The following is a 288,358-nucleotide window of genomic DNA, read 5'->3' as shown; positions in this document are numbered from 1 at the left end:
TTATGCCACCCAAAAATCCCCCTTTTATGTCCACCCCAGCAACGCCCCCTCATATTATGACACACAGCAGCTGCAACTCATATCATGTCTCACCTCAGCAGCGCCACCTCATATTATACCCCTATCCAGCAACTCCACCATATATTATGTCTCCCCCATCAGCTCCACGTTGTATCATATCCCCCCTAAGCAGCTCCCCTTCACATTATGTCCCCTCATGTCCTTGTTCATTTTAATGCTTGCTGTGATAAACCCCAAATCTCGTCAATTAAGGCTTACAGGACTGCACACATGCACCCAGATACACACTCTTCTACAGTTCACCTGGACACACAGAGGCAGATTTACTTACCCGGTCCATTTGCGATCCAGCGGCGGGTTCTCCGATGCTGATTCTTGTCTTCCGGCGATTCACTAAGGTAGTGCGCCCGATGTCCACCAGGTGTCGCTGCTGTGCTGAAGTCCCTCGGAGTTCACTGGAGTTCACCAAGCTAAGCTGGGTGCAGGTAAGTGCGTGTCAAGCGATTTCCTTCGCGTGCATGCCGGCGCCGATGTGCCACAATCCGATCGCGTGCGCGAAAAACGCGGGGCAATTCAGGAAAAAATTGTAATATTTGGGAAACGCGTCGTAAAAATGAGATTCGGGCCCTTAGTAAATGACCCCCATTGTGCTTATAGCTACTGCTAGCACACACTCACAGGATAACACAAGGTAATTTATTTCTCCAAATGTATGGGGAAGTACAGAGCCACAAGAAATAACTTATTAAAGGACAATTTAATATGTAAAAGAACAAAGCGTATAGGTTACTATTATATACACTCACCGGCCACTTTATTAGGTACACCTGTCCAACTGCTCGTTAACACTTAATTTCTAATCAGACAATCACATAGCGGCATCTCCTGCAGTTCAAACCGAGCATCAGTATGGGGAAGAAAGGTGATTTGAGTGCCTTTGAACGTGGCATGGTTGTTGGTGACAGAAGGGCTGGTCTGAGTATTTCAGAAACTGCTGATCTACTGGGATTTTCACGCACAACCATCTCTAGGGTTTACAGAGAATGGTCCGAAAAAGAAAAAACATCCAGTGAACGGCAGTTCTGAGGGCGGAAATGCCTTGTTGATGCCAGAGGTCAGAGGAGAATGGTTCGAGCTGATAGAAAGGCAACAGTGACTCAAATCACCACCCGTTACAACTAAGGTAGGCAGAAGAGCATCTCTGAACGCACAGTACGTTGAACTTTGAGGCAGATGGGCTACAGCAGCAGAAGACCACACCGGGTGCCACTCCTTTCAGCTAAGAACAGGAAACTGAGGCTACAATTTGCACAAGCTCATCGAAATTGGACAGTAGAAGATTGGAAAAACGTCTGGTCTGATGAGTCTCGATTTCTGCTGCGACATTCGGATGGTAGGGTCAGAATTTGGCGTCAACAACATGAAAGCATGGATCCATCCTGCCTTGTATCAACGGTTCAGGCTGGTGGTGGTGGTGTCATGGTGTGGGGAATATTTTCTTGGCACTCTTTAGGCCCCTTGGTACCAATTGAGCATCGTTGCAACGCCACAGCCTACCTGAGCATTGTTGCTGACCATGTCCATCCCTTTATGACCACAATGTACCCAACATCAGATGGCTACTTTCAGCAGGATAATGCGCCATGTCATAAAGCTGGAATCATCTCAGACTGGTTTCTTGAACATGACAATGAGTTCACTGTACTCAAATGGCCTCCACAGTCACCAGATCTCAATCCAATAGAGCATCTTTGGGATGTGGTGGAACGGGAGATTCGCATCATGGATGTGCAGCCGACAAATCTGCGGCAACTGTGTGATGCCATTATGTAAATATGGACCAAAATCTCTGAGGAATGCTTCCAGCACCTTGTTGAATCTATGCCACGAAGAATTGAGGCAGTTCTGAAGGCAAAAGGGGGTCCAACCCGTTACTAGCATGGTGTACCTAATAAAGTGGCCGGTGAGTGTATAATAAACAGACATACATAAAAGCAAGACAGGTAAAGTAAAAATACAAAGGAACAAAAAAAGAAAAACAGACCTCTTACTAATTAGTTATATCAGGCAAAGAGATCCCCAGAGGAGGAATTATTCAAGTAAAACTATACCATTCAAACATGTTTGGCAGTCCAGTATTGACTAGACACTCCTGGCCTGTGACTGATGAAAAGCGTTCTCCTTAACATATTTAATGTTGTTGGCGGCCATCATTTCTACTCAGTGTGAATCAATTTTCATTTGTGAACAACACTGAGGCCCACAGAAACCTTGCCATCATTGATGCTCCATGGCCTATGCAAGATACGGACATCTGTGCCTGGTGGTGTGGTCAGGTACCTTGCAGGTCATCGAGCAAGCAGACCACGCTGATGTAATTGATTTTGAATGGTGTGACGTGATACTTGAGTGCCTCTCATTTGCCTTAAATGTATGAGATGTGCCCTAACAATTGTTGTTGCGGTGCACAATTCGCCCCTACAGAGCTACTCACGGAACAAGACCGGTCCACAAAGTATCAATGATAAAGCAGTTTTTTTGAGAGAAAATAATCAATTTTCCTTCTAGCCGGAGCTCCAGGGTTCTTCTAATCCTTCTCCTATAGTGTTAGATATCCATTCGATGAAATCCAGCATTAGCAATGACACCGCGTTTATTCCCCTTTCGTCTCTTAACTGATTCTTGTCCGACGATATTGCTAAGAGGAACATACAGGCAAATGGTGTAAGTGTTTCAACAGGTTAAGAATTTATAAAAAAACATATTCACAAACATAAGTAAAATTCCGCATCAAAATTAATAGCGGGACGCTAGCTCAACCAAGCTGACAAGAATCAGTTAAGAGACCAAAGGGGGATAAATGCGGTGGTGCTGGTCTGAACTGAGGCATAATTTCATCAGAAGGATCTGTCATTGCTAATGCTGGATTTCATTGAATGGATATCTAACACTATAGGAGAAGGATTAGAAGAACTCTGGAGTGTCCTAACAATGTCTTCTGCCACACCCCTGCCAACGTGTAGGCACGGGAGTAGTTGCAAACTGTTGAAGAATATACAACAGCTTCAGCTTATGTTAGAGGACTTGGGTCATACAGACAGCAGGTGGTGCTGTGTTAAGTGTTAATATGTTTACTTATAAACTGCTCTGTTAGATCTCTCTTGTATCCTCCACGTTTGTAAGAACCCAGTACCAGAATGTGCTGTTGACCTTTTAGGCCCATTGCCTGCTACCAGTTGTTCAATAAAGAATCGTGAGTTTATTTGCACAACGTTGCCTCCGTCTGATGCCTGAATACAGCTGTCTACCACCACGGGCTCCCCATCCATTACCCAGGGACTTATCTTACAGACACTCAGGATCTTCCCCAGGGAGAACCAGCACATCAGCCTCTCCATCCATATTTCTTGCACACACCACCTGCTGGAGACCTGCCAGGCTGTAGGACAGCCCTCCGGTCTCCATAACAAGCACCGTGCCCTAGGACGCAATCGCCAGCCACTCCAGTATTCTGGGCCCCGGCTGCCTCCAGGCCCCAAGAAAAGGCTAGGGATTCTGAACTTCTTCTATGACTCATTCAGTCTTTCTGTTGAAACCTGTCGATCACACTCTGTGAGGTCGCTTTCACGCATGGCGCTTTGATCACATTTTGAAACGCATTTTGAAATGCAATGGAAAAGCCTGATCCCCGATCACACATTGATATAACATTGCATTTCCTGCACGTTTACTCAACACATAGAAATCCCGTTACCTCAATGGCGCATTTTTGTTGGGTTTCCCGACTTTTCGGGGATTGCGTCAGGGATTGTGTCGCACACGATCATTTTTTGGCGCATCGGCGCCAGACAAACCGCGGGATTTAAAATTGGGTCGCAAGCCAAGCACTTACATACACCAGGAAGAAGAAGGTGAACTCCGGCGGACCTGATCGGGGAAGCAACACATGCAGGATATCGGGTACATGCTCGTAGTGAAGTCTGAATCACAGACTTCATCCTCATCAGACATTCCAGATCGGGGATCGCGCAGGGAGCGGGTAAGTAAATGTGCCTCAATGTGTAATCGTGGGGGGAGCGTTTTAATCGACACTCTAAGCTCATCACTTCTAGCAATCCTGCTCAAAGACTAGCTATGGCGAGGTCCTGTTGATCAATTGTTAGGCTTTGTCTTGATGTTTCATGATGTCAAAATGTGACCAGCAGAATGAGGAGGACTGTTTAAATTCCTATTCTAATTGAAGCAGGAAATTTATTGGGCTATACATGGATCAAACACCTGAATCTTGTCATTGAGCTCCTTGCTTGAGAACAGCAAGTTGAAAAAAGGAATGAAACATTGAAGAGCCAGACATTTAGGGTGCGGTCACACGTGATGTTTGCGATGCGTTTTTAAAGGCATGGTAACATGTAAAGCGCATGTGTTCCTGCAATTCATTAAAAAATGCATTGCAAATGCTATGAGTGAACGCACCCTCAAAGGTTTAGAGAAAGTCACATCAAGTTCACCTGTGACAGTTACAGCACATTTTAGATTCACCCTGAAATCAATTTATCATGTTGGCTTTGTCACTTTGATAAATCTGGCAGGAGTGTTCTTTTTCTAAAAAAAAAGTTGTAGTTATGTTAAAAAGTTCTTATACGCCAAGGGGGCTGAAGTGGATTTGCGACTTTTTATGCGGCTTTGGTAAAACTCGCAATTCATAAATCCTGCCTTGCACTAGCCAACAGAACAAGCTCTTATGTTTGTATGGCATAAAACGCTCCTTTCATGCTTTTGGTGGCAAAAAGTTGTAAAAACCATGAAGTGACTTTTTTGTGCCCTGGAGCTAAAAACGTCCCATAAACTCTCTTTCTAAAGACTCTTTATGTTACATCCTTCTCTGCATATAGCACCATAAAACATGTAGAAGTACAAAACAGAAAACTATTTCTTTTTCACCTTTTTACTGCCCCAAGTTGCCCAATAACCCTTAGTGGTGTGCCTCCACTGGATGCAGATCATGCAATTACTATAGGACCCATGGGTCCAAGGGGCCTCTGGGCCCCATAGCTATCAGCTGTTCCAATTACAGTGGGGCCAAAAGCCACTTACAATAAATTGTATATGCTTTTTTAAGTTGCAGACACCAAAGAGTAGTAGAGTACACAGGCACAGAGACCTCTGCCTTACACAGCACAATCTGTTACTTAAAGATGGTGCCATCTGTGTCTTGCTCACAGGAGCCGTCAGTCATACATTGTTTTATTGTACACTGCATTCAAGGTCCTGTGTACAGTAGGGGGGGGGGCTGCCCTGGGAGCACTATTTGGGAGGGATAACTCTGGAAGAGAACGGTTAAGAAGGATCTGCCTGGGAGAACACTGTCTGGGAGATCTCCAAAGTGGGACCACTTTCTGTAGGATCTTCCTTGGGAGCACTTTCAGGGGAGCCTTGTCTCTCAGGAGCACTTACAGTGACCCGGTTAGGGGTGGCCCCAACGATATGGTGGGTCAGTCAGGCACCATTGAGGTGTCACCAGGTGTTTCTGCTCTATGGCTGGGATGGTAAGGTGTGGTGCCTTCCAATGGGAAAAAAGTCCAGAGAGTCAGGGTCTGCAGTGAACAGTCAGCTTCTTTACTGAAGAAATTCAGGTACAAAGCAATACAATGAAAGCACAGGGCTGACTGCGCCGATCTCCTCCCTTACAGAAAAAGTGTTCTGCGCTGAGGAAAGGCCTGGGCTATCACTCTTTGTTAAAAGACTGGTACCCAGGCCAAAGGTAATGAGCCCAGGGTCTATGGCATAGTATCCCCATCTCGGCCTTCTCTTCTGTTTTTTTCAGGTAGACTGGAAGCCTTTTCCTCGCCTTCTAAGTTCCATTACTGCAAGACACTAGGAAATGGTTAGTAAACAACTTTCCATACAGCACATGTCCTTCTAAAAGTCAGAAAATCTTCTTTCCTAGTAAACAAGTCTGTTTTTCTCCTGCAAAACAATTTCTTCTATAGCTGTAGAACATTACTAGCTTCTTTTTACTTATTGTGCATTAACCCTCTCTGCAGCTCTATACAAATACAGTGCTGTTACACAAAATGTATAAAACAAAACTCTATCAATTAATGCAAGTTAACTTGTGGTATAAAATAAAGTAAGAAGTGTTGACTTCGTATAGGGGAAATATTTAATTGTCCACAAATGTCCAAATTACAGTGCCCTGTAAAGAGGGGAGTGGCATTGTATGTAGATGGGGGGAACACTTTTTCTTTGGGGGGGGGGGGGGGCACTGCAGTAGAGTGGAGGCAGAATCGAGTGGGAGGAGACGCTGCTGTATAAAGAAGGGTGTAAAGGCACTGTAAGGGGCACTGTAAGGGTTGCTGTATAGCAGAAGAGGGTGGCTTTAAATAATGTCATTAAGGAGGTGCTGTGTAGAGTTACATATATCAAGGTGATATTTCACCATAAGTGACATTGGTTTTGATGAAGCAGTTCAATATCAACTAGGCAGAGAGTAATTAATTAAATAATAAATTGGCCAAAAATAACGTAGACACAAACTAGTATAGCTGTATCCACGGAGATATGATGAGACCTTCGTGTATCTTTATTTTATACCCTTCTTAAGGTAGGAGGGTTTATCGATTTACGTACGTAACTCAAGACAGTATAATGGATAATACACAAAAATGTGCAAAATCGTGCAAAAAATAGAACATGGACATGTGTTTCCCATTAAGACAATTATACAGATGTCATCATATTGTTTATCGGATCTTGGATTATACTCCTCTGCATCCTTCCAAATCCAAGCCAAAGGCCTACTATTGTCCAAGAACCATAAACCACATTCCTGTATCTTATGCTGTTAGTGTGTACAAAGTTCATTCAGGCATATAGTGAAGAAGCTGATACGTTAATTATTGCTTTAACTATTTCTTTAATAAAACTGAGTAAATTAAACTACTTTAACATTTTTTTAGTGTCGCATTGTAGAGATGTGGAGAAATTGCAGACATCTGGAGATGAGGAGGTAGGATCAGCTTCTTGCTACCTCCACACATGTCCCCTCCTCTTCAGCAGACGTGTTGAGGGAATATCTCTGGTTGGTGGAGCAACAGCAGGGGTATGTGTGCTCTGCTGCTGCTCTACTTATCAAACCTCCTGCTTAGTAAAACTACATGATGCGGCATCACGTCATCAAGGGGCCGCATATCCCTTCTCATCAGGCAGCATCAGCGGCAGCAGCGACAGGACGAGGGGGTTATTCATGGGATGAAAATTCATGGGGGTAATGTGTGAAATAAGGGGCTCTTAGGGATTTTAGGCAAAATGGCAGCACCCTGCGCTGTTGGCATGCTAGTGATAGCACGTGCGGTATAGCCATTTAAATACTGTCGGCTCGGCCCATGACATTTCCCCACCGACCCCAACTTCCTCACATATAGAGAGAAGCAATAACCGGGTACAGCCACTACATACAGGAGCTCTGGCCCTTAAAGGAAACCTACCATTAAAAATCTATTAAGGTAGATCTGATGGTAGGTTACTATTAACCTACCTTGCCCTAATCTGTCATAGCTAGAGATGAGCGATGTGTTTTTCACACATATTGTTCTTCACACACTATTGTGAAGAACACCGTTCTGCACACGTGTCTTCGGGTAAGTTAGCACATGTATGCGAACATCTGCAATGTGTTCTTCACTGTGTTCTTTCAATGTGTTCTTTCAGTGAAAACATCTGCAAACATCTGCAATGTGTTCTTCACTGTGTTCTTTCAATGTGTTCTTTCAGTGAAAACATCTGCAAATATCTGCAATGTGTTCTTCAGTGTTCTTCTTTCAATGTGTCCTTTCAGTGAAAAATGCTTGAGTCTCCCATTGACTTCAATGGGGTTCATTATTCGATACTTGCACTCGAGCATCAGGAAAAGTTTGTCTCGAATAACGAGCACTCAAGCATTTTAGTGCTCGCTCATCTCTAGTCTTAACCTAAAGCTAAAATTCTCTCTTAACTAAAATAAACTTTATCTACCTATTATGGAAGTTTTCCAGAGAGGTTACCGGTGTATGTATCAACACAGATGCCAGTGATACTGCACATGCACAGAGCTCTGATGGAGTCGGGAACAGTGAACTTCTCTTTCTTGGACGACACATGGAAAAGACACAACAGGTGGATATAGACATATGAAGAGCTACGGGAAAAGATGGAAACCTCTCGGCCATCACCAGAATTTATTCTCAATGAAACACTGACTGACATGGACACGTGACTGATAACCTATGCAAGTATCTTGTATCCTGTATTCTGCAACCAGGATGACGGCAATAAAGGAGACTTTTTAAAAGTATCATCGAGTCCTTCTGGTATCCCCTGAGTGACGTATTTTGGGAATAATCACTTTGACACCAAGTATAGTTATTTGTATCAAATTACATTTAACAATGCATAGAACAATAGAGACAATATTTAAGAATATTTAACAGTCTGTGCCAGATTTTTGTCTAAGTTTGCACTAAAAAGAACATCTTTGGAGCTGGCACATGTATTTATGAAAGGTTTGCATCACTTTCATGTTGCAGCTTCACTTTAGAAAACGGTTCACCTATTAGGGTACATTAGTGCATAATCTGAGTTTGTTCCACATTTATCACTGCTACTCGACAGAATTGTGACACACACTCTATATTGAAAGAGCCCCAAAAAGAAAAGGTGGAACGGTAGCAGCACCGATTGCTCCAGATAATTGAACACTGTGCTTCACTATTAAGTTATTTGACGCAACCTGCACATGAATGAGGAAAATTTATAGGTTTAGGTAAAGATAGATTAGGGTTTAGCAGGTGAATAGGAAGCTACCACCAGATTTAGCTTAATACCATAGGTAGATGTCTGATGTTTCCTTTAATTTCTTACAATAATCAACACATGTCTTTTGTCATTTAGCATCTAGTGACATCATCACAGGCCTGTCACAGCTCATCTTCTCCACCTCTCAGCTCTGCTGAAAAGTGTTGCATGCAGGGCCGCGTTCTGCCATGCATATGAATATATCTCGCCTCAGGCGGCAGAATGCCAATCATATGGTGGGCGATTTGGGCATCCTTTAGCGCCCTAATCGGCCACCAGGTAAATCCATTGCACCTGCCACTTTAAGACAGTTGCGATCTACATCCGTTTGATGATGTCACGCTGCCTGTGCGGAGCCGCGGGTGACAAGAGGAGAAGAGGAAGGGAGCAAACAGACTGCATGTAAGTATAAGTTTTATTATTTTTATTGGCAAAACTGGGGAAGGGGGGCCTCGGGGATGTCAATATATAATCATATGGGCGCCGAAAACTCTTTATACTGGGAGTTAGACTTGATGGGGGAATTCTATATGGTTGTACATAATATAAATAAATAGGCAGGTGGCTATATGTTAGGCTGTAAATAAATTGTGAGGGGGGCTTCTGAATATAATAAAACTGGGTTGGGGAAATTTATATATGGGGGAGTTAATAATTAAACTAGAGGGACTACATAGCAGGTTGTGTATAGTAAAACTGAGGGGGGCTCCAAATATGGGGGGAACATATTAATTAAACTGGGGGTGCTATATGGGAGGCTGTGTATAATTATACTAGAGAAGGTGGGCTATATATTAGGGTCAGATACTTATTCAACTGGGGTGGTGGACTATATGGGCTACTGTTTATAATTAAACTAGTGATTTCTTTGTATGGGTCTGGATTTTAATGAAACTGGGGCAGCTGTTAATAGGGTAATGAATTTAACTAAGCTGGGAGGGCTGTATACGTGGGGCCAGATTTTATTTAAGAAGGAGAGGGTCTGTATATAATTTAAATATATTAGAGGGGGTGCTGTACATGCTATAATACAAGTAGAATATTTATATATAATGAAGAAATGTTTTATACGTGGGGCAGCATGTGGTCAGTTGTGTTGTGAGGGGTATATATTATTTAGGTGCACAGTGTTGTTATCCAGGTGAGGTTATACTGTGACTGTGGTATTTTTAGGGACACCAAGCAGACATGTGCTACACAGAGCTGAAGACGTTTGGCCCCAAATTTAGCTGTGATTTGTCATGGATGGGAAAACTCAAAATAAAGTCCTCTTCCTTATGGAAAAGCTTGTCATCTATAAGGTACTAGTCTCAGAATCTGCAGACAATAATAGATTGACAGTGAGTCTGCCTGTGGGGATGTTAACAATTGTTAGTAAAGTTTTCAGCATTTACTGAACCTGGTGTGGATAATGGAATGGGAGTAGGCTACTGGAGGTGGGGGCAGCATTTTAGTTTTCGCCTCGGGCAGCAAATATCCTAGAATTGGCCATGTGCACATGTATTCAGGACAACAGTGTTCATACATTGTTGGGTCATCCTTTTTTTTTTTTATTTTTTTATTGGAAAAGGTGTATACAAAACAAAGAACAATAGGGACAATAAAAATCTCTTTCATAATGTGAAACAACCTGAAGTTATCAGCAGTTAATAGAACATTCCAGTATGAGTTTAACCATCGGCTTCTAAAACATCAACTCATTGTGTTTTCTTTACCGTAAATGTCTAACGTCTTCTTTTAGCAAGGAAGGTGTTTATCCATAGTAACACTTTTATACACAAAAACATACGGACACCTCTTTCCAAATATAATCCTGCATGGAAATTTCTACAATTGATGTTAAGAAGACTTTCCAGTATGGGTTCTTCAGCTGGTATTCCAGTGCAGTATCTGATTATGTTCTCTTTACTATACTTATCTAACATCTTTCTTAACATATACATGTGATTAACCATGCTATCCCTGTTAAACCCAAGATCCAAACTTTTACTCTGGTATCCCCCGACACCCCAACCTCCCCCCCCCCAAAACCACCCCTTGCCTCCCCCCAACCCCCCAATTTGGGGACAAATATATACGTGGTACATTGTGGAGAGCTTTTTCCACAATATGAGACAGCATGTAATTATCTGTAGTTAATGGACTTTCCGGTATATATTTAAGAACCGGTCTCCAGAAGATAATAACTCTGTATATTAACTTTACCGTATATGTCTGGTGTCTTCCGTATCAATACATGCAATTGTTCAGGAAATCCTCCTATACAAAAATAACCTAAAGACGACCTCTTACAATGTAATTCTAATTCACAGTAACAACAATTAGTACAATAAATATTTCCGGTGTAGATTTCACAACTGGTCTTGCAATACAGTAACTCATTGGGGCACATTTACTTACCCGGTCCAGTCGCGATCCAGCGGCGCGTTCTCTGCTCTGCATTCGGGTCCGGCCGGGATTTATGAATGTAGTTCTTCCGCCGTCCACCAGGTGGCGCTGCTGCGCTGAAAGTCATCTCATCGCGCCGGAATTCACCACCTCGGACCAAGTGAAGGTAAGCGCTCCCCAAGCGACACTTTTTCGGTTTTTAAATGCGGCGGTTTTTCCGAATACGTCGGGTTTTCGTTTGGCCACGCCCCCCGATTTCCGTCGCGCGCATGCCGGCGCCGATGCGCCACAATCCGATCGCGTGCGCCACAATCCCGGGGCAATTCAGGTACAATCGGCGCAAATCGGAAATATTCGCGTAACACGTCGGGAAAACGCGAATCGGGCCTTTAGTAAATGACCCCCATTGTGTCATTATATTCTCTTTACCATGCATTTCAATTATCTTTCTTAGAGGTGTATGGAGTTTTCCATACCCTCTCTTTTAGTCACAAGGTCCACTACTTTTAATTGTATGATCCCCATGCACTACCCATTCCCCCACAGACCTGAAGGCAGAAAAAAAAGAAGAATAAATAAAAAGGAAATAAGAGAGAAAAAAAAAAACAAAAACAAAAAAAAGAAACAAAAAAAAGGATCTCTCTCTCCCCTTATTCCCAAGCCTTACCTCAGCCATCTCGTGCACCTAATATCCTATCGTCCTCTCTGGAAAACTTGTTATTTATCCATGGTTGCCAGTCAACTCGTATTTTTTCTACACCCAAATCCCCTCTCAAAACTTTTGCGAAACCATCCACTAAGATAGTATTATTAACAACTCTCTGCCACATTCTAATTGTCGGGGTGTCTTTTGCCATCCATTTTCGGACAAGACAAAATCTTGCTGCAAATAATAATTTTTTCGCCACATATGGTTTAATTGTCTTGTAACAGCCTTCATCTAAAATACCCAAGACACAAGTCTGTATTGTATCGTGGATAGTGATATTAAAGATCTCTTTTATCTCCGCCAATACCCCCCGCCAAAAGGCCCTGATCTTAGGACAAAACCACAACAAGTGGATGTCATCTGCCTTTTCCATGCCGCACCTGGTGCAGCAAAAGATCTTGGCCCCAAATCTTGATGGTGTTTTTGGTGTATAATAAATTCGGTTTAAAATAAACAACTGGGTCTGGCGATGGGCGGGAATAGTAAAGACCCTCCTCACATCTAGGAACACCTTTTCCCAAACCTTGCCCTCTAAGATCCCCACCTCACTGACCCACTTATTCATTATTCTCTTTGAATTATTATCTTTCTCATTTGCGGGCCAACATCTTAGCAACTTGTGGCTTTTAAATTTGGTGCCTAACAGGGCACTGAGACATTCCATGAGTGGGTGTAGTTCCTCCGGGGCACTCACTGACTTATCCAATGTTTTCCACCAATGTTTCATTTGTAAATATGTGTAGTAACCCGAGGAACCAATCCCGTACTCCTGCTGTAGTTGCTGAAAGGATTTAAATGCCCCATTATTAAGGAATTGTTTAATATATTTTACATTATGTTTTAACCATGGTTTTGCATTTGTATCTGGCACCTTCCACCTCCTATTACCCCACATAGGGGATATTGATAGGAGACCTGTATTATTAGATTGGAGCTTAAGCTCTTTCCATATTTCCAACATCAGATGTAGGGTGGGGGAGATGGTCTCTATTTTGGGTACTCTCCAGATTTCTGTCTCCAGAATTTCCAAAACGTTATATCCATAGATCTTTAATTGGAGACTGCATACAAATGAGAAGGGGGTTTTGTCCCAGACCGAGATATACTTTGTCTGAGAGATAAGGAAATACTTTCTCAGATCTGGTAATCCAAATCCCCCCTCTCATACAGCTGTTGCAGGATCTCCTTCTTAAGTCTGGGTTGTTTTCCCCGCCAAACCAATTCTGCAAGGAGGCTTTCAATAATTTTAAATACCCTCTGGGGGATAATTATTGGGGAAGCCGCAAGTGCATATAGCAACTTGGGAAGAATTAACATCTTGATAACTGCAACCCTACCCATCATATTAAGTGGCAGACTTTTCCATGTTTTTACCTTCTTCCTTATTTCCGCCACCTTTGGTAGAATATTATTCTCCACAAAGTCTAAGATATTGGCTGAGATGTTAATACCGAGGTATTTTACTACTCCACCCTTAGGAATGGTAATAAGTTCCTGTGGGGCAGGATCATCAAATTCATCGAGGGGCAACCATGCAGACTTGTGCCAATTTATACACAGGCCGGAAAGCTTCTCATACTCCTCAAAAATCTGAAACACTCTAGACATAGACCCGTATTGACCGAGAAATAACAGAACATCATCGGCGTACAGTGAGATCTTCTCGTGGGCTTCCCCCTGTCTGAAACCCACTATATCCCAATCCCGTCTAATCCTACAGGCCAGGGGTTCCATTGCAATAGCAAACAAGAGTGGTGATAGTGGACACCCCTGGTGGGTACCCCTATTCAATTTAAAGGATCTGGATACAACACCATTAATCATTACTCTGGCCGACGGGTCGACGTATAGGAGTCTCACCCAGGAGATGAATCTCTTCCCGAACCCCATCTGGGTCATCGTGTGCCACAAAAACCTCCACTCCAAGGTGTCGAAGGCCCTAGAGGCGTCCAGGAGAAGCAGGGAGCGCTGCCCAGGACTGGATGGCATAAGCTGCATGTTGAGGAAGAGTCTACGGAGATTATCAAGAGTTGATCCACCTGGCATAAAGCCATTTTGATCTGGGTGTACTGCCTCTCTAATCACCTTCTTTAATCTCTCCGCCAGTACCTTGGCAAGGAGTTTGTTGTCAACATTAATCAAAGAAATGGGACGATAAGCATCTACCTTTCGGGTATCCTTATCTGGTTTGGGTATTAAAATGATTAATGCTTCCCTCATGGAGGGTGTTAACATGCCTTTATTAAGTGAAAAATTCCATGTTTCCACTAGGTGCCCCAATAGCTCCTCCCCATACATCTTATAGAATTCAAAAGGGATGCCATCCAGTCCTGGGGTGCTACCCCCCGCCCCCCGTGAGAGCGCCTGTCTGACCTCTTCAACCCCTATATCTTTATCTAACATGTTCTTACTTATCTCAGTTATTTGAGGAATAGATCCTACTTCCAAAAATTCTGTTATTTCCTCCAGAGGGGGGGAGTTGCGAGAGGTGTATAGTTCCTCATAATATCTAGTGACCACTTCCGTAATCTCCTCCGGTTTAGTCGTGTAACCACCGTCGTGTGTTTCGATACATAGAATATGTGCTTTCTCCCTATTATCCCTAATTAAGTTGGCCAACATTTTCCCAGAGACATTTGCCTGCAGGCCACTTTTTCTAGCCTGAGCCGGGATTTTCCTATCTGCCTGATTTTTTAGCACCTCAGTATAGCACTGCAAGGTTTCCTCCCACGCCTGTCTATTAGCTTCTAACGGCTGTCTAAGGAAAGCCTCTTCTAATTCCTTAACCTTAATTTCCAATTCCTGTAACTCCTTATTTAATTGTGATTTATAATAACATAATTGTGCTTTATATTCCCCCCTAATAAAGGCTTTTGCCGTGTCCCAAACTGTGTCTTTCCCTGCGGAGTCCACATTACGTGAGAAGAAAAGTTTCAAGTTATTAATAAAGCGGTCCTGACGACCCAATACCCCTAACCACGTGGGCGAAATCCTTATCTCGTAGGATTTTTTTGTGTGTCCCTAGTTTAATAAAAACTATCAGTGGTGCATGATCCGAGACCCCTCTAAGTCCAAATGTGATTTTTTTCAATTAAATTTAAGGCCTTACTATTAGTTATCGCCATGTCCAACCGAGAAAAGACCTGGTGTGATGCTGAATAGCATGAATATTCCCTTTTTCCTGGGTTTAAGATACGCCAAGTGTCAAACCAATTAAACCCACTAATCAATTGAAGAAGTGACAAATTTTTATGTGTGGACACCCTCCCCATCTTTATTTGTTGCGTGTCAATGTGGTAATCCATAACCGTGTTAAAGTCCCCTAACAGGAGTATAAATGGGTTCTCAATAGTGGCGCAGAAGGTATAGAACTTAATAATTACCTCCGGGGAATAGGGTGGCGGTAGATATATATTTGCTATCGCCCACCTCTTCCCTTCGAGCATCCCTGCAAGGAATATAAATCTACCCTCGGAGTCTATTTGGGCCCTATCCTCAATGAAGCCGCAATTACAATGTATCAATATTGATACCCCCCTAGAAAATGAGGATCCATATGAATGGAATAGCTTGCCTATCCAGGGTTTTTTCACCACATCGGTCTTTTCCCTCACTAAGTGAGTTTCCTGAAGGGCAGGACGATGTTTATATATAAGATCAAATACAGACGGAGATCCCAGACCTCTTACATTCCAAGAAAATACTTTCATGTGACTCCTTCCCTTAGCCTTTTATTATATTTACATACACATCCCGACAGCTGCATCGGCATAGGGGTAAGAGAGAGAGAGAGTATCCGTAGAAATAAAAAAAAAAAAAAAAAAAAGAAGAGAAAAGAGAAAATAAAGAAAGAAGGGAAAGCCCCATCTCCCCCCACCACCACCATATGGCTGGTTCCTTGGCTCAAGGGCCAGAAACCCCTTCTGTCTCAGTTCCAGCCTCTTATCTAAGCATCCACCACCCCCCACCCCCCCAAGACCACCCCACACGGAGCCCAAATAATATGCCTAAGGAATAAGCCTCATTTCACATGGCTATTTAACCAATCCATAGCGTCAGCGGGATTTTCAAAGAATAATGTCTTATCTTTCCAGATAACCCTCAGTCTGGCTGGAAATAACATAGAATATTGAATTTCTTTCTGTCTAAGTCTATTCTTAACTTCAAATAACTGTTCCTTCTTTTCTGGGTTTCAATTCCATAGTCCGGGAATATCCTAACTATATGGCCCTCATATTCCACCTTACCAAGCTGTCTCGTCTTCCTCAGAATCTGGTCTCTGTCCTTTGATAATACCAGTTTAATAATTATGGGACTGGGGGGTCCACCAGGGATTGGAGATTTACTGGGAATCCTATGGGCCCTTTCAATGAATGAGGGGAAGGACGCGATGCCTTCTCCAAGGGACCTGTTGAGCCAGTCTTGCATGAATTTGATGGGGTCACCCCCCTCTGCCCCCTCTGGGAAGCCTAGACATCATAGGTTGGACCTACGTGATCTATTTTCTAGGTCGACGGTTTTCCTTTTCTGTTCCTCGTACCCTAATTTAAGGGTTTTTACTTCCGCCCGCAGTTTGCTTATGTCATCCTCTAATTCAGAGGTTCTAATTTCTACCTCTCCCAACCGCTCCCCATGTTTATGGACAGTAGATCTGATTGATGCCAATTCTTCTTTGAATTGACCAACCTCGGTGGTGAGGGCTGTTATAGAATTATTGCACTGCAAAATGGCTTCATAGATCTCAGTGAGGGTGGGATCCCCTTGTCCCCCAGCCCTTTCCTCTTGAAATTGAGGCGCCCCTATAGGATTTGAAGACTGCTGGGGTTCAAACTCTATCGGGGACTCGGAGTCAGAATTTCTTGCTGCTTCCCCATGTACCTTGGGTATGTTCTCTAAAGCAGCCACTTCTAGTTGCGGTGGTTCCCCCTCACTGGTATTTAATTGCAACCCATTCTTATCATTGCCAGCAGTGCTCAAATTTTTCCCAGTAACTTTGGGAGATACTACATACTTATCTAGTTTTTTTTGAGTATTTTCCCTGATTTTCTCAGCTGTTCTTTTGGGTGTTTTACATGGGGAGGAACTTGGGGTGACATTCGTCCCCTTTTTTTTTGTTGCCGGTCTGGTCATTTTCATACAGACAGGGGCTGAATACGGGGACACAGGTTTAAGATAGCCACCTCCAAATTTCAACAAGTGGTTTCAAATGTAACAAAGCGAGCACACAAATATAGGGTTACAATCAATAACAGGTATGTCATAAATTAGCCCAACCAAAGGTAATAATGACCGCAACAGACTCCAGAGATGCCAAGTACAATTGTTAAAGCTAGACAGTTAGTAAGGGAACAGTTCAAGAACAATGTAGTTAGTGGCACAGCTGCTCCGAGGTCAGCCTTACACTTTTAGTCCCGGAACACCCACATCAATAAACTGACATTGTTATTGTCATACACTGGGAAACATAGAGTCGAGGATGCCGTCTCAACTAAATTTGCAGTATCATTGCCGCAGAGAGTTATTATAATGCCCAGTGGTTAAGATGGGGTTAGAGAGCATCAAGTCCCAGATGGTAATTTATAACCTGCAATTGGGATCTTCATGCAAGGAAAGAGTTAGTAGATGCAGTTAGTCCTCTTTGTCAAAGCAGGGGTAGCCGTACAGTTAGTAGAGTTATGCACAGGCAGCGGGGGAGGGGTAGGTTAACAAAAAAAAAAGAAGCAGGCAGATCATGCGGCAATTTCACAGCTGAAGCTTTACAACGCTGAAGTGGAAAACATACGACCTGTTATAAGAAGCGAGGCTCCAAAGGAGTAAAGCAGAGTCCAAAACCTGTCCCTGTAGAGATCCAGATGAACCGAAACGGCGGGATTCAGGTGACCCTCGAACATCCGATCAGACGCCGGTGATCACCATCTCCTAGCAGCCAAGGACACCACAGGATCCCCTCTCGCGGGCGGACCTCTCGCGTTCTCCATACCGGGCTCCAGCGTTATGATAGACCGCAACACGTAGCCAAAAATGAAAGAGGGGCTACCATATCCTGGAGCACCCCGACCGTCCAGCTTAATGTGGGTTCAGCACTCCCCGGTTTGCGGCCACCGCTATGAACAAAGGCTGTAGCTGTAAAAGCCTCAGATCAGCGTGGGCATCGCGTATAGCGTGGTCTCGGAGGCGCGCGGGGCGGCGGGCCGACGTGACATCACGTCCGCTCACATGCTCCTCCTCGTAGACGATCGGGTACCTGTTGGATCATCCTTAGCTGCAGTATGTTAAGGGATGTCTTTTACAGCTTTACTCATGTCCCCGCTCATGACAAAAGGGACCACCAGACTATTGTTTTCAGCCTGTGATAAACATTACATACAGATGTATGTACAGATGTTTGAGATGACTTCTAAAAATAGTTGGACACACTATATGTTATTTGGGGTATCAGACTGAATGCATATGCATGATATACTTTTCAGATTGGTAATTAGTAAAAACTTGAAAAAATGCACATTTTGTTTTCACTCAAAATTTCTTAATTTCTAGCTTAAAAAGTACAGGTGTGGCGCAGAGGTTATTGCATGTGGCCATGCTGTTTTATTCAAGATACAGATCCACTGCTGGCTATTATAAGGGCAAAACTTAAAATACATCTTTTTTAACCTAGAGAAATTGGGCTAAAATTATAACAACTATGAGAATGCCGCAAAGCAATAAAAAAAAATCAGACGGCTATAATTACATCAAAACCCCTTAATACAATACTGTTGGAATCTTGGCATATGATCAGCAGTAACTATGACATCATAGAAGTCACAGCATCACAACAGCTGCAGGGTATTTATAGGTCAGAACAGAAGTCGGCATGTCACTTGAAGAAGACATCTTGAAGAGGACAGGTCCACGTGAGTAGCTCTTTGTAGCCCACTAATTTGTTTGTATATATTGTCCAGAGAAAATTAAATTGTAAGCTCTGATGAGCAAATCATTTATTATACTATTAGATTGTAAGCTCTAGATTGGGGCAGGATATTGTGATATAACATTACTTTTTATTTACAGTTACAAAGGTAAAAGTATTCATCGTGATAGTTGGGGTTTGTACAGCCCCTATTAGATTGTAAGCTCTAGATTGGGGCAGATAAATACTGTTGTATTAGACTGTGAGCTCTTATGAGCGAGACTTTCATTGTGTTATTAGATTGTAGCAGGCTTATTTTTTACTATTATACTGTGAGCTCTTAGAAGCTGACATTTAGAGGTCAGAACAGAAGCCGGCATGTCACTTGAAGAAGACATCTTGAAGAGGACAGGTCCACGTGAGTAGCTCTTTGTAGCCCACAAATTTGTTTGTATATATTGTCCAGAGAAAATTAAATTGTAAGCTCTGATGAGCAAATCATTTATTATACTATTAGATTGTAAGCTCTAGATTGGGGCAGGATATTGTGACATAACATTACTTTTTATTTACAGTTACATATATTAAAGTATTCATCGTGATAGTTGGGGTTTGTACAGCCCCTATTAGATTGTAAGCACTAGATTGGGGCAGTTAAATACTTTTTGTATTAGACTGTGAGCTCTTATGAGCGAGACTTTCATTGTGTTATTAGATTGTAGCAGGCTTATTTTTTACTATTATACTGTGAGCTCTTAGGAGCTGACAATTAGAGGTCAGAACAGTATTAGTATTTAGAGGTCAGAACAGAAGCCGGCATGTCACTTGAAGAAGACATCTTGAAGAGGACAGGTCCACGTGAGTAGCTCTTTGTAGCCCACAAATTTGTTTGTATATATTGTCCAGAGAAAATTAAATTGTAAGCTCTGATGAGCAAATCATTTATTATACTATTAGATTGTAAGCTCTAGATTGGGGCAGGATATTGTGATATAACATTACTTTTTATTTACAGTTACATATATTAAAGTATTCATCGTGATAGTTGGGGTTTGTACAGCCCCTATTAGATTGTAAGCTCTAGATTGGGGCAGTTAAATACTTTTTGTATTAGACTGTGAGCTCTTATGAGCGAGACTTTCATTGTGTTATTAGATTGTAGCAGGCTTATTTTTTACTATTATACTGTGAGCTCTTAGGAGCTGACAATTAGAGGTCAGAACAGTATTAGTATTTAGAGGTCAGAACAGAAGCCGACATGTCACTTGAAGAAGAAATCTTGAAGAGGACAGGTCCACGTGAGTAGCTCTTTGTAGCCCACTAATTTGTTTGTATATATTGTCCAGAGAAAATTAAATTGTAAGCTCTGATGAGCAAATCATTTATTATACTATTAGATTGTAAGCTCTAGATTGGGGCAGGATATTGTGATATAACATTACTTTTTATTTACAGTTACATATATAAAAGTATTCATCATGATAGTTGAGGTTTGTACAGCCCCTATTAGATTGTAAGCACTAGATTGGGGCAGATAAATACTGTTGTATTAGACTGTGAGCTCTTATGAGCGAGACTTTCATTGTGTTATTAGATTGTAACAGGCTTATTTTTTACTATTATACTGTGAGCTCTTAGAAGCTGACATTTAGAGGTCAGAACAGAAGCCGGCATGTCACTTGAAGAAGAAATCTTGAAGAGGACAGGTCCACGTGAGTAGCTCTTTGTAGCCCACTAATTTGTTTGTATATATTGTCCAGAGAAAATTAAATTGTAAGCTCTGATGAGCAAATCATTTATTATACTATTAGATTGTAAGCTCTAGATTGGGGCAGGATATTGTGACATAACATTACTTTTTATTTACAGTTACATATATTAAAGTATTCATCGTGATAGTTGGGGTTTGTACAGCCCCTATTAGATTGTAAGCTCTAGATTGGGGAAGTTAAATACTTTTTGTATTAGACTGTGAGCTCTTATGAGCGAGACTTTCATTGTGTTATTAGATTGTAGCAGGCTTATTTTTTACTATTATACTGTGAGCTCTTAGGAGCTGACAATTAGAGGTCAGAACAGAAGCCGGCATGTCACTTGAAGAAGACATCTTGAAGAGGACAGGTCCACGTGAGTAGCTCTTTGTAGCCCACTAATTTGTTTGTATATATTGTCCAGAGAAAATTAAATTGTAAGCTCTGATGAGCAAATCATTTATTATACTATTAGATTGTAAGCTCTAGATTGGGGCAGGATATTGTGATATAACATTACTTTTTATTTACAGTTACATATATAAAAGTATTCATCGTGATAGTTGAGGTTTGTACAGCCCCTATTAGATTGTAAGCACTAGATTGGGGCAGATAAATACTGTTGTATTAGACTGTGAGCTCTTATGAGCGAGACTTTCATTGTGTTATTAGATTGTAACAGGCTTATTTTTTACTATTATACTGTGAGCTCTTAGAAGCTGACATTTAGAGGTCAGAACAGAAGCCGGCATGTCAATTGAAGAAGACATCTTGAAGAGGACAGGTCCACGTGAGTAGCTCTTTGTAGCCCACAAATTTGTTTGTATATATTGTCCAGAGAAAATTAAATTGTAAGCTCTGATGAGCAAATCATTTATTATACTATTAGATTGTAAGCTCTAGATTGGGGCAGGATATTGTGATATAACATTACTTTTTATTTACAGTTACATATATAAAAGTATTCATCGTGATAGTTGAGGTTTGTACAGCCCCTATTAGATTGTAAGCACTAGATTGGGGCAGATAAATACTGTTGTATTAGACTGTGAGCTCTTATGAGCGAGACTTTCATTGTGTTATTAGATTGTAACAGGCTTATTTTTTACTATTATACTGTGAGCTCTTAGAAGCTGACATTTAGAGGTCAGAACAGAAGTCGGCATGTCACTTGAAGAAGACATCTTGAAGAGGACAGGTCCACGTGAGTAGCTCTTTGTAGCCCACTAATTTGTTTGTATATATTGTCCAGAGAAAATTAAATTGTAAGCTCTGATGAGCAAATCATTTATTATACTATTAGGCTACATTCACACGACCGTATGATTTCTCCAGTCCTGTATCTACAGGCTGTATGCCCGTATAAATACGGGCCGTTTTTCATCCGTATGTGCACGTATGTCACCCGTATCCGTACCGTGTCCATATAAAATATGGTGGGCTGGCAAATTATGAAAATGATGACAAAAGCTTGCCCAACCCAAAATTTGGTCACCTGACCTGCCCAGACTCCATTTTGTGTTTTCTGAGAGCGAGGTTAGACTCCATTGCTGCTTCTGGCTATGGTTTCTGGCGTTTTTAGATCTTGCGATGTCGTACAATCGTACTGATGATCTTCTCCTGGACTGGGCCCTTGTGACGCTTCTCCAAACGTGTTCTGCAATGCCGGCGGAGGAGCCGAGGAGGACTCGGCGGTTTTGGGTTCATCCCATTGTCGCTCAGCGGCCAAGGAGGGGTCACTTCAGGAACTTGTACGCTGAACTGTGGCAGCATCCGGACAAGTTTCACAACTACGTTCGGATGACTGTGACTTCCTTTGATCGTCTTTTGGCGGACCTGCGATCGGGGCTTTGGTTTCAGGATACCAATATGAGGCGGTCTGTCACACCAGAGGAACGGCTCATCGTGACACTGCGGTAAGTTTTTGCAAGTATATACATTTCATTATTTCAAGTTGGGCTGTCTGTTTAAATATTTAATTTTTTTTTTTTTTTTAGGTTTCTTGCCACTGGGAACTCGTTTGCTTTGCTGCATTATGAGTTCCTGCTGGGCGTTTCCACCATTTCGATGAAGCCGGCTCACTCAGGGTCCCAATTCTTCAATTATAAGCAATATTTTTCTGTGGTCTTGTTGGCTTTGGCTGACAGTGACTACAAGTTTATAATTGTGGACATTGGGGCCTATGGAAGTTCTGCGGATGCAGCGGTCTTCAGGGCTTCCAGAATGGGTGACCGGCTTCGCTCCAACCAGCTCGCCCTTCCAGAGCCAAGATGTCTACCTGGATCTACTGGACCTCCTGCACCATTTGTGATCGTCTCTGATGAAGGCTTTGGACTTTCCCGTCATGTGTTGCGACCATTCCCTCGGCGTGGTTTGGATGAACGAAGGCGTATTTTCAATTATCGGCTCACCCGAGCGAGGCGGTATGTGGAGTGTGCTTTTGGGATTCTAAGCAGCAAGTGGCGGGTTCTACACAGCTCAATTCAGATGGACCCGGACAATGTTAAGAAGGTAGTGCAAGCCTGCGTTATTCTTCACAATTTTGTTCGGATCCACGATGGTGCTTCAGATGGTGAACTGGAGGGACAACATCCAACAGTGTCTATCCCCCTGGAAAACACTCTCCAAGGACGACCCGGAGCGGCTGGACTGTTTGTTCGCGAGCAGTTTGCCTCCTACTTCGTTTCTTCAGAGGGTGCAGTTCCCTGGCAGATGGATGCTATAAGTAGACGTTAAGGCTCTGTACTATTAGATTAGTTTTTTATTATTTTTAAAATTTATTGTTTTGGTAGTTTAGTGTAGGGACTCGCAAGAGATGGGGCCCCTTGACGCGGGTTGTGAGCTTAATACTTCTTTGAACCCTTTTTAATTTGTTGATTCTGCTCAACAAAATAAAAAGAAGACAAAGGAGTTAACCAAGACCTCATCGATTGATGTTGTAAAATAAAATCACTTTTTTTACATTAACGCTTGTATCTTGTGTACTTTGTTGGTTATGGGGGTATAAAATGTGGGATTATATTTTAATGTATGTATGTATTTGTCATGTAATGTAATGCAATGCAATGAACACAGTAAGCAAATTTTTTTTGTAACAAAAACTTTTTTAATGTAACAATAGAACCAAAAAAAATAAATGTTACAGATCATAAAATTCCCTCACGAAGGACTGGCTAGGTCCCTCATGAAATCTGCCAGGTGGAGGAGGAGGAGGAGTAGGGCTGGGAGGTATTTGGCCTCCAGCCTTCTTCCGGTTTTGATCTAAAAGCACACCAAGCCAATTTTTTTGGCTGGTGGTGCCATATCCTGTAATCCACTGCTTGCACAAAGGCCTGAAAATTTGTCCGAAGACACGTCAACTAGGTGGCATCATTATAAACATAATTGGTACTTATGATACATACGGTATACCTGCCGTCTGACAGTCTTACCCTAGTGTATGGCATCTAGGTGTCAGTATTTAAACACCCCCGGTCCCCTAAACACCTGCGGTTTGCAGAGGCCACACAATTACAGAGCTCAGGTTTTAGGCGTAAGCCTGCGGTCAGGATTTTGACAAAGACAAAAAGGCGGTCCGACACAGTATTGGCTACATACCTGCAAAGCCTAAAGAAAATGTTTAATGCAAACTTACGTATAGAATTAATACTATAGTGGTGCAAACATTATCAATAAATGCATTGGCTTGACAGCCCAATGGGTGCACAGCTTAAAATGTTACATAACGTTACTTAAAGCAGCATGGCTACCCTCAGTAGCAAATATAGCAATGTCCATTTCCTAGAAAGAAAGGCATTAAGTGCAATCATAATAGTAACTTTTTCCTTACAGTAACCGACTAAAAGTTTCTCAGAGAGCTCTTGTAGGTAGAGTCCATTCTCTGGGCACAGTCCTTGATGTAGGAAAAAGTAGGGCAATAATTCAAAGGGTCTCCTCTTTAGATGAGGGACACAGTCCTTTGATGAGTAGCTCTGCATCAGAAGAGATGGGTGCTTTCATAGCACAACTGGGTAAAAGTTCTGGAAAGTTTCTGACTTTAATAAAAAAAATAGAGAGTCCAAGGAGAGTCTCTGGCTCTGTAAGGGTAAATGGGCCCAGCCCAACTGGTAGTAGAAAAAAAACAAAAATATATACAATGATTGTAGTTAATGGGTTTCAGCCCATGATGGTACTACTCACTGCCATCCTGATAGCAATCAGGATCTTTATCCTGTTCTAGATCCCATGGTGAGGCTGCAGCTGCCTGGGGACACCCGGTGCCGGTTCCTGATGCTCAAGGACAGGGGCTCTGGCCTCCGGGGTGTCGGCCTCTCCAGCCAGTTGTTCGGAAAGACCCGAGACCATAGCCGACTCTAAGAACAAGTAAACGGGAGCCTGTGCCAGCACTGCAGCTCCCTCCTCTTCCTCCAAATCTTCCGGGCCCGGGTCAGCACCCCACTGGTAGACAGCTGCCGGATGAGAACCTTTCATCTGAGCTCCAGGAGGGGGCTCATCCGCTGGACCATTTCCTGCCCGGAGGACCCCTGGGATCTAGTCACACTGGTGGTTGGTGAGACGGTCGGTGTGCTCCCCTGGACCAAGCCCAGTCCATGGATGGCAATCCATGACAATCACCGTGGACAGAGCACTCATGTGGGTCACCGCTTGGGGAGTTGCAGCCCGGTAAGGGATGGGAGACTCCGGCTAGAAGTCTCCTGGAGGATGGCTGTGGTAGAAGTGCTCTTCGGGGTCCGGAATCCGGGTTACCCCTGCAGCGCAGGGCCCCCGTGGCCCCTTTTGCAGGCTGAACTCAATCAACTCTCCGGGCTTGAGATTGTGTCGTTCAGGTAGATCGGGTCGCTTGACAGAGCGGTGGGGAATTAACACCTCGCACTCGGTATAGTCCTCGGTGGCGAACCCATATCCCTTCCTGATATCGAAGGCCCATAACTGTCCTGTTGTCCAGTCCCGCAGCACCCAGACACCTTGGTTAGACCAACCAGCCATGAAGCATTGGGCCTCCCGTTCTAGCTGACACTGATCCACAATGGCATCCTGGAGGTTCCGGCAGAGGGTCTCACCGTGACCACGTGGCTGCGGAGGCGCTGGGTGTGGCTGCCGGGCCGCAGGCTTGGCCCTTGCAGGTGCGGGAGCAGGAGCTTCCATCGGTGGGTCAGCAGCCGGGACTTGCTGCAGGCTCTGGAACGGCCACCTCCGCAATGGTTTCGGGCAGCCCCCACGGGAGTACTCCAGCCTGGACTCTCAGCACCAGCACGGTTGCCGGGAGAGGCAGCAGGAACCGTCCATTTAATGAGCCTCGCTCTGATGCAAACTTCCTGGTCACTGCACGTACATGCTGGAGCTCTTCTCTCATATCGAGGTAGAATAAGAAGTCCTCCCACCAGGGTGTGGAACTTGGGTACTTCCTGCAAGGAGCTGTGGCTGCCTCAATTTTTTCCTGCACTGCAGAGTCCTCATGCAGGATTCACACCATTTGCGCAGGGGGCAGAGCTTAGCCAACATCCTGGATTTCCCGCCAGTGAGGAATTTGGCAGGCTGGAGCTTCTTGATGCCACACAGACTACCACAGATTAAAGCTTTAGGCACTGCAGCGCCAGATGAAACAGGGCTGACACAGTTCCAGGTGCGGGGGCAGGAGCTTCTGGTGGGTCAGCAGCTGGGACTTGCTTCCAGAAATTCAAGCAGTCGTGATCTCACCATGATGCAAACTTCCTGGTCACTGCACGTACATTCTGGAACTCTTCTCCTATATCAAGGTAGGATAAGAAGTCCTCCCACCAGGGGGTGGAACTTGGGTACTTCCTGCCAGGAGCTGTGGCTGCCTCAATTTTTTCCTGCACCTCATGCAGGATTCACGCCATTTGCGCAGTGGACAGAGCTTAGCCAACAGCCTGGATTTTCCGCCAGTGAGGAATTTGGCGGGCTGGAGCTCCTTGATGCCACACAGACTACCACAGATTAAAGCTTTAGGCATTGCAGCGCTGGATGTAGCATGGCTGACACAGTTCCAGGTGCGGGGGCAGGAGCTTCTGGTGGGTCAGCAGCTGGGACTTACTTCCAGAAATTCAAGCAGTCGTGATCTCACCATGATGCAAACTTCCTGGTCACTGCACGTACATGCTGGAACTCTTCTCCTATATTAAGGTAGGATAAGAAGTCCTCCCACCAGGGGGTGGAACTTGGGTACTTCCTGCCAGGAGCTGTGGCTGCCTCAATTTTTTCCTGCACCTCATGCAGGATTCACACCATTTGCGCAGGGGGCAGAGCTTAGCCAACAGCCTGGATTTCCCGCCAGTGAGGAATTTGGCAGGCTGGAGCTTCTTGATGCCACACAGACTACCACAGATTAAAGCTTTAGGCACTGCAGCGCTGGATGAAACAGGGCTGACACAGTTCCAGGTGCGGGGGCAGGATCTTCTGGTGGGTCAGCAGCTGGGACTTGCTTCCAGAAATTCAAGCAGTCGTGATCTCACCATGATGCAAACTTCCTGGTCACTGCACGTACATGCTGGAACTCTTCTCCTATATCGAGGTAGGATAAGAAGTCCTCCCACCAGGGGGTGGAACTTGGGTACTTCCTGCCAGGAGCTGTGGCTGCCTCAATTTTTTCCTGCACCTCATGCAGGATTCACGCCATTTGCGCAGGGGGCAGAGCTTAGCCAACAGCCTGGATTTTCCGCCAGTGAGGAATTTGGCGGGCTGGAGCTCCTTGATGCCACACAGACTACCACAGATTAAAGCTTTAGGCACTGCAGCGCTGGATGTAGCAGGGCTGACACAGTTCCAGGTGCGGGGGCAGGAGCTTCTATCGGTGGGTCAGCAGCCGTGACTTGCTGCAGGCTCTGGAGGGGGAGAAACAGCCACCATGGGAGTACTCCAGCCTGGACTCTTGGCATCAGCATGGTTCTGGAAAGTTTCTGACTTTAATAAAAAAAAATAGAGAGTCCAAGGAGAGTCTCTGGCTCTGTAAGGGTAAATGGGCCCAGCCCAAATGGGATTAGAAAATAAACAAAAATATATACAATGATTGTAGTTAATGGGTTTCAGCCCATGATGGTACTACTCACTGCCATCCTGATAGCAATCAGGATCTTTATCCTGTTCTAGATCCCATGGTGAGGCTGCAGCTGCCTGGGGACACCCGGTGCCGGTTCCTGATGCTCAAGGACAGGGGCTCTGGCCTCCGGGGTGTCGGCCTCTCCAGCCAGTTGTTCGGAAAGACCCAAGACCATAGCCGACTCTAAGAACAAGTAAATGGGAGCCTGTGCCAACACCGCAGCTCCCTCCTCTTCCTCCAAATCTTCCGGGCCCGGGTCAGCACCCCACTGGTAGACAGCTGGCGGATGAGAATCTTTCATCTGAGCTCCAGGAGGGGGCCAGATGAAACAGGGCTGACACAGTTCCAGGTGCGGGGGCAGTAGCTTCCACTGGTGGGTCAGAAGCCGGGACTTGCTACAGGCTCTGGAGCAGGAGAAACAGCCACCTCCACAATGGTTTCGGGCAGCCCCCATGGGAGTACTCCAGCCTGGACTCTCGGCACCAGCATGGTTGCCGGGAGAGGCAGCAAGAACCGTCCAGGTAATGAGCCTTGCTCTGCCACTGATCGGAGGTAAGCGTTCAGGACAGAGGCCCGAGTGAGTCCTCGCTAGAAGCGGTGCGACGCGGATGGCCACCGGATGTGTTGGGCTGCCAGATAAGATAACCGTTTCAAAGGCTTCCAGAAATTCAGGCAGTTGTGGCCTCACCATGATGCAAACTTCCTGGTCACTGCACGTCCTCCCACCAGGCGGGGGAGCTTGGGTACTTTCTGCCAGGAGCCGTGGCTGCCTCAATTTTCTCCTGCACCGCAGAGTCCCCATGCAGGATTCACGCCATTTACACAGGGGGCAGAGCTTATCCAGCAGCCTGGATTTCCCACCAGTGAGGATTTTGGCGGGCTGGAGCTCCTTGCTGCGCCACACAGACTACCACAGATTAAAGCTTTAGGCGCTGCAGCGCCGGATGTAGCAGGGCTGACACAGTTCCAGGTGCAGGGGCAGAACCTTTCACCAGTGGGTCAGCAGCTGGGACTTGCTGCAGGCTCTGTAGCGGGAGAAACAGCCACCTCCATAATGGTTTTGGGCAGCCCCTATGGGAGTACTCCAGCCTGGACTCTTGGCTCCAGCATGGTTGCCGGGAGAGGCAGCAAGAACCATCAAGGTAATGAGTCTTGATCTGCCACTGATCAGAGGTACGCGTTCAGGACGGAGGCCCGAGTGAGTTCTATCTGGAAGAGGTGGGATGCGGATGGCCACCGGATGTGTTGGGCAGCCAGATAAGATAAGTGTTTCAAAGGCTTCCAGAAATTCAGGCAGTTGTGGCCTCACCATGATGCTAACTTCCTGGTCACTGCACGTCCTCCCACCAGGGGGTGGAGCTTGGGTACTTCCTGCCAGGAGCTGTGGCGGCCTCAATTTTCTCCTGCACCGCAGAGTCCCCATGCAGGATTCACGCCATTTACACAGGGGGCAGAGCTTATCCAGCAGCCTGGATTTCCCACCAGTGAGGATTTTGGCGGGCTGGAGCTCCTTGCTGCGCCACACAGACTACCACAGATTAAAGCTTTAGGCGCTGCAGCACCGGATGTAGCAGGGCTGACACAGTTCTTTTGCAGGGATTAACCTCCTGGGTGTTGTAGCAGCGCGTAGCACTGTAGCACGTAGCGGTGAAATAACACAGTTTATGTTGTAGAGCACAATCACTTGGGCCTTAACCTGGATGGCATCAGGGTTAGGCAGCACAGTCTTTTAGTAAAAGGACATTCTATAGTGCCAGTATAAGGGGCCTGGAGGCAGCCGCGCCCAGAATACAGAAGTGGCTGGCAATTGCGGTCTAGGGCACGTTGATTTCACGGTGCTTAGTATGAGGAACGGAGGGCTGTCCTACAGCCTGGCAGGTCTCCAGCAGGTGGTGTGTGCAAGAAAAAAGGAGGGAGAGGCTGAAGTAGTGGTTCTCCCTGAGGCAACCCTTGAGTGTCTGTAAGATAACTCCCTGGGTAATGGAGGGGGAAGCCCGTGGTAGTAGACAGCTGTATCCAGTGATCAGACGGAGGCAATGTTGTGCAAATCAACTCACGATTCTTTATTGAACAGTAGACAGCAGGCAACGGGCCAGAAAGGTCAAACAGCAGATTCGGATTACTGGAGTGGTCATGGAGAGTGGTCCACAGGAATAATGCACCAGCCTGGTAATAGATGCAGGCTGGGATAACTGAGATCCAAACTGTGTCCAAACTGTGGAAGCTGCTGCTCTAGGTTAGAGTCTCCTGACTCCGTTCCTGCGATTGGTTTCTGTGGCAGCACTGAAGATGTGCTCCACACTCTATCTCTCTCTTCCCTCTATTGCTTGTTGCTTATTGCTGCCAAAAATGAAAAAAATTCAAAAAACTAATAGCATTTTGTCTTTTGTCCATTTTTCTTATATTTCAAAACTGAGTGTTATTATTATTTATTGTTGTGGTGTTCATTTTCATTAATATTTTCTGCAGTTTAAAATATGGATCTACAGGTAAATTTTCACACAATTCTCCATGTGAGTGATCCCAAGCACAGGTACACGGAGATGGATAACACTATGGCTAATATTAATGTGGCAGCCATATTGGCGTTCATCCACTTTCGCAGGAAAAAGATATTGGGACAGATTCTGTCGAGATCCCACAGTGTGTTGTCCGATGAGGATTCGGTTCTGCCGCGATTCACTAATGTTGTGCCTCCAATTTCCTGCATGTGTTGCTTCCGCGTTGAGATCCGCCAGAGTTCACCTTCTTCTTCCTGGTGCATGTGAGTGCTTGATCTTGCGACACCATTCCGTTTTTAAATTCTGCGGTTTGTCCAAATCCGTCGGTCTGCCCGGCGGCACGCCCCCTGATTTCTGTCGCATGCAAGCCAGCGCCGATGCGCCACAATCCGATCGCGTGCACCAAAAACCCCGGGAAATGGAAATATTGGGGACACCTGACGGAATTGTGGTCCGCGGACCCCTAGTAAATGAGCCCCATTATGTGCACAGTAAAAGACAGCGCAAAACTAGATTAACACATCGTAAAAGATAGAGAATCTGCTTGATTGTTGAAATTTGCTCTGGATAAGGGATGGTCTTGTAAATGGAGGGGGGGGGGGGCTTAACTTGTGACAGGGTGAGTCTATGGCTTCATATCTCTGACCTGTTTAATAAAATATAGACTTTCTCTTTCTGTGTGTGATCAATCCCATAATGTAATGCAGCTGGTGATCATAATGCCATCTCTGCCTTCTGAGGAGACAGTGTGATTATATATCCTCAAACAAAAGAAACAGCGAGTATACACTCAGGAGGCCGCCATATCATTTCTGTGGATATTATTGGGTGAACTCTATGGTGAACATAGGGTGTATAGAGACCTCCTATACATGTGACACTATGGTGAACAAAGGGTGAATGGAGACCTCCTATATACGTAACACTAGGGTGAATGGAGGGGAAATGAAGAACTTTTATACATGTGACCGTATGGTGAATAGAAGGGGAATGAAGACCTCCTATACATGCGACACTATGAGTCAAAGAGGGTGAATCGAGAGCTCCTATACATAAGATATATATTTTATTAAGGGTGAAATCTATGGCAAATCCACAAATGCAATGTATATTATGATGATGTGCAGCAGCTAAGATGTGTATTATGAGGTTCTACAGCAGCTGAGAAGCATATTATGAGGTTCTGCAGCAGCTAAGGCAGGGGTCAGGAACCTTTTTGGCTGAGAGAGCCATGAACTCCACATATTTTAAAAAGGTATTCCGTAAGAGCCGTACAATATGCACATGCCCCCAAGTAGATAGGTAGTCCCAGTGTCACGGTTGCCCTTGCAATCTACTTCTCAGATCGCAGGCACACCCATGCCCCTGTATGTGGTGGTGCCCCTTTCCGAGCTCACTCACCTCTCTACGTTCCTGCTCCTGTCCCAGCTGGCCAGCACTGATTGGCACAACCCACTTCCCGGGTTCCTATAAAGACCGGTGGCTCCCAGCTTTCCCCCCCCCCCCCACACACACACACAGATCTTAGTGCTTTCATGCCTATGAGGAAGCTTTCCAAAGTGTTTCCTTCCCAAGTGTTGACCTCCCCTTGTGACCCCGGACCTGTTTCTGATTCTGCTCCTTCGCTGCCAGCCCTGACCTCTTACTCCGTCCCCAACCTCGCATCATTGCCGCCTGACTTGACCGTCTACCTGTTCCTGACCAAGAGACTGCCTAGTGATCCTGTACCTTGACCTTGGCTGTCAACATGGACAAGTCGTGCCTGTGGAACGACCTGCTGGTACCACGCTGCAGCAAGACCATCCTGCTTTGCGGCTGGCTCTGGTGAAGACCGGGTGCCACTTAGATTACTGTCCCAGGTGTCTGCTTACATCATCGTCCGCTATGGTCCAGGGGGTTCACTACTCCACTCACTACTGGGTCGTACAAAGGATGCAGGCAGAGGTAACATCGCTGCCTGTGTCCTGTGATGAGTCTAAGAGACACACAGCAGCCATCACTATTTATTAAAGATCTGCCTGAGAGCCAGATGCAGCCAACAAAAGAGCCATATCTGGCTCCCGAGCCATAGGTTCCCTACCCCTGAGCTAAGGTGTTTATTGTGGTGATCTGCAGCAGCTGGGTGTGTATTATTAGGTTCTGCAGCAACTGAGGTGAGTATTATGGGGTTCTGCCGCAGCTGAGGTGTGTATTACAAGGTTTTCAGCAACTGAGGTGTGTATTATAAGGTTCTGCCGCAGCTGAGGTGTGTATTACAAGGTTTTCAGCAACTGAGGTGTGTATTATGAGGTTCTGCAGCAGCTGTGGTATGTATTGTGATGTTTTGCAGAAACTGAGGTGAGTATTACAAGGTTCTACAGCAGCTGAGGTATGTATTACAAGTTTTGCAGCAGCAGATGTGTATTTTGAGGCTCTGCGGAAGCTCTAACTTGATTGGGGGGGGGGGCGCAAATTTTGAGGTTAGCCCTGTTGGCTACATGACCTACAAACTGCCCTGATCAGATGAAGTAATACTGTAATCGCCTATAGCAGTGTTCCCCAATCTTTTTGTATCTGGTGCCCGTCTGCGCCTACATTTTTTTTACCAGGACTAGGTAACCCTCTTACCATGGTCATTGGAGAAAAAATTGTGCCTCACTAACTCTCCATACCTAACCCCAACCCATGTCATGCCCCATTTTCTGCAGCCCCTGGTCTAAAATGCCCCCTTTCCTTCAGCCCAATCTGTAGTGCCCCTTTTTCTGTAGCTCTCTTTTAATGTCTTGATAAGAAGACGGCTACAGAAAAGGGGACATTATAATCACTCCTTTTTCTATGGCAACCCCCACATACCTATAATGTCCCCTTTTCTTTGGGCTTTTCACACAAATGTCCAGAGCAGAGCCCCCAACAGTGCTCCCCACCCCATAAAATGTCCCCATTGTTTTATAGGGGGGCCCCATGATTTCCCCTTTAATTGCATAATCCTTCTCCAGCTGCCTGGAGCCAGCTTTATATTGTCATCAGGGAAAGGTGCACCAGCAAATGTGGGAACACCCCTTGCGCACCTATGCAGTCATTTGCATATATTAAATTTACATTTTTTTCTGCACAGAAATAAGTTATGTAACATTTTAAGAGTTCTTAGTCTTATTATGATTTGTTAACATTAGAAAGTCGGAAGATATCCTTTAGCCTAAACCACAGAGCTAATGAAAATGCAAATGAACCCTACTAAACTTTTACACTATTGATATCACCTTGCTTAATTCACCCTAAGAAAATGTTGTTCTACAGTATTTAAAGCTGTGTGCATAATTCAACAGGTGTAACAATATCCATGCTGCGATATCCAGATCCTCCTTATAGCATTACACTGCAGCATTTCCAAGGTTAACAGTAACATGGTAAGGCCGGGTTCACACAGAGCAGAAAAAAGTTTTGGATGCGATAACATGAGTTTACAAAGTCAGGGGGTTACATATACATGAGAATACCCAATACATACAGTATAAAGTACCCATAATTAATTATAATATGTATATAAAACATATTCTATGAAGCTACTGTGGTATTCAGAGAATGGGTGGGCATGGGTGGATGGAAGCTGAGTGCAGTGTGGTTGGGCACTTAGCGGCAACATCTTCCAGTGGGTCTTTTGCATCGCTATGGAGGGATTTTGGCCTGGCATCTTTACAGAATTGTTGTAATTCACCCACTTTGAAGGGTTTCCGAGCATAAATTGCTTTTTAAAGGTCATGCCCATCTCAATCGGAAGAGGCGTGAAGGGGAAAGCGTGAAGGGGGGGGGGGAGCCGGCTGGGGGTTGGGCCTTCATGGGGCGTTAATGTCCCCACTTCTGTGTACTCGCTGCGCCCATCAAACTTTCCTATGTTAAAATTTTCTGTGTGTATCATACACATACAATAATAGCATATGACAAATAAGCCCCCTAAGTGTTCAAACTGCAGCCCAAAACACACTAATTTATTGCAAAGTGCCAACATGATAATTTATACAATTACTTATTGGGGCAGATTTACTTACCCGGCCCATTCGCGATCCAGCGGCACATTCTCTGCACAGGATTCGGGTCCGGACGGGATTTATGAAGGTAGTTTCTCCGCCGTCCACCAGGTGGCGCTGCTACGCTGAAAATCATCTGAACGCGCCGGAATACACCGAGCTGGACCAGGTGAAGGTAAGCGCTTCCCAAGCGACACATTTTCGGTTTTTAAATGCGGCGTTTTTTCCGAATACGTCGGGTTTTCGTTCAGCCACGCCCCCCGATTTCCGTTGCGCCCATTCCGGCGCTGATGCGCCACAATCCGATCTCATGCGCCAAAATCCAGGGGCAATTCAGGTACAATCGGCGCAAATCGGAAATATTCAGGTAACACGTCCGCGAAAACGGACGGGAATTCAAATTCAAATCATTTTAGCTTTCCCCCAGTCCTTTCAGTTGAAATCTATGTTGGGGTGATGCCTAATGTGTCCACTGAGAGGGCTCTGAGTGCCACCTTTGGCACCGGTGCCATAGGTTTGGCACCACTGTCCTTAATGGTTCGTTAGAGTACCTGAGATACAAAAACTCCGATATTCAGCGGTCTGTTATGAAGCCAAGACTATACTGGTTACACACATGAGGGATAGACAGTAAAAACTTTGGAAAAGGATAATAATCTGATAAGTGTGGTCTTCCCAAGGAAACCCCCTCCAACCACAAGAGCAGCGATCCCTCTGTATCTCATAAATGGAGTAGCAGGTTAGACATGTCCAGTTGCTCCATTCACTCTCCTTTCTCTGATGCTTAGCAATTTCGGGTATTCCCAAAGTACTGAAAGGAGAGGCAGTACACAACTACCTACTGCTCCATGAATAAGTGATAACTGGGCCCCCAGAGGTTGGACTCACCAAACAGATTGTAATCCTCTAACCTATGGGTAGGGGATAACAATAAAAGTTGAGAATCCCCTTTAAAGTACTGTGATTGGCAATTTTGCTGTAATAATAGCCATAATGCCTGAGGCTAAGATTCAACAATTTACATTTACAAGATAGTGGATAGAAATTTGTAGTGATTCAAACACATTTGTTGTGGGCTTAGGGGTAGAGCAATATGGGGGGGGGGGGGGGGTACTATGTCACATGTTGGCTGCGTGTGTTTTTAGAGGGCTCACCATACACGGTGAGCGTTTGCTGCATATTGCAGCAAACACACACCAATAACAATGTTATATCAAAAGTTTTTTTAAAAAAATAGTAATCTCACCCCCATGTGAATACACTGTTGTCCACTATGGAGTGCAGGGATTGGTGGATGATACGTGTCGGATTAGGTTTGCAATCAGGAAGAAAAAGTAATCTCCAGCACTTAAACTGTTAGAAAAATATAAAAACTTCATTTTATTTAGACATGATAAAAACTAGAGATGTACAGCCATAGAAAAATATGTACGCATTTCAAGCCATGTTTCTGGCTCTTAGTCATGTATCATCCATCTGTAACACCCGCGATCGTTGCTAGCACCAATTGTGGGTATTAACCCTTCGATCGCTGCCGGCAAAGCTGGCGGTGGCATTAAAAATCTGGAGGTGCTTGGGCACTATCATATTGGCTTAGATCATTGCTCCCTGTGATGTAATCGGGGAGCGGCAATCTTTTACCATGACAGCCTCAGGTCATACAAAGACCTGAGGCTGTCTCGTTTTAGCACATCTATTACAATGTGCGATGTGCACATTGTAAAAGATGATTTGGAAAATCCCCATATACTGGGTACCATATATGGTAGGATCAATCAGACAACCCAAAAAAAAAAAAGTTTAAAACATTTTATTTGAAGATGAGGAGTAAAAAATTAAAACACAAAAACTAAAAAGGGCGAGGTTGTTAATTAAGTTAAAGAAAATCTACCATAAAAATTCAGCATGATAAACCAGGACCACTTACTCATAGATCCAGACACTGTGACTGTGGTAATCTACTTACACTCACCGGCCACTTTATTAGGTACACCATGCTAGTAACGGGTTGGACCCCCTTTTGCCTTCAGAACTGCCTCAATTCTTCGTGGCATAGATTCAACAAGGTGCTGGAAGCATTCCTCAGGGATTTTGGTCCATATTGACATGATGGCATCACACAGTTGCCGCAGATTTGTCGGCTGCACATCCATGATGCGAATCTCCCGTTCCACCACATCCCAAAGATGCTCTATTGGATTGAGATCTGGTGACTGTGGAGGCCATTTGAGTACAGTGAACTCATTGTCATGTTCAAGAAACCAGTCTGAGATGATTCCAGCTTTATGACATGGCACATTATCCTGCTGAAAGTAGCCATCAGATGTTGGGTACATTGTGGTCATAAAGGGATGGACATGGTCAGCAACAATACTCAGGTAGGCTGTGGCGTTGCAACGATGCTCAATTGGTACCAAGGGGCCCAAAGAGTGCCAAGAAAATATTCCCCACACCATGACACCACCACCACCAGCCTGAACCGTTGATACAAGGCAGGATGGATCCATGCTTTCATGTTGTTGACGGCAAATTCTGACCCTACCATCCGAATGTCGCAACAGAAATCGAGACTCATCAGACCAGGCAACGTTTTTCCAATCTTCTACTGTCCAATTTCGATGAGCTTGTGCAAATTGTGGCCTCAGTTTCCTGTTCTTAGCTGAAAGGAGTGGCACCCGGTGTGGTCTTCTGCTGCTGTAGCCCATCTGCCTCAAAGTTCGACGTACTGTGCATTCAGAGATGCTCTTCTGCCTACCTTGGTTGTAACGGGTGGTGATTTGAGTCACTGTAGCCTTTCTATCAGCTCGAACCAGTCTGCCCATTCTCCTCTGACCTCTGGCATCAACAAGGCATTTCCGCCCACAGAACTGCCGCTCACTGGATGTTTTTTCTTTTTCGGACCATTCTCTGTAAACCCTAGAGATGGTTGTGCGTTAAAATCCCAGTAGATCAGCAGTTTCTGAAATACTCAGACCAGCCCTTCTGGCACCAACAACCATGCCACGTTCAAAGGCACTCAAATCACCTTTCTTCCCCATACTGATGCTCGGTTTGAACTGCAGGAGATTGTCTTGACCATGTCTACATGCCTAAATGCACTGAGTTGCCGCCATGTGATTGGCTGATTAGAAATTAAGTGTTGACGAGCAGTTGGACAGGTGTACCTAATAAAGTGGCCGGTGAGTGTATGTTCAGAATGAAAATGACAGGGTATATAATATATATGTATATTATCTTATGTTATCTATGGCCTAGTTCCTTCTAGTAAGTGTCCCTGGTTTATCATGCTTGATTTTGATGGTAGATTTCCTTTAACACCTTCCCGACATATGATGCTTCTGGTACCGGCTCCGTATGTTACAGCTGGCACCCGTCTCGCGGGTGCATTAACCCCTTACACCTGCAGCGTGCAAGGGTCCCGTGCGCCAAATCGGATCCCCCCACCCGCGCGCGGGCTAACCGGGGGGGGGGGGGGTCCGATCTTCCGCTACCAGCCACGGGGCTGTGGGTCTTCTTCCGGGAACCGGATCCCACCTTCTGGCAGGACCCGGCTGTGACACACTAAGCATGCGCAGAGGAGCACTTGTTCAAGCCAACCTGTAAAAGTAAAAATTTTTTTTTAAAAACACTTAATATAAACATAAAAATAATTAATTAAATAAAGTTAAAGTCCCCTAAATGCAAGCATTCCCTATACATATCTAATAAAGTAAAAAAAACACAAAATCACCAGAAAAAAACACATATTTGGTAACGCCGCGTCCGTAACAATCTGTACAAAAACTCAGTAAAATTGTTGGACCCGCTTGGTGAGTGCCGTAAAAACAAAACCCGAAAAACTCGCCAAAAATCCCTTCACAAAAATGTTTTAAAAAGTGATCAAAAAAAGTTATATGCGCCAAAATGGTATCAATGAAAAGGACAACTTAACACGCAAAAAATAAGCCCTAAACCAGCTCTGTCAACCAAAAATTATTATCGTTATATCTCTGTAAAGATGGCAATACGAAAATATATTATATTTTCTCCGTATTAGTTTTTCTTCAGTAAAATTGTAAAAATATATTAAAAAAACTGAAAAATGAGGTATCACCATAACCGTAGTGATGCATAGAATAAAGATATTGGGGCACATTTACTTACCCGGTCCTGTCGCAATCCCCGATCCGGACGGTCCGACGAAGATGGAGTCCGGCGAGATTCACCAACATCGTGGGTGCGAGATCCTGCATGTGTCACTTCCCCGCTGAGGTCCGCCGGAGTTCACCTTCTTCTTCCCGGTGTATGTGAGTGCATGTCTTGCGACATAATTTGTGATGTTAAATCCCGCGTGTTGTCCGAATCCATCGGATCGTCCGACGGCCCGCCCCCCTATTTGTGTCGTGTGAAAGCCGGCACCAAAATCTGATCGTGTGCGCCAAAAATTCCTGTTAAATGCGCCGCAACATGGAAATCGCCGGGAAACCCGGCGAAAATGCGGTCCATGGTCCCTTAGTAAATGAGCCCCAATATGTTATTTTTATGGTACGGTGAATGGCCCCAAAAAAATACAAGAAGAAAGGAAACCAAAATTTACGATTTTTTTTCCTACATATATTTAAGAGTTAATAAAATCTTGTCAATGAGCTAATGATTCACTTAAATAAAGTATTTGTAAAGTGCATCTCATGTTGCAAAAAATAAGCCCTTATATGTCCAAATTTCCCAAAAAATAAAGATTGTATAGCCAATAAAAAGGAACAATGCATAATCTGCTCTGAATGGCGCAGCTTCTCTTCGATGCCCTGGCGTGTGCACATACAGCAGGTTACCACCACATATGGGGGATTGTTATACTCGGGAGAGATTGGGTATCAAACTTTGTGGAGCATTTTGGTATTTTATCCACTGAGAATTTGTACATTTTTTGAAAAACACATTCATTTAGCCAAAAAACATGTAAATTTCAAAATTGCTTCTGATTTTGCTTCATCCCTTGTAAAATAATTAAAGGGTTAACAAACTTCATGAAAGTTGTTTTACATACATTAAGGGGTGTAGTTTTTATAACGGGTCGTACCTAAAGTTCAAAGCCCCATAACATCTTACAAAAATGAGAGAATGCATAAAAACCATGGATACATAACGCAGACATTCGGTTAATGTTTTTAAGGTTTTAAGGGTTTTTTTTGCTGTTATGACTACGTATGGAAAAAGTAGGAAATTTTCAGTTTCAAAAATCGAGACTTTTTCCAAATGTTCACCAAATATCTGTTATTTTCATAAATAAAAGCAACACATACCAGCAAACTTTTTCAACTAACATGAAGTTCAAAGCGTCACGAGAAAACAATTTCAAAATCACTTTGATATGTCAAAGCATTCCGAAGTTATAACCACTTATAGTCACACAGGGCAGATTTGAAAAAATGGCCCGTGTCAGGAAGGTGAAAAGTGGCTTTGGTGTTAAAGAGAACCCGTCATGCAAAATAACCCCCCTAAACTAAATATATTTTCATAAACTGCCATTAGAGAGCATTGCCTCTATCCCTTCATTGTCCCTCTACATGCCTGTAAACCTAAGCAATGAGGTCCTAAAGCTGTATGCAAATGACCTGTGAAATGTCCAATGAAGCATTAGCATATTCAAGCTGTCCACTCTATTCATGAGTGGGAGGCACAGCCACACCCCCAGTGCATGAATGACAGCCTGTGTAATGGAGTGAGGCTGTATAATGATGTGCTTCCTGGTGCTGGTGGCCACGCCCCCTGCAGCCTGTGTGTGCATGTGTGTGTGTATAGGAGAGATACAGCAGCTCCAGGCAGCCATGTTACAGCAGAACATGTCAGATGCATGTGTAGCTGATGTCTGTGTCTCTCACCTGTATATTAGGAGGATGCAGCATGTCAGCAGATGAAGCACACACACTAGCCATGCTTTACTATACATTACACACAGACATGAGCAGGGGGAGGAGAGGGGAGGGGTAACAGGGGTGACATCACTGCCTCTGACCATGTGACCAGCCTCATTTACATGATAAAAAATATGTGATTTTACAATGAATAATGTATGAAATAACTAGATAAAGGCTGGGATGGATCCTTGTGAGCTGCTCCAACAGGTAGTAGTGACAGGACTAGTGACACAGACCTGATGACAGGTGTCCTTTAAGGGGTTAAAGAGGACCTGCCACCTATAAAAAGACAATAGGATTTGCTTACTAAAGTAACACTGTTACACTGCTAGCCAGGGGCGTCCAGTGCCCCGAATATACTGCACACCAACTACACAGAGGCACCGCTGGCTGAGAAAGCAGAGTACTTGCCCTGGCACGTGCACTAGTCACTCAGTGCTTCTGCCCTACACTGTGTGAATTGGGACGCTTAGCGTGCTGGCCCCGCCCCACCGTTTAGCTCCGCCCCTCTTTTCCCTCAATGTCCTGCTCTTGGTCAGGTTTGCAGTGAGGGTGAGCTGCCTCCGTCCTAGAACAAGGAGCAGGTTAGTGCGTGCAGTCTGCAGGCAGACCCCCTGCTCACAGCTACATGAAATAAGTCACTCCAGGTCAGTGAAAGGCAGGCACAGGTGTAACCTACAGCTCAGCACTCCACTCCCTCACATCAGTGACCCAAGATGTCACACATACATGTATGCATTGGGGGGCATTAATCAGCACTTCTATGGCAGTTTCTGTCATAAAAGCACTAAAATAACAAGTTCTTGCACACTGCAAGAAATCGTGATTATTTTTGCAGTAACACCACCTTGATGCCATGTGGCGAGGCTGCCGGTAGAGTGGGCAGGTAAGGGGCATTCCTGCCTGTGCCTGCAGAAGTACACTGGGGTCAGACCTGGAGATGTTCTGCCTGGTGGCGCATATACATTATAGGATTTTACATTGGTGATGTGACTTCATAGCTACATATCACAGGAGACTCAGTGACCTGACTACATGGCATCTCCTGCTCCACTACATATCACAGGAGACTCAGTGACCTGACTACATGGCATCTCCTGCTCCACTACATATCACAGGAGACTCGGTGACCTGCCTACATGGCATCTCCTGCTCCACTACATATTACAGGAGACTCAGTGACCTGAATACATGGCATCTCCTGCTTCACTACATATTACAGGAGACTCGGTGACCTGTCTACATGGCATCTCCTGCTCCACTACATATCACAGGAGACTCAGTGACCTGAATACATGGCATCTCCTGCTTCATTACATATCACAGGAGACTCGGTGACCTGTCTACATGGCATCTCCTGCTCCACTACATATCACAGGAGACTCAGTGACCTGACTACATGGCATCTCCTGCTTCATTACATATCACAGGAGACTCAGTGACCTGACTACATGGCATCTCCTGCTCCACTACATATCACAGGAGACTCAGTGACCTGACTACATGGCATCTCCTGCTCCACTACATATCACAGGAGACTCAGTGACCTGACTACATGGCATCTCCTGCTCCACTACATATCACAGGAGACTCAGTGACCTGACTACATGGCATCTCCTGCTCCACTACATATCGCAGGAGACTCGGTGACCTGACTACATGGCATCTCCTGCTCCACTACATATCACAGGAGACTCCGTGACCTGACTACATGGCATCTCCTGCTTTATTACATATCGCAGGAGACTCAGTGACCTGACTACATGGCATCTCCTGCTCCACTACATATCCCAGGAGACTCAGTGACCTGACTACATGGCATCTCCTGCTTTATTACATATCACAGGAGACTCAGTGACCTGACTACATGGCATCTCCTGCTTCACTACATATCACAGGAGACTCAGTGACCTGACCACATGGCATCTCCTGCTCCACTACATATCACAGGGGACTCAGTGACCTGACTACATGGCATCTCCTGCTTCACTACATATTACAGGAGACTCGGTGACCTGACTACATGGCATCTCCTGCTCCACTACATATTACAGGAGACTCCGTGACCTGACTACATGTCATCTCCTGCTCCACTACATATTACAGGAGACTCGGTGACCTGACTACATGGCATCTCCTGCTTCGTTACATATCGCAGGAGACTCAGTGACCTGACTACATGGCATCTCCTGCTTCACTACATATTACAGGAGACTCCGTTACCTGACTACATGGCTTCTCCTGCTTCACTACATATTACAGGAGACTCAGTGACCTGACTACATGGCATCTCCTGCTTCACTACATATTACAGGAGACTCGGTGACCTGACTACATGGCATCTCCTGCTTCACTACATATTACAGGAGACTCCGTTACCTGACTACATGGCATCTCCTGCTTCACTACATATTACAGGAGACTCAGTGACCTGACTACATGGCATCTCCTGCTTCACTACATATTACAGGAGACTCAGTGACCTGACTACATGGCATCTCCTGCTTCACTACATATTACAGGAGACTCAGTGACCTGACTACATGGCATCTCCTGCTTCATTACATATTGCAGGAGACTCAGTGACCTGACTACATGGCATCTCCTGCTCCACTACATATCACAGGAGACTCAGTGACCTGACTACATGGCATCTCCTGCTCCACTACATATCACAGGAGACTCGGTGACCTGACTACATGGCATCTCCTGCTCCACTACATATCACAGGAGACTCGGTGACCTGACTACATGGCATCTCCTGCTCCACTACATATCACAGGAGACTCAGAGACCTGACTACATGGCATCTCCTGCTCCACTACATATCACAGGAGACTCGGTGACCTGACTACATGGCATCTCCTGCTTCATTACATATCACAGGAGACTCAGTGACCTGACTACATGGCATCTCCTGCTCCACTACATATCACAGGAGACTCGGTGACCTGACTACATGGCATCTCCTGCTTCACTACATATTACAGGAGACTCAGTGACCTGACTACATGGCATCTCCTGCTCCACTACATATTACATGAGACTCCGTGACCTGACTACATGGCATCTCCTGATCCACTACATATCACAGGAGACTCAGTGACCTGACTACATGGCATCTCCTGCTTCATTACATATCACAGGAGACTCAGTGACCTGACTACATGGCATCTCCTGCTCCAACAAAATATTACAGGAGACTCAGTGACCTGACTACATGGCATCTCCTGCTCCACTACATATCACAGGAGACTCAGTGACCTGACTACATGGCATCTCCTGCTCCAACAAAATATTACAGGAGACTCAGTGACCTGACTACATGGCATCTCCTGCTCCACTACATATCACAGGAGACTCAGTGACCTGACTACATGGCATCTCCTGCTCCACTACATATCACAGGAGACTCAGTGACCTGACTACATGGCATCTCCTGCTTCATTACATATCACAGGAGACTCAGTGACCTGACTACATGGCATCTCCTGCTCCACTACATATCACAGGAGATTCAGTGACCTGACTACATGGCATCTCCTGCTCCACTACATATCACAGGAGACTCAGTGACCTGACTACATGGCATCTCCTGCTCCACTACATATCACAGGAGACTCAGTGACCTGACTACATGGCATCTCCTGCTCCACTACATATCACAGGAGACTCAGTGACCTGACTACATGGCATCTCCTGCTCCACTACATATCACAGGAGACTCGGTGACCTGACTACATGGCATCTCCTGCTCCACTACATATCGCAGGAGACTCGGTGACCTGACTACATGGCATCTCCTGCTCCACTACATATCACAGGAGACTCCGTGACCTGACTACATGGCATCTCCTGCTTTATTACATATCACAGGAGACTCAGTGACCTGACTACATGGCATCTCCTGCTTCACTACATATCACAGGAGACTCAGTGACCTGACCACATGGCATCTCCTGCACCACTACATATCACAGGGGACTCAGTGACCTGACTACATGGCATCTCCTGCTTCACTACATATTACAGGAGACTCGGTGACCTGACTACATGGCATCTCCTGCTTCATTACATATCGCAGGAGACTCAGTGACCTGACTACATGGCATCTCCTGCTCCACTACATATCACAGGGGACTCAGTGACCTGACTACATGGCATCTCCTGCTTCACTACATATTACAGGAGACTCGGTGACCTGACTACATGGCATCTCCTGCTTCATTACATATCGCAGGAGACTCAGTGACCTGACTACATGGCATCTCCTGCTTCACTACATATTACAGGAGACTCAGTGACCTGAATACATGGCATCTCCTGCTTCATTACATATCACAGGAAACTCAGTGACCTGACTACATGGCATCTCCTGCTCCACTACATATCACAGGAGACTCAGTGACCTGACTACATGGCATCTCCTGCTCCACTACATATCACAGGAGACTCAGTGACCTGACTACATGGCATCTCCTGCTTCACTACATATCACAGGAGACTCAGTGACCTGACTACATGGCATCTCCTGCTCCACTACATATCACAGGAGACTCGGTGACCTGACTATATGGCATCTCCTGCTTCATTACATATCGCAGGAGACTCAGTGACCTGACAACATGGCATCTCCTGCTTCAAGTAGTTCCCCATAACCGCCATGAACAGAAGATGCCATATAATGACGTCAACACACCTCGACCCGCACAGCAAGACGAAGAGAGGGGGTATTGGGGTTTTTTAATCATACATAGGGGATGAGTGGGAATTAGTAGAGGCCATATTAGGGGCCGTAGGCATTAAGGGTGGGTGGCATTAATACATGTCAGGCCACATTTAGAGAAGTTACTATAAACAAACCAGAATGTGAAGTATATATGTGTACTATATTTGGGGGCCATTACAAAGTCTTGGGGTCAAAATCAGGACAGAATACTGTGTAGGGCCACAACAGGCATTATATAGGGAAGGAATGATAAAGAGCTTACAGTGTGGGGAATAAAATGGGGGGGGGGGGTGTTACAACATGTTATGCTAGGGAACATTATTTGTGTGTTACTACTATTTTCAAGAGACTCTCTCTGTAGCAGCATTGCAGTATTTGGAGGGGCGGTGTTGGGGATAGCAGCAGGGTAACACTACCAGGGGACCAGGATGTATAGAACAATGTGAAAGTGAAGAGCATACTGCAGCACATTTATTAAGAACAGTGCAGTCTGTACTCTGTGCAGTGTCCTGTGTAGTCTGCAGAGGGCGCCAGATTAAGGATTTCTGGCGGCCCCTGCACTGCCCCAACAGAGGGCACTTCTGTCGGACTTCTGCATGTTAAATGTGGCGCCCCGTTCGGTGCAGAAATTTGTGTTGCGACACAAAATGGTCACACATGGTAGTCTTTACCTAATAGAGAAAATAAGAAACAAGAACAACTACAATCCGAAGACACGTTGGTCCACATTTATCAAAAACAATGCAGTGTGTACTATGTGCAGTTTTCCTCAAGATAGTGTAGAGGGCGCACGTTCGTTTTTTTGGTGCATCTTTAACATAGGGCGTGCAATTCAATTCTGTCGTACAGAATCTGATCTAAAAATGTGGTGCACGGTCTGACTGCGGCAGGGGCTTTAATTAATGTGGGCCATCATAAAGCGGTCACTAAATGTTCTCCTGGGTATTCTGTAGTCGTACATAAGAACCGTTTTTTATGCAACCACGTATGATGGTGACAGATGCAGGACCGGTCACTACTGAGAATCCGGTACATAAGAATTTGGGTCCGTGCCCCAGATCTTTTACTACCCTAATAACGCCCCTGCTGCTAGCATTATCCGAAACCTGTGTACAATAGGAACGCGGAAGCGCAGTCAAAGTGGTCCGGCATATTCATGAGGGGGCGGGACTAGGAGGTGGTGACTGGAGCATGAAGCTCGGCAGTCACAGCTGGACTATGAAGGGGGAGGGGCGCTTCGGGGGAGAAGCAACGCCTCTGACCGCTCCCTCATGAAAACGCCTGACCGCTTGCAGCGCAGTCTGGCGTTTCTAGTGTACAGCGCAGCAGTGTTTGTTAGCGTTATTGGAGGTTTCCGATAACGCTAGCAGTGTAACACTGCGGCGTCTGTTCTAGCACTAAGAGCTGCTTACTTCAATAAGCAGCTCCTAGTGAAGTTTTTGAGGGTAACAGGTCCTCTTTAAGTTGTGTTTTGGGACATACACAGAGAAATGGCTGTGGATTAGCGCACACATCTCCCTGATGACTGGACCGCAGTGCGGGTTCACACGTTGCGTTTTGACCTGCGTTTTCATTGCGTTTGAAACGCATATACAACAGCTGTGGAGGGGTGATTTGCCTAATTACATCACTGTTAACATTTCCGCATGCGTTAACTTTTGCGTTTACAAACGTAAACGGTAATGTAATTAGGCAAATCACCTCTCATCAGCTGTTGTATATGCGTTTCAAACGCAATGAAAACGCGACCAAAACGCAACGTGTGAACGCGTCTTCAGTAGAGATGAGCGAGTATACTCGTCCGAGTATACTGCTCGGTCGAGTATTAGCATACTCGGACCGGCTCGTTACTCGGACGAGTATCTCGCCGGCTCGAGATCGAGCAGTAAATTAATAAAATAAATTGAATAAAAGTATTTTTATTGTAAAAAAAAAATATTACACATGTTTGCAGATGTTTCACTTGTTAGAACACATTGAAATAACACTATTCTTCACTTTGCAGGTGTTCGCGCGTGTCTCCCGCTAAGTTAGGAGATGTGCACGAACATCTGGAATGTGAAGAATAGTGTTATTTCAATGTGTTCTGCACTTAAATGGTCCTGTATTCACTGTTTTTAATGTTTTAATTCTATTCTTCACATTGCAGGTGTGCGCGCGTGTCTCCCGATAGGTTCGGAGATACGCCCGCACATCTGCAAAGTGAAGAATACTGTTATATCAATGTGTTCTGCACTTAAATGGTCCTGTATTCACTGTTTTTAATGTTTTAATTCTATTCTTCACTTTGCAGCTGTGCGCGCGTATCTCCGAACCTATCGGGAGACACGCGCGCACACCTGCAATGTGAAGAATAGAATTAAAACATTAAAAACAGTGAATACAGGACCATTTAAGTGCAGAACACATTGAAATAACACTATTCTTCACATTCCAGATGTTCGTGCACATCTCCTAACTTAGCGGGAGACATGCGCGAACACCTGCAAAGTGAAGAATAGTGTTATTTCAATGTGTTCTTACAAGTAAAACATCTGCAAACATCTGGAATTTTTTTTTTTGCACTGTTCTTTTACTGTTCAGTTTTATTAAAAAAATGCTCGGGTCTCCCATTGACTTCAATGGGGCTCGTTATTCGAGACGAGCACTCGAGCATCTGGAAAAGTTCGTCTCGAATAACGAGCACCCGAGCATTTTAGTGCTCGCTCATCTCTAGTCTTCAGGTTTCGTCTGCTGTGTAAGAAATCTGCAATGCAATTAGCTGTAACCCTACAACTTGTCAATTACTTTTAATTAATTTAACCTTTGCAATTCAGAAAATCCCCTGAGCTACAGCAAAGAAACAGCCCGCATTTAGGAAGTGTCTTAGTGCCATATGGCCTGAGCTGCAGGAAATCACTCTATGGGACACCCAAGATTTCTGAAATACTGAGATGAGGTTATTTCCCTATAATCATATGTAGATATTAGATACTTCCTGATCTGGACGTGTGAGGGTGCAGCAGCCCTGGTGAAAAGGTAACAGTGTGCAGCAAGCAGAGGTGTGACTTCATTCCCTGACAGGAGGCTGATGAGGAAAGTGATTGCAGGGGAGGACGGAGCCTCTGACATCAGCCCTTCTCCTCCTCCTCCCTCTCCCTCCCCTTCCAGGCTCAGCATCTAGGAACAACCAGACACCTTCACCATCCTCATCCAGAGATGTCTCAGCACAAGGAGCCCGCAGCCTCAGCTATCCAGATCAGCAGGTAGGCACTAGGGGTACGGGCAATGCCCCCTGCCAGTCCATACAGTGTGTGCCAGCCATTGCCTGCAGTGTCTGCAGTACACGTGGGTGCAGCCGGCATTGGGAGTGATGCAATGGAGGGAGGGGAGGGAGCTGTGACTCTGCACTTAGCACCGCAGGCCGGAGCTGTGGAGTAATGTGACAAGCGGGAAGTAGGTCACAGCTCATGCCTGTAGTGTGTGCTCCCTCCACCAGGTGGTGCTGTGCTGATGTCAGTGTGTGCTCCCTCCACCAGGTGGCGCTGTGCTGATGTCAGTGTTCTCCCTCCACCAGGTGGCGCTGTGCTGATGTCAGTGTGTGCTCCCTCCACCAGGTGGTGCCGTGCTGATGTCAGTGTTCTCCCTCCACCAGGTGGTGCCGTGCTGATGTCAGTGTGTGCTCCCTCCACCAGGTGGTGCTGTGCTGATGTCAGTGTGTGCTCCCTCCACCAGGTGGCGCTGTGCTGATGCCAGTGTGTGCTCCCTCCACCAGGTGGCGCTGTGCTGATGTCAGTGTGTGCTCCCTCCACCAGGTGGCGCTGTGCTGATGTCAGTGTGTGCTCCCTCCACCAGGTGGTGCTGTGCTGATGTCAGTGTGTGCTCCCTCCACCAGGTGGTGCTGTGCTGATGATGGTGTCAGTGTGAGCTCCCTCCACCAGGTGGTGTTGTGCTGATGTCAGTGTGTGCTCCCTCCACCAGGTGGTGCTGTGCTGATGTCAGTGTGTGCTCCCTCCACCAGGTGGTGCCGTGCTGATGTCAGTGTTTGCTCCCTCCACCAGGTGGTGCTGTGCTGATGTCAGTGTGTGCTCCCTCCACCAGGTGGTGCTGTGCTGATGATGGTGTCAGTGTGAGCTCCCTCCACCAGGTGGTGCTGTGCTGATGTCAGTGTGTGCTCCCTCCACCAGGTGGTGCTGTGCTGATGATGGTGTCAGTGTGTGCTCCCTCCACCAGGTGGTGCTGTGCTGATATCAGTGTGTGCTCCCTCCACCAGGTGGTGCCATGCTGATGTCAGTGTTCTCCCTCCACCAGGTGGTGCCGTGCTGATGTCAGTGTGTGCTCCCTCCACCAGGTGGTGCTGTGCTGATGTCAGTGTGTGCTCCCTCCACCAGGTGGTGCTGTGCTGATGCCAGTGTGTGCTCCCTCCACCAGGTGGCGCTGTGCTGATGTCAGTGTGTGCTCCCTCCACCAGGTGGTGCCGTGCTGATGTCAGTGTGTGCTCCCTCCACCAGGTGGTGCTGTGCTGATGTCAGTGTGTGCTCCCTCCACCAGGTGGTGCTCTGCTGATGATGGTGTCAGTGTGAGCTCCCTCCACCAGGTGGTGCTGTGCTGATGTCAGTGTGTGCTCCCTCCACCAGGTGGTGCTGTGCTGATGTCAGTGTGTGCTCCCTCCACCAGGTGGTGCCGTGCTGATGTCAGTGTGTGCTCCCTCCACCAGGTGGTGCTGTGCTGATGTGAGTGTGTGCTCCCTCCACCAGGTGGTGCCGTGCTGATGTCAGTGTTCTCCCTCCACCAGGTGGTGCCGTGCTGATGTCAGTGTGTGCTCCCTCCACCAGGTGGTGCTGTGCTGATGTCAGTGTGTGCTCCCTCCACCAGGTGGTGCTGTGCTGATGCCAGTGTGTGCTCCCTCCACCAGGTGGCGCTGTGCTGATGTCAGTGTGTGCTCCCTCCACCAGGTGGCGCTGTGCTGATGTCAGTGTGTGCTCCCTCCACCAGGTGGTGCCGTGCTGATGTCAGTGTGTGCTCCCTCCACCAGGTGGTGCTGTGCTGATGTCAGTGTGTGCTCCCTCCACCAGGTGGTGCTGTGCTGATGATGGTGTCAGTGTGAGCTCCCTCCACCAGGTGGTGCTGTGCTGATGTCAGTGTGTGCTCCCTCCACCAGGTGGTGCTGTGCTGATGTCAGTGTGTGCTCCCTCCACCAGGTGGTGCCGTGCTGATGTCAGTGTGTGCTCCCTCCACCAGGTGGTGCTGTGCTGATGTCAGTGTGTGCTCCCTCCACCAGGTGGTGCTGTGCTGATGATGGTGTCAGTGTGAGCTCCCTCCACCAGGTGGTGCTGTGCTGATGTCAGTGTGTGCTCCCTCCACCAGGTGGTGCTGTGCTGATGATGGTGTCAGTGTGTGCTCCCTCCACCAGGTGGTGCTGTGCTGATGTCAGTGTGTGCTCCCTCCACCAGGTGGTGCCGTGCTGATGTCAGTGTTCTCCCTCCACCAGGTGGTGCCGTGCTGATGTCAGTGTGTGCTCCCTCCACCAGGTGGTGCTGTGCTGATGTCAGTGTGTGCTCCCTCCACCAGATGGTGCTGTGCTGATGTCAGTGTGTGCTCCCTCCACCAGGTGGCGCTGTGCTGATGTCAGTGTGTGCTCCCTCAACCAGGTGGCGCTGTGCTGATGTCAGTGTGTGCTCCCTCCACCAGGTGGTGCCGTGCTGATGTCAGTGTGTGCTCCCTCCACCAGGTGGTGCTGTGCTGATGATGGTGTCAGTGTGAGCTCCCTCCACCAGGTGGTGCTGTGCTGATGTCAGTGTGTGCTCCCTCCACCAGGTGGTGCTGTGCTGATGTCAGTGCGTGCTCCACCAGGTGGTGCCGTGCTGATGTCAGTGTGTGCTCCCTCCACCAGGTGGTGCTGTGCTGATGTCAGTGTGTGCTCCCTCCACCAGGTGGTGCTGTGCTGATGATGGTGTCAGTGTGAGCTCCCTCCACCAGGTGGTGCTGTGCTGATGTCAGTGTGTGCTCCCTCCACCAGGTGGTGCTGTGCTGATGATGGTGTCAGTGTGTGCTCCCTCCACCAGGTGGTGCTGTGCTGATGTCAGTGTGTGCTCCCTCCACCAGGTGGTGCTGTGCTGATGTCAGTGTTCTCCCTCCACCAGGTGGTGCCGTGCTGATGTCAGTGTGTGCTCCCTCCACCAGGTGGTGCTGTGCTGATGTCAGTGTGTGCTCCCTCCACCAGGTGGTGCTGTGCTGATGCCAGTGTGTGCTCCCTCCACCAGGTGGCGCTGTGCTGATGTCAGTGTGTGCTCCCTCCACCAGGTGGCGCTGTGCTGATGTCAGTGTGTGCTCCCTCCACCAGGTGGTGCCGTGCTGATGTCAGTGTGTGCTCCCTCCACCAGGTGGTGCTGTGCTGATGTCAGTGTGTGCTCCCTCCACCAGGTGGTGCTGTGCTGATGATGGTGTCAGTGTGAGCTCCCTCCACCAGGTGGTGCTGTGCTGATGTCAGTGTGTGCTCCCTCCACCAGGTGGTGCTGTGCTGATGTCAGTGTGTGCTCCCTCCACCAGGTGGTGCCGTGCTGATGTCAGTGTGTGCTCCCTCCACCAGGTGGTGCTGTGCTGATGATGGTGTCAGTGTGAGCTCCCTCCACCAGGTGGTGCTGTGCTGATGTCAGTGTGTGCTCCCTCCACCAGGTGGTGCTGTGCTGATGATGGTGTCAGTGTGTGCTCCCTCCACCAGGTGGTGCCGTGCTGATGTCAGTGTTCTCCCTCCACCAGGTGGTGCTGTGCTGATGTCAGTGTGTGCTCCCTCCACCAGGTGGTGCTGTGCTGATGTCAGTGTGTGCTCCCTCCACCAGGTGGCGCTGTGCTGATGTCAGTGTGTGCTCCCTCCACCAGGTGGTGCCGTGCTGATGTCAGTGTGTGCTCCCTCCACCAGGTGGTGCTGTGCTGCTGTCAGTGTGTGCTCCCTCCACCAGGTGGTGCTGTGCTGATGATGGTGTCAGTGTGAGCTCCCTCCACCAGGTGGTGCTGTGCTGATGTCAGTGTGTGCTCCCTCCACCAGGTGGTGCTGTGCTGATGTCAGTGTGTGCTCCCTCCACCAGGTGGTGCTGTGCTGATGTCAGTGTGTGCTCCCTCCACCAGGTGGTGCTGTGCTGATGATGGTGTCAGTGTGAGCTCCCTCCACCAGGTGGTGCTGTGCTGATGTCAGTGTGTGCTCCCTCCACCAGGTGGTGCTGTGCTGATGATGGTGTCAGTGTGTGCTCCCTCCACCAGGTGGTGCTGTGCTGATGTCAGTGTGTGCTCCCTCCACCAGGTGGTGCCGTGCTGATGTCAGTGTTCTCCCTCCACCAGGTGGTGCCGTGCTGATGTCAGTGTGTGCTCCCTCCACCAGGTGGTGCTGTGCTGATGTCAGTGTGTGCTCCCTCCACCAGGTGGCGCTGTGCTGATGTCAGTGTGTGCTCCCTCCACCAGGTGGCGCTGTGCTGATGTCAGTGTGTGCTCCCTCCACCAGGTGGCGCTGTGCTGATGTCAGTGTGTGCTCCCTCCACCAGGTGGTGCCGTGCTGATGTCAGTGTGTGCTCCCTCCACCAGGTGGTGCTGTGCTGATGTCAGTGTGTGCTCCCTCCACCAGGTGGTGCTGTGCTGATGATGGTGTCAGTGTGAGCTCCCTCCACCAGGTGGTGCTGTGCTGATGTCAGTGTGTGCTCCCTCCACCAGGTGGTGCCGTGCTGATGTCAGTGTGTGCTCCCTCCACCAGGTGGTGCTGTGCTGATGTCAGTGTGTGCTCCCTCCACCAGGTGGTGCTGTGCTGATGATGGTGTCAGTGTGAGCTCCCTCCACCAGGTGGTGCTGTGCTGATGTCAGTGTGTGCTCCCTCCACCAGGTGGTGCTGTGCTGATGATGGTGTCAGTGTGTGCTCCCTCCACCAGGTGGTGCTGTGCTGATGTCAGTGTGTGCTCCCTCCACCAGGTGGTGCCGTGCTGATGCCAGTGTGTGCTCCCTCCACCAGGTGGTGCTGTGCTGATGATGGTGTCAGTGTGAGCTCCCTCCACCAGTGGTGCTGTGCTGATGTCAGTGTGTGCTCCCTCCACCAGGTGGTGCTGTGCTGATGTCAGTGTGTGCTCCCTCCACCAGGTGGTGCCGTGCTGATGTCAGTGTGTGCTCCCTCCACCAGGTGGTGCTGTGCTGATGTCAGTGTGTGCTCCCTCCAACAGGTGGTGCTGTGCTGATGATGGTGTCAGTGTGAGCTCCCTCCACCAGGTGGTGCTGTGCTGATGTCAGTGTGTGCTCCCTCCAACAGGTGGTGCTGTGCTGATGATGGTGTCAGTGTGTGCTCCCTCCACCAGGTGGTGCTGTGCTGATGTCAGTGTTCTCCCTCCACCAGGTGGTGCCGTGCTGATGTCATTGTGTGCTCCCTCCACCAGGTGGTGCTGTGCTGATGTCAGTGTGTGCTCCCTCCACAAGGTGGTGCTGTGCTGATGATGGTGTCAGTGTGAGCTCCCTCCACCAGGTGGTGCTGTGCTGATGTCAGTGTGTGCTCCCTCCACCAGGTGGTGCTGTGCTGATGTCAGTGTGTGCTCCCTCCACCAGGTGGTGCCGTGCTGATGTCAGTGTGTGCTCCCTCCACCAGGTGGTGCTGTGCTGATGATGGTGTCAGTGTGAGCTCCCTCCACCAGGTGGTGCTGTGCTGATGTCAGTGTGTGCTCCCTCCACCAGGTGGTGCCGTGCTGATGTCAGTGTGTGCTCCCTCCACCAGGTGGTGCTGTGCTGATGATGGTGTCAGTGTGAGCTCCCTCCACCAGGTGGTGCTGTGCTGATGTCAGTGTGTGCTCCCTCCACCAGGTGGTGCTGTGCTGATGTCAGTGTTCTTCCTCCACCAGGTGGTGCCGTGCTGATGTCAGTGTGAGCTCCCTCCACCAGGTGGTGCTGTGCTGATGTCAGTGTGTGCTCCCTCCACCAGGTGGTGCTGTGCTGATGATGGTGTCAGTGTGTGCTCCCTCCACCAGGTGGTGCCGTGCTGATGTCAGTGTTCTCCCTCCACCAGGTGGTGCCGTGCTGATGTCAGTGTGTGCTCCCTCCACCAGGTGGTGCTGTGCTGATGTCAGTGTGTGCTCCCTCCACCAGGTGGTGCTGTGCTGATGCCAGTGTGTGATCCCTCCACCAGGTGGCGCTGTGCTGATGTCAGTGTGTGCTCCCTCCACCAGGTGGCGCTGTGCTGATGTCAGTGTGTGTGCTCCCTCCACCAGGTGGTGCCGTGCTGATGTCAGTGTGTGCTCCCTCCACCAGGTGGTGCTGTGCTGATGTCAGTGTGTGCTCCCTCCACCAGGTGGTGCTGTGCTGATGATGGTGTCAGTGTGAGCTCCCTCCACCAGGTGGTGCTGTGCTGATGTCAATGTGTGCTCCCTCCACCAGGTGGTGCTGTGCTGATGTCAGTGTGTGCTCCCTCCACCAGGTGGTGCCGTGCTGATGTCAGTGTGTGCTCCCTCCACCAGGTGGTGCTGTGCTGATGTCAGTGTGTGCTCCCTCCACCAGGTGGTGCTGTGCTGATGATGGTGTCAGTGTGAGCTCCCTCCACCAGGTGGTGCTGTGCTGATGTCAGTGTGTGCTCCCTCCACCAGGTGGTGCTGTGCTGATGTCAGTGTGAGCTCCCTCCACCAGGTGGTGCTGTGCTGATGTCAGTGTGAGCTCCCTCCACCAGGTGGTGCTGTGCTGATGTCAGTGTGTGCTCCCTCCACCAGGTGGTGCTGTGCTGATGTCAGTGTGTGCTCCCTCTACCAGGTGGTGCCGTGCTGATGTCAGTGTGAGCTCCCTCCACCAGGTGGTGCTGTGCTGATGATAGTGTCAGTGTGTGCTCCTTGCACCAGGTGGTGCTGTGCTGATGATAGTGTCAGTGTGAGCTCCCTCCACCAGGTGGTGCTGTGCTGATGATGGTGTCAGTGTGAGCTCCCTCCACCAGGTGGTGCTGTGCTGATGATAGTGTCAGTGTGTGCTCCTTGCACCAGGTGGTGCTGTGTTGATGATGGTGTCAGTGTGAGCTCCCTCCACCAGGTGGTGCTGTGCTGATAATGGTGTCAGTGTGTGCTCCCTCCACCAGGTGGTGCTGTGCTGATGATGGTGTCAGTGTGAGCTCCCTCCACCAGGTGGTGCTGTGCTGATGATGGTGTCAGTGTGAGCTCCCTACACCAGGTGGTGCTGTGCTGATGATGGTGTCAGTGTGAGCTCCCTCCACCAGGTGGTGCTGTGTTGATGATGGTGTCAGTGTGTGCTCCCTCCACTAGGTGGTGCTGTGCTGATGGTGTCAGTGTGAGCTCCCTCCACCAGGTGGTGCTGTGCTGATGTCAGTGTGTGCTCCCTCCACCAGGTGGTGCTGTGCTGATGTCAGTGTGTGCTCCCTCCACCAGGTGGTGCTGTGCTGATGTCAGTGTGTGCTCCCTCCACCAGGTGGTGCTGTGCTGATGATGGTGTCAGTGTGTGCTCCCTCCACCAGGTGGTGCTGTGCTGATGTCAGTGTGTGCTCCCTCCACCAGGTGGTGCCGTGCTGATGTCAGTGTTCTCCCTCCACCAGGTGGTGCCGTGCTGATGTCAGTGTGTGCTCCCTCCACCAGGTGGTGCTGTGCTGATGTCAGTGTGTGCTCCCTCCACCAGGTGGTGCCGTGCTGATGTCAGTGTGAGCTCCCTCCACCAGGTGGTGCTGTGCTGATGATAGTGTCAGTGTGTGCTCCTTGCACCAGGTGGTGCTGTGCTGATGATGTTGTCAGTGTGAGCTCCCTCCGCCAGCTGGTGCTGTGCTGATGATGGTGTCAGTGTGAGCTCCCTCCACCAGGTGGTGCTGTGCTGATGATAGTGTCAGTGTGTGCTCCTTGCACCAGGTGGTGCTGTGTTGATGATGGTGTCAGTGTGAGCTCCCTCCACCAGGTGGTGCTGTGCTGATAATGGTGTCAGTGTGTGCTCCCTCCACCAGGTGGTGCTGTGCTGATGATGGTGTCAGTGTGAGCTCCCTCCACCAGGTGGTGCTGTGCTGATGATGGTGTCAGTGTGAGCTCCCTCCACCAGGTGGTGCTGTGCTGATGATGGTGTCAGTGTGAGCTCCCTCCACCAGGTGGTGCTGTGTTGATGATGGTGTCAGTGTGTGCTCCCTCCACTAGGTGGTGCTGTGCTGATGGTGTCGGTGTGAGCTCCCTCCACCAGGTGGTGCTGTGCTGATGATGGTGTCAGTGTGTGCTCCCTCCACCAGGTGGTGCTGTGCTGATGTCAGTGTGTGCTCCCTCCACCAGGTGGTGCTGTGCTGATGTCAGTGTGTGCTCCCTCCACCAGGTGGTGCTGTGCTGATGATGGTGTGAGCTCCCTCCACCAGGTGGTGCTGTGCTGATGATGGTGTCAGTGTGAGCTCCCTCCACCAAGTGGTGCTGTGCTGATGATGGTGTCGGTGTGAGCTCCCTCCACCAGGTGGTGCTGTGCTGATGGTGTCGGTGTGAGCTCCCTCCACCAGGTGGTGCTGTGCTGATGATGGTGTCAGTGTGAGCTCCCTCCACCAGGTGGTGCTGTGCTGATGATGGTGTCAGTGTGAGCTCCCTCCACCAGGTGGTGCTGTGCTGATGATGGTGTCAGTGTGAGCTCCCTCCACCAGGTGGTGCTGTGCTGATGATGGTGTCAGTGTGAGCTCCCTCCACCAGGTGGTGCTGTGCTGATGATGGTGTCAGTGTGAGCTCCCTCCACCAGGTGGTGCCGTGCTGATGATGGTGTCAGTGTGAGCTCCCTCCACCAGGTGGTGCTGTGCTGATGATGGTGTCAGTGTGAGCTCCCTCCACCAGGTGGTGCTGTGCTGATGATGGTGTCAGTGTGAGCTCCCTCCACCAGGTGGTGCTGTGCTGATGATGGTGTCAGTGTGAGCTCCCTCCACCAGGTGGTGCTGTGCTGATGATGGTGTCAGTGTGAGCTCCCTCCACCAGGTGGTGCCGTGCTGATGATGGTGTCAGTGTGAGCTCCCTCCACCAGGTGGTGCTGTGCTTATATCAGTGTGAGCTCCCTCCACCAGGTGGTGCTGTGCTGATGATGGTGTCAGTGTGAGCTCCCTCCACCAGGTGGTGCTGTGCTGATGATGGTGTCAGTGTGAGCTCCCTCCACCAGGTGGTGCTGTGCTTATATCAGTGTGTGCTCCCTCCACCAGGTGGTGCTGTGCTGATGATGGTGTCAGTGTGAGCTCCCTCCACCAGGTGGTGCTGTGCTGATGAGGGTGTCAGTGTGAGCTCCCTCCACCAGGTGGTGCTGTGCTGATGAGGGTGTCAGTGCTGATCGCCCAGGGGTCTACGGAAATTGTGGAGTCCAGCGGTCTTATATTTGTTATCTGTGGCCTTCTTCCTTCTAAAATCAACTTTCATAATATTTATAAACCAGAAGGGCTCAGGGGGCATTACACGAGCCCCTCCATACTGAACTTCACAGGCTGTTACACTGTCTCCCCCTCTTCTACCTCAGCACTTCACTATTCCTTCTGCTTGATGTAATCTCACTGCAGTAAGAGAAGTTTTAGTACACAGTAGGAGGGGTAAGTGCTCCTGCAACCCCCCAAAGCCCTTGTAACTCATTAGCATAATTTTAAAAGCTGTAGTCTTTTAGTAATTGTCTGGATTATAGTGTGTGTAGATGGTAGATTTCCTTTAAGTTGTGTTTCGGGACAGACATGGAGAAATTGCTGTGGGTTAGCCACACAATCTCCCCGATGACTGGCCCGCAGTGCAGGAACTTCCAGTTTTTTCATGCTGTATAAGAAATTTGCAAGACAAATAACTTGACCTGGAGTTTTTACCCTACAGCAATCAATTACTGCCCTCTTAACCTTTGCATATGCAGAACTACTTTTGCACTCTTGAGCTTAAACAAAAAACCGTCTGTAGTGTCTTTGTGCCATATGGCCTTTGCTGCAGGGCATTATGGGTCACCCAAGATATCTGAAATAATGAGATGAGCAACTTTTTCATCAATATCATCAGGTTATCAATATTTTTAGCCTCCTTTTAAGAGTGTAGAAATAGGAGACAGAAACGATAGTGAATTTCTATTAGAGAAATTCAGAATTGAGTTTCTCTGGAAACTGCAAGAATCACTGCTGGTCATTGCGAAGGTTGGTCATACCCTGAAGCAGTGCTTGACAGGTTACAGAATTAATACTGTCACAGCAGGTAAGTTTGCATTGCAGTGTTTAGCTGCAGCACAGCGGCTCAGTGGTAAGCACTACAGCCTTGCAGTGCTTAGGTCCTGGGTTCAAGTCCCATCCAGGTCAACATCTGCAAAGAGTTTGTATGTTCTCCCAATGAACATACACTCCAAAACATACTGGTAGGTTGATTAGATTGTGAGCCCCATTGGGGAGAGGAACCGATTTCACAAGTTCTGTGCAGCGCTGCATAATCTGTGTGCGTTATATAAATAAAAGAATTATTATTAGAATAACAGTTTTCTTTTTCTAAATTCAATCCACAATTCTGTAGAACATAGCAGCAAGTTAACCACCAGCGAATTCCCCCCAGCAATTATTACCCCATTGTATATAAAATGTACAGTGAACGTATACAGTTAGGACGTATTCCTATGTTATGTCTAATGTAGATCCCACCTCTGTGACCATCATGTAGGCAGAGGATGAATATTGGGATGGCTGCTCATGGGCTTCACAGGTTTTCTCCTCATGGGTGTGAGTACTGGAGCTGGACCACCTCTTTAAGGGTACAATCACTCCTACCACTAGCGCTGCCATTACAAGCGCAGAGCTAGCACAATGGGGGCGCGTCTCAACCCAGATGTATTTGCATTTGCAGTGAAACACATGTCCTATATTTTGCATGTTGGCCGACTGTCATGGTGCAGTGAGACACTGCATGCTCACCACATTGTGCCCGGGGGCCATAAACCGTGATAAAGCCACAAATCGTCACGGGCCCCCATATGCTTGTGTGCATAAGGGCTAAGTCATTTATGGTAAATACAGTGGGTTTGACAAGAATGCCTTTTTAAAATATTTTGTCTTTTAGTTCCTCGACTTTTTTTAAGTCCTCTGCTTACTTTCAATGAATAGTAACATTTACAAGACTGTTAACCAGTATTGTACTTCTCCATACAGTTAAAGCTGTATTTTGGGACATACAAAGAGAAATTGCTGTGGGTTAGCTCACACAAACTCACTATAACCCAGCTCCTAAAACTCAGTGATGGTCAGTGTAAAATTCCAATGTGGGAGGGGGCTCTGTAACACTTTATGGTCCATCTAGTGCTGTGACATGCTGTGTGCCAAAAACGTGCTTAGATTATCAGGGTACAGGGTTTATCTACACTTTTATTTATCTTCTGGACATTCTAGTATCCGAAACAGAGATAAAGAGAAATGAGACAGATCAGAGAGAGGATCCATGAGATGCATATAACACACAATGACACATTTCAGCTCTGCTACATCTCAGCTATAACACACACAGAGTGCATGCCCCGTGGATAAAGATCTTATCTTCTGTAGCTTGAAGAGTAGGTCTCTGCATGCTGCCAAGCGAATGAGCTTGTCTTGTATTGGAGGGAGAGGGGCTGGAAGCAGAGAGGAGAAGCAGACAGGAGCGCTATTCATGAAAACAATCTGTCATGCCCATAATTGGAAGATTTTTGGTCGGATCCCAGGGCAACCGAATTTGTATACACCAGGACAGATAGAGACAGGTTGCACTTATATCTGTGAAATGCTGTATTTTTGTCAATTACATTGGATCAGAGAATGTGTTATTTTGTTACCCTGAGTATATTTAAGAATCTTGTCTTGGTGGAAATACCCCTTTAATTACTGGTTACCCATTAATCTGGAAGTTGCACACACAAGGCTCTTATGAGGCCAGTAAAAACACCAGCCTGATGTCAACCCTACAGGTGCCCAATGGAGCTTTGATGAGATAATGATGTCCCATATTACGTGATGAGCTATATTTTTACTCCATGAAATTACCAGCCCGCTCAAGTACGGTAGGAAATTTTTAGAATTCCTTATCTCAGGCAAAAGAGATTTCACATAAAAGATGGGACTGTTGAAAGAATTTTTTATACCCTACCTGATGGGTCTAGTAGTTTAGCAGGGGGAAAATCTGGGGACAGGTTCCCTTTAAAAAAAAAAGGGTGGTACTTCTGGCTCTTATCACCCTCAGTATACAAAAATGTAGTGATTGGTTATAATTTTTATAATATTTTATTTGACCTTATGATAATCCCCAACATTTGATAATCCATATTTTCCATATGAATAAAATAACCATTGTAAATAACTCCATGGAGAAAGTTTTCACTGAGGCGTATATTATACATGAACTGGAAATGCTGGCTCTACTCTTTTACATGATCAGGCAGGAGGGATTGTAGGAAATATTTGGGAGCAGCGAGGCCTCCGTAGCACATGACAGAGAGGGAGGGGTATGAATTGTTCACGTGACGGGGAGAGGGGGCTCAGCTGTAACCAGGCTCAGAAGAGTCGTAAGTAGTGTAAGATAATGCAGGGAATGTCTGGGCTCATGTTAGGTCAGGTACAGCATGTATGCAGAATCCGATACACACATTGCTAGCCATGACTGCCACTGTATGCAGGGCATCCACATAATACACAGACAGCTTACATAATGATTCTCTCTCACAGTGGAAGCCAAACTGTGATATATAACCAGACTTCCATTAGCAATGTATGTACCCTGCTTTATAGTCTTCTGGGCTACTTGCCAGGTTTCTCCAGTTTCTAGGGGCTTGAGCAGGCGGAGATAGTTAAAAAATTAACATTTAGGGGCCCTTGAAGGTCACATAACCTGTGCTGCCCTGATGTTGGCGTTGTACATAGCTGTATGTTTAATATCAACACAAATAACAGATTACATATTTAAGCATTGTTGGTATACCTGTATGAATAATCCATTTCCAGACAAGAACTCAATAGTCACAATTCCAGTGGATCCTTTGTTAACGTAGATCTATCACTAAAATCATAAACCAAGGACACTTTCTTCTGATATTTGTTATCTATGGCCTCCTTCCTTCTAAAATAAACTTTTATTATCAACTTAAATTGTGCTTATGAACCTGAAAGGCTACTGGGGCTACTGCAGATTCACAGGCTGTTACAGTGGGAAAGAAGCACTTCCTAGTGCTGAAACTTCCTGTGCTGTAGTGAGATTACATAAGGGAGGGGGGCAGTGCTGCGTAGGAGCAGGGGGAGGGTGAGACAGTCTAACAGCCTGTGAAGCTGTGGCACAAAGCGTCTCTGATAACACCCCAGGAGCCCTTCAGACTCTTTAGCATATTTTTAAAAGTTGATTTTTTTGAAGGAAGGAGTCCATGGATAACAAATATAAGAAGATCACCACAGTCACAGTGCCTGGATCTATGAGTGTCCCTGGTCTATCATGCTTGATTTTGATGGTAGATTTCCTTTAATAGATGTGACCTGATGATACCATTCATTAAATTTGCAGTTGATGCCACCTTCAATTGACTTCCTTAGAAACATACAGTACACTGCCAATATTTATCACCTATCCTATGGAAAGGTCATCCATATTAAAAATGCATATGGCATAATTGTGGCGGATTAACCTCAATGTCACTGCCAGTGAAGCCATAGCATAAAGGGTGAGATTCATACAAAGCTGCATAAAAGTATAGCTGCAAATTCTTCAGGCACAAACCAGATGTACATATTCACCATTCTGTGCACTCCGCTCATTTATACCTATAATTCTGCAGGGGAAGAAATTCTCTACTGCCAAATAGTGTTGCTCTATAGATATTCACACGACCTTGTGGCCGTACATACGTCCCCCCATAGGCCGGCAATGGGCGCACGGAGCGGTAAGGTACTGCACATGTGCAGCACCATACCTCTCCGTACACGGGGAAAAGATAGGACATGTCCTATCTTTCCCTGTGTTACGGCACCGTGCATCGCTATGGAGAGGGGAGGGGTCTCCACTCCTCCTCTCCATCACGGTGAACGTATGGCCGGGCATACGTTCATGTGAAGGTACAGTGAGTGCCATAGTAAACCAGATCCATCATACAGTAGATTAATTTAAAAACCTGTTTCAATAGAAGAGTTTCAAATCCCCACATTTCAATAGAAGAGTGAACAGACATTTATACAGTCTGTCACTTCCCTAAATTCTATAGGTTTGCAAATAATGCAATGATTCAGGCAGGGTACTTCCATGTACTATGGCTGGAAGATTATAAAAGTGTGTGATAAGCCTTTCATTGCCTTTGAATACTACAGGGAGATGATGCTGTGATCCTCCCAGTAATAGAATACATATCCGCATATTAGTTGTTATCATGGGAGCAGTGCAGTACACTAGATCCTTTGCCATAGTCTCTATGGATCAGTTAATGAGACAAGTTTATTGTAGTGGTTATAAGGGAGCTGTGGTGTCATTTCGAGGAACATTTCTTTCTGTATAAGGTTTAATTGATATACATGCTTGGGGAAAAAGCAAAAAAATCATATGGGGAAACAATTCTGATAATTTGGATGTGTCTTCCTGGACTCTTACAGTATGGGGCATGGGGCTACCCCCCGCTGACAAGTAGAATGCTATGCTCCACTCCATCGGGTACCCACAAAATGAACAAACTCTTCCTATTGCAAGCTTAATTTACAGTTGTCATTTAATAACCATATCCGGCACATTGTCTCAGACACATACCTAATCACCTGTAAAATATACACATCTCAGATGGCATCAGCCTCTGCCACACACAGCACAGCATGGGCACAATGATGGAGGACACATAGTTGAAGTCCTGGACATACCTTCAGCTGCCTGTGATATTGGGAGAGACACAAAATCTAGTGCTATACAATACTATACCAACTTGTTTTCTACCCCTCACAGAAGAAAGTCGTTGCGGGTCTCGAGTCTGCAGCAACGTCCTTTGCCATTACTGCAGTTTTCTTCTGCTCCTGTGCGAATTGCAGGAGAAGGACCTGGAGAAGCAGTTTATTACTTCTTCTTCCTTCTCCACTCCCCAGAGGAGAAAAGCTGGAACTGACGCAGTGAACACCGGGTCTGTAGGGGTTAATCAGAGCTGCTGGGACTGATCAGTCCCAGTACAGCTCTAATCCAACACTTTCCCCTACAGGGGGTTGTTTCCTCCTTTAACTGGAGGCTCTTACAGATGCCCCAGTTACAGGTGAAATTTAGAATTAAAAAATTAATGGGGGACATATAAAGTTAAAACACACATTACATATTAATAAATATTTAAAAATAAACATTAATATTCCACAATAAAATAAAAAAGTCCCTTGCTGTAGGTACTGACCAAGGTTACATAAGGACCTGGTCTGCAGCCCTGAATTCAGTTTACAGAGTTCAGTTGTGTCTCCCCCATGAAATAAAGCATATCTCTACAACACACAAATTGCTGAACTGCTGATGCAGCAGAGCCAAACAGGCTCCAAAGGAGAAAAGCCAGCCTAGCTGACCCATAAGTCCAGGGCTGTGATACTGAGTTGTATGATAGCTCTAGAATAAAGTAGCCTTTATTTGTCATCACTGGAGCAGCACTTAACCCCTTTCAGACAGCAGGGATAGGCAATAAGGTTAAATGAAGCCAGAAGTAAATATCCTATTTGTGATGCCACTTGCTACATTATACCACTGGGGGCAATTGGGTATCAAAATATCACATTGTAAATTTGAGACATTTTAATCTCTGCCTCAGAATCAATTACAAGCGCCATTATCAAAGCTTCATCCAAAACAAATCAAAAGCTTCATATTCAATTCAGTGCCTGGAAAATACATGATTCATACCAAATCGATGAATTGATTCACTCATCTCTAATTGTAGTTTAGGCTATAGGTAGATTTCCCATGCATTTTAGTGTAATCTGACATGATCATAGGTAACTTAGATGCTTTCGACGCTTTGTATTGTAAACTTAGTTTGCCATAGGTTGCTTAGAATTCCCATACATTGTAGGGAAGGTGGAGAGTTCCATTTCCCATACATTCTAGTGTGGATAATTATGCAATCTTATAGTAAGTTAAATATTACTCAGCTCCTTGCTTAATATCCAGCCTGCATTGGTGCAAAGGTAATATTTCTGGACTTCAAAACCAATTTCATCTCATTTAGCTTATAGGATTCTCCTAAATTCCTTGACTACTTGACGGTTCCCCAGGACCCACCTTACTATTGGGAATGAGGCTCCCAGGTATTAGACGCTTCCTGGAAGGACTTCTATTCCACTCCAGGTAAAATAAAATTCCTCCTGCACAGTTACTAATCCCTGAGTGAGAAATGCCTAAGTGTTTGTACATTCATGATGTTTGCTAATAGAATTCTGTGTGTATCATAGTCACCAGGGCTTAGGATGCCCAGTTGTGCACGAACACCAGAGCGTTCAGTATGATGCGGGTCCTAGGACTACTGGGCATTGCCAGGGTGGGAGTTCATTTACTTTTCCTGAATGGTAAAGAGATAAGGTACTGTCTGTAATGTCTATAATGTATGTGTGTGAAAATACGTAGCGTACTGCACTAGTAAGACTACATCTCGCGGCATCGCCTGGCAGCCACAAGCTACGCGATGAGTGGATTCAGGTACAGATTGTGTTTAAAAGGTAATAAAATATTTCAATTCATTGACTGGGAGCAGAGATCTTATACATTTTTAGATGGAATGATTTTGACTACTTGGTTGCTGGAAATGTCATATTATTATGGTGTAAGGGCTATACTGTGATATATACATACACCCGAGTCTGGAATAAAATGTATGATAAAAGTCAAAGAAATATGGTTATTACTAAGTTTTTGACTTTTGGAGCATTGTCTGAAAAAACTTTCATTGATGGAAGTTAGAGAGGGCTGCTCTGGCTCAGATGAGAATCTATGGAGTAAACCGCGCAGCACATGCATCTTAGGCTGGTTTTACAGGAGGGCTGCAGACATTGGAAGAGTTTCTTTCGTTTTTATTCGTGTCTGATGAATGTAGTCTATGTTTTCTATAGCAATGGATGTGTTTAAAAAACTCAAGATGTGCTCTGACCCATTGACTGGAATGGGGTGTCTAGTGCATGCAAATGGATAAAACCAGTTTATGCTGAGATTTTATCTGCAAACAGTCATAATACTTAGATTAATGTGCAGCCTTGTGAAAGGGCCTTCATTCATTTAGATACAGATACCTCTTAAAGGGTTTTTTCCACAGGGCAGCATGGTGGCTTAGTGGTTAGCACTACAGCCTTGCAGAGCTCGGGTCCTGGGTTTAAGTCCCATCCAAGTCAACATCTGCAAAGTTTGTATGTTCTCTCCATGTTTTTTGGGTTGTTTCCTCCTACTCTCCAAAACATACTGGTAGGATGATTAGCTTGTGAGCCCATTGGGAACAGGGACTGATCTGACAAGCTCTGTGCAGCGCTGCTTAATCTGTGCGCAGATAAAGGAATTATTATATACTAATTATTACATATCCACAGAACATGTCCTAAGTAGATGATAAATCCTGGGATCCGAACAGAAACAGAGGTCCGCTGACCCCTTCCCATCCATAGCTGGGATGAATAGAGAATATTCTGTGCATTTGTAACCACTAAATTCAGTTCTAGGGGAGCGACGACAATAGCCGGACTATATGCTCTGAGCTTCCATAGAGTTAAATGGAGAGTGATCATTTATACATAACCACTGGCAATGCCACCAGCATAGTCATTCTGTGTGCATATTATAGTGATTAGGGCATAGTGTTCGGGTATATGTGTTAGGCTACATTCACATTGCCACATGGAGGGCGTATATACGGCGATATACGTGCCCCTTAGACGGCAATGGGCGTACGGCGCCCTACGGGAGCGGTACGGTGCAGCACACATGTGGCACCGTACCGCTTCCTACCCCGTGAAAAGATATGACATGTCCTATGTTTTCACGGTATACAGCGCCGTGTGCCATGTATCCCTATCTTTTCCCCGCGCGCTGCCGTGTGCCCACCGTGCCACGGCGCGGAGGGCAATGGTTGTGTGAATCCAGCCTTAAACTGTAAGAAATGAACAGTGTTTTTCTCTGTCGGTCGATGCCACCAATATTTACCAATATGCAAATAAACTGAATATAGTTACAATGCATGCAGAATTATATGCAAAGGATGTAGCATTATAATATCTGCATGAGTTCTATGTATATGTTAGCATAATGTTAACATCCCAGCTACTATGGCATAGCATTCATTTTCTGGATGCCACAATTTGCCAGTGTAAGTAACAACATGGGGATGAGATAGGATAGGTGTCGGATTATGAACGTCGTTGCGCTGGATCTCTTGTTTATACAGAGTCGGCGTAGTTGAGCATAAAAAAAATATGCAGGGATGGGCAGGAACAACTGGTGCCATCCCACTCTTCCAGAGGGAGCGCTCCCCCACTTCCACATGGCGTGGAGGTGGCGTAGTCACAACAAAATTTAATTATCTCAGTGGTTCTACACAAAAAACTGCCGTAGAAGCACTAATAAATGCGCCCATAGTATTTCATCTAATGTAAGATTGAAAATTAAATGTATTTAAAGCAGTTCAACAAGTCTTGTGAAAAACTGTTTGTGACTGACAATATCATAAGACTGATCAAAATTATTCAGTAACTCTTAAAGCACACTTAACATCCTGTTCCTAAGCCTTACATAGCTGCTAGCATGTGTACAGTTCTTTATTGTGTATGCAGACGTTACTATCTAAAGCAAACCTGTCACCAGGAAAGTGATCTTTAGCTGGTGACAGGTTCAAGTAGCCTATGCTATGTTGATTTTAAAAATGCCTTTGTCATAATTCTGAATCTTTTCAGTAGTTAATAAGAGTTTATTTTACATTACTAGCTCCCTGCCAGCAGTGGGTGGTGAGTCCTGTGGGGGGCAACTGGAGCCTGTGTCTCCTCTACTTCTAATGGTGGTGCTCAATGTGGGATTCTCAATCCAATCTGTATCCAATCGGAAACATGGCACACACTTTCTGTATTCTTATTTCTCTTTTTTTAATTTTTTTTTTATTTTTAACGTTTCGGTGATCCCGACCTTTGTCAAGTTAGATCTGACTGCAAGTTGTGTAGTAGGAGGTTTTGGTGAGGCTGTGTTGCTAGTGTGGATTGTGTCTGTGGACTGTGTCCATGCTAGCAACACAGCCTCACTAAAACCTCCTACTACAACACTTGCAGTAAGATCTAACTTGACAAAGGTCAGGATGACCAAAACGTCGTAATTTTGATCTGTTTATTTTGAAAAAATTCTCACCGATTTGTTGTTTATGGTGAAGGCTATATCATGTGAAAATTTTGTTAAAAATAAAAAAAAGAGAAATAAGAATACAGAAAGTGTGTGCCATGTTTTCCGATTGGAGGCTATTGAAACCTGTCACCAGCTACAAATGACATTCATTAATTTTTTTTTCTTTAGTAAAAGAATTCAAAGAAGGTGAATTTTGTAATGACTATATATATATATGCTGAATTTGACATATTTTAAAACCCAGAATTGAATAGAATTTATTATATATCACCCCCTCCTGGAAGAGTCAAGTGGGCTGTCCGCTTTCAACCAAAATTTAGTATTTTTTGTGCAATGAAAAGTTATTCAGCTTTCCAATTTATTTTCTGTTTCAATTACTGCATTGATTTCTAGATCTGTCGGTCATTCAACAGGAAGCTTTATTTTTTTACTGCCAGTGGATATAAAAAACTGCCAATAGTCATGTGATGTCACACAGGTGCACGGCTCATTATATCACACAGCTCTGATCACTCTTTGTGGTACTCGTAAGACGTGCACCTGTATGACATCACATGACCATGGACCGGTTTTTATCTACAGGAATTAAACAATGCAGTTTCCTGTTGAATGTCAGCAAGCAGAGATCTAGAAAGAGGAATTGATACAGAAAATATATTGGAAAATTATATAACTTTTCATTACACAAACCATATCAATTATTTGCTTAATGTGAACATTAAGCAATTTAGAACATTTGACTTTAAAAGGTACTATATATACTCTGTATAAGCCGAGTTTTTAAGCACAAAAAATGTGCTGAAAAACCTCAAATCGGCTTAATCATAAGTCAATAAAACAATAAACCTACATGCTAACCTTCCGGCGCCCCCGATGCTTGCCGCGGCTCCTCTTCTCCGCGATGCTCCCGTCACCGCGGCTCCTCTTCTTTCTTCTGTCTGCTATAACAGCTGTCAGAGCCACGCTCATGCAATCTGCCAGCCGGCGTACACTATGATGCGGCAGTGTCGCTGCTGATGACGTCATAGTGTGTGCTGGCTGGCAGCGTGCATGATTGCACTCTGCCGGCTGTTACAGCAGATAGAAGAAAGAAGAGGAGCCGCATGACGGGAGCATCACGGAGAAGACAGAAAAGGAGCTGCGCCGAGGATCGGGGCGCCGGGAGGTGAGTATTTAAGTCTATTTTTTTTTATGTAGTGGGCAAACTGAGGGCTGGCTATTAAAGGGGGCTGTCTGGCTGCCTATTAACGAGGGGGCTGGCTGGCTGTATACTGCAGGGGTCTGGCTGTATACTAATTTAGGCTTGCTGGCTATATACTGGGAGGCTGTAACCAATGCATTTCCCACCATCGGCTTATACTCGAATTAATAGGTTTTCCCAGTTTTTGTAAAATTAGGCGCCTCGACTTATTCTTGGGTTGGCTTATACCCATGCGCAGTAGACGGGGGACTCGGACGAGGCCGCGCAGCTTGAAGATTATCTGGTAGGCGGAGTAACGTGGCTACTGGGGCGTGGAGTAGCCGCGATGTCCGGCTACTCCACGCCCCAGTAGCCGCATAAAAAAATTAGCATATAGCTACAATAAAGTTTTCTAAAAGACACCCGGGACGTGAGGATTAGCCCAAAAAAGGGCTATCCTCACGTCCCATCCATCCACCTACCACCCCTTCTACCTTTATAGGTAGAATCGGGGTGGTAGGTGCCCTTTAAGGGGTTTATATTTAAAGGGAACCTGTCACCAGGAGACCCATTTTTAGCTCTCCCCCAGTCCCCACAGAGCATAGTACATACACTGCCAAAGTGTTTTTGTATAAAAAAAAGGTTTTACAGAAAAAAAGATATGTTATATTGTACCTTTCATTAGCATCTGCTGTGTGACTAGGCAGTTGCCAATTGGGAGGGGCTGGAAAGGAGCAGTTCCCCCCACCCTTGTGAAACATGTGACCTTTTCAAATATATGAATAACTCCCCACACTCGGGATTGGCTATAGAGGAGCAGGGGGCCTCGCTAAGCCAAGTGATGGGTGTTTTCATATATTTGAAAAGGTCACATGGAGAAGCTGTTTCCCAAGGGTGGGGGCAACTGCTCCTTTCCAGCCCCTCCCATTTGGCAACTGCCTAGTCACACAGCAGATGCTAATAAAAGGTACAATATAACATATCTTTTTTTCTGTAAAACCAATTTTTAATACAAAAACACTTTGGCAGTGTATGTACTATGCTCTGTGGGGACTGGGGGAGTGCTAAAAATCGGTCTCCAGGTGACAGGTTCCCTTTAAGTAACAAATGTGCTGATTGTATGTTATATACTATACCAGCAGTATACAGTAAAGCAGCAGCCAGTCCGCCTTGTACAGTGCTGCACAGGAACATCTAAGCGCACAGTCATTGTTTCAGGATCTTACTGCTTTTATGGTCTGTCTGAAAAAGTAATGTATGATCATATATTGTTAAGGATTTTATATGGATTAACTGATTCACTATATTTTATTTGATAGAATTTATAGCGACATCTTACTATTTAAATTTTTCACACATTGGCAATGCTATTTTATTGTCAAAATATGATGTAATGTGTGAATATGCTTTTGTTTCTTGTAGATGTTTTATATAAAGCAATTTTTGTTGTATCTTGTGTACCTTAAAGGGATTCTGTCACCAGATTTTCCCCCATTCAACTACTAGCACCCTCAGGTAGGGTATGAAAGAAGTCAGGACTTCCAAGTATTGCCTAACTGCTATTATGAGGCCAAGTGTAACAGATTTATTAAGCTATCCCTATTAATCTATTACTTGTATATCTAAGACTTTTTAATAATGTTTTACAATAAACCACTAAAATGATTAAGATGAAGGACACGGCCTAAAATGGCCTTCCCTGTTCAAATTCTGAAAGACATTACTTTTTTTATTCTTTATCCAAAATGGGCTTTTTTTTTTTTTTTTTTTTTTGCAGTAAGATGTTTTGCAGCATCCCTTACCGGGGCCTAGTCCTTTTCCTGGCTTGGGGACAGCCTGGGCCCTAGGTACCTGAGCGTCTGGCTGAGTGCCACCTTGGGCTGGTCTGCGGTCTTGGTGCTGGGAACCAGGGAATAGAGGTCTTGTCCACATCCTGGCAGGTGGAAGTACAAGAAATGAAGGGAGAGGCTGAATATGTAGGTTTCTCCATGGGGCAACCCCGATGTAGATTTAGGGATCCCTGATGTTTCAAATATATGAATAACTCCCCACACTTGGGATTGGCTGTAGAGGAGCAGGGGGCGTCACTAAGCCAAGTAATGAGTGTTTTTATATATTTGAAAAGGTGACATGGAGGAGCTGTTTCCCAAGGGTGGGGGGGAAACTGCTCCTCTCCAGCCACTCCCAGTGGACGAGTGCCTAGTCACACAGCTAAGGTACAATATAACATATCTTTTTTTTTCTGTAAAACCTATTTTTTATACAAAAACACTTTGGCAGTGTATGTACTATGCTCTGTGGGGACTGGGGGAGTGCTAAAAATGCGTCTCCTGGTGACAGGTTCCCTTTAAAGTTAGTACTGTACGAAGAGGCACATAGGGTAATTAGTTGCCATGACTGCCTCTGGTCTTACAAAGGCTGTATGGCATCTGCAAATTCTGGCACAATGTAATGAATGCTGTGTAAAAACACCATATACTGCAATACACTAGTATTGCAGTATATGTTAGGAATGATCAAACCATTAAAAAAATCGGAAAAAAAATGATAAAAAAAAAAAAAAAATTCTAATCAACCCCCTTTCCCTAGAACTGATATAAAACTAAATAGACGGTAAAAATCATAAACATATTGGGTATTGCCATCCCAAAATGTCAGATCAATCAAAATATGAAAACGGTTATTCCTGGCGGTGAACCCCATAACTAAAAATGGACTGGACTGTTTATGGCAGACAAAAATGTCGACCTCTGGCTTCCATGACAACACCCCGGCACCCTAAGATCACTTTGCGAGGGGCTGGGGGAATGACAGAGAGAACTGTTAAGGGGATAAACAGCTCAACATCCTGCTAATTAGGACGAGATATATTGCCCTACACCCTTAAGCAGTTAAAGGGAAACTGAAGCCAGATTTTACCCCATGAAACTACTAGACCCCTCATGTAGGGTATGAATGTCCTTTCTAGAATTCCATCTTTTATGTGTAATCATTTACCTATGAAAAAAATAGTCATGTGCAATTTTCGAAGCTGCAGAGGGAGTGTCAGTTCTGATGCATTGTATAGCTGCACTAGTTTATGCCAAAAACTGTGCCATAGTTGTTGGTGCATTTGCATAATTTTTGGCACTTGGACTGTAATCTGGAATGCCATTCCTCCATGTTTGAGGACACAAGCTTTTGTTGTTTTGAACGGAAAAATGATTAAACTGTAAAATGCTTGAAGGGGCATTTTCAACTGGCCATATACCGTATTTTTTGCCCTATAGGCCGATGCGCCTTATATATGTAATAATTCCATATATAAGGCGCATCGGACTATAAGGCGCGGGGTCCGGGGGCGTGGCGGAGGTCCGGGGGCGGAGCGGAGACCCGACGAGACCCGACGGGACGCGACGCCGAGACGCGACTGGGAACGCGGGGAAGGTGAGCGGGGAAGGTGAGGGGGAGGTGGAGGAGGGCAGCGGACCATACTTACATAGGTCCCCGCTACCGGAGACAGCAGATCTCCAGCGGGAACTGCAGACCACGCGGCAGAAGTTGTTCGTGCCGCGTGGTCTGTAGTTCCCGCTGGAGATCTGCTGTCTCCGGTCTCCGGTAGCGGGGACCAAGGCTTTTAAGTGCGCCTTATAGTCCGGAAAATACGGTACATTTTTTTTTAACTCTATTAACCAGATAATTATCTTCAAATAATAATAATAATCTTCAAATGTGAAAAAAACAATTGAAAAGAAGGGCTCAGTAAAGCATCAGGGAAAAATCATTGAAGCCAGGGAAAACCAATCTGTATGTGTCCTTAAGCCAAAATGGCTTCAGTGAGAAATCGCTGATGTAAAAAAAAAACAAAAACAATGGGAATCCACCCTAAGGCATAGCAGAGCTGTAGGTATGTGTATGGCCAGTTGGGAATTGCTTTTAAAGGATAATCTACCAATAAAAATCCAGCATGATAATCAAGGGACACTTACTCATAGTTTCAGGCACTTTGACTGTGGTAAACTTTTTATATTTGTCCATGGCCTCCTTCCTTCTAAAATCAACTTTCAAAACTATTCTAATGACTCTGGCCTCTATGCTCTGGTTTCACCGGCTGTTACACTGTCTCACCCTTATCCCTGTTCCATCTGTACTTCCCCCTCTGTCTGTACACTGTTCCTATGAAGCTGCAGCAGTTTGGGGGCTCTAGTAACTCCCCCTAACTCCTACTTCTGACTCATGGCCATGGATAACAAATATAAGAATATTATCACAGTCAGAGTGTCAGGATCTGTGAGTTAGTGCCCCTGGTTTATCAAACTTGATTTTAAAGGTAGATTTCCTTTAATAATTGTGGTGCAAGGCATTTCAGTCATTGTTTTGGACAAAGTCCAGTGTTAATGTAACATACTCTAAGATATTTTCTATATATACAGATACAGTATACATTATATCAATAGAGGAAATAGTATCAATCTATAAGTAGAGGATGCAGTATATAAATAAGGCATTTTCTAGGAGTAATTGTGTTAACATGTATAATTATGGGGAAGGTCTACACGATGCAGAGTAGTATAATAATTAGTAGTGCTGATGCTATTTCTATTCTTACACAAAAAAAATACAGGAAGCAGTTTCCATCTGCTGCTCTGATAATTTAGCTACTAGGTTTCCATGGCAACACTGGATGCGATGTGATTGGCTGCCCTGTAGTTTGCGCGTTGCACCATTCATATGTCTGCACATGTGGTTAGGGCTCTGTGACATCAGGCTGACGTCACATCTCCATGCATATTCACCACGAGCAGGGGACATCATTCATCCCCGGCCCTGGATGTCTCACCACCGCTCTAGCTTCCTGTCTACATGGAAGATGTCCTTACAAGGTAGTGTGCACATCTTCTTGTGCTTCCTTCTCTTATTCACTGTACTTTTATATCTGGCAGGGGGGTCATAGCATGGTGAGACTACAGGTTATTGATCAACAGGTTGTTTAAGGATGCTGGGGGTAGTAGTTATTTTATAGTTGTCTGCCTTGCACAATTCCTTTTTGTTAGATGAGTAAATAAACTGGCTAGCTTTTCCTGGCTTTTCCTGCTTTCTGGGAAAGTTGGGTTGATTCCCAACATTCCCAGAAAGCACAAAAAGCCAGGAAAAGCTAGCCAGTTCCACTGCAGCGCCAGGAAAGGGCACACGAAGCATTACACAATACCCAGTCTGGTCTTTCTAATGACTTTCCACTTCAGCAGTCTTTTCTAGTGAAGAGTACTCCGTATGGCGCATAAGCCTCAGATTGGGGGCTGACTGTGGAGACTTGCACCATTCACAAGAAGGGGTGTCCTGAGCCCGGATCGTAGTGAAGCAGCAATAATGTGCTGCCCTCTACTCTTTCCAGCAGGCTCATGAGTAGAGTGACGCTTTGTATAAATAGGGGTACATGGAACCCCCATTCTCTTGTCAGGTTTTCAAAATCCACATCCGCATAATCTGTGTCAAAAGTATCTGTGTAAACTTGCCCAAAAGTGTAATCAGGCTCTTTTACTGAAAATTGAACTTTACATCCTTGTAGAACTTTATTTGCCAGACATCTGGTGCCCCTGCCTGGCTACAACTTGTACTAACACTACACACAGTTCACAGTGACCTTCTGCTATATTAACATATTGTCTGCCTTTCCTTCTTCCAGGATCATGCGTCCAGATGACGCCAACATTGCAGGCAATGTGCATGGAGGAACCATCCTAAAGATGATTGAGGAAGCTGGTGCCATCATTAGCACTCGCCATTGTAACAGCCAGTCCGGGGTAAGATTTTGTAGTGTGGAGACCTCTACAAACAGTCTGGGAGTCCTTCATGTGTTTTTTTGTACACTGTATGCAGCTTTCATATGTCTTGCACTGAGGAGAGGCTTCCGTCAGGACACTCTGTCATAAAGCCCTTACTGGTGGAGGTCTGCAGTGATAGTTGACTTTGTGGAACTTCCTCCTTACAGCATCTCTGGAGCTCAGCCACAGTTATCTTGGGGTTATTCTTTACCTCTCTCACCAAGGCGCTTCTTCAGCGATTGCTTAGTTTGGCTGGAAGGCCTGGTTGAGGGAGACAAAGGACGAAGTAGTGAATGCGACAGGGGCACTACCGAAACTCCCTATAGACCAGCAGTGTGTATATGCCTTCAGAGATGGTATAGAAAAGTAGTCATGAGTGACCGTGGGAGTGGTGCTCAGCGTGAAAGATGCAGATATCATGGAACACCGTAGAAAGAGACATTTGCGGCACTCACCCGTTGGAAGTTTCTTTATTTCGATTTCAGAGTAAAATCAGTCCGACATGGTTAGGCCAAAGTGGAGCAGAGGTGGGAAAGCGCCGGACGGCACGAAACGGCTTTCGCCTTGTTTGACCCCCTGCTCCCACCTCTGCCCCACTTTGGCTGGTTGAGGGAGAGTTGTGGTTGTTCCAAACTGCTCTTAGGAACCTTGAGTGCTGCAGAAATTCTTTTGTAACTTTGGCCAGATCTGAGTCTTGCCACATTTCTGTCTCTGAGCTTCATGGGCAGTTCCTTAGACCTCATGATTCTGATGTGCTCTGACATGTACTGTGAGCTATGAGGTCTTACATAGTCTTTCCTAATCAAGTCCAGTATGTTTAATTAAACACAGCTGGACTCCAATGAAGGAGTATCAGAAGGAAATATGTAATTAAACAAGCCTTTAAATACCTTACAAGTATCTATAAATACTATACAAAATACTGGTGGAAACTTCAAGGGTTGAAAAAATATGCTGTACATAAAATAGTTACTAGAGGTTTCAGGATACCCATTTTACCAGCTAAATGCATAAAGTCTCCTGATTTATTAAAAACCTGGGGAAAAAAAGTTGACTGATAGTTTGCTTCGTCTCATTAGCTTACTGATGAAGGAAGAAGAATTACAACTAAGTTGAAGGAGGCCACATAGATTGCCACAACCTTCTTGGCTGATGCTGAATTTGAGAAGAAAGAAAAAAATCCTCCAACAATCTATTGAGAAGTTCACTATCTTTATAGAAAAACACAAGCCTCAGAAATTTATGAGAGAATTTAGCAATTTTAAAGAGAATAAAGCTTATGATGAACACAGGAATACCCCAAATATAAACAAATGCTGAGGGATGAGATATGCATTACAGGTGTGAATGAAGGGGGGATCACAGTCTGAGAATGATTGATAATTTGTAATTTATTATCTACTAGCTGTAGCTCCCGACATTGCCCTGGATAGTAAATAACTGCTCTTACCTATTACAAAATAGAACTAAAAATATTTTATCTGTCACTGACTGCCAGTCATCGACTGTCACAGCCTGTCTGTCAGTCAGTCAGTCCTTGTCCCTGTCACTGCCTGTCAGTCAGTCAGTCCCTGTCACTGCCTGTCTGTCAGTCAGTCCCTGTCACTGCCTGTCTGTCAGTCAGTCCCTGTCACTGCCTGTCTGTCAGTCAGTCCCTGTCACTGCCTGTCTGTCAGTCAGTCCCTGTCACTGCCTGTCTGTCAGTCAGTCCCTGTCACTGCCTGTCTGTCAGTCAGTCCCTGTCACTGCCTGTCTGTCAGTCAGTCCCTGTCACTGCCTGTCTGTCAGTCAGTCCCTGTCACTGCCTGTCTGTCAGTCAGTCCCTGTCACTGCCTGTCTGTCAGTCAGTCCCTGTCACTGCCTGTCTGTCAGTCAGTCCCTGTCACTGCCTGTCTGTCAGTCAGTCCCTGTCACTGCCTGTCTGTCAGTCAGTCCCTGTCACTGCCTGTCTGTCAGTCAGTCCCTGTCACTGCCTGTCTGTCAGTCAGTCCCTGTCACTGCCTGTCTGTCAGTCAGTCAGTCCCTGTCACTGCCTGTCTGTCAGTCAGTCAGTCCCTGTCACTGCCTGTCTGTCAGTCAGTCAGTCCCTGTCACTGCCTGTCTGTCAGTCAGTCCCTGTCACTGCCTGTCTGTCAGTCAGTCCCTGTCACTGCCTGTCTGTCAGTCAGTCCCTGTCACTGCCTGTCTGTCAGTCAGTCCCTGTCACTGCCTGTCTGTCAGTCAGTCCCTGTCACTGCCTGTCTGTCAGTCAGTCCCTGTCACTGCCTGTCTGTCAGTCAGTCCCTGTCACTGCCTGTCTGTCAGTCAGTCCCTGTCACTGCCTGTCTGTCAGTCAGTCCCTGTCACTGCCTGTCTGTCAGTCAGTCCCTGTCACTGCCTGTCTGTCAGTCAGTCCCTGTCACTGCCTGTCTGTCAGTCAGTCCCTGTCACTGCCTGTCTGTCAGTCAGTCCCTGTCACTGCCTGTCTGTCAGTCAGTCCCTGTCACTGCCTGTCTGTCAGTCAGTCCCTGTCACTGCCTGTCTGTCAGTCAGTCCCTGTCACTGCTGTATTTCTGTATTGTTATGTATTAAGTTTTCTTTGTATTCTATATTGTTATGTATTAAGTTTTCTTTGTATTCTATATTGTTATGTATTAAGTTTTCTTTGTATTCTATATTGTTATGTATTAAGTTTTCTTTGTATTCTATATTGTTATGTATTAAGTTTTCTTTGTATTCTATATTGTTATGTATTAAGTTTTCTTTGTATTCTATATTTATGTATCTTAGTTCATTGTTGGTGCTGTTGTTACAGAGTTTGGTTTTGGTGCTATATTTATGTACTAAATTCTGTTCTATGCAGTATGTTAACAGAGCAGCATAATAAAGCTCTTTACATCAATAACGATTTATAAATGTAGCATCACAACTGACCTCAGTGCATTAATGCATAAACCAGAACTGAGTAATGATCTATTGCGTGAAGTGGTTTATGTTTCCTCACTGGCCATCGACATCCTGTTCATTTGTCATGTGGTCTGATTGCAGCCAACTGAATACTAATAGATTCTTGTAAAGCTTGCGGGCACCTACCTTATAGATGACTTCTCGTCACCCCATGTTGAGATTAACACACCATTCTGTAGCAGCTGCTGCACAGATTCAGGGGCAGTTTTAATTTTCTCTCTAGTCCTCGTGGTTGTTGAGATGTCAGTCCTGGTAATAATAATAATTAATTCTTTATATAGCCCACACAGATTACGCAGCGCTACACAGAGCTTTCCAAATCGGTACCTGTCCCCAATGGGGCTCACAATCTAATCAACCTAAAAGTATGTTTTGGAGTGTGGGAGGAAGCCAGAGGATGCGGATGAAACCCACGCAAACACGGAAAGAACATACAAACTTCCCTGCAGATGTTGACCTGGAGGGGACTTGAAAAAGGGTCCCCAGCGCTCAAGTGCTAACCTCTGAGCCACAGTTCTGCCCATAATAATCCTCTCCACTGTCTTATGTTATGATACTCTTCTCAGTCACTGCAGCAGACAGTGTCAGAGAAGCTGCAGTGTACGTTCACTGTTAGCCTCTATATGAGAATAGAGAGATCTGTGTTTACACATTTTGGATTGCATTATGGCTAGCAAGATTGTTGGTATGCTCCAGTGCACAGTCTGCTGTATGTATACACTTCTGGAGCAGGATTTCCAGGGTGCATACTGCTGCAACAGATATGCCCATATTTTTCTACTGGAAGCTCGTGTTAGACATTCAGAGGAAGATATTGCACGGCTGCGAGCAATCGACAATCTTGAGAAGAGTATGCTGCTCACTGAGCAAGCAATAAGCGGGATAGAAGTGGAGGGTGGAGAGGAAAGCCATCAGGGTCAGGTGGGAAGCTGGGTTACTGGAAATAGAGGGGGTAGAACAGGGTTCCAAGAAAAGGAAGGCCAATTCCGACTCTGAACATCCAAGCAAAATTGTGCAATGATGTAAGAACATCAGTTTCAGAAATGGCAGCCCTAGCGGATCCTGCTCTCCCTAACAGCCGGGGTAGCAGACCAGCTAGTAGTAGGGTGGATGGGAGTGCAGGTAAGCCAAGGCAGCTAGTGGTTGTAAGGGACTCTATAATCAGGAAGACCGATAGAATAATTTGTCCCCAAGACCGCCTCAACCAAATGATTTGCTGTCTCCCTGGTGCCAGGGTTCGGCATGTGGTGGAAAGGATAGATAAATTACTGGGAGGGGCTGGGGATGACCCAGCTGTCGTGGTCCATGTTGGTACCAATGACAGAATAGATGGTAGGTGGAGGAGCCTGAAGAATAATTTTAAAGAATTAGGTTCAAAGCTTAAGGGAAGGACCTCCAAGGTAGTATTCTCCGTAATTCTACCTGTGCCATGCGCTACACAGAGAAGACAGCGGAGCTCAGGGAGTTCAATGCATGGCTCAGATCCTGGTGTAGGATTTGGGTTCCTAGAGCACTGGGCTGACTTTTCATTGGGGTACAAGCTGTTTTCCGCAGATTACTTGCAACTGATTGGAAGGGGGGCTGCTGTGCTGGGGGAGAAGATCCTAGCAGGGGTGGCGGAGTATTTAAACTAGGATCTGGGTAGATGGAAAAGGAAGACACTAAAGGGGTAGACAGGTCAGAGAGGGGGCAGATTATGTTGGTGGGTGGTGAGGTGGGCGGTTTATGGAGGATAAAGAGATCCACAATTTACGAAACAGTAGTAAGTGGCGGTAAAATTACTTTAAATCAGATAAATAACTGTGGAAAATTAAATTGGATGTTCACAAATGCCAGAAGTATCACGGGCAAAATGGGTGAGCTTGAGGCTCTGGTATTAGAGGAACAGTTAGATGTTGTTGGTGTAGCAGAGACATGGCTCGATCACATGATTGGGGTGTTAATATTCAAGGTTTTACAGTCTTTCGGAAAGACAGGGCGAATAGGAGGGGAAATAGTGAGAAGAGACTTAAAAGTGATTGTGAATTAGTCAGTGGTCTCAGAAGAGTGTGTGGAGGCTGAAACTTTGTGGGTTGAAATTCAAAACCAGGAGAGAGTTAAGAAAATTATATTTGGTGTAATTTATAGACCCCCTAACATCTCTGAGGAAATAGAGGGTCACCTATATAAACAGATGGAGCGGGCTGCACAGGAGGGGACCGTAGTGATAATGGGAGACTTTAACTTTCCAAATATAAATTGGGGTCAGGGCTCGTCTTCATCTCTGAAGGGGAGACATTTTATGAATATTCTTCAGGATAATTTTATGGTGCAGCTTGTAGAAGATCCCACAAGAGGTGACGCATTGTTGGACATTGTGATTTCTGACAATTCGGAGATTGTCCAAAATGCCAGTGTCCGGGAAACCCTTGGGAACAGCGATCATACTATAATTATTTTCCTCTTAAACTGTAAAAAGCTAAAACAGGTGGGAAAATCAAACTTTAACTTTTAAGAAGGCTAATTTCCAGAAATTTAGGGCTGCAATACAGGATATAGACTGGGATCAGATACTGTCAAATGATGATACTAATGTTAAATGGGAGAAATTAAAATCTATCCTGGGTTTTTATACTTCTAAATTTATTCCAATAGGTAACAAGTATAGACGGGCTAGATTACACCCCGCATGGCTTACAGCTACAGTTAAAAGGGAAATTAATGATAAAAGGAGGGCATTCAAAAAATATAAATCTGACGGGTCACCTGAGGCTTTCAATACTTACAAAAACTTACCAAAATCTGCAAAAAGGAAATCAAATCAGCCAAAATACAAAATGAAAGACAGGTGGCTAAAGATAGGAAAACAAATCCTAAGAAATGTTTTAAGTATATTAATGCAGTAAAAAAATGGGTCAGAACAGGTTGGACCCCTTTATTCTGAAAATGGGCATCGGTGACTGGAGACAAAGAGAAGGCGGAGATACTTAATGGCTTTTTTAGCTCCGTTTATACGATAGAAGAAAGAACTTCTGATCTGGGTGGTGCCAGTGCGGGTCATGCATCCTGTAATATACTGGACTGGCTGAATGTAGACATGATCCAATCTAAGCTCAATAAAAATCAATGTGTACAAAGCTCCTGGACCAGATGGGTTACACCCCAGAGTTCTTAAAGAACTCAGTCCTGTTATTGCCGTGCCGTTGTCTAAAATCTTCAGAGATTCTGTAATGTCTGGTGTGGTGCCAAGTGAATGCCACAAGGCAAATGTGGTCCCAATATATGAAAAAGGCTCTAGAAGTTTGCCAGGCAATTACAGGCCTGTAAGCTTAACTTCCATTGTGGGGAAAATATTGGACGGGTTAGTAAAAGACTATATACTGCAGTATGTGACATCAAATAGTATAATAAGTGACAGCCAACATGGGTTTACTAAAAATAGAAGAGGTGAGCAGGTGCCTGGATGGAGGAGCTGCTGTGGATATTGTGTTCTTGGACTTTGCAAAGGCATTTGACACTGTCCATCATAGACGCCTGATGGGTAAAATAAGGTCTAATGGTTTGACAGGAAACATTTGCAATTGGATTGAAAACTGTCTGAAGGATCATATCCAGAGATTTGTGGTCAATGATTCCTACTCGGAATGGTCACCAGTTATGAGTGGTGTACCCCAGGGTTCTGTGCTTGGCCCACTACTATTTAATATATTTATTAATGATATAGAGGTAGGAATTAATAGCACTGTGTCTATTTTTGCACATGACACCAAACTGTGAAGTGTAATACAGTCTATGGAGGATGCTCAGGGCGACTTGGACAAACTTAGAGTGTTTGGTCATCCACTTGGCAAATCAGGTTCGATGTGGATAAATGTAAGGTTATGCACCTGGGGGGTAATAATCCACAGGCAACATATGTCCTTGGGGGAGTAAATCTGGGAGAGTCCCTTGAAAAGGACCTCGGTGTACTAGTAGATCATAAATAAAATAACAGCATGCAATGTCAATCGGCTGCCTCTAAAGCCAGCAAGATATTATCATGTATCAAAAGTGGTATGGACTCTCAGGATAAGGATGTAATATTACTGCTGTACAAGGCATTGGTTCGGCCTCACCTACAATATGCCGTCCAGTTCTGGGTACCGGTCCATAAAAAGGATGCCCTGGAGCTGGAGAGGGTTCAACGTAGAGCCACAAAAATGATAAGGGGAATGGAGGGTCTCAGTTATGAGGAAATGTGTCTTTTTTCAGCCGTATAAACTATGATTATGTTAACACTGTGTTAACATTGCATTTACAGTGTGTCTGCATAAACTGCATAATTCATTTGGAAATTTCCTTTCTATGAATTCCTTAGCGTTTTCTAGATCTCTGCTTGCTGTCCTTCTATAGAAAGTGTCTATGATTACTTCCAGTGGATAGAAATCTGTCCATGGTCATGTGACGTCACACAGGTGCACATGCCTTTAGTATCACACGGCTCTGATTACTGTCTGTGATAATAACGACTTGTGCACCTGTGTGTCCATCACATGACCATGAACAGATTTCTATCCACTGGAAGTAATCACTTTCTATGGCAGGACAGCAAGCAGAGATCTAGAAAACCATGAGGAATTGATACAGAAAGTATATTGGAAAATTGTTTAACTTTTCCTTACGCAAACCATATCAATTATTTGCTTAAAGTGAACAACCCCTTTAATGTAATGTAAACACAACATGTGAATACAGCCTCTAAATGATCAAAGAGATCCCACTATGTATGTACACTTGCTACATTGTGCAATGTACAATTGCTTCTCTGCTATTGCCTGAGCATGAGGATAACATGCCCCCTCTTCTCTGACAGTAGAGAGGATTTTAATGGTCAGATACTGTGACTGATATCTCAGCAACCATAGGGGCTAGAAAGAAAATTTAAAGTCTCCCCGAATCTGTGCAGAGTTTAATCAGCTCGAAGACAGAAGATACAAGTGGAGAAATGTGGAAATGAGCATATGATCGTGTATCAGAACCCTATGGCTTGCAACAAAACAGCAGTCTTTGTACTTATGTAGACTATACACAAAGCTGATTGTGGTGTAGACTCTTTTCACAAACTTACTTCTGTACTGGACTATGGGGTGATAAAGCTCGCCTACACCAGATACAGTAAAGCAAACCCATCTGCAAGAACTAGGTCATGGTAGGTTTTTTGATCGGAAACAAGATTTTATTTTCCTTTTATTTTCTGCTACTTAGAAAGCAGAGATCTTGAAAAGTTTAAAATTGAAACAAAAATAAATACAAATTATATATTTAGTAAAAAAAAACTATATTGGATTCATCTTGTTATGCTTTAGAATCAAATGAAGTATTTGCAAACATATTAAACATTTTAAGATATTTTAAATGTAGAGCTGTTGATATACATACCAAATGATCGGAGATCAGCTATTTGTTTTAAAATTTCTGTAGATAAATGTTTATATATGAAACTAGTATGTGAAATTTAAGTGAGATTGTACTGAGCTGAAGACAATGAAGACCATAGCTCTTGTTTGCCTTTACAAGTACTGTCCACTAGATGGCGCTCAAGCCCAAGCTTAGCATCTCTGGAGAAAGTTACCGCAGTACCTGCCGATCACACACTGGAGATGGCAATGGATTCCACAGGGTTATACAGTGACAGACCCTGCTCATTGGTTTCTATGTGTGAGGACATTTAATAATCAACTCCTCACAACATCATCAGGCACCCCTCAGCCAACGCAGAACATCACCAGGCACCCCTCAGCCAACGCAGAACATCACCAGGCACACCTCAGGCGCTGCAGAACATCACCAGGCACACCTCGGGCGCTGCAGAACATCACCAGGCACACCTCGGGCGCTGCAGAACATCACCAGGCACACCTCGGGCGCTGCGGAACATCACCAGGCACACCTCGGGCGCTGCAGAACATCACCAGGCACACCTCGGGCGCTGCGGAACATCACCAGGCACACCTCGGGCGCTGCGGAACATCACCAGGCACACCTCGGGCGCTGCGGAACATCACCAGGCACACCTCGGGCGCTGCGGAACATCACCAGGCACACCTCGGGCGCTGCGGAACATCACCAGGCACACCTCGGGCGCTGCGGAACATCACCAGGCACACCTCGGGCGCTGCGGAACATCACCAGGCACACCTCGGGCGCTGCGGAACATCACCAGGCACACCTCGGGCGCTGCGGAACATCACCAGGCACACCTCGGGCGCTGCGGAACATCACCAGGCACACCTCGGGCGCTGCGGAACATCACCAGGCACACCTCGGGCGCTGCGGAACATCACCAGGCACACCTCGGGCGCTGCGGAACATCACCAGGCACACCTCGGGCGCTGCGGAACATCACCAGGCACACCTCGGGCGCTGCGGAACATCACCAGGCACACCTCGGGCGCTGCGGAACATCACCAGGCACACCTCGGGCGCTGCGGAACATCACCAGGCACACCTCGGGCGCTGCGGAACATCACCAGGCACACCTCGGGCGCTGCGGAACATCACCAGGCACACCTCGGGCGCTGCGGAACATCACCAGGCACACCTCGGGCGCTGCGGAACATCACCAGGCACACCTCGGGCGCTGCGGAACATCACCAGGCACACCTCGGGCGCTGCGGAACATCACCAGGCACACCTCGGGCGCTGCGGAACATCACCAGGCACACCTGATGCCAATAGGCCCGAAATAGAGAAAAATTTATTCCCAACCCCAAATATGGCAGTCAGAATACAAATGTACCTGTCAGCAAACTGCATCAAGTCATGGAGGTGTTTGAGTCTGTGTCATCAGCATATTTAACTTCTCTCTGTTCTTTTTTTGTCAGCATTATTATCTCCTCTCTGCTAGCTGACAACATAGAGGCACGAACATTCCCATGTCTCGATGCAGATTGCTGGCAGGGAGCCAGGTATAGTTTTAAAAGTGATGGAACAAGTAATGTGAATTTTAAATCGGATTGGTAAATGGTATTAAATAGGCTATGGGAACCTGTCATTAGGTGAAACTGTGTGTGCTGAAACAGGTATGAAGAATATACAATCTTTTTGACACTTTCACCATCTACTCTAGGAAAAATGCATTGCAGCTTTGGCCCGTGTGGAGCGCACAGACTTCCTGTCACCCATGTGTATTGGAGAGGTGGGTCACGTCAGTGCAGAGATCTCCTATACTTCCAAGCACTCTGTGGAGGTTCAAGTGAATGTTATGGCTGAAAACATATTAACAGGTAAGAAGTTCAAGCTGTTTGGATATATAGATGAGATATATATCCAATATAGAGGTAAAAGTAATACCATGTACATCAATCTCAATTTTTGTTTACAGGAACAGTATTATAGTAGTTACATTCTTATACTTTGGGACATGTATTATAGGAGTTATATTCTTGTACATAGGGGGTAATATTATAGTAATTATATTCTTGTACATAGGGGGCAGTATTATAGTAGTTATATTCCTGTACATAGGGGGCATTATTATAGTAGGTATATTCTTGTACATAGGGGACAGTATTATATAGTTATAATCTTGTACATAGGGGGCAGTATTATACTAATTATATTCTTGTACATAGGGGACAGTATTATAGTAGTTATATTCTGGTACATAGGGGGCAGTATTATAGTAGTTATAATCTTGTACATAGGGGGTAATATTATAGTAATTATATTCTTGTACATAGGGGACAGTATTATAGTAGTTGTATTCCTGTACATAGGGGGCATTATTATAGTAGGTATATTCTTGTACATAGGGAACAGTATTATAGTAGTTATAATCTTGTACATAGGGGGTAATATTATAGTAATTATATTCTTGTACATAGGGGACAGTATTATAGTAGTTATATTCTTGTGCATAGGGGGCAGTATTATACTAATTATATTCTTGTACATAGGGGGCAGTATTATAGTAGTTATATTCTGGTACATAGGGGGCAGTATTATAGTAGTTATAATCTTGTACATAGGGGGTAATATTATAGTAATTATATTCTTGTACATAGGGGACAGTATTATAGTAGTTATATTCTTGTACATAGGGGGTAATATTATAGTAATTATATTCTTGTACATAGGGGACAGTATTATAGTAGTTATATACTTGTACATAGGGGGTAATATTATAGTAATTATATTCTTGTACATAGGGGGCAGTATTATAGTAGTGATATTCCAGAACGTCAATGGATTCTACAACATAAAAATTCTACAACATTCTACAAGCATATATGTATATATATACATATACGTGTGAGTGTGTGTGTGTGTATATATATATATATATATATATATATATATATATATATATATATATATATATATATATATAATAGATAGATATATAATAGATAGATTCTACAACATAGGAGCAGTATTATAGCTCTATTTTTGTAAATAAGGGGGTAAAATTTTAGAAGTTTTGTAACTTTTGAGTTTATATATTTCTTTTCATTAATACAATATTGAATGAATAAAAACACACAAGATGACAGCATGATTGTGCCGTGTTTCTAAACATTGTCTTGCTTAGAGTCTCAATTTCCCAATTTATTTTATATGAGCCGTATCCAGAAGATTTTGAGAATGCGCCGGTTTAGTTTTATTGTGGATGTGCCCTGGTGCTGTTATATAGTCAATTCTTGCTGCCTACTTTCCCTCGACTCTTGAGCAGCACACAACAGCAGGGTATACGGCAGCAGATATACAATAAGCATATGCTGTGTGACAAGTGACTGTGGGGGATCACAGTGGGAGAACAGCAGAGACAGTGCTATGTTTGCAGATGATGGACCATACCTAACACTCTATAGGAGAGGAGCTCATTCTCTTAGTAATGACATACTGTGTGCTAAAATGTGTCTTTCAAGTTATTATATCTTATATCACTGGAAATGTTTCCAGAAATTGCTCTGCTTTATTATACCACAGTTGGAAGGTAACTTAATATTCAGAAAGCATCTCTTCCCTAAGATTAGGGTTTTTATGTTGCTTTTTGATTTTTTCTGTTTTCTACAGTATGCGGCAGTACTATGAGCATCTTAGAGTGAATCAGCATCATTAGTGTTTTGTAGTGATTATTACCCATTGTTACGTCTAGGGGAGAACGCTGCATTTGGGTTATATTGTCTGCTTGGGGCAGATCCAAAGTATATCATGCATGTCACAACATTGCGTGAAGAGTGTGTTTCCTACTTAAACAGCTGTTAACAAATGCATGTGTTAACACAATGTTAACATGTGCGTTAACAATGCATTAACTGTTGTGTTTTGTAAACACAAGTGTTAACAGCTGTTTAATTAGGCAAATCACTCTTCATCTGTTCCAGTGCATTTTTAAACGCATGCGTTAAACGCGACGTGTGACTGCACCATTCGTGAACCCTCTAGTTCTGTGAGATGCTGTGTTCTGACAATTTGCTTAGATTATCAGGGTCCAGGGTTTATATACACTTTCATTTAGCTTCTGAACATTCACTAGTATCGTACACCTAGGAAAAGAGAAATGAAACAGATCAGAGATGAGAAATGATGAGATTCACGAGATGGATTTAAAACACAATGGGGGTCATTTACGCGCTTTCCCGACGTGTTACCCGAATATTTCCGATTTGCGCCGATTTTCCCTGTATTGCCCCGGGATTTTGCCGCACACGATCGGATTTTGCCGCATCGGTGCCGACATGCACGCGACGGAAATCGGGGGGCATGCCCGAACGAAAACCCGACGGATTCGGAAAAACCGCCGCATTTAAAAAAAAAAAAAAATGTGTCGCAAAAACGCATGAACACCACCTGGTGGACGGCGGAGGAACTACCTTAGTGATCTGCCCCAATGACACTCTCCAGCTCTGCTATATCTCACCTATTACACATGCTATATCTCAGAGTTATCTCTGCTATATCACAGCTTTAACATACACAGAGTCAGCTCTACTATACCGCTTTCCTCCGCTATAAAGATCATATCTTGCCTGTAGCTAGTAGAGTAAATCTCTGCACAAATCTTTTTCTGTCAGGAAGTGCATGTGTTTGAGCTTGTCTTGTAACGGAGGTAGGAGGCGCAGGAGGCAAAGAGCACTGCATTGAGAAGAGTCTGACCTGTTCGACCAAAGTCTGGAGATTTACGATAGGATCCTGGCCCAACCAAAATTGTATGGACCAGGACTAATGAAGACAGGTTGGAATTATATCTGTGTATATGAGTATATTTAAGAATCTTGTCTTTGTGGTAATACTCCTTTAACTATGTAGTAATCTGTCATCCTCTCTAAACGTCTGTAAACTTAGTAGAAAAGCAGGCAGCACTCCAAAATGAATCCAATCAAGGTGACATTTATTCAAGCGGGACAGCATTTTGTGTCTAGGGGTTCGTCCATTCCTTGGAGCTTCATTCACATCTACAATTCCTCTTTATTTCATTTTTACAGCCTTTTTTTTTTACACTTTTTGCTTGCTTTCTGCATCTTTTGGGTTGTTATATCACCAGCTGTCATTGTACAGGTATATATAGGATTGGATTATCTACTCCTGATTAAGTCTGTGTGGGATGTATGCACATTTTATCCCTCCTGTGGGCAGGAAAAGCCACTTTCATGAAAATAATATAAATATATTTATATAATATTTGTCTTGTATACCTTATTGCATCACTCCCTTAATGCAAAACTGCACCAAAATTGTACCTTTTCTAGGGTTTCACCAAAATACATACACTGAACCAGGACATCATCCTATGGACATGGACAATCAATATTCCTATGCCTATAAAACCATAAGAGATTAGCTTAAAGATTATATTGGAAAATGTCATAAAGCAATGAATTAGCTTTTATTTTCTGAATACCCCTTTGGGTTTATGCAGACGGGTGTATCCTCTGCAAAAAAAAGGTGGATGTGTGATGTCCTTGTTCAGCCTATATTTTATCCACATCCGTTTTTTTTTCACATCCGTATGTCATCTGTTTTTTCACATCTGCAAGAAAAACGGATGGTTTTCTAATGTATTCTCCGCCCAGCTCAGCTGGTTGCATAGCAACATTTGGGATAGAAACAGACTGCATGCAGATGTCATCCATGTGCTGCCGTTTTTTTTTTTTTTTTGAAGATCCAAAAAAAACAGACCCATAGGAATCAATGAGTCAATATGCCGCCACCACCCCCGCCAAAAAAAAAAACGGATAGCATATGGACCTCAAAAACGCCCATCTGAATGCTGTTTGTGCAGGTTTATAGACCCCCTTTCCCCCTTTCTGTCATTTTCCAGCACATCCCTTCTCACCCCTGCACTCAAACTGCGCAGCTCATGCGGCATTAGTGGCCTGCTGAATGCGTCTTTCTTGTGCTGTTATATTTTTATCTTGCTTGACACATTTCCTTTCATTTTCCTTCGAGCTCTTGCCCCACTTTTTCTCTCTCTCTCTCTCTTTTTCTACAGATTACTTTCTCTGTTCTCACACTTGTCTGTAATTTTCCTTCGCTTCACAAAACTTTTATGATCTGTGCACAATGTTACTGGTAAACTGCAAGGCATAAAATGTAGGCTATTTCTAGGAGCAATTTAAATAGACACGTTTTAATAATCCTGCAAGTATGACGACAGACTGAAGAGATTCAAACCTAGAATTGCCATATACTGTGAGCATCATACTAGGGTCACTACTGAATAGTAAATAGTTAATTTGAGCAACCAGTATCAGGACGCTGCTGCTAAAGATTGTAAAATAATGTGAACTGTCAAGAGGAGCAGAAAGGTTCATGATAAGGACATTATTTTGTGTTACCATACCTTATTATGTGCTAGTAGCAGCAGGACTGTGAAAATGTGTTTATATTCCATAAATGTAGCTGGATTCGTAGCACCCTGATACATTGCTGTATATGAAATATCTTTTATCTGTACAGCAGCACAACCACCTCACCTTTGCTGTAGCTTCTTCTGTTTGAATACGTCAGCAGTTACTCAGAGGCTATTTAGCAGTTCATTGAAGAGATCTCACACACAAGGACTCTAAATTTAGTTACAATCCTGGAATGTCAATGTATTTTTCACAGTACTGCTGCTACTTACAATATACACAAAGGCATGATTACACAGATCTTGGGCTGGGCCCCACAGCAGTCTTCTGCCTTTAAAATATTTGTAACATATAAAAACATATTTGTACACTCACACATGTTTATACTTACATTTTCACACACATACACTCATATATATGCACATGAAATAATTATATGCACACACACACACACACACACACACACACACACACACACATAGTTTTACACTAATATACACTGATTTACTTGGAGTTATATTGGGGGTCATTTACTAAGGGCCCGATTTGTGTTTTCCCGACGTCTTACCCGAATATTTCCGTTTTGCGCCGATTTTCCCTGTATTGCCCCAGGATTTTGGCGCACACGATCAGATTGTGGCGCATCGGCGCTGGCATGCACGCGACGGAAATCGGGGAAGCGTGGCCGAACATTATCCCGACGGATTCGGAAAAACCGCCGCATTTAAAAAAAAAATTGGTCGCACGGGCCATACTCACATGCACCACGATGAAGATGATGAACTCCGGGGCACCTCGGCGGACTTCAGCGCAGCAGCGCCACCTGGTGGACATCGGGCGCAGGACCTTCATGAATCGCCGGAAGACCCGAACACTCGTCAGAGAAGCCGCCGCTGGAACGCGAATTGACCGGGTAAGTAAATGTGCCCCATTGTGTTGTTTAACTGTTCCCTTTATTTTTTTAGCAAACTTCTGTGAAATCAATCTCTCCACTTAGGAAGCAACACTAATTGACAATTAATTTCACATGCTGTTGAGCAAATGGAATAGATGACCGGTAGAAATTATTGGCAAATAGCAAGACATTCTCAATAAAGGAGTGGTTCATATTTGCTTTATATACCTATAAGTGGACTGTGTCACCAATATCTAAAAGTATAAAAATCAAACCGCAGTCAATTCCAAAAATAACAATTTTATTAGTACATTTAAAATTTACCCTGGTCATTAGGAAATTAATAACACCCATTAAAAATCACAAGCAGTGGTGGACAAAAATGGTACAAATCCAAGTCCTATAGATCTTACGATTCATAATACATCACAATAAAATAAAATAAATCTGTTTAAAAAGACAACATACAAAGAAAAGGTCCACCAATGGTCAGAATAGCTAAATATACTTAACAAATAAATCACCGTAAGCCTGTATAGAGGTATAGAAGGTCAAGGCATTTTCTTACAAACAAGTATCCAGAGGACAAGGGACACATGTATATACAGACCAAAGGTTGATCTAATAAAGTGTAATTTTATGCATTCTACATTTTAGTTTTTGTTTCCCCTTTTTTGTTGTGCTATTTCATTTTGGAAAGAATCCATTTGATTTGGAATATATTGCGTCTGTGCTCCCTATTACTTGTATTGGTGGTTAATTCATAATACATGTATAGAATATGCATGACAAGCTGAGGACCAAGTGTTGCGGTGGTGTGGTCATTCTTGGTCCTCATCTTGTCATGCAGCCTGGTTGGTATTTCTGGTATCCTATATGTTTGTACTTGCAGTATTTACTAAAGGGGTTATACACAATTTTTGCACACATACAGTTTATATACATTATATACACACACATAAAATATGTGCGTTACATACTTACGCATGCACACCATTTATACACATGCATACAGTATACACACCATATATACACACATACAATATGCATACATACCATATACATAAATATATATGGTATAAACACACTGCATATACTCACATATAAAACATGCAAACACATATATGTATACATTCATTATTTGCCAGTCTTCTTATCTGGGGTAGGGGTGTCCGAAGATACAGAAGAGCCATAGCCTGTATATAAATGGTGCTTCTCCATTCAAGTTGTGTAGCTGGGCCCCTCAACACTGCAAGCCCTATAGCAGCTGCTAGAGGGGTAGTTACACTCCTAATCTCAGGGTTTCTAGCTAACACTTTCTGCAGCTTTAGTTAAAACATATGTTTTCCTGTTTGTTTTTAAAGAAGCCTAAGAAACGTGGTACTTCTCTACTGTAAGAATGGCGATACTGTGAAACTCTCAGCCACACAATGTTGAAACACAGGGGAAATGCAGGAGGAAAGTAAAAACATTTAAGTTGTGGAAACTCTATTTTTGGTGTAGGACTAGGATGCAGAGGTGTGTTCTCCCATAGCTGAAGCCTCAGGCTTTCTTGATCTACACATGGACTTGATGAACCTACGTATTTCTTTACCTGATACACAAGACAAAAAGACTGATAATAGAGGAGCAATTATCAAATACCCCCGATGCTGATATATATAAAAAAAGTCCTCCCATGGCAACTCCTTTTTATTTTGTAAAAAACTTTATTGGTAGATCGATAAATATTGAAAAAGACAATGTTTTACAAAGTTACTTTGTAATTTTATTTAGCTGGTACCTCATATCTACATATGGTAATCCTCCAGAGCTGCATTCACAATTCAGCTAGTTGCTGTGGAAACGTTCAACACTCTTTACACTAATAACTAATAATATTTATTTATCAGATTACCATACAGTGAAATATTTAAAATAAATACTGGTGAAGCATTAATATAGATTGTTAGGGGGGTTGGTAAAAGATAAGATTTTTACAATATACATTTGAAATGTAGCTCAAAGATAGGTATACATTAAAGGGATGTTACACAATAAGAAAAACATGGCTTTTTTTTTTTCCAAGCTACCATGTGTTTGGAACCTTGTATGATAACAAACATGAGTGGAATGGCCCTTTAAGAGCCTTCAGGTATCCCGCTCCCCATGTCTCCATCTAACACAGTATGTAGTATAAAACCTTGTATTGGAATTCTTAACATGATTCTCTTGCCAGACGTTGGTTACTATAGCAACATTTTTTTTTTAACTTTTCACATAATCTTTGTTGAATTCGTGATGATTCCTCCCACCTTTACTTAAATTTTATTTGGCAACATCCTCTTGATCCAAAACACTTGTTTGACCCCTTTCAAGGGAGAATTTTCCACTGGTTGAGTTACATGAAAGTTTACTTTAATTTTTGGCTCCTCACATGTTCCACGAGTAGGGACTCCAGCTCAACGTGTGAAGGTTCTCGCAGATGAGATGCGTTTTATTTAAAGATTCGCTCAAATTAGCTCCTTTGTATATTTTGTTTTCACGCGGCTCCTCGTGGCGTGGGCGGTAAACACTAGGAATTGAAAGCCATATGGTGAGGTCTGTCATTCTCTACCTAGAGGAGATGTAGAACAATCTGAGTTATTTATGGATCTATCTTTATTTATGGAATATTCTCAACTCCCAGTGAAATATGCAGCTCCCTATAGATGGATCTTATATGTAATGTCCAAATACACAGTGTGAGCAGCATGACATCCAAGTTGTATCTACAACCCTTGTCCGTAAATTTGGCATGACATGACCTTCCCACACATTATGATGTTAGATCCAGCAGAAGCAAAGCAAATCTTCATTTCACCTTCTTTAGTTTGACATATTAGTTGTTAAATGCCAACAACCTCTCCAACAACATAATACAAAAAGTACATATGAAGATGGACAAAGCCAACACGTTCCAAATGTTACCAAACACTCTTACTCACGGTAATTGCCACAGGTCTAAGGGTGTCCATAAAAACATGGCGCCATAGTAATTAAAAGCTTACACTGGGAATGTGGCCGCAGCCTGGGCTCCTACAGACCATATAATGTATTTTACCAAAGTGAACATCGGTCTCCCATAATGCTCTTAGCAGGTTTAGTTTCCGTCACTGGTATGTAGCAGAAGAAAGTGAGAACAGTACTGGATTTAGTTTCTGCCATCGTAATACATGGCCTTGGAACAATTCTTTGGGTTGAATGTGCACTGGTTGCGGGCACAATCCCAGCGAGTCTTTTCTTGTACTGTGGCCCCGAATCTTTTTGTGGGTCCCTCTACGCAGCATTTCCAATTAGTAAAAATATTGAACCGCATTGGATTTGCCTATTTTTGAAGCCACCATCAGACAATGAAAAAAATAAGACAAAACTACCACAAAATGTTAGGGCCGTCGCCCAACTGATACATACGGAGCACACTGTAACACCACAAAAGCTGAAAGACAGGAGAGAACACAAGGACCCCATACCTCTGGATTAACAGTCCTGAGGTATAGTGGGAACAAAAGGAAGCATACAAGAGGGACACAACACAGAAATAAGGGGATGGGAAAGTTATGTGTCATGGTCATAGAACCAAAGATAGAAGATATCACCTGTGCAAGTAGTTTGTCCCGCTATTTAAGCAGTGGCTGTGCCTCACTTGTGTCGCAAGCCACAGTTTTCTGGCGCAGCTGCGCTATTCTTCATGCGACACAAATTTCAGCACCAAAAGGGGTGCTCGGTCAGACCGTGCGCCAGATTTATTGTGCAAAGTTGGACAGAAATATGTCGCACACCCCATGTTAAGGGTGCACCAAAAAAAAGTGTCAGGGCAGTGCAGAGGGCGCCAGATTCATGCAGAACGGGCGCCAGAAATCCTGAATCTGGCACCCCCTGCACACTACACAGGAAAACTGAACATAGGACAGTCGCACTGTTCTTGGTAAATGTGCCCCACTATGTTAATATGGTAGTACACCAGCTTTCCCTTTACCAAGTGCTACATCTGTGTGTATTTATGAGTCCATATAACATATACTGTACACAAACATACTATGACATGTTATTTTACCCCAAGCATTCCCTTTGCTGCTATTGTCCGGTTATTTTTATGACTGCACTTGCCCTGTACTATTCTGAGGTCTCGCTGTTGTTGTCCTTGACACCAAGGGAGGGATGTTGTTATTTTCATGAACTCAGCATAGTTGGAGATAGTGATAGACACGTCTTGATTACCATTGCCTGGATGAATAATTTATAGTGCGGATCACAGTGCTTGGAACCTCCAGGATGAGACAGGGTTGTCAGAAAGCTGATTCATCTGTTTTTATTTCTGTGAATGGCTAGGGAAAAAAATTGTCATTTAATTATATAACATAACATATAATATATTCACAAAACTGCAGAAGTAGATATCTTGCACATTACACAAAAAGTGGGTAGGTAGGTTGATAGATAGACTTATAGATAATAGCACATAGATTTACACACAGATAGATATGACATAGAGAAGATAGATTGATATTACTTTTTGGACAAGATGTGATAGATAGATAGATGGATAGATAGTTGTCAGAAAGATACACAGATAAATGACATGTAAAGATCTATATGACATGGATAGATATAAAATTATGAATCACTTCTAAATAATAGTGTTAAAAGTTCAGTGACTATTGGTAAAACTGTACACGTTGTACACATTGAGAAGTATCTATTATTAGCTTTGGGTGTGCAGATGGCAGGAAAAAAGCAAGAGCCACCACATAACTGGTGTGACCGCTCACTACAATTGACTCCATTCCCCTGCTAGAGGCCTGGCGAAGCAATGCACTTTGGCCTCATTCACACCACCATCTGGGGGTATGTATAGTCGGCACTGACGGCCCTGTAGTGGCACAATGCCGCACTATGTGGCACCGTTCTGTGCTTTACATGGGGAAAAGATGGAGTATGCTCTATCATTCCCTGTATGCGCGGCCATGCAGCGCTGTTTTCTATGGAGAGGGGAGAGGTGAGCAGTGCTCACCCCTCCTCTCCAGCACGCCGCCGTAGTCGGGCAGGCAAACGTGTGTGTGAATGTACCCTTAATCTGTAACCAGACCTGCATTTCCTTATAAATTAGGTGACCAGCAAGATATATTTTGCCATAATCTTCATGGGCATTCAACCACAAGGTAAAACCAAACAGTATATGCAATCGTTGGGGGAGATTTATCATTGGTATTGCTGGGCTTACTTGACGTATAAAAGTCGCAAAAAAAGTCACATAGAGGTTTTTTGCGACTTTTGAGTTCTATGTACAGTATACTGGTGTAAACTTAGAACTACTGCTAGTGCAACACCTTTCAAAGCCAGATTCATGACTTGCAAAAAAGTCCCATAGTCACTCCAGCCCCCTACTGGTGTTTGTGCTGCGACTTTTTATGTATTTTGCACCTCTCTGAAAGAAAAAAAGGCAAGAGTAGAGCATAAGAACATTTATTAAAGGGCTAAAGCCACTTTAATGAGTCTGACCTGCACCGAAGCTCCAAAGACAGACATAGAACTGTCCAAGGAGCCGCCTAATGATAAATAACCCTCATTGTGTTGTGCCCATATATACAGGATATGAATAGTAGGCCTGTGCAGTGTTCATATATACAGGATAGGCATTCCTCCTAACATTTGAAGCAGTAAAAGATGGACAAAATCTAGCATGTCACTGTGGCTAGCACCTCACGATGTGCCCTCCAGCTCTCCCTCATATTGTGGGCCCTCACAGCTCCCCTCATATTGTGGCCTCTCACCTCCTCCCTTTCTTAAATGTGAAAACATATCCAGAAAATTACATTGTCTGATTTTTAAAGAATTAATTTGCAAATTATGGTGGAACGGAATATCTTTTATTTGAGGGTGAACTGGTCCGTAGCTGAACTCATCTGATCAGTGTTCATAATTCGGAATTTGTAGCTATCCGCCTTATGCCATTACATGAAACAGAAGTAGTTTCACATCAGTCAGTGAAAAATTAAGGAAAGCTTAACTCTTTAGTCACAAGTGCTCCAGCTCTTCTCTCGTTAGCTATGATTTAAGAAGCCCCTCTCTTCTTCATGGCTGTCTGTAGGCAAGTCTGGGAAATCAGGTCATGCATATCCATGGAAAGAAAAACCTCTGCATTGTTTCATCAGTTTGTTAATAAAAAGGTATATGTCTGTTCCCGCTAAAGACCTATAAAGGACAATACATTGGGTGTGTAACAAATTTTGAACTTGACAAAGTTTTAATGTTTAACTTTAGGTTTACACCACTGTATTACTACCTGCATCATGCCTAGCTTAAAGGGGTTTTCCCACAAACTGAAGTTGGGATAGGGCCTAACTTGCTGATCAGTGGGGGTCTCAGTGCTGAGACCCCCGCAGAGCGCGAAAACGAGGGTAATGACCATTCTGCTCTATCAATTTCTATGGAGCTGATGGAGATCAGTGAGCGCAGTGCTCGGCAATTTCCATCAGCTCCATAGAAATTAATGGAGCAGAGAGGTCATGCGTGGCCGTCTGCTCCATTAGTCTGAGGAGCAGCGAGACCACAACGTTTTCGCGATCTGTGGCGGTCTCCCACTGATCAGCACGTTAGGCCCTATCCTGTGCATAGAGCCTGACTTCAGTTCGTAGGAAAAGTGTGGCAAGAACATGTATAAATGTGAGGAAAGTGACTTATTTGGGGGATAAAAAGTAGAAGGGACCATTTTGTCATCTCTCAGCAGTGCAGCCCAAACTTCAAGTAATCATATCTCAGCCTCAGGGAGATTCATGAGGTTTTCTATTTTATAACCATATACCGTAGTTCCAAAGTTTTTTATGAAGCAATCCCAAACATAATAACATAAATCCCAAATACTGTTTGACAGGCTGTGTGCTGACAAATTTTTTGAAAAATGGATAGCTGTAATATCTAGGTCCACGGCTTATATTTACATCATTTCTGTGCCGTCTCCTGCCAGATGTATGACTATTTGAAGGCGCGGTTTCCTTGGTAACAAACTTCAGGGTTGAGTGATTTTGAAGTTCGTGTATCAGACTTGCATGGTGTAATCGATACCCAGTTTGTCTCTTTTTAATTACTTCTTCTTTATATTGCAGTTTTGTTTCTGGCTTCTATTACCCATCATTCATAGTAAATACTATTATAGTATAGAGTTAGGGGATATGGGCAATATAAGTAATGCATATATATGCGTTATCCCCGCTCAGAATACCATACAACACAAAATAACCAACGTAAACGAAGGAAAAAGGAAAAACTGTAAGCTATATGAAATAATATAGTCTTTATTAGTACATATACAAAGATAAAAATAGGAACAACAATGAAAGGAGATTAAAAACAAGGGAACAATGCATGTGAACATAAAGTGAATGTATAAGACAAATGGAAGTCACAGGTGGAAAGGTAATAAAGAACATCGGCAACCAAGACAGCAATAGTGAATGGCACAGAATAAGGCCCCTTCTCCACTGGCGTTTTTCACGCGCGAGTTCTGCGCGTGCATTTGACGCTCAGAACTCGCATTGCACTCTGTCCCATTGTATTCAATGGGTCTTTCTCCATTAGCGTGGTTTTTAACGCGCGTGCTTGCGTTCGTTTGCACGCGCGTCAAAATCGCAGCATGCTCTATTTTTGCGGGTCACGCGCGTTTTTCACGCCCCATTCAAGTCTATGGAGATGCATCAAGAACGCATTGCACTCGCAATCATTGCAAGTGCAATGCGAGTGCAATGCGTTTTAAACGTAAGGGTTGCTAGGTGACCAGAATAACAGTATTTCCCCTGCTCGCGATCGAGCATTTAATTAAAAAAACACAATGAAGAACAGTGAAGAATAGAATAAAATCATTGTACACAGTGAACACAGTGACCACAGGATCATTTAAGATAAAAACACAGTGCAGAACACAGTGCAGAATAGATTACAGATGTTCGGCACATCTGCTTACTTGTCGGGAGATACGCGCGGAACGGTGCGAACAAAATAGCATGTGAAGAACAATATATATGTGTGAAGAACACATTGCAGATGTATTTAAACATCTGCAATTTGTTCTTCACACACATATATATTGTTCTTCACATGCTATTTTGTTCGCGCCGTTCCGCGCGTATCTCCCGACAAGTAAGCAGATGTGCCGAACATCTGTAATCTATTCTGCACTGTGTTCTGCACTGTGTTTTTATCTTAAATGATCCTGTGTTCAGTGTGTTCACTGTGTACAATGTTTTTATTCTATTCTTCACTGTTCTTCACATCTGCTAAATTGTCGGGAGATAATATACGTGCGGAACAGTGAAGAATAGATCGCCGATGTTTGCAAATTATCAGAAGACATTATTTTTCAATTAAATAACACATTTTAATCCCAAACCATGGTCCCTTTGAAATATGCTCGAGTCTCCCATTGAATCGCGCGTCAAAAATGCGCCGAAAACGCAAAAAAAACGCAAATTACTCCAAGGAAAAATGCAACAAAAACGCAGCAAAAACGTCAGTTTTTCACGCATTGCACACGCACGTGAAACGCAACGCTAGTGTGCAAGAGGCCTAACTGTGCAACAATGCAGAATATGAGTCTAAGCCATAGTTACCATACCACAACTGAGAACATGCAGGGGGGTCAGGCGGTGCATGTTCTCAGTTGTGGTATGGTAACTATGGCTTAGACTCATATTCTGCATTGTTGCACAGTTATTCTGTGCCATTCACTATTGCTGTCTTGGTTGCCGATGTTCTTTATTACCTTTCCACCTGTGACTTCCATTTGTCTTATACATTCACTTTATGTTCACATGCATTGTTCCCTTGTTTTTAATCTCCTTTCATTGTTGTTCCTATTTTTATCTTTGTATATGTACTAATAAAGACTATATTATTTCATATAGCTTACAGTTTTTCCTTTTTCCTTCGTTTACGTTGGTTATTTTGTGTTGTATACCATCATTCATAGTGTAGCGAGGAGCTAGGTATCTATCAGGTGCTATGGGTACTGCCAGCCCTTTCCCCCAATGTATTTTATCATCATAGTTCAGATCCAAAAACTGTAAAACACAATTATATTGTAATGATTTCAGCCCCTCCTGTCTGATGGGACCATTATGTAGTTCTTATGTTTTCTAGAGTTTTAGGGGGACATTCGCATAGTCGCAGCGGCATACCGCCTCTTTATCTATCGGGACAGGAGGCTGCGGCTTGTTTATTCTACGCCAGGCAGATAGGGGGAGATTTATCACTGCTACTCCAGTTTTCTGTGAAGCAGTGAAGAATTCTTACAGCAGCTATGCCACCTCCACGCCATGTGGACAAACAGAAGGTCGGACCTGGAGCAGTGTTGCCTTTTGGCCACCCCACTCACCGATTCACTGAGGTATCTAAGCCTCTGTGTATCTGGCCAGACACGGGGAGCATGGCAGGGGCATCTCTCCCATACTGTGTAGCATCTTTTTTTGATTCCTTGACCTGGTATGATATAATGTAACCAGTCATGGCATGCCATATTGGACCAATTTAATGGGAGTCATCTAGCATTGCTATTACCCTAGAAGTAAAACAACATTGTGTAGGATACATCATAAGCTTCCCAGGCATATCTTTTCTGGTTCCCAGCAATCTGTTGTGTAAGAGAAACTTCAGTTTATGCAAATTAGCTTCCTGCTGCACACAGGGGGAGTGTCTATCCTATTGGTGCACCAATTCTTTCTAGATTGACCTCTCCCTGGATTTTAGGGTGCAGTCACACGTTGCGTCTAACGCATGCATTCCACCAGATAACTAAAAAGCTGTTAACATTTGCGTCTACAAAAAGCAACCGTTAACATGATGTCTAACCCATGCAAAATGCATTGCAACAGCTGTAGATTTACCTAATTAAACATCTGTTAACACTGTTAACATGTAAATGTTAATACTTGTGTTAACGCAAGTTATAGCAGTTGCGTTTTGGAAGTGCAAATCTCTCTTCAGCTGTTTTAAATGCATGTGTTAGACACAACGTGTGACTGCACCCTTAAGATTGATCTTGCCTAGCCTCTTTTCTGACCACAACCTTGTACATTGAACCGTGTTTTTTTTTTGGTTGCTTCTTGATTCTGGGTAATTTTATTAGAAACCCAAAGAAAAGGATTTACAGGGGTTGTAAGATGATACCTTAAAGGTATTTGCCACAATCAACAGCCAGTATGTCATGAGCTCACCTTGTGGATCACTTGTATTACCTGACTTTCTATTCAGCTACCTGGCTGGTTAAAGGATTATCAGTAGAACTTGTCCTAATGTTCTGGGACCAAACAATGCGCAATCATCTAGTTGCAACATTTTTAGCTTTATTCAAATTAGCTTCCTTGTGCACTTGACGAGTAGAAGTTGTGTTGGTGTTCTCATTCTCACAGTTTTCTTTGTTAACTTATCCGTTTTGTCTGCACTGACCCTCTTCCCCTCTTCTTAGATTGCTGTTTAAACTTGATCTTGCTTTCGCACTTTGACCTCTGCCTCTTTTTTGACCATGTCCCTGCTTGTCCCTTAGTTGCTGCACTGAAGTCTCTTGATCCATCAGTCATCATTAAACCATATGTATTAGTAATTATTCTTTGAACGCAGGTTGAAACCGCACTAAGTAGCCACCAAGACATTGCCGTCAGGAGTAGTCCCATATCAAATCCGTTTAGTGGCCTACCAAGGTCCACACCTGCTGTATTACAGTATTCTTTAAGAGACTGCATTATACACATTTGCAATTGAGTTTCCCTTTATATTGACAAAACTCTGTCTTTATTCACTTATAGAAGCCATTAAAGAAATCTATATACCATTTTAGCATTTTCTTTATATTCATCCTTTACTGAAAGAGGAGAAGGAAGGATAAAAGCCTCATTCAATTCCACTTAGTGTATTTTGTACAGAACGTGGTAAAGATGTATTTTACTTAGAACATTTGTTTTTGTCAGCTTTGTTTATTGCATTTCTGTCTTTCCTTTGTCACAATACATCATACTCTCTTTGCCATTACACGTGTTGACACCTTCTGGCAGAAAACACGATTACTGGAAATCTCTATATTGAACCAGTTCTTTTTCTTCTGTTTGACCAATCGCATGCTATTCTTCCCAGTGTGCGCTGCTACTTATTAGATGTTTCTATCTTCATGTATCGGTCAATTGTTCTTAACTGATTATGCTAGAAACCGAAAGAAAAGAATTTAAAGGAGTTCTAAGAAGATCCCTTCCAGGTATTTGCCAGAAACAAGAAACAATCTGTTGTTAGTTCTCTTTTTGGATCACTTGCATTACATGAATAGATGTTCAACTATCGGGCTGGAGGAAGCATTATCAATCGTGTAGAATCAGAAGTTGTGCTGGGACGAGGATCTTGGACAATCAGTTGGTCTCAACATTGAGCACATTCTGTTAAGTGTTTGGAGATAACCCCTTTAATGTTAATGTTGTACATTGTGGTTTTTATTTTAGCAAAATATTAGAAAGTGGCCCCATCCATGACCCATTTGGCACATACAGCTGTGGTGTGGATGAACCAAATGAGATACAAATTGATACTTTAAAATTCTATTAGACATAATTTAAATGGGTTTTCCCAGCAAACAAGTTTAGCTGATTGGTGGGGGTCTCAGTGATGATACCCCCACAGATCATGAGAATGGGGGGTCTGGCGGGGTCCCAAGTATGTCCGTCGGAACCCTTGTCACTGTGCAAAATGAGACGGCTACTTGCTTGGTGGGAAAACCCCTTTAAGGCGGTAGAGTGCACAAAAAGCATGATAAAATTTAAACCAATGCACACTTAATGCTGATAAAATGGTGGCATTTTGTATTGTGAAACAAACAGTTTATATATTAAAATGTGATCTTCTTTTTTTATATAAATCTGTAAAAATAGAACTGTAAACTCATTTTCAATTTCATATCTTCAGTTTTAATCCCTCATAAAATGCACAATTTAATCAGAAAACTGAGGAGCCTCATGTGACATCTCCCGCTTACCACAGTGGGAACTCTCTTGGGCAGTGGGAGACGGCTTTTCTTCTCCTGAGATTTTGAGCCAATGACAGATGGTGAACGCGGTGCAGTTGTTTCATTTCTGCTGTTTAGTTTGTGGATCTGGCCGCTAATGAGATTAAGAAGGTTGAAAAAAATGTTGTTACCTGTAAATTAAACCCTAGGGACATCAGTTTTTATATAGAAGAAAACAGACCCAGGGAAAGATAATTGATAACTAATTTGGAAGATGAAATGGTCACCATGCTGACTGCAAATATGGGTTTGGACCAATAATACATTTTTCTATGGGTTATAACTAGTGTCCAAAAGTCTTTTCTTTATAATTAAAACTTCTTAAATACAGGCATTAAGAAATACTTGTCATCTTTTTCAATTGTGCCACAAGTATTTCTTGATGCCTGCATTCAAAAAGTTTTAATAATAAATAAAATACCTTAACCCACATTGGAAGTTGCTAGACATCAGTTTTTCATTGAGAGGTTCCTCCTGGGTCTCCGGAGCGTCTGTGCATACCATGGGCTCCCCTCAAATGTATATCGCTGCATGTAGAAGAATGTGAAACGAGGACTTGTGCTAGCAGTTGTTTCAGCCACTAGCATATATCCCCATTTACTCCTATGGGTTAATGAACATGGCTTTGGATTCCATGGGCGCGTGTATGAGCCGACTGCATAAGACATAAAAGATAGAGCAGGTCCTATTCCTGCCAGAGTTAGGGCGCATTCACACGAGTGATGGGGGGCATATAGACAGCAATGGGTGCACGGAGCGTTATGGTGCTGCACACATCCTATCTTTCCCCATGTTACAGCCTGTACTTAATGAATTGCTATGGAGAGGGGAGGGGTCATAGCTCTCCATGGGGTCCTCCTCTCCAAGGCGCAGGCGTATTTCCACATATCGGACCTTTGTTTAACTGATGATAAAGGTAGAATAAGCAACTAAGAGGGGAAAGTGTCTTGCTAAGATTCTGAGCTACAGCTGACATTCATAGAGTTGTACATGGTCTATTCTTGGGGAACGGTCAATGACCTCGCAGAGACACATGGCAATAACTGTGTGCAAATATACTCCTTACAAGTAGTTTGCAGACTACAATAAAATTAAGCCTCCTAATAAACCATGCTTTGTTCACTTAGGCCGAAGGAAAGAGACATGGCTCATGGTTGCTATGACAACCGGCCTGTCAGGATAGTTTTATTAAGGTCCAATGGTAATTCTTATTCCCAAAAGCATGTTGTCAGATCCGCTCTTAGTCAAAGTGCACTAGAAATATTTTCCATATTATTTTCTTGTACTTTTCACATAATGTATAATTGCATTTTAATGCGTCGGATTTGGCAGTGATAGAGCTGTAAAACAGGAGGATCCACACTCCCAGGAAAATCATCCCCCTACTTTATTCCACGCTAATGCTGATCTCTTGCTGTTTTTTTATCTTTTGCTGAAATTTATACTGTGTACAGTGGCTTACAGAGAATATAATGGCGTATGGATAATATAATGGCTGCTAGTGTGAATCCATATGTAAAGAACCGGAACACGTATCGTTATAACGGTAACCAATAAATTAGTTTCCAGGGACAATAGACAGGATATGATTTAGGGCTCTTCCAGGCAAGCGGATTACACGTCCATGTACTATCCATGATTTTTGCGGATAGCATACTCACCAATTGTTTTTTATGTGGCTATTCAACTGTCTTTTTTTTTAACAGGTATGCAGATCGTGAGAAACAAATTTCAGTGTGCTCTATTTTTTCTGTCACCTCTGTACCACTAACTTTTATAGAAATAAATAGGTGAATGTCAGGATCATGGACTTGGGTTCAGGAAGGGATCCTGAAGGGTCACACTGGATGGTTTTCTATTTTAGCTGCCACCACTTGTCCTATATAGATGGACAAGACCCCTTGCATTAGACTATGCTCAAATATAGAACACTCACTACTAGAACTGTTAATCAATTTAGCATCCCTTTTGAGTTTATGAAATTGTTAGAACACTAGACGGCTCTTTTTTAATTGAAGATTTAATATAAAAAAGGACAGTGCTTACAAAGGGGTTATCATACAAAGGGGTAACGTAAAACAAACAGACATATTCATACAAAGCAAGAAAAAAAAGTTTGATAAAATTAAAGGGATAAAAACTGAACTTCCTACATTATGTGACGTTTTAGGTGTGGTGCCTTGGGAAGCAGAAATAAGTGGCCAATACATCTGAGAGGGATTTCCAAAGAATGACCAATATCTACACTGACTCTTTAACCTACTTAGGATTCCAGAAGCCACCCCTTTGCCCCTGCCTGTTATGACAGGTGGATGGTTAGGTGTTTGCTATTGCCCTTTTATGACCAAGTGCTTTACAATGCCTTTAAAAAGATTTATGTTAATATCTTGCCATGTCAGCATCCTACAAAATTGGTCTTCCATCTTGCTTCCTACATACTAAACATGATGTTAACAGTAGTAATTTCTAACAGTAACATTTGTAACAGTGATTTGGGAGTTAATTGCTCCCTGTTGCCATTGATACAGCACCAGCAGAGACCTGGATGGAGGTATTGGGAAAAGCATGTAGCCGAAATATGAAATATGTCACATTTTTTGATGTGTAACAAGATGAGGGTTTCTAGATGCGACCTAGATGCTATATAGGGCATCACCTTTTGCTAACCTGCAGTGTTGGTAAAGAAAAGATATTAAAAGAGATCACACCATATTTTTCCTCAATTGCTGTGGAAACAGGCTTTTTGGCTTTCCAAATTCTCCAGACGTTACATAAACAGATAGCATAAATTGTTTTTGTTTAATACATCTTTTTATTAAGATTTTTAAAAAATTACATATGTATCCAAAAAAATGACACAATCCAATCTTACAAAACAGTAAACACATTATAATAGCCTCCCTCGACCCCCATCCCCCCACAATGTAATTTCCTTTCATATAACTGTAAAAAGTGGAGTCCAATGTAACTGAGGTATGATGTTCAATCCAATGGTCCTAACACTCAGAAGCAAGAATTATTCCACGATAACAAAAAGACCAATTCTTCTCAGACAGAGTACCCACATATGTTACCCATTTCATCATGGACGGAAAAATTACTTCCTCTAAACTCTTTTTTTCTATAATAGTCAAAAATTCAGGAAAATTTTAATTATACTATCTTCACTGTGTGAAGATAATTTCTCATAAATGTAGTGATATGGTCCCTTAGAAACGAGATAGCTTCCTCGGATACGGCCACCTCTGCTGGAGGGATTGCACAAAGAAACAAATTGTTTTTGTATACGAAATGTAAGGGAGTTACTTCATGTCCCACAGCCGTCCTTTGGTAATGATCGCTGAATCCAGGAGGTCAGGCAGAGCTCATTAGCGCATGTCTGGCCACCGCAGCCAGAGTGTGAGGTGGTCGTATCCGAGGAAGCCTTCTCGTTTCTAAGGGTCAACATGGCTACATTTATGAGAAATTATCTTCACACAGGAACATTTTTTTTAATAACATCCAATTAAAGAAAAGTTTACATATGGCAAATGAATTTAATTAAATGTAAATGCCCTGATGAGAATACCCCTTTAAGTTCCAAACATGCTTTCTTTTTACCCCAAACTAAGTCCCTAAGCATTCTTCAGTTGTCTTGAAAATCTTTCCCACTATCCAAACTGGACATACCCTCTATGGATACAACAACTGAGGGAGGATTTTATTATCACTATTCTGTCTGCTCTTGAAAATTCACCCAGCATGAAATTTTCTGCCTGAATTTTCCCTACCACAGGAAGCAGATTTAATTCAATATATCTACCCAACTCCAACATGACCTGAGTTCCTAAATACTGAAAAGAAATAGTTCGCCTAAATTATATATCAGCAGTACACATGAGTGGAAAACAGAACAAAAGTGCAGACTTCCTCAGCTGCCATCAGTTAAATCAAGTGTCCTGATGCCTCAACAGGAAGGTTTTCACAATGAAAACTCTCCTATGGGGAGGTTAAAGAAATCAGCCTTTTGCCACACGTGGAAACAGACAGGTCAGGAAATTCTGTTCCCTGAATCGGAAAGATCAGCCTTGGGCTCTGGATGCCCTATCAGTGGCATAGAAATTCAGTCTAGCCTATGCATTCCCTCCTCTGATATTGATTCAGAGAATTCTAAAGATAAGGCAAGATCAGGCCAGAATAGTCCTCATAGCCCCATTCTGGTTCAGACGGGCATGGTCTACACTGAGAGAATTGTCAATCTCAGACACTTGGATCCTACCGGAGATTCTCGGGGATCGTCTCAAGGGCCGATAATCCAGACTCTTTCATCTGACTGCCTGGAATTTGAAAGGCTGATCTTACTTAAAAAGGGCCTTTCCCATAATGTAATTTCTATCTTGCATAAAGGTTCGAAGATGGTAACATCACAAATATACTACCGAATCAGGAGAGCTTTTAACAGATTTTGTCAGTTTCAGGACATAGAGCTAGAACTTCCTAATATAGCTAAAATAGCGGCCTCCTGGATGATACTCTTTAGAAGAAACTTGGTACCTCCTTAGGACTTACGTTGGTCCTAAATTCTCTGATTAAGGATAATTTGAACCTTTCGGAGAAATTCCAGACAAATGTCTAACAATTAGCAATATTTTATAGTTGCCATCACATATGCTAGGAGGATACACAAGATTTCTGCCTTATCTTGTAGAGCACCCTATTGTGAGATAAAATTCCATAGGTCCAAAGAGATTAGGTTACCATCCTTTTGTGCTAATCCAGTCTCAGATGGTGAGAAGAGTTTTATAAACTAGATGTCAGGAGACCTGTAATAGGATATCTGGATAGGACAGCAGGTTGGAGGAAATCAGCCTATTTGTACAGTATGGAGTAAAGAATCGAGGTAGGAAAGCCTCTCCAGCTTCTATTTCCAGGTGGATCAAGATGGCCATTGCATCGGCTTATGCAGCTGCTGACTAACCAGTGCCAGAAGGGTTTAAAGGGAACCTGTCACCAGGAGACCCATTTTAGCACTCCCCCAGTCCCCACAGAGCATAGTACATACGCTGCCAAAGTGTTTTTGTATAAAAAATTGGTTTTACAGAAAAAAAAGATATGTTATATTGTACCTTTCATTAGCATCTGCTGTGTGACTAGGCAGTTGCCTAATGGGAGGGTCTGGAAAGGAGCAGTTCCCCCCCCACCCTTGGGAAACATGTGACCTTTTCAAATATATGAATAACTCCCCACACTCGGGATTGGCTGTAGAGGAGCAGGGGGCGTCGCTAAGCCAAGTGATGGGTGTTTTCATATATTTGAAAAGGTCACATGGAGAAGCTGTTCCCCAAGGATGGGGGGGAACTGCTCCTTTCCAGACCCTCCCTTTTGGCAACTGCTTAGTCACACAGCAGATGCTAATGAAAGGTACAAAATAACATATCTTTTTTTCTGTAAAACCAATTTTTTATACAAAAACATTTTGGCAGTGTATGTACTATGCTCTGTGGGGACTGGGGGAGTGCTAAAATGGGTCTCCTGGTGACAGGTTCCATTTAAAGCCCATTTCACCATGGCAATTTCCTTCACTTGGGCTGAATGTAGAGATGAGTATGTGAGTCAGATATGCCAAGCAGCAACCTGGTCTTCACCACACACCTTTTTAAGTACTATAGATTAGAAGTGGTAGGGGCACAGGAATTGACTTTTCTCTGTTATTTTCTCCGGTGATGGTGCTGTTGTGGTGAAATGTGAAAATTGGTAATTTACTTTCCAGTAATTGTATTTTCTAGAACCATGACAGCACCATGGAATTACCTGTCCTGGTGTTTTCCTTGGTGATATTCACTTTTTCCTTTGCTCTCACCGTCACGGGTGAAAATAAAAAATACATATTGTAAATAGTTGTGTATATGTGTGCTAATAAAACGTTAAAGTCTCACACAGTCTTTGAAATCCACTGAGGCATGGAAGGAGGTGTAGAGCTTTAAGGTTTTCCTGACCCTGGGGCGGCCCCTCTCTCCAGTGCCGTGATGATTTCTGAAAAAAAAAAAATTGTAATTACCGGTAATTGTATTTCCTTTCAACTAAATAATAATATAAATACAAAAGTCTTTTGTGTTTTAGTATGAATTGTTAATGAAAACAAATTCTAACTCATTAAAATTAGAGTTGGAGAGTCCAAGCCCAAATCTTTATTAGCTGAAATGCACAAACTAAATGCAACCAAACTTTTCTCAATAAATGGTACGACTTTGCCGAAGATACTTCGTAGATGGTAGCAGGTTGGAGAGTTCCATAAATTTCCTCGGAGCACCATAAAGAGTGCTAGGAAGATTGTGTCCCATTAACATTTTCAGTTAGAGAGTGCAGTACCTACAGAATATGAAATGTTTGTGGACATGAAAAGTGTGTGTGTGTCAGAAGAGGAGAAGGATTTGTAATGCTGCTGAGGATTGTCTAGACTACTTATTACTGCGGAAAACCCTCAGCTCTCAGCAGTATTAGATCGGCACAGGTTCTTTATCCTTTTTAATTCTAGCCCATACTTGTATGTAATAAAATTTACAATTTCTCCATTGAATTTTGTACATGAAGAATCAATATTTATTACACTCTACTCTGTTCCTCACTTGAATGATTCCCCCTATGAAATTATGACAGGACAATAACTTACTACTCCTATTACTTCCCTATCAGGGGACTGTGGGTGGCCTCAGCTGCAGATGAATAAAACAAGCGGATTTATTGCAGGAGAAGCCGTCATATGAGTCAGTAAGATATTCTTGTAAATTGGAGACTTAAATGCAGATGTCTGTCAAAGAGAGGTCAGGATAAATGTCTTACCGAAGAATCTGATCACTATGGTAACATCCGATGGTGGAGATACTAGGAAAAAACACCTTTTTTCCTGGTATGAAAATAATACTCTTTGGCATAAAAAAAAAGCCTAGATCACATGATCAAAGTGTTTCCATTCTGCAGCTACAGTATCTATTTATATCATAGCTCTATCTTAAATACACACTATCTTTCTATGTATCAATCTAACTATCTCATATTCATCTATCTATCCATTTATTATACATCATTTCTATCTACATATGTATCTGTCTTCTCGCCTATAGAAGTGTGGGAGGCCCAGGTCACATTTTCATTACTTGTGTACCAGGCCTTAGGTCATCATCCTGCTGCTTTGTGCTCTCATTATTTCTATTAATAATTGCGCTTCTAGATAGAAGTTTTACGGCTTAATTTAATACATGGTAATCCTGACAGCAGCTCTTTATCAAGTCTGAAAATATCAAGCAAGCATAGCCTCTGGCAGCGCCCGCTTCCCCACCCCCCACACATTTTGTACATCCTTGTCCTATGCGCATTTCATATTGCCGCGCTATAGTATAGTTTAGCATAAATTGTTATATATTATATTAATAGCTTTTTTTCTTCATGACTGCTGACATCTTACAAATCTGTATACGGCGAAGAAGCGAATAATGTTATGCAAATTGTTTGTGTCATGAGATAAATTCATGGCACCTCCTTTATTGATTCTGTGCATAGTTCCCAAAATATGTTTGTAGATATTTTCGTATCCCCTTTGAATGACTTTTAAAAAGCTTGAACAGAAAATAGTGTTTCACATCTTTCCTCAGACTTGAGCGAAAATCAGTCATGTGTATAATCTAGTGCAACAAAATCCACTGAAGGCTGCCTGCACACAAACATGTACAAAGCGTGGTCTATTGTCCGCAGCCTGTGTCATTGGCTAATGAGGCCCACTCTCACGTTCATGACAGAAGAAGAGGACTGCCAGGGACACAATCATGGGAAGGATTAGTACCTGCTCCAAAATTTGAAGACCGGGCTATTGGCTCACACATCGGGCTATGGAAACCACATCTGTGAGTGTGTTCCCATTAAAATACAAGGGACCCTGTGCCAACCATTAAAAACAACAGCTAGCCAATGGCCAAAATGCATTTCATTGTGTGAATCTATCCTAAATCTGACTAAAAGCCAAATCGATTTCAAATGACTCCAACTGTTAAGCATCAATGCCTCGGCTTTCCCTCATTTTTATAAAGAAATTACTTTATTACTGCAAATTACTACTCACAGCGAAGGCCTTTTCCGTATTGGGCAGACATTGAGGCACATTTACTTACCCATCCCGTTGCCGCCGCCGATTCAGAATGTCCAACGAGGATTCAGAGCTGCCGCGATTCACTAAGATCGTGCGTCCAATATCCTTCATGTGTCGCTCACCCCGCTGAGGGTGCAGATCTTGCGACACAATTTGGTTTTTAAATTGTCCGAATCAGTTGTGTTGTCCGACGTCTATGCCCCCCGATTTGTGACGCATGCAAGCAGGCGCCAATGTGCCACAATCCAATCGCGTGCGCCAAAAACCCGGTGCAATTCAGGGCAAATCGGAAAAAAACCACGAAACCCGACCGAAATGCGTCTGACGGACCCTTAGTAAATGTGCCCCATTGTCTACTGTGGTCATCTGGTGCAAGTTGACACATCTTTGTGGAAATCTGGCCACAAAAGGTCAGGTTTATATTTCAGTATGGAGCTTTGGTGATATACAAGCAAGGCTTAAAATGAAATTGGAGCATGAAATATTGCTGTATGTGGAAAATAGGGCTAAACTTTTTGCCAGATTATCCTAGGAGAGAGTGGTATCTAGTTGACCACTTTGTAATAGCACTGGTCATGATACAAGTGATTTCTACCAGATTTCAGTTGCATTTGGTTTGTTACATCCTCACAATCGCTGGACAGTGTCCATTTCACCCCCGAACTAACACAAACCATGGAAAGCAAGAAAGGATGCTTATGATATGATTTAATTCCTATGTTAGCAGATGAGTTAATTAGCTCTTTTTATTATACTGTCAAGGGACATTCCTGTTTAATCTAAATTTCCAATTGAATTTTAATTAAAACTTTAGCGAGCAGTGCAGATTTAATAAATGTGCCATCTAAGACCTAGGGTACAGTGCCCAGGTACTTGAATTGCTATAGCCGTATAATGACACTCTGGAGGCTTAGGATAGGAGTTGGTGTTCTGGAGCAGAGCTTGCCTTGTTCTGTATGTATACTGCATGCTTATGTTGTAGATTGGAAAATCATTGCAAATCTGCATATTTGATAATCCAGCATAAGGTTACCATGTAATCTGTGACCAGCAGATACTTTTTTTCTCCAAAGAATTTTTATTCTACTTTAGAGGACATCTACCACCATGGTGAAAGACTGTATGGAAATGAGCCACACATGGGCTACAATCTTCATTAACACCTATGGAGCCTGGAGCCCCCAGGCTCATTTTCATACATTCCTTCCTCCTGGTGGTAGATACCCTTTAAAGAGTTTGTTCCAGATACAATCATTATTGCCTATCCAAAGAATAGGGATAGCAACCTGATTGGTGGGGGGTCCAAACACTAAGCAATGAAGCTGTAGGTCAAAATGGGAGAGCTGAGAATAGTCCAAGAGTAGCACTCGGCTAACTTCAGCACACTCGTAAAGGATGAATGACCGAGCACTGTATGGGGCTATTTCTAGAGCTTACATATACAGAGTATGAAGAGGTAGAACGCATGCTTGACCTGCTGACTCCTCAGTTCATGGGAAAAGGACCCCTATTCTTCTGACTAGTGGGGGCTTAAAGAGAACTTTTCACCACCTTACACATGTAAAGAGGATTATGTAATTCTGTAGGGGATGCTATCCAGATTCACGGGATTTTTTTCTCTAGACCACACGCTTGCGGTGATATCAGTCCCAGTATCTGTCCATTTGTAATCTGTGTTTGGTCAGAGAGGAGGAGCTGGGGCTGGAGGCACGTGTTATGGTAATCTTCTCTCATACTGTCAGTAGTGAGCAGTGTTTTTTTATGATGATCATCTAAAAGGGACCTCATTTTCACTAAAGACAGGTTGCAGAAGCCCATCACACTTGCAGTGCAAAAATGCCTCTGTGCCTTTTTTAAGCATTTGCATTACAATATAATTGTCTGTTATTACTTACCTTTGCATCCTGACAAAATCCTGGGGTGGGATTTGGTTTGGATGCATTTAAAAAAACAACATTTGACTTGTCTGTGTTACTCAGTCCTGAGAACCTAGCCCCCACCTTTGTGCTCCTGTACAGCTCCTCCCACCCCCACTGATGTAATCTCACCAGGCTGTGAGCTCTGTGAAGGAGCACACAGGTGGGGGCTAGGATCTGAGGAGTGAGTAACATCCAACTGCAGTGGAGATTCCAGATGCAAGGATAGCTTTCCTCCCAAGATGTTGTATATTGACGCTTAATATCAAAACAAATTTGTGTAAAAGAAAACTTCACTGGGGTGAAAGATCGTTACAATTGACTTCAGGCCTACATCTTTTCATAAATTAGCCACACACTACAGGACAGTACAGCCACAGTACAGGATGTTTAATGTAATGTATATGTACACAGTGATTCCACCAGCAGAATAGTGAGTGCAGCTCTGGAGTACATTTTCAAACAAAGGGTAGGCAAATGCTATATCAATCAGTGGTGGATAGAGTATATGGGGCACATTTATTTACCACTCCCAGGCGCGTTCCCCAATCCGAAATGTACGACTGGAATGCATCGTGCCACGATTCACTTAGATTTCCAGCATGTGTCGATTCCCCGATCAGGTCCGCCGGAGTTCACCTTCTTCTTCCTGGTGTATGAAAGTGCATGTCTTGCGACACAATTTTAAAGTTAAATTCCTTGCTCAGTCCGAATCTGTTGGATCGTTCGACGGCCCGCCCCCCGATTTCTGACGCATGAAAGCCGGTGTCATTCCGCCAAAATCCGATCCCTGCTGCACAATCCCTTTCTGAACAGCTATCACAGTGGGGCAAATATAGGGAAATATAAAAAAAACCTAAGAAAGTGCGTTCTGCGGACCCTTAGTAAATAAGCCCCTATATGTGCATGTCAGGGCTTAAAGTATTGTATGGGCATGGAGCTCATTGATCACTTGTAATCTTATTACTATTTTATTAAACAGTTGGTGGTATAATCGAATATGTACATTAATGGATATTGACAGAAAATATTAATGAGTATTATTGATTTCTTATTTTGTTTATTTGCAGGATCAAAAAGAGTGACCAACAGGGCAGCCCTGTGGTATGTCCCACTTTCCCTGACCAATGTGGACAAAATCACTGAAGTTCCTCCAATACAGGTACATTTTGATGTTCTAGGTTGTAGATCACTGGTGTCCAAACTTCAACCCCCTCGATAAACACAGTTTTTGATCTATGTGTGATGCTTTTAAATTAATTATTTAGAAACCTTCTTCTATTGTATGCAGCTTTGTTCATCCTGAGCTTTATGGTTCTTGAGTGGAATGTCACAACTATATTAAAGACAGACCCTCAGGCAAAACAGACAAAAATAAGCATGAAAATTGTCTATCTAAGGCTACATGCACACTGCCATGTGCCCGCCGCACCGTAGCACGGCGGGCACACGGCAGCGCGGGGAGAGGAGGAGGAGGTGAGCGCAGCTCACCCCCGCCCCTCTCCATAGCGATATATGGGCGCAGCGCCGTAATACGGGAAAAGATAGGACATGTCCTATCTTTTCCTAGGCTACGGAGCGGTACAGTGCCGCACGTGTGCTGCACCGTACCGCTCCCGTAGGGCGCCGTGAGCCCATAGAAGTGTATGGGGGACGTATATCGGCTGTACCTACGTCGGCTGTATGTACGTCCCCTATTCATGTGTGTGAATGCAGCCTTACAGTGTAAGCCTCCTCCATGTTCTGTAACAAGCTGGGAGACAATGCCCTTTATTTTACAATGTGCAATCTTTCTTATTACCCCCTATGAGGGTATTACTGATTAGTGGGGTTAGTAAGGAGACTCTTCATAGATTCTTCTGAACATTGAATGACTGCTGTGGATGTGAAGATAAATGAAGATAATTCAATCTTTGGACCGCGCTGTGGGTACAGGAAATTGCTGAATGGCTTTGGAAGAAATCCTTTGTGCAGCAGCTGCTAAAACGGATCCGTAATTGGCAGATGCATCGCTCCTAACACAGTAAATATTTCAGACGCTAAGGAGTCTCCAGAGATAAAATGGAGGACAATTATGTAACCAATGAAATACTTAGTCTTTTTAACCCCTTCACTTCTAACAGATATTTGATCCCATTAAAAGCATTTTGTACTCCCATTCTGTTTTAGCAGTTGAGTTTTTTACTTGACTTGGTTTTTATTTAGTGGTTTTATGTTTTTCCAGAATTGCTATTTTTTAAGGTAAATATAATTAAAATAATGTTCCTTTAGGGAAGTACTGTATAAGGTTTTCCTTAGGGAAAAGAGCTTGAAGATACTAGAGAAGGTTTATCAAAAGGGTCTTAGGGTTCATTCAGACGGGAATGATCTCACCCAGACTGGATCCCGGGTGAGCACAGGTGAGCGCTCTTCCTTCCATAGGAAGCTGGGAAAATATGCCAAAACATACGACATGTCTTATATTTTATGGTGCGGCCGGCCAACTCGCGTGTGCTCACTACAATGTGACCAGCAAATAATGCCCTCCGAACGTCAGTGTGATTGAGCCCTTAGTCGGTGCAGAAAACTCCACCGCTATATGTTGCATTTTTTTGTCACAATTTAGGCCGCACCCTTATGATGAAAGCCCTTCAGCAGTAACATGCACCATCTTTCCTTTATATTCCACATTCCTTGTTATCCCACTCCTATCTTTGGTAAAAAATAACTGCACAAAAAAGCTCCAAGTGAAAACATTTTCTTTATGGTACATAAATTATGACTGTTGTCCATAGAAAATGGAGACTTTGGTTAGGACACACAATGGGAGTAACCTGGTACAGATGCAATTGTAGTTGTTACTTTGTTTCTGTAAAAAGCCAAGTTTCACATCTTAGATTTCTTTCTTAGCCTTCAGTGTACTGGTGGACTTCTTTTGCCGCCCTTTCACTATTAATGCAAATTCCTGGATTTTGTGTTTTGAGACATTACCCATGACAATAAAAAATATGATTCCAGTAATTCGGGTTAGCTGTCACACATGGTCACACATAGATGGTCACACATTTATGTAGCTGGCAAAAGAAATGCAGTCATGAATAGCAAAAACTGACAGTGTGGCACAAAATCATAAGAGGATCTAGGTCAAGGTCCTTCAACAATTGCTTATACAATGTACACGAGTTGGATGTAAGAAAACGGCAAATATCGTGCCGTACAGAGAGGTCAAGAGTAAGAGCAGACATCACTGGAGATACTAAACTGAATTCAATGTAGATGGCGTTAATAGTAGGGACCTTACCAAATAGCCAAGGTCAAGAGGACCCGTGGGCATCATGTTTTATACATGTTCAAAAACATTAATATTAATAAGTTGATATTTTGTTCCTAACAACATAAGAATATCATCCAAGAAGAAATCATTTTGGTACATTCACCCATTGGAGTTTGTTAGCAGGAGCCAACACTATCATTAAGAAAACCTTTTGGAATTTGTGCTCAGAAAAGCTTTTCAGTGACAATGAAAGGCAGCATGAAACCCGAGCAAGCCGGCACCGAGGTTTAATTCTGTATTTCAGCCGGAAAATGGGCAAATTAATTGCATAATTGAGCTGAGCGGAATGAATTTCTGTGAGAGATGAGAGATTTTAGACTAGAGGGCTCGTTGGAATCTGTGTTTCGAGACTCATGTAGCTCAGTGCATCTACGTACTAGGGGTGGGGAGGTAAAACACATTGGGGCCATTTTGCCCCGGATTTTGGCGCACACGTTTGGATTGTGTTGCATCGGCGCCGGGTTTCATGCACCAGAAATCGGGGGGCGTGGCCGTCTGAAAACCCGACGGATTTGGAAAAACCGTGGTATTTTTTTTTAAATGTGTCGCTTGACACACACTTACATGCACCAGGAAGTGGATGGTGAACTCCGGCGGACCTCGGCGCAGCAGCGACACCTGCTGGATATCGGTCGCACGACCTTAGTGCATCCCGGCAAGCTCAGAATCAACATCGGACAACGCACCGTGGGATCGCGAATGGACCGGGTAAGTAAATGAGCCCTATTGTGACAATGAGGAACAGAGGGATAGACGGCAATCCCTAAATACATTTGGAGGAAAATATTAATGTTCTTACTTGAAGCATAGAAGTACTTTTTGTTAGTTGAAAGGTTTGTAGCTCATTGGTGTCCTTGGCATACCCATACCTAACGGGGAAAATTTACTAAGTTAGACAAAGTAAGACAGTTTTATACTGAGTGTATGATGCTGAATGATAAATCATACATAGTGCATCAAAAGCTAAGGCTATGTTCACATTATGTTTTTCGCCCTCCGTTGTAAGGATACATTGGGAGGATACATTCAAGGCAAGGCATACAAGGCAGTGATTGCCTTTTGTCAATGTTCATGGTATTTCCCCCAGTGATGTCACTTTCCTTATATGGACAGTAACATCACTGGGGAACACCAGGAGCGTACATTCAGTCTCTTTTAAGGGCTAATCCTCACGTCCTCGCAATCTTTTAAAAACTTTTAATTCCCTAATATGCAGATTTTCCAAAGAGGCTACTGGGGTGTAGAGTAGCCGGTCACTGCCCGAAGCCGGAGCTGCGCAGCTGGCAGGCTTTGCGGATGTGGGTGCGCAGCTCCCTCTTTTGCCCTGTGTGTCATCACTTATACTAATTATAAATCTTAAGGATATTTCATGTCTATGGAAAACCCCTTTCAGTGAACATTAACCCCAAAGGATCACTATACAGTAAGCACTTTGTTACCCCTAAAAGTATTAGAAGTATTCTTTGCGTTTAAAGGATAGCATAAGAATTTCATCATTTCAGAATTTCAAAACTTTAATAATTTATTATGCAACAGCTGGAAACATTTCCAGATTCCATGTTTAACCGAAATGAAATCTCTTCTGTGTAAATGAGCTTTTATTGTTAAATATTAGGACAGGAATGAATCTGGATGGGGAATGCAAGGGGCCAACCAAATTCTTGTAGCAGAAATCTGAAATCCATGTCTGCTCTTTAGTCCCAGTCTGATAATTTGTTTTTTTGGCCGGCTAAATTCCATTTTTCCATCACAGCCTTCACTTGATAGCTAAGCAGAAAAATACGCTTTAGTGGAAAATCGGATTAAAATTTTCCACTGCTGTAAACACAGGGGGTTTGTATATAGGAGCAAGTCATCTCACGTGTGACTCAATTATCACCACGTTAACATCCTGTGATGTATCTGTACATCTACATTGTATTTTTCTAACGGCTAAATATAGGTTTCATATCCTCACAATGACATAGTGTCCATAGACTGACTAAAGGTGATCTTAGTAGGGGAAATATTAAGAGAACCTATCACAACTTCAGTAACCCATCATTTGTTTTGCATTGTTAAACTGATTCTGACGAAGCTGGAATTATTTCAAGTCAATATTTTCAGTTGTCAAATGGACAGTGCATAACATCAGCTCCAGCATAGAATTGCCCACTCGAGAGTAGAGTTATCAATTGTAATAATTTCAGGGTAGTTTTAGCACACAATACACAGATCAAGCTCTCTTATGTCAGATGAGTGTTCCTGGCCCCACCCATCTGACAGCTGACAGTAGAGATCTGAAAGTCTTAACATTGAATGCTTGGGAATGGCACTGTTGACTGGCACCTATTAAAGGGTCCAAAGTTGAAAGAAGGAGGGCAAATTCAGACTATCATTGTAGCTTCTCTCCAGGTCCTCTCTGTACAGAAAGAATGGTGGTCCCAGCAGGATGAGCTCCAAAGATAATGCAGTTCTGTCAAAACCTTCTCACTTTTTCCCGCAGTTCAAAACAGCCAATGAAGTGTCGCTTTAGCTTAGAGCAGTATCTCATATGTTGCCTGGGACTGCTGGAAGATTCAGTGTTCGGTGACCTCTGTCCTGGGACCATGGCCTAAGTGCCCGCAGAAAGGGTTCCAAGTGCCACTTCTGGCACCCGTGCCATAGGTTCGCCACAACTGGTCTAGCCTATGCCAACATTAATTTCTGTGCATTATGCTGCTGAGAAGCTACTTGTTTCCCTGTATGTTTAGCAAAAATCTGCTGTTACTGAAGGGGGCATGATTGGCATGTGATGGGTAGAGAGTACAAGGCATGAATGTAAGATGTGTTTCCAATGTCTTTGTGGCATGTGTACAATGCATGAATGTAAGATGTGTTTCCATTGTATGAATACACACCCTACATTCATGCATTGTACACTTGCCACTGAATGTCTGTGTGGCACGTGTGCACCATATGGTCACACGTGTCCAGCATATGAATGGCAAGCAGGCTCGGACTATCTCACAGGGAAGCACGTGAGACCTTTTGGGACTTAGCTGTATCTTCTGGGATCCTTAACTATTGAGTGAACTGGAGCACAATAGTTACTCATCACATTCTCTATATACTTGAATGGAAATGTAGCCACATAAAGTATTTGGTGACTGGAAATCAATTTCTTAAATTGTGTCGATTAATGCTTTGGTGTAGCCCAGTCTTGTCACGTCTGGCATATGTATAAGATGTTTCCAGTCGATGCTGGAAGTGTGCATTATGTGTTAGTGAGTAGTATGTTAAAGGCGGCTACATAAATTATTTTTACAGGGGCTTCTGCAGTCACGGTTCCCCATGCTTCTTTTTTGCCATGGTATGCATTTGAAACATTCATAAGGTTCAGTAATAGAAAAGAACAACTGCTTAATTGTTCACTTCAACATTTGTGGTACTTAAAGGAAACCTACCTAATAAGGTAGATCCGATGGCAGGTTCCTTTACTAGGAACAAGTCCTATGCAAATGACATGAAGAGGTTACTAGGGCGTGGAGTACTCCAGTAGCCTCTTTGTAGCCTCCTACCCTATCTTCAGCGTTCAGCTAGCTGGAGCTGCACACCCTCATCCAAGAAGCCGATGGGTCTGCACATGCACAGCGTGCACGCTCAAGATTGCGTGGCCTCGGCTTCAAAAGCTCGTGCTACTGCGCATGCACAGACTCGGATGAGTGAAGCTAGGCTTCTGAAGATAGGGTAGGAGGGCTACTGGGGCGTGGATAAACTTTTTATCAAGATATTGGCCACTCAAGATTTTGAAATAAAAAGTATAGGACCCGTTCCTCGTAAAGGAACCTGTCATTGCATCTACCTTATTAGGTAGATCCATTATGGTAGGTTTCCTTTAAAGGGAACCTGTCAGGCACATCTAGCCCCCTAAACCGAAAGTCCTACCTCCTTTACTGTAGTGAGTTGCTCTTCATGATGATATTGAATTGAGGCAGTGTCTCCTGTGAATTATAAAATGATCTATGAACCCCCACCCCAGCCCCTCCTCTCTGCTTGGTAATTCTGTGAATAGAGTCAGCCTGGGGTTACTAAGCTTTCCTGAGCCAAGCTGAACACCTGTTTCCACCTCTGTCATTTTGGAAAACCCCCTGCATGCCTCCTGCACATATCACTCACACCCATTTCTGTGCTGCAGCTTAGCAGTTGGTTTGCAGGGGGTGGGTTCTACAGAGGAGGAAGGGGGCGCTGCAGCCGGACTCAGGGCAGCTCAGGAACACCCAGCTGACTCAGTTTAAAGGATTACACTGCAGAGAGGGGATTCATTTTATAATCCACAGGAGCCGCTCACTACACAAAATAAGGCAGGACCTTTGTTTTGGGGGGCTATATATACCTGACTAGTTCCCTTTAAGTAGCAATGGTATTTGACCAATTTGTGTTGTTTTTCTCAGTTATTTTCCTGGAATGCTGGTTTCTCTATGCAGACAGATGTAGCGCACAGATGTGAACTTTTGTTTTGCTTAGAAGTTTTCCCACCTTGTTCACTGTGTAAAAATGTGTTTTCTTTAATAGACAAAGTCAATAGTTTGACTATGTGTTATTTCTATTCTCATGGAGAGAAGTGTGATAGTACTAGAGCTGTGAGTCACTACTAGATGAGGTTTTGTTACCTTTACTATTCTGATTGTGACTCCTACCCTTCAGAAGAATAAAGAAGATGTGCTAATTACTTATTAGCACACATGGCTAGTCTGATGGCATAAAGGAGCCATATTGATTTGTATGCCACACACTTGTTGGAGAATGAAGGGGCTATTTTATGCAGTCACATTCAGTAAGAGGCTCCCATTAGTCCTGCATAATAATAACACTTTGTATTTGTAATATGGGACTGTAGGAGAATTTAATAGGAGATGAGAGGTAGATTGATGATAAATATGAAAGATAATGGGGCTCATTTACTAAGGGTCACGCTGCTCACATTCGTCAGACTGTGTACCTTTTTCAGCGATTTATATGACTTGGGCAGGTATTTAACTAGTAAAAAAAAATTAAAATGGGATCATTTTAAGAATTTTTTGTAATTGTCAATGTGTGGTTTTGTTTTAATATCGATGCAATAAAAGAGTAAAACTTTTTAATACATTCTGTGAGTTCCCCTGTTTGTAGGGTGTTTTGATTTAGGTTGGGGGGAAGTTACCCTTACTCCTATGTAGGACGTATCTAATTTGGGCCTTTAGGTATTTAACTAGTGTCTGCACTGGGATTTTGGCATACCCGATCTTATTTTGGCGCAGCTGCGCTGACGTGCTGTCAGTCGATCCAACTCGTTTGGACTGAGCGCGGGATTTAACCCCTTACCTACATGTGACGTAATACTACGTCTCATGCCGGGTGCGAATGCATGGAGAGGACTCACAGGTTGGGCCCTCTCCATAGCCAGTAAGTCTTTGCTGCATATTGCATCAAAGGCTTACCAATAACACCCGCAATCGGTGCCAGCACATTTTTTCACTGTGTTTAACCCTGTAACGGAAAATCGTGCCCAAAGTCGAAAATGGCACTTTTTTTGCAATTTAAAAAAAAAATTTTAATTCTATAAAAAGTGATCATAAGGTTGTACAGTCCTAAAAATAAATGTCATCAAAAGCCGCAACAAATGACACCTTCCAAAGCTCTGTACACCAAAGTCCAAATACCCCTAAAAAATTTTTGTACCGGGGGTTTTAATTTTTGTAGATGTATGAAAACATTAGAAAACAAATACAAATTTGATATCCCCGTAATCGTACCGACCCAAAGAATAAAGTAGACGTGTCATTTGAGGCGTACAGTGAAATCCGTAAAATCCAAGCCCACAAGATTACGGCACAAATGAGGGTTTTCACCAATTTCACTGCGTTTGGAATTTTTTTCCCCGCTTCCCAGTACACAGCATGGAATATTATATACCGCCATTTTGAAGTGTCATTTGTTAAGCATAAAATAAGCCATCACACAGCTCTGTACATGGAAAATAAAAAATTTATAGATTTTTGAAGGTGGGGAGGGAAAAATGAAATGGCAAAAACAAAAAAAGGGCTGCGGCGTTAAGGGGTTAACTTTCAAATTGCATCACAAGCCCTAGCCCTGACCTGCACCACTAAAAAGATGGTGAACTCTGTTGGACCTGAGCGGGTACACGACACATGATAGCGGGGCACAGTGCATTATCGTCTAACAATGCACTTTCGGTGAACTATAGCAGACGGCTAAGTAAATGTGCCCCAATGTAGATTTATAGGTTCATAAATTTAAAGTAGATTATATGTAGATAGATATGAGAAATAGATACAATAGAAGAGAGATAGAAGATTGCTTGACATAAGGATAGATAATAGATTGAAGATATATAGATAAAAAGAGAAAAAGCTAGATAGATAAATGGTTGGGTAGACAGATATACAGGTAGGCAGATAGACAGATGATAGATATATAAACAGGATCTTCACCCGTGCATTCAACCAAGGGGTCTTAAAAGAGCAATACATCCTCTGCCCACAAAAGTTCACATGCAGGGGGCCTATTTAGGACAGAGGGCCCTGGACAAATTCCCAGTTTGCCGCCTCCCTAACGCCTGACTATAATCTAGCAGGATTACAAGGCTGGTTCTCTCTTAGAGAGGGTAGAGTTAAGCTGAAAACATTACTCAATGATATTACCATATATCCTTCTAGGACAGAGAACACAGAAATATAGTGTAAGACCTATCGGAATGAGGGCAATCAGTCATGTAGTCTGCTTTTATATCTGTGAATTGTGTAGTTGTTTTCCAAGTCAGGTCATTCAACAACTGTGTTTCTTTCCTAAGATGCACATAAGGTATCATATCTTTTTACAAATGGTAGTAACATGAATTATTTTTGTAGTATGAGAAGCCCGAGCAAGAGATGGAAGGAAGAAAGAGGTACGAAAACCAGAAATTAGAACGTCTTGAAACAAAAGAGAGGAATGGAGAATACATTGTGCCTGTGGTTAACCCAAGTAAGAGGATTCTTTTATTTTTTTTCTTTGAAATCTATATAGCTGAAGAGTCTCCTCTAGGGCTGTCTAAACAGACCAGATGCCTTCTAGCCAAATAAATCTCAGTACCTTGAAAGCTATTATCAAAAACATTTGCTACTGAGTAAAAACACCTTTACCACAAGGTAAAACAAAAGAAGCCACAAATGAGATATGCTGATAATTGTGGAAGTAAAAAGTAAGAAATTCTACTTGGTGACATCCATGTGTATATCCTAGTCAAGCTCTTCTCATTTGAACCTATGGGAGAAGAACTCCTTCTCTTCCCAATAATAGTCTGTAAATTACAAGTCAAACACTAGGCCTGCTGGACAAATCTTGCCCTCCAACTCAGTTTATGTGGAACTTCTAAAAAATAGAAATGCAGTGCCCTAATGGACAGGGCCAGATCATTAGTGGAGCTCCTACTCCAGGCCCTACTATAGCCCTTGCAGACAAGTCTAATATGACATGCGTTTGTGTCACTTAGGCTTCATCCTTGCTGCCATAGGGCGCCATAGCAGCATTGCAACAGCTCTGTAAAGGAAACCATGAGTCTGAAGTGGCCCTCGACACAAGAGAGTTCCATTGTCTCCGTTGTGAAGCTTAAGAAGCACCTTGGCGGCTATTAGTAACGCTAATGAATGATGACTTATAAGAACCAAGCTTCTCTTGCAGAATTAAGTCTGTCTTATCTTCTGGTACTCAGTTTCATTGGATTTGTTCTGTAGATTTCTTTTTTTAGCCTTCCCCGTTTCTGGCTGAAGGCTGCAAGTCAAAAGATAAGTGTCCGTACGGCTACAAGGGACTTGTCAAGTTGTTATGTCTGCAGCCTTGACTGCTGTATAAAAGTGACGAGAAACAAATTGATCTAAGCAGTTTCCCTGCTTCGGAGACAAACATGACCTTTATTTTGTAGCTCGAGACCTTCTTGGTTCTGTTTGGTCAAAATCTATAGACACACTTCTGCCATTCAAATTAAGCAGCACACGTTTCTCTCTTTATCAGACAAATGCGAGGATGTAAGGCAAGAGGCAATCTGAAAGGGACGTGAAAATCATTTAAACTCTGAGGAATGGCTCGAAGATGATAACACTTTTGAATGGAAGATTTCGCTTCTCCTAAAAAGCAACTTTTCCCTCCCTGTTAATTTCACTTTGCTTTAAATTTCCAGCCCTGAGCAAGGATTCGGGCAGTCGTACGGATGTTGCTTAGCAACATTTCACAAGGGGTAAGCGAGTTGCTTTGGTCTTCACCCTGACAGATTGTCTTAGAGAGACATCGCTGTATTTCGTCATTTATTAATGGTTCCCAGTATTTATAAATTTAGTTCTAAATGGACTCTTATTACCCAGACATAAAACCCACCCTCCAAGGCCTTTTTCAGATAACCATCCAGAAAAAAGGGCAGACATATGGCGAGTTGTCTTTAGTTATATAGAACTCAAGGTTTCAAAGAGGTATTCCCATCATAGATATGATGATTGATATGTGCAAGTTCTTCTTCTTCCATTGGGGTTATTTATCATTAGGCGGATCCTTGGGATAATTCTTTGTCTGTTTTTTGGAGCTCCGCTGCCCATCAGTGGAGCCCTTTCATCATTGTTCTTATTCTCTACTTGCTATTCTCAAAATGCATAAAAAGGCCAGTACATACGTAGGGGACTAGAGTGACTATGCAAATTTTATAAAAAGTCGCAAGGGATGAATCTGTTTTGCACAGCGTTGCACAAGTAGAAGTTCTCAGTTTACACCAGAAAATTGAAGTGGCAGAAATTGTCCTGTCTGACTTTCGGTCAGTGACAAGTCACATAAAAACCTCAATGCAAATTGTTGAGGCTCCCATTGTAACTTTAACAGTGACTTACTCAACAAAGTGGGTCATCTGAATTTGTAAACTTGGGGTTCCATACACACTAATAATCCCAATAAACCTTCTAGGTTTAAATTAGGACATTAACAAATACACTACCGCTCAAAAGTTTGGGGTCACTTAAAATTTTTCTTATTTTTGATAGAAAAGCACATTTTCTTTCTTTGAAACTAACATCAAATGTATCATAAATACACTCTATACATTGTTAATGTGGTAAATGACTATTCTGGATGCAATATTCTGGATTCTGGTTTTTAATGCAATATCTACATAGGTGTATATAGGTCCATTTCCAACAACCACTACTTAATGGTACATTGTCTAAGTTTGAGGTATGTGAATCACACAGAAGAACATATGTGAGACCCAGAACAACTGAAGAGATGCTGCGCCATCTGTAATGGGGGAGATAATGGAGCAAAGTTACTTACCCGGTCTTGTCGCGGTCCCAGATCCGGACGGTCTGATAAAGATGAAGTCCGGCACGATTCACATAGCTCATGCGCCCGATTTCCTGCATCTGTCGCTTCCCCGCTGAAGTCTGCCGCAGTTCACCTTCTTCTTCCCAGTGCTTGTAAGTGCATGTCTTGCGACACAATTTGAATTTTAAATTCCCATGCGTAGTCCAAATCCGTTGGGTTGTCCGACGGCCACGCCCCCCATTTGCATCGCATGAAAGTCGGCGCGATTGCGCCAAAATCCGATCGTGTGCTCAAAATAAAAACCCTGTTAAATGTGGCGCAAATCGGAAATTGTAGGGAAACCCGACGAAAATGCGGTCAAAGGTCAAGGTCAAATGCACTTTGAATAAGGAAGGCTATCACTCCATTTTACAATGCCATGTCATACCCTGTGGACAGCGCTTGATTAGAGACAATTTATCCTGCAACAGGACAATCACCCAAAGCACACCTCCAAGTTATGCATGAACTATTTAGGGAACAGACTGGCAGCTGGTATTCTGTCATTAATGGAGTAGCAGCCCAGTCACCAGATCTCAACCCCCATTGAGCAGTTGTGGGAGCAGCTTGACCGTACAATACGCAAAAGGGGGCCCATCAAGCCAATCCAACTGATGGGAGGGTTTTCTAGAAGCATGGAGTGAAATTTCTCCAGCTTGCTCAGCAAATTAACAGCTAGAGGTCAAAGGTCTGCAGTGCTGTAATTGTTGCAAATGGAGCAAATTATTATTTAATTAAAAAAAAAAAATATTTCAAACCCTGGAAATATCTGGATTATATTTTCTTTTCATTTTGAAAAATAAAAGTATGAGTTTTCATGGAAAAAACAAAATTGGGTGACATCCAAACTTTTAAGCAGTAGTTTAAATTTTAGTTGTTCCCAGTGAACAAATGTGCCAAAAAGATACGTTGAGCGGATTTATGAATCTGTATTAGTTTATCTGTTTAGCCTGTATCCCTGAATTCCTGTAATGCGAGGAGTCCTCATGGGTGGCTCTGCTTGGCCACAGTTGTCATTGCGCATAAAAGTTTATTATTAAACAAATTTAGTACTGAGATTTTCAGACCATCATTTGGAATTTCAGTTTTTATTTTCCTAATCTCTTACATAGTGAATATGTAAATATTCAGCAGGTTTTCAGACTTATTACATGAAAGCCCCCGAAGTGACTTTGTTGCAGGCTTTAATTAGATTGTACATCATACAGGTCCTGACTAAGGGTGAGTGGATTGCACTTTCGTCTGATTTTTTTTCTGGATTTGCGCCGTATTTAACTGGGGATTGTGTCGCACGCGATCAAATTGTGGCTTTCATGCAACAGAAATTGGGGTGGCGGGACGTTGGACCATCCGACTGATTCGGACTAAGCGCAGGATTTAAGATAAAAATTGTGTCGCAACCAATGCACTTACATGCACCGGGAGGAAGAAGGGGAACTCCAATGGACCAGGGCGGGGAAGTGACACATGCAGGATATGGAGCGCACAATCTTTGTGAATCGTGCCGGAGTGCATGATTGTCGGACACTCCATATTTTGGGAACTTCGTTGGCCGGGTAAGTAAATGTGCCCCATAGTGCCTTTTTTTATGAATTTTCCTCTGTGAGTCTTCTTCTACCTTCCATCCACTGGATGTGAGATGGATGTAGCAATAAGATGAAGTTAATCACCAGCATGTTAAGTTTAAGTGCTTTTTGGAAACAATTTTCAAAAACTCGTCTTGTAAACCAAGACCCTGAATATAACAACCATCATGGAGGGGGCGAGCGTTTCTGGTGTTTATTTTCTATAAAGACTCCAGTAAACAGAAACCACATGCATCCGGTCTGATGTTCCAAATAGAGCTTTTTATTACTTTTTACCTTGAGAGCGAAGTTAGAGATCTCTGTGGTAACCAGATCTCCTATGCAGCTGGCGCCAGTGTTTATTGCTTTTCCTGTCCCTTTGGGTATTGACATAGGTGGATGATACACAAAATATTGGTCATTTATATAACAGGGAGACCTTATAATCTTTACTAGATAGAGATTGAAACTGCTACAGGGTTTTTTGCTTATCCAACCGACTTGTTGGATCAGAGATTTTTCTTATTTCTTTTCAGAAATCCACAAATCCACAGAAAAATGAATATTTATCCCATTGCTGGTGATGTGACCACTAGGTCCCATTGTTCTAATAAGAAATGAAGTCCATGATCACACCTTGAGCAAAGCTCCTGTACCTTCTCTATAGCTGCTGGATGTCTTCACTTTTCACTTTCAAAGAAGCAAATCATTTACACCTTTCTATTTATTTTTTTTTATTTTATTTTTTTTATACACGGGAAGAAATTTTGCTTCTTACAGCATTTAGAGATCTGTTTATGCAACAGTCAGGTGTTGCAAAACTCAAATCCCCTTTCATGCAAAAGGTTAATCTGTGAGAGTGATCAACTCACTGAGGGCATCCAGTGTGGAATCATGCTAATGCAGCTGTAAGTATCTGCCTATGAAGTATAGTTGACCAATAGAATGTGTTTTATCATCTTGATGTCAAAAGCAAGTTGGTTGGATAAGGGAGCTGCCACCTCACAAGGGGAGGTTATAAAACCCCTTGTGGGTGGAAAGTTCCAGATCTTTTTTTAGTGCAGAGCCTCAAGGAAGCAAAGGTGTATGTGGCATGCTGCCCTGACACCTCTCCCTTACATCTCCCTTACCATATCCCACTTTCTGTCATGTGCAGTGAGCTGGCAGAGGAGGGAGGGGGTTGGTGTGAAGGAGAGGAAGAATGCATGAGGAGACACAGGCACACACAGACTGCAGCTGCAGACCCCTCCCTCCCCAATATTGGAAACTGTCACCAGCTAAAAATCACGTTCGCTTTAAACAATTTTGCTGTTTAAAGACTTGAGCTTTTTTTGTGTTGCTTTTGCTAGTACAAAATTTGCTTCTTTTTTTTGCCAAAGTCAATATTAGAATGGTCAAGAAGGAGAAAGTTTTGGCTTCAAAAACTGCACTAGAGGGGTTGTCTGAGACGTGAAAAACAATTATATGTGGTCAAGATGGGGCTGCATAAAAAATAAACATTTACTTACTTCCGTGGTACCTCCCGGCAAGTCTCCTGTCCATGGCCCGTCCCTATTCCAGGCACTGTATCCTGCTGAGATATGGAGCTTCCGCCACCCGTAAACAAACAGGAGCACAGACCGGAGAGATGGCAGCGTGGGACTGCGGAGGTAAGTAAATGTTTATTTTTTATACAGCCCTCTTCGGCTACAAATATATTTAACGTCTTGGAAAACCCTTTTAACAAACCTGAATGTGTGAATACAGCCACAAGAAAACACTGAAACCTTGTAAACTGTGGAACTTATATGTTTCTCTTGTTCATGTTATTGCTTCAGACAGACAGAATAAAGGTAAGTTTTTTATCTTTGTGCATGCATAAAGGGCAAAAAGTTTCCCGACTCTATCTTACAGTCTTCAACAAAATGGAAATTTGCATTGTAAGGAATGGAAGACTTGGATAAAGGTTGAATTCACTTATTTGCTGATCCTGATTTTTCCCCGTGTTATTGTTGGCTACTTCTGCTTGGGATTTGTGTTTTGTGCCATAAGGTGCATCGCCAGCTGAATTGTACTACAGAACCTTTACAGCTTCATCCTGGCGGCTCTTTAACAACCACAGTTCTTCCATCAAAATGTATTAATTCCCAGGAACTAAAAATGAAGACATAAATTCTCTCTATAAAAAACTCTTAGAAATGCAGAGTCCCCAATGTTGACACCTTGTGATGGGCCACAATGCAGTAATTGTCAAATTGTCACTGTACTGGGTGATGGAAGGAGTCAAGGATTCTAGTTGGTGCCTTATGGATCAAACAGACTCATAATGTCCATAGATGTAAAGAATATATGAACGTCATTGCAGCACTAATATGGATCAACAGATGCCAAAATAAAGGAAATTAGTTTATTTATCAACATAACACATTTGCCAAAATGGTTTTACTTTGAATTAATTGAAGACAAAAAATGTTTTAGTACATCTGGAGAGAGCCTTTGACAACAATTCCAACGATACCTGTATCATGCTTCTGGCTACTTCCCAGCCTGAGGTAAAAGCGTTAATAGATATATTAAATCTGTTATATTATCTGTTAAAATCCACTTTTTCCTGAAGTGGGTGGCACTTCATGGTTGTGACCATCAACATTCATATGAATCAGGACAGCATGTTTTTAATTGGACGACCTGAAGCATTTGATGAGTCACATGATTGTGGCGTCACTACAGGTCCTACAGCCACTCCTAACAAGCCTCCACTGTAGCTGTTCTATAGGATTTCCCTTGGTTACCAGAAAGCCTGGCAAATGGAGAGTAGCCTGGGGAGACATGGTAAAGCCTCTGCTAGCTGCTAAACACCTGCAGATGGCTAAATGCAGAATACTGCAAATGTTTTTATAATATACTATTGTACTTTAAGATTTTTATTTTGCAGCAATTATGTTCTTGTTGAACTAGTGATCTTTACAAACCTGGTTATGTGGTCCCAAAGAATAGACCGACTCTCATCTTACCGAACCAGTTATTCTGTGCATGTTCAGTTCTGCACCATTTTAAGACTGCGTCAAGTCACTAGTGAATATGAAATTCTTTTTTCAAATTGAAATTTAAAATTTATTCAAAACCTCAAACTTAGCAGCTGCTATGGCTGCTACCCCTGTAGTTACGCCCCAGCTATGTTAAAATATAACCATCCATGTTATTTGGCCCCATTTAAAGCTCTCTGCTGTCTCTGCTGTACCCTTCTCCTGAGGAAGGCTATTCCACAGGTTCATTTTTAAGAACAGAAATGATGTAGGTTTTCCTCTGTATTCTCTATGCCATATTGATAGCAGATCATGCAAATTCCTGATTTGGTTGCAATGAAATCTCTCCTCTCCCATTATGTCCCTGCGCTGAAATCTTTGTATTATTACAAATTGCTGAATGTAAATATGACAATTATCCTTTACTCAGTGGCTATCAATCCGTTGTACAACAGACAAGCTCTATCTGTGTTCTGGGACTATAGCAGTGATGTCCCTTTACCCGCTTATTTTGTGATTCATCTCCTGCCATTCTCCACGGTGCATGCACTTTAATTGATTCAGGTGAAGCCTATTCATGTAACAGGACGCAGCAGCATCAAACGCTGCACTCTGATGATATTAGTGCATATTAGGTTTATCATGCAAAGAAGACAATTACGATATAGTGTAGGATGAAATCCAGTCCTGTCAGACAATTCCTCCAAGTGAATTACAGCAATTTATTCATTCACTGCATCTATCAGCCCGGGTTGCCAGAACGTAGAGGACGTGTCTTCAAGATCCTTTTCACCCATAAATTACTGGAAACCATTGTATTAGCTCTGCCTCATTCAGTACAATATGCCTGGAAGGACATGAGACCTGGAGCAACCTTTACCTTCTGGAATGGTCTTTTAGGTCCATTGTTCTTCAGGGATGGCTGGGTCCTCTACTTTCAGAAATCTAGCCACTATTTTGAAATGTTGTTATTCAATGAAAACGCTTCAAACCCCCCCGTTGAGCTTACCTGTCGTGAATTGCTGCTGACCAGTATCAGACTTTGTAACGCTCTGTTGACAAGTGAATGTCCCATTGTCAATTTAGTTACTAGCAGGAGAAGTGTAGAGGTATCAAAGGAGGTCCGGTATAGAGGGAACCTGTTCCTTTGCAGCGATCCCTGACGTTTAAGCCTAGCAAGACACAAATACAACTTCGAAACACTATGAGGTACATGTATCAGATTTTTGTCTTGCCTTTTTCTTAAATTTTTTTAAACTTTTCATGGTTCTTGTGCTCATTTGCTACTTTTTTAAGCCTAAAACTGTCTCCTTTCAAAGTTTGCCAATTCTGTGTTCCCTGAACAGATGTGACAGTTGCAACTTTTTTAAAAAGCAGCAAAAAAGTCCAAAATTTTGGCGCAAATCTTCAGATGCCCCTGACCAGACTAAGAAATTAGCTGGGGACTTGTTTGCGACTTTTGGATACTTTATGTGACTTTTGTTTTAAAAACGCGACATGTATCAATAAAGAAAAACCATTAAGATACATCTGACCCACAGGAAAGCCAAGAAAAGTCTCAAAAAATAGACCGCAAAAAGCCAGACCTATGGCACATGTGCCCCATTAACTATTGAAAATCTAGTAAGTAACAAATACTGAATAAGAGAGCAAATTCTCAGTCTTTTCTGTTTGATCACCATAATGGCCCGGAAGTGTGCTTCAATACCTTTTGGTACCTCTATAGTGCAAAATGGACAAACATTATATACAACGAGTAACAAGAAAGGCGCATAGCCAAATATTCTCCTTATGCATAGGTGAGGGGGCGAGGGAATATTCCTGTGCAGTGTCCCAGACCCTCTGTGCTGAACTTAGTTGCCCCTCTGCTCTGAGTAACAGGTCTAGTTGTGTCCTGGTGCATAATTGGGGAGGGGTTCAGATGTGTTTGTTTCAGAGAGTACAGGGTCAGCACAGTAAGGGAGTATACACAGGGGTTAAGCTTGGGATGCACATAGCATGACCATCAACCATGTATATTTAGGCTGCTCAACCTGAGTTTAGTCAGCTTATTAAAACTCCTGAACAATAAATGTATTTCCTCTAACTCAATAGTTATCATCCTCTCCTTCTGTTCTTCCTAAATACCCTTGCCTACAACAGACATTGATAACTTTTTGACCTTCTATCTTGTCTTTCTAGAGCCGTACACTGTTGGATATAGTCAATCCAGTCTTATTCATTTAGTGGGACCATCTGATTGTACTCTGCACGGTTATGTTCATGGAGGTGAGTTTGTAGATATTGCATATTGTTCTCTCATTTGCATATTACAACCAATTTTAACTAATGTTGCGAAAGGTATTATCATATTTGTACATCTAGCCTATAACCTGTGTTAAAAGATAAGTAACTTGGTCTACATAATACATTATCAACATAGTGATTTTGACTTCAAAGCTGCATTTCCTATTCTTCCAGCGGAGGGTGCATACAGTGGGTGTGGAAAGTATTCAGACCCCTTTAAATTTTTCACTCTTTATTTCTTTGCAGCCGATTGGTAAGATAAAAAAAAGTTTCTTTTTTTCAATCATTAATGTACACTCTGTGTCCCATCTCGACAGAAAGAAAAAACAGAAATGTAGATATTTTTGCACATTTATTAAACAAGAAAACTAAAAGATCACATGGTCATAAGTATTCAGGCCTTTTGCTGCGACTCTCAAATTTAGCTTGCATGCTGTCCATTTCCTTCTGATCCTCCTTGAGATGGTTCTTCTTCTTCATTGAAGTCCAGGTATATTTAATTAAACTGATTGGATTGCAGAGATGCACTAGGGCATTGATGGCGAACCTATGGCACGGGTGCCAGAGGCGGCACTCAGAGCCCTTTTTGTGGGCACCCGGGACATCGCCCAGGCACACCAGACAGGACTCAAAGAATCTTCCTGCAGTTCCAAGCAACTTAAAAGATGCGTTTTTCAGTCATATTTTGATACTTCCTTCGCTACTTGGGACTGTAGGAATAGGGAGAATTAATAGACAGGGCTGAATTATCTTTGGAGGACCTACAGCTGTAAATTTTCCATCTTTCTTCTGTGTTGCTGTCCTCAGGAGGCCAATATGATTGAAAGTTGTTGAACAGGGAGCAATAAGTTACTGCTCTAATTTTTAGTTGGCACCTCGTGATAAATAAGGGGAGTGTGGGGTTCAGTTTGGGGACTTGGCCGCTAAAAGGTTCGCCATCACTGCACTAGGGAGATGGGAAAAAGTTGCAAAGTCAACTATCACTGCAGCCCCGCACCAGTCATGGCAGAGTCTGTTGATAGACGCCTCTCCTCAGTGCAAAACATATGAAAACCTGCATACAGTTTCCAAAAAAAGCACATGAGCGACTCCCAGACTGAGAAATTAGAGTTAATGTTTTATTTTTGGGAGTGTCTTATTGTCGGGGAAACAGAGTTGTAAAGCAAAGGTTTCCATATTAATTCTTCTTTTGTGGAATCATATTAATATAACTCCCTCTTCTATAATGGTGTTTTACCTGCATGTAGGTGGCCACATCTTTAATTTCCAGGCATTACCTTGTAATTTCTTTGTGCAGTCATGAATGGAAAATCATAGTCATTATCAGCAGAGCAAATGTTTGGGTAATACGACCCAAATACCCTTTTCTTTGTTACATGAAGGTGAATGGATTGATCTGCCTGGCACACCCAATCTGCTGAAACACTGACCAGCAGAGTGCAATAGATATTCTAATAGTCTTACTCTGGTGCTGAAATTGCTTGTACATCCATATCCTTTAAGTGTGCAAAGTGGCGAGACTTGAAGCTCGCTGTTTAATTTGTTCATCCACCTGGTATTGTTCCTGAGAGATACCACATTTGACTGGGTCATTGATTCTCTTTGCAAAACAATGTGGATAAGGTTGAATGCGGTCAAATATGATTGAATGATGGGAGTTTTTTGGACCCCATGCAAAAGAAGACTCCTCGACCTACCTTATACCATATTTATCACTGGTGTTTTAAAATTGTGGGGAGGGCCCCCACTAGTTCGTGCCCAGTGGCCTCCCTCACCCTTTTAATGTTTTGATCAAAACATTTTTATTAAAGACTGAACCCCTTAGTGACCAAGCTCATTTGCACCTAGAGGACTATTTTTCAAAACCAGCATGTGTCACTTTATCCAGTTATAACTTACCCAGGTGTTTTTGAGTTTGTTTTTCCGTGACATTTTGTTAGTGGGAAATTTTGGTTGATATATTTCGCATTTATTTATGAAAAAAAGGTGAATTTGGTAAACATTTTGAAAAAATTTGCTATTTTCAAACTTCAAAATGTTCTATTTTTCAAACTCATTGGGGCAGATTTACTTACCCAGTCCTATCGTGATCCCGCTTTGCATTGTCCGACGAGGATTCGGGTATGTCGCGATTCACTAGCGAGTTCACCTGCTTCTTCCTGGTGTATGTGAGTGCGTGTCTTGCGACACAATTCCGTCTTTAAATTCTGCGGTTTGTCTGAATCCGTTGGATTGTCTGACGGCCACGCCCCCCGATTTCTGTCGCGTGCAAGCATTTACTAAGGGGCCGCGATTCCGTTGGGTTTCCCGAATATTTCCATTGTGCACCGAATTGCCCCAGGATTTTGGAGCACACGATCGGATTAAGGCGCATTGGCGCGATGCGCCTTAATCCAATCGCATGCTCCAAAATCCCGGGGCAATTCGGTGCACAATGGAAATATTCGGGAAACCCCACGGAATCGCGGTCCCTTAGTAAATGAGCCCCATTGTCTTATTACCCAAATTAGCTACTAACATTTACCATATCACAGCTTTGTTTTGGAGTCATTTTATGTGTCCTTTTGTTTTTATTACGACACAAAAAAAATCACAAATCAAACAGCATTCTCTCAAATTCAAGAAAATTATTATTAATTATATTTTTTGGGGGGGGTCTTTTGTACTTTTTTATTTTTACAATACTGGCTTATGAATCATGTGATCATGAGTTCATACTAATGCACTGCAATCACCATGTATTGCAGTACATTAGAAGTGTCAACCTCTGCACTTGCAAAGGCTTACAGGCAGATACTCGTTCCAGCCAGGGAAGACTGCCCCCCTCCCTCTGCAGGTCTGTAGATCCTGGGGTCACAGCATTGACCGCAGGATCTAACAGGTTAAACAGGCCAGATCGGAACTTATTAAGATCCGGGCTGTTAGAGCAGGGTCCCAGGTGTCATAAGACAGCCAGCTGTCTGCTCGTACGGGGGGGACCCGCGCAGACCTTAGGTTAGGCCGACTGAGAAACTGTTCAGCCTAGCCTAAGGCCCCTTAGTGACCACCAATACGGATTTCTCTGTCGCTCACTTGGGGGTTAAACCAGTCTCCATTTTTTTCTGTTTTAGAACAAAGAGACAGAACAATCAAAAGAGTCCAAAAGAGGGCCTCCCTCACCCTTAATCCGGTTCCCCGCAAGAGGGAGTGTGAGGATGGAGCAGGAGGGAGGGTGCATTGAAGCTGACAGCTATATAACATGTTGGTGCTTTCTGGCAGGGAGCTTTATAAAACCCAAATTCACTCTCGATTGAAAAGTCTTTTGAAATCTGTCATAATGTAGAAATATAAAATTCTGATGACAGGCTCCTTCTAGTGTAGTAGATGGGTCTATGGGCCTTGACTTGGGTCCAACTACAACCTCTATACCAGTGATGGCGAACCTTTAAGAGCCTGAGTGCCCAAACGTCAACCAAAAGCCACTTATTTATTGCAAAGTGCCAGCACAGCAATTTGAGCAGTAATTTATTTCTCCTTGTTCTTTGACAACTTTCAATCATTCAACCTCCTAAAGACACCAACACAGTTGAAAGGAGGAGGGCAAATACATCTATCATTGTAGGAAGATTCTGCAGGAAGATTCTTTGAGTTCTGTCTGGTGAACATCATGCTGGGGTGATGGCCTGGGTGCCCACAGAAAGGGCTCAGAGTGCCGCCTCTGGCACCAGTGCCATAGGTTCGCCACCACTGCTCTATACCTTCTATAGCTACACCCCTGTGCTATAAATCCTCTAATGTAAAATAAAAAGCCAAAGCTATACATTTTCTCCAAAAAGCAAATAAAGTAAAAATTACAATACCAGGTTTTTCTTACCAGTCCAAAATAGTGATAGAAATATCTAGAAATCAGTCCTACAAGTGGTGTGACTTTAACACCATCTCAATGAGAATATGAATAGACTTTTAACACCCATTGCTATAACTGATCTCAGCTGACTGTGATCTATTTACAAAGAAATGAGGCAGGATTGCTGCTCCGGGTGCAAATGTGCAGGTGTGCTAATTAACTGCTCATTAGCATATCATACCGGGGAGGTTGGATACATTTTATGACTTGTTTTGGTTATCTCCATGTAGTCTTATTGCTTGGTAGTGCAACCCTTGTTAAACCTTGTTAAAGGGAACCTGTCAGTAGATATTGATCCAATAAACTACTACCTGAATGTTGTCAAGCGGATTAACACCTTCCATATCATGTTTCTTTTATGGCCCTTAGAGGTGAAATCAGACAGAAAATAATCTTGAGGTGTAAATTGGATGTACAAAGTCATGGAGGTGGAGAGTTTAGCGCCGATGTCAAGCTCTCCCTTAGGCTACATTCACACTGCCGTTGACCACCATGCCGTAGCACGACGGGCAACAGCTGCGCTCACCCCCGCCCCTCTCCATAGGGATGTTTGGCGCACGGCGCCGTATTACGGGAAAAGATAGGACATGTCCTTTATTTTTCCCGGGTACGTGTGCTGCACCTTACCGCTCCCGTACGGCGCCGTGCGCCCATTGCCATCTATGGGGGACATATATCTGCCGTAGACGTCGGCCGTATATACGTCCCCCTTGCGGCAGTGTGAATGCAGTCTTACTCAGAATGTCCCCTCTGCTGTGATGGAGATCATTCACCAGGCTTCAGGAGAGCAGAATATGATGTTCTTGGTCACAGGACTGTCAATTAAAGTGATAGGGGGCGTTCTGAGGTGAGGAGATCGTGACTTCAGTGCTGAACTCCCCTCCTGAACCAATTTATATTTCACTTCAAAGTCTATTTTCTGGTTGATGCCACCACACTGTGCTGTAGAAGAAAGTTGGTCTGGAAGGTGTTAATCTGCATGACAACATACTGGTAGTGGTTTATTAGGTCATTTTCTGGCAGGTTCCCTTCAGGCTGCTTAGGGAGACTGGCACAACTGTAGTAAATATGCCTGTACGTGTTTCCATGGACTTCTATGGAATCAACACTACGTTAAGAAGGAATCTTGACATTTATATGGAATTCAATCAGATAAAAATGATGTACGGGATGCCACTAATTCTTATGGTATGAGACTTTGTTTCTTGGAAGAAATATCTGAAATGCACTCCTGTCAGGAGACCCTGTATGGAGGTACAACTCTGTGGTTTGGATTTCCAGGGATTTGCCTACTTATATTCTGCACATGGTCTTAATGTGATAAGTGTCATCTATCTATGGATACTAAAACATTACATGTATCTTGGGTCCTACAAAAGTTAACAATAGGTAGCAGGCTTGGTGTTTATTCATCAGTTTACAAAGGAGATTCTGCTTACAGTACCAAAAAAAGTCCTTAATCCCATAACGCAAAAAGACATTACTGTACGTCCTGTATGGGGGAGTATGAAGCAGGCTCACGGGCTGAGCCCCATTCATACTCAACTGGTGTTTGCTTCACAATGGAGCATCGATTGTGGGTGTTAACCCTTTGATCACCACCAGCAAAGCTGCAGCTCGTGGCGCCGCCATCTTGGCTTGGATTGTCGCTCACCGTGAAGTCATTGGGGAGGGAGATAATTTGCCATGACAGCCTCGGGTCACACAAAGATCCTATGCTATAATGTTTTAGGCTATCTATTACAATGTGCAATTTTCACATTGTAATAGGTGGTGTGCAAAATCCCCATATACTGTTATACTGTAGTATGGCAGTATATGGTAGGATCAATCAGACAACCAAGGGTTAAATTGCCCTAGGGGGTCTGAAAAAATAGTAAGAATAAAAATAAAAAATAAAAAAGTTTAAAAAAAAATTATATATTTTTTTTTAAAAAAACTAAAATTTCAAGTCATTTATATGACTTTCCTTAGAAGTCATATAAATAAACAGGAAAAATCATCCAAAAATGCCCGATCTATCAAACTATAATAATGGTTTTTCACTGCGTTTAACCCTGTAACAGAAAGTCGCAAATGGCGCTTTTTTGCCATCTTAAAAATATTTTAAAAATCACTAAATAGTGATCAAAAGATCGCACCGTCCTCAAAATGGTAGCCTTTAAAACTTTATTAAAAGTAGCAAAAAATGACACCACCCACAGCTCTGTACACCAAAGTATGAAAAAGTTATTAGCACCAGAAGATGGCAAAATGAAGCTTTTTTTTGGTACAAATTTGTTATCTCCGTGATCGTACTGATCCAAAGAATAAAGTAGACATGTGATTTGGGGCCCACAGTGAAAGCCATAAAATCCAAGTCCACAAGAAAATTGAGCAAATGCGGATTTTCAGAATTTTCACTGCATTCAGAATTTTTTTCTCGCTTCCCAGTACACGGCATGAAATAATAAATATCGTCACTATAAAGTGCAATTTGTTTCGAGAAAACAAGCCCATACACAGCTCTTTACATGGAAATATAAAAAGTTATAGATTGTTGAAGGTGTGGAGTGAAAAATGAAAACGCAAAGGACAGGTGCCCATAAATATATAGACCACAGAGAATATGTAATTCTCAGGATGGCATCACACCGTGACTCAGCCACTTGACTCGATCACTCTCAGTGCAGGACTCACTTTGTAAATGGGCATTGTCCATCTCGCTTTCCCAACACAGTGAAAGGAACAAACCCAACATTTAATAGTTAGCCCATAGTTCAGACTGAAAGGAACACCAACAGTCACCATCTGATATCAAGCTTGTTGTCAGACCATCAAATAGTAGAAGTAGCCAAAGCGGTAGTAATGGTGTAGAAAACCAGTGATCATTACCAAATGATATAGAAAAGCTCTGCTCTATAATTACCCAATCTACGCTAAGTCTGTCCCTTTAAAGATGAGTGTCAGCCATTCCAGAGGTATCCGCTGTTTTGGAGCATTGTCCTAAAGACTCCATTCAAACTGGATTGCCATAAAGAAAATACTTTTTCAGAGGTTATATATTATGTATATTATATGCCCATATCCCACAAAATGGCCGTCTTTGTTGCCCTGCCGCTAGTAGTCTGGAGATAAGACAGTTTCCAAGTCTTCCATTTGCAAATCTTTCGCTTACAAGGAAAGTGTTTTCCCTTGAGATGCGGCATTCAGGGGAAAACAGTGTTAAAAGGTTTCTTCTTCCAAGATTCATCAGTCCTTACTTATTCAGTTAATATTTTAACACTATTATCTTCAGTTCACTCAACTTGGTAGAGACAGTACAGCACCCTTAATATGCAACTGGCATTGGGTCATGCGATTGCCAGGCGCTTTTTTACCATCCATGCTTCACTTCTTTTACCCCATGAGGCAGATTACCCCCTGAAACTGCCATAGAAATGAAGCATCGTTACACAACTCTTGAAATCAATGGACTTTCCATGTGGATATGCCGTTACTCCAGGGTTAGGGACATGGTGACATAAGCCCCACTCAAACATGCACTAAAACAATAAAATAAATAGACACAACACCAAAAGTTTAGTGGAATAAATTGGCCGCGATGTTTATTAAAAGGTAACCATAAAATATTTAATAATTAAAACTCCATAAATAATTAAATAATACAAACAATACATTACATAATATTTAACATACATCAAATCAAAAATCACAAGTATTTAATAAATTAAACCAAGTCTCCCCAGCAACGGCTGGGAGACATAACTCCCACTAATAAACACCGCGACGATAGTAGCATAAAGTTAATAATAGGGCGGGCCGGGCGGGGCGCTTCAAACAGTTTCTTCTTGCAGACTGGCCCAGATCACCGGCGACTGCTTCTTATAAAGGTAAGGCTACAGAACTATTAGCCAATTAGAAATACGCCTACTCAAACTACTCCAGCAACAATAATTTCATTGCTCCAGCCCATAACCAATCCGGGCTGAGCATACCCAGCTAGTATAGTAACAACGATTTCATTGCTCCAGCCCATAACCAATCAAAGCTGAGCTTACCTCAGGCCCTCAGAACCTGAACAAGTTAGCAGTAACCAGGCAAAAACCTGCCAAAAAGCGGGAAATATATACTTCCCGATTAACCATTTAAGTACCACCACATAAACCAATACCATATGAATAAAATGTAATATATGGGGGCTATGTCACCATGCGTCCCCTTCACCAATGTTCCAGGGGGCCCTAAACATTCTCTGTACTGACTCTTCTCAATTGCCATTAACGAGTGCCGTTAACGACTGCCTGTACCGTTACAGGCAGTCCCCAGATTACATGCAGAATAGGTTTTGTAGGTTTGTTCTTAAGTTGAATTTGTATGTAAACCGGAACTGTATAGTTTATAATTGTAACTCCAGACAAAATTTTTCTGGTTTCTGTGACAATTGGATTTTAAAAATGTTGGATTGTCATAAGAATCAGGATTAACAATAAAGCTTCATTGCAGAAACCTATTGATAAGTGTTACAGCAATTGTTTTGTAGTACAGTAAATTACCAACATCCAGTGGGGCCGTTTGTAACTAGGGATCGTCTGTAAGTCAGGTGTTCTTAAGTAGGGGACTGCCTGTACATCCATCCATGGGGCCTTTGTATACGATGGGGCACATTTACTTACCTGTCCAGAGGAGTTCACAGAAAGTGCATTGTCCGTATAATGCACTCTGCCGCGATTCACAAAGATTGTGCGCCCGGTATTCTGTGTGTGTCGCTTCCCTACTCAGGTCCGACGGAGTTCACCATCTTCTTCCTGATGTATGCAAGTGCATTGGATTGTGACACAATTTGAATGTTAAATCCAGCGCTCAGTCCTAAACAGTCAGATCGTCTGATGGCACGCCCCCCCCCCCTGCTTTTATGTAGCATTAAAGTCCGCACAGCTGCGCCAAAATCTGAAAATGTCGGAAAATCCGACCAAAGTGCGGCAGCGGACCCTTAGTAAATGAGCCCCAATATGTCTAAAACATACAAGTCTTTGGTGTCGTAGTTTGCTAAAGGTTTTGTAATCAGGTTCAGAGTAAGACTTAAAGTCAATATTCAGTGTTTTTCCATTTTAAACTGGCCCAATTTTGCAGTTATTAAAATTATCATATAAAACTGTTGCAATCGCTAAAAAGAAAAAGATATATCAGCTTTAATAGAACACAAGGGGGCAGATTTACTTACCCGGTCCATTCGCGATCCAGCGGCACGTTCTCTGCGGTGGATTCGGGTCCGGCCGGGATTCATTAAGGCAGTTCCTCCGACGTCCACCAGGTGGCTGCTGCGCTGAAGTTCCCCGGAATGCACTCAAGTTCACCGGCCTATTCCTAGTGAAGGTAAGTGCAAGCTCCGCAACACTTTTTTTTTTTTTTTTAAATGCGGCGGTTTTTCCGAATCCGTCGGGTTTTTGTTCGGCCACGACCCCCCCCCCCCCCGATTCCGATCGCATGCGCCAAAATCCCGGGGCAATACAGGGAAGATCGGTGCAAATCGGAAATATTTGGGTAACACGTTGGGAAAACGTGAATCGGGCCCTTAGTAAATGACCCCCAATGTTTCTGTCTGCATATACCACTAGAGGGTTCATTTGTTAAGTACTTTGAACTGAAAAATATTTAAGTCTACAGTAAGCTCCCTCTTGTGATGACTGCAAATAGGCGAAATGTTATATTTTAACCCTTACAGGACTCAGCCTTTTTTCATTTTTGCGCTTCTGTTTTTTACTCCCATACTTCCAAAAGTGATAATACAGAGATGTGTGAGGGCTTGTTTATCTGCAGGAAAAAATGTAATATTTCATGCAATGTACTTGAGAGCTGGAAAAAAATTGGTGAAATTGACAAAAAAACACATGTGGCAAATTCTTGTGGGCTCTGTTTTTACAGCTTTCATTTTGCGCTCCAAATGACACCTCCACTTTATTCCCTTGGTTGATACGATCACAGGGATACCAAATTTATATAGGTTTTATTAGGGTTTTAGTAGATTTTAAAAACTGTTACTATTTTGTACAAAAATATTATTTACCATTTAAATAAATTTTTCACACTTTGGTGAACGGATCTATGTAAGGTGTAATTTTTTGCAGTACGTTCTGGCATAGTAGCTTATATCAATTTGGGATCTATATGTCTGTTTAATCACTTTTTATTCAAATATTTATGGATGGAAAAATGTTGAAAAAGTGGCGATTTGGACATTTCGGTGCTATTTTGTGTTACGTTGTTCAAGGCTTGGAGTCATTTATTTTAATATTTTGATACAAGCATTTTTGGATGGGGATATACCTAACGTTTATGATATTTACTGTGTTTATTTTTATGTGTGTTCTAGGGAAAGGGGGTGATTTAAACTTTTACTTTTTTAATTTTTTAAATAGTTTTTTAATATTTTTCTTTTGCTATTACCATATATACTCGAGTATAAACCAGAATATAAACAGAGGCTCCTACTTTTACAAAACCCTGGGGACACTTTGACTCGAGTATAAGCCTAGGGTGGGAAATGCATTGGTCACAGCCTCCATCAAGTATATAGTTTTTCGCCCCCTGCCCCCAGTATATAGCCAGCCAGCATTCCCCCAGTATATAGGCAGCCCCATTATATAGTGAGCCCTCTTCCCCTGCATATAGCCTGCCCCTGCATATAGTCTGTCCCTGCATATAGACTGCCCCTGTAAATAGTCAGTCCCCTGCCCCAGTATATAGCAAGCCAGAAATCCCGCAGTTACCAGCCCCATGCCCTAGTAGCCAGCCAACATTTCCCTATTATATAGCCAGCCCCCTGCCCCATTACATAGCCAGCCCCCTGTGCCATTATATAGCCAGCCCCCTGCCCCATTATATAGCCAGCCAGCCTTTCACCAGTCCCAGTTTGCCCAGTTCATAAAAAAGAAAGTGAAAACTCCCCCCCGCATGTCTTCTTGGCGTTCCGTCCGATCACGGTCCGGTGCACAAGCTGTGTTGTGCACAGCCGGCACACACAATATTATAGCCGGACGGATTGTGGAGAAGACCTGCTGGGGGCGTACTGTATTGCAGTATATAGCAATTTTACTGATGATCTCTAATAGCCAGCCATCAGCCATCGTCACCCTCTGATAACGTCACAAGCGGAGGGGGGGGAGTCGGTAATTGGCCATCCAAGTTGATAGCGCCCATAGACTGCAATGTTTGGTGAAACATATAAGTGGCGGGCAGCAAGCACATCAAATAGGCACGTAATACATAATTTTATAAAGTGCACCCCTTGACAAAGTCCTGTAGGGAACGAAACACGTGTCAGGGAGGTGCTCGGCAGCACTTTCTCCAATGCGCCTTATTAGTCTCTGATGTCAGGTATGCTCTGTCACTCCACATTGTTTGTGAGCCTTATTATTATCTTTGATATATTTGTGACGTGTAGCACTTGCTCTGCATTATGAACTTTATAGAATTATGTATTATATGCCTATTTGATGTGCTCGCTGCCCGGCACTTATATGTGTCTGCTATGAAACCACCCATGTCTGTTTAATGCTCTATTTTTAAGTATACCTAATAAACTTTGTATTTTTTAATACTATTAATATTACTCTTAACTTATAATATTTCTTTTGGTAGTGTCTGCTTTCTGAGTAAATGAGTTCTATACTGTTTGGTGCCCTATCTTATTGCATCATTCGCTTTTACACATTTATTAACCTTTTGGTCCATTTCTTTAGACAGGGACATGTATAAATAGTGTTGGAGAATAGATCAGTGCAGAGGCAGAGTCTTATTCTGCGCCCCCTGTGTGTGGAGTAGTTTAGAACTGTGGATTCATTCTTTAGACCGGTTATTAGTTGGTTTAGTTTGCATCTGAATTTTCTGGCACCCAGATTAGGTCAAGCTGCTTTTTTCAGACAAGTCGGAAAACTTTGGCAAATGGTCTAAAACCCTTGATAAATGTGGCACGTGGCATTTCAGGTGGAATTTATTCCAGAATTCTGGAATAGGCAGATGCATTTCCCACTACAGGCAGTCCCCGGGTTACATACAAGATAGGGTCTGGAGGTTTGTTCTTAAGTTGAATTTGTATGTAAGTCGAAACTGTATATTTTATAATGGAAGTTCTAGACAATTTTTTTTCTTTTGCCCCAGTGACAATTGGAGTTTCAAAATTTTTGGTGTAATTGGACCAAGAATTATCAATAAAGCTTCATTACAGACATCTTACAGCTGATCAGTGCAGTCTGGGACTATAGTAAAGCATCCAGAGAGCTTCACCAGAGGTCACAGTGGGCAGAGGGGTCCGTCTGTAACTATGGGTTGTCTGTAAGTCGGGTGTCCTTAAGTAGGGGACCGCCTGTATGTTTATAAGGAATTATATTTAAAAAAAATAAATAAATAAAGGAGCTCCATGTCTATAAAGTAATGTTAAAAATTAATCAGTACAGAATGTTTAATTACATGAATCATTTATCTAGTGGCTTTGTAGCTCCAATGATTACAGAGGCATTAATGTGCATCTAAAATTCAACAAAGATTTTATAAATCAATAATTACCGTATGTGTATGTATACACGAAATAACCCTATTTCTGGCCATTATATGACTTGTAATTTGCTTTTTTTTTTACCATTTTTCCCTTTGAGTTGGTGTGGTGAGACTAATTGCTATGATGTCTCCTGTACAGTGCACACAATGATCATAAAGGACAGCGGTTCTCAACCTTTGGGTCGGGACCCCAGCAAGCGGTCTGGCGACCAAAACACAGGGGTCGCCTAAAGCCATCTGAGTGACTGATAGTAAATCGGCGTGCTGCTTGGTTTACAATCCTTCATCCTGGTGGAATATATTCTTTAAGAATATATTGATATTAAGGTCCTGGAAGGTAGATTGGCCATAACCCTTCTCCCACCGTTTTATAGATGTCATGGTAAAATACATTTTTGAAGCAGGGGCTTTTACTTTCTAGATCATGATAACAGTGCAGAAATTTTAATAGATGTAAGTAAAGTGGCCAACGCCTTTAATATTGCTGTTGCTATGTCTCTCCTTCTCACTCCTCCTCCTTTCCTCTTTCTTGATTTCTTTAAGATCTGAATATGATCTGATCATTTTCTGAACTGCTGAACAAAAGGGTTTAGCAGAGATTTCAAAATTCGTGTAACTTTTTTGGTGAAAGTGGGGAGGAGGAAAAGAGCCTGATTAGTAAGAAAAAAGCATTTATTCTCTAGTAAAATCCAAAACAAAGTTTCTTGATGTAAGTTATGTAAAGTTTTTTAAAAAATCTATTGACAATTTAAAATTCCTTGGGCCCTTATAACAATTTAATGTCAGTATCTTGAGATTGATCAGTTAAGGCAGCATTTAGCTTCTGATATTTTTAATTGTTAGCTGCTGACCCAATACTCCAGCCATAGGTCCTCAGGGGATAACTAAATACCTGCACAACCCCAGCACATTGAAATCAGTAGACATAGAAAAACATTATACCGTACATCAATCGTTATTTGTCAGAAGTTAGTTTTCCTACCATTTTTTTCTTATATATTTGACAGTGATTGTCTCCCATGAAACTAATTAGTGCATATTATCTAAAAAAGAGTAGAAATGGCTAAACACGTAGCAACCTGCTCCTCCTCTGCAATTCTCTGTCTCTTATTGTGAACACTTGGAATCCTGCTGCTCTAAACAAATCTTCAAGAGCTTGTCCATTCAATGTCTATGTGAAGCAGCTGTAAATTGGAAAAGCAAAGAACTTGCCGAACAAGATACAGTGAAGATAATGTACAATGAGGCGCAATTCAAAAAGCTGACGCTTATCAAAGTAAAAGGGCGATCTGTGAATGTGTGTGATGCAATGCACTGCTGATATGGATCCAGATACAGTGTTAAATAATGGGAACGGACAGATGCATCTACCAAATTGTAAATTAAAAAGTAACAGTAACAAGGATGTAAAAATAGACAATTGTTGTTTAAAGGGACCTGTAAACAATTCTCACGAATAAACCTAATGACAACTTCCCACAGTACTATGTCAACTGTTGCCCACACTGTTTTTAGTTAAAAAATGCAAACGTCCTATCCCCAGAAAATTAACTTTGTAAGATTACCTGTCACCCTGCCAGAAGGAGCAGTGAGTCACAAGAGGTGTGTGTTATTCCGCAGGTCCCCTTTTTGATCCAGTCCCACTGTCGGTGACAAGTCTGTGTGCGCAGACGGTGCAGACTATGATCAGAAAAACAGGGGTGCTGCACTACAACAATAAGGGATGGTGCTTTTGTCAGGTTCTCAATCCAAATATCCAATAGAAAAGAAGATGGCACACATCCTTTTAGATTATTTTACGTTTTCTCTTTCAATTCAGAAGTGTTGTATGCGCCTGCTTGGGTGAGTAGAGAGCTCTCTCCTCCACCCAAGCAGGCACATACAACACATCTGTTTCAGACCGGGCTTGACAAAGGTCGAAATGACCGAAACGTCACACAAATTTTTCTATGATCTGTTTGTTGTCTTCTTGTATAAATATTGCACTTTTGATGGAGTTGTAAATATATGATACTTGAATTAAAAGAGAAAATGTAAAAGAATCTAAAAGGATGTGTGCTATGTTCTTTTCTATTGGTGCAGACTATGAAGTCAGCCACTTGGGGACATCATAGTCTGTGCGCCACTAGTGCGTAAGGACCTAGCGCTAGCGGCGGACAGGAATCAAAAGGAGGAAGTGCAGGTGGGCGTCGGAAAGCTGAGTACAGAGTTAATTTTTTTTATATACACAAGTATAAGCTGAGTAGTGCCTTTTCAACACCAAAAATTCTGCTGAAAAACTAATTTTATTCTCAAGTATATACAGTAAATTGCCCACATGCCTTTACTGCTTGTGGATAAAACCTGAATGTTTATCAAGTGATTCAGCACTCCTGCTACTTGCTTAACTTTACTTAAATATCCCCATACATTACAGCACTTTGCTGATACTAAGTTGCATCCTGTATTATACTTCAGAGTTGCACTCACTATTCTGCTGGTGGTGTTGCTGTGTACACTACATTACATTACGTATCTTGTACTCCGCTCACTATTCTTTGTACATATGTTTCTTGCTTTAGAAATCAATGATCAGTAAAGTTTTCATTTGGATAAAATTAAGTCAAATGTTTTATTCTTATAACTTTTTATTTTATTTTTCCGTTTAGACTTTAGTTCTGTGGTACATAGTTCTTGTTTTGTACAACTTGTCATTTATTCTGTCAGATCACTTGACGGGTTCATAACTTTTTTCACCTATCCAATTTTTCTTGGCCCTTTATGAGAATCACGCTGTGAAAAAGATGTTCAAATTGTCACTTCTGCAGAAGATTATCATTAGATGACTGATTTGCCGGTCTGCTCTCACAACATCCGATTCTGGGTGATTTTTTTACTTTAGCCACACAAAAAAATAAAGTAAATCCACCAGTTCGAAACCCTGTTAAATTGATGCTCATATATATTCATGATCCTGTGGGTAGTTATTACTATTAACAGTTTGTAGATAGCCCACTAGCATTGTGTAGCACACATCGCCCCATGCCTCCTCTTTGCCTCTGAAAGTGGGAAGAGGAGTGAACATTGGCACCAATCAGTAATTTTCTGCTGCCAATGATCGGGGTGATTGCCCAGTGATGTAACTGTACTTATATGGACACTGACATCATTGTTCCTTTTGATGAGTAACCTATATGTTTAGGGTAGGCCAGGGGGAGATACAGTACCCCGTAGAGTTCGAAAGCCTGCACTAAGCATATGCTCACCGCATACTTGAAGGCAACTTTTTACTTAGTATACAATGTTGACTGTGAAGACATTTGTATGATAAGGTGGTACCAACTACATTATAAAAACATAACCTTTAATGATATTTTCGATAAAACAAATATTATGCTAAAAAGCTGCCTCAAAACATTCATGCAGGACAGTCAAAAACCAAACGTACCATATCTCTACATGTGTTACCATATAACAAATATGCAGTTGTTATGTGAAGATTAAGCATGCAGATATGAAATATCATGAATTGCCTTACCATGATTCATACGAACCCCACGGTTCTTGTATTCAGGCACCTCATATTCTATCCATACAAATGTGGGTGGGGCATAAGTTAGGGAAGGAGATGAGGCTATGCTCTCCCTACCTAGTCCCCACTAATTTTACTCCTGACATTGCACGGGCAGTACCACAACTGACCCTATTCCTGTGGTGCCCCTTTTTCACCTCCCTGACCCATTTCATCTTACTAAGATTCCTCAGAAAGAATTAATGTGGGAGTAGCTAAAAAGAAAGAAGAAAAACAGGAGGGGACTATAAGTGATCTAATGTCCATTACCCAATGTCTCACATCCCATAATAAAATTTAGTTCACTAACCTTTCCAAGTGAGATCGGGAAAACCAAACAGATCCTGTGTTCATGCTATTTTGCCCACAGTGATGGGAACGAGAGTTGGTTCTTCCGTCTGGACATAGAAGCCGATAGCACATGTCCAACCATGGTAGTTAGCCCAGCTTAAAGACAAACATAAGTTCTTGGTTGTTTAGACCCTCTCCCTGTGACTCGCTCCCAGCGTTCCCCCTGGTGTTTGTTCCTGCCTCTTCAGTCACATATGAACTGGGACTTCTAGGTTTGCGCCCTTACCGCGCGCATGTGCATATTCATGGGGCCGCTCTATTGACGCGTCGCCTAGGAAACCCACTGTTGCAAAAACTATGCCTCCATCTGCCAATATATGTTAATGTATACACTTAGAGCTTTTCTGCGTATGTATGCTGAGCGTATCCAAAAGAGAGGCCTTTCCACTTTTCCACTAGCTATAAGACCCTGTGGATAAGGCATAAATATCTAGTTGGAAAATCCTTTAATTTTTTTGGATCAGAACGTAAACAAACCTTCCTCTGTCTGAACCACGTCTCGTGTCCTGGTGACAGCTGTTCTCCGGGCAGGTCAGGAGACAGTCTGCGCATTACTGAATACCCGCTCCCTCCGTACCAAGGACAACCAAACACCCCTCCAACCACTGACATGGGAGTGGTGTTCAGGTAGGGGGCATGCATTCTGGGATGAGTGCACTGCCCTCTGACCCACCTGAAGTCCGCTGGGGCACAGGACAAGTCAGGGAGCCCTGAAAGGGGCATGACCCAAGGCTCTGATTGCAAACGTTTCAGTGTAAGAACACTATCGTGACTTTCTTATTCGTGCCAAACCACTTCAATTTTAGCATAAGAGCTAAACAAAATTTTTGGTTTTGATTATTTCTGCAAAAAATAGCTTATTGTGTCTATATTTTTCTATTTAAGTTGATTCAAAAAATCTTTTCTTTCTTTGTTTATATGAATGAAATTCTATGAGTAAAACGGAGCTCTGTGCACTTAACCAATTTATTATTTTTTATATAATGACATAATTTTATTTTCACATGAACACCTACAAACGAAGCCTCAGCGCTCTTTATGGGGAAAATAAAATCAGTTTCCATAGTAACCCTTCATTAGCAAGCAGTTACTCTGCTTTAATTACACAGCTCCAGACAGTCATTTAAAAAAAAGGCACTTTTCAAAATGGAATAGATTTACAGGTTTATATATAGAATGTTCATAATATCTAATATAGTCCTTTCCACCTTCTAGTGGGGAGTTATTCAATATTAGAAGATTCTGTTTTCTTTATGTCTTACTTTAATTGTTTTTATTGTATTTTTTTTCTTCTTTTCTTGTAGGGATAATTCATAATGACTCATTGCCACATTACTGAACAACAAACCTAGATTTTGTTTTGGGAAATTTATATAGAGATATTGTGCTGCAGGAGGCAAATATATAAATAACTGTCTTAAATATGAAATTTCCATTTACTGTGTAGTGGTCAGACCAGGTTATTACAGATTAGCCCCCATTCATTTGAATAATAGCCAAGAGGCAGTGACTTGATTCAGCCACTACATGGAGAATGGAGCTATCTACATGCTGGTCCTTTTACTGTTTAACAGCTGATCTGTGGGGGGCTTGGTATTGGACTCCCATCGATCTGATACTAAGGAAAGACATCTCAGCTCCTGTACAAGCCGCAGTAACACATCTTAACCTCTATAATGAAAGTGGAGCTATTCTTCCAACTGAGGTCTCTTTTGATTTCTGATACCTATTTTGGGGGAAACAAGTGTCAGGTGAAGTGTACAGAATAATTTATGACCACTGGCTTCAAAGCTAAATAATATAAAATTGCCATTTACTAACCCTGATTACTCAATGCTTTCCGATAGCCATGTCTTAATTGGTGCCTTTACTCTGGTCTAAGTACTACTTTGTGCAATAAATTATGTACTTGCCTAGAGGTTATATGTGGACTTGTTCTTCAGTAATTTGCATTCATTATAGTCCTAATGGACAAACACTCTTTTAAAGTGTTTGTTGCATTATTTTTTTTCTTTAAACTGGGTTCATGTTTTGCTTTTGTTGCTGACCGAACCCTTCAAGTCCAATTTTTTTTTGTTTCTGTTTTTCACTTCTCTCCTTTCACAAGCCGTAACTTTTAGATTTTTTTTGTTTCCAAAGCCATATGAGAGTTTGTTATATGCTAGACAAATTTCATTTTCTTGTGGCATCATTTAATATTCTGTGCTATGTACTGGGAAAAAAAACTGCTTTAAATGTGCAGTTGAGATGACACCACTTTATTATTATTTCTAGTTGTCCCATACAGACTAATATAGAAATAATAATGACAGCTATGGGAGCCTTTGACTGCCACAGTCATTACAGGGATTTCTTCATATTTAAAGGAAATCTACTGTCAAAATCAAACCAGGGGCACTTACTCATAGATTCAGGCATGGTGACTGTGGTAATCTTCTTATATTTGTTGTCCTTGACTTCCTGCCATCTGAAAACAACTTTTAATCCCTTGATGATGTATTAATACGTCACACGTCGGCTGCTGGTGTTTGGAGAGGGCGCACGGGCTGAACCCTCCTCAAAGCCGATGAGTGTTTGATGCATGTTGCAGCAAACACCTACTGGTAACAACTGCGACTCGTGGGCGCCGCCATATTGGCTTGGATCGTCACTCTCCATTACTTCATTAGGGAGCGCCAATCTGTTGCTACGAAAGCCCATATGAAGACCCGAGGCGATCTAACCCTTGTATTATGATGTGCGATTTGCACATTGTAATAGATGATGTGTAAAATCCCCATATACTGCCATAGTGTAATATGGCATCAAATGGTAGGATAAATCAGGTAACCTAGGCTTAAAGTACCCTAGGGGGTTTGAAAAATTGTAAAAAAAAAGTTTAGAAAACTAATATTCGAATTACCCCCTCTCCCTAGCATTAATATATAAACAGTAAAAAATCATAAGCATGTTAGGTATCGCCACATCCCAAAATGTCCGATCTATCGAAATTTTACACTGTTTAAACATTACTAAGGAGTCTATCCTATGTTTCCTCCAACTTCTATTCCTTTATGACGATAATATTCATCCTTGTCCTGATGAGAAGTTGGTAACCTCTCTGTGATCCCTACCCCTCTCCCCACTATGTAGAATATATGGTTTCTTCTAATAATTATCGCATTATAGGCTTATCTTCACTACTGGGAACAATAAGGCGAAATTGAAGCAATACTCTGCTTTAGTCATCAGAATAATCATATTTTCCATTGCTGGACAAAATTTGACCTTTCTAAACAAAAAAGAAATCAATGTCACGTAACTGAAAGCACATGACTTGCATCTGCTCTAATGGAATACTTCTAAGCTCCGCTAACTGGAACCAAGCAGCTTGTTTTATTCTGTTCAGCTACGTTTAAGCTTTTGCCAGAAATTTTCTGTCAAAACTGAAAGTTTGCTAAGTATCCAAACACTACGTTAGAGAATTGCGTACTCTACAGCTCAATTTTTATTAAGACTGGCTTGTAGTCTTGAATCGATCTTCTATCTTTTGCATAGGCTTCAGGCTAGAATGATGTAATCTGGACACTTATGATGCCTATTATTTAACATATTAGGGATTTTTGTAATGCTTGTGTGAACATAGCCATACACACTGCACTACATGTATAGTGAGGCACTGATGCAGCTGCCTTGGAAGGAATTGGGATATGTAACCCTTTTAAAGGCACTCCATGCCATGTGAGCCTCTTACTATGGTAGGCCCCCTGAAGATTTCACAGCACATGGTTTTAATATTCTTGCTGTTTTCATCATCTTGTTGCCATACCTTTCCAATTAACAATTTTTATTTGCTTTTCTTTCACTTTTTAAAAGCACACAAGCCAAAAGAATGTACCTTTCTGGTGCGTAGTATTTAGTAACCCTTTCATGTAACAGTTCAGAGAGTATTAAAGGGACAGGTAATCTACAATGGAAAGTGCCACTGAAACCATATCTTGGACTGCTTTTATATTGAAGATGGATACAATGGGGTTGGTAAAGATCCTTCATATGAAAAATTTTCGATGGACCCTCCCTCTACCTATGTTCATAAACCTGAAAGCTCCTTAATAATATATCTGGTCCCAAAATGTAAAGTAAACTTTTAAATATATACACTCACCGGTCACTTTATTAGGTACACCTGTCCAACTGCTCGTTAACACTTAATTTCTAATCAGCCAATCACATGGCAGCAACTCAGTGCATTTAGGCATGTAGACATGGTCAAGACATCCTCTTGCAGTTTAAACCGAGCATCAGTATGGGGAAGAAAGGGGATTTGAGTGCCTTTTGAACGTGGCATGGTTGTTGGTGCCAGAAGGGCTGGTCTGCGCATTTCAGAAACTACTGATCTACTGGGATTTTCACGCACAACCATCTCTAGGGTTTACAGAGAATGCTCCGAAAAAGAAAAAACATCCAGTGAACGGCAGTTCTGTGGGCGGAAATGCCTTGTTGATGCCAGAGGTCAGAGGAGAATGGGCAGACTGGTTCGAGCTGATAGAAAGGCAACAGTGACTCAAATCGCCACCCGTTACAACCAAGGTAGGCAGAAGAGCATCTCTGAACGCACAGTACGTCGAACTTTGAGGCAGATGGGCTACAGCAGCAGAAGACCACACCGGGTGCCACTCTTTCAGCTAAGAACAGGAAACTGAGGCTACAATTTGCACAAGCTCATCAAAATTGGACAGTAGAAGATTGGAAAAACGTTGCCTGGTCTGATGAGTCTTGATTTCTGCTGCGACATTCGGATGGTAGGGTCAGAATTTGGCGTCAACAACATGAAAGCATGGATCCATCCTGCCTTGTATCAACGGTTCAGGCTGGTGGTGGTGGTGTCATGGTGTGGGGAATATTTTCTTGGCACTCTTTGGGCCCCTTGGTACCAATTGAGCATCGTTGCAACACCACAGCCTACCTGAGTATTGTTGCTGACCATGTCTATCCCTTTATGACCACAATGTACCCAACATCTGAAGGCTACTTTCAGCAGGATAATGCGCCATGTCATAAAGCTGGAATCATCTCAGACTGGTTTCTTGAGTTCACTGTACTCAAATGGCCTCCACAGTCACCAGATCTCAATCCAATAGAGCATCTTTGGGATGTGGTGGAACGGGAGATTCGCATCATGGATGTGCATGCCATCATGTCAATATGGACCAAAATCTCTGAGGAATGCTTCCAGCACCTTGTTGAATCTATGCCATGAAGAATTGAGGCAGTTCTGAAGGCAAAAGGGGGTCCAACCCGTTACTAGCATGGTGTACCTAATAAAGTGGCCGGTGAGTGTATACATTGCACCAATTCTTACCATTTTGACATATTTCTCAATTCAATTTTGGCTCATAGGCACATTTTTGTCTCATAGAGTGTACCACTTATAAAAACGCCCTTCTTTGTATCAAGCCACGTCCCCTACCCTACAACTTGTGAGGCATGCATTTTATGGGCATGTTCAGCATATACACGCTCCCGTCATCTACGCTAGATGTATACATAGACATACTATGGCATACGGAAGCATAATTTTTGCTTAGTATTTGTCGTATGAAGCAGGAAATACTAGTTAGAAAAACACATCTCACAGAGACCATAATAGTCTATGGGGACGGATGCAAAAGTATGGTATCCATTCCTAGGCTCTGCTGATTGTTCACTGTGGTATGTAGTTATATGGACAGATACATACAGTGGGATACTTCCGAGCCTTCCGTTGTTAGGATAGATTGGGAATCCACCCGATGTGAACAGATTTAAAACACTTGTAAAATGTGGGACAGTGCAGCTTTGGCACACCATGCTTACAAAATCTCCCCCATTGTATCTTGGTAAACCCCTTTGTTCTGCTGGCTGGAGTTGGTCCAAATTGTACCAGCAGCTATCAATTGAAAATTGATAACTCAGACTCTGGTGTCATATACACTACAAGTCTCAAAAAAGAAAAAAATAAAGTAACTCTGTGCACATTTTACAATGGTAAAGCTGCCCGTCAAACATACAGGTCATTAGTAGCAGATTCCACCTGACAGAAGCTGCCAGTCATCTCTTCTTCCAGTTTGATGGCTGAAACAGTGCGACTGTCATCATCCAATATTGATGTGCTGGCTTCAGGGAACTGAGTTCCTTTAGAGACATCTCATATGATAAGGGAATCCAAGAGCTGCCAAATCTTTATTTATATATAAGATTACAGCGGGTTTCCAGGATATGTCACAAATTACAACTGAAAAGCACCTTTAAGAGCAGAAATGAAGATATTGCAGGCTATGTCCCTTATTCCAGATGTCACAGGTTCTCAGGATGTCTTTTCCCTGACACCTTGTTCTACGCCTTTGATCCTCCAGAATTGGCACTAAGGAATTGCAGATAACCATAGTAACTGGAGTTTTTAGTTGTGCCTCTTTAGATAACTCAGTCTGTTTGTGACCTTATACTGAAATCCACTCAACTTACATCCAATATAACATCCTGAGCAGTTATTGTGTATAGCTTAGGATCTTGCATACTCTTATTGAATTTATCAAATGAACTGTATACAGTCAGCTCCCTCTGTTGGTGGCAGATTTTATCTTTTAGTTCTTTTACAAAGATTTTCTAAAGTGTCCAAAGCTAAGGGATAAATTTAAATCAGTCTTAGACTTTCTCTCCTTAGACATGAGGAGAGAAAAAGAACTGGACCGCACATCCACACATGACACAATGATCTACTGCCGCTAGGCTACATTATATAACGAACTCGAGGTTCTTAGTTACATTTTGATCAAATTGTATAAGCCCACCAACCACTTCGCGGTGACCTCTTTATGGTGGGTCCCTACGCTATTGTGTGCGGCATCACATGGCGTCCACCACCGCTGCAGCACTGCGCCGGCAGGGACCAAGACCTGGTTGCCTCCCAGCACCCGTACTGGCAGGCATAGCCCCCATGGCTCCGGGCCCCGGGTCCCCACCAGCACCACACAACAGAAGCAGCGGACGCCATGCAACACCGCACCATGTGAACAGGAAAAAGGCTCACCATGTGTGAACAGGTGTTGAATACTCACTGTTCCATGTAGTCTCAGGCGCTAGCTGAGAAGAAGTAGGCAGCTCCTATATGCACTTAATAGCGTAGGGACTCGCCATAAAGAGGTCACCGTGAAGTGGTTGGTGGGCCTATACAATTTGATCAAAATGTAACTGAGAACCTCGAGTTTGTTATATAATGTAGCCTAGCGGCAGTAGGTCATTGTGTGATGTGTGGATGTGCGGTCCAGTTCTTTTTCTGTCCCCATGATGGTTAAATCAGTCTTAGGCAACTTTACACATCCTATTTGTGGGCTTAGTGTAGGGCTGAAAATGTCAAAAATATTTTGGTGCATTTATAATAATAATAGTGCATTTCTATAGTATTTGGTAATTGGCGCGGTTATGCCCCTGTGTTGTGGGGGCACTCAACATTTGTAAGGTCTCGCCTCCTTGTTGTAAAGGTACCAACCTCCATTTATTAATATGAGTTTTTCCAATTTTTCAAGCAATTGCAGAAATCTGCTAGAAGAAATAATCAGCAACTTTTTTCCATTGAAATGAATTAGCAGCAAATGTTGGGTGGATTTTGCAGCTGTTTTTTAAAGTCAAATTCAGTTGTGTGAACTAGGTCTGAGAATATATGATCATTTATCAGGAATTCTAGTATTTATAGTTACTCAAATGACTTAAAGGTAAAGGCATACGATCATAGAACTGACAGTATTTGAAGTGTTAGTGAAGCATGGGAACAAATATCTGGGCAAATACAAGCAGTGCTATTCTTTTCCATTGGCTGTGTCTTATATGTATCAAAATTGGGATAAACTGCAATACCAGACACAACCTAATGGCTGGAGTGGTGCTGTGTCTGGAAATGAAATGAAAGTTTTCTAATACTGGGAAACCACTTTAAAACATTCCTTGTTTGTACCAACCAGAATCCCCTAGTGGAGCGTCCATGGCTATAAGTCTCCACACACCTACAAGGCGGCTTTAATTGGCAGTCTCTGTCAGGAGAACTCTTACTCCCTAACCCTTATTTGTATCAACAGTTGTATTTACCCAGATATTTGTTCCCATGCTCTCCTGACTCTTCAGATTCTGTGTCATAGCAGAATTCTTCCTTTATAATACACTCCTGACACAGTTGGCTCTGCCTAATCCCAAAACGATACACAGCTGTTGGTATATCCGGTGCAGTATACATCTAGGACATTTCTGGAACTGATCATGATACATTCAGAAGTCCAATAGCAGAGAATGCTACATAACATTTGGCTCTGTTCATGTTCTGGAGCGCTCCACCCCTTCAGAACTGATATGAGGTTAGAATGCAGCTGCTTGTGATTCAGTGTTTCTGGGCATGGTAGCCTACATGTAGATGCCAGTATTTTAACAATGCCAGTATTTGGCATCTTGAGTGGTCCTTGTGGTTTGCGGTTATAACAGTTTTATTACCCAATGTACAAAGAGATTTTACCACAGATGAAAGCTATTCACAGGATGGTGGACAACTGATTGATCGTAGGTTGTGTGATTGCTGAGACCCCCGATGTTTACAAAATCGGGGGGAGGGGAACATCTTTCCCTGTATTAAATGGAGCATGGTCACACAACACATTGTCATTCCTTTCAACTTTATACTCTGCATTTACTAAGTAAGGTTGAATGTACACTAAAAACTGAGGACCAATCTATAATTCTACGATGTTGATCTGAAGAATGGCAAAAATCCTAGTATTCTACCTGCACAAAAATGTGGGCTGAAAACGATCTATGGTCTGTTGTGTCCTCACCATGTGTCCACTCAAAAGCTGATGACAATAGAAAAGACTTTGCAAGCTGCAAATAGAGGCAGGAATAAGCATTCAATACAGGATTCGGTACCAGTCACATCTTAGGAATAAGAATGGCGCTATCGCTAGACACAAGTAGACCTTGTTTTCTATCCATCAAACTCCTTTACTTGTCATTCACATCCACAACGTCTTGTACTGTATCTGGAGGCACCTGATCCTCTTGGTTCATGAAAAGTATTACAGAATGGTATTAGGTGAATGATGTAATAAAGGCTTGTAGAAATGATAGCCCAATAGCACTATAAGGTCTGCCAATAGTGGTTTACAACCAGCAGTTGCACTTTAATTTTAGGGGAAATGTCTCTTAATTGGAGACCAAATTGAAAAACTTTCTATCCTCTGTGACTTTCCTATTGTTGTGAAATATCCGGCAGACCATTGACCGAGTCACTCTGCTAAGAAATAATGTATTTATTGCCGCTATAAACATGAAGGCCAAAGCTGCAACATTCCGTCGTTGGTTAAATATTTTATTAAATTCCATACACTTATTTCCGTAATGATTCCCTTTACATTAAAGTTTACAGCTGCACCAGAAAGGACATTAAAAAAATATTTGAAAGCAAAGCAGCTGGGAACAGCAAGGGAAGTCTGGTCTGCTGTCACCCATTCCACAAGACCTCACAGAGAGTTCTACTATTTATAGTAAGTGTGGACTTATGCTATGCTACTATGTAACTGTCTTCTTTATATAATAGGTAGGGTTTTTTTTTTTATTAAAGTGCAAAAATTTCCCATAGGAGCCAATTAGATTGCTTCTATAAAAAGATTTCTTAATAAAGCCTCCAGTGATTGCAAAGAGTATCCCATGATCTGGAGGACTAGTCCTGTCCTGTATTACCAGTCAACACGCGTATGATAAATGTGCTAGATTAATACTATTCACTACAAGTCCCAGCCGGGCCATACTCTACACACATCAACACATCCAGCACTGCTATTCACACAGCAACACAACCAGTACTTCAAAACACACACCCAGCACTGCTTTTCACACAGCAACACACCCAGTACTTCAATACACACAGCAACACACCTAGCACTGCTATTCACACAGCATCACACCAAGCACTTCAATACACACAGCAACACACTCATCACTGCTATTCACACAGCAACACACCCAGCACTTCAATACACGCACAGCAACACAGCCAGCTCTGCCTTTCACACAGCAACACACCCAGCACTTCAATACACACAGTAACACACCCAGCACTGCTATTCACACATCAACAAACCCAGTACTTAAAAACACACACAGCAACACACTCAGCACTGTATTCACACAGCAAAACACCCAGCACTTCAATATACATACAGCAACACACCCAGCACTGCATTTCACCCAGCAACACACCAAGCACTTCAATACACACAGCAACACACCCAGCACTGCTATTCACACAGCTAGAACTTCAATACACACTGCTATTCACACAGCAACACACCCAGTGCTTCAAAACACACACAGCAACATACCAAGCACTTCAATACACACAGCAACACACCCAGCACTGCTATTCACATAGCCAGCATTTCAATACACACTGCTATTCACACAGCAACACGCCCAGTGCTTCAAAACACACACAGCAACACACCAAGCACTTCAATACACACAGAAACACACCCAGCACTGCTATTCACACAGCAAAACACCCAGCACTTCAATACACCCAGCAACACACCAAGCACATCAATACACACAGCAACATACCCAGAACTGCTAATAATAAGTAAACAGAGCTGTATATGTCTGAAGTTGAATATAGGCAGACAGTCCCTAAGTACATACAGCGGCATGTCTTAGCAGTGAGACCTGTCAATCGGTAACAAGGAGGCAGGGCAATGCAAGTAAAATTTACTATGCAGAACTCCATTAGTCTCATTGGAGTTTCATATAAACTCTCTGTCTTAGAGGCAGACTTTATATTGAGGAAACCAGTGTCGGACTGGTGTACCTTGGGCCCACCAGAGAAAATTTTTTTGGCTGTAGCTCCATGTATGGCTGTGTACTGCGGCTGAAGCTCCATGCATGGCTGTATACTGCGGCTGCAGCTCCATGTGTGGCTGTGTACTGCTGCTGCAGCTCCATGTATGGCTGTGTACTGCGGCTGCAGCTCCATGTATGGCTGTGTACTGCGGCTGCAGCTCCATGTATGGCTGTGTACTGCGGCTGCAGCTCCATGTATGGCTGTGTACTGCGGCTGTAGCTCCATGTATGACTGTGTACTGCGGCTGTAGCTCCATTTATGGCTGTGTACTGAGGCTGTAGCTTCATTGATAGCTGTGTAGTGCAGCTGTAGCTCCATTGATAGCTGTGTAGTGCGGCTGTAGCTTCATTGATAGCTGTGTAGTGTGGCTGTAGCTTCATGTATGGCTGTGTACTGCGGCTGTAGCTCCATGTATGGCTGTGTACTGCGGCTGTAGCTCCATGTATGGCTGTAGCTCCATGTATGGCTGTAGCTCCATGTATGGCTGTAGCTCCATGTATGGCTGTGTACTGCGACTGTAGCTCCATGTATGGCTGTGTACTGCGACTGTAGCTCCATGTATGGCTGTGTACTGCGACTGTAGCTCCATGTATGGCTGTGTACTGTGGCTGTAGCTCCATGTATGGCTGTGTACTGCGGCTGTAGCTCCATGTATGGCTGTGTACTGCGGCTGTAGCTCCATGTATGGCTATGTACTGAGGCTGTAGCTTCATTGATAGCTGTGTAGTGCAGCTGTAGCTCCATTGATAGCTGTGTAGTGCGGCTGTAGCTTCATTGATAGCTGTGTAGTGTGGCTGTAGCTTCATGTATGGCTGTGTACTGCGACTGTAGCTCCATGTATGGCTGTGTACTGCGACTGTAGCTCCATGTATGGCTGTGTACTGCGACTGTAGCTCCATGTATGGCTGTGTACTGTGGCTGTAGCCCCATGTATGGCTTTGTACTGCTGCTGTAGCTCCATGTATGGCTGTGTACGGCGGCTGTAGCTCCATGTATGGCTGTGTACTGCGGCTGTAGCTCCATGTATGGCTGTGTACTGTGGCTGTAGCTCCATGTATGGCTGTGTACTGCGGCTGTAGCTCCATGTATGGCTGTGTACTGCGGCTGTAGCTCCATGTATGGCTGTGTACTGCGGCTGTAGCACCATGTATGGCTGTGTACTGTGGCTTTAGCTCCATGTATGGCTTTGTACTGTGGCTGTACCTCCATGTATGGCTGTGTACTGCGGCTGTAGCTCCATGTATGGCTGTGTACTGCGGCTGTAGCTCCATGTATGGCTGTGTACTGCCCAAGATAGAAATAGGGCCTCTCCCCCACCCCAGGTTAGAAATAGGGCCTCCCCCCACCCCAGGATAGAAATAGGGCCTCACCCCCCACCCCAAGATAGAAATAGGGCCTCTCCCCCACCCCAGGATAGAAATAGGACCTCACCTCCCACCCCAGGATATAAATATGGCCTCCCCCCACCTCAGGATAGAAATAGGGCCTCTCCCCCACCCCAGCATAGAAATAGGGCCTCTCCCCCACCCAAGCATAGAAATAGGGCCTCACCTCCCACCCCAGCATAGAAATAGGGCCTCACATCCCACCCCAGCATAGAAATAGGGCCTCACATCCCACCCCAGCATAGAAATAGGGCCTCCTCCCACTTCAGGATAGAAATAGGGCCTCCCCCCACCCCAGCATAGAAATAGGGCCTCACCTCCCACCCCAGCATAGAAATAGGGCCTCACTTCCCACCCCAGCATAGAAATAGGGCCTCACCTCCCACCCAGCATAGAAATAGGGCCTCACCTCCCACCCCAGCATAGAAATAGGGCCTCACATCCCACCCCAGCATAGAAATAGGGCCTCACCCCCCACCCCAGCATAGAAATAGGGCCTCACATCCCACCCCAGCATAGAAATAGGGCCTCACCCCCCACCCCAGCATAGAAATAGGGCCTCACACCCCACCCCAGCATAGAAATAGGGCCTCACCCCCCACCCCAGCATAGAAATAAGGCCTCACCCTCCACCCCAGTACAGACAGTACACACACAGAGGGCCTTACCTTGTGCAGCAGCTGCGGGAACAGGGCCATCTCAAAGGCCGGCGAGGATGCGGTGACGTCACAGGAGCAGGAATCAGGCATCGGATATCGGAGCGCCGGGGCCGCGCCGTCACATGAGCGCCTGGGCCGCGCCGTCACTTGAGCGCCGGGGCCGCGCCGTCACTTGAGCGCCAGGGCCGCGCCTTCTCCTGAGCGCCGGGGCCGCGCCTTCTCCTGAGCGCCGGGGCCGCGCCTTCTCCTGAGCGCCGGGGCCGCGCCTTCTCCAGAGCGCCGGCACCAGAGTACCAGGACCCAGCAGGCGTCAGGGCCCACCGGAGGATTCTCCGGTACTCCGGTGGGCCAGTCCGACGCTGGAGGATCTTTGGTATGGACATTGTAACTAACACTCCTCAGGTAAGTTTAAGTGGTGACTAAGTGTAGCATCTGTTCTGTAAATGTGATAAATAGAGGCAGAGGGAAAGGTGGAATGGCACTACTTCATATAATTAACTGTCCATTTATAAATGTTGGATTTATGTATAGGATAAGCCAGACTCAGTGGATAAGCAGGTGGTGCTCTTATTCAATAGAAACAGTGAACTCTTCAAAATGGAAACCACAGTAGAATGGCACTCACCACAGTTCTTCCTTATTTCATTCCGGTTTATTAGTAATACTCACAAAAACATGGCGTGTAGAATACATGTTCTGTAAATGTGTCCTACAAGGCAGCTTGTCCAATCCATAACAAAGAATTTTTATGTATGTTTTTTATATTCATCTTATTTTTTTTACATTTCTTGGAGTGATATATCTGATCTTTATTGAATTTGAACAGCTTAGTTGACCTTTTAAGATTCTGCTCTTCACTTGCATCATATGTAAATTTCAGCGTCAAATCCCTCTGAATGACATGGACTCCATTAAATAAACATGGCATTGTTGTGTCCTCTATGGTTAAATGTAAATGTTTCAGCAGCTATGATTTATGATGCTGTCATCAGGAGACGTGGCTGGGAAGGGGTTAATTGTGATCCAATTTGTGGAGGTGTTTTTGGAATGACTATATTTACCCGCTACCTGTGATTAGCGGGTGTGAAATGGATCTGCAGACTGTCACATACATTCTGCACATATTATCCTCAGTCATACCGACTCAGCTATAGCACTCAGTGAATTACTGCCATTTACTTGTTACCAATTAACTTTTGATTGGAAATGTTTTAATTTTATTTTTTAAAACGTTGTTTAATTCAATGTGCATCTTTAATGTACATAGACTTATGTAAGAGAATCTTTGTCACATTCTCACCAATATTGCGCCATTGTAAGTACTATGTGGTATTGCAGCTGATTACCACAGTCTAACGCGGCACTTGCATTTCAATTAGATTTTTCCTAAAACAGCACTGCACTCAATTCTGGGAAACCCCATTGTTAGGGGGCATTTAAATGGAAAACATCCTATGTGAATTGGGATTTGGATCACTCTTACCTATTTTTGGGTAAAACATCTGACAAAATGTGCCTGGCTGTCGCATAGCAATCCAAAAATATTTTTAGTTGACAACCACAAATGGTCCTATCTCCATGTTGTTGCATTACCCCTGCTGAAGACCTGCATCTCTGGGTACACTTTCCCAGGGGTGCAACATTCATGAGGCAAGTTGAGCTTCTTGCATCAGGCAGCAGCATTTGCAGCCACTAGTCACAAAACAGCAATTAACACTTAAAAATAGTGTCTCTTCACACCTTCTGTCAGCGTGGGTTTTGAAAGATTGCATGTAGAACCCAACTACCGAAAAAGTTATGTGATATATTAATACTGGATGGGACAGAGGGGGGTGTCATATATAGCTCGCCTTGGGCAGCAGAATATTTAGGTATGCCCCTGCACTTCCCTAATAAGTTTCAGTTGAACATGATAGGAATAAATAGAGAGACTGACTTATGATCACTTTATTACCTGTATAGTCAAATCGCACCTCATATTATATAACAGCAGACTGGACAATAGCTAATAATTCAGCAATAAAGCACAAGGGAATTGCCTATATTACTTTTACCTTATATATTATACTAGGGCATGGAACAATTTACCATAAATTTAAATTATTTAATTTTTCTCAACGTGAATCTGGCAATAATGGCCCATCGGAGTGCACCCGATTCATGAAGACTGGAGCACGGTCTCCATGATTCTGGTGCATCCTGCAGGCGTTCAATTTTTGCTGGCAACCAATACTGTCTAAAAAAAACTTTTCACATTTTGAACAGTTGTACAGTTGTATTTATGTGACTCTACCTCAAAATACTGGGGCAGATTGCTTAATAACTGTGGGCCAATGTGTGCGATCAAAACTGCAAACTGCTGTGTAAAGCTACTGGTTTTGTGCGTCATCACCGCTGAATGAAACTAAGCTGCAAAACCCAAAAACTTTTTGTGCCTTGCAATCTTCATTTTCTGTCAGCTTCCCCCTCTACAGTTACTCTCCACAAATTTGCAGCCTTTTCCTCTCTCAACTGATAAATATACACATCTGCTGTGACTTGGTTCTACCCTCCCTTCTTTTGAGACCATCTATAGAATCTGACAGTTTAATGAGCTTCCATCTCTCTTGGTAGCAAGACAGAATTCAGGAGAATTTCATGATGAAAAGCAGATTAGAAAGGAATGAGGGCAGATGATAAGAGCCAATGCATGTGGACAATGAAGCATTTTACTACTGTAAAACATGTTACAAAATTGGTGACTATTTACAAGGGCGCAAAATGTGTGCAGATGATTATTATGTGTATGTATAAGTATATGTAACTTCCATAATATCTATATAGAGTTACTCTATAGCTAAATTTATTGAGTTAATTTTATGCCTCTGTTACTTTGTTCTTAGGTGTTACAATGAAACTAATGGATGAAGTGGCCGGGATTGTGGCAGCTCGACACTGTAAAACAAACATTGTTACAGCCTCAGTGGATGCCATCAACTTTCATCGCAAGATACAAAAAGGTTTTTTTTGGATTTTCTTATTTTTTTCTCCTTATGTCTATTTCTTATTACAATAATTCTTATCAGTAGAAAATCTTTATTCATGTTTAGCCAACAGAGGCAGGGATTGTGTAAAGATTGGTGGGCCTACGAAGAGCCACAAAGGTATCTAATGCCTCATTTCTGTATCTGATCCCCCCCAAGTAAAGAAATGCCCCATGCAGCCCCCCCCAGCAATGAGACTAAAACAGCCCCTTGTTGTATTAAACCAAATAGAACATTCAATCACTAAATATGCTATGCTATAAGAATCTGGTAATGTAATTCCTTTCGGTACTTAGATTCTTAAAGGCTACAAGTAGAGGCTTATTAAAGGACACCTGTCATCAGGTCTGTGTTACTTGTCCTGTCACCTCTACCTGTTGGAGCAGCTCACAAGGATCCATCCCAGGCTTTATCTAGTTATTTCATACATTAATCATTGTAAAATCATCTATTCTTTATTATGTAAATGAGGCTGGTCACATGGTCAGAGGCAGTGATGTCACCCCTGTTAGCCCTCCCCTCTCCCCCCCCCCTGCTCATGTCTGTGTGTAATGTATAGTAAAGCATGGCTAGTGTGTGTGCTGCATCTGCTGACATGCTGCATCCTCCTAATATACAGGTGATAGACACAGACATCAGCTACACATGAATCTGACATGTTCTGCTGTAACATGGCTGCCTGGAGCTGCTGTATCTCTCCTAAACACACACACATGCACACACAGGCTGCAGGGGGCGCCAGCACCAGGAAGCACATCATTATACAGCCTCACTCCATTATACAGGCTGTCAGTCATGCACTGGGGGTGTGGCTGTGCCTCCCACTCATGAATAGAGTGGACAGCTTGAATATGCTAATGCTTCATTGGACATTTCACAGGTCATTTGCATACAGCTTTAGGACCTCATTGCTTAGGTTTACAGGCATGTAGAGGGACAATGAAGGGATAGAGGCAATGCTCTCTAATGGCAGTTTATGAAAATATATTTAGTTTAGGGTGGTTATTTTGCATGACGGGTTCTCTTTAAGGTTAAACTTTAATATGCGCGGAGGTACAATACACAATATACATACAAACGTTCTGAAAATAAAATGGGATAAAAGAAACAAAATAACCTTACTATGGAATACTTAGAAATACTTTGGCTGGGGAACACAAGGTGATTGCAGCACTGATTAAAGCACTGAAGACAGCTGCTTATGGCTATTTTCATATTTTTGTATATACATTTTTTATACATGGCTGGGGGGGATTTAAAAATAATGAAGAGTCACTGCTGGGTTTGTATATAGAGGCTGGTAGTTGTGCCCTGACCACAGCTTTGGTCTGCTGTTGTAGCAGGTGCATGGCAGTGGTTGGGACAGCACCACCAGCTTCTGTATACAAACTGAGACACGACAGTGACGGGCAGTGCCGCTGGTGAATGGGAGTGTGTACATCATCATCATTATTTTTACAGCCCTCCAGCCGTATATATAAAATGTATATACCTGGACAACCCTCAATTGGAAACTTCAGTTTGGATAGAATAGATTTGCACCCAGATCGAATCTCAAAACTTCAGCAAAGAGAATCGTGATTGATTTGCTCAGCTCTAATGTCATCTTTCCCCACCAATCCAATATTGATCACCTATCCTAAGGATATCTATACCTAAAATACTACATTTGCATGGGTTTCCTCCAAGTCCTTTGATTTCCTCCCACACTCCAAAACATACTGGTAGGTTGATTAGATTGTGAGCCCCATTGGGGACAGGGACTGATTTGGCAATCTCTGTGCAGCGCTGCATAATCTGTGTGCGCTATATAAATACACAATTATTATTAATTCTAAGCAAGGACAACGCCTGCTCTGAGTTTAATTGCATCTGCCATCCATTGATGTAAAGGCTAATAATAGACAACAATAAAAAAAATGATCAATACAGTGTCTAAAAAAAATTAGTTCACCAGCTAACACCATTATACTATACTATATACTACTCATATTACACTACATCTCATGTTATAACATAATTACTACAATAATACACCCCCCTGTAATAAGTCATATTACACTACTGCTCCTGTTATAACATTATTAGACTACAGCCCCAATAACAACACTGTCAGATTACACTACAGCGTCTGTTATAACACAATTATAATACACTACCCCTCCTATAATCACACAGTCATATTACACTGCAGTGCCTGTTATAACACAATTATACTATACTACCCCTCCTGTAATAACACAGTCATATTACACCACAGCTCCTGTCATAACACAATGACACTACACTACACCCCCCTATAATAACACAGTCATATTACACTACAGCTCCTGTTATAACACAATTACACTACACTACACCCCACCATAACAAAACTGTTATATTACACTACAGTGCCGATAATAACACAGTTCTATTACACTACAGCTTCTGTTATAACACAATTATACTGCACTACACCCCCCATAATAACACAGTTATATTACACTACAGCTCCTGTTATAACACAATTATACTACACTACACCCCCCATAATAACACGGCCATATTACAATACAGTTCCTGTTATAACAAAATTATACTACACTACACCCCCCACCCCCCATAATAACCTCTAATAAATCTATAATTCTGGATGCTAGCGATCATTCTACATTTCCCCGCTACATTACACCGCTGTTCCCTTTAACAGAAGTGACTGGAAGATAAATGTTCCTGGGTAATGTATGTTGATGGGTCTTCAGGCAAATATTGCTAAATTGCTTCCCACTGAGCAACAGAACATTTTCTATTATTAATGTGATTGTGTTTTTAAAGAAGCCTGTAATTTCAGTAACACAGGGATTAATTTAGAAATCACAATTAAGAGAGAAAATGATTTTCCTTCTGTAATTAAACAGGAAAAGATGAGGCATATGCTAGGAAGCATCTTAAGTGATTCCAGCAATGTTTCCGTCCAAAATGTCATCTTCCTGACTGCAGACGCGCACCTAGATTGGATACAAACCAGCGGATAGAGCTACTGGGGACTGTCAATCTGTTTTATGTGTGCAACTGACTGTAATGGATGAAAAACATAATCCTGTTATAGTAAACAAAGATATTGGCAGTTTTCAGAAAATCTGAATGCACCTTGGACTCGAAGCGCATTACATCAGGTTTTATGTTATGACAAAAGTCCCCAAAGATAAGCTATATATAGGGCAGTGATGGCTAACCTATGGCACTGGTGCCAGAGGTGGCACTCGGAGCCCTTTCTGTGGGCACCCAGGCCATCACCAGAGATGAGTCCTGGTATTTTCCTGCAGTCCCAGACAGCCCAAAACTTGCTGTGCACAGAGGTATTTTAAAGTGACAGCTCTACCTGGGACTATTTTATGATTTATTGGTGTCCCCAGGGGCTGGTATCAATGAAAACTGTGACAGAGAAGTGAGTATAAATCACAAATTAAATTTCTGTATTGGCACTTTGCGATAAATAAGCGGGTCTTTGTTGAAGTTTGGGCACTCGGTCTCTAAAAGGTTTGCCATCACTGATATAGGGTATAAGAGTCTAGGCTCCAAATGATCAAGTAAAATCCAGGCAAAACCCCAAACAATTGAAAATGAATAATTATATGGAATTATATGGCTAGGTCCTCCAGACAGAGAGAGGCGCTACTTACTTAGTGTAATTAAAAATGAGTTTTCCAAACCAATATACGTTCTAATGTATCCTTAAAAATGTTGCTGTACTTGTTTCCGAAACGCGGAAACTACTAAAACAACTCTAAACAGCAATATGATAATAAACACCTCTGTGGCATAGAAGAATAAAAAACCCTACAGTGGTCTCTGATCAGAAATACAGGAGATTATCATCTAGTGCAGGGGTCAGGAACCTTTTTGGCTGAGAGAGCCATGAACTCCACATATTTTAAAAAGGTATTCCGTACAATATGCACATGCCCCCAAGTAGATAGGTAGTCCCAGTGTCACGGGTGCCCCTGCAATCTACTTCTCAGATCGCAGGCACACCCATGCCTCTGTATGTGGTGGTGCCCCTTTCCGAGCTCACTCACCTCTCTACGTTCCTGCTCCTGTCCCAGCTATGAGGAAGCTTTCCAAAGTGTTTCTTTCCCAAGTGTTGACCTCCCCTTGTGACCCCGAACCTGTTCCTGATTCTGCTCCTTCGCTGCCAGCCCTGACCTCTTACTCCGTCCCCAACCTTGCATCATTGCCGCCTGACTTGACAGTCTACCTGTTCCTGACCAAGAGACTGCCTAGTGATCCTGTACCTTGACCTTGGCTGTCAACATGGACAAGTCGTGCCTGTGGAACGACCTGCTGGTACCACGCTGCAGCAAGACCATCCTGCTTTGTGGCTGGCTCTGGTGAAGACCGGGTGCCACTTAGAATCCGGTCCCAGGTGTCTGCTTACATCATCGTCCGCTATGGTCCAGGGGGTTCACTACTCCACTCACTACTGGGTCGTACAAAGGATGCAGGCAGCGGTAACATTGCTGCCTGTGTCCTGTGATCAGTCTAAGAGACACACAGCCATCACTTTTTATTAAAGATCTGCCTGAGAGCCAGATGCATCCAACAAAAGAGCCATATCTGGCTTCCAAGCCATAGGTTCCCTACCCCTGATCTAGTGGATGTAATATGGATCCTGAAATGTGCCCATATGACCGTGAAAGCGTCAATATAATGGGAAGATTAAATTAGCGCCATTGACTGTTAATTGGTGAGACTTCCAGGAATTAGTGAGACTTCCAGGAATTTGTGCAGAAGTCTTATTAATCACTTGCTGTAAACGTTTCAGAATAAATTCCTTACAAGGAGCAGCTTTCTTTACAATAAAAATTACTTTTTTTTTTCTACCCCAGTGTCTTAATAACCAGATAAACTCCTCAAACCTCTTAGCCTTAATTCCCGGCAATACGTTCATTGTTTTGTCTTATTCAACTTTAGTCGCTGTGATAACTGCTTTTCTTGAGGATTCTTGACATTTGGCAATTTTCCATTCTTTGTGAAGGTGCTCATTAGACAAAGTACAGTTAATATAATGAGACGCAGGTTTTCAAGTAACGAGAAGGAAAATTCAACACTCGGGCTTGTCTGACCGGTACTAATTAATTTGCTTTAATTATTGACATCTGTTCAGCTTTACCTTTTGTCAAGGAAATGCAGAACAATTACAAGCAGATAATTTCTCATTGAATATTGTATGTACCTGATAAAACCTAAGAAACATGAGTAGATGTATTCAGAGGCACGCGTAGAGCAGGTGTTCTCATAAGAGAAATCAAAACCCCTTTTAGGTGCATTTTAGGTACAGACTGAACCTATGGCTCATAACCCTTTCACCTGTTCAGAATTCTGAATAATGGAAAAACTGTGCAAGTTTAAAAAGTTTATCGGGACTCAGAGTCAGGAAGTAAGAGTTCTCCTTACGGAGACTGCCTGCCTTGCAAGGTAGCTAAAAGAGGCGTGGTTTTCCTTGTCCCATCCTGGAAAACTTTGCATATTTTATCGGGACTCATACTTTTCTCCATCATTTTGTTTTTTTCTCCTTAGCACCCCCTTCCGGCCTTCACTGTTTTAGTAACTATGGAGTTTAAATTTTTTAAGATTTATGGAGGAAATTTATCGGGGGCGAATGGTAATGGCCACGTCCCCACCTCATCGCGCCAGATACATCAAGAAGGTTGGACCTCTTATGTCATCTGGTGGGTGGCGCGGCCAGTGAGCAAAACTACGCCAGGTCACACCTTTATTAATTGGATCTATATGATCCTTTTATGTAAATGTAATATATTCCACTGTTGATACACCTGCACATTTTGTAATGATCTTTAGATAGCATAACAGTGCCTGTAATGTAAGACTGTGTTTTTTAAAGAGGGCCTACCAACCCCTCCCCCTCATTATTTGTTTTAGTGAATCCTAAAATAATACTAAAATAAGCAGCTCCTGGCAATACCTCTTTATTAGCAGTGTTAAACTGCTAGCTTTATCAGAACATAAACCTAGAAAACACTGCACTGCCATAGCCCAGCGTATTTATGAGGGAGGCGGTAACTGCCGCATGAAGTCTGGCAGTCATCACCGGCCTATGGAATAGGAGGGTCGGTCCTGGAAAGAAGCAGAGGAGAGGGGAGCGCATCTGACCACCCCCTCATGAATACACCGGACCACTATAAGCTTGGTATGGTGTTCTGACGGTACGGCGCTGCAGTGTCTGCTAGCTTTATCGGAGGGTTCCAATAAAGCTAGCAGTTTAACACTGCTAATAATGGGTGTTTTTTTTAGGGGACAGGTCCTCTGTAAGTAAATTGTGAACTGGATGTTCCCTGATGTCCCTGCACAGTCTGTTCCATTGTGGACAATTAACAGCACAACACAGAGTTAGGCCTCATATATATGACTGCGCCACTTCTCCCACCCATGTCCATTCAAAATTTCCCAGACGTACGCAGAAACCTGACATGCTTTATTTTTTGCTGCACGGTACTTTCACGGTGATGTGAGACACGGCTGCATAACCCAACCTTGACCAGTTCTAATAGTAGTCAATAGGCCTTGAGCTATCCAAAAATTTAGCAATATTCAAAAATTGTAGAATTGAGAATGCTGTTTACTGAATCAGACATATCAAAAAAGGTGGCCTCTTTTATATTATATGCTTTTCTTCCCCTACATTTTTCCCTTCCTTTCTATAGTAACCTGTGCCCTGTATGTTATACATAAACACTTTCCTCTTGTTTCTCCTCTAAGCCCACCTACTGTCAAACTCAAATAAACATATGAGCTACAATTGGTTAATAAGGATAAATTATAAAGGTGCAGTGTCCACATCCTTCTGCTTCATACATGTCTGAGCTAATGCTCTGATACCTCTTCACGCCTAATCTTTGAAGACCTTATTCTTCACTTTCCTCATGTACATCACCTTGGATTAAATGGTGCTTTGAAAATCAATACACAAATCTATAACTAATAATATAACTGAAGAACAGTATAATATCTCCCAGAAGATTGCTTCAGCCTTAGTTTAACTTTGAAAGAGTGTAAAATCCTCCAGGAAAGAATTCTTTAGAGTTCGGTTAAATCTCTACATTGACTTGTGGTAAAATGATATTAAAATATTTCCTACCATGAGAAATCAACCTATTTAGCTAAATCTGAGGGTAGGTGGATATTAACTTGCTAAGCCCTAATCTTATTGAACCTAATCCTAAAATATTTCCTAAACTACACTTTACACTTTAGCTAATATGCAAATATACGGTGTGGCATGCAGTATATTTCTATAGTGAGCATATGCCTACAAGATAGATCGAAAAACTCAAATATGACAAATGTATTATCAGTTATCACAAACCACAAGCCATCTAATTTCTCCAACTTGGGACCCCGCACCCCACTGATAAGGCATTTTCCTTATAAAAGAATTTACTGTAATTTTGGCAGCGGGCATGCATCCTAATAATAATGAGACCAGGCAACGCTCAGTGACAGCCAGACCTTGAGTCCTATTGAGTCCCGCTTATTTTTCCATTTTCCATTGTGCTGTATTAGAGATCAATGCCATCCATCCAGCTTTTAGTCGCGCACTGAATAGCAGCGGTTTATGTCCTTACATTATACCACACAGAAAGCTAAAATGGCTCCTATTCTCCAGTATTTCCTCTAGTGAAATGGGTGGCCTGAGGATAAAGATCTGAGAAAGCATATCATATACAAGAGCCAAGCGGATAGATTTCTTCCACAATTACCATTCAATGCAGGAAGAAACAGAATGAACAAAACCGCTCGTTTACTTTCTATTCGTGACGCTGAAAGCTGACCTGATACTTTCTCAAATAACATGTGTACAGCTATTTTTAACATATGTCGTCTGCCGGGGTTCAAGGTCATATTTAACATCTCCATTATTTTTCTTATATTGCAAGGTTTCCTGCACGTCTTGATTCCCTTCGGAATTCACTGTATGTATTTAACCAGCTGTGTTCTGAGTCATGCTCGCCTGCCTTTTACTTGCAATTCCAATCTTATGCCCTTGGAAATTACTATAAAGCGACTCAGCAGTAAATTCCAATAATCTGCTGCATGTGACCGAAACTAGAAGTATCTTCTACTTACCTCCTTCAAGGTGCCCATTCAACCCCTTTGTCTCTTCCATTTTCTAAGCTTCAAAAGACTTCATTTTTCATAAAAGGCAATTTTCATACTGATAATGTTCTGAATTTTGACAAAGTTTATTTACGTCATTATTCCCTTCTTGTCATGATATTGGGGACAAGGAGAACTCAATGCTTGGCCTACATTTACTCCTCTACAAATTAAAATTAGAAATTTTTTTTGTAAATTGCCCCATTTTTCATCCCTTGTGTCTGGAGGCCACAGGAGTAGTAGGTTTGGAATATATAAAATATTACACTTAACTGCTCAGAGCAAATGTTTAAGAGGACGGAAACATCTCTAATTAAGTCTTCTCGAAATATCCCGCAGCTGCGTTTAATGGAACTTCCCAACAAATTATTCTAATCCTCTGTTACATATTTAACTAAAAAAAAGTATAGGACGAGATTCCAAAAATGAGCTTAAAGGGACAGTGCTCTGAAAAGGGACCGGCTTTAGATTCCACGTGGCACACTGTAACTTTTTACAGAATAAATTCCTTCCGCTGAGATAATGTAAACTGGTAGCACCTGGTTGTGATTCTCTGATGTTTATGAGCCCAGGGGGAAGAGATAGACATGAAATAGACCTTGCATGTAATGGAAAGACTGGAGTTCCTGAAGCCAGGAAAAACATGTGCCCCATGATTAAAGCGATTCCTGCCACTTCAAAGCCAAGAAAGGGACAGAAGCTGCAATGGAAGTTCTGCCGATTCCCCCCCCCCCCCCCCAAAAAAAAAAAAAACAAACAAAACAAAAAGACACAACAACCACAATAGCACTAGGGGAAGTAAAAGAGGGGGCAAAATGGGGCCTTCTGTCATCCATACATAGCATTGCTATATTAATAGTATATTGTACATTATTATAGTATTAGATCATTTTACAGGTACAATATGGCAACTGTTGCAGCATCATTTTGTACGTTGTACGTAGGATGCTTCATGCTACTTAGTTCACATCTTCAGTTACTTGCATCCATTATGATACATGGAAGTTCCTATAGGCATGTGTGTACAGAACTTTCATCATACTTAGTATTACAGCAGGAAAAATCAGCATGCTTCTGTGTTGTCTATCAGCAAATATGGAAGCCTGAAGCCTGATCATAGGGACCTGTCTATACAAACGGGAAATAAGAGAGATAGAGATGGGTCCCATGAGGTGCCTGTGCAATGATTCAATAAACTTGAAATATTAAACCTCGTCTTCACTGCGTATGTGACTTAAGTATGCCACACTTATTGTGTAATGATTCAATACAGCCCGGGTGTACTAGAGTGGCTTCCCAAGAACTCCAGATCAAGGTAAAGTATGTTTTTTGTTTTTTTTTTATCGGGGCACAGAGGAAAAACCTAATGGTTATTTGGGACTCTAAACCACTGATCCATAAGGACCTGTGGGTTGTTTAGTGTCCCACGTGGCCCTGGCAGGTCACAAATGGCATAAACGAGTAGTACAGGTGATTGTAGTAAACTATATAATGTATGTAATGTAATAATGTGTCCTTTTTTCCCATGCCTTTCTTCCTAATTTAGGGTACATTCACACACACGGTGACCCCTCCCCTCTCCATAGAAAACACACGTGGGGAAAGATAAAGCTCTATCTTTTCCCTGTATAAGGCACATGTGTGGCACCATTGCTCTCTATGGGGACGTATTTGCAGCCACATATACATCCCCCCAGACGGTCGTGTGAATGAGGCCTTAAAGGGAGTCTTTCACCTGATTTTACCCCACAATGAGCTCCCTCATGTAGGATTTGAAATGCTCATTCTATAGTTTATGTGAAATCTCACTTGTTTACCTAAAGATTTTACATAAAATTTTGAATTCTAGAAATGATATTTCATACCCTACCTGAGGGGGCTAGTAGTTTGATGGGGTAAAATCTGGTGTCCCTTTAATAAGACTCTTTTCCCCTTACAGTGGCTGGTGCCAGAAACCACAGCTGAGTTCCTATTTACTTCTATAAGATCTTAGTATTGGCAATGGCGACCTACCCAATCAATATCTATTAGGTGAAAAATATGTAGAATCTGCACAAGAGAAGTCATGGAATAAGTAACAAATAGGCACATTTATGAATGGTGCCCAGCTCATGCTAGAGATGTTTTCTCCATATTGTGGGCCATCTGTCCTGCACATCTACCCATGTGTAATATTCTGCAATTCTTTTTCTGTCTTTAAATATTCCTCCTAGATTTAGTGCATTACACAACTTCCCCTTAAATCCCCCATGTTTATAATAATGGAGACCTGCAACTACTTTTCATAAGTTTTCCTCTTTCATGTATTGACTTTTCAGTAAAGACCTAAATCTTTAATAACATAATGCAGCAAGAGCCACGTCTGCCAGAAATCAGGAATCTCTTTGTCTTTCTGCTGCAAATGAACATGGTGAGAGAAAGTGAACAGCGCAGATTGTAACTACTATACCATGCAAGGAGCAGCTTCCAAATAATACGAAAATTCCCTGGAGAAGGAAGGATTTCAAGCTTGGCTAATTTTGCTCTTATCAGAGTCACATGTCCATTGTTTTGAGATGCTAAAGTTTCCTAACATTTCAGCGCACTGATTTCAGCAGCGTAAGACTCACAAGACCTAGTGCATGATTATCAAATAATCTGGATTACCCCATTCCTAGCACTTTTGCAAACTTTTACTAGTCATAATAGTTGTCAATTCTTGGCACCCTTTGTCCTTACCAAGGGTCTGACCACTGCGAGTGGCCATGTATATTGTTTTCAGTTTATATCCTAAAGTAAAAAATAAAGCAAGATGCCTAAATATCTCATTTTGTTTGCTGTATATAGAGGAAATCCAAGCGCAGCGATTGCAAAGTGATGCTTTTATTGCACCCAAAAACGTGACAATTCGACTTGCTCTAAGTCTTTGTCAAACACACAGTACCGCTGGGATAAAAGCAGAGAAGAGAGCGTGGCAGTGAGCACATCCGTGCTGTAGGAGAACGCCAAGCGTCAGACATTTGTCGCCTATTGTTTTGATGTAACGATATAAACGTAATTGATGACATTGCTCCTTTAGGCTTTATGGAAGAAGAAACTGTAAAAGTATCTACATCCTCTGCAGTATTTCTTGTTGACTGATAATAGAGTTGATATAACGTGGCCTTTGCATGTCCTGTGACACATCTTCTCCATCCTTCAGGTTGCATCATTACTGTATCTGGCCGTATGACATTCACAAGTAACAAGTCCATGGAGATCGAAGTGTTTGTGGATGCAGGCATGTTAGTTGGTGACACCGAGGATCAATACAGAGCAGTCAGCGCCTTTTTCACTTATGTCTCTCTCAGCAAAGATGCAAAACCGCTCCCCGTCCCTCAGCTTGTGGTGAGTACGATGTTTTGTGCCGTGCACAGCCATTTCTTACTCATCCCCTACTTGCAGATTATTCAAAAATCTTTTTACCCATTTCTCTAATCTCGGTTACAAACACTATGTCAGCCTTTATATTATTAAGGGATTATTCTCCAGCTTTCCCAGATGCTCAATGACAAATCTGCCAAGGTATTCACTAATATATTCAATATATTCTGTAACCCGATATTATGGAGCTAGAGAGATTGACAATTAAAGAGAATATATCGCCTAAATACCTTTTACCTAAAGTCTCTATATGATTATGGTGGTAGTCACAGGGTTGTGGAGTTGGAGCTGTGATAAAAAGGACTGATTCCACAGACATAAATAAAATTGTGAAATTTCCTTTAAAAGTCTGTTATTTTCCTGATCTAAGGATTTAGGCCAGGTGTAAGCAACATAGATCAGTCCAAGGGCCACATCGGTAACCAGCACCCTAATTGCACCAACAACCACAGTACAGCACAAAATGTTGCCCCAGAAATCATAAATAACACAGTACAGCAATAAATACCACCCCAACAACCAAATACTGCATTCAGAGCAGACAATAATAGTTGTGGAGACCCCAGAGCAGACAACCATAATTATGGAGAAACCTCTAGAGTACATATACAACACAAACAACCAGTATCAGGAGTCAGGACACAGCACTTAGCGCCAGGAGAGGACCTGGAAGCAGCTGCACTCACCACTGCCTGGCCTCCTTCACCAATGAACACTTCAATCAGTTAGGGAAACGCTCCTTGGACTCTGACTGCCTGCATGTTGCGGGACATGACTTGAGACTTGACGGGCTGCATGTAGCCTGTCGGCGCAGGTTGTGCATTCTTTTCCAGGCTTTTAGTTGAGATGAACGTGTGCTGCACTTTATGCACACGCTCAGTAGTAAAACTCCTCTGCTACAGATCAGAGGAATACTAGTAATAACGTCCACATTTATCACAACAGTGCTAGAGTGATCAGGAAAACAGGACTGTGGAGTCAAGTTGTGTAGTCAGTGACCATTTTGGAGTATATGGATTTGGAGTGGAAATTAATTAAGTGGAAATTGAGTAAGAGTTGGAGTCAGAAGGTTGTCTTACCAACTCCACAGCCCTGGATATCCATCTTGTCTGTAGTACCCTGTAGATGATTCATTAATGTATATAGTAGAATTTTCTTCAAGCAACAAACTGCACCAAATCCCCGCCATGAGGTGGACGATTTGATGCAGATTTTCACAAGCCCATCAATGACATCAATGTAAACAACTGCAAAGCTGCAGGAGAAAAGTCATATGCTCATTCATTTATTTTCCTCATAGAAAAAGCTTATTGTCTACAATACTCTATCCAAATCACCTTGATTTTAATGCTACTGTGTAATGCTGTGGATTTTCTGCAACAAAACACATGCGGAAAATCCGCAGACAAGCAGATTGTCCTAGGAGCACTGTGCCTGGCAGTTTGTTAGTGGTCGGTAGGGTGACTATCATTGCAGTGGGGGCACTGGCCCCAAGGCCTTAAAGGGGTAGGCCACTTTCCTCAAATAATTAATATTGTTTGTGTAATTGAAAATTATGCAATCTTCCTGTACACTTCCTGTGTCAATTCCACACAATTTTCTAGACCTCTGCTTGCTGTCACAGTGATATTTTAGTAGACCAAACATACTGTACATCCTGAATTATTTCCCTGTAGTCCTTTAGTTGAAGTATGCAGTAACCATTGTTGGAAATAGTATGGCAGCCATATTAGCTAAAAAAAACCAAAAAAACAGCTTATTAGAAAATGACAGAAATGAGAAACTACAAAAATTCAATGGCTTACTGTTTTTGTTTTATAGGTATATATACCTTTTAAGAAATTGCTATTCTTTATTTTTATCCAAGAGATGACATCATTCCCCAGTTAATGTCATTTGCATTTCATAAACCATGACAGATACATGCCAGGATTATACATGTATTTATATGGAACTGGCGATGTTACAATACAAACATACCCAGGCTATAAATACATGGCGGTAAGATTCATTAAAATTCATCCAGCATAACTGAGAGTCCCTCAGGCCTCCATAACAAGGACACATCACATAAATTAGGTGTAGACTCCCTTCTCCACCAGTGCAATAAATAATCAATGACATAATACTGGAGGAGACATTAGTAGTTTAATAGGGAACTATTAATATTATCTTAACTTTAGAATAATAATCTGAGAACTGAGTCATTCAAGGAATTATATGTACTACTATAATACTCCTGTACTATAATATTGTCCTTTTGTGTAATAATATAATACTACTCCCTATGTACAGGCAGTCCCCGGGTTACATACAAGATAGGGTCTGTAGGTTTGTTCTTAAGTTGAATTTGTATGTAAGTCGTAACTGTATATTTTATCATTGCAACCCCAGCCAGAACTTTTTTGGTCTCTGTGACAATTGGATTTTAAAAATGTCGGGTTGTTAGAAGAATCAGGATTAACAATAAATCTTCATTACAGACACCAGTGACAACTGTTATATCTGATCATTGTAGCCTAGGACTAAAGTACAGTAAATTACCAATATCCAGTGGTCCGTTTGTAACTAGGGGTCGTATGTAAGTCGAGTGTTCTTAAGTAGGGGACTGCCTGTATATGAATAAAGCTAATATACCAGAATATAACTACTAAAATAATTCCTCTGTCTACAAGAATATTACTGCTATAATTCTGCCTCCTTTGTATAAGAGTATAACCATTATGAAACTGCCCCCTATGTACAAGAATATAACTACTATAATACTGCACCTATGTACAAGAATATAACTACTATAATACTGCACCTATGTACAAGAATATAACTACTATAATCCTGCCTCCTATGTACAAGAATATAACTACTATAATACTGCACCTATGTACAAGAATATAACTACTATAATACTGTCCCCTATGTACAGGAATATAACTGCTAAAACACTGCCCCCTATGTACAAGAATATACATACTATAATACTGCACCTATGTACAAGAATATAACTACCATAACACTGCCCCCTAGGTACAAGAATATAACTACTATAATACTGCCCCCTATGTACAAGAATATAACTACTATAATACTGCCCCATATGTACAAGAATATAACTACCATAACACTGCCCCCTAGGTACAAGAATATAACTACTAGAATACTGCCCCCTATGTACAAGAATATAACTACTAGAATACTGCCCCCTATGTACAAGAATATAACTACCATAACACTGCCCCCTATGTACAAGAATATAACTACTATAATACTGCCCCCTATGTACAAAAATATAACTACTATAATACTGCTCCTATGTACAAGAATATAACTACTATAATACTGCCCCCTATGTACAAGAATATAACTACCATAACACTGCCCCCTAGGTACAAGAATATAACTACTATAATACTTCCCCCTATGTACAAGAATATAACTACTATAATACTGCCCCCTATGTACAAGAATATAACTACTATAATACTGCCCCCTATGTACAAGAATATGACTACCATAATAGTGCTCCTATGTATGAGAGCATAGCTACTACTCTATAGTAATACCCATATGTGCAACAATATAACGAATAAATATAACTTCTAAAGTTCTCTATCCTATAGGCAGTAATATAATTCCAAAAAATGTTTTGTTTACATCTAACAATTTCGCATTAAGTAAAACACCTTCTGTACATTTATATTTCATAAAATGAGCAGTATATCAGTTGGTAGGGGCTGCTTTCCTATTTACTGTATTGTTTCTCATTTTAAGCATTAGCCGATATCTTTTCCAATGTCCATGTGAGAGAGAGATTTTGGCACCTGAAAATAGAATTTAATTATCCCTTCATTAAATCTATAACACATTTTATAAAAGACGTGTCGAACTCCATTTAAGAAATGTCTAATTAATCTGATAAGAGCCTCTGAAAGGCTGACTTCTGTTAAATGCACTTCACAAGTATCTGCACACCTCATAAGAATATGTTTTAGATGTAAAGGATTTAAGTGGATATAACAGGAGACACGCTTCATCACCTAAGGAAGTGCTAAAATTAATTAAATCATTACCATAAAGCTCCATCCAGGAAATAAAGGGGTCTGAGAAGAACAAAGATGTCTAAGACATACATTATTATCCAAAGGATTCGCAGTAGTCCTCATTTTATTGAGGATTGTAAAGAACTGAACACCAAAATCTTGGTTAACTCATTACCGTAGAAGATTGTTAATACAAATTGGCATGTTTTATAGGGGCCCATAATTGATAGCCAGAGGATGGGGTGAACCTGATCAGCCTTCAACAATTTCCTCAGATACTGTTGACCCATCACTGCTATAATGATATGAAATGCGCAAAGCCTCATTCCGCCTTTTCCTTGAATGGTGGGTGAGCAAAAGTTTGTTCTGGAAGATCTAAAGAGAAAGAAACACTCTATGGGGTTAACCTTTTCACTAGTCTCCATGGAAAATATACATCTTCATCTAATATATTAAGCTGAGTCTATGTGTTTGTGTGTGTGTATGTATGTGTGTCCGCTAAAGGAATCTGCACCGTCGCGTTTACAATCACCAACTTTTGCACAGCTGCTCTCTGTGACTCAGGGTGTGTCATAGACTAGGTTTTAAACCAGAATTTTCTCCTGCGCTTTACAAAATACACTTAACCACCATATACAGGAGCCATTGTCTGCTGGTGCTGTGGCAATTAGAAGCTGAGCCATACTTGGTTGCTATTTTGCCGCAGGTCATTAATATGAGCTCTGAGCGTTTAATTGGTTACTGTAGGCAATGAGTAGAAGCGATGATTAAGAGTGTCTCAAACACTTGGAAGGTGTAGGCTATTTCTTCTTTGGTCAATATGGTGGTACTATAAATACCATCTGATTTTATTGTGAAACTTTTCCATTACATGAATAAAGATTGAACACAAGACATTAAGTGATTAGCATCTTTTTGGTTCAAGCTTCGATGTCAAGGTCCGGACACATTCCTTGAGCAGGATGTCGACTAGGCCAGAGGTAAGCCGTTGAATATATTTCTTAGGCTACATTCACACACATGTATGGGGGACGTATATACGGCCGATATACGTCCCCCATACACTTCTATGGGCTCACGGCCCTGTACGGGAGCGGTACGGTGCAGAACACGTGCGGCACCGTACCGCTCCGTAGCCCGGGAAAAGATAGGACATGTCCTATCCTTTCCCGTGATACGGCGCCGTGCACTGTATCTTCCTATGGAGAAGGGCGGGGTGAGCAGCGCTCATCCCCTGCTCCTCTCCGCAGCGCCGATGTATGCCCGCCGTACCGTAGTATACATCGTGTGAATGTAGCCTTAGAGAGAGGGAGAAAGAGAGCGTCAGATAGAGATGTATACATATAAAAAAAAATTGTAGAGAAAATTTGTAGTAAGAAAAATACCATCCATGTGGAAGGCACTCTCTCTACCTTTGACTTTCTCACATTCTTGAAAGCAACTAAATGACATGAGCAAGCACGCGCTTCAATTGTAGTTTTGCTCCTTGATCTTGCATGAATCAATAGGGAAGGGTCTTGTGGGATGTATACCAACCCTTTACACTACCCTTAGTATACATGTAGCACATCCCTGTAAGTCCTCTTTTTATTGACGCAGGACACGGCAAATACTTATTAATTTTTTTATATAGCCCTCTGCCGGCCACCTTGTTTATTTTAGTAAGTGTCGGACAACCCTTTTAATAAACCAATATTGTAGATATATTGGCTCTAGCGTGACTGGTATAAAAAAATACAATATGTATTAGAAATCCATAAAAACTGTTTGCTAAATTATACTGTGGACGCGGAAACTTTTATGGTGATTAGGACGTTCTGTCTGTCTGAAACGTGTAAATTCCATCATATTCTAGCACATGTTTTAATGTGTTTGCACAAAATTTTAAGTTTTTACACTGCTCATACTGCAGCCTATTTCTCTTCAATATTTGATTGTTTTCCCATCCCTGAAGCACCCCATGTTTCCTGCTACATGCAGAGACCATTGAATCCACCAATGCAGAATTTCATATTTTGGGAGCCAGGTAATGTGAATTAAACTTATATAAACTACTGACATTTTTCAGAATGCTGACAAATGCATAGCAAAGGCTCTTGGAACCTGTCACCAGCTAAAAATGACATTCCTGGTGACATGTTCCCTTTAATAAATAGATCTATAGGTGCTGACATAACATTTTCTTAAATTTTTTGCAGTTATAACTGTACAGTCACTTTTGACATTCTGATGTGAATAAATATCATCCGTTCATGTCACAAGTTCTGTATATACATTTTTTATATTCATCTGTCAACCTATGACCTGCTTGAAGTTCAATGTTATCTCCTCCAAGATGAACTTCATTTAGTTGTCAAGTGATTAATAACAAGTTAAACGGAAAAAAAAGTCAGTTTGAAAGTTTTTTTCCTTCATCTCAGAATCCTTTGTGTCACGTACCTGATAGGCTCCGCACATAAAAAAGGATCTCATTAGCTTGTGCTATATCTGGAAATGATTCTAATGGAACATCGGTCATTTTCTAATTCTCGGCTCTAATTATAGCAGACGAACATGGATGTGAGACCTCTGTAAGAAATGATGCAAGTGCATGACATTATTGCATAATATATCTGAAATAAAGATATTCATAAATATTAAACATTGTCTGTACGAGATATGGAACAATTGCTATAAATAAGAAACATTCCAGAACATGAATATATTGATTGATTATCTTTTTAGAGGTTTTTGTTTTTGCTTAAAACCCTTATGAAATTCATTTATTGACACACTTAGAATACATTCATATCTCATTTTTTTGGATACGCCAGCAAAGCTCCCACCGAATAAGCTGAAAGTATCCATAAACATATAGTGGCAGACGAAGGCCTTATTTTTGTTTCAGTCTGCACAGTATATATCACATCAGGCAGGAAACATTGGCTGGAAAAATTAAGCAATTTTTCTTCCTGCTAAAAAAGAACATCAAGCTAAGACCATAATAGGTGACAGATGCAACAGTACTGTATCCATCCCCAGCCTCCACTGAGTGTTACCTTGATGTAACTATCCATATAAGGACAGTTATATGATGACTCAGGAGAACCCTGTACATCATTTAACTCCTCCGCCAGCTTTTGGGGGGAACAGGACACTGTATCCCACTGTAAGTACATATAGGTCCTAGCCCACTATTGTAGGGATAGGGATCTTTACAGTTGAGGGCTAAAGCGTGATGTAAACATATCCTAAAACTGCCCATACAGGACAGAAAGCTCATTTACACAAACTTCTTAAATAAGGAAGAAAGACGGAGGAAAAAGGACACAGAAACATGTTTCTATAATGAAATATTTAACAAAGTTTTGTTGAAAGTTAGTTACACTTTAAAGCTAACACTAGGACCTTTAGACAACTTAAACAAGGGGCTTTGGATAGCTTTTACTAGTTTTTTTTATCAGAGGTATAGAGAATTTTATGCGACTATTCACTGGTTTGGGTCACAGTATTAAGAGTGCTGGTGAATACCAAAGTGCTGGTGCACATATGTCTATAGGCTTATCAGGATAATCCCTTATATGATACACTAATAGGGTAGAGGGTAAAGGGTTATCCTGATGGGAAACCCCTGTAATGACCCTTGTTTATCGCATTTAAATGAGGCCGATTCACCTAGTATCTTGCTCCCACCCTAGAGTCAGGTTATGGAGAGTTGTGTGCTGCTGCTGCTGTTGCTCTGGTTTCTGCATGAAAGATGTTTGTGTCCTGAGGCATTGAGGAGGAGGACGAGGGAAAGATTAGGCCAGATTATTCCAGCGATGATTTGTGACCTAGAAATTACTTTAGGGTGCCTCGGAGCTAAGGTACTGGCATTTGTTAGGCTGCAGCTAGACTGGCGCTTTGTCCTGTGTCTGTGCTAGTTGACATGGATTCAGTTTGTCAGGATTTCTTTTTTTCTTTTAACCTCTGCACATTTGTGTAATAAATTTTAAGACTAAGCATAACGTGTGACTGCACTATAATTATTATTATCACCATTATTGTAATTAAGAATATCAGTTGTGGATAGAAAATAAGCTCAGAAGATGCTTTTTAAGAGATCGTTATAGTCAATGGGTTAAGACTTCGTGCTCCTGTACAGCTCCTCTCTCCTGTTCCTACACAGAGGTCATAGTTTGGTGAGCTGGCATCAGTGGGGGAGGGAGGAGATTTACAGGACCACAAAGGTGGGGGGCAAGAGCTGAGTAGTCCGCAGCAAAGACAAGTCTCATGTTGTTTTTTGAAATGTATCCAAACCAAAGCCCAAGCCCTGGGACTACATGGAGGATTCTGTGAGGCTGCAAGGTAAGTTATAACACACAATTATATTGTAATGCAAATGCTTAGAGAAAGCAGAAAGACACATTTGCAATACAGGCGTAATGGGATTCTGCAACCTGTCTTTAATGAAAATAAGGTCCCTGGTGACAGGTTCCCTTTAAAGGGCTTTTATGAGCAAATGTTGCCCAAAGTTTAGAATGTAATTAAAAATAGAGAGAATTGAAAAACAGCTAATTTATTCCACCGCTGCTTCCACCGCCGTCCTTCCCTGCCTGGTTAAATAAATTTAATTTGCTCTATGTCACTACTGCAGCCAATAACTGGCCTCAGCAGTACACAACAATAGACTGCTGAGGCCAATTATTGGTTGCGGTGGTCATATGGGGCTATATTGGTACATTAAACATGACCAAGTAAACAAAGCCTGGCAAGACCAGAGCTCGAGTGCTGGAAGGAAAGGAGATTAAATTGTTCTAGCTTTATTTTTATTTACTGGTTTTATACAACTTTTTGAATATCTGTTTTTTGCAACTACAACATCCATGTTATCTAAAGAAACTTTGTAGTTGATTACCGTATATTAATAGTTTGGTTGAATTTGTATGTACAGCAGTGTATGTGATATTTTCAAGCATCCGCATACAGAGGCAGCTCCTTCTCTCCCTTAATATTCCTACAAGGCTGTAGAATATTTGCTAAAGGAACAGAGGATTTTATTTAACCTAATGCCTGTGCTGACTAGGAAGACACTGGAGAAGAAGGTAGTTATAGATTTCACCCCCATAGTTTTAAAGGGGATCTCCATAATTATAGAAGTGATGGCCTATTCTTAGGATGTTTGATCTATGGGTTCTGACCTCTGTGACTTCAACCAACAAGACCAGGATAATAAAAGGGAGAGCCTGGTGTACAGAACTCTCATGTAGAAGAGCTGATATAGATTGGCATCTTTTATGGCGTCTAAAGATAAACCAAAAAAATACATGAAAATACTATTACATATTGAATACCACCATTATGGTATATACAAGGTATATATCGTCTGTTTAGATTCTCTATTAGGATAAAAGAAGGGCGCTCCCATCACAAAGAAATGTCTAACCGCCCCCTATGAAGCGGTCACCAGCGATACCATACATGATCTAATTGCACAAACTCACAAATTGCTACTTCTGTTTTGCAGCAAAAACCTTGTTACTCTGTCAAGATTTGACAGATTATAAAATGAGTCCTCCAAGCAGATCTTCAAGGGATTTATCAGGGGCATGAATGTAAATGAGCAGTTTGTACAAGCTGATATTTCCAGGCTGAGAGAGATAAGCAGCCTGGTCAGGCCAATTTACACCACGGCAGAATGGGAACTCAGCTGTTAAGACAACATGTAAATTACATAACAGGGAAAGCGGAATATCCTTATTGGACTGTATAATCATCTCTCAGGCTGAGAGGGAAGGTTAAGGGGATCACTTGGGAATTCAGGATTTTTTGGATGTGTGATGAGGTGATGCATCACAAATATTAGGTATCACTAATTTGCTATAATGCATGGTAAGCAGTCCGCTATACGGATGCTTAACACCTATATAGGTATGTAAAGAGTCAGCATATTCTACACTAGTCCTGGTACACAGAATAACTATGCAGATCACCTAGTGCATACTTGCAGATGTAGCAGAGCTGCGCCAGTCAGTGTAGTAAAGCTTTCATGGGTTATAATACATCCACAAGCAACATCCCCCCGTGGGGCCTGACCTTTTGGCTTGGGGGCAGCTTTACACTTCTGGTACCTGAGTGGCTGGCTTGAGCACAGCATAGTGCTCCACTGGGTCATGGTCGCTTGGTCCATATGGAACAGGCCTTGGGCAGGTGTCCGACAGGTGGATTGCAAAAAAAAAAAAAGAGGGAGATGCTGCAGATGGATGGATGTTTGTTCTCTCCGGGGCAGCCCGATGTATGTGTGTGAGGATCCCTAGTTAGATGGTAGAGGGGAAGCCCCTGGTGTTATGTGGCAGCCAGAGTCAAACTTAGACAAGGGGTGTGAAATATCAACTCACAGTTTCTTTATTCCAGAACATGAATATAGCACAGGCCAGTCTAACTGGTCCAGGTCCAAGGTAGTTGGTTGGATTATGCCTGGCAAAAGATGACAACAGACTAGTTTGTGTAGCTTTAGGCTGGAGAAGTCATAAGCTGCTTTAGTTGTAGTCCTAGGCAGGCTCTCTATGTAGTCAGTGCTACAAGCAGCATGCCTGGTATTTGCTTCTTATTACTCCATCTCAGGCCGGAACTTTCTAGCCACAGGGAATTTGAGAGAAACTTCACCTGGGGGTGGAGGGTTCTAGTTATCCAACCAGGGACCTTCTTAGAAAAGTAATAGCATAAGTTAAACATTACATTTCCTTCCCAGGCAGGTGTTATGCAGCTGCAATACCAGTTATGGCAACATTACTAAGGAATGGACATATCATGTTAATGTTAAAGGATCTGTTCTTAAATGCAACTTCCTATGGAACTACACCGATTGTAGGATTAGCTGTCCACATTTCACCTACATCTTGAGAACATTGGAAGCCTAAAAAGTGTGTGATGGACCCATCCGGCAGGCCATTACATATGTCTATTTTTGCACAAGCTGTAAAAATGCACAGGTTCCCAGCAAGCGAAGAAGATCATGTCCAGCTTAGAATATTAGTTCTAAACTACATTTATTCTACAGAGTGCATAATCCAAGAGGTAAATTTTATTCTATTTTCCCAATTTGGCATCTGTCTGGACTCCTGGTAAAAAGCAATCTGGAGGAAGTGAGTGGTCCCGTATTTACTTTAATGAAGAGAGACCATGTATGCACACTTCACCCATTATTATTCACATTCTCATGATCCATAGATGACCAGACACATGGCCAGACAAGTTATTGGGGCATTTCTATATGCGTATGTCTTAGTGGCCATCTCTGTGAGCCATAGTGGAGTAAGACCATTTAGTTGATTTCCAGCCTAGTACAAAAAGGATTGTCCCAAAAAGTCTGTGCTAAGAACTGTATGGTAAGCTCAAGAAGTTTTGGTAATGTTTCCCTTTTGAAGGAAATTGACATTTTTTTCCATCCAATTGATTTCACTAGCTCACTCCCAAACACATCTGCTGTTCTTGTTACGCACTTCATCATAAGATCTTCCAAGTTCACTTGCCATTGTAATCGCACTCAGCCCCGCTTCAAGGTTAGTGCTTTGTGTAGCTGTCTTGTTTGACAGCAGGATAAAGATACCGGGACAATACAACGTTCACTCGCTGCGCTCTGCTTTGCCATCACACTAATCCATCAGGTTCTGTTGTTTTGAAACATTTCCTGAGGTTCCACCTATGTACAGCTCCGTGCTCAATCACTGTCATCATTGCTATAGTAGCAGCAGACAACATAAATGATAGTATCCACTTCTATGTTGTGCTGCGTTATATTGTACACAGAGGCTGTCTGTAACAACTTGGAGAGTTTGGCCACAGCGTACAGTTTTATATTTACATACAATCAGGGCCAATGCCAGCACTGGGCTTACCTTTTTTGGGGGAATTTATACATACCGAAATTTGTTGAAGTAAGATGAACCAAATAGTTTGAGAGCTCGTAACAAAGAATATTTGCACTATAATTTACACCAATTTCCAATCCCTATACATTCCAATTCCCTATATACATACCTTTTAGACTGCATTTTTAGGACTCTGCAAGCCTCAAATACAGATGTGAACAGTATTAGTCTAATATTAGAATACTAATACTATATTAGTCTACTATGTGTCTAATAGTATTAGTCTAATATGCCGCATCTCCCCACTAGGCCTTACTGTTTTTTTCCATTGATTCGCTAGATAATAGGGCTACCTGCAGAAAGGTCTCTGCCTTTGTGCATTTTTTTGATAGGAGACCAGTAACACAAAAATCCTCCCCTTTTATACAGGATGCCTTAGCCCAGTGATATGGGGACCAAACCTGTTAAATAATTTTACCTTTTTTAAGCGTTGAAGGACTTATACATTGTCTTTAAAAAAAAATGGAACAATTGTACAGTGAATGTGTTTAAATAGAAGAACGGCGGGGCTGTGAACATATCGTGAGATCTGTGCTGCTTGATATGTATGACAAATGATAAAAATAGCAGCTCGCACCTCTAGGTGTTTTCAGATGTTTAATGAAGAATGTGAACATTTTAAGCTGGATAGAAATGAGCCCTGGATGAGGAAGCAAAGCATTGCGGTGTAAGCAATTCAGCGCGACACAGAGGTGTTAAAAGTTAATTTCTCTGTGAGACTTGATTATACCAAATTCCATGTGTCCTGGAAAACAGTACATCTGTCAAGTATACCAATAGGAGCCATTGCACCTGGATGTAGACCTGGAGTTTGGCCCAAGAGGCCTCGTATGAGAAGATTGGTTTATTATATGTGACACATTGTATCTTTTACATTGCAGATCTGGGCCTTCCATGACTGGTAGTCAATTGTTATTCGAAGGGACATATTTCCAGCTCCTACTGCCCTAGACACTTAGCACTGCCAATTAAAGGCCAGTTCATTCTATGTCTTAGTGATATATACAGCAATAGTAATCCCATAGATGACAGTCTAGAGACTATTATTACATATACCTCAAATATACTATAACCCCATCCCCCCACTTTTGTACACACTTTCCACTTAAGTTCTAACTCCTGTCTACTATGACCCTCCTATTTCATCCATCCCTATACATAACAACCTTCTATACCAGTGATGGCAAACCTTTTAGAGACCGAGTGCCCAAACTTCAACAAAGACCCGCTTATTTATCGCAAAGTGCCAACACAGAAATTTAATTTGTGATTTATACTCCCTTCTCTGTCACAGTTTTCATTGATAACAGCCCGAGGACACCAATAAAGCAGAAAATAGTCCCAGGTAGCGCTGTCACAGCAAGTCCTGGGCTGTCTGGGACTGTAGGAAGAACCTGGAGTCATATCTGGTGATGGCCTGAGTGCCCACAGAAAAGGCTCTGAGTCCCACCTCTGGCACCCGTGCCCTAGGTTAGCCATCACTGTTCTATACCTTCACTCCTATAGACCATTAATCTCTCTGTCCGCACTGCTATATTCTATGAATCCCCCATAGCCCCCTTTCCTATACATAATGACATCCCTCTATCCTCTATCCCCAATCCTAAAGACAATGGGCTACCTCTATTGCAGTTGAGGACACACTGTAGGCAAGATTAAGTATAATTCTGTTCCTCAGGACAACCCTCTGTAATTGGCTGTTCTAGGCACGCGCTCAAGTGCCATATGGCAAATACAGTCCTGGTTATTCATTTAATCCTTGAATGTCCTCCCTCCATTGCTATCAATACCCTTTTGCTCATAATTCACATATTTGGATATGTACAATTGCTACAAAAGTAGGGATGATATCACACATGATAGACCAGATCCATCATTCCTGATCTATTATTTCATGTGTTCCCCTAGTGACTAGTAGGACAGTAGTGCTAAAAATACTTCTATAATGAAGGAAAATATTCATATCTGCACCCAGTTTTACCCCGTCTTCCCTCCCTTCTCATGGACCCTAAATGAGTAAATGTGAACAGAGGACAAAATAATCCACTAATTTTATCACTTTCAAACCGTAATGTTACTTCTGCTGATAAACCTAAGCCCTGTTTCCATTGTTTTGCAGACTTTAAATCAGTCATACTTTATTCGGAAAAATTTTTGGCCCAACTCATCAGACAGATGTAGCATTTTTGCCTCAAGGTATGAGAGCGAGCAGCTCTCTTCAGAGACAGAGTACAGATAAACCTCAGCTTTAATGGTGTGATTATTACATAAAGCTCATATTTTGGATTATTATAGTTTTTCCTTTTTCACATTCCTTGATCTTCCCACAATTTTCCATTTTCTATTTTTGTGCAAAAGTGCTATTTTTCAGTCTCCTGTGGTAAAAGTGGTCTTATATGGAATTTTACAGCATATTCTCACCTATTGTAATACTTAAAGCTTATAAAATAGAGCTTATCCCTTATTCCATTCAGATATGTCTAAACCAGGGCGCTCGGATTAGATACTCAATAAGCAAGGCAATTGTTTGGACATTGACAAATATCTATGTGTTGCATTTGAAAAGTTTGGTTTCTCTTCAATGGTGGTGCCACTGTTGGGAAGTGTCCTTTGCAGAAATGTACAATATACAAGCGAGACAGGGTCACTCAAAGAGAGAGGAGTGTTTTAATAATGGTGACGGAAAATGTCCCCTTGACTTAAAAAAAAAAAAAAAAAATCATAATTAGAGATGAGATCAAATTGGACAAAGTGGAATTGAATCCAAATGTCATGAAAAATTCAGTTCTGCATGAATCCAAATTTCCTGGGGATTCATGGTACCAAAGTTCTGAGATGTGATCGACCTCCTTGGAGCCCGTTCCGGTATGGCCCAGTGCTATGTCCCAGGTGTGTCAGAGTTTCATCTCAAAAAGTACCTGCCCTCCTGATGCCCTGAGTCGGCGAGTTGATCCAGATCCCCAAATTCCAGGGAGCATCCTCCAGACATGGCTATTCCTGGGAGTCAGACAACCAAGTACCCCTGGCCAAATCAGGGCTCTGTGTGTTGTGACCTGCAGGACGCCACTCTTACATCAATTGGGCAAAAGTTGCTGATTTCCTCCATTGTCCTCAAATGTAGTATTTTTTCTCCTGGCTTTTAATTTATACTCGTATGACAATTATTTTTTCTGTCTTAATGTAGATTGAGACTGAAGAAGAAAAGAAACGATTTGAAGAAGGAAAGGGACGCTACCTGCAAACCAAAGCCAAGAGACAGATGAACACGCAGTCATTGACCCAACAATAACAGCATCTTTCAGAGATCTGTCACAGTGATCAGGGAAATAAAGCCTTTATAGTCAGGGACAAGGGTCAAAACGATCACTGAGCATAGTGTTATGTCATGTAAATGATAGGCTCTGACGTTATTCGTGCACTCAGATTACACATATATAGATGGGAATGCAGTGTCTATGTAATGAGCAGTAGTGCAATTTAGGATAATACACTGTAGTTAGCAATACACTGTAGCATTACAAGTCCAGCTATTTCTCCAGGCTCACTTATAATAAAGACCACTTGATTTTTTCCCATCATAAGACCAAATAATGTGACCATGTCTGACATGGGAATACATACCATAGTGGCAGAGCATGCAGCTTTTATGGAGCTCTTAGAGATACAGGACCAGTTCTTCTTAGTCCCATTTTCTCCTAGTTGCCTTGCAAATGGGGGAAGAGTAGTGGACAAAGAGCCATGGAGAAGGAGAATTAGAAGGGAATCAAACATCAGACTCCATCATCCGAGGACAGCCATGTTTGATCTTTGCTATAAAATCCCTTCCGTTTTGTGTCAAAGTTCATTATAGTTGACAAGTGTTATATTGCATGTCAGGTGCTCCTGCATATCAACAAAACATTTGATATTTATTTTCTTAGAGCAAAATGTCAGCAAATGTTAGGAAACAATTTGAAAAAAAAAGTTCATATACAGTAGTCTTTAACTTAGTGTGTGTATATATAAAATAGAGATTAAACCCCTTAAAGGGGTTGGCCACTTACCAATACATCACTTCTATTTGTCTCTGTATGCATATGTACACGTGTCTTTGCCTCCTTTGAAAGCTGCAGCCTTTACCTGTTCTCAGCATGCTGCCCTCTGCATTTACACACAGCTGCTGTCTCTCTCAGCGCTCCAGGAAGTCCATGTTACGTCACACTCTCTCTTCCTCTTCTCATAGTCCGTCCATATTGACAGAGAGAGGGAGGGAGCAGGAGTAGCTTTGTGCTATTTGCAGAGCTCAGAGATGTAAAGAAAGAAGAACAGGGGGTCTGCACACAGAACAAAATTAAGGACAGCTAAATCACTTGATGAACATTCAGGGATTATCTATAAGGTTCTAAAGGCACATGTGCATCTTATGTAAAAGAGCTGCCAAACCCTTTAAGGAGTCTGTAAGAATGTGGATATTCATCACAGATTAGGCATTTGTAACTGCCAGATGAAGGTCAAACTAAGCATCCACTTACAGATTAGAATTAGAGGTTAGTTATGTGCCCGATAAATTTGAAATAGGGCCTAATCTTGGAAAGAAAGAAAAAAAATTGCCTTATTCCATAAGTTTCTAACTGTCTTGGTTTTTACACGCCGGCATATCATGTGCACATAGACCTTACATTGGTAGTGTGGTTTTCTCAGGTTAGGGTTCTTTAAACTTAAGGTCTGATTGAAATCTACAATCAGAAACATGCATGGTAACCCAGTGACACTTATTCATTGATCCAGCTACCGTAATTGAGGTGATTTTCTTATATTTGTTATCTATGGCCTCCTTCCATCTAAAATAAACTTTTAAAAATTATGCTAATGAGCCTGAGGAGCTATGGGTGCATTACCAGAGCCCCTCAGTGACGTCTTTTCATTTATTGATACACTTCTCCCCCTGAGCAGAACTTCTCTGCTTATTGTAACAGCCTGTGAAAAGACACCCAGAGCCTCTCAGGTTTATAAGCATAATTTTAAAAGTTGATTTTAGAAGGAAGGAGGTGATGGAAAACAAATATAAGAAGATTACCACAGTCCTGCCTTATTGTCTTGTGATTGGCTTTGTGCATCTGGCTATTAGGTGGCAGTTGTCCATGTAGGGGAATATCTTATGTGCACTTTTGTGGGTGGGGGTTATATGATTGGGCCAAAGGACATATAGGGCTCGGGTGATTTATTTACAGCCTCTGGTGCACGAAGGATTCTTAAAGAAATGCTCCAGTCAAAATCAAAAGCCCTTACATGATGGTCTCGAACAAAAACATTTGGGTTTAAACTTATCAAACTCCTCCTTGATCCACTGATCAAGAATAAAATGTGAACACAGCCTTAAAGAAAGTCTCTCACATGTTATTCTTGATCAGTGGATCAGGGAGGAGTTCAATAAGTTTAAACCCAAATGTTTTTTTTTAAAAATGGGAAAAACCTCAAGCAGCAGGATGAATTATTGCAGCATATTTTTTTAGTCATTTAATGTAAACCTGCAGGTTACTATTCACTGACAGCAAACAGAGATATTGAAAAATAGTGAGGAAAAAAAAGGCTTGAAGTTACCAATCCTGTTTTTTTTCTTCTACATATTTAGGGAGAATTCACACAACCGTTGGGGGACGTATATACGGCCGCCGTATATATGTTCCCCATAGCCCGGTAATGGGCACACGGTGCAGCACATGCACAGCATGGTACCGTTCCCGGTATTACAGCGCAGTGCGCCATATATCTCAGTGGTGAGTGGTGGGGGCGAGCAGCGCTTACCCGCTTCTCGTCTCCGTGAGTCTGCGCCATAGCGGGCACACGTTAGTGTGAATGCAGCTTTAAGCTGTATTCACTGGAGACTGGAAACCCCTTTACGAAACCTTCTCAACCATTTGCAGAAAAAGACATCTTGGTTTATTTAGGACTGGAAAGCGTCATCTTAAATTTATATATATTTTTTTAAAAGGTGCTTAAAGTCCATTTTCTGTTCTGCTTCTATATTGTGGATTGTGGATGCATTCTGAATTTTATCATATCTGTGAACAGAGGTCAAATTATTTTCATAAATATTATATATAAGTGTAAAGACCAAACAACTCCCTATATAGCATTTCAGCAGTCGAGTGATGTCTGCTGTGGGAGATGGAGCTATTATACAGGTCTTCACTGCATATTTATTTCCAAATAAAAAAATGCCTGGAAATGCTTTGTGTCACCGAGTCTTTATTTAAACACAGGATATAGAATGAAGTAATGAGATGGATATCACAATTAAAACTAAAATAATCACTTTTTTTTTAGTATTGTGTCTAGTAGGTGGCAACATTTTTAATTATTCAGCAATGTTTAATTATTATATGTTTTCAACGGAGGGTGTAATCCACAGTGTAAAAGTTTGTCTTAATTTTAATTTGGTCACCAAATGTCTTTAAAAAAAATCTCCAAAATACAATTGAAATACCATAGAAACTAGCTCATTATAACAGGCGTCATGTAATAATAATTCTTTATTTATATAGCGCACACAGATTACGCAGCGCTGCACAAAGCATTCCAAATTGGTCCCTGTCCCCATGGGGCGCACAATCTAAACAACCTACCAGTATGTTTTGGGGGAAACCGAAGGACCCGGAGGAAACCCACGCAAACACGGAGAGAACATACAAACTCTTTGCAGATGTTGACCTGGGTGGGATTCGAACCCAGGACCCCAGTGCTGCAAGGCAGATGTGCTACTCACTCAGCCACCGTGCCGCCCTATGTAATGCTTAATCACTCCTGGGGTGGCGCTGGTGGGATATTGAATACTTTCAACCAGTACCTAATCAATGTTTTTCAATGTATAGCCCCCAGATAAAAAATCATCCAACTACATTTTTAATATAAAGTTAGTTAGGGAACTTTGTTTGGAGCAATTCCTAAATATATATTATACTTCCTATAAAGTGCAATAGGGAAATGCTGCCCTCCTAACACTCTCTTTACAAGTGCCATGGTAAGCAGCCTGTATTCTATGTATAGGCCAGCAGCCCATCTGCAGAAAGCACCATTTTTCATAAAGAGGAGGAGCCACTCAACCCTAAAAGCTATATCCGCCTGATGTTGAATGATACAGAGTACACACATACAGAATGGCTGCACTTCTTCAAGAAGGTGCAGCTATGGACCCATTGGGGCACATTAACTTACAAATTCGCACAGTTCACTAAAAGTGCTCTGTCCGTGTATAATGCAGCGTGCGCCAGAAATCATGAATATGTCGCTTCCCCGCACTGGTCCAATAGAGTTCACCATCTTTTTTGTGGTGCACCTTTAACATAGGGCGCCATTTGAAAGTTAAATACAGCGCTTGGTCTGAATCGGTCGGTCTGCCCGACAACACGCCCCCTAATTTGTGTTGCATGGAAGCCAGAGCATCTGTGCCACAAAAGGGTCCCGTGCGCCACAATCCATGCGCACATACTTCTTAAATACCTGTGCAAGCCGTTTTATCCATGAAGCAACCCTTAGTTAATGTGCCCCATTATCCCTGGAGCAAAACGTCAGTTGGGACCCTCCAGTCATTTTGTCACACAGGCTGCATAGAAATATATGGATCCTTTTCTCCTCCCTCTCCTGCGCTCCATGACGTCTTCTGCTGGGTGACTCTTTTTATAAAGAGAATAGGAGTTCAATATTGGAATGACAGAAGATATTATCCTGGATTCTGGAGACATTATGAAAACACAATAACAGGATTTGCTTTGCATGACAGCTGACCCCCTCACTTTCCTGCTCCCTTTATCTCGTCTAATACCTGAGACCTCATTTGCTCCTTAACCTAGTTTTACACATGCTTACACTCATGTCACTTCTCTGCATGTTTCATTCGCTTCTTGTAGCCTTGATAACCGTTCATGCTTACAATAATTTTAGTGATCTACATTGCTACCACATTGACTAGACACAAGAGGAAATTACTGATAATTAATACTTCCTCCATCTATATAATTGTGTCTGGAAGTTCACACCGGTGGGAGAGGGGGTCATTTTCAAAATTTCATAAAACACAATAGTCAATCTCTCCCCATACTAATAACATAGATTGTGCTCTGCTATGTAGTACATGAACATTATTTAGAGTAAATGGGGTTGTCCACTTCCAGCAAATAATTGATATTTTTGTGTAATGAAAAGTTATACGATTTTCCAATACATTTTCTTCATTAACCCCTTAAGGACGTAGCCATTTTGCAGGTTAAGGCTCAGCCCGATTTTTTGGATTCTGACCTGCGTCGCTTTATATGGTTATAACTTTTGAACACTGTTACTTATCAAAACGATTCTGAGACTGTTTTTTCCCCACATGTTGTACTTCATTTTAGTGGTAAATTTTGGCTGATAAGTTTTGCGTTTATTTACAAAAAAAAAGAAAATATGATAAATTTTTTGAAAAATTTGCCATTTTCGAAATTCAAAATCATTGCGTTTCCAGGCAGATAGATTTACCACCTAAATAAGTTGCTGAATAACATTTCCCATTTGTCTACTTTACATTTTCATAATTTTTGATATGTCTGGATAATTTATTTTGATGTCACGCGGCTTACAAAAAGAATATCGCTTTTCCGGATTTTCAGAATTGACTATTTTGGGGATAAATACAGTTTGGAATGAAATTTTACATATTTAGTATCAAACCCCCCTATATAATCTACCCATTTTCAAATCTGCACCCCTCAAGCTATCAGAAACCGCTTTTACGAAGATTGTTAACCCCTTGAGATCTTCATAGTAATTGAATCAAAATGGAGGTGAAATTTAGAATGGTCAAATTGTTCCCTTATACGTTCATTTAGCACTAAAATTTACACATTTCCAAAATATAAAAAGAGAAAACCCACCATACAATTTGTTCTGCAATTTCTCCTGAGTACAAAGACCCCCCACATGTGGCCGTTACTTGTTTTATGGGCGCACAGCGAGACGCAGAAGGGAAGGAGCGCCCTGCAGCTGCCAGGATTTTAGTTTCCTCATTGGCCCCTTTTGAAGGCTATAAAATTTTCGCTTTTGCGTTATTGGGGCCATGTGATGCCATTTTTTTTGCGGGATAAGATGCTTTTTCCATTGTTACCATTTTGGGGTTGGTATCACCTATTGTTGAAAATTTAGGAACTTTTTTTGAGGGCAGGAGTAGAAAAGCATCAATTCTGTACTGGATTTTTTACTTTTTTTTTTTTGGTGTTCACCGTATAGACTAATAATCATGTTATCTGTATTCTATGGGTTGATACGATTACGGGGATACCAGACTTGAATATATTTTCTTACGTTTTACTAAATTTGTCAAACAAAACCCTAATGTGGGGAAAAATCTATCATTTTTGCATCGCCGTCTTCCAAGTGGCATAACATTGTTACTTTTTTGGCTACGGAGCTGGTTGATGGCTTGTTTTTTGCGGGACATGTTGTACTTTGCACCAGTATCATGTCGGAGTACACATGGTTTTTTGATCGCATTTTATAGCATTTTTTGTGGGATTGAATAGCTAAAAATCATAATTTTTGGAAGGTTTATAGCAGTTTTTTTTTACGGCGTTTATCGTGGGGGTTCAATAATGATTTACTTTTATTCTACGGGTTGTTACGGACGCGGTGATACTATATATGTGGGGTTTGTGTTATGATTTAGACTTTTTTTTTAGTTATATGTCTCTTTATATGTTTTGGGGGTTTTGGGCATTTTTAGTGATTTATTACTTTATTTTTTTATTGAATAACATTTTTTTTTTTACTTTTTCACTTTTATACCATGGGACATGAAGAAGCAATCTTCTGATTGCTTCTTCATGATAATATTCTGCAATACTCATGTATTGCAGAGTATTATCAGTGTCAGCCTATGCACTTGCATAGGCTGGCACTGTGCCAGTAAGATGACGTCACAGACGCCATCTTACTGGCAATTCTTGCAGGTAACTCTGGGGTCCAGATCGGACCCCAGAGTTACTATAGCAACGATCGGCGCACCCCGAAAACGGTTCGGGGGGGCCGATCGTGGGGGAAAGACCCCCCAGATACATGTTAGATGCCGCGGTCGCGCTGACCGCGGCATTTAACGGGTTAAGCACCCGCGATCGGAGACAACTCCGATCGCGGGTGTTACACTGGGGTGCCGGCTATCAGTCACAGCCGGCAGCCCGTCTTTCCCGATGCCGGTTCGGCTCAGATCTTGAGCCAAACCGGCATCAGCTCAGCGTCCGATATATCGGACGCTGAGCGCTAAGTCACTGAGCTCAGCGTCCGATATATCGGACGCAGAGCGGGAAGAGGTTAATACTTCATTGTTTGCCTCCTGTGGATAAACAACCGGCCATAGTTATGTGATGTCACACGAGTTCACAACTTATTACTCAGAGAGTAATCATATATAACGAACCGTGCACCTATGATCAGCCACCGGTTTATATCCACAGGAAGCAAACAATGAAGCTTCCTGTCGAATGACAGCAAGCAGAGATCTAGAAAACAGTGAGGAATTGATACACACATACACACATTTTATATTATATAGGAAAATTGTAAAACTTTTCATTATATAAACAATATCAATTATGTGCTTGATGTGGACAATCCTTTTAAAGGGGTTTTTCCACACAAGAACATTCTCACATTTTAATCTCCTAGTGATGTTAACACAATAAAGATCAATTTAACCCCTTACTTTACAATTTCACTCAGTTTTACTGCTGTTTTAGCTCCTATCACTTTCTCGGCTACTCAGTGCAAAATCCCAGGGTGTGGGCGGGGACTCTCTTAGCAGATGCATTATAATCCATCTAGTTCTGTTGGGTGACAATGTGGTTACATTATCAGAGTACATATGTATATACACTTTCATCTGGCTTCTGTACTAACACACTGACACATACAAAGAGAGATGAGACAGATCAGAGGTGCATGATGCTTATTACACAAAGGCTGACAGACTTTTACACTGTTACTCTGTAAGCTCTGCTACATCTCACAGATGTGCCTGCATCCCCCTTCCTCCGGATCACTTATTTCCTTGTAGGTTGTAGTTCGCAGCTCCTCTCTCTTCACCATGTGCTGACAGGAAGTGATCAGTGAGAGTCTCTGAGCTCAGTGCAGGGGGCATAGCTACAGGCTCAGAGCTGAAAGAAACAGATTTCTGCACAATTTCACACAGAAATCCAAGACGGCGGCAGAAATCCAAGACAACGGCAGAAATCCTAAGACAGAAGTTACAGGGTCGTCTCTAAGGTGCAACTGAAATTGTATACACCAGGACTGATGGAGACAGGTTGGACTTATATATGTTGCATTTTTGGTAATAACCGTGAATTAGAGAACGTGTTATTGTGTTATGCTGAATACATATAAGAAAATTGTGGGAATACGCCTTTAAGGAATTAGAGATGAGCTAATTTTCTATTACGGAACTTTATATAATAAAAAAAAAATATATGACTACAGCTGAAACCGATTTTTGCTTCTTTAGTGCTAACACAAAAATCTGTTGCTTTATAACCACAGTCAAAGTGTACAACCACCACACACTGTGACATGCGGTATGACCTAATTTAAGAAATTCCAATTGTACCATAAAACTTCTAGCACAGGTAACATCGTATCACCAACACTTTGTAAGCACAACCACGATCTTAATCATGGTAATCTGATCATAGTACGCCATGATACAAACTATAAACAATTCCTTCTAGTATATGGCTGCCCACACACCTAGTTGATTCCATGGTGTGCTGAAAAACCCTAACTCGGCTTATACTCGAGTCTATAAAAAAAATTAACACTGTACTCACCTTTCTGACGTCCCTGTATACTGCAGGCTATATACTACAGGGGCTGGCAGGCTATATACTACAGGGGGCTGACATGCTATATACTACAGGGGGCTGGCAGGCTGTATACTACAGGGGATGGCTGGATATATACTAAGGGGGGATGGCTGGATATATACTGGGAGGCACAAAAAACTGGGAAAACCTATTGACTCGAGTATAAGCTGAGGGTGGGAAATGCATTGGTCACAGCCCCCCCAAGTATATAGCCTGCCAGCCCCTGTAGTATATAGCCTGCCACCCCAGTAGTATATAGCCTGCCAGCCCTATAATAGATAGCCAAGCTGCCCCCTGTGGTATATAGCCAGCCGTCCCCCTGTAGTATATAGCCAGCCAGCCCCCCTGTAGTAAAAAAAAAAAGTCTATAAAAATGAACACTGTACTCACCTTTCCGACGCTCCTTGTAGGTCCTCTTCTTACTTTGGATCCTCTTCGGGTCCTTCGAATCCTCTCCGGGTCGTTTCGCTCCTCTTCGGGTCTTTGCAGAGCTTGATAACAACAGCCCAGTGCTACATCAGATTCATGATTGTAATAATGAATCTGTCGCAGTAGAAGTGTAAGTACAGCGGTAGCAGCCATAGCAGCTGCTATGGGGACCACAGTGTCAGAGGGTCCCAGCATCCGACCTGACACACTAAAGAATGCTGGTCATGCACAATTCTATACATGAGAGCAAGCCCCTCCCCGTTATGGGTTGTGTGTACCCTTAGGATGTGTGCTAGCAGTTTTTTTTCTACAGTCTTTGGCTACATTCACACTGCCGTTGCCCGATGTACCGTAGCACGGCGGGCACATGGCAGTGCCAGGGGAGCGGAGGAGGGGGAGAGCGCCGCTCACCGCTGCCCCTCTCTATAGGAATATATTGCGCACTGCGCCGTATTCCGTAGAAAGGTAGAACATGACCTATCTTTCTACGGGGTATGGAGCGGTACGGTGTCACACGTGTGCAGCACCGTATCGCTCCCGTTGGGCGCTGTGAGTCCATAGCGATGTATGGGGGACGTATATCGACCGTATATACGTTGGCCGTATATACCTTCCCCATGCGTTTGTGTGAATGTAGCCTTTTTGTTGCAGTAATGGTGTTCACGGTTATGGAGATCAGGTGATGTGTTTTGCCACCGGCCCCAGAGAACTCTAAGTACGCCACTGTGTCGCTGTATAAGACTATCAAATTCTACTTTTAGACCTGCTTTTAGCCATAATTTGGCACACCCTCCTTAATTTTTTGGAGCATTACCTAATTTCAATATGGCCATATCCCTTAAAACCATGCCCCTTTCACAAGACCACACCCTTTTGTCGTACAAATCGGAAAAAGGCCAAAAGGTGTCCTTTTAGACAGTTTTTTTAGCACAAATCCTTCATTTTCTACCGCAGGAACAATAATGAATGGCCACCCAATATCTTTTTAACACCCTCCATGAGGTTGTCCCAAGTTTTCAAGGTATGACTACTGGGAATGCCAACGATCAGGAGAATGCTTTTTCACTAATAGGATGGATTGGCAAGATGACCCCTTTAAGGATGGCAGAGGGTGCGGTCGGTGCTGAGCGAAATAGGTTTAGGGGACATTTAATGTATCTCCTTTCTACAGTCAGTACTATACATGATAGATGATAGTTGTATATATCTATCTATTACTTGGAGGATGACACAGTATATCATAGTGGAACACGAGTGCAGCTAAGTTTCTATCTTTGAAAAGTTTCATAGTAGTACAGAAGATAAAAGACGCTTATCCCCTAGGCATTTTATCAATTGATTTTGATTCAAGTAGGACCGATCTCCAGATGCGCGTCATACTAGAGTCTCTAGACAAAAGTAAGAATTGTATCACTAGCCCAGGAAAATGCATGGAGGAAAATTATCTCCTATTGAAACTGACTGATCACTTTGAAGTTGTATCCAAACCGAGTTTTGGGGAAATAATATTCAATTAAGACAAAATAATGCTTACAGAGAGCTGCCTCTGCTGCTTACCTGACTCCTCGCTCTTTGCTTTGATGTGGAAGAAATAGTTTCGGCAGCTAGATCAGTGACCTGGAAATTTACAAAATGTGTGGGATATGTAGAAAACAGACTAAGGCGAGAAGGAAGGAAGACAAAACAAAAGGAGTCTGGCTCCTTTCCCTGAAGGATGGAGCATATGTCTGTGACTACACCTGCCATTAATAGGAACTGACAATTCTGACAACTTGCTTATGATAGATCTTTCCACATTTGGAGAGTAAGAAGAGGATGATACAAGGGACAATATCCAACAACTTGTATGTATTGAGCATAGAGCACCAACACAGATGCTTCTTTTTCTCACACAAAAACCAAAGTTTTTTTGTGAGGTAGATTTTCCTTGAATCTCAAAACTGTTCCATCAGTGGGTCCTCTAACTCCAAGATAACTCGTCTTTCATCAAATATCCTATTATAATTTTATTGAGAGCCAAATTGTCATCAATCAAGTTGAAAACTTGGTGATCATCAGCATACAGCAGACCGTATATATATATTCCATCATCTGCTTATTTATATATCCCATGAATTAGAAGCTAATTGCCTTGGAAACAAGCACTCAGTGCCAATGCTATTGGGAATCATACAGATTTCCATGGAATCACAACAACAATTAACCTATTCAGAATTAGACCAGGAAGGCTGGTGGTTTTCCACCTTGGCTGAGATCCTCTATCTTTTTTCGGAAGACTATTGAAAGAAGTTATAAAGACACCTAACCCTACAATTTCTATGCATGGCCTAATGTTTTATAACACTGGATTTGCTATTTAGGAAATTAATCAGTTTAATGGAAGTAGCGGCAGTCCTGCGGTTACATACAACATAGGTTTTTTGGGTTTGTACTTAAGTTGAATTTGTATACAAGTTGGAACTGGTAGATTTTAAAATTGTAGCTCCAAACTAAATTTTTTTTGATCCTATGACAATTGGATTTTAAAATTTTGTGCTGTAAAAGGAACAAGGATGATCAATAAAGCTTCATTGCAGATACCTTACAGGTGTTCATTGCAGCCTTGGAATAAAGTAAAGCAACCAGAGATCTTCACCAGAGGTCACAGTGGGCACAGAGGTTGATGTGTAACTAGGGGGTCATCTGTAAGTCGGGTGTCCTTAAGTTGGGGACCGTCTGTGGCAGGGACGATGGAGTTGGTGGATTCAGGATGATTGCTGGTAGGATGATTAGATTGTGAGCCCTAATGGGGACAGGGACAGATTTGGCAGCTCTGTGCAGCGCTGCGTGATCTGTGTGCGCTATATAAATAAAGGAATTATTATTAAATTGCTATTATTATTCTACCCATGAATAAAGTAATGATTTTATAATTCTACCTGTTGAGATTTATACCCAAGGAAATACATGAATGAGTCGACAACACAAGAGACTAAAGATGACACAGATTCCTTATAAATTGCACTGTATTGAGCGTTTTAGAAAATTGTATTCTTAACCACCCTGGTGGTCTAGGGGTTATAATTTAATTTCTTGACTGCCCCAGACCAACAAGGATGCAATTATAAACACATTTACTATCTTAAATCTCAAAGGAAGTCAGAATTGACTCTTTTAATATCCTAGATTACAAGGGATGTAACCATTTATCACTTCACTACTAACCTAGACCACTAGGGATATTATCACTATTTATCTGTTATGTTTTTTAAATTTAAGAAACTCTCATTTGCTGGTAAAGTGCAAAAAGTCAGCCCCCATCTTGTTTCTGTACCTATCTTCAAGTCATTGATTGTTAGCTCTTACGAGCAAGGACCCTGCTACTATTGTTTTTATTCATCTAGTGTGTAATTTGTTTGTAGATGTACCTCACAATTTGGAGCGCACTGTGAAATATGATTAATAAAAATATTAATATTTTTTATTATCATTATTATGATGTACATGATGTAGATTGTTTGGTTTTGCATCTGCAAGGGCCATTTGTACTTGTAACACACAGGGGCGTTTTGGGATCCGTTGGTCCCTAGGGCCTGGATTTGACTGTTACAACCTAGTTGTCAAAATGCAAGACTATACTATTAAATGAAGTCTTACCTAGAGTGATATTGACTTTGTATTATAAAAAGCAATGGAAGTGAAAAGATATCAGAAACATTGAAACACCCGGATTGAAGAGGTGGGAGATAATTAACTTTCTTCTTTGTATACTTCATCCATTGATGTGATAGTGAATTGTAATAATAGCCCATGAACCAGAGAGTAATAATGTAACCCTTGGTAACAGTGGTGTAACTACAGGGGTAGCAGCCATAACAGATTCTGTGGGGCCCACAATGTCAGGGGGCACGGCCACCTGTTCTGCCACATTAAAGAATGGAGGATGTGACGGGTGTCCCTGCAATTCACACCACGGACTACGGGAACACTTGTGCCCTTCTCAGTGCCGCGGTCCCCGCTGCCGCTGTCCCTCTCCCTGACCCGGACTCACCTCTCCATGTCCTGGCTGTGCTCCTGCCTCCTACCTAGTTTGTGCGTTCCCACTCCTAGGGCGCGCGTGCGCTGGATCTTCAAGATTTAAAGGGCCAGCATCCACCTGATTGGAGCTTGTTAATCCAGCTCGCCCTTATAATTCAGCACCTCCCATCCCCCCCCGCCGGATCTTCAGCATTCTCTAGTAACTACCAAGGTTTCCAGACCTTGCTTCCCAGAGGGTTTCCAGTTGAAGTGAAAGCCCTTCCAGCGTTCCCAGACGCTCCTGTGTCTTCAGCATCATTTTCTGCTAAGGGAAGCCCTCCAGCGTTCCCTGCGTTTCCAGTGTACCTCTGTGTTCCTGCCATTCCTGTGCCCTGCTGTGCCTTCCAGGGTTCCTGTCCTGCTGTGCCTTCCATGGTTCCTGTCCAGTGGAATCTTCAGTCTGTGGCAGCATTACCAGTGTTCCTCTGTGTGCCAACATTACCAGTGTTCCTCTGTGTTTTCTGCTGTCAGGTTAAACTGTTTCCTGAATTTCCTGCCGTACTGCTTTGGCTGCCACGGCGTGCCTAGTCGCACCCGTGGAACGACCTGGTGGCACCCACCCGCAGCAAGACCATCCCACTTTGCAGGGGGCTCTGGCGAAGACCAGGTGCCCATTAGACTCCGATCCCGGGTTGTGGCTCACCTACCGCTTCATTCCCTAAGCGAAATGTGCCCTGTTATATACATGTTATGCTGCACATTATACAGCATACTATTTATATAACAGTGCACAGCTGAGCCGGGAGCCCAGATGGGAACTAGGACAGTGAATAGTGGCGCGTCGTACGATGTACCACCATTAAGAAAAAAGGAGGTTTACAGATGGCACTGGCAAGGCAAGTGCACAAGTAAAAGTAGACTACACATTACACACCTTCCTTTGGTGCTTCCTCAGGCATTACAAGTAAAACACGGGAATTGAGTTTGGATTGAATTGGAGTTGTATATGAGCCTTCTCATAGAGGCAATGGCTGTTTCACACACAATCGCTTCTACCGGGATCCTAGCCCTCTAACCTTTTGATGTTTCTGTATTTGGGATATATTGCTCAGCAAATATGGTAAACTTTCTTTAAAAGAAACCTACCACTTCTGATGGTGGTTATAAGCCGCAAATGCCGTGCACCAGCATTATGTTATTAAACAGATGTAAAGAAGTGGCTTCACCGCATCGTGGTCCGCGGTCAGCCACTTCCTATTCAGGCGCACAAAGTGGTCGCTCGCACGGTGCGCCGAGCGTGGACCAGCAGGGCTAGGAATCTATCAGCTGTAAGTATATATATGTGTTATTGTATGCCACATACTACAGAGCGCAGTCACACCTAGGCCCTGGCACCACATAATGCAGAGCGCAGTCACACCAAGGCCCCCCGATGCCACATACAGCAGAGCGCAGTCACACCTAGGTCCTGGTGCCACATACTACAGAGCGCAGTCACACCTAGGCCCTGGTGCCACATACTACAGAGCACAGTCACACCTAGGCCCTGCTGCCACATACTACAGAGCGCAGTCACACCAAGGCCCCTGATGCCACATACTACAGAGCGCAGTCACACCAAGGCCCCTGATGCCACATACTGCAGAGCGCAGTCACACCTAGGCCCTGGTGCCACATGCTACAGAGCGCAGTCACACCTAGGCCCTGGTGCCACATACTACAGAGCGCAGTCATACCAAGGCCCCTGATGCCACATACTGCAGAGCGCAGTCACACCTAGGCCCTGGTGCCACATACTACAGAGCACAGTCACACCTAGGCCCTGGTGCCACATACTACAGAGCGCAGTCACAACAAGGCCCCCGATGCCACATACTAAAGAGCGCAGTCACACCTAGGCCCTGGTGCCACATACTACAGAGCACAGTCACACCAAGGCCCCCGATGCCACATACTGCAGAGCGCAGTCTCACCTGGGCCCTGGTGCCACATACTGCAGAGGGCAGTCACACCTACACCCTGGTGCCACATACTGCAGAGGGCAGTCACACCAAGGTCCTGGTGCCACATACTACAGAGCGCAGTCACACCTACACCCTGGTGCCACATACTACAGAGCACAGTCACACCTAGGCCCTGGTGCCACATACTACAGAGCGCAGTCACACCAAGGCCCCCGATGCCACATACTACAGAGCACAGTCACACCTAGGCCCTGGTGCCACATACTACAGAGCACAGTCACAACAAGGCCCCCGATGCCACATACTACAGAGCACAGTCACAACAAGGCCCCCGATGCCACATACTACAGAGCACAGTCACACCTAGGCCCTGGTGCCACATACTACAGAGCACAGTCACACCAAGGCCCCAGATGCCACATACTGCAGAGCGCAGTCACACCTACACCCTGGTGCCACATACTACAGAGCGCAGTCACACCTAGGCCCTGGCACCACATAATGCAGAGCGCAGTCACACCAAGGCCCCCCGATGCCACATACAGCAGAGCGCAGTCACACCTAGGTCCTGGTGAAACATACTACAGAGCGCAGTCACACCTAGGCCCTGGTGCCACATACTACAGAGCACAGTCACACCTAGGCCCTGGTGCCACATACTACAGAGCGCAGTCACACCAAGGCCCCTGATGCCACATACTACAGAGCGCAGTCACACCAAGGCCCCTGATGCCACATACTGCAGAGCGCAGTCACAACTAGGCCCTGGTGCCACATGCTACAGAGCGCAGTCACACCTAGGCCCTGGTGCCACATACTACAGAGCACAGTCATACCAAGGCCCCTGATGCCACATACTGCAGAGCGCAGTCACACCTAGGCCCTGGTGCCACATACTACAGAGCACAGTCACACCTAGGCCCTGGTGCCACATACTACAGAGCGCAGTCACAACAAGGCCCCCGATGCCACATACTAAAGAGCGCAGTCACACCTAGGCCCTGGTGCCACATACTACAGAGCACAGTCACACCAAGGCCCCCGATGCCACATACTGCAGAGGGCAGTCACACCAAGGTCCTGGTGCCACATACTACAGAGCGCAGTCACACCTACACCCTGGTGCCACATACTACAGAGCACAGTCACACCTAGGCCCTGGTGCCACATACTACAGAGCGCAGTCACACCAAGGCCCCCGATGCCACATACTACAGAGCACAGTCACACCTAGGCCCTGGTGCCACATACTACAGAGCACAGTCACACCAAGGCCCCAGATGCCACATACTGCAGAGAGCAGTCACACCTACACCCTGGTGCCACATACTGCAGAGCACAGTCACACCTAGGCCCTGGTGCCACATACTACAGAGCGCAGTCACACCTAGGCCCTGGTGCCACATACTGCAGAGCACAGTCACACCAAGGTCCTGGTGCCACATACTACAGAGCGCAGTCACACCTAGGCCCTAGTGCCACATACTGCAGAGCGCAGTCACACCAAGGTCCTGGTGCCACATACTGCAGAGCACAGTCACACCTAGGCCCTGGTGCCACATACTGCAGAGCACAGTCACACCAAGGCCCTGGTGCCACATACTACAGAGCGCAGTCACACCTACACCCTGGTGCCACATACTACAGAGCACAGTCACACCTAGGCCCTGGTGCCACATACTACAGAGCGCAGTCACACCTAGGCCCTGGTGCCACATACTACAGAGCACAGTCACACCAAGGCCCCCGATGCCACATACTGCAGCGCGCAGTCACACCTACACCCTGGTGCCACATACTACAGAGCGCAGTCACACCAAGGTCCTGGTGCCACATACTGCAGAGCACAGTCACATACCTCCCAACTTTTGTGGAGGAGAAAGAGGGACAAAATGGCGGCGCGCGAAGCGCGCCGCGGCGATTTTTTTGCCCACAGAAGCCACACCCTAGCCACGCCCCCTAACCACACCCCCTGGCCACGCCACTGCTCATACCTTCAACGCATCCACTGGCACCAATGTATATTTATGTATATAATTGGGGGGCATATTCCACTCCCCCTAGACAACGAGCATGCCCTCCTAGACAACGAGCATGTCCTCCCCTAGACAACGAGCATGCCCCCCCCAGACAACGAGCATGTCCTCCCCTAGACAACGAGCATGTCCCCCCCAGACAACGGGCATGTCCGCCCCCAGACAACGAGCATGCCCCCCCCTAGACAACGAGCATGTCCCCCCCAGACAACGAGCATGTCCCCCCCAGACAACGGGCATGTCCGCCCCCAGACAACGAGCATGCCCCCCCCTAGACAACGAGCATGTCCCCCCCAGACAACGAGCATGCCCCCCCTAGACAACAAGCATGCCCCCCCTAGACAACGAGCATGTCCCCTAGACAACGAGCATGCCCCCCCCTAGACAACGAGCATGTACCCCCCCCTAGACAACGAGCATGTACCCCCACCTAGACAACGAGAATGTACCCCCACCTAGACAACGACCATGTCCCCCCCTAGACAACGAGCATGTCCCCCCCCCCTAGACAACGAGCATGTCCCCCACCTAGACAACGAGCCTGTCCCCCCCTGTGGCTGCGTGCCCTTTTTTGTGTGTTTGTGTTATTTTTGTCTTCCAGGACCGTGCCTGCTGTGGACTGCTTCCGATTCGAAGGATTACATCGATGACCGACAGTTCTAACAAATAAAATGGTCAACGAGGGTGTGTCTGCGTTTTTTGTTCAATAAAATTTTCTGAAAACGGTGTGATTATTTATTTTTTTGCGACACTCTTCATAGTTTGCCGTAGTAGTGGTGCCGGCTAGGTGACGGTGCTCATTACTAAGGGCAGGCCTTAGTGTTTGCCTTAATTTTTTTGGCAAATTCACACTAACGCCCATACCATTACCCCGGTACCCACCGCCACCAGGGGTGCCGGGAAGAGCCGGGTACAAACCAGTACCTGACCGTCTATAGATGGTCAGGTGTTGGGGCGGCTGCAGGCTGTTATTGTTGCGCTGGAATAGCCCCCTAACAGTGACCTATCCCAGCTCAGTAATGGCAGGCTGCTGCTGCTTTTTTGTATCAGGCTGATTTGAAAAATAGGGGCACCCCATGCCGTTTTTTCTTCAAATTTTTGACAAAAATATGCGTGGGGTCCCCCCTTTAAAGGGGGCTCCCAGGCTGTTTCCCCCATTTTTACAAAAAAATGGGGGGGAAAAACGGCATGGGGTGCCCCCTATTGTTCAAATCAGCCAGATACAAAAAAGCAGCAGCAGCCTGCTATTACTGAGCTGGGATAGGTCACTGTTAGGGGGCTATCCCAGCGCAACAATAACAGCCTGCAGCCGCCCCAACACCTGACCATCTATAGACGGTCAGGTACTGGTTTGTACCCGGCTCTTCCCGGCACCCCTGGTGGCGGTGGGTACCGGGGTAATGGTATGGGCGTTAGTGTAAATTTGCCAAAAAAATTAAGGCAAACACTAAGGCCAGCCCTTAGTAATGAGCACCGTCATCTAGCCGGCACCACTACTACGGCAAACTATGAAGAGTGTCGCAAAAAAATAAATAATCACACCGTTTTCAGAAAATTTTATTGAACAAAAGACGCAGACACACCCTCGTTGACCATTTTATTTGTTAGAAATGTCGGTCATAGACGTAATCCTTCGAATCCGAAGCAGTCCACAGCAGGCACGGTCCTGGAAGACAAAAATAACACAAACACACAAAAAAGGGCACGCAGCCACAGGGGAGGACATGCTCGTTGTCTAGGGGTCAGGGGTAGACATGCTCGTTGTCTAGGGGGGGGGGAAATGCTAGTTGTCTAGGGGGGGGACATGCTCGTTGTCTAGGAGTCGGGGGGAGACATGCTCGTTGTCTAGGGGGGGGAATGCTCGTTGTCTGGGGGGGGGGGACATGCTCGTTGTCTAGGGGGGGGGGCATGCTCGTTGTCTTGGGGGGGGACATGCTCGTTGTCTAGGGGTCAGGGGGAGACATGCTCGTTGTCTAGCAGGGGGAAATGCTCGTTGTCTAGGGGGGGGACATGCTCGTTGTCGCAGTAAAGGGGAGGGGTCCTATGGAGCGCAGTAAAGGGGAGGGGTCCTATGGAGCGCAGTAAAGGGGAGGGGTCCTATGGAGCGCAGTAAAGGGGAGGGGTCCTATGGAGCGCAGTAAAGGGGAGGGGTCCTATGGAGCGCAGTAAAGGGGAGGGGTCCTATGGAGCGCAGTAAAGGGGAGGGGTCCTATGGAGCGCAGTAAAGGGGAGGAGTCCTATTGAGCGTGCAGTGAAAGCCATAAAAAACACATTTGATATTTTCCTTCCCGCTTCCCAGTACAGGGCCTGGAATATTTAATACTGTCACTAGGAAGTATAATTTGTTACGCAGAAACAGGCCGCACACAGCTCTGTACGTGGAAAAATAAAAAAGTTATTGATTTTTGAAAGTGGGGAGTGAAATATGGAAACGCAAAAATTGTTCCGTCAGAGTAATGGAGCAGGCGGCCGTGTATGACCATTCTGCTCCATTACCGTCATAGAGCGATGACATGGACCTTATGTGGACCCCAACAGACCCCTTGTTTTCATGATCTATGGGGGTCACATCACTGAAACCCCCACACATCAGCAGGTTAAGCCCTGTCCTATGGATAGGGCCTAACTTGTATTTGTGGGAAAACCCCTTTAACCCCTTAACGCTCTGCGCCGTAGCTCTACGACGCAGAGAGTATAAGGAGTGTATGAAGAGGGCTCACGGGCTGAGTCCTCTTCATACAAGGTGGGGGGTTTTGCATGTTGCAGAAAACCCCCACCGCTAATAACCGCAGTCGGTCATTGTCGCCGGCAAAGTCTTTTTTACGATCGCTGTGCCCCCGAACGTCATCGGGGGCGGCGATCGTTTGCCGTGGTAGCCTCGGGTCTTCTTTTGACACGAGGCTACATGGCTTCTGCAGGTTCGTTACAATGAGCCAGAAGTATTGCAGTATATGGTAGGAGCGATCTGACCATCTAGGGTTAATGTACCGTAGATGGTCTAAGAAATAGTGGAAAAAAAAGAAAAAACAGGTTTTAAAAATAAAAAAAATTTATAAAATATTAAAAATTCTAATCACCTCCCTTTCCCTAGAACGGATATAAAACATAATAAACAGTAAAGATCACAGACATATTAGGTATCGCCGCGTCCCAAAATGCCCGATCTATCAAAATATAAAAACGGTTACGGGCGGCGGTGACCTCCGAGGCGGGAAATGGCGCCCAAATGTCCGAAATGCGACTTTTACACCTTTTTACATCACATAAAAAATGAAATTAAAAATGATCAAAATGTCGCACAGACCTCAAAATGGTAGCAATGAAAACGTCGGCTCATTTCGCCAAAAATGACCCCACCCCCAGCTCCGTGCACCGAAATATGAAAAAGTTATTAGCGTCAGAAGATGGCAAAAATTTTTTTTTTTTTTTTTTGCACACATGCGTTTAATTTTTGAAAATGTATTAAAACACAATAAAACCTATAAATCCGGTATCACCGCGATCGCACCAAACCAAAGAATAAAGCTGAGGTGTTATTTTGAGTGCACAGTCAAAGTCGAAAAAACTGAGCCCACAAGAACGTGACATGTGCGGTTTTTTAAAAAAATTTTTCCACATTTGGAATTTTTTGCAGCTTCGCAGTACACGGCATGTTAAAATAAATAACATTACGGGAAAGTAAAATTTGTTACGCACAAAATAAGCCCTCACACAGCTCTGTACACGGAAAAATGAAAAAGTTATGGATTTTTGAAGTTGGAGAGCGAGAAATGAGAGAAAAACCCTGCGTCCTTAAGGGGTTAAGGGATTAAGTATATGGTACAATAAAAGCAGAATAGAAGGGCACTGGGGGGGTTAGGGATGGGGGCAGGGGGTCTATGGAGGAAAGTGTTTAACCCTTTAGCTGCTGCCTGCAGTCACTGTAGAGTACCTGTTATCACACTGCAGCAGCTGCACACACTCGGCTCTGCTTCATCAGACGAACTTCAGTGAAGAGCAGGAGGAGGTGGGGGCAGGGAGCCATTGATGTAGCAGAGCTGGAGAGTTCCTGCCTGCACGGAGGATGATCCCCTGGGGCTGCTGTGCAGGGGCAGTGCAGAGAATATGACACTCTGCACTGCTCCATCCATCCATCCATCCATGTGCCTGCAAGTGGCAGCCTGAGGACAGGGAGGGCTCTGCCTCCCAGGGGAGGGGATGGGGGAGGTGCCGGCTCTGCAGCAGACAGCCCGGGAGCTGGAGAGGAGGAGGACGCTGCACCCCGCCCCCTGGCTTCTCTGTATCCTGAGCAGGACGGGGGCGGGACTCGGGGGCGGGACTCGGGGGGGGGCGGGACTCGGGGGCGGGACAAAACGGAAAAATCCGTGAAACCGCAAAAAAACCGGGACTTTCACTTAACGGTCCGTGCAGGCGGGACAAGGGTTAAAAAACGGGACTGTCCCGCCCAAAACGGGACGGTTGGGAGGTATGCAGTCACACCTAGGCCCTAGTGCCACATACTGCAGAGCGCAGTCACACCAAGGTCCTGGTGCCACATACTGCAGAGCACAGTCACACCTAGGCCCTTGTGCCACATACTACAGAGCACAGTCACACCAAGGTCCTGGTGCCACATACTGCAGAGCGCAGCCACACCTAGGCCCTGGTGCCACATACTGCAGAGCACAGTCACACCTAGGCCCCGGTGCCACATACTGCAGAGCACAGTCACACCTGGGCCCCGGTGCCACATACCGTATGAAACCCCCAATGGTATACATGCCAAATGACTGGTGGGATACACGATTACAAATTTTGCATGGGGGTTCAATAAGTTACATCTATACCTAGATCTACTTCTAAAAGAGTGTGGAAGAAAAGGATATCATATGAGCAAAATTGATTTTAAAAGAAAGGAGGCCATGGGTAATATAAGATAACCCCAGTCACAGTGCCTGGATCTATGAGTACATGCTTGATTTTGATGGTAGATTTTCTTTAACTGATTAATATGTCAGGTATACATGAAGTAGATGTCTATCAAAACGTCATTAAACGTTGTTGAAGCCAGAATTCTAGGGTACATATATAATTCCTCCGATTAACAGTACTTTCCTACAGTTGGCTACTGTTCTCTTGCCTTGCACAGGAAACTATGGGAGAAAACAATGGACAGACATCAATAATGGATCTATAAAAGCCCACACTTGCCACTTATGACATTTTAAAGGGCAAAGGAGTATTTGGGCTTTTTCAAATCCGAGGTCCACAGTACCCCTATTGCACCCCTATAGTTAATAGAAAATTCTGATGTACCCTGCTCTTTACGAGGAGTAATGGGGTTAACATTTTTGCACAATTCAACAGTCCTTTGTAAACCTACTTATTACAAAGCCTGACAGCCTAATCACTGTGTCACACCATCTGCTTCCACATTTAATGCTGCCAGCTAACCCTTCAGTCTGAATCATGTAACTGAGCAAATAAAGGTAATCCGTGTCACAAAGAGCTTACAATCTAATTATCTTCCATTCTGAAGACGCATTGCCTGCATCACTGAACCAGGCGCAGTATTTCCATTGCTAAATATTTAATGTGCACTTTCTTATCTTACGTAAAATAACACTTTCACTGTTATGGGACCTGGCATTGGCAGATGCGCATACAGCCACCAAGGGAAAATGAGAGCAGTAAGGGGCGATGCTGGCGGCACGGAGCAGAGATGAAATGTGCTGCGGCTAATATACTCTATGGAGAGGGAGTCAAAAGTCTGGAACCACTGAGACATATATAAAGTGATATTCATCATTTTGGAAGTTATAAAGTGGGGTAATACATTGGTGAGCCAGAGCAGAAAGTCGAAAAATGAGAATGGCTTCTACTTTGATGGAACAGGTCACTGGTGGTTCCCACGGGCGAACCTATAAAATCTTTCATGGAAAAGTTGTCCATTTCTTGTTAAATTGGCCTTAAAAATTGGCATTATATAGGTACACCTATTTTAAAGTCCATCCATATTTTTTTACAGGACTGAACATTTCACATCTTGCCATCCAGGAAATGCCTGTTGTGCCAATCACCACATGGAATAGGGCATCTTTATTACTTTTGATTTGTGGAATAAGAGTTTTAGGAATTTCATGTGTCAAGCTGTGAGATAAGTATCCATTCTTTTCATATATTTACCCAACTCAAATCCTGCAGATAAACTCTTTTATTTATATACATTTACAATTGTATACTATGTGAAGGGAAATAGTATAGAACTCTATCATACATAAAGACAGCTACTGTATCACACCTGTAAGAATACATCATATCACTAAATACCAAAATTGTAATGTCAAACTCTCCTTAAAGAGAACCTTTCATCACCTCAAACATTTGGTGACATATTATATATATAAGATCTATAACCATAAGATCTCTATGGAGCTGACGGCAGGGGCGTTGCTAGGGTGGTAAAAGATCTGGGGCACGGGCCCCAATGCATTTGTATTAAATTGACAGTAGTGACCATTTTTGTACATGACCCCCTCAAATGAGTTTCCCGCCAAAACCAATTGAAAATTCAGGAGAAATCCCTACTTATTCCATCCATTGCCTGCAGGTGTCCTCGGACTGTAGTTGTTCTCTATCTTCTCCATTAGCCCCAGCATCACCACGTCTCCTCTTCAGCCACGTGTCCTCCCTGTAAAGTTTACCACACAGACATCTTATGTTCTTCATTGTTCCTATATCTTGGTCTCATAACACAGTTATCCTGCTGCTACCTCTAACACTCTACTTCCAAATACTGTAAGAAGACTACACGGAATACACAATTTATAAGCCTAAAATATTCTAGTTTACACATACTACACTATCCCCATTTTAGCCCCCACAATAACTGACTCTCCACAATACATTGGCCCCATACGTTACATTACTCCCTCATTGTGCCACCCACCTGATAATGTTCCCTAAACATGGCCTAACATGTAATAATGTACATAATACCAGTCGCCTCTGATAATGCCCCTGCAAAGTGACCCTTTCTAATTATCTAATTTGGAGCCACCGAATAATTCCCACACTAAATAATGCCCCCAAACACTGAATAAGGGATGTTCCCACAGACCCCATTCAGTAATGTCCCCCACAAACCTCCAGTATATAATGTTATATATATAATGGGCAAATAACAATCCCCAAAGAAATTCATGTTCTCTGCAGCCCCCACGACAATGGATGTCCCTCCTGCGCTTTACACGAATTAATGCCCTCCCACCCCCTCCCAGTAATTGGTGTCCCCCAAAGCCCCCCCAGCAATTGATGTACCCCCTTCAAAAAGGGATATCCCTCCCAAAACCCCAACAATGGATACCCCTCAGAAATGGTTGTCCCCATCCCCAGCAATGCATGTGCCCCAAAGACATCCAGCAATTGATGTCCCCCCACTCCAAGCAATTGATGTCTCCCACAAATCCCCCCAGAAATTAATGTTCCCATTAGCTCCCCATCAATGTATGTCATATAAACTCCCCCCAGAAATTAATATTCCACCCCAGCCCCCCAGAGCAATGGATGTTGTCCACACTCTCCCAAGCAATGGATGTCATCCACAGCCTCCCCAGCCCCAGCAAGGGATGTTCCCCAACCAGCCCCTCTCAGCAATCAATGTTCTCCCATCCACCCCCTCAGCTATTGATGGACCCCAAATTCCCCCCCCCCCAGAAATTAATGTTCCCATTAGCTCCCCAGTAATGGATTCCCCCCCAACAATGGATAATATCCCCCACATAAATTAATATAAACCCCCCCCCCCTTGAGAAATGGTCCATATACCCACATAAATCAAATTAATGTCCCCTTGGCTTTCCAGAAATTATGCCCCTGGTCATTTAATGTCCCCCAGCCCCTGTCCCCCGAGCAAATTGGGGCCCCCTAGCAACTTCCTATACTGTGAATATAAAAAAAACAACTTCATGCTCACCTGTCTTCTTGCATCTCTCCTCTTCTGGCAGCGCGGGATCGAGTCGCGGCGACGTCATCACACCGCGTCTCCGGCTCCCAGCATTGTAGTCAGCTGGTAGAAGCAGGAGACGCGGTTTAATGACGTCACCGTGTCTCCTGCTATTTGTAGTGAAGGACGGAGCTTATGGTTCCGTTCTCCGCTGCAGCACTCGCTTCTATCTGTGTCCGGAAGGGACGCAGATAGAAGTGAGAGAGGGGTGAGGACTCGGATAGTGGGACAAGAGTCCCGCTGATCCGGGGCACAGGCCAAAAGATCCGGGGCACGAGCCCCGGATCTTTTAGCCTAGCGACGCCCCTGGCTGACGGAGATCTGCGAGCGAGGCGCTCAGCAATTTCCGTCAGTTCCATAAATATTATTGGAGCAGAGCAGTCATGCACGGCCTTCTGCTCCATTACTCTGACAGAGCGACGAGGGGTCTGACAGAGGTACGTGGGACCCGATCGGACCCCTCGTTTTCGTCAACTGTGGGGATCTCATCACTGAGATCACCACAGATCAGTAAGTTATAATAATAATCTTTATTTATATAGCGCCATCAAATTCTGTAGCGCTTTAAAAATCATAGGGGACATTTACAAATATAACATTACATTTCAAAGAACAAACAGTCATATGGAACAATAGGTGTGAGGGCCCTGTAAGAAAGAGCTTACAGACTATGAGGATGAGGAGGTGACTCAAGAGGTTGTAGAATAGTCCTGTAGTTCTTTATAGGGGAACAATATAAAATAATTTCAGAAATAAAAATTCTGCTGCTTGAACCAGCCATCATCCGCCATCTTATTTACAGGGTCTAAGGTGAAAAAGACTGCAGAGAAGCCGGGAGCTTGGTATATATCTGCTGTTTGCCGAATAACTGACCGGGAGATAGGACATAGGATGGATTAGTAAAGAGACAGTTGACATTTCATGCAGTTATAGTGTTATAGACCCTCCTAAAGAGATGGGTTTTAAGAGCACGTTTGAAGCTTTGGAGGGTGGGTATTAGTCTGAGAGTCCGGGGAAGGGCATTCCAGAGAATTGGAGCACCTGGGGAGAAGTCCTGGAGACGTGCATGAGAGATTCGAATTAAGGTAGAGATTAATCTAATATCACTGGCAGATCGAAGAGCACAAGAAGGGCGATAAACTGAGATGAGAGAAGAGATATAGGGAGGTTCAGCATTATTCAGAGCTTTGTGGATGAGGGTTATTATTTTAAAGTGAATACTGAAGGAGACAGGCAGCCAGTGCAGTGATTGGCACAAACTGGAGGCACCCGTGTAGCGTTTGGTCTGAAAGACTAGCCTGGCTGCTGCATTAAGAATGGATTGAAGAGGAGAGAGTTTAGTGAGTGGAAGACCGATTAGTAGGGAGTTACAGTAGTCTAGTCGAAAGTGAATAAGTGATTCTGGAGCTGTTTCTGAGATGCATCTGGCAAGGACCAGCAAGAAATTGAATATATGGTGAAAAGGAGAGGTCAAAGTCCAGCACAACCCCAAGACAGCGGGCCTGCTGCCTCGGTGCTATAGTGATCCCACAGACCGAGATGGAGAGGTCAGGGTTGGGTTGGTTAGTAGATGGTGGAAAGACAAGAAGTTCAGTCTTAGAAAGATTAAGTTTCAAGAAGAGAGAGGACATGATGTTAGAGACAGCAGAGAGACAGCCACTAGTGTTCTGGATTAGGCCAGGGCTGATGTTACGTGCAGAAGTATATAGCTGGGTGTCATTAGCATAAAGATGATACTGGAAACCAAATCTGCTGATGGTCTGTCCAATGCGGGCAGTATAGAGGGAGAATAGAAAAGGACCTAGGACTGAGCCCTGAGGAACCCTGACACTGAGAAGAAGATGAGAAGAGAAAGATCCAGAGAAGGAGACACTAAAAGTGCAGTCAGAGAGACAGGAAGAAAACCAAGAGAGTGCACTGTCCTTAAGGCCAATGGAGCGAAGCAACCTGAGGAGGAGCTGGTGGTCCACAGTATCGAACGCTGCCGAGAGATCCAGAAGAATCAGTAAAGAATAGTCACCTTTGGATTTAGCAGTAAGGAGATAATTGGAGACTTTAGAAAGGGCAGTTTCAGTGGAGTGAACAGAGCGGAAACCAGATTGTAGGGGGTCAAGGAAGGAGTTAGCTGAGAGATAGCTGGTTAGTTGAGAATAGACCAGGCGTTCCAGGAGTTTGGAGATAAAAGGGAGGTTAGAAACTAGTCTGTAGTTGGTACCATTGGATGGGTCCAGTGAAGGTTTCTTTCGTGAAGGGGTAACAACAGCATGCTTGAAAGAAAAGGGGACAACACCAGAAGAGAGAGAGAGGTTGAAGATTTTAGTTAGGTGAGAAGTGACTGCTGGGGAGAGAGACTGTACCAGATGTGAGGGGATGGGGTCACTGATGCAGGTAGTGGGGCGAGCAGAGGAAAGGAGCTTGGACACTTCTTCCTCTGTGACCAGCTCAAAGGAAGAGAGTGAACAAGATAAGGCACGAGAGGGAAGGGGATTGAAGGGGTGAGAGGAGTGAGCAATCATTTATTGGTGAATACAATTCATTTTATCCTTAAAGTAGTTGGCCAGATCTTCAGCCCCAAGATCTGTGACAGGTGGCGGCACCTTTGGTGTTAGTAAGGAGTGAAGCGTATCAAAGATCCTTTTGGGGTTGTTAGAGAGAGTGGAATTAGATTAGTAAAATAAACCTGTTTAGCAAGGTGAAGGGCAGAGTTATAAGTTTTTAGCATAAAGTGTAAAAAGTCTGCAGATGTGTGCAACTTTCTCCACAGACGTTTGGCAATCCTGGAGCACTGCCGAAGGAAACGAGTTTGTTCGGTGTGCCAAGGTTGCCTGCATGTGTGTTGAAAATTTCGGATAGTGAGTGGTGCCATCTCATCTAGTGCGCTTCTGATTATAGTGGTTGGTAGCCAGGTTTGGACAGGTGAAAGAGGAGATGGGGGACAGTGCAGACTGTAAGGTTTCTGTGAGTTGGTGAGTATCTATTGCACGCTGGTTCCGGTAAGAGCGATTGGTGATAGGATTCAGAGAAGGTGAAGGATTATTGAAAGTAAAAGAAAGGAGATTATGGTCTGAAAGTGGAAAGGAAAAATTGGTAAAATTAGATATTGAAGATGGTCGGGAGAAGACAAAATCGAGGATGTTTGTCTCATTATGAGTGGGGGAAACGCAGAGTTGTGAAAGAGCTAGAGATGATGGTTGGAATGTCACAGGATAGAAAGTGAGAGAGCCAAGAGGCAAAGTGGTCAAGGAACTGATAGGGTGAGCCGGGAGGATAGAATACTACAGCCACACAAAGAGAGAATGGGCGGAACAGTCTGAGGGTGTGAACCTTAAAAGTTGGGAAAAAGAAAGAGTACAGGAGGAATGACCTGGAAAGTGCATTGTGGAGAGAGAAGTATGCCTACCCCACCTCCCTGCCTATTCTCAGGTCTGGAACCGTGAGAAAAGTGTAAACCGCCATAAGACAATGCCGCAACCTAACTGACGGTCCCTAATCGACCCTACAAGATGACAGGGAAGACTTAGGCCCCTTCTACACTAGCGAGTGTGATGCGATGAACTCGCATCACACTCGCAACGCAAGCTGCCGGGAACGCACGGCCCGAACGCTGCACCGCGGGAGTGAACTCAGCATGTCAGTTCACTCCCGCGGTGCAGCGTTCGGGCCGTGCGTTCCCGGCAGCTTGCGTTGCGAGTGTGATGCGAGTTCATCGCATCACACTCGCTAGTGTAGAAGGGGCCTTACTTCATCTGGCAGCTTCTGGATGGTGGAGTGAACAGGTAACGGGAATTCAGGTATAGACCAGTGTTCACACTGGTGCACAGAATACTAACACAGGACTGAGACAGGGAAAGCGGGATAACACTAGGAAGTAAACAATACTTAGGGACAAACAATGTAAAATACAGGTCTACAGGCGGGATATACATAGGTCAGGTCAAGATCAAGCAGGTTATATACAGGTCAGGTCCAAATACAGGCAGACAAGCGGAGACAAACAAACTAGGTCAAAGATACACAGTTAGGACTTGAAAATAACCAGCCACGTATGATGGGAATAGGTAGGTATATGAGGCCGATCCCGGACACGCCTCCAACATCACACTGAGGGAACTGTCCATCAGGCTAGTAACTCTTGCTGGGCAGGACTGAAATGCAAGGAGCAGGGTGTGGCTCAGTTAATCCAAACACAAACACTAAGCCACAGTTCACACACAAATAAAGGCCATCTATCCTGCCAACTGCAGATAGAGCGACGTTTAGGCACGGACGTTACACACAGTAGATGTATTTCTATGAATTCATACACACAGATGGGGTTTCCTTTGCCCTGTGTGTGAGCGGACTGCCCAGGGTGCAAATTTTGTAGCAGGTTCTATTCCTACCTGTGTTTGTAGCTCGGACAGTCCTCTTCTACTGCCATCGGTATGTGAGCAGAGCCACAGGTCCATTATTTTAAGGCCTTGAAAAGACTGATAAAACCAAAATGATGGTAAAATGTCAACTGACGTATAATCGATGGTTCTGCATTATTGTAGCTCACAGCATGTTTACCATTCAAATTCTCTGCTTGCCAACACTGAATGGAAACATTCTTAAAAATGACTTTTTATCACTTGAATAACTGATTCTGACAAACCTGTTGCGTTTATTTCTACGGTGTCACGGGTGCCCCCGCGATCCGTCACATACCTGGCCCTCACTTACCTCTCCACGATCCTGCTCTCCTCCCGTCCCTGCTCTCTAGGGCTCGCCAGCACTCGGAAATTTAATGGGCCAGCGCACCACTGATGGCGCTGTCCACTTCCGGGTTGCTATTTAATTCGAGGCCCCCATTACTCCCGACTGGATCTTTGAGCCTATGCCATAGTGAAAGTTTCCTTGTGTTTTTCCTGTTCCTATGTTCCAGTGTATTCCCGTTCCAGTGTTCCCGAGTTCCTGCTCCAGTGTTCCCGAGTTCCTGCTCCAGTGTTCCTGCTCCAGTAATCCCCTTACCCTGTGCCTGAACTTTACCATGAGACTTCCTGCTGTGTTTGTACTTCCATCTTGGCTGCCACCACGGGCTAGTTGCACCTATGGAACGACCTGGTGGCACCCCGCCACAGCAAGGCCATCCCACTTTGCGGCGGGCTCTGGTAAAGACAAGGTGCCACTTAGATTCCGGTCCCAGGTGTCAGCTAATACCATCTCCTGCGGTTGACCAGAGGGTCCACTGACCTCGAACCCTGACATACGCCAGGCCCTGTAAACGCTGCGCTAACGGTACATGAAGAGGCCGGAGCTTCTTGATGTATCCGGCTGTGCCGGAGAAGCAGCGAGGCTATCATGCATACGAGCGGCAGCTTATGATAAATAACCCCCATTGAGTGTAAATATGAATATTTGCTTTGAAAATTGCAAGCATAGATCTTAAAATGGTGAGAAACTGATACACTTTATACAATAATTTCTCAAAACTTGTGTAAAGAAATTCCTTTATATTTGCCATATTCAATATAATCAGATATAAGGGCAGCTATGGAAGATGGAAAGCACATTCAGCGAGTCTGCACAGACACATATATTGTGCTTGGATGCCTCACCAGTATTTATATCCCCAAATCTTTGATTGGACAGATCTAGCTGATTAGTGCTGGAAACTACAATCCCTACAGAGAACAGTCTGATTTCTGACTCATATCTTCCTGTGCACCAGAATCCTTTCCAAAAACAGTGTGTACAAGGAAGGAGAAAATATTTTGTGCAAAGCAACAGACATTACATTACATTAACTCCTGTCTCATGTCTATATATTTATCTGCACACTTAAACTCTATACATAGGTAAGGTATTATAGTAATTCTTGAACATAGAGGGCAGTATTATAGTAGTTATATTCTTGTACAGAGAGGGCAGTATTATAGTAGTTATATTCTTGTACAGAGAGGGCAGTATTATAGTAGTTATATTCCTGTACATAGGGGGCAGTATTATAGTAGTTATATTCTTGTACATAGGGGCAGTATTATAGTAGTTATATTCCTGTACATAAGAGCAGTATTATAGTAGTTATATTCTTGTACATAGGGGGCAGTTTTATAGGACTTATATTCCTGTACATAGGAGCAGTATTATGGTAGTTATATTCTTGTACATAGGGGGTAGTATTATAGTAGTTATATTCTTGTATATAGTGGGAAGTATTATAGTAGTTATAATGCTGTACATAGGGGGCAGTATTATAGTAGTTATATTCTTGTACATAGGGGGTAGTATTATAGAAGTTATATTCTTGTACATAGCGGGCAGTATTATAGTAGTTATATTCTTGTACATAGGGGGCAGTATTATAGTAGTTATATTCTTGTACATAGGGGCAGTATTATAGTAGTTATATTCCTGTACATAAGAGCAGTATTATAGGACTTATATTCCTGTACATAGGAGCAGTATTATAGTAGTTATATTCTTGTACATAGGGGGCAGTATTATAGGACTTATATTCCTGTACATAGGAGCAGTATTATAGTAGTTATATTCTTGTACATAGGGGGTAGTATTATAGAAGTTATATTCTTGTACATAGGGAGAAGTATTATAGTAGTTATATTCTTGTACATAGTGGGAAGTATTATAGTAGTTATATTCCTGCACATAGGGGACAGTATTATAGTAGTTATATTCTTGTACATAGGGGGTAGTATTATAGAAGTTATATTCTTGTACATAGGGAGAAGTATTATAGTAGTTATATTCTTGTACTTAGTGGGAAGTATTATAGTAGTTATATTCTTGTACATAGGGGGCAGTATTATAGTAGATATATTCTTGTACATAGGGACAGTATTATAGTAGTTATATTCTTGCACATAGGGGGCAGTATTATAGTAGTTATATTCTTGTACATAGGAGCAGTATTATAGTAGTTATATTATAGTATGAAAAAAGGTTTGGGGACCTGACACAACATGAAAGGAAATCCACAGATGTTCTTTGCCAAAGTATATTTCCTTTATTGTATAAATTACATCTTTAGACACGAGGAGACACACTGGTTAACTCGTTTTGATGGAAAGCGTCTTACTCATAATCATGTACAAGTTATATTCTTGTACATAGGGGGCAGTTTTATAGCTGTTATATATTTTTGTAAATATGGGCATTATTATTGTAACATTCTTGTACATAGTGGCACTATTATAGTAATAATTTGCAGCAGGACATAATTTGAGTTTTATCATGAAACACAACCCCCAGTAAGGGTATTCTTCAAATAGTACAATTACTGTACCTTTTAGTAATAAGGTATGCAGCTATTAAGCAATATACATTTGTCTTGAGATTCTATGCAGCTCATACAATAGAATAACGTTGTGTTCTTCTTCTTGACAAATGTATAGGAACAACGTTAAACACAAAACAGTGTCTGTGCCAGTCAACCCGTATTCTTGCTCTCAGCTCTCTAGGTTTTTTGCCTGCACATTTCAAACCATATTATCCGGCCAGCCAATTTCTGCAGAGGAGGCTTAAAATAGACTTAATGTCCTGTAACGCTTAAAGTGATGAAGTTTTCCCAACATCCTCTATTTCGTGGCGCATTAGCTCTACGGTCCTTGAAGCCACTACTTTATTTACACTTGCCAATAGGTTGTAAGCCTACGGGTCATGACTTAATCTTGGATGCTGTATGCTTCATTTATATAGGATTTCAAGTAGAATGACACCAATCCTAAGAAAAAAGTGTTCTGGATCATGTCATGTCTGAAGAGCCTTCATCTATACAATAATTTATGTAAAGAATTCTGACTAAACGCTTTCCGGTAGCTTTGTCCCTCTCCATATCACACAAAATCCATCTGTGAAACTAATTTAAGATTAAATGGCTTGTATGAGATTAAAAATTACGCTTGATTACCACTCTACTGAGGTTGTATGTGGTACTGTAGAATAGCTCAATTCACTTAAAGGGGCTGGCCACTTCATATTTTTTGTATTGTGTGAAGTGTAGGGGCAGGATATTAGGTCATTTACCAATATACATCTATTAATAGTTCATCACTTCTTTCTTGATATGTAAAGTGAAGCCTCCAGCCTTTTACCTCATCAGCCGGGGATTCCTGTCCATAAAGTGGCCACAGATTAAGGGACATGTGATCTCTATAAGTCCGTGAGCAATAGCCTTATGCTAGTACCTTATGATAGTATTCATGAATATAAGATCAAGGTCCTGGCAAGGCAATAACCAAGTGTAGTGAATAGAGTAGGGAACAATCCCAGGCACCAGTGCCAAGTGTTTATCTGCCTATTTTGTTAAGTTCCCATATTATAACTATAATTACAGTCACCTAATTACCTAAGGGTCCACTTTTTTCTTTCAAGTCCCTTTTCTTCTTGGTGACTGTGATATGACAGTCACCATCCTACTGTATTTGTCATCTTCATTGACTAAACCTTTGTCTGTAAATGATATATGATACTAATGAAAACGGAATTATTTTTCAGAAACACAGAAGTCTCTCGGTGGCTGAATGAAGGCGTTAAAATAATAGTTGTCATCTGCACCAGCATTCAGCCAACAGCTGTTGAATGTTTATGCCATTCATACATGTGCCCTCATCACCCCTATGTGGCTTCAGAAAGAATAAGTGGCATCCAGGTCATCCACCATGGTCAGCACCAAGGGCACAACTAGGGTCACCAATTAATTGGGCACCACTGCCCTGATGACCTGGGCACCCAGTGTTTGCACTCTCAATTCTACTCTTCATACCTAAACCTATTCAAGGCCACTTTTGTATGTCCAAAATAATTCCCAGTTTATTGTTCCATACTTTGTTGCATAATGTGAGCACTTTATGGTGCACTTAAAGGGGGTGTCCATCTTACCTAAGGTTTATCAACCGAAATCCTGCTGACAGTGACAGGTGACAAAGTAGTGAGTGGTTAGCTTCTCCTCTTACGGATTTCAATAAAGATGGAATTTTTAACAAATGTGAGACCATACACAATCTAATCCAATCCCATACCAACAATTATAGAACTGCTCCAACATTTCACGTATCGACACAGGTTAAATCAGGAAGCCTCTACGTTGCTAGGAATCCGGGATGGTCTATATTTAGATACAGGAAAACTGAGACTAAAGTGATTTACATTACATTAATCCACCCAAGGGGAATGGGATCATTTCATCTAAGGGCCAAGAGTACATTAGAAAAAAATGGAAATGAGATGACAGCTGGAAATGTAAGGGAAAGAGAGGGTTAAAGCAGCAAAGGCTTTGAAGGTGAATAGAAAAATGAACACAGCAGCATACAACCGGGCTGAGCTCAAGATTTCAGATATTGAGGACCCTGGAGAGCAGGATGACACCCAAACATTGACACGCTGCTCCATGGAAGTGTATTACTCTCTACCCGCGATCCTGAAATCTATATATAGCTTGCAACCTCAAGGTGAGGAAGAATGATTGACAGCTGTGTCCTCCCAAGAGCTTCTGCAACCCATCTGTCTAAAAATATTCATGATATATCCATATAATAGTTCCTCAAAAACAAATTGGTGGGGTCCTAACCCTGCACCCCCATAGCTCAGCTCTCTCATCAGCTTATACATAGAACAGGAAGCTGATGTTGCCATTCTCAGTGTAGTGGTCAGACAAGGTTACTGCAGATCATCCCATTAATTTAAAGGAAGTTAAGCCACAGTGACTCGATTTATCCACTATAAAAAGAAGGAGCTGTTTGCTTTCTGAATCATTCCCCGTATATTTGCGGCAGCGCTGGATTCCCACTATTCTGATATTGATGAACTATCAACAATATTTTAAATGGAACCTACCAGCACGAATCTACCTATAAAGGTAGATCGGGTGGTAGGTGGATCAATAGGACGTGAGGATAGCCCTTTTAAGGGCTAATCCTCACGTCCCCGCACTGTTTCGATAACTTTTATTAGATTTATATGCAAATTTTCTTATGCGGCTACTGGGGTGTGGAGTAGCCGCATCTGAGGTTACACGAGGCGGCTACTCCACGCCCCGGTAGCCTCTTTTCTCCTCCAACTCACAATATTCGGCGCACAGATTCTTGTAGCTGCGCTCCGTCATCCGACGAACCTACCGTCTTCACATGCGCAGAACAGCAGGCCTGCGCCTGTGCAGCTCTGGCTTCGGAGCAGTGATCGCGGAGCCGCGGGCCTGCTGTTCTGCGCATGCGCAGACGGCATGTTCGTCGGACGTGGGCGCGCAGCTACGAGGGGCTGCGCGCCGAAGATTGTGAGTAGGAGGAGAAAAGAGGCTACCGGGGCGTGTAACCTCAGATGCGGCTACTCCACGCCCCAGTAGCCGCTTAAGAAAATTTGCATATAAATCTAATAAAAGTTACCGAAACAGTGCGAGGACGTGAGGATTAGCTCTTAAAAGGGCTATCCTCACGCCCTATTGATCTACCCTATCGATCCACCTTTATAGGTAGATTTGTGGTGGTAGGTTCCCTTTAACAGCAACAATATTTTAAGAGCAATAAGGATAAGTAATCTAAAGATGGAGATCCCTCCCGGGCTGAAAGGGTTAAAGCAGCAGAACCCTTATGATGCTCCATAGGACTGAGCTATGTGTAGACCTTCCAAGGATGGGCAGCACACTGACCCTGCTCCTATCTGCTGTGTGATTGTAAAGACCAAAGAGGATCCAGGGCACAACCGGAAGGGAAGAAGAAGGGACTGACATCTGGTCCTCTAAGTCTGTGTAAGGATTACTGCATAACCACATAAGAGGGAATGAAAGAGTCCCTACAATAGTGTCTTACAGGGACAGAATCATGTTTGCTTGAGAAGAGTCAAGTTTAGAGGTCGCAGGTGGGAGTGTCTACTCTTCTACTTGAAGAGATTCCACCAGCGTGACTAAATAACTTCTTTATGCTTTATTCCATTCATTTAAAAACATAGTCATTTACCAGTTAAAAGGGGGATTGATGTGTTTTGACCGGTTATGGTTAAGAACGGTTTGTTGTTAATAAAAAACCCAATTTTTTAAGTGGGAAATTACCATGTGTTTATACGGCTGTACTAAGCCATAAAGGTTTTAAGTTATTTGTTTGGTCACACTGATGGAGTGTCTTCAAGTAGAAAGAAGATAGACGTGTCTGACAGTCCCACCTGCAGCCTCTAAACTTGACTCTTCTAAAGGAAACCTGTTTTTAAACGGATGGAATAAAACACAAAGGTTTTAAGGCACATCTGATTGTCTAGAGTGGTTCAGTGATTGCTCTCCCTCCGTACGTTGACACCTCACGTGTGCCCTTGGACTTACACATGGACGTATGGTGAGCTGTATCCAAACTTATTCCATTTTTCTACATATCTTCGGTTCTGTTGTACCTAGGGACATGCTTTTGGTTTGATTTTTCTTTGATATGGCGCTGTGATATTGTAATAGGTACTTTAGAATTCAAGCTAGCAGCGTCTAAAGTGACACTCCCTCCTGCAGCCTCTAAACTTGACTCATCTTAGGCAAATATGACGATTCTCTGCTCATTTTCTCATGCCTTTAGAGGAAACTTTTTTGTAGGTAAATGGGAGGGAATTTACATAAAAGAGGGAATTCTAAGGATGCCATTTTGGGGTAAAATCTAGTTACAGTTACAGGATAAAGCAGCAGATCCTGGAAACGTGAGCTTGCTAAAGACTAGAGAGAAGCACTGAGGAAGCTGTGAGCTACCTGAGGATCATGATGTCTACCCCCTGACCCTTCATGTGTGCAGTGTGGAGGTGACATGGGTGCCCTCCTTCCAGTGCACCCAGCTTAACCCTTTCCTGGGATTGCTGCCAGTATGGAGTGTGGGAGGATGCAAGGACGTCCTAGCCGCAATCTCCACATCTGCAGGTTAAGAAAAAGTTGTCAGATTGCAATTTCCCATCTGTGAGGAAGACGAAGTGTCTGCTGGAGGAAGCAGAGTGAAGCATGCGCTCTCTATTGCCATCCTCTCACACACATCCAAGCCAAATGATGAAGTGAGGGCTGGGAGCGGAGCAGTGACAGCGCGCGCATTGTTTCGGGTGGGCTGAGGGGCTGCACAGGGATTGTCTTTGGCTGGCTGTGGCGCCATGCTGCCCCCCGGGGCTCCGCTGTGTGGGGTGACATCGCTTAGCACCCTGATCATTCACTCTGCGATCGGATCGGCTGTGGATCCCCGTGGAGCTGGGGTTTTGCTCCATTTGCTTCCTGCCTAGGGACTCGAGGCTTCGCTATTTCAAGATATGTTCCTGATGATCCTGGGAATCACCATCCAGCAGGTAAGAAAGAGCTTTGGATTACTGCGACCTTGCTGCATGCAACTCTTACATATCTGCTGAAGACCCCAGGGTGCAGGGGTGCCCCACCACCCACAGGCATTAAAAATAGGGTCAGGTTCAAGGATCATGAAAAATAATTGTGCCGGGTATAAGGAATCCCTGAAAGAGGCTCCCAGTAAAGACCCCCTGGTGCTTCTAAACTGTCTCCTAAGGTATTGAGGGGCATCCTGAATGTTCAGTTCCTGGGGAAATGATGGGTTAGGCATAGGTAAAGGCTGGCAGGACCTCTCCATGTGTAGAAGTAATCTCAGGATGAAAGAAGGTTAAGGGTAAATGAGCCCATTATTCTTATTAAGCAAAAAACAAAAGATCTAGATATAAACCAAATCTTCCCAAGTTGTGCCATCTTAATTATATGGGTATACGGATAAAGTTTATTAGCAAATATGGGGTGTAAGGAGCCCATTATCCTGGTGTGCTGTACAAGGTGAGGAGTTAACGCTTATATTACCTTCCTAATCCCTTTAATGTATAGGGGCACCCCTAATCCTTTTTCAGGAATCCCTTTTTCAGGTTATGCAGAGGTAAAGGGGACAAAGACTCCCCTCCCCATTCCATTAAAGAGGAAATCCCCATTTTGACATACATTCAACGAAGTGCTTAAACAAAGAAACTTCACCTTGGTAGACAGCACACATTGGATGCTTGCCTTTGTCATGTGTTATGTAAGAGGTGGGTGGACGCCTCATTCCTGGCTATATTATTAGGATTAGATACATTGCATTACAATTACATTGTGTCAGACCAGATAAGACGCATGCCAACCCCCTTCACACGTGGATATCTTTTGTTTTTAATGCTCCACAGCACACGTGTTTAGATCGTATGCAGGCACTAAGGGGTTAATGAAGAATACACAATAGGGGGTTTACAAGGAATACCCCCACGCAGTATATGCTTGGCGGTCAAAGGGGGCGCCAAGCCCACTCGCTTCATAAATTGATATACTGTGAGTTAGGGGACCCCCAATACTGTGATCAGGGTTAAATATAACATGTATGTGTGTGTCAGCCTCTACCACGCATCACCATACACATGGCAAACAACTGCCCCTAATTTCAAGGACAATCTCATGATGGTCACACAGGAAAGGCTTAGATACACTGCCCATGTAGCACATGATTGCATCAGGAAATTCTTCTATAGTAGGCGTTTATACTTTGTGATAGTGAATATATGGAAGAGATGTCACGCGTGAGGGGCTTACTCAGATATCGCAACTCGCTGTCCCTACAGATTGTAATTACATTCTGTATCTTGTCATTGTGTGGAATGTAATGCTGGGCAGTCCTCTAGGAGAGGCTTAGATATATACTTAGATGCACATGAAAGGCTTAGATACATGAGAATATCCTGTGTCCTCTCTGAAACATTACACGTGATAGGCTTAGATACATCAACTTGGCAGCTTGACTGGCAGTGTGGTGCTCTGCGATTCTACACGAGAGGCTTAGTTGCTCAAAAGAGTATCCCAAAAAATAGGCTTAGATTCAGGGGCGGGATCTAGGGGTTTAATTGTTTTGTAGCATAATTTTTTATGGGGTTTATTTGTTTTGTTTACGCATGTACCGCATTTGTACTTTTGATTGTACACCATACCCGTACTATAGTTGTTTTTGTAAGAAACAATAAAAATATGTTGACAGATAACACGCTTAGATACATGATCTCAGCAGGATGTGATGGTATATATGGCTCCATATTGTTCTCTCTGAGACTTATATATGCCAGTCTAGCAGCTTATGATCAATTATGTAGCACTAAATTACCATGCAAGAAAGTGTCACATGTGCTGAACATAGATCCATCAGCTCAGCCACATATGATAGAGAATGTGCTGCTGTGTGGCCCTGTGAGATAGCACAATACACAATAAGCTTAGATACATCAGCCTAGCACCATGGTTGGCAATATAGTGCTCCAAGAGCATATTGCACAAGATAATCTTAGATACATCCTTCTAGCTGAATATGATGGTGAAATTATCTACAATAGGTTTAGATTCATCAGTTCAGTAGAACATGACAATGAGTGTGCTACTGACTGTTTCTTAAAAATTGTATTTCAGCAGCACATAAAAGAGAATATAGAGTTATGTGGCTCTTTTATCTAAGATGTGTTTAGATCAGCTAAGAAGCTCATGTAGAGTTGTGTGCTTCCCTCCCATACAGTATAACATACAAGAGACTTAGATACATTATCATAGACGCACATGATACACTGAGTATCCCACATTATTATAATCATAATAATAATTCCTTCATTTATATAGCGCACACAGATTCCGCAGCGTTGCACAGAGCTTGGCTAATCAGTCCCTGTCCCCATTGGGCTCACAATGTAATCAACCTACCAGTATGTTTTTGGAGTGTGGGAGGAAACCGGAGGCCCCGGAGGTGATGGTGTTAGAAACATACTATATCTCACACAATAAGATATAATTTTATATACATGAATTGTACTAGTGAGTGGACTGTATTCGATGAGACAATACTTCCATAGACATTCTGGTATTATTTGAATGATTTCCTTTCCAAGGTTTTATCCCCAGGCTCTCTTTCACATAAAACAATAAAGTGTTATTTCCAAAAATAGACCGCAATGACTGTAAATGGACAAGACTCCCAGGAAATGACCAGAAGTTCTACTGACCCAGAAAAGATCTTTCTGACCTCACATTCCATTCATTTCTATATATAGCCGCATCTGTCACTACAGGTCATATGCAGAGACGGAGAGGAGCTTCTAAATCCGTTTTAGCCAGGAAACCTCACAACAGTGGTTTAGGATGTCACATACATAACTTCAACCCGGAAAGTGTTGGATTATTAGGTTTTACTATCATGATTAAAGAAGTGCCTTTACCTCATCGCCAGTCATTCCTATCCATAAAATGGGCGCAGAGTCATGTGATCTCTCACTGTCATGAGCAGCCACAGTATGAATACTGTCATAAAAAATCCTGTAAATGTGATTGTTCATGGACAATTAGAGATCACATGACCCTCCATCTGTTACCATTTTTAGGTCAGGAATGTCTGGCTGATGAGTTCAAAGGGCTTCACTTGACATTTCAAGAAAGCAGAGGAAAACTATTAATAGATGTATATTGGTAAATCACCTAATATACCGCCCCACATAAGATAAACCAGGGGCGTAACTTGAGGGGGTACAGAGGTTGCGGTCACATCAGGGCCCAAGAGGTTTAGGGGGCCCTTATGGTGTCACTTTGCCATATGAGAAGACTATTACTATAAACCATACATTATAGTCGGAGGCCTGGCACAGGCTTTGCACTGGGGTCCATCAGCTTCTAGTTACGCCACTGAGGCCAACCCCTTTAAGGCTCCATTGTCATGAGAAACCGTATACTGTGGTTACATCCCACCTTAAAAGGACATGAGGTAGGAGCTCTGGTCTCAGACAATCAGTATAATTGTGGATTTGAAGATGTTCTCACATATCTCCTCCCTCATGTCCTTTCTAGCAGGATGCTAGTACATTATAAAGCCTCTTGTAGTCACTAATGTTCCGTTCCATGTAGGAATATCTAATCTTCATCTAAACATTGTTTGACGGTTTCATTTGCATCTCTAAACTTTAGACTGACCAAGGGAAATACTAGTTATTATTAGCAGTTCATCCATTGTTACTGGACTGGAGAATGACAAAGCGCACAAAGAATTTGACGGGAGAGAAATTGACAATAAAAGAAATCCCAGAATGGAATTCTACCAATGCCATTGGCCATGACGTGCACATGGAAGCTCCCCCTGGGTCCTGGTCTGGTATCACAGTATAGCGATGCTGCAGATGACCACAATGTAATAACTGGGATTAGAAGTCTCACATCAGCTGTTGCCACTTATGTTCTGCAGTTTGCTGTCTATATGCCATGTGTTAATTGGATACATATTACTAGGATATTTGTGTAGTAAATATAAAGCAGAACAGATGGCATGATGCTCCACGACTTTCTCATGTCTGCTCTCTGGAACCTATGAGACTTTACATGTCATGTAGCCATCATGTTCTAACTAGACACGTGACCAGATGCCATTATATGTGTACTGTACATTGATAAGCAAGGCCTAGGTTATATGTATATTATATATATATCGAACACAATGGCCCACATTTATTAAAGCCCCGCAACAGTTTTTTTGTTTGACTTTGCACGTTCTTTTCAATGCAAACTAATTGCACACGTATTTATAAATTGTCAGTGACACATTTGTGTCTCGGCTGCACTATACTTAAGGCAAAACAAAGTTCTGCACTGAAGGGCTGTTCCGGTGCACAGTCGAACCGTGCGCCACATTTATTATACAGTGTCCAAAAGTATTTTGTTGCCTGCCCTATTTAAAGGTGCACCAAAAAAGTTGTTGCACTCTGTCGGAGCAGTGCAGGGGGCGCCACAATTCCTGAAACTGATGCACCCTGCACACTACAAAGGTGCAGTTTGCACTGTTTTTGATAAATGTTGGCCAATATGTATATTATAGTCTCTAAATGCAAATGCAGCTGATAGTGTTCGGTAATATCAAGGAAGAGTGTAATAGAGTGAAAAACTGCCTCTGTTTGTGGAGAGTGGTCCGACTATCACCCCCTATTTAGAGCAGCCCTTTATTACAGCTTAATTTACCAATTATAGCTTTTACAACCCATCCACTGGGTAAGTCATAATTAAATAATAGGTAGGATACATACTGGCAGAGCAAGCCAGCCCCCTGTATTTATATACCGTAGGTGCATGTCCAAGAGTAGCAATCAGCTATGACCAATATTGGTTAAGGAATAGGCAAAGTTTGTAGGAAAAGGAAAATAATACCGCTAGTGCTGTCTTACTTAAGGCAACTCCTTCTACATCGATGTATGACTTTGAAGCAGCCTGGCAGTGGGATAATGGCCAACCCATTACCTATAGACAGTGCTATTTTAATGTCATTGCATCTTACCAGTAGAGTGAAGTGAGCTGGTGAAAGGTCATAGACTTGGGTCAGGAGAAAAATGCCTTGTTAAAGTTTCCTTTTCCCATCCTGGAAAAGGAACGCCCGAAATGGTCCTCCAACCAAATCTTCCAGTCTTGAAGGAGAATATTTGCATATTCACACCCACAATCTCTAATGGAGCACACATGACCTTTAAGTCTCCATAAGGAAAAATAAACCCTTCCCTGTCCACTATTGTGAAGATGCTGTTCATTGACCTTTAAGCAAGGTAAAGTTAAGCCCTATTTAAGGGGTTGTCCAAGAGTTGCAAAAAAATTAGGAGGCGGGCTGGGGCAGGTTTTTTAAAAAAATATTAAAGTGTACTCCTACCGATTTTCCGTGCTGTGAGGTGGCCAACCACGCCCAACCATCACCATATACCAGCGGCAGTTACAGTGCTGAGAGATAGGGATGGGTGTGCATGGCCGGCCACCTCAGCCGGCCGGAAGCTCCCCGAGCCCGAATCAGATCAGGAGCGGCGGAGGTGAGTAGACGTTTATTTTTTTTAAAAGCCCGCTCCAGCCTGGCTCTTATCGGAAAACCCCTTTAAGACACAATCTAAAACATACAAGATGCATGTCAGATTGTAACCAATTTCAAAGCAAAAAGTAGTATAAAATTTTAAAAAACCTGTGCATTATACTGTGGCTGATATATATTTGTAGTAGAAGGGCATGTGGGGTGACATTCTAGCAGGTGGGTGGCCATGGCTCATTTTCCTGTGCAGTGAAAACCACATAGGTAGGTAGACATGATTGTTTTCCCATCCCTGATTATAATTAATACAATACCCATTGTTGGCCCACACATCAGAACAAGGATTGATGTCTCACATCAGAACAGGCTTCAGATTCACTTGCAATCAACAGAAAGATTTTTCCCTGTAGAAAGTGTCTTTAATCAAGTTTATGACATCCCAGAAGACCTCTGATTTTTACAAGCTGATTCCATATGAGAAAGATCTGTGTTAATGACTTGAGCTGCTCTTTGTAGAAGATTTATGTGTCATAATAAGAAGAAATGAAAACTATGTGTATACATGACCTTGCTTGCTGTAATACTTAGGAATTTTACTAAATTTGGACTGGCATAGTTTCAAGGATTTTTACAGGATAAGAAAAAAAATTGTTTGTTCCAACTATAGTTTGGGCCACACTTGGCACAGGTTGTGCTTCTGTTTGGGAATGGACATTAGGTTTTAAAAGGAAAAGTCAGACATGGACAGTGAACCCTACAGCTATACCCGTCCCTCTGTCCCTTCCTATTTGCCTATCTTACCCTAGACGGTAAGTGACAACTGACAACAGGTGACCAAACAAACAAGAATGTTCATAAAAAATACAGGTCAAAACCAAGAGGACAGTGCAGTACAGAATCAAAAGACAAAAATGGTCAGAAGATAAGCAAGACTGAAAAGAGCAACATATACAGACATCCAGAAACAAGATCAAGCTCCAAAGAAGACTTATAGAAAGCACTGGGTAGTTGGCAGCCTCTTATGACATATTAGAGTCCCGGTCCACAGACTGTATGGACCAGTCCCCTGACATTCAGGCAAGCCAGACTAGCTGGGGAGGAATGTGAGTGGAGAAGGTATCTGTTAGGAAAACCCATGGCTGGAATACTGTACACAAAGGTAGGGAGCCTCTGCTGCAGAAACTTCCTATCTATCTTGCACGGCCCAGGGAGGTGAGACCAACCCAAATAGGTCTGTCAGCCACTGTGAGGTGGTACGGACAGAAAACATCAGTGTGAGCATTAGGACAGTATTCAGACTTAGGGAAAAAAACAGGACAGACTGCGATGAAACAAACAGGATTCAAGAGAGCAAAGGAAACTAAAGCAGACACAAGAAAAAAGAAATAAAGATGAACTGACACAGAACATAGAAGAGTGAGCAAAACCTTAACTTCCCTAAAGCGCTCGCATCCTGGATGCCCGCTGCCCCGATTGTGCAGCAGGGATAATTCGCTGCGGACAGGAGGCGGACACTAACATTGTCAGCACGGAGGGTGGAAGGACCAGCAGACACGGTGTTCCATCCAGCGGATTTGACAGTATGGGGCAGATTTATCAAGCAGTCTGAAAGTCAGAATATTTCCAGTTGCCCATGGCAACCAATCACAGCTCCCCTTTAAAATATTCATGAGCACTGGTGAAATAAAAGCTGAGCTGTGATTGGTTGCCATGGGCAACTGGAAATATTCTGACTTTCAGACTGCTTGATAAATCTGCCCCTATCTGTCCATCACAGATAGCTGTAGGTTTGTTCTTAAGTTAAGTTTGTATGTAAGTCGGAACTGTATATTTTATCATTGTAATCCCAGCCAGAACTTTTTTGGTCTCTGTGACAATTGGATTTTAAAAATGTTGGGTTGTCATAAGAATCAGGATTAACACTAAATCTTCATTACAGACACCTGTGATAACTGTTACAGCTGTTTATTGTAGCCTAGGACTAAAGTACAATAAATTACCAATATCCAGAGGTCCGTTTGTAACTAGGGGTCGTATGTAAGTCGAGTGTTCTTAAGTAGGGGACCGCCTGTACTTGAAGAGAATGGCAGCTGGGAATCGAGAACCAACAAGAGCTGCAGTGCTGAAATTGTGAGCCAGCACAGGGTAAGTATTCAATTCTTTATTTACATGTGCCCCTGAGGTGGTGCTCACACATGGCATATGAACCACGTTTTAAAACGCAGTTCAAATTCAACAGGGAGAAGGTTGGCAATGAAATGCACGCAAAAAGGAATGTAAACATTGCAAAACACGTGGTGCTCATTACCGATCATATGCGTTTCATTAGAAGCACATATGCGTTTTTGCAATTGCAATTCAAATGCCACATGTGAACATGGCCTAAAGTTTTTTTTTAGTCCTTTAAATCCTCCGAATACAAAAATTTTAATATCAGTCCGTTATACACATATGTGTTGGGAAAATTAGTCGCCACGGTTTTAGAATTGACATGGTTGCCAGCCAATCTTCCCAACAATGTCCTGTTCTTTTCAAGGACCGTAGGTCAGTGATCAAAGAAACGTGATGTACCCTTACTTTTTTGTGGAAAAAAAAGTGTGTGAATAAAATAGTGACACAACAGGGACTGATAACAGATACTTTTTCTGCAGATGTAAATGTGATGCGTCTTTCTGAATACACACCAACCCACACGTGAACTTAACCTAACACGGTAAAACATTATGAAGTAAACTCCTATGCTTCCCATTGCTGTATCTACAGGCAGCCAGATTCTTAGGCTACATTCACACACATGTATGGGTGACGTATATACGGCCGACGTATGTACGGCCGATATACGTCCCACATACACTTCTATGGGCTAACGGCCCTGTACGGGAGCGGTACGGTGCAGAACACGTGCGGCACCATACCGCTTCGTATCCCGGGAAAAGATAGGACATGTCCTATCTTTCCCCGTATTACGGCGCCGTGCACTGTATCTTCCTACGGAGAGGGGCGGGGGCGCTCATCCCCTGCTCCTCTCTGCAGCGCCGATGTATGTCTGCCATACTGCGGTACGGCGGGCAACATCGTGTGAATATAGCCTTATTGTTTAGCTCTACGGCTCTTGGAGGGGAGATATATTACAAAATTAATAAGCTCTAGCTGTATCTACTCCCTCCTTTTGTTTAGTAAAGTTAAAGGATTTCTTTTTGCTTTTGGTTTTTTTATTGTTCTAGCAAAACTTTTAATACAGAGGAGCTTTGTCTGCTGCAGAGATGTATGATCTGAGAGCAATCACTCAAGAGATAGTAACCGAGTCACGACGCCAGAATTAGTGTGATCGGCTGTCTGGTCGTGTCTGTATTTCTACCTGCAGCAGACACTTTCCAATACTGTGAAAATTAAAGAATTAGTTGAAGAGCGAAAGGCAGTCGTGACATTTACAGTAATTGTCTAATGGTTAAAAGGGTCAGAATGGCATAAAACTGTAAAAAAAATGATACACTCCTCACTCATCCACCACTTTTACTTTCTAGACCTCTCGGTCCACATAAAACGTGGTTGACCTATGAGTTGACCCACTGACTGACCTAAGGGGTGACCCACCTAAGCCAATGATGGGGTGAGCAGTAACTGTCTTCCATCTACTCTAGGGATTTAATTACCGCCCAGTTCTTGAGGTTTTCTTCCAGCGCTGATGGGATATAGTAAAGCATGCCTTGCCCTCAGTAATTTCTTCAATTTCCCAATATTACAATTAGTATTCTCTAGAAAGACAAATGGTAAAAGTATGTCAGGCTAAATATGATAATTAATGACTCCATTATAAAACCTGAAATCACTTTATAATATTATTCTGCATTTGTTTCCTCTAAGATCCATTATCAACATTTAATCTTTTCACATTTGTCCTTATTACACAGTGTGACCTGCTGGTTGGGCTATTTCCATGTTAAATAGCTTTAAAAGGTACAGGCGGTCCCCTACTTAAGAACACTCGACTTACATACGATCCCTAGTTACAAACGGACCACTGGATATTGGTAATTTATCGTACTTTAGTCCTAGGCTACAATGATCAGCTGTAACAGTTATCACAGGTGTCTGTAATGAAGCTTTAGTGTTGATCCTGATTCTTATGACAACCCAACATTTTTAAAATGTCACAGAGACCAAAAAAGTTCTGGCTGGGATTGCAATGATAAAATATACAGATCCGACTTACATACAAATTCAGCTTAAGAACAAACCTACAGTCCCTATCTTGTACGTAACCCGGGGACTGCCTGTATTGATATATTTCTTAATATGCCATTACTAGGGCCCAGACCTCCAGACTATGATTTGGAGATTTAAAGGGATGTAGCACTGCTGCGATCCTTTTTAAAGTGGTTGTCTCACATGCCGGCTCTATGAGCCACTTCTTTCAGGTGAACTGGCGGCTCACTAAGTCCCACCCCAGATCAGGTAGCCCCATCCATATCCTGTGACTATGCTTCCTTTTAACCAAAAATAAAATTAAGTAGCTTATCAAACTTTGAATTTTCTGATAAAATTGGCAGAATTCCTAGTATTCAATTATTCAAAAATGTAATTTTAAGTCCAACATACAATATGTGAACCTTCCTCATTCCATAACATAGCAAAAGTTTTCCATTGACAGCAAAACACACAGCGGCCAGTGTAGCCCCCCAACATAGTGCCTATAAAATGATAGTTTCAGCAAACTGCTTCCTATAGCAAATAACAACAGAGTGTGCCCTAATAAATATTGTAAGCATAGTAATAAACCATTCTACCAGCAAAGAACAAATAGAATCTGGCTACTTATGTGTGCCACAAGGGGGAGCTCACTGCATACACATATGTTTATCTTTAATTGGATCTATAAATACAAATACAGTAACTTTCCCTAGTGGGTGTTGGCAGAGAGACTATCCTGATTTGTGTGAAACTAAGGAGTTATTACTATATTAGGAGATTATTGGACAATACAGAACATTAGGCAAGTAAAATATACAAATTACAAAAAAGTTCAGCCTGAAATGATTATTTGCTATTCTTGTATGTAAGATACTTTCCCATTGTGCTGTTGCTTAGCGACGTAACCTCTGCAGCAGCTATAGAGACCATCCTCACACCTCCATCGCCCCCTCTGTCATATGATCTGGAGGCACTAGGCTTACTGTTAACTAGTAAACACCATTATTTAGGTCTGAGGCACAGAACATAAGATTTTCTTATACTGTATGCCTAGTAATATGACTTGCTATTAGTGGGTGATGCAGCTCTCCTTGTATTTACCCCTCTAAACTCCACATCCGCTCTTCTCATAATTAAATTCTTCATTAGTGTTTTCTCCTGGACTTGTGATAGATGAACCCATAGCAACCACGGAAGTCTAGGAGGATTTCTCAGGGAGTTATTGTCCTCAAACACTGCTATCTATTTTTAGCATCAGGTGTAAAATGAGCTAAAAATAAAACAAGTGAAGGATACAAGATAGTGCGGATGAGTATAAAATAATACAACAATACTATCTGTATGGCTTATAGTCTTTAGCAGCTTATATAAGGGCAAAACATTTGGGAGAGGACAGTCATAGCAGCTGCGTGACTGATAACTGAGAAAAATAGAATGCATTGTTAGTAGAGATTAGGAAGGTGTTAGGTTTGGTCCCCTTTCAATATAAAAAAAATATTTTCTTAAAGGGTTTGTCCAGTTTTCCCAACTAAATGTTGTTATCTTAATAATGAAAAGTTATACAATTTTACAATACACTTTTTCTATCAGTTCCTAATGGATTTCTAGATCTCTGCTTGCTGGTATTCTGAAGGCGACTTCTAGTGGATTAAAACCGGTCCATAGTCATTTGATGTCACACAGGTGTATAGGGTAGGTGATAATTGTTTGATCAATGGAGGGGCTAACCTGTCTAAACAGGGCAATAGGACCTTTTTTGGGACTGAAAGAGAAAGCTCTGAAAAGTCATCAGTTATCGTCCTCAGTTTCATTGAGATTGGAACCTGTCAGTGAATCAAACCTATGGTATGTCAAATGTCCTGGGTCATGAGAAAATCTGTGGCCTGAATAAAAATCTTTATTTTTATGAGCATTTTGGTGCATACCAGTTTGGTGCACCCTGCCTCACTGTTTCACAGGGGGAGGAGAACACTGTCACTGAAAGCCGATTAGTTGTGCGGGACTGTGACCCTGGCCATAGCAAAGTCTCCGGGCATATAGTTTCTAAAATTTTTCCTCATGATATCTTGCCCCCATGGTTGGATTGTTTTAGCATCAAATTCGGGTACGGGATGTCCTTTTGATGTCGGTAGAGGAACTTCTGATGTTGACTAATAAGATTTTCCATTGCGTAGAGAACCGTGATGACTCTACACTAGACCTTAGAGGGGACTGTCGTGCTTTATGTGTGCTATGTATTCATGGCTGCCTCCCACCATCGGACTACAGTTCTGTCATATAATGTGGTTCCAGGATCCAACGTTACTTTTTGTGGCAGAAAATCGTCACATGGGTTGTCACTCTGCCACCTACTCCTCTAATTTACTGTTATTGTCAGTAAATGTGATGTGTCCTATCAGCTATAAAGAAATGGTGGGAGTATATTTTGCAGCCGGCTCAGTGGCGGCTGGAGCCGTGTATTAATCTATAACAGGATGTCCTATGTGGACCGAGAGAACTTGTCCCAAACACCATCATTTTTTTCTCGTTAATTACTGCATTCAGTGGCGGCATTGTCAAGTGCTCAATCTGAATGCGGTTAATGCAGGGTTATTGATGGAGACACTTATCTTCCTGGAGACTACTTTGTGGGTTTGTGTTTTTGACGTTAGAGACCATCTATATCCTGGATGAGATAATGTAGGCTGAGGCGGACACATTGTGGTTAGTGCAATGCTATAGTCCAAGATATCCTGAATATACACCTGCCTTATTTACTTCTAGATGAAAAGACTTCAAGAACTATCTTTTCATTCTCACCATAAGACAATTGTGTATTTGTAGTAGCAAGAGTTTACATTTTCAAAGCAGGAATTAAATCTGTACTATGTGGGACCAAGTGTTCAGTTTTCCTGTGGTGCCTCCGCAGGGGAAATGAAGTATAACCACAAGTACCATTTAAATTAGGATTTAGTGGATTGACCCTTTATGGCACAATTGGGTTTTCATGGGGGTGCCAGATTTTGCCACTAAAAATAGAACATTCCAAAGTTCTGTCTACTCCCTACATCCCCACACTCCTTTTCTCTTCTAGAGAGGCATGTACTGCTTAGGTGATCATTAGCCAGTGATGGGAAATACAAGACCTGGAACCTCTCAATCCAAAGTTGAAAAGGGGAAGATCAGGTCACCATCAGAGGTGCCTATCTACCTCTTATGGGATTCTAAATCCTTCACTCAACTTTATCTATTGTCGGACAGTCAGTACATCCCCAAATAGATGAGCTAGCCAGTTGGTTCTGCCCATGCTGGTGGGTTCAACCAACTCTGCCCTTATATGGGTACATTCTCTACATAATACATCAGTTATCTCTATGGAGAAAAAGTTATGATGTGAAGTTTTCAGCACTTATTTTTTTCCAGAGGAAACACATCTTCCTACTCACTGACAAAAACATAATATAACCATTATTTCTCCAGGTGATGTATTGAGCGTGTTAGAATACATTATTCACAATCCCGTTCTCATATAGGGAGATAGATATTCAATCTTTTTCTCATTTGGAGCTGCATGCGGCTGTATAAATTCTTAATCAGAATCAGATTATATTAAGCGGCCCGCATAGCGTTAGTTCCACTTTAAGCGCCGCTATTATTAGAAAAGAAAGTATTGAATCATTTATTCTTTACTTTTGATAAGACAGGCACCTCAAGGAAATGTTTTTGAAAAAAAAAATCTAATTCCTTCAGACATTGGCTTCCTTGCGGTTCATTATTATGAGGCGATGCTATACAGTGAAATATTATACTTTGCACTGTAATGATTTGCTGTTTTGATTCATTTTAACTGATGCTTTGATGACGTTTCATTATTTCCATTGTGTATTGCCTACTATATGTGCCACTGTAGCCACTGCTGTATGTGATGATGGTTAGTCTGGGAATGAAAGGGACACTAAGCCTAGAGATGCTTTACTAGTATACTGAGCGCAATCTGTTGTTCCCTGATGTCAGCCATTAGTGACTGTAGAATTACATTCATTGTTATCAAAATTACTGACTGTTGCATTAAATCAATTTATCAAAAATACACCATATCTGTTTTGCATCACCTCTCTATTGTCGGATTGAGGTAGCCTGTACCGAGTAAAATTAGGTTTATATTGCTGCCATCCAGATTATAGAGGTCCAGAAGTTAAAAAACATGGCTGCTTTCTCTCAAAACTGCTCCCCTCATAACCATGGGTAGTGTGTGGTATTACAATTACAGACAGTCCCCGGGTTACGTACAAGATTGGTTCTGTTTGTTTGTTCTTAAGATGAATTTCTATGTAAGTCGGAACTGTATATTTTATAATTGTACCCTCATCCAAAATTGTTTTGATCTCTGTGACAATTGGATTTTAAAAATGTTGGGTTGTCATAAGAACCCGGATTAATAATACATCTTAATTGCAGACACCTTTGATAACTGTTATAGATGATTATTGTAGCCTAAGGCTAAAGTACAGTAAATTAGCAACATCCAGGGGTCCATTTTTAACTAGGGGTTGTCTGTAAGTCGGGTGTTCTTAAGTAGGGGACCGCCTGTAATCTCTATTCACCTTTATACATCTGCGCTGCAATATAAAGCAGTCAAGTCAACTTACAGGCAACTCCTTTAAATTAATGTCAGCCAAACACAACAATTTTAGTAAGTTAGTAGTGCCAACCTTCTAACATCTATGGGAGCTTTCAGAATCTCCTCCAATATATGACTGCATAATCACCCTTAGCCAAACTGTGAACACCGTGTATGCAAATCTCTGGAAGGAGAAGATCTACAGGACTCAATTGGGCCCCCAACACTTATGAGACCGGCGGTCCTGTGTACATCTATCAATCCCATAGAAGTGGGTGGTAAAGTGATGACTAATTATCATCAGGGTTACCAGTTGGAACACCCCTTTTATCATCAAGCCAGCATGTGATCTTATATCTATGTGGATCTATTTGGAGCTGTGTAAATGGAGCTTCATATTAAACACTAAATCAGCAAAGAATCTGCAGTGTATTTCGAAAACTAAAGTAGAAATTCTATTTAAGCTTTTTGTCAGCATGGCTTTAAAGAGGATCGCATCACAACATTATAAAAAACTGGATTTTCATAGCGTTGTGGGTGACCCGCTCTTGCCTTTCTTTCAGAACAGATCTGTTTGCTCGGAAAATCAATCATGAATGCCTCGCTGCGCACCGCTCTATCTCTCTGCAAATCCGTCTCACATCCCAAGTCACTAACTATAGAAAAACTTTTTTTCTGTTCCCTATAGAGAACATTGTGCAACAACAAGCAGTAACATAAACATGAAGCGGGGCCAGTCCTCATCACACATCACTTCTTCTGGCTTCTGCAATGTACTAGTCTTTTGTATATTTTGCATTAACCCCTTGTAACCAGAGTTTTTCCTCTAGAAGACGACATATAATTTCAGTGGTGTACTCTTGCATTCTACCGAAATAAGTTTCCTGTATTTGGCTCAACTGGAAACCGCTGCATCACATTTTCCATGGCCGGTCTAATTGGAAACGTTTTGTCTCACATGTCTGACATAAGGAGACGTCGTCTACAGATGGATTTTATATACTTGCATTTTTATCATAATTGCCCTTTTTGGCCGTTCAGTACAGTGGATGCAAATACTGTACTTTTTCCATAAATGGGATACTCTTATTTGGAATGCTTTATTGCTTGTGGTTTCCAATAAGTTTGGTGTTTTTCCATAAGTACCCCTTTAACTGGCAAAGAGCGTGCTGTGGATCTCTTCCAATTGTAGGTCCTTAGATAACACTGACTCAAGACAAATTTTCCAATTCAGCAATTGGAGTATTGGAACATACCTATAGGAGAGGGAGCTACATTACAAATGTCTAAAATATCCTACTCTGGATACATTGTGCTTGATCATGCTACCAAACCTAAGGCTACGTGCATGCAGCCATGTACACAAACGGGTCGAAAACATGGGAAAGCTTGTGGTCTGTTTCAGCCAAGTGGAGATGTGGGGGGGGGGGGGGGTGAGCACCGTTCACTTGTTCCATCTCCATAGGAAAGGAATTGGGCAGGAATATGACTTCTCTATAATTTGCAGTGCACCATGGCCATGCACAAAAGACCTCAATGGGGGCCATTAGCTGGCTGTTGTTTTTGCAACTAGTTCACGGACGTCATTTACGCTCATGTGCATGTAACCTTAATGCTGATATTGTAGGGTACGGTTGCCCCTTTCTTGTAAAAAAAGATAAGCACTATTCCTTAAACAGGCCCCTTATGACTATGAAAGTAGATTGCACCAGTGCCAGTTGTGGACATCATCTACAGTCACTATGCAGGAGCTATAACTACTAAGTTTCCAGTCACTGCCAGACTGAGGTTCCTTGGGCCCACCAGATAAAAAGGCTCTAAACAAGATATGAGCAGATAAGAGCTGAGATAGCTAGTAAATGAAAAAATTCTGATCCGCCAAAAATGGAAACTATAATAACAAGACTGAAGACATATTGCTTGTATGAATTTTCTCTAGGAGATAATAACCTATTAAATTTTGATCTGCAGGGGAAATGGGAATGTCTTAAAGACGTCCTAGAATAAAATATAATGATAAAGTTAGAGATCAGAAATAAAAAAAAACAAAAGTGAAAATATGAGACAGGGAAGTAAGGAGTCAAATGGAGCAAAACAGGAAAAGATAAAATCTGTAATGCCTTAAAGGAACCTGTCAGCAGAATTTGACCTAATAAACCACTACCAGTATGTCATTAAGCAGTTGAACACCTTCTAGATCAGTGATGGCAAACCTTTTAGACGAGTGCCCCAACAACATCCAAAACCCACATATTTTTCGCAAAGTGCTGATGCGACAATTTGTACAGTAACTTATTACTCGCTGCTCTGTCACATGTTTAAATTGTATAGGAACCTGAGGACACCAATACAGTAGAGAGAAGGAGAAAAAGCTTTGGTTATCATTGCAGCTTCCTTCTATGGTTCTGGGCTGCCTTGGACTGCAAGAGGCCTTGAGTGCTGCCTGGCAAACTCTGCGGTGGATTGATGGCAAGAGTGCCCATAGAGAGGGCTCTGAGTGCCGCCTCTGGCACCCGTGCCATAGGTTCGCCACCACTGTTCTAGATCATGTCTATTTCATGGCCCAGAGCAGTGGCATTGACCAGAAAATCAATGTTGAAGTGAGATGTAATTTGGGTGTATAAAGTCAAGGAGGCGGAGAGTTTAACTCTGAAATCAAGCTTTCCTGACTTAAGAATGCCCCCTTCACTGTAATTGATGGCCCTGCATCCAGACAAATCACTAACCAGATCTCCTTGAGGTGAGGAGAGTTTGACTTCAATGCCGAGCTCTCCACCTCCATGACTTTATAAAACCAATATACATCTCACTTCAAAGTTGATTTTCTGAATGCCACCACACTGAGCCATGAAAGAAACATCATCTGGAAGGTGTTAATCTGCTTCACAACATACTGGTAATGGTTAATTAGATCAATTTCTAATGACAGGTTCCCTTTAATATTCTTAAAGGAAATTTGTAATGTAACAAGGACATTTCTATGTCATATTAATCTCATTCACGTTAATTGTTGATTATGTTTTGGTTATGTATTATATGTATTGTCATGTATTTATCTGTAAGTTAGAAATAAAACTTGAAAGAAAAAACAAATAGGGTTGTCTTCTGCTTGATTTCTAGGGTCCAATATTGGATTAGCCCCTAGTCCATTAGTGGATTGTCTGGTTCTCTGATGGGCGAGTCCAACACTGTTTTTAATATTTGGAACTATAAATCAGAGGTGAACAGTATTTCTATTTTTAATAAAGAAAATAGCCCCTCTATTATAAAAAAAAATATCTTGGTCTGAGGACCACAAAATAATAATAAAATACATTAGTAACATTGGAGCCTTCACTTGGTATAGACGTGGAGTGACCAAAGCAGTGGTGCAACATATTTATTTTTGCACAGAGAACCCTTTTCCTTTCCAACTTCTTAGAAGGATAATTGTTGTTCATTCACAGTCAAGGTCCAGCTCCGGAGCTTCTGGAAAATCAAAGTCATATGCTTCATTGGAGACCTTGGTTAATAATAGAAATATAAGAATAGGGACACATACTAAGCAACCATCACAAACAACATCTCAACTTTTTGAGAAAAACTTCCATAAGTGCTGTAGAAATACTGAAAACAGTAGTACTTTGGTGATTCTCTTTAACCAGTAGTTATAATGGCTATCTGCAGCATCCTACTAATGGACGTAGGAAGTTCAGTGTTCCATAATCCCAGGCCCTGGTGAAGGTGAGGACCTAAAATAGCACTTCAGTGCCCCATATTTCTTTATTTTAACCATGGACAATGATAATGTATGGAAAGTTGTATATATCATATCTTATTTAGTGACAGGCATCGACCTTTAGCTGTGCAGCTACATAGCAGTAATAAAATAAAGCCCATGGCAAAATATGGTAGATTTTAGAGGCCTCCTCCAGCTTGAGGATTACCAACATGACATTGGTATTTGGGTAAGATGTGGAAGCCAATAATTCTCACTTATTAGAGTTGTGGTTAGAAACCTGGTCTCCGTATTCTGCAGAGACAGGTGGCCACACCATTAAGGTCCAAGCGTTGTGACTGATCCACTAAGATTTGTGCTTCTATGGATAATTACTACACTATTGCCTCCTAACTAGGGTTAAAACCCAATGTTCTTCTATGTTTAAGTATTTCGAAAACTTCTGGAGGCCTTCTCCCCACTCTTTGGCATTTCTTATTTATTGTAAAAAGGTTTGGTTACCGGGTCATATTGTGTCATTAGCTAATATTTTACCGTATATTGGGTCTAAGATGAGTCAGAGTAATAATGTCCTTTCCAAAAGCTAGTAGATAGAGACTACTTGGATAACCAGGGGTATTTCTTCCACTTAAACAAGGTGTTTATAAGATTATGTGTGGCATGGAGATTTGTGCGATGCTAGATTGTGATTATTACGATGTAAAGGTCACTTGACAGAAGTATCGCAGCACTCAGGTTATTTTCGTCTGTTGCATTATGAAGCCCACACTTTGGTGAATCATCGTCTTATTACATTCTGTACTATAACAAAAAGGTGTGCAGACTGATGTTCAGGGCTTTAGGCTCGGAGACAAAATATCCCTGCAGTAAGACATCACAGACAGATAGTTATGGATCGGATTGAGGAGCTGAAGGAAATGTGTAGAGCACTTATGATAAGAAATTGCACTTTCCTACAAGTAAAAGTCAGTGTCCTGGGAGAAAGCCTCATCCCTGAGGACAGCAGCTGTTATGTGCAGATAGGATGGGGCTGGATGAATGGATATGATAGACATGTGTTTTATATCACCAGGATCCTTCCTTGGTTTAACACTTCAGTCAAGAACATTCTTCTACCGGTGAAAATCTCATTATTAGCCCTAGGGCCTGTAGGATATCAATATCTTTTTCCATACAGTAGATATTCTTCAACATCATGTAGACGTTATATATAATAGAACATTATGTATAATAGAAGTTATATTCTTGTACATAGGGGCAGTTTTATGGTAGTTATGCAGAAAATAAGAAAAAAAAGAGTTCGCTCACCCACAATCACGAATGGAAGGATTTCATAAAGTGCAGCGATGGGAAATGGTCCGGTCCGGAGACATAAAGTAGAATGCAAAACAGAAGAACGGGTCCATTGGGGGTAAGCAGGAAAAGTTAAAAGCATAACTTTTATTTAAGACATGTTAAAATCCACAAATTCCATGGAAAAAGACAAAAAAGGTGACGCGTTTCAGACCTGTTAGGTCCTTAATCATACAAACACCGAATGAAAGAACCAACCTAAGTAGGAGAGAAAGTACGAAAGTAGAGCCTCCCCTCATGCTCAGGTGGGACACGAGTGATCAGAGAACAAAGTAGCTGCAGGTACGCAAGTAAATATACATGTTAGAAAATACAATATTCAACTTAAACAGTCAAAAAAGATTTGTAAAATGAGTGTGTTTTTTAATTTTTTTTTTATTTAACCCAGAAAGGGACCGTATATCCAAAAGGAGGATCCACTGGATTTAACCCTGTCACTGCCGCATCTGTGAAAGGGAACATGGTCAATCGCTATGATTTTCAAAGTGGTCATGTTGCCAGAATGTATTCTTCAATATGTTGGATGTACATACCGCAAACTAAAAGACAGATTATCAGAACATATCCAAACAGGATTATCCAAACACTTTTGTGACATCCATTCTGGCAACATGACCATTTTGAAAATCCCTGCTATTGACCATGTTCACTTTCACAGACGCGGCAGTGACAGGGTTAAATCCCTTCCCATGAATAAGGCCCAGTTGATCCTCCTTTTGGATACACGGTCCCCTTCTGGGTTTAATAAAAAATGCGACCTTCTTTACATTTATTGAACACATTCATTTTACAAATCTTTTTTGACTGTTTAAGTTGAATATTGTATTTTCTAACGTGTATTTTTTACTTACGTACCTGCAGCTACTTTGTTCTCTGATCACTCGTGTCCCACCTGAGCATGAGGGGTGGCTCTACTTTCATACTTCCTCTCCTACTTAGGTTGGTTCTTTCATTCGGTGTTTGTATAGGTATGATTAAGGACCTAACCAGTCCGAAACGTGTCAACTTTTTCTGTCTTTTTCCATGGAAATTGTAGATTTTAACATGTCTTAAATAAAAGGTATGCTTTTAACTTTACCTGCTTGCTGCCGATGGACCCGTTCTTCTGTTTTGCATTACAGTAGTTATATTCTTGTGCATAAGGGGCAGTATTATAGTAGTTATATTCTTGTACATAGAGGGCAGTATTATAGTAGTTATATTCTTGTACATAGGGGGCAGTAGTATAGTAGTTATATTCTTGTACATAGAGGGCAGTATTATAGTAGTTATATTCTTGTACATATGGGGCAGTAGTATAGTAGTTATATTTTTGTACATAGGGGGCAGTATTATAGTAGATATATTCTTGTACATAGGAGCAGTATTATAGTAGTTATATTCTTGTACATAGGGGGCAGTATTATAGTAGTTATATTCTTGTACAAAGGGGGCAGTATTATAGTAGTTATATTCTTTTGCATAGGGGGCAGTATTATAGTAGTTATATTCTTGTGCATAGGGGGGCAGTATTATAGTAGTTATATTCTTGTACATAAGGGGCAGTATTATTGTGGTTATATTCTTGTACATAGAGGGCAGTAGTATAGTAGTTATATTCTTGTACATAGAGGGCAGTATTATAGTAGTTATATTCTTGTACATAGGGGGCAGTAGTATAGTAGTTATATTCTTGTGCATAGGGGGGCAGTATTATAGTAGACATATTCTTGTACATAGGAGCAGTATTATAGTAGTTATATTCTTGTACATAGGGGCAGTATTATAGTAGTTATATTCTTGTACAAAGGGGGCAGTATTATAGTAGTTAGATTCTTTTGCATAGGGGGCAGTATTATAGTAGTTATATTCTTGTGCATAGGGGGGCAGTATTATAGTAGTTATATTCTTGTACATAGGGGGCAGTATTATAGTAGTTATATTCTTGTACATAGGGGGCAGTATTATAGTAGTTATATTCTTGTACATAGAAGGCAGTATTATAGTAGTTATATTCTTGTGCATAGGGGGCAGTATTATAGTAGTTATATTCTTTTGCATAGGGGGCAGTATTATAGTAGTTATATTCTTGTGCATAGGGGGGCAGTATTATAGTAGTTATATTCTTGTACATATGGGGCAGTATTATACTAGTTATATTCTTGTACATAGGAGCAGTATTATAGTAGTTATATTCTTGTACATAGGGGGCAGTATTATAGTAGTTATATTCTTGTGCATAGGGGGCAGTATTATAGTAGTTATATTCTTGTGCATAGGGGGGCAGTATTATAGTAGTTATATTCTTGCACATAGGGGGCAGTATTATAGTAGTTATATGTGTGTGAAGAGAGAAAAAAAAAGTTGGCACTCACCGTAGGTTAAAAGATTTCTGTCTTTATTACAAAACGCTTTAAAAACACTTCGCTGCAGGAGAGAAGGACAGGAGGCTTCCACAGAAGGCAACGGCCCGTTGCGCACTAAGAGCACTTAATGTTGCCTTGTGGGTCGGTGTACTCAGCTAATTTTTGTTGTAGTCTTGTACAAAGGAGTAGTATTAAAGTATTTATATTCTTTTACATAAGGGACAGTATTATAGTAGTTAGATTTTTGTACGTATAAGGCAGTATTTTAGTAGTTATATTCTAGTACATAGGGGGCAGTATTATAGTAGTTATATTATTGTACATAGGGGCAGTATTATAGTAGTTATATTCTTGTCCATAAGGGGCAGTATTATAGTAGTTATATTCTTGTACATAGGGCAGAATTATAGTAGTTATATTCTTGTGCATAAAGGGCAGTATTATAGTAGTTATATTCTTTTGCATAGGGGGCAGTATTATAGTAGTTATATTCTTGTGCATAGGGGGCAGTATTATAGTAGTTATATTCTTTTGCATAGGGGGCAGTATTATAGTAGTTATATTCTTGTGCATAGGGGGGCAGTATTATAGTAGTTATATTCTTGTACATAGGGGGCAGTATTATACTAGTTATATTCTTGTACATAGGAGCAGTATTATAGTAGTTATATTCTTGTACATAGGGGGCAGTATTATAGTAGTTATATTCTTGTGCATAGGGGGCAGTATTATAGTAGTTATATTCTTGTGCATAGGGGGGCAGTATTATAGTAGTTATATTCTTGCACATAGGGGGCAGTATTATAGTAGTTATATGTGTGTGAAGAGAGAAAAAAAAAGTTGGCACTCACCGTAGGTTAAAAGATTTCTGTCTTTATTACAAAACGCTTTAAAAACACTTCGCTGCAGGAGAGAAGGACAGGAGGCTTCCACAGAAGGCAACGGCCCGTTGCGCACTAAGAGCACTTAATCTTGCCTTGTGGGTCTGTGTACTCAGCTAATTTTTGTTGTAGTCTTGTACAAAGGAGTAGTATTAAAGTATTTATATTCTTTTACATAAGGGACAGTATTATAGTAGTTAGATTTTTGTACGTATAAGGCAGTATTTTAGTAGTTATATTCTTGTACATAGGGGGCAGTATTATAGTAGTTATATTATTGTACATAGGGGCAGTATTATAGTAGTTATATTCTTGTCCATAAGGGGCAGTATTATAGTAGTTATATTCTTGTACATAGGGCAGAATTATAGTAGTTATATTCTTGTGCATAAAGGGCAGTATTATAGTAGTTATATTCTTTTACATAGAGGCAGTATTATAGTAGTTATATTCTTGTACATAGGGGCAGTATTTTAGTAATTATATTCTGGTACATAGGGGGCAGTATTATAGTAATTATATTCTGGTACATAGGGGGAAGTATTATAGTAGTTTTATTCTTGTACATAGGGGCAGTATTATAGTAGTTATATTCTTGTACATAAGGGGCAGTATTATAGTAGTTATATTCTCGTACATAGAGGGCAGTATTTTAGTATTTATATTCTTGTACATAGGGGCAGTATTAAGTAGTTATTTTCTTGTACATAGGGGAGCAGGATTATAGTAATTATATTCTTGTACATAGGGGGCAGTATTATAGTAGTTATATTCTTGTACATAGGGAGCAGTATTATAGTAGTTATATTCTTGTACATAGGGAGCAGTATTATAGTAGTTACATTCTTGTACATAGGGGGAGTATTATAGTAGTTATATTCTCGTACATAGAGGGCAGTATTATAGTATTTATATTCTTGTACATAAGGGATAGTATTATAGTAGTTAGATTTTTGTACATTGGAGGCAGTGTTATAGTACATGGTAGTAATAGGGAAATGGTATCCGCTCACCAGACCTCTTAGGCTTTTTTAGTGTGCACGTGACCCAATCCGAAAATTCTGAGAAACCGCATAGGAAAAATGGAAGAAGGGTCCGGCACACCCATGTCTTGGATAAAAAAGTTTCTTGCTTTTTTAGTTTCTCATAAAATCCAGCATATTGCCATGTGCAAAATAGGACACACCGATTAACGCATTATAACAAAGATGTTTTCGTCAAGGTCTCACACAGCAGACAGTATTATAGTAGTTATATTTTTGCATATTAATGGCGGTATTATTGTAGTTACTGTATATTCGTGTACATAGGTGGCAGTATTATAGTAGTTATATTCTTGTACATGGGGGGCAGTATTATAGTAGCTATATTCTTGTACATAGGGGGCAGTATTATAGTAGCTATATTCTTGTACATAGAAGCAGTATTATAGTAGTTATATTCTTGTACATAGGGGGCAGTATTATTGTAGTTATATTCTTGTACATAGGGGGCACTATTATAGTAGTTATATTCTGGTACATAGGGGCAGTATTATAGTAGTTATATTCTTGTACATAGGAGCAGTATTATAGTAGTTATATTCCTGTACATAGGAGCAGTATTATAGTAGTTATATTCTTGTACATATGAGCAGTATTATAGTAGTTATATTCCTCTACATAGGGGGCAGCATTATGGTAGTTATATTCTTGAGCGTAGGGGGCAGTATTATAGTAGTTATATTCTTATACATAGCGGGCAGTATTATAGTAGTTATATTCTTGTACATAGGGAGCAGTATTATAGTAGTTATATTCTTGTACATAGGGGGCAGTATTACAGTAGTTATATTCTTGTACATAGGGGGCAGTATTATAGTAGTTATATTCTTGCACATAGGTGGCGGTATTATAGTAGTTATATTCTTGTAAATAGTTGGCAGTGTTATAGTAGTTATATTTTGGCACATTAATGACAGTGATGTATCAGTTCTATTATTCTAGACAGAGCAAGGTTTACAGAGAGCTGTGTGAGTTAGATACAACCAGCTGTCCAGCCAATAGAGCACTATTCAGACTCTTGACTGAAAAGAACCAGATAGAATTCAGCGTTTTCTCAGCCTGACAGTACAAACTTCAGAAGACCCAAACTCAGATGTAAGACTTGATAAATATATAAATTGCATGGTCTATTGATTAGAATAAAACTGTATATCACTGTATGTTGCTATGTTAAGAACCTCTTCATATACTTTTATTTTACAGGTTGCCCGGCCACAATGGATATATTGTCATTTTCTAGAACATATTACCATTAGGCTAACTTGTACCAGAAGATGCATTTAACATTATTACTGGTCTCCATATCTGATCCACTACTGTCTTCTCCTGATGGTGCCTTCACCCTCCACCATGAATGATGAGCAGAGACTGCACAACAACGCGGTAGCCTGGCTTATATGCTCAGGGATCTCACTTTTAGCTAATGCCTGGGGGATTCTAAGTATAAGTGCCAAACAGAAGAAATGGAAGCCTTTGGAATTCTTAATCTGCACATTGGCCGGAACTCATATTCTTAATATGGCCATCCCCATCACCATGTACTCAGTGGTCCAGCTAAGAAAGCAGCATTCGGACTATGAGTGGAACGAAGGGGTCTGCAAAGTCTTTGTCTCTACATTCTACACGTTAAGCCTTGTCACCTGTTTTTCTGTCACCTCTTTATCCTATCATCGTATGTGGATGGTTCGCTGGCCGGTAAACTACAGGTAGGTCTCCAGAATCCAAGGAAAGGACCTAAATTTCATGTTCTTTTGCCTTTAGGACGTCATCCTTTCTAGTAGAATAGACTAGAATAAGTCATAATATATATCTGAAGTTCTCTTCAAACTACACTTTATATGTTTCTATGTGTCAATAATGTTGACCACATAACCTAACTCTACATGAGCCTTATTATGCAAAGATTTCACATCTCAAAAAGCAATCCATAGTCATATAGTAACGATCTCTTGAAAGGGGGAAAACAAGAAGCTCATTCACCATGGGAGTTTGGTGCCAGTAAGCTACTCTGCATGAGTGTTGAGAAACAGGTCTAGGACAGCAACCGATGAACCTTTTACATTGGTAGATTAGTGCTGGCCCATTGCAAACTTTGATTGTCATGCAGTTTGCATATTGCCTTCAGCACATTTCTGGTTCACAAATGTTCAGCCTACAATGATAATTTTTTTGGCCTTCTAATTAGCTGACAAATAAGCATTTGCTCATTTTTTGGCTTATTACAGGGACTATTATGCAAGCCAGTGATCTGCACAGAGCGTTAGGACACTCATTAAGCCAATTTTATTCTCACATGTAAAAGGCCGTAAAAATGTAAAAGTAGATGATATTAAAAAAAAGAGCTTAGGCCAATAAAATATTTTGTACATCACATGTCACATTTCCACCATTCCCCAATTCCCCTTGCTCAGCACTACCTGATCCAGAAATTAGGACTGCACACAAGGGCTCATCACTACAGGGAGTCTGTGTATTAGTGACCCACTACAGGCAGTGACTAGGGATGACAATTTTTAGTTCATGATGGCACAAGTGGACCAGAAGTGCAGAGCGGTGGAGCACCAAAAACTAAAGTTGAGAATAGAGTCATTCATCAGGAATGTATAGGTTTTTATAATTTTTATACAGAAGACTGAGCTATTCTTTATACTGAAAAGCACATTTCTATCCTTGTCATATGAAATCCCATATAGAAGAACTCCAGGGGTGCCACCAGGCCTAACTGGTAACGATTCGGCACTAGTCTTCAGCAGTTGAAGTTCCATTCCTAGAAACAACTAGTTTCTTCAATTTCATCTTTTCTTTGAAAATAAAGTGTTGAAGGAAATGTGCAAAAAGTTCTCTACAGATTATGCAAGCTAACCTAATTGAATGAACTTGTTGCCACTATATTTGCATCCCATGGGGTGTAGGAACCATAGAGGCTATGAAGCATATGTAGGACAGAGGGCATTTCTTGGGGGACAAGAGAGTTACTTGTAGCCACACATGTGCTTAGAACCCAAGAGGATTAAAAGGAGTCTACCCCCCACCTGCATATATCATACTTTGCCAGCTGCATGTTGTAGAGAAATGTTTAATTTCCCAAAAAATACCTTTATTTGTTGTGTCCATTATGCAATTTTTTAGAAATTCTCATTTTCACCTTATGCTAAAAGCAGTTGGTGCAACCAGGACATGTCTTCAACAACCAGAGGTTTCTCTTACGAGAAGCATGGGACAACACTGGAAGAAGAAGGAAGCGAATTAGGCAGGAATAGCAGCAGTGCCGGACTGGAGTACCTTGGGCCCATCAGAGAAAATTGGGGGGGGGGCCCTTCATGTAACAAGAAAGACTACCAGACTACTCCTAATTGAAGTGTAAAACACGTTCTGGCGGATTTATTAGAAGAGTGGAGCGGTGCCCACTCCTCTCCATAGGAGATATGGCTGTGTACTGCGGCTGTAGCTCCATGTATCGCTGTGTACTGCAGCTGTAGCTCCATGTGTGACTGTGTACTGTGGCTGTATCTCCATGTATGGCTGTGTACTGTGGCTGTATCTCCATGTATGGCTGTGTACTGCTGCTTTAGCTCTATGTATGGCTTTGTACTGCTGCTTTAGCTCTATGTATGGCTGTGTACTGCGGCTGCAACTTCATGTATGGCTGTGTACTGCGGCTGTAGCTCCATGTATGACTGTGTACTGCTGCTTTAGCTCTATGTATGGCTGTGTACTGCGGCTGCAACTTCATGTATGGCTGTGTACTGCGGCTGCAGCTTCATGTATGGCTGTGTACTGTGGCTGTAGCTCCATGTATGGCTGTGTACTGCGGCTGTAGCTCCCTGTATGGCTGTGTACTGCGGCTGTAGCTCCATGTATGGCTGTGTACTGTGGCTGTAGCTCCATGTATGGCTGTGTACTGCGGCTGTAGCTCCATGTATGGAAATGTTCTGCGGCCGTAGCCCCATGTATGGCTGTGTACTGCGGCTGTAGCCCCATGTATGGCTGTGTACTGCGGGTGTAGCCCCATGTATGGCTTTGTACTGCTGCTGTAGCTTCATGAATGCATATGTACTGTGGCTGTAGCCCCATGTATGGCTGTGTACTGTGGCTGTAGCTCCATGTGTGGCTGCATACTGTGCCTGTAGCTCCATGGGCCTCCCCTCACCCCAGTACAGTCACAGGACCTCCCCTCAGCCCAGTATAGTCACAGGACATCCCCTCACCCCAGTATAGTCACAGGGCCTCCCCTCACCCCAGTATAGTCACAGGGCCTCCCCTCACCCCAGTATAGATACAGGGCCTCCCCTCACCCCATTATAGATGCAGGGCCTCCCCTCACCCCAGGGCCTTACACTTACCATGCACAGCAGCTGCGGGTGAGGACCGTGCCGGAAATCAAAGTACTGCTACCGGGGAGAGGTATTCTGTGCTCTCACCCTGGAGCACAGGATGTCAAGCGCTGGACGCCAGGGCCCAGCAGGCATTGGGGCTCACCGGAGGTTTTAGCGGTACTCCGGTGGGCCAGTCGGACGCTGAATAGCATTGATCCAGCTGCTGAGAACACTCCCTGGAAGCACCAACTGCCTCATTAGCATACAGATTCCACTGGGAATATCTTGAAAATCATGGACATCACAGTGCAGTAGCTTTACGTTATACCGCTAGTGGTGGGAGACCAACCTGAAAGACTTTTTAATTGCTCTTCTACATGCAGAAAAGTAGAGTAAGTCCTGGGAGGTAAATGGCTTTGCCAAGATAGTGGTTGAAGGAGCTGATGCTTTGCCCCATAACCAAGAAATGTCTAGTTTATCTCTTTTATATCTATTTCAAGGCCACTCCTCCTTTGTATAAGTCAATAAACTATTAAATGTATTTTATATACAGTAATCAGATGGCATGAATACATTATAATTAAAGAACAAATCTGTCTTCATGATGCTTCCACTTTACATCACTTTTCGGGCTATAATGCAAAAGACAAAGACTAAATTACCCCATGAATCAATATTGGGCGGCCAGTGAATAATATTTATTGATCTGAACATGGCGCTGTCACTGTTATTATCACACTTAGCAGTAATTACATGGGATTGCTGCCTTAGTTTATGTTTGTTATTTAAAAGACAATATGATATTCCTGTCTTATCTCCAGGTAATGTGGAAATTCTAGATTAGGAAGCCAAAGGCAAATTTGAGATGTGGCAAACGTATCCAATTTCTCGATCGATTGTTCCGGAGGAATTGCTAATGTTTTGTGGGTTACAACAAATAGCATATTAATAGACATTACAGGCATTTTATTAATAGTTACTATGACAAATTCCCATTTGTAGTGGATTTCCATGTTTATGTATGAGTTCCGCTGACCTAGAAAGCTTACATTTCTTCCTTGACCTTCACATCCACAATACATTCATGGCTGGATGCCTGGATATATTTTCTCCTTGAAAGTACAATGGAAATATATCAGGCATGTATTAAACTGTATAGGATTCCCTCTGGGAAGGGAAAATATAAAGAGAAACATAACGTTGGAGTAAGTCGCCCCCTAGAGGTTAGGTAGAGATTTATATGAGGAGTGTAACTTTTTTTAATGCAAATTTTTTTTTTTTGCATTTTTTCACCATAGGTTAAGCAATACAAAAAAGCAAGCAGTGCACACAGTGATGGGAATATGGATGGTTTCCTTCATTCTTTCCACTTTACCCGCAGTTGGATGGCACAATCCTACGCAGAGGTTCTATGCCGGGGACTGCCGCTTTATCGTTACAGAAATTGGACTGGGCTTTGGACTGTGTTTTCTCTTATTGATCAGTGGCAGCGTGGTAGTAGGGGTGGTCTGCATTGGAATTTCCCTTTTTCAGACTTTTTCTATACAAACCGGGCAGAATATTGACAAAAATAAATTCAACGTTCCCACTATCGTGGTTGAGGACGCTCATGGGAAACGAAGGTCATCAATTGATGGATCCGAGCCGATTAAGACTTCACTGCAGATAACTTATTTGATATCTGGGATTGTATTTATATATGACTTCCTAATGGGATTCCCTATCTTGGTAAGTAAATACAGTTTCATTGCATTTGCAGTACCAGGTGGTGAAGTCTGAAAAGTTTAAATAAAATTTTGTATTATCGTTGCCAATAAGGATAAACCATGTATGGCTATTGGGATTGTCATTGGTGAGACAAGATGGCCAGATGTACTATCAGTAAGGGACTGAAGCAAGATGCAAATAGGTATTAATCATTTGCTTACATAGGAAGGTATCTACAGTGGGTACAGAAAGTATTCAGACCCCTTTAAATGTTTCACTCTTTGTTTCATTGCAGCCAATTGGTAAGATCAAAAAAGTTCTTTTTGCTCATTAAAGGGGACCTACCACCACGATTCTACCTATAGGTAGAACGGGTGGTAGGTGGATGAATGGGACGTGAGGATAGCCCTTTTAGCTATCAGCGCGCCGGGTACTCGGACGAGGTCTCGCAGCTACGAGGAGCTGCGCGCCGAAGATTACCTGGTAGGCGGAGGAACGCGGCTACTGGGGCATGGAGTAGCCGCGAGTAGCCTCATGTCCGGCTACTCCACGCCCCAGTAGCCGCTTAAGAAAATTAGCATATATAAGCAATAAAGTTTAGAAAAGGATGGCCGGGACGTGAGGATTAGCCCAAAAAAGGGCTAATCCTCACGTCCCATCCATCCACCTACCTCCCGTTCTACCTTTATAGGTAGAATCGTGGTGGTAGGTGCCCTTTAATGTACACTCTGCACCCCATCCCTGATATTTTTGCTAATTTATTAAACAAGAAAAACTGAAATATCACATAGTCAGAAGTATTCAGCCCCTCAATTCAGTATTGAGTAGAAGCAGCTGTTGAGCTATTACAGCAATGAGTCTTCTTGGGAATGATACAACAAGTTTTTCACATCTGGATTGGGGAATCCTCTGCCTCTTCCTTGCAGATCCTCTCCAATTCCCTCAGGTTAGATGGTGAATGTTGGTGGAAGCCAATTTTCAAGTCTCTCCAGAGATGCTCAGTTGGCTTTAGGTCCGGGCTCCGGCTGGAACAGTCAGAAATGGTCTTGTTGGAGGGTGTCTTGTTGGCAGTGGCATAACAAGACCCCAGTGGGCCCCAGTGCAAACTTTGGATCGGGGCCCCATTCTACACAATATACCCCAGAATACACGTATATATTACACAGACAAATACACAATATAAGAATTACATACAAGAATCATATAAACACATAAACCATTTATTTGCTACAATTACACAAACATATCAGATACATGCTATATACTATATAGGTGTTACAATACAATACACAGTTATGTATACATGATATAAATACATATATAGTTCTACAGTACTGAATATATACCAGCATTAATTACACAACACAAAAATATCAATAGGGAATATTCCACACACATATATACCAGCAGGGAATATACTGCATAGAAGGTCTGCCGTCAGGCAGGGAAGGACATTACTTATTGTATAAATCAGTTGCAGCTGCTGCCTTCTACCTCTGTGCTTGCTTGGTCCATCCTGGTCTTCATCTTGATGGACCCCTCACAGATACCAATTCTTCTCCTTAAGGTATAGAATGAATTATCCGACCTTTATTTATTGCTGATGAATTTGCTGCCCTGATGTTTTCAGCTCTTGGTTCCTATGGAAACGCACGTGATCGGTAACCAGAATCCAGTGTCTTGCATTGTTATAGCGATACGTGTGACCTCACCCTCACACAGAAACCCTGGAAATGAATATGCAGCCGTCCTTATTAATTGTAGACTCCCCCGTTAATTTCTACTAAGTTCAAGATGACCCCCCTTAATTAAACCCGAGTTCATCAGCCCCCAAATTAATGCAAAAGTTCATCAGCAGCCCCCCCCCCCCCCCCCCCGTATTACTTAATACAGAGGCAGAGTTTGACAGCAGACGCAGATTCCCCTCCACCCTGAATATTTAGGGCAGAGTTTAGAAGTAGGCACTTGAAATCCACCATCCTCTCCCCCCTGAATACTGCCTGGCAGAGTTTGCCAGCAGACCTCTATTACCCTAATAAAAAAATGAGTTTCTTGAAACAAAATAAACACTTTACTTACCTCCAGCAGCATTGGAGCTCCCAATTCTCCCGTCTCCAGTATCCAGCGGCTTCTTCCTCGTGCAGGAAGGGACACAACAGTGCACTGTGTCTGTGCACACTGTATGACGCTCTGGGAACAACAGCCAGACTCATTAGCATAATTATGAAAGTTGATTTTATAAGGAAGGAGGCCAGGGATAATAAATATAAGATTACCACAGTCACAGTGCCTGGAGATATGGGGGATCTATACCCCTGGTTTATCATTGTGATAGTAAATTTTCTTTAAATACCAAGGATCCCTAGCAGCCCACATCCTTATATGAGAGTATAGATAGGAAGTCTGAAGAACGACCCTTATAAGTGGGAGGCCCCACATTGGCAGTCTAACTGGTCATATTTACTATTCAGTGCTAGTTTCTGCCTCTTTTTGCAATCATATTACTTGTTACACAGCTTTTAACAAATTTTATCAAATAATTAAAGTGAAGCAGTCTGGCAAAATTGCCTCAAATCCACTCAGAGGGGGTGTCAAAAAGTATTGATATGTATTGTACAACATGTTGTGCAAAAGATTAATTCTAAAAGTGAACCACGCTATAGCTTTGGTTCTGAGAGTACATAGCTGTCAAGGGTGCTCCCGCGATCTGCGCACGGTACACCCGTGCTCCGCTGGCTGCCTGTCCCCGTCCCCCTGCCCGCACTTACCTCTCCTGGCTCCTGGCTGTGCTCCGGATCTCGGCGTTTAGGCCCCACACCTCCTTTCATGCAGGCCTCATGGACTTCTCAAGATTTAAGGGGCCAGCGTCCTTCTGATTGGCGTTGGCTAATCCGGCTCAGCCTTTATAATCCGGCACCTCCCTTCCTTCCTGGCCGGATCTTCAGCATTCTAATGGAACTTCCAAGGTTTCCACACCTCACTTGCCACAGCGGTTCCTGTTGAAGTGATTGCCCACCAGCGTTCCCAGACGCTCTTGTCTTCCAGCGTTTCCAGACGCCTCTGTGTTCTTCCAGCGTTTCCAGGCGCATCGGTGTACTTCCATCGTTTCCAGACGCCTCCGTGTTCTTACAGCGTTTCCAGACGCCTCCGTGTCTCCTGTCTACAGCGTTCCCATACGCTTCCTGCTGTGCCTTCCAGGGTTCCAGTCCAGCAGTGTCTTTAATTCGTGCCAGCGTTACTAGTGTTCCTCTTCCCATAGAGACTTTCCTCCCGGGTACTCCCAGGTCCCTTTCAGTTGTCTGTGTGACCCGTTACAATAGCCCAGAGAAAAAAAGGGCACGGATACCAAAGTAATAGGTGAAGGGAAAAAGATAGTGGGTAGAGGTGCACGGCTCTCCATGGACTGGAAGGAAGGGGCAGCAATAGAACGACTTAATAGAAAAAGCTTAGTATCGATGTAATAGAACAGGTTCAAGGAGAAAAGATGACGGATTGACTCAAGAGGCAGATCTAGTTGATACAGGATTGCCTTGTCTTTGGAAACTAATCCATTACATCATCCTTGACTACCGTGATCTTTTTATAAGTCTTCATTTTGTTGACCCGGGCCTTGACCTTTACCACTGATAGTAGTGGAATTTTCCTATTACCATCAATACGGATTCGAGTCACCATACAAATATACTGAACTCAGGAGCTTAGTTACGGTTACGCAGAAACCAGTGGTTACCAAGAGGACTTGGATGAGGAGCAGAAAAAGAAGAAAGTTATACAACATTTTAAATGTAAATTTAAAGCCCATGAAGTGGAGACCACATGAATATGTGATAACACTCACTCTCTGATATATAAGAGTGTACATCTACATTTTAGAAAGTTAGTCTTAAGAAACGTTGAGCTATACCCCATGTCAGCCCTATATAATGTCCTACAGCTTTCTCTTACTGAATAGCCTTGAGTCTTCCAGCTAAGGTGTCCCGGCCTTTCCCATGGCAGCACAGTGTCCCCTGACTTCAACAAAGACGACATATGATTTGTATAATAGTTCACCCCGTGCTAAAAAGAGCAACCACGCTAAAATCAACATTACATTCACTCGGACTTAGACATAAAAGCTTTTCTGGCAATGATTATACAAACTTCCACCCACAGGAAACAATGAATATATATTCCTTCCAACTTGTTATAAAATGGGTGAATTGTTAATTTTTTTTCACATATTCCTGCAGGGAAGATTAATAGGGAAAGAAATTACTAAATATTCAGAAAATTACATATACAAAGCAGTAGAGCACAGGTTGTGTTCAGTTCCTGTTGACCTTACTCTAGGGCCAAATATCCATGGGATCCAATACTTTTCTATGTAGACTTGTACAATAAAAGCAAAACCCTGAATCAATATGAGAATTATGGGTGGGATTTATTATAAGCTGTCAAATGGTGCACCAGCATATGATGTGAGCCCTGCTGGGTACCCTTACACACCCCATGCCTCCTTTGGGTGGAAGTAATGTGAGGGGGGGAAATATAAGCAATTCCTAGTGATACACCAGGAATTGCACCTATTTCCAGGCTTGTATGTAAGGGAGCGAGAGCATAAGCCCTGAAAAATCTCATGTTCTTCCGCAAAACCCCCCACACCCCTCTAAAAGTTTCTTAGTCCATTACATGGAACACTAAGGGAGTGATTAACCATATGCTCCATCACATACCAATTGAAACTTTTGGTTAGCTTTTGGTTAGCGCCAACAAAAATCTTATGTCTGTGGCCAGATCTATCCCAGATTTATTCTCTTAGGCACAAAATTTGGAGCCGCTTTTGTTTTTACATATTTTTTTAAGCTCAATTATACGGGTCGCTTGCCAAGTACAGCACTTTTTAGTCGCCAACTAGGAATGTAATTAACCTATTTTCATTCTGTATGTAAATGTATGCTCCCGCTGTCATCATGCAATTCTCTTAAGGAAAGCTTTGGCATCCAGTAAGCAAATATCACTCAAGAAGACATTTCGCATAAATATGTTCTGTAATGTCAACAGTGTTACATTTTCATTACTGGTTTATCTTAGTTGTGGGCTGTCGTGTGCATTTTACATCACATTTTTGTAATAAAGTGGAATATAGTCCTTGTTATATACTGTGTATTAATATACTCATATTAATACATTATATTACATTAAGAAAGAATACATCATTTTACAGCAGCCTACATTCTGCTGGTGGTTTTAGAGTATATATATATATATATATATATATATATATATATATATATATATATATATATATATATACAACATACATTTATGTTTTTTTACTTTTTAAAGGAAGCCAGGATCAAAATTTGTAAACCAAGCACACTTACATGCTGGTCTCTGTGCTATTTTTATTTTATCTCCTAATGCTCTTGTTTTTATGAAAATTATGCAAATGGAACCGAGAGCCCCTCAGGTTCATTTGCATAATTTTTAAATCATTTTTTTGTAAAAACAAGGACATAAGGAGCTAAAAGAAGAGTAGATCATGCCAGAAGGGGAACACACCTGCATGTAAGTGTGCTTGGTTTACAATACCTGATTATGGTGGTAGATTTCATTTAAGACTGTAATAAAATCTGTAATTCTGTGCAAATGAAAGAAGATGATAAGAGGCAAAGTAAGTGGAGAAAGAAGCAGATTGCACTGGTAAGATATATTACAAAGATTTAGCTCTGTCTCAGCAAACTTCTCAACCATGGCATCTTCAAACACAGTTCTGGTTTAATTTCAAAGAAGAGAATCTCCCTTGTTATATCACTTCAGGATTGTGTTGCCAAATAAGCGGAAAAATCCCCAGTTAAAGTTACAGTCAGGGGTGGGAGCTGTATATAAAAATTGCATTCCTTACTGTAACTGTAATAGTGGATACCTCCGATTCTGTGTCACCTAGAAACACTACTTTAAAATAACACTGGAACTATGTGTGTTCTAAGTGCCATGTTTTAGAAGATGTAACCATTTCAAATGGGCCACTTTCATGACGTCTGTACACAGGCCATCTGTGTTGGATGTGCGCAGTTAGGATGTCTACTGCTGTATGGCAGGCGTGAAAGGGTTGAATATGGTTTGACAATAGGAGCAAGCAGTGAACAAACTAGCGAAGCAGCTGTAGGCCATTGCGTTTTCCTTGGTGTGAGACCCTGGTTTTGTGATCTTTGCTAGATTTGTATATTTTTGTATGAACCAGCATATCAGAATACTGCTGTTTGGTCAAGCGTATGTAGGCCACATTGCACGCCAGGTCATCAGTGCATGGAGCATTGACTGCAATCATCTTGTATATTTTTTCATCATTTATTTATTTTTGTCCATTAACATTCCCCATCTGGAGTAAAAAAAATGCATTTTCCATGTTTTGCCATATGCACACAACTGACTATGAACATCTGCTGAGTGTGGTTTTTATCATTTCTGACGGCGGGTTGTCAAAATTATGTAAACCGATAGTCCCATATAATGTATCTTCTACAGTAAAGTGCAAACATCTTAGAACAGAAATTAAAAATGCACCAATGTATCAAACTTTGTGTGACTTTTAATAAATTTTGTATAAATTATAGAACTTCTTACCCCAGCAAAACTGACTTTCCCTCATGATGAACCTATCCTCTAATAGCTCATTCCATTGGAGGGGGATTTATTGGGAATTGTACACCAGTTTTCTGGCTGACAAGTCCTCAAGTAATAGCAATTACAAGAAAACTACCAGCTATTATGGTTATTACCATGCCACCTCCATGCCAAGTGAACACAGGGGGGCATGAAGCCGGCAACCTGTCAATATTAAAGCCTAAAAGTTCATAGGCTAAAGCAAAATTCTCTGCAAGATAGGATCTGTCTGCCAATGCAAATCACCTGGCAGGTGGCAGGACCTTTATCATACGCCACACAAAGTGCCAGCTATGATAAATGTCCCCCAGAATGTCTGTTTACATATCCCCATTAGGGTAGGGTGTTGCTAAAATTCTGTATTGTGTAATTATACAAAAAAATTGCTTCTCAGTCTATGAAATGAAATAATTTATGATTAATATTTATATTCACATATTCAGAAGGACTGAATCGGTTTATCACAGGGAAAGATCAGCGCTGGGCTAAGAGGTCACCAAAAGCGGACATCCCCTTTAATGAGCCAGACAACAATACAACACAGGATGATAGGGAATAAGTATCTGATCTCTGGGGTCCCTATTGAATTGGTCGCAAAATCCATTCAGTTGTTGAATGGATTAGAATACAGATCACTAATAGTGAATTATTAGACAATAATCAGTAGCTCTCATGTTACCTATAAAATAAGTCAAATATCACAATGCAGGAAATACAACTTTTAAGTAAAGCTATTTAAATAATACCATACATTCAAATTTGTAATAAAAAAGCAATTGCTATAGATGTTTTCTAGATCATATTTAGCAGTCCTTCCCTCAGGATATACTGATGAGGAGTAGGGGGGAGCACATCCCCCTCCCAATCTGTGGTGAAACTTCCTCTGCTGCAGTGAGATAACATCAGGCAGAAGGAGGGGGAAGTGGAGACAGTGTAACAGCTTGTGAAGCTGCAGCATAGAGGGGCTCTAATAACAACAAGTAGCATAATTAGCATAATTTTAAAAGTTGATCTTAGAAGGAAGCCATGAATAATAAATATACGAAGACACCACAGTCACAGTGCCTGGACTTATGAGTAAGTCCCCTGTTTTATCATTGTTTGATGGTCTGATGGTCAGACCTTTAATGGTAAAATAAATTGGTAACGTGCGCAAAAAACATTTTGAACAAAACCAGAGCATAGTCACCCGCTGTTTGAATTGCATATGTACATAAATCAGGGCGTGGAGACCCGAAGACGATAATTGGGGCTGGCCAAGTTTTATATATTTATTGTTTAGAAGGATGGATGTATGGATAACATGTATAAGAAGATTACAGTCACGGTTCCTGGATCTATCAGTTAGAGTCCCTGGTTTATCATGCTTGATTTTTATGTAAGATTTCCTTTAAAAAAGGCCTAATATTTGCCATTTTCTTAATATCTTCGTACATGATTTTAACTTGTACTTCGTACACTGCTGGCAGGGAGCCAGGTAATGTTAAAGTAGCAATCAAAAAGCAAATGAATTATACAGATGCACCACAAAACTGAACCTGTCATGTAAAAATGACATTCCTGATGACAGGTTCCCTTAAAGTCAGTAGTTCTCATTTTCTTCCCAGTAAACTATGTAGACTCCATCACTCAACAAGGATTTACAGCACAAAAGGTTTTATCGGATTTAAGGGAATCCCAGTTAAAGTCCAGATTAACCCGTCAATATTATGTGGCGTTTCTTACGGTTTGTGACTGCGGCTCAGGGCTACTAATCTCCCACTAAACTCTCTGATTAAATCAGCTGTGTTACAGCGCCCGACTGTAATTGTGCCAGCTGCTAGATTTAAATAATGAGTGGATCAGATCCCCCGTCAGTCATCAGCGTCCTGGCATCGCTGCCATCAATTTGCAGATGGGATGTCAGCGATAATATTTACCGGAGACATTTTCTGTCATATGTCACATGGTGGCCGCTTTGTGCTGCAAATAATGTAATAAATACAGGAAAACATTGGGAATTTTTTTTGGCTTTTCACTTTCAGAACATTTGGCTGTGCTTCCGAATTCATCCGGCTTGTTTGAGAGCAGGAGGGGCCAAAAAGAATTAAACATAGTTTCCAATCAAAAGGCAGCATGTTATAGAGCAGAACAAGATTGTACATCGTGTCTCGTCTTTTGACAGCATGTTATAGAGCAGGAGCTGAGCCGATTGGACACAGTGACCTATCTGTAGACAGCATGTTATAGAGCAGGAGCTGAGCCGATTGGACACATTGACCTATCTGTAGGCAGCAGGTTATAGAGCAGGAGCTGAGCCGATTGGAAACAGTGACCTATCTGTAGACAGTATGTTATAGAGCAGGAGCTGAGCCAATTGGACACAGTGGCCTATCTGTAGGCAGCATGTTATAGAGCAGGAGCTGAGCCAATTGGACACAGTGGCCTATCTGTAGGCAGCATGTTATAGAGAAGGAGCTGAGCCGATTGGACACAGTGACCTATCTGTAGGCAGCATGTTCTAGAGCAGGAGCTGAGCCAATTGGACACAGTGACATATCTGTAGACAGCATGTTATAGAGCAGGAGCTGAGCCAATTGGAAACAGTGACCTATCTGTAGACAGCATGTTATAGAGCAGGAGCTGAGCCAATTGGACACAGTGGCCTATCTGTAGGCAGCATGTTATAGAGAAGGAGCTGAGCCGATTGGACACAGTGACCTATCTGTAGACAGCATGTTATAGAGCAGGAGCTGAGCCGATTGGACACATTGACCTATCTGTAGGCAGCAGGTTATAGAGAAGGAGCTGTGCCAATTGGAAACAGTGACCTATCTGTAGACAGCATGTTCTAGAGCAGGAGCTGAGCCGATTGGACACAGTGACCTATCTGTAGACAGCATGTTCTAGAGCAGGAGCTGAGCCGATTGGACACAGTGACATATCTGTAGACAGCATGTTATAGAGCAGGAGCTGAGCCGATTGGAAACAGTGACCTATCTGTAGACAGCATGTTATAGAGCAGGAGCTGAGCCGATTGGAAACAGTGACCTATCTGTAGACAGCATGTTATAGAGCAGGAGCTGAGCCGATTGGAAACAGTGACCTATCTGTAGACAGCATGTTATAGAGAAGGAGCTGAGCCGGTTGGACACAGTGACCTATCTGTAGGCAGCAGGTTATAGAGAAGGAGCTGTGCCGATTGGAAACAGTGACCTATATGTAGACAGCATGTTCTAGAGCAGGAGCTGAGCCGATTGGACACAGTGACCTATCTGTAGACAGCATGTTATAGAGCAGGAGCTGAGCCAATTGGACACAGTGACATATCTGTAGACAGCATGTTATAGAGCAGGAGCTGAGCCGATTGGAAACAGTGACCTATCTGTAGACAGCATGTTATAGAGCAGGAGCTGAGCCGATTGGACATAGTGGCCTATCTGTAGGCAGCATGTTATAGAGAAGGAGCTGAGCCGATTGGACAAAGTTACCTATCTGCAGGCAGAATGTTATAGAGCAGGAGCTAAGCCAATTGGACACAGAGACCTATCTGTAGGCAGGATGTTATAGAACAGGATAAAATAATCATATCAGCAAGGAATATATTAAAGAGAAGGAAGAACTGAGCCTGTTTTCCATAGAATCCAATCTACAAGTAGTATGCTGTAGAGCAGAAGGAGACTAAGTACAACATGGATTTCATTCATTTAGATCCCTGGACAGATAGGCTATGTGGAAATAGTGTTGGACATTTGCAGACAAGTGAGGCTAGCCAATTCTAGCAGATTGTACATAGTGTCCTAGCCACAGGCAACATGTCATAGAACAGGGGAGCTGTGCAGGCAGGCAGTATGTTGTAGAGCAAGAGGAGCTGAGCAGATATAAACATTGTCCTATCTGTACCCAGTATTTTATAGAGCAGGAGCTGGGTGGATTGTAGACAGTGGGGCCGATTTATCATGCTGTCTAAAAGTAAGAATGTTCTTAGGTGCTCATGACAACCAATTACGGCTCAGCTTTCATTTTGCCAGTGCTCATAAATATTTAAAAGTGGAGCTGTAATTGGTTGCCATCTGCCCCAGTGTCTTATTTGCAGGCAGAATGTTATAGAGCAGGAAGAGCTGAGACTATTGTCACTGATTAAGATACAAAATATGGATTATTATTAATGGCTGATTTAGAAGTCTTTTGGGGGTGCAGTGAGCAGTATGTTACAGTAGTAACCATGGGGGGGGGGGTGTACTTTATCATGTTTGCCCTTGGCACTAAGAACGCTTGTTCCTCCCTTGCTAATAGCCCTTAAACAGATCACTTGCCACATTCTCCGCATAAAAATAAAGATGCAAAGTTTAATTGGTGCAAATCTGAATATCCTCAGAATTCATCCCACATTTCGCACATATTTTATTATCACCTTTCTTAATCCCAATTGTGCTGTCCCTCTCTTCTATGTCAAATGTGTAATCCTATAGATAGAATGAATGCTGCTGCAAAGATAAGAAATGTGAGGGTGAAAAGTTCACTAAAAAGTCTACAGTCAAGATTTTCTGTTCTTGTAATAGAAAGTTTTCTACCCATTGCCAGATTAAGAGAAAAATGAATCATAGTCTAGTTCTTAAGCAGGTGGAGAGTGCATTCACCTTGATCGTCTGATCTGTTCCTATAATAGAAACATGTATCTATGAAGGGAGCGACAGAACCTGATCACACATCATCCATAGGCTTCAGGGCCATCTAGTGGCAGCTATCATTATTACAACTAAGGCTATAGCAATTCTGCATCTCTCAGCATGATAGTACAAGAACTCTCTGCAAGCCCTGAAACAGTCACAATTACTGCCCATGCGACTTTTTACCCCCTTACACCAACTCCTATGCCTGGAACGGGCTCCAGCTATAGCCAATTCCACTCCAGACACACGGCATTCGCCAGATATATCAGTAGTGGCAAGACGGGCAGGGTTTACATCACATACTGGTGAATAATACACCCCTTTCTTCTCCGCTTTATGGGCAAAAGCATTGCCCAGTTGTCTCCTACTGTCAAGTGAGCTTCTGGGGCTAGGAAATAGCCTAACTAACTAATTAGTAAAAATTAACATCACTGATTACTTTATGAGGCTAAGAGGTAAAGCCATAAATATCAGGGAAGACATTAGTTATTGTGGGGTTTCCAAGAGAAAAAACTGGTGCACACAGTTCCTGCACATTGGGCACGTGCAGAGAGATCTGGTCTTCATGAATGTGTCATCCCCTGCACATTAATAAGGCAGAATGCAGATTGTGCTGTTTGTCCCACTAATAGTAAATCTGGGTCATAAAGTTCACCTATGATAACATTTATATTGGGTTACTTGTCATTTGATGCCGCTCACTGCTCGTTATAAAATATTGAAACAGAGATTAATGTAAAATTCATCATAAAATGAATCAGGCTGCATACAAGATGCTAGTAAGCTTAAAAATTAAATACAGGCGTTCCATGAAATGTCACACAATGGGGCTCATTTACTAAGGGTCCGACGGATGCATTTTCATCCGAATTGCCCCGGGATTTTGGCACACGCGATCGGATTTTGGCGCATTGGCACCGCCTTGCATGTGACGCCTTAGGCCGTCAGGTAACCCGACGGATTCGGACAATGCGCAGGATTTAACAATTAGGAATGTGTCGCAAGACGCGCTCTTACGAGCACCGGAAAGAAGCAGGTGAACTCCAGCAGACCTCGGCGCAGAAGCGACGGATGCAGGAACTCAGGCGCACGAGTTACGTGAATTGCGCCGGACCCGAATACTCGCAACAGGACCGGGCAAGTAAATCTGCCCCAATAGGCAGCATATCAAAACCACAAAGTACTTTGGCTTTATTTCATTCTCATTGTGATGTGCATCAGTCACATCCAAAGCTGCCTTCAAAATGCTAACTGTTGCCCATTGTGGATTATCCTTATACTGCACATGATGTTTTATTATGTCGTAGGACTAGAATTTAATTAGATATTGGGTGCAGCTCTCGGTGTGAATGGAATAAAACTCAAACCCACTTCATTGGGATTTTATTTTATGTATAAAGTTGTATAAATGTGTTTATTAATACATTTCATATATACTGGTTGTGGATATTACAATTACAGCAAGACACATAACTGCTATAGTGCCAATGGTGGCAGAGGCCTCCCACTGAACTGGTACAGTGGCTGCGGCCGCCACCACTAGGGGAACAAACTGCATACAGAGGTACACACGACCTGTCCCTGAATGGTGGATATTGGACTAGTATGATTTCATATTCTGATCATCTAATTCCTTTAGTTGTTTACCTTGTTTTTGGTCTCAAAATTGAGTTCTTTATCATATAAAGCAGCTCAGGTGATCATAACATAAAGAACAGATAAGCTGTGTTCTCTCATTTGGGGGCTAGTGGCTGTTTAATAAAACATGAAAAGTGCAGTTTTATCTCTGAAATGGGTATGGTACAAGATTCCAGGGAGACACTTTAATGTCTTCATCCCTCCATGTGGATCAGTATGTTCACATTGTTTTATGTTGTATTTATCTTTTTTATGTTTCAAACCTTTCTAGATTATATTTTCTGTAGTAAAACAAGCAAATTAGTAATGTATCTCCCGTGGTGGGGATTGAAGACTAAACAAGCTGATTACTTTTGCAGTTTTAAGGCCAGTACTACCCCCTTGTGGTTGAGCCTGGCATTACATGAATATGTTTTATTTTTAAATCTTAGATTTTGAAATCAAAAATTTTTTGCAAGAAATAACAAAATAATAATAACAAATAACACATATAAACCAACATATACAAAAATACAGGATTCCAAAGTATTTTCCTCTGGTATATGTCATGTATTTGTGTGTATAGTGTTTTTTCACCAGTTGGGATAAGTATAAGTTTTTCCACCTTACACTTTGACGGTGAGACATATTGGGCCACATTTACTTACAGGGTCTCCGGAGTTGACAGAAAGTGCATCTATAATGCTGCATGTGACGTTTCACTAAGAACACCTGAAATCATGAATGTGTCGCATCCTCGCTCAGGTCCGACAGAGTTCACCATCTTTTTTGTGACACATCTTTAACATAGGGCATGCGACACAATTTAAAACTTAAATACTACACTCAGTCTGAATCAGTCAGACCCTCCGACGGCACGCTCCCTAATATGTGCCCCATGGAAGGCAGCACAGCTGCACCACAAAAAGGGTTGTGCGGCAACAATCACAGCACACACACTCCTTAAATACCCGTGCAAGCCATTTTAACCCCAAAAAAGGTGCACAGAAAAAAAACATTGTATAATTTGAAATAGTTCAATTTCATTTTATTGCATGAAAAATGTATTTGATACAATAAAAGAACAGAACTTAATATTTAGTCTTTAAAACTTTGTTTTCCATTATATATGTCAGACGTTCCCTATAGTTCTTGTAGTTTGCAGCAGGGATTTGGGCCCACTCCTCTGTATGCATCCTCTTCAGATATTTCAGGTTTCGGGGTTGTCTCTGGGAAACATTGAGTAAATGTTTTCCATTGGGTTCACTCCAGGACCTTGAAATGCTTCTTATGCTGCTCCTTAGTTGCCTGAGCTGTGTGTTTTGGGTTAGGGTCATGCTGAAACACCCAACCACCATCCATCTTCAATGCGTTTACTGAGGGAAGGAGGTTGTTTGTGATAATAATAGGCTGACTAGTTGACTCTTATATTTTGTCTGAACATCTCTGCTTTGCACTGGGATTGATGGTCGGACTTTCTAATTCTTTCGATTAAATATTGCAAAAAGTTCGACCTCCGGAAAAAGAACAGGGACAAAAAAGAAAAAACAGAGGAGCTACTGAACCGGCACTCTCCCACTATAGTAACCAATTCACACAGATAAAAAAGGTCAGTGCTCAACTCTTCTAAGTCACAATTCACATTCAGTAGGTAATCTCACCACCTTCCCTTCAGTTAGAAATTGAGGATCTCCTAGGTTTCTCCTGCCTTTTCTTCGTTCTCCTGAACACTGGATTCCAATGCACCCCTGAACCACTCCCGTGTCCGTGGTGCACTCTTAGTCCTGTGCCAGAAGATAAACGAACAAATAGTGCAGAATCCCAAGGTTCAAGAAGGATATTTTATTGTATATACTCACAAAGTGGAGTTAAAAAGCGCGCATGTAACAGTGTAAAAAACGCCAAACACCTCGCCCGACCCAGGTTTCGCCTCTTTAGGCTTCTTCTGGAGCATCTGGATGCTCCAGAAGAAGCCTAAAGAAGAAGCCTAAAGAGGCGAAACCTGGGTCGGGCGAGGTGTTTGGCGTTTTTTACACTGTTACATGCGCGCTTTTTAACTCCACTTTGTGAGTATATACAATAAAATATCCTTCTTGAACCTTGGGATTCTGCACTATTTGTTCGTTTATCTTCTGGCACAGGACTAAGAGTGCACCACGGACACGGGAGTGGTTCAGGGGTGCATTGGAATCCAGTGTTCAGGAGAACGAAGAAAAGGCAGGAGAAACCTAGGAGATCCTCAATTTCTAACTGAAGGGAAGGTGGTGAGATTACCTACTGAATGTGAATTGTGACTTAGAAGAGTTGAGCACTGACCTTTTTTATCTTTCTAATTCTTTCGGCTATCATGTCACTCACATGATGTTTAACTATTTCATTGGCCGAGAGATCACTTTCCACAAGCTGAGTGATGCTCTTTCTCCTCTCTTGGGAAATCTTCTTGGCTGCTTCTTGATTTCAACTAGTGACTTTTCGCTTAGGAATCAACCTAATAACACACAGAGTTATTAGGGAATGTGAGTACAGGTTGTAATTTGTAGCATACAAGATGAAAAAGATTGTTCCACAACCAGGAGAAACCCCATAACAATACAGATACAGGACAAGAATCTGCAGAACTAAACACATTCATGTATGAGAAGATGTTTGCCTATAAAATGTTGGTAGTCACATTTCAAACTGTAGTGGATGGTGAGAAATGGAGCATGAAAGTCAAACGTTCAAAACATTATTACCCCTTTGATTCTCAGTGTATATAATAAAATGAAAGAAAAAACTGCTGAAAATACCAATGAAACATGAAAGTCAATGGGGGAGATTTATCAGAAATGTTTCTGTTCCAGTTACCCATGGAAACCAATCAGAGATCAGCTGTCATTTTATAAACAGCTGTGCAAAAATGAAACTTGAGCTCTGATTGGTTTCCATGGGCAACTAGAACGGTTCTGCTCTCAGACTCTTCTGATAAATCTCCCCAAATGAGAGAGAGAATAGTAATGTTTGATTTTCTTCAAAATTGCCTACATAGATTTAGGACACTGACATGACCACTATAGGGAGGTTATTAAATATTTCTGTACACTGCAATATTAATTTATCTAATTGATTTATTACATAAGCAAAAAAGTAGTCTAAGCTCAGGAATGACCTGAATTAGACGTTTGGTTGTTGAATTTGCATCTGTGTGTAATTCCCATAGTGAGAACAGTCCAACTAATGTTCTGCAATTTGCTTCCTTTATCTCACAGGTTGTAAGTTTCGCCAGTTTAAAGTTTGACAAGTCTGATGATTGGATGGTCCTGGGTGTCCTCTGGTGTTCTGTAGTTCAAGCGCTACTGCTACCCATGTTCCTCTGGGCCTGCGACCGCTATCGGGCAGATGTGAAAGCTGTTTGGGACAAATGTATAGCAATTATGTCCAATGATGATGAAAATGAAGGTGAGGAAAGAATCAGTGCAAGATATACAGAGATTAATATTATACTAATTCAAAATGATCCTGTGGGGATATCTAAAATCCTGCATTTGTGGTTCATTTTGCATTTACTGTTTTGGTGGTACCTGAAAGTCATGTTTGCTACTCTGCGGTGGTACCTGTGGGGGATGTGCATAGGTGGTGCTTGTTTTTTTCCTCGTGGGTGGTGTTCATGGGTAGTGCTTGAGGGTGGTGTTCATTGGTGGTGGTCGTGGATGGTTTTTATGGGTAGTACTAGAGGGTGGTGTTCATTGGTGGTGGTCGTGGATGGTGTCCATGGGTGGTGCTTGAGGGTGGTTTTCTTTGGTGGTGCTCATGGGTGTTATTCCTATAAAACCACCTTACATAATGGTAAAGTCACTTTACTCCTTTTTATTTCTTCTTTTTGGCACAGACCACAGCCCTGATGGAGGTGTTCACTCTGATCTCATATATGAAAGACCCTATGACTACAATTACGGGGGAGATATCATGGCTATGGAGCGTATTACTAAGTATGACTTTTCGGCTTTAGAAAGGGGAATTCCACAGATGTATCCTATGAAGGAGACACAAGAAGATAAAATGCACTATCTTCAGGTATGGTGACTTGCTAAGTATAAAGGTTAATTGATGTTGAATAATGTGAACACAAAAAAGACACCGATAGACATATTTTGAGCCCCTAGTTTTGATGGTTTTATTAAAAAGACCAGCAAAAAACATATGTTAATCAATTTTTTATGAAAAAGAACTTTTCTATTATACACTTCTTTGTGTTCCAATTATCTTTTTCATTTTCCAAGACCTCTGATTTCTTTCAGTGAATGGAAATATTCTTTGTTACACCCAGATAGTAGTAAACCAGTACAAATGTGATACTTCCCACAGCTTTTTTTTCGAACTAGTAACAAATTCACATGAATTCATGAAGTACAGGTTGCAGAACATTTTAGCTTTAAAATAGACCTGTCACCAGGAAAGTGATTTTTATCTGGTGACAGGTTCCAATATCCTATAAAAAAAGATTGAAGCACTACCTGTTTTTGTGATCGGACTGATGCTTTACTCATGGGGTAAAAAAATTATATAGTGAATATTTTTACTACATGGTAAACTCTCGGGCAAAAGCAGAAAGGCTTAGCTGTGTTCTTAAAATTAATAAATCATATTTATTACGAAGCAATAGCTTTAAAAATGCATATTGTTTTTTTTTTTTAAATCCATTGTTGGCAGAAAAATGAAAAAGTTATGGCTCTTTGGCTACATAATAATTTCTTTTCTCTTCCATGATCAGGTTTACTGTAAAAAAGTTGTAAAATTTAAAAAAAAAAAGCTTATTTGGTATCAGTGTATTCATACGTGCATTTAGAGCACAATACAAAGCAGGGAAAGGACACTGTAAAGAAATTGCAGTATATTTGCATCTGTTATGCATTCATTCGAAATTTTGGCACTATAAATTACAAGTCGTCCTGCAAAAAACAATCCCTGTAATAGTACACGTTCTGTTTTAAAGGGATAACTGAAGTACATTATCCTGGTCATTTAGATCTTTAGGACATAAAATCCTTTTTTTTATTAGTGAAACTAATTTCCAGCAGAATAGCCGTTTAGATTAGGGGATCTTGCTATAAAAATGGTAAGATATGACTGTACATTAATAGAGCACCATTTCTACTAATTTGTAAGTTGGGGCCTTCTTCAGGACTCCAGAGGAGAGAAGCAATTACAAGTTTAAAGTTTCAGGCCTCAAAGTTCCCAGCACCTGAAACCCTCCCCAATAGCAGTGGTCCCAAGTGGGAGAACAATGACATTGACACAAATGTAACTGACCCTATTATACAGCCTTGTAGTTTATCAATGATGTATGCTAGTTTCATATGTACTGTTATACAGCACATGGCAAGTATGAATAACTGATATCTCACTACTTGACCTTTGTGACTTGCCCTTAAATCTTGCCCAACAAATATTTAAAGGAACGCTACACAAAATCTGATATTCTGTGTTTGCTTAGTGCAGGGCCTGAAGGGGCAGGTTAAAGTGCTTAAAGCATAACTAAACCTTTTTTTTACCTAAAGAATTTAAAAATACTGATAATAATAGTTAACATTGCAATATACTCCATTAGGTAAAACAGCTCCTCTTTGTCTCTTTTCTGCTCCTTCTTTCTCCTGTAGTGAGCAGTGTGTTTAAAGTCATGTACACTGCAGAGATATAAGGACAGGAGGATAAATATTAACTCTTTTCATAGAATATTTCATTAATGATTTAGCACTCTAAGAAGATAAGAATATCCATGGACGATCTGTTGAGAGATAAGTAATTGGAAACATTGTCAATCTTAAAGTGGTTTTCGCACAGGATAGGGCTGAACTTGCTGATCGGTGGGGCCAATCTCCGTCAGCTTCATAGAGATAAATGGAGCAGAACTAACATGCTCGGCCGTCTGCTCCGCTCATCTCTGGAAGCGACAAGGGGTCTGGCGGAGGTACCTCAGACCCCATCGGACCCCAGTTCTCATGATCTGGGGGAATCTGCTCATTGAGATCCCCACCAATCAGCAAGTTAACTTGTCACCTGGATAGAACCCTTTAAGGTAGGGTGCAAAGAGTAAGTAGATTACAAAGCTTACCATTATCATTTGCACTATTCATTTGTAAAAACTTATAAACATTTAGTTATGCTTTAACAAAATGCACTGCCTCTCATACCTTACCCTAGGAATACCACAGTGTATCTGTTTTTTCTTGGAGTGTTCCTTTAAGGATTTGAATGCATAATGAAAACATCAATTTAAAGACTCTACCATTTTTTTCACATAAATATTTTTTTTTCCTTCTCGGAATCTGCTCAGATTTTCATGTTGCATTCGGTCTGAAATATTTTTTCTTGAATGTCTCACTATTGTGTTCTTGTTGTTATTTTTAGTATACATGATTATTATGCTGGGCAAAATGAAGAATGGCAGCACAGAGGGATATAAGAATTTGCACGTAATATTTTTTAATTTTTTCAGAATTTTAGTTATTTTTAATATTATGTTGCTGATTTTATATAAACAAAAAAATTCTGTATTTTTTTTTTTAAACTTTGCTTTATTTTTAGTAAGGGAATGACATTTTGACTATTTGCTTGCACTTTTGCTACCCTTGTGTCTTGTGTTATTTTTTTTTTTATGTCCCTGAATATTTAGCAACTGTTTGCTTTCTAAATTTCTCATTGTAATATTTCTTTGTGATCTTTATTTTGTATTACAAAGGAGTAGCTTCAAGTGCAACCAAACCCATCCCCATCCATCTCTCTTGTATACCTCATCCTGTCTATGGCAAAAATTTTCTCCAGAGGCTTGTAAATTCTCGCTGGTGGTGGAAACATTAACTGGAATATTTTGTTATCTTCAGGGCTTATTGAGCTTAAGTTTATTAATTCGACTTATGCAAGTTTTTGGTTTTGATCTGCATGCGTTGATGTGCCATTGTCTGATCATTTTACATCTGGCTTGAGTTATTGAACTAAAATTCTAAAAAAAAATTATCTATTCCACCTTATCATCTTAAGACAAGAAGGATAGTTTAGGATTTGAAAATCTGCCCCAAAATTGACCAACTTTATACTATTTCATTTTTACTAGAAATTGTGAATTAACATATTTTTATGGGGGGAGGGAATAATACATTAAGTCTAATGAGCCTAGTTAATGCTTGATGTTACATTAATCTACCGTTCATTTATATTTATTTTGTCATTATTTCTTTATGGATTAGATAGAGCTATATAAGGTAAGCTATATAGTGCTAATTTTCTGAGAGGGTCCAACCATGGTTCTTTCTGCCATTGAGCAGCCATGCTTTTGCTATTATATATGCCTTAAAGGAAATCTACCATTTGTTTTCATGCATTGTGAACCAAACATACCTTGTCAATGCTGTAGCTACACTAATGCAGAAACATATCTTGTTTAATCCCAGATCCTAGTGGTTTTGCTCAAATACAATTGTAAAATTCAGGACCTTTGTAAAGCTGGTTTACATGCTGGCTGCCATTTATAAACACATCACACTGGGCTTCCTGAACTGTCCAGATAGGACTAATCAACCTTAGCTGGATGACTCATACACAGCAGCTGGGGGATGGTGCAGCGATTGATTGCTTCTGCCTGTCAGGGACAACACAGTGGATACAGCGTTCTCTGAAGCAGTGCATAATTAGGGTAAGAATTTTACAACATGAATAGCCCTTTTAGAACTGCCAAGGTAACATTGCACCTTAATTACAAAACTGTCTTAAGACAGAAAAAAGCTTAACTTTTATTTAATTATGAAATAAAACGTAACCAAGTTTCAATCAAACTAACTTTCTTAAAATTGCATGTTTGAGCTGCTGTCATTGCCATATGAGCCTTAAAGGTGATTATCTACTCAATATGTTATTCACAATATTGGATCTCTGCAGCGATCCTGCTAGGTAACAGCCAACAGAGGTAACAGGCAACAGAGCTTCATTTATCATAGTTTTTTCAGCAAAACCACTGAGCTCTGGGATTAAACAAGATATGTTTCTGCATCAGTGTAGCTACAGCATTCTCAAGGTATGCATGAAAACAAATGGTAGATTTCCCCTTAGGGGTCTTTAGGTATTAAGTTACTAAAAAAGAGTTTACTTTTTTAGGCCATTAACCAGTCAAAATAAAGTAAGCGGCTGTGTAATAGGAAGTAATTCAGACTTTTAAAACTTTTAAGTTGGTCCAGCACCAAAGAGGACCACATGACCAATGTAGCAGTTAATAGAGTTGGGGACCTTTTATGAGTAGCTAACTTTTTACTTCTCACCTAACATAATCATATCATTTCCCAAAATGCTCTGTGATGCTCCGTGTAGCTCAATGTTCCATTGCTATCTATCAGTCCGTAGACATCTTAGCATTGCAGATGTATAGTATCATGTGGTAAAAGACTATGCTCATACTAGTCAACATCCTTTCTTCAAGCTCAAAAATGTTTGTTTTGAGTCACACCAAGCCATGATGTTTTATGAAGACTGCTTGTTTTTTTTTTCACATTGATTGAAAGTTTTATGGTCCTATTGACATGACATGATGGCCTTTTTCCTAATAACTGGTGCAATATTTACCCTAGGTCCCTCCAACGAGACGCTACTCACATGATGAAACGGATTTTTATACCACGGGCCAGATACCAGCATTTCTTCATGGCTGGGGATCAGCAGAAGACATTGCTGCTATTTCATTCTTTACACTGCCGAGACGCGATAGACGCAGTAGCCTGATAATGTTCCATGAAGACGCCAGTTTGCCCTATCGAAAGTGCCGCAAAGCCTCTGAGAGCCTCATTTCACTCAAACACTTTACCCTGGAAGAACTTTACAAAGACGATTTTAAGTGCTTTAGCAGAGAAGAAGTGGTCAGTTTTATCGATGACACTCCTCTGCCAAGTCCAAGAAAGGGTCCGATGAGGTCTTCTTCTATCGCTCTTATTCCAGATGCCCTACAGCATCCCACACTCGCTCATTTTACCCTGACAGACTTTGAACGAGAGCCACAGGTATTACGGAGATTTTCCCCTCATGGAAAAAGTTGTACTTTAAATGTACCTAGTCATCATAGACCTCATGATGACCATAAAAGGTATTATACTGAAGGCCACCGTAGACCCCGTAATAGTCAAAGACATGTTCAGAAGACTGATTCTCAGAAATTGGAGGAGCTTACCTCCAAAAACCGATCTGGTGATTCCAACAATTGTCAGGCAGGGCTAAGCAATACATGGACTGGACAGGACCAACCCAGCAAGGTTGAAGATAAAGGGAGTACAAACAGCTTTTTAAGTTCACCTTCTGCATCATCTGGTTACATAACGTTCCATTCAGATTCCATTGGATCTACATCTTAGGGATTCAAATTTTTAGCAATTTTTGGATTTATAATTTTTGAACAAGGAAAGGTACTTTGCTTCAGAGTTTACAAATTTCTCCTTTTCATGTATTTTACTACCCAGAACTGGAAACAGCACCAAAGAAGAGACCTTGTATTTTATTACGCTCAATGGTAACAACTTTTTAGCTTTTTTTCTTCTGCTCTTTTTAGGGAAAAAAATAAAAGAAACACAGATTCACAGGTCATAATCAGCTTAAGTTCTCCTGATGGAGTAAAAACATAACATAAAAATAGAAGGAAAAACTGCTAAATGCATCCAATTCGTTGTACATGAAAAATGTGTCTTAAAATGCATTATCTCTTTACACGTCATCATCAATAAATATATTATGCATGCTTATGTAACTCCTTTGTCCACTCTCTATAAGTGACTTTTTGATATACATTTTACGATTTTCTATTACCGAATGAAATTTGTTTTGTGTGAGTTACGCTGATGAGTTTACAAAAATGTTCTCGAAAAATTGTTCTAATTTGGACTTTTAAAATTGAAATATTGTACCTATAATGTATGGTTTACTCTGTTCTATATCTTTTTTTTAATAAGTGCAGAAACAATTTGCTGTTTGTTGATTTTTGTCATTTACAAAGTTAGCATTGTTCTTATATAATTTTATATAAGAAGTGGGGCATCAGAGCTGACTGTCTTTCTTTTTTATTCCTACTTTCCAAAAATATTATTATAAAAGAAAATATGACTGCCATATGATGGAAATATTCCAAATTAATTATGACTTACAAGTGTTGTAAAACAGCATAAAAATAATTGTATGATTATTAATTTAAAGGAAATCTGTCACTATATTTTAACAAATACAGCTAGTGACAGGTTCTGATAAAGCCCTAATAACTTACACCCTTCTTTTAGCTAAAAATTGTTTCCCTTACATCCCTATAAATCAACTTTAAGTTTTATTACCTAGCATCAGAGAGGGCGTGTCCTGCTTGGCCATCCCCTCGGATCAACTCCTCCCCATGTCCCGTGCCTCTTCTCAGCATGCCATGTGACCAGGGTGATGTCATACTAGGTTCACCCAGTTGCATTTGCAACGTCCACCTCATGTATGTATCTGGTCACATGAAATCACAGTAGCCTCCATTAACTTCTACTCCTCCCTATATGTCCATAGAGGTTGCTGGGATTTTATGTGATCAGATTCATACATGGGGTAGACCTTGCAAGTATAACTAGGTAAGCTGCCTTAGATGACATCACCCTGGTCACATGACATAAAGTTCCCAATGATGTAACAGCGCTCTCTCTTTATGCTCCACACAACAGCATGTCCTAGCAGTGAGACCTGTCAATCAGGAACAAGGAGGCAGGGCAATGCAAGTAAAATTTACTATGCAGGATTCACACAGTGTGCTGGACTCCAGGTGAATGGCATATAAGTTTACAAACTGATTTTTGGAACATAGAAAGGAACCATTCATTACGTGCAATGCTTTTTAAACATAGTTTTAATTTAGTATTTATATTCGATGGTTTTATTTAAATGGAAGATTCTCTTTAAAAACAATTTAAAGGGAAGGAGATTGAACGTAATTATGAATCAAGTTCTCCTGTGACTTGTAAAACCTCCCAGGTAGATTCTTTTGGTTCCAGTCCAGCTTTAATGTTAAAACCAATGTGTGTGCAACCAATGCCTTCATTACGTCAAAGTAGCGAAAATGAAAACATTTGAAATTTTAATAGTTTGATAAAAAAGCTTTTCCTGTACAAGTCTTAGAACTGCTGCACACAGACATGTTCTGCCTGTGGAAACGGACCCATGTGGTGGTCAGTTCCTAAGGACAGAACACATAGCAGTGGATGGGAGTCCTTGCATTTTAGTGAAATATGATGCAAGGATTCCCTTTTTGCCAGCTGAACTTCATAGCCAACACTGTTGTTCTTTCGGCAAAAATAGAGTCCTTGCATTATATTTCAATATGATGCAAGGACTCCTGTCCACTACACTGTGCCCTGTCCGTGTGTTCGACCAGCATACGGGCTGTGTGCAGCCGGTCCAATACAGATCTATATGTATATGTACAGACTCCAAATAAATCATGTCTAGTCTTATCTTGCAGCCTTCATAATGATCTTATAACCTAAATGGGTGCATACCACCATCTATCTAATTGCAGTTCTCTTACCCATCAACAACCCCCCCCCAACAATTCAGTTTTAATAAGAGCCTATGGAAGGCCCTTAGACCTGTAATTGCATTATGTAAAAATACATAATACAGGGGGCCTTAGAAAAGATTTTCTTACATGTTAAAAACACATAAAAATTAAATACTCCCATTTCAGTCATAATATACTGTATTTTCCAAACTATAAGACGCTTCTTACTATAGGACGCGCCCCAGATTTAGGCTTCCAAAAAAGGAAAAATATATTTTAAACCCTATTGGTTGCACTAAAGCACAGCACACACACATTGACAAACACAGCTCTGCTACATCCGTAGATTTACTCACACAGCTCTGCTTTATTCATATATTTACACACACAGCTCTGCTACATCCATACATTTACACATACAGCTCTGCTACATCCATACATTTACACACAAAGATCAGCTACACACACAAACAAAAATAGGAACACACTCAATACTGCTGCATACACTTTGCACTACTATACACAGTGAGCACACATGAATACACACACAGCTCTACTATACACATATGAAGGAACACAAAGGAAACTACTCTACACATGCATACATATACAGCTCTACTATACACATATAAGGAACACAGTGGGAACTACTCTAAACACAGAACCCCCCCCCCCTTCCCCTCTTCTTCTTCTTCTTACTCTGTCCCAGCGCAGCTTGTCCCCATTCTCCCAGTATGGGGACCCACAACGTTCATCAACAGGGAGATATATATGTGTGTGCTTTTCTCTGGTAGGTCACAATGACTTTTCAGGGTCAATGGATTTTTTCTTCCATCTATCTTAGAAGTCAGATTTCCTCTCTAGTGGTAATTGTTAGTGTATTTACTAATGCATGTAACAAGTTTTGCTATAGAAGAAGTCTTGTTATTTTACACTTCAAAACAAGTTTAAATAGGGGGTAGACTGTTTTTTGTACTGTGTTACTTGGTTCAACTTTTTAGACTCTACAATCCAGACACTGGTAAAGTGTTGGGTCGCAGTGTCAATATGTCAAATGTAATTCCCATACAGTAACTAACAACTTTTATTTATTCCCACACTTGTAACACCCTACACATTTTGTCCCCCTTCTGCTCACATTGTGGTCTCTTTTCTCTTTACATTCTGGTCCCATCCTCCATAATCCCCTCTTCCCCAATGGTCCTTCTTATTTTGTGCCCCTTCTCCTCCTCCTTACAATGTGCTCCCTCGCTCCTCATTACATTTTTTCCTGTGGTGATGTAAGAAGCATGTGATCAGTCACATGATTCTGACATCATTGCAGGTCCTGTAGGACACCTGGGAGAGGAGAGAGCAGTGCGGAGGCTCTCCTCTCTGGGAGATCGGGTGCAGCTCTATATAGGGCATCATCCGATCTCTATTACAGCGGTCAGGAGGGTCTGGCAGTGCTGGATCCTCCTAACCTTTGGTCTATAAGACGCAGGCACTTTTTTCTTGCTAAAAGGTGCGTCTTATAGTCCAAAAAATATGGTATATAAAAACATAATTTCTACCACTATATATAAAAATGCCACTGCTAACAAGAAAAACCAAGGGGTACTTGATACAAAGAAAAAAATTACATTTATTGATATTTTTAACGTGGAAAGGCCTTTTATGTGGCCAACCCCTAGCATGGCATTCAGAAATAATACAGTCACGATTTACTTGCGTCCAGATTACAATTTGCACAGTCAATGTTATACCCCCTTACAAGCTCACTTTTCCCAATTGGTTAAATTTTACACGGAAAGGATCATCAGGCACATGTCAACTTTGCTGGATAAAATTTATATTTAAGAAATAGAAATGAAAAGGTCCTTCCTACAAAGAATATTGTTTATCTGTAAGTGTAGACGGGAATTATATTCCTAGATATTCCAGCAATAATGTAAGGATAATCTGTCTTCACCTCAGAACATTTAGAAACAAATCTATTGCCACCTTCACAGCATTGCATCTGCCAGAATGGGGACCATCACATATAGCAGTGATGGCGAACCTTTTAGAGGCTGAGTGCCCATACTTCAACCAAAAGCCACTTATTTATTGCAAAGTGCCAGCACAGGCTCCTAAAGACACCAATGCAGTTGAAAGGAGGAGGGCAAATTTACTTATCATTGTAGGAAGATTCTTTGAGTCCTGTCTGGTGAACTTCATGCTGGGGTGATGGCCTGGGTGCCCACAGGGAGGGCTCTGAGTGCCACCTCTGGCACCAGTGCCATAGGTTCGCCACCACTGACATATAGGGTCGTGTAAGCAGGCATTAAGAAAAAATACATATGCACTCCCTGCAGTGGCATAACTAGAAGCTGATGGGATGCTGGATGCCAGTGCATCAGAAAGCCCCAACACAGTTGGTTTTTTGCCTAAAAGAGCTCCATATCTGCATATATTTATTAATGTCTACATAGATATAACTCCACATAGTAGTATTTTGTGATTGTGGCTTTTCAGTTATTCTTCCAATAACAAGGTTTCTGTCTTTCACCAAGGGTCATGAGTTTAAATCCAATCAGAGACATATTATTAGTGTGAGTGCTGAGAGGAGACTATCTCCTGCTAGGTAAGGCAAGAAGATGTCTGTCAGTAAGATAGGGACAGAATAAATCATGTACGACTTCAAAAAATTAGGAAAAGCCATGTTTATAAAATACAAGTTATGCTAAAAATCTTCAATACAATAACCCTCTTAAAGGGAGAGTTCATGGTGTTAGAACTTAATACAGACTTGCAATACATGGACATTACAGAACATTACACTACAGTGTATGGAGCAGAGAGAGGGAAGAAAGACTCAATATTCAGGTTCAACACATTTACTGCTGAGCAAACAATAAAATCTGTGCACAAAAACTAGCTAGAGGAGTGTCTGGGGAGATTACAATAATTAAATACAAATGTTTATTTTTACTCAAATAAAGTCTCTAATTGTGAATATAATTTTTGGTGGACAGACCCTCTTAAGGGAGTATTGCTAGCCTAAGATGTGACTAACCCTTTACGTGATATTCCTCTACTTTGCAACTGACAACCTGTAAAAGGAACCGGATTATTGGACTGTATACTCAATAGGTCATTTAGAATATTTATTGGTTCCATGTTTGATGATTTGAGCAGCTGACGCCTATATTATTTTTTATTGAAGTCTTTTTTTTATTGTAGACCCCGTGGTAATTATTTATCATGACTGGCTTTTTACACATTTTCGTATAGGAGTTGTACCGCACACCTCGGGTTTTGTTGTTCAGGTGCTCTGGATAGGGTCCCAATCCCATTCAAACATTATAGTACGGAATCCAGTCACACTGATTGTGAGTTTTTGAATTTTTTATTTTGCAAACAGTTATATTTAAGTGACGTTTCGGTCAATCACTGACCTTCTTCAGACACAATGTTTAAGTTTGTAGGGGTTCAGAAGCTGCTGTGCAGGCTGGGCGCTTAGGGGAAGAGCGGGAGTCCGCTTGTAGAGTAGAAGCGTCAATCAGTGATTGACCGAAACGTCACTTAAATATAACTGTTTGCAAAATAAAAAATTTCACAATCAGTGTGACTGGATTCCGTACTATCATGGCTTTTTACACATGTCTGCTCGCAGCATCCCTGAATTCTGCTTGGAACTCTATTTTTAAGATCAAGGTGCAGCATTAGATACAGGCATCTACACATTTATAGGGAACCTGTCATCACATTTTTCACAAATATAGCAAGTGGCAGATTCCCATAGAGTCCTAGTAACTAACTGACCCCCTTCTTTTAGCTTTTTCTTTTGTTCCCCTCAGATTCCCATATATTCAACTTTATTATTTTACCTGGTGTCCAAGCATATCCATAGTGAGTTGAGGTGGGCGTGGCCTCCTCAGGCTGGATCCATCAGCTCCTCCCCTTGCTATCTCTGCATGCAGCAGTATTGTCATGTGACCAGGGTGACATCATCACAGGTCCTTTAGCCTTCTAACAATGGAAAACTGTACACCAAGTATATATTTCATAAATTCAGGGCAAATCATATTACATGAAATTACAGCAGCCTGCATGGAGAGGAGTAGAAGTCCTTACAAGCATGCTTTGATTTTTTTATGTGATCAGATATGTGCATGGGGTACTGTTAATAGACTAAAGGACCTGTAATGGTGTTGATCTGGTCACATAACAATAGGCAATGCCCCTCAACTCAATCTAAAGTTCCCAATATAACAGACAAGTCTATAACTCTGATATTGTGGGGATGAACAATTTGGAACTAAAAAAGAAGGGTATCAGAGGGGGTAGTCCACCTAATATTTTTCTTTCAAAAGATTTTGTTAAGGAGCTGTCCCATCCTAATGTGGGGTCTCTCACTTAACACCCCCCTCTTCGAGTCACTGCTTGCTTAAAATCACTGATTAGGCCGGACCACATGACTGCAAAAGAAATCCATTGTGACAATTCCTGCATACCTGCTGGTTACAAAATGACTCCCTGAGTGTGGCATGGTCCATATTTAAAATGACCTCTATTCTGATGATTTTTGGTTATATTGTGTTACCAATCCTGTTTATAAAAGCCAGGCCTCCATTTATATCTCACAGTATAGCGCCACCTATGGCATGAAGAAGAACTGTTGTCATTGATTTAAACATTTGTTTAAAAATTAGAAATTTCCACATTTTCCAAACAAACACACAATATCACTATACTGATGTAGCAGTCCTTACTATGTCACTTGGTTTGTTTTTCTTTATTGCAACGTGATAACTTAATTGCAGTTCTAAGGACCACAGACATCACAAGGCTCTGCGCTGCTACGTGGAAAGAGAAGACTGAATGATGTAATCCTCTAAAGTTATTGTTAAACACAGTTCCCCTTTAATATTAATGTAGGATTTTTCAGATAAAAAACTGACATTAAACAGTCTCTGATATTTCATGCATGACTATGAACTGATGACTTTGTATGATGCATGTGTGTGGATGTTATGTAATAAGATTAAACATTAATATTATGCACTTTTTAAGATGCGTTTCCAAGTGACTTCCGCCATTGAAGGTAATTTTCCAAAAACTTTCCAAGTATTATGGAACACATAGGACTCATAGGGGAACATTTAGCAGGGCTTCTATGGCACAAAACTGGTCTAGAAGTTCTGAATTAATCATAAATGCTAGCAAACAGCTAGAACTTGTCATTATTATCCCCTTTACATCATCTCCTTCCAAGGGGCTGTGCGGAGCGTGTGGCCGATGAGGGAGTTTGCTGGTGCGGGTCATTTCTGAACTTGCTGCTGTCAGCGAATTTTCATATGTATAGTATGCAAACTTTGACCTAATTCTAAACCATATTGAATACAAACATACCTCTCAGACGGAAAAAACGGACTGTTTTAATACTTATCAATAAAATGCATTAAGATTACAAGTGGTAGGACACAGAAAGGGAAAAAGGCGGACAAACCCAGACAAAAGTGGAGTAAGAAAAAGATGGAAAAGTTATGACATGGTGAGAGACTGAACCGGTATATGCTTAGTGCTAACCACTGTGGTGCCTGTTATGTATAATAACTGCACTGCCCTGTATCTAGGTTATGTAACCAGTAACTATTAAAGAGAGAGGTATCAGCTCTTACCAGATGGTAATAGTGTGGAATTGTGCCACTGTCCGGGAGGGTCCGCGTCCCCTAATAATTCTAAACCACAAAGGACCTGGCGTAGAAATAAGCTTTGCAGCCACCCCTCAGATTATATCAGGAGACCAGAGCCTCTTGATGTATCTGGCAGCGATGAAGGGCTGGGGATTTCATAGTACGGCTGCGCACCAGCATCGGCATATAGTAAATCTCCCCCATAAGGCCAGCGATACATCATGGTGTATCTTTAAAATCACATTTGATTGACATTATTGTCATCTTATTGTTCAGGAAATATAGGGGTCCATTTATCTTATCTCTGTTTGTTTTGGCCAGTCTTTTTTCAATTCACTACTTTGGTAATTTATCAATCTCACTTCTTCTTGTGTTTTTTGTTACAAATGTCTCAAAAATGTCGCACAAATGTTAAAAAAGGAAGAAAAATAAAGATAAATGACTCCTATAGAATTATTGATGGGATAGCCGGGAACTGAAAACAGGGTATAAAAGGGCACACCAGTGAAATTGATTCTAGGGGCCAATCTACTGCTACATAGAAATATTACCTGCATTGCAAGCTTAAGTGGGTAGTCTAGTATCCAGAAAGATGTAGTTGAAGGTAGTAGAGGAAGTAAAATTAAAAATACAGTACCATTTCTACTTCCCTTTCTTCCAGTGCGAGGCTAATGGTCAGTACACAGTGGGAGCAGGGGTGATGCTATGTCAGGGCTATTTGGGGGATGTTATAAGAATTAACCCTGGTTTCAGTGCTTTGGGCTGGTGGGCTTGCTGTAGTTAAGAATGCAAGTGGCAGCACTGGGCATAAACTTACCAATTATACACTCCTGAAAACTTTAATAATAACTGATGACAATAACCATATAGGTCCGACTCAGCCACTATGTCACTGATGCTACAAAGGCCCAAGCTGAAGTGGGATTTAGTACCTCAAAGGTGACAATATGCTCCTTTGGGTTCAAGGATGCATAAAGACTTTACCAGATGTCTT

General features: G+C 42.5%; 2 protein-coding genes across 9 annotated transcripts; both read left to right on the top strand.

The window, feature by feature from the left end:
- Positions 1 to 47,821: 47,821 nt before the first annotated feature.
- ACOT7 (acyl-CoA thioesterase 7) lies at positions 47,822 to 193,246 on the top strand. 8 transcript variants are annotated; one of them, XM_072156246.1, is made up of 11 exons: positions 47,822 to 48,026; positions 63,895 to 64,013; positions 73,874 to 73,991; positions 84,046 to 84,202; positions 112,830 to 112,921; positions 121,942 to 122,056; positions 127,794 to 127,808; positions 131,163 to 131,249; positions 163,410 to 163,526; positions 174,892 to 175,076; positions 190,223 to 193,246. In XM_072156246.1, exons 2-11 carry the CDS (start codon positions 63,961 to 63,963, stop codon positions 190,325 to 190,327), a joined length of 1,044 nt encoding a protein of 347 aa, XP_072012347.1. In that variant the 5' UTR covers positions 47,822 to 48,026; positions 63,895 to 63,960; the 3' UTR covers positions 190,328 to 193,246. The 8 variants fall into 8 exon arrangements, with proteins under 8 accessions (XP_072012347.1, XP_072012349.1, XP_072012346.1 ...); XM_072156245.1 differs by lacking the exon at positions 47,822 to 48,026 and adding an exon at positions 60,177 to 60,243; XM_072156247.1 differs by lacking the exon at positions 47,822 to 48,026 and adding an exon at positions 60,234 to 60,252.
- A 33,873-nt stretch (positions 193,247 to 227,119) lies between these two features.
- Positions 227,120 to 286,740, top strand: GPR153 (G protein-coupled receptor 153). The gene is made up of 6 exons (XM_072156242.1): positions 227,120 to 227,581; positions 252,444 to 252,946; positions 256,855 to 257,284; positions 273,426 to 273,615; positions 274,046 to 274,230; positions 278,772 to 286,740. The coding sequence occupies exons 2-6, from the start codon at positions 252,570 to 252,572 to the stop codon at positions 279,543 to 279,545; spliced, it is 1,956 nt and encodes a 651-aa protein (XP_072012343.1). The 5' UTR covers positions 227,120 to 227,581; positions 252,444 to 252,569; the 3' UTR covers positions 279,546 to 286,740.
- The last annotated feature ends 1,618 nt before the right edge of the window (positions 286,741 to 288,358 follow it).

The sequence above is a fragment of the Engystomops pustulosus genome, chromosome 6, assembly GCF_040894005.1.
Source record: "Engystomops pustulosus chromosome 6, aEngPut4.maternal, whole genome shotgun sequence".
Taxonomy (NCBI): domain Eukaryota; kingdom Metazoa; phylum Chordata; class Amphibia; order Anura; family Leptodactylidae; genus Engystomops; species Engystomops pustulosus.
The sequence above is the reverse complement of the archived record's forward strand: the minus strand, read 5'-3'. Positions and strand labels throughout refer to the sequence as shown.

Coding starts and splice junctions, on each gene's coding strand:
- ACOT7 (XM_072156243.1), top strand. CDS start 64,168: ATGATGCGGGTCCTAGGACTACTGGGCATTGCCAGGGTGGGAGTTCAT. Junction 73,992..84,045: donor ATTGTAACAGCCAGTCCGGG/GTAAGATTTTGT, acceptor CATCTACTCTAG/GAAAAATGCATTGCAGCTTT. Junction 112,922..121,941: donor CTGAAGTTCCTCCAATACAG/GTACATTTTGAT, acceptor TTATTTTTGTAG/TATGAGAAGCCCGAGCAAGA.
- GPR153 (XM_072156242.1), top strand. CDS start 252,570: ATGGTGCCTTCACCCTCCACCATGAATGATGAGCAGAGACTGCACAAC. Junction 252,947..256,854: donor CGCTGGCCGGTAAACTACAG/GTAGGTCTCCAG, acceptor TTTTCACCATAG/GTTAAGCAATACAAAAAAGC. Junction 273,616..274,045: donor CAATGATGATGAAAATGAAG/GTGAGGAAAGAA, acceptor TTTTTGGCACAG/ACCACAGCCCTGATGGAGGT.